This window comes from Aulonocara sp. 'chitande type north' Nkhata Bay, linkage group LG15 (assembly GCF_057382095.1).
Source record: "Aulonocara sp. 'chitande type north' Nkhata Bay isolate Kocher_YH1m ecotype deep benthic linkage group LG15, A_spYH_male_GT1.1, whole genome shotgun sequence".
NCBI lineage: Eukaryota > Metazoa > Chordata > Actinopteri > Cichliformes > Cichlidae > Aulonocara > Aulonocara sp. 'chitande type north' Nkhata Bay.
The window spans coordinates 18,298,886-18,587,243 of record NC_141358.1 but is presented as its reverse complement, the minus strand read 5'-3'; the positions used below and the strand labels follow the sequence as shown (position 1 = coordinate 18,587,243).

General features: G+C 40.1%; 6 protein-coding genes across 14 annotated transcripts; 2 read left to right on the top strand and 4 right to left on the bottom strand.

Annotated features, from left to right (window-relative positions):
- Positions 1-93,466: 93,466 nt before the first annotated feature.
- Positions 93,467-100,933, bottom strand: hadhb (hydroxyacyl-CoA dehydrogenase trifunctional multienzyme complex subunit beta). 2 transcript variants are annotated; one of them, XM_086264794.1, is made up of 16 exons: positions 100,813-100,933; positions 99,534-99,608; positions 99,307-99,348; positions 99,012-99,108; positions 98,811-98,855; positions 98,135-98,234; positions 97,881-97,968; positions 97,204-97,391; positions 96,917-97,097; positions 96,417-96,538; positions 95,581-95,660; positions 95,439-95,486; positions 95,229-95,316; positions 94,888-94,962; positions 94,094-94,258; positions 93,467-93,927 (listed from the first exon to the last, which is right to left on the bottom strand). In XM_086264794.1, exons 2-16 carry the CDS (start codon positions 99,598-99,600, stop codon positions 93,892-93,894), a joined length of 1,422 nt encoding a protein of 473 aa, XP_086120920.1. In that variant the 5' UTR covers positions 99,601-99,608; positions 100,813-100,933; the 3' UTR covers positions 93,467-93,891. The 2 variants fall into 2 exon arrangements, with proteins under 2 accessions (XP_086120920.1, XP_086120921.1); XM_086264795.1 differs by having other exon boundaries at positions 99,534-99,626; positions 100,813-100,875.
- Positions 100,934-101,145: 212 nt separating this feature from the next.
- On the top strand, positions 101,146-111,939 carry hadhaa (hydroxyacyl-CoA dehydrogenase trifunctional multienzyme complex subunit alpha a). 4 transcript variants are annotated; one of them, XM_086264793.1, is made up of 21 exons: positions 101,146-101,273; positions 101,841-101,882; positions 102,646-102,716; positions 102,839-102,969; positions 103,173-103,311; positions 103,389-103,508; positions 103,680-103,782; positions 103,947-104,069; positions 106,997-107,115; positions 107,204-107,260; positions 107,754-107,863; positions 107,971-108,105; positions 108,253-108,424; positions 108,943-109,029; positions 109,256-109,396; positions 109,552-109,620; positions 109,766-109,879; positions 109,959-110,040; positions 110,755-110,860; positions 110,939-111,084; positions 111,195-111,939. In XM_086264793.1, exons 1-21 carry the CDS (start codon positions 101,165-101,167, stop codon positions 111,362-111,364), a joined length of 2,346 nt encoding a protein of 781 aa, XP_086120919.1. In that variant the 5' UTR covers positions 101,146-101,164; the 3' UTR covers positions 111,365-111,939. The 4 variants fall into 4 exon arrangements, with proteins under 4 accessions (XP_086120919.1, XP_086120918.1, XP_086120917.1 ...); XM_086264792.1 differs by lacking the exon at positions 101,146-101,273 and having other exon boundaries at positions 101,845-101,882; XM_086264791.1 differs by lacking the exons at positions 101,146-101,273; positions 101,841-101,882 and adding an exon at positions 102,310-102,365.
- garem2 (GRB2 associated regulator of MAPK1 subtype 2) lies at positions 111,905-130,648 on the bottom strand. Of its 3 annotated transcripts, XM_086264787.1 has the most exons (9): positions 130,368-130,648; positions 127,740-127,880; positions 122,111-122,241; positions 121,309-121,474; positions 119,769-120,619; positions 119,382-119,414; positions 119,152-119,272; positions 117,341-117,510; positions 116,433-116,614 (listed from the first exon to the last, which is right to left on the bottom strand). In XM_086264787.1, exons 1-9 carry the CDS (start codon positions 130,477-130,479, stop codon positions 116,561-116,563), a joined length of 1,779 nt encoding a protein of 592 aa, XP_086120913.1. In that variant the 5' UTR covers positions 130,480-130,648; the 3' UTR covers positions 116,433-116,560. The 3 variants fall into 3 exon arrangements, with proteins under 3 accessions (XP_086120912.1, XP_086120913.1, XP_086120914.1); XM_086264788.1 differs by lacking the exon at positions 119,382-119,414; XM_086264786.1 differs by lacking the exons at positions 119,152-119,272; positions 119,382-119,414 and having other exon boundaries at positions 111,905-116,614.
- A 1,534-nt stretch (positions 130,649-132,182) lies between these two features.
- On the bottom strand, positions 132,183-134,892 carry atp5mj (ATP synthase membrane subunit j). Its single transcript, XM_086264785.1, has 4 exons — positions 134,735-134,892; positions 133,888-134,011; positions 133,462-133,485; positions 132,183-132,314 (listed from the first exon to the last, which is right to left on the bottom strand). The coding sequence occupies exons 2-4, from the start codon at positions 134,009-134,011 to the stop codon at positions 132,301-132,303; spliced, it is 162 nt and encodes a 53-aa protein (XP_086120911.1). The 5' UTR covers positions 134,735-134,892; the 3' UTR covers positions 132,183-132,300.
- Positions 134,893-136,594: 1,702 nt separating this feature from the next.
- Positions 136,595-228,033, top strand: syne2a (spectrin repeat containing, nuclear envelope 2a). The gene is made up of 114 exons (XM_086264781.1): positions 136,595-136,645; positions 136,748-136,827; positions 136,913-137,029; positions 139,715-139,776; positions 140,980-141,075; positions 141,194-141,271; positions 141,364-141,456; positions 141,629-141,825; positions 142,026-142,225; positions 142,490-142,590; positions 143,035-143,148; positions 143,231-143,368; positions 143,827-143,991; positions 144,136-144,248; positions 144,395-144,563; positions 144,779-144,875; positions 144,987-145,183; positions 145,333-145,485; positions 145,611-145,748; positions 145,851-145,952; positions 146,110-146,277; positions 146,388-146,546; positions 146,631-147,353; positions 147,753-147,887; positions 148,634-148,800; positions 149,438-149,774; positions 151,001-151,116; positions 151,291-151,411; positions 151,616-151,785; positions 152,615-152,765; positions 152,854-153,737; positions 154,071-154,229; positions 154,348-154,498; positions 154,622-154,780; positions 155,336-155,503; positions 155,593-155,694; positions 156,371-156,574; positions 156,675-156,880; positions 158,091-158,198; positions 158,981-159,278; positions 159,767-159,945; positions 160,379-160,694; positions 162,446-162,610; positions 162,797-163,135; positions 163,240-163,376; positions 163,804-163,933; positions 165,671-165,841; positions 165,931-167,736; positions 170,377-170,547; positions 171,416-171,571; positions 171,676-171,917; positions 172,004-174,041; positions 174,145-174,479; positions 174,564-174,708; positions 174,931-175,131; positions 175,342-175,586; positions 175,668-175,818; positions 176,234-176,377; positions 176,483-176,611; positions 177,609-177,791; positions 177,935-178,072; positions 178,661-178,846; positions 179,072-179,194; positions 179,794-179,976; positions 180,239-180,340; positions 181,763-181,864; positions 183,478-183,555; positions 183,721-184,128; positions 184,512-184,600; positions 184,687-184,831; positions 185,307-185,393; positions 185,954-186,109; positions 187,549-187,749; positions 188,277-188,369; positions 188,683-188,865; positions 189,097-189,267; positions 189,411-189,548; positions 190,991-191,190; positions 193,109-193,241; positions 193,733-193,915; positions 194,432-194,581; positions 195,048-195,218; positions 195,565-195,720; positions 195,813-195,968; positions 196,492-196,662; positions 197,009-197,142; positions 197,303-197,498; positions 198,377-198,559; positions 198,717-198,830; positions 198,923-199,071; positions 199,816-199,963; positions 200,334-200,428; positions 201,161-201,392; positions 202,247-202,444; positions 204,365-204,472; positions 205,697-205,852; positions 207,963-208,121; positions 208,794-208,960; positions 212,909-213,071; positions 213,384-213,574; positions 213,884-214,034; positions 214,670-214,852; positions 215,472-215,609; positions 215,833-216,024; positions 216,403-216,679; positions 217,626-217,694; positions 218,984-219,117; positions 219,251-219,377; positions 220,709-220,911; positions 221,015-221,191; positions 225,998-226,126; positions 226,301-226,492; positions 226,588-226,670; positions 226,741-228,033. The coding sequence occupies exons 3-114, from the start codon at positions 136,954-136,956 to the stop codon at positions 226,946-226,948; spliced, it is 22,917 nt and encodes a 7,638-aa protein (XP_086120907.1). The 5' UTR covers positions 136,595-136,645; positions 136,748-136,827; positions 136,913-136,953; the 3' UTR covers positions 226,949-228,033.
- A 1,469-nt stretch (positions 228,034-229,502) lies between these two features.
- esr2a (estrogen receptor 2a) lies at positions 229,503-257,225 on the bottom strand. 3 transcript variants are annotated; one of them, XM_086264782.1, is made up of 9 exons: positions 257,026-257,225; positions 244,026-244,689; positions 243,564-243,757; positions 240,597-240,713; positions 239,012-239,320; positions 235,764-235,902; positions 235,125-235,258; positions 232,247-232,430; positions 229,503-232,051 (listed from the first exon to the last, which is right to left on the bottom strand). In XM_086264782.1, exons 2-9 carry the CDS (start codon positions 244,400-244,402, stop codon positions 231,817-231,819), a joined length of 1,689 nt encoding a protein of 562 aa, XP_086120908.1. In that variant the 5' UTR covers positions 244,403-244,689; positions 257,026-257,225; the 3' UTR covers positions 229,503-231,816. The 3 variants fall into 3 exon arrangements, with proteins under 3 accessions (XP_086120908.1, XP_086120909.1, XP_086120910.1); XM_086264783.1 differs by having other exon boundaries at positions 243,564-243,730; XM_086264784.1 differs by lacking the exon at positions 257,026-257,225 and having other exon boundaries at positions 243,564-243,726; positions 244,026-244,309.
- Between the last annotated feature and the right edge of the window lie 31,133 nt (positions 257,226-288,358).

Below are 288,358 nucleotides of genomic sequence, written 5' to 3'. Positions count from 1 at the left end.
ACATACACATACACACACACACACACACACACACACACACACACACACACACACACACACACACACACACACATAAGCCACATTGTATTGCATTCTATCATCATACTGTATCAAAGCCAGAGCCGGGTAGTGATTAACTACTGAACTCTGTGAAAGGTAATTGCTTTATTAATTAACATAATCAAAATCCTAAAAATAATAAAAAAAACAAATAGATAAGACTAATTTGTCCAGCATTCATCATATTGTAACACAATGGCATTGCACAGAAATACCTTGCATTTAGTTTGATTATCAGTTGATGTTCAGTGATGACTTGTCCCACATTAAACACAGTACAACAGGAATTCATAACAGGTTATGATGAGATTATTTCAAATAAAAAAAACTTGGTCAGTGGTTCCCAAGGAAACAAATAGAAGAATGTAGAATGAAACCAACCAAACCCAGGAAGTCATGTCCACCACCTCATCCAGGCAGACCCATTATTGTCGGAAAGCCACACAAGCAGAAAAGTAGGGTTGACGGGGCTTATAATGCTCATGAGTGTGTTTATAAGTGTATGTGGATCTTAAACTCTGTCTCCATTGGAATGGGTTCTAGTGTGTACATGTGTATTTCCATGTGTGTGTGTGTGTGTGTGTGTGTGTGTGTGCGTATGTATGTGTGTATCTGACAGCTCAGATGAGGACTGGCTGCAGGCAGCTGCTTTGCTCGAGGCCACATTCATTTCCGTCGCGCTGCATTAGTCCCCAACCAACCTGTCACCCCTAGCAAGAGAGTGATAGCACGCAGCACACACACATACGCCTAAACACATCTACACACATTCATCAGCAGTTTCCCATGTGTTTGTAGGTGCAGAGTGGTACATAACACACTGACACATGCAAAGCAAATGCATTGCAAAGCTCTTGGCTATTTTATTTTGCACTCAATGTACACAGTAGTATAGTCTTCTCTCTGCACACAGATCTGTTTATCAGTTAGGAGACAAGTGTTAATCAGAGCAACTATAGCTGAAATGCTGTGTGTGTGTGTGTATTTATATGTGTGTGCAGTCCGTCAGTGCTGATATGCTAGTGAGGGGGACTAACCGGAGTTGAGTGGAGTCTTTTGTAGCGCAGGCGAGGCCCTCAGGCACAGCCCCAGACCTAGACCCCCCCACCACCACCACTGTTCACCCACATCTCACACACACACACCGCATGCATATGCCCATGGCCGTCGTGCTGTAGATCTGATGTGACAACTACAGTGGGGCAGACTTTCCCACCAACACCCTGCATTTCGACGGGATGTGACCGCGAATACTTGTGCTTTATGAGAGTGAGCGTGTGTGTCAGTGTGTCTGTGTGTGTGTCTGCACAGAAACACTGGGGTGGGGTTAGTTGAGGGGTGTCATAATGAGGCTTGGTTTGGTGGGACAGATGTTGGGATTTGGAGGGCATCGGCTGAGACATGGAAGTGATGGTTCATTAGAAAGAGAATCTCTCCCTCTCTCTTTCAGCCTGTCTGCTTCATTGTGTTTTTCTATCTCTATCACTGCCTTTCTCTCTCTCTTTCTCTTTCTCTGGTATGATTTCCTGTGCCTGAAGCCACTGACAGAGGCAATTCTTCCCCACTCTGCAATGGTGCATCTCTGATTAACTTTTAATGACTTCACTACAGCAGCCAGACACACATGGAGGCCAACACTGGCTGGAGATGTAGGCTAGTGATGACATGAATCGACCAAGAAGTTTGCACTTTGGTTCAGCTGGGCTAATAGCCTGTAATGGAAGTGATACACTGGAGCAATCAGACAGGATGGAGAGTTACAGCCTGGTGAACTGCCTTCAGTTGAGTGGAGGGTTGTTTGGCAACAGTGCTCTCTGAGTTGCCTCAATATAAATGCTGCATTCACAAATAGACATTCGTAAATGTCTAATCTCTAAAAGACTGTTAAGCCTCAATTTAGTGCCCATTTCTTGTATTACACACCAAAACGTTACAGTTTAGCACAGCAAAAGACTTCAAACACGACACACTGACTCAACTAAGAAAGGAGTGCATTGTTCTTGATATGTTCAAGTACTGCTCCCCATGCTGTGTAAGAAAGCAAATTATTTGTTATCTTTTGTGAACGCAGCGTTATAAAGCCAGAAAAAGGTCATTTCATCTGCATGAAGTGTCTGGGATGCAGTTTAGAGGTAGCACATATTCAACAAAAATCCAAACTGGTAATATATAGAGTTTGACAGAGATGGATGTTTAAAACAGACTGTATATAGAAGATCACCATTGTGTTGTCACCCATTACTTTGTTAACTATGAAGTCTGAAACCTCCAGTTTAGGTTACACGGATTCAGCATTTTGATTGCTAGACGAAAGGATGAAATATTAAGATGTCAGATAATATTAACGAGCCCACTTAGCAAGCTGTATCCAGAAACTGTAGGAGCAATAACAAATAAATAGAATTAAAATGCAAACAAAACAGGCCATTAGAATTTCAACAAAATTAGAGCAAATAACTCTTGGTACTCTTGTGGTACTCTCTGTAGCACACAACAAGCTATATTGCTACCCATATAGTTCAGTTAAAATACTCCAAAAAGGCATCAGGTACAGTCAAATAAAGGAATTACAAAAAGCCTTCTAAATTACAATCTGTGCTTTTTCTCTTTGTTGTTGATCGTTTCCTTTTTTTAAATTTTGAAATTCCTGCTCTGATCTCAGAGCTTCTTTATTTCACCTGCTTGTCTACTCTTTCTGCCTAATGTTCAGAAACACATCTGTAAAAAACAAATTAATATGTAAAATTCCTCTATCTTAAAACGATACAGCCTTCCGTATTTTTATGGAATATCTACAGTCTTACTGCTGCCTTTGTTTCATTGTAATTACATGATTAGTTTTCAAGTCTTTGCTTTTTGTGTGTAATTTGGTCTGATCAACCAGTATTTAAATCCTTTTTGTTAGTTGGTTAGTTGTGTTTGAGCAGTTACTTCTGTATTGACTTGCCTATTTTAGGTTTACATCACTGTTTGAGTTTTGTTCTGTTCTCTTTGAAGGACCCAGAACTATATATTTTTTTAATTTTGTAAACTAAGACTCATCTGGCTGGAAAACTGATTCCCAACCAGCTTGGTCCTTCAGACATGACAGACAAATGACTCAGACTTGAATTAGACTTGCAGTCATCACGTTAAGTTTTGCTGCAGCTTGTTTTTGACAGAATATTTCTGACATGGGCTCAGACTTGAATGTGTTTTGAATGACTGGAAACTGGACTTGGACTTGCCCCAGAAGACCTGGAACCAGCTCTAAGCAAATTTGTAAATTCCTTTGACAAGTGATCACAGTGAACATTTTATAATAACAGTAACTTTGATTAGTCCTAACATTCCTATAACGGAAAGTTTAAAAGAAATACCTTCAAGAAAGGCCATAATATACAAAACAACAGCTGAATGAATTGAAGGGAAGAAGTTTCCCTTCCACAAAGTGGAAAAAAAGACATCTGTCTATCAAAATCTCACTGCTGAATTCTACATTTCATTCAAAATGTTAATCAATAGAGAACGTTGTCTAAAATATAAATACTTAATCATCTCAAAGAATAAAACACTGAAAATTTTGCTCATCCATAGTAATTATATGAGCTTGCTTTGTATCTGCTCTGGTCTGTTAGTACTTTCTCAGGCTTTCACATGTAGAGAATTCACATCTGTGAAAAGCTTTTTCATTTGTTGTGTTTTCTCCTTAGGGCAGAACATAAAAATATCATAATGATAAATCCCACATAAAAGAATAAAACAATACAAATAAAACAAATACAACAATATTGCATGGACTGCCATTAAAATAGATGTCCTTATGAAGTTTGGCATTTCTGCCTCCTTTCCCTGAGTATACCTGCTGAATAGGCAGGCGAGTGTTGTCAGTGTATTGATGAGTTCAGCCATTTTGTTTTTTCTCCAGGCAAAACTCTCTCTTTCATGTTTCTGATCAGAAAGAAGGAAAACAGCTATGAATTAAACATGCAGGCATAATACCTCTGCCAGATCCATACCTTGCTGCAAGAATCTGCGGGTGTGTACACTGATCGTTTCCAACAATGCTTTTTGAAGTCAGAGTTTTTATGATTCTCCCATCCGCCTCATTTGGATACGCTTTAGACCGCTCTGTCTGCCTCAATAACTTCCCTTTTCTTTTCTACAATTCATCAACCGCTACGACTAACAGGTTGTATAAATATATTAGGCTTGTTTCATGTAACAGGTTGTTTTTTAATCCGCTCTGCTGTGGGACCTGCCTTTTGAAAACATAGCTGGACTCAGGTTATTTGCATTTTTTGGCCATGAATGACAATTTCAGAAATACTGTTTGAAACATCAAGACCCCTGAAAAGTTTCATAATCAAGTTGTTTGATGAAGTTTTCTATGTTTGGCCAAATCCTACTTGCTTGATTATTAACCCGGTTTTCTTTGCAGTGATGTGATTTGTCATGGTCTGTAGTTTTAAACTAAAACATTTCGTCAGGATGATAGGAAGAATGAGGCATGACTACTAAAGGATGATGTAAGAATGGGGAGAAGAAAGAGGAAAAGATGATTGTTGTGGCGTTGTGCTACTCATCATCCACTGTTGCCTTCTTGAATGATGTCTGGGATTAGCAGATTAACATTTTCTTAAAAAAAAAAAATGTTATACTATGTTTGACTGTAAAGAAAAGCACCCTATAGGAAAATATCTGAATCTTTTATGCATGCTTCTTTACCTACATACATGCATGTAGGAAGTAAAGGCTGACCTGAGTGGTCCAATCCAACAGATGAGGTACTCTAATTCGAATTGCTGAAAATGCTGGTTGTGATAGAACGGTTTCGGAATATACAGCGCATCGCATTTTGTTGTATATGGGGCTGAACAGCCACAGACCAGTCAGGGTGCCCATGCTGTCCACTGCAGAACGGGGGTGTTCATAATATCATGCCAGATCAGTTCAAGTCAAGCCAAACACAAGGCAGATTATTTATCTTTTCACAAGTGGATATGTAATGGTGATTTGGCATTATTAGCAAGAGAGACAAAGACACACCAAGCAGGGAAATGCATGTAAGACAGTATGACATGCAAGCTGAGAACTATTTTCTTTATATTTCCACTCAGTCGGGTCTTCTGCTGCTGTAGTACATCTGCTTCAAAGTTCAGTGAGTTTTGCATTCACAGATGCTCTTCTGCAAATCTTGGTTGTAAACAGTAGTTAACTCACTTATTGTTGCCTTCTTATCACCTCGAAGCAGTCTACCCATTCCCCTCTGGTATCAGACAAGACATTTTCATTCAGAGGACTGCCACCCGTTTTCTTTAAACCCTAGAGATGTTTGTGTGAGAAAATCCCAGCAAACCAGCAGATTCTGAAATGTTCAGACCAGCAACCTTGGCACTTTTAAAGTCACTTAAATTACTTCTTTTTCCCCATTCCGATGCTTGGTTTGAACTTCATCAGGTCATCTTGAGCATGCCTAAATGCATGGTGTTGCTGCCATGTGATTGGCTGATTAGATACTGGATTATTGGCATGGTCAGATGACCTATGCTATGAAATGATGCTTTAAAAATAAGTAAACGAACATATATAGGCAGTGAGCTGCATAGCACAAGAGAATCCTCAATCTTTTGTTCTTTTTTTGGATTATGTGCTGTTAGTGGATCCCATCAGTGAATTCTGTATCCAGTGAGTTTGTATCCAGTGCAGCTGTGGCTGAAGTGACACAGAAACTTTACTAAGTAAGACTGCCCCCTTGACTTTTAGGAAAAAGTGACTGACATGTTCAATTAGGATCAGACTAATGGAAAGGAGTGCATGCAAATTTTATTTTGTGCATTTTACAAACTTATTAAAACTGACAATTTCTGAAACATATTCACATCTTGTCAGAGCATGTTTCTACATTCTTAACACATGCTGCGGATCTTCATTATTATAAAAGGACATTATATTCAATAGGTCTCTAGTGTAAAGTGTCGTACTGCATATATTGCTTTTCCTTGTCAGATAAGTCAATCCGTCATTAGTCTGTTTTTTGCCATCACCGCTTTACTTATAAGGATCTCATATACACACACTTGCTATCTTTCAAGGCCATATTGGGTTAAGAGTGTGTTTGTCAGTGTTGAAGGATACTAAAAACCAACAGAGAAACAAGCCTCGCCCTGCTGAGAAAGTGCATGCTTTCAGTGAAGATGTTTATTGTTAAATGATGGCTTGACAGCCGCTTCACAATATATTTTTCCTTATTCTTTATGGGGGGAAAGAATTAGAGTTCGACACGAAATTCTGCAAATTTATTAAAGACACATTAAAGATTTGACTTTATTCTTTTCATAAAGCCAACCTCAGCATATAGAAGTATGTGTATGACCCCTAAAGCACACATTACCAGTGTTGGCACTTAATAATTCAACATTACATGATAGCACTATGGAAACAATGTTGAAGTAAATTCGGCCAAGTTCAAATTTTTTAAGTAGGTCTGTTGGTAATGGTGATGCCTCAAGTTGACAAAATTCAAAGTTTGAATCCACTGCTGGAATATTATTTTTAGATTATTTTTGTAGCGCTTGGTTAGGTTTGGGCCCCAAAAGTATTTTGTTGGGAAAGTAAAGTTGATAAGTGCTTGTAAAATATCAGACCTGAGGTTACAGTAAGAAATTATGTGCTTTAACCACAGAACGCAGTGCTGAGAAGTTATGGTCATTTCACAAATTCCTTCTTGTGAGACCAGGTTAGGCCAGACTAAACAGAGAAATGAAAAAGCTTTTATAATGTTGAAAAAGCTTCATCAAGTGCTTCATTTCTGTGCATGTGTTTTGTCCGTACTTCAGTGTCGTGTCCAAGTGTTTTTGTGTGTGTGTGTTTGAGTGCTATGCTGTGTTGCATCTCCCCATGGTGGAGATGGAAGGCGACATGGCGGGCTGCTCTCTGTCAAAGGAAGGCGAGTGTTAATATTTAACCGAGGGAGGCTCTATTTAGAGCCCGCCGCCTCTCCTTCTCCCTGGTGGACAGCACAACGCAGATGACGACCGGTGCCGTTATGGAGGAAAGCTGTAGGAGGCAGCCGCACGTCACTAAGTCTCCCTGACAGAATCAGTTTGCAGATGAGCTTTAAAATGCGTTGCACTGTTTTCCATGCCTACATGTTTGTGTCTCCACAATCTCTAATTTAAGAGTTTCTCCTGAGAGAGACTAGCGTAGCATCACAGCATGCTTTGCACCTGAACTTCCAGGCCCATTGAAGGGCATTCAGGTGCAGCAGTGCCCCCCAAAAGTGAAAAACACCACAGGTTCTGTTTTTTTATTCCTCCACACATTTGATGTTTCATTCTCACTTACTGGAAATTTATGCTTCAGCAGGAAGTGTACACAATGTCTGCTTTTAACCACGAACCCCTACGAAACCCAATGTAGTCTATGGCATAAACTGGCGTGCACCTTCCTGGAAGTGTAACTACACGTGGCATCGACATCGATTATCAAAATATACATCCTACAAAACATGAGTAAAGTATAAGAAATGTAACGACTACTTCTATAGTCTCCTATACAGGGAGTGCAGAATTATTAGGCAAATGAGTATTTTGTCCACATCATCCTCTTCATGCATGTTGTCTTACTCCAAGCTGTATAGGCTCGAAAGCCTACTACCAATTAAGCATATTAGGTGATGTGCATCTCTGTTATGAGAAGGGGTGTGGTCTAATGACATCAACACCCTATATCAGGTGTGCATAATTATTAGGCAACGTCCTTTCCTTTGGCAAAATGGGTCAAAAGAAGGACTTGACAGGCTCAGAAAAGTCAAAAATAGTGAGATATCTTGCAGAGGGATGCAGCAGTCTCAAAATTGCAAAACTTCTGAAGCGTGATCATCGAACAATCAAGCGTTTCATTCAAAATAGTCAACAGGGTCGCAAGAAGCGTGTGGAAAAACCAAGGTGCAAAATAACTGCCCATGAACTGAGAAAAGTCAAGCGTGCAGCTGCCAAGATGCCACTTGCCACCAGTTTGGCCATATTTCAGAGCTGCAACATCACTGGAGTGCCCAAAAGCACAAGGTGTGCAATACTCAGAGACATGGCCAAGGTAAGAAAGGCTGAAAGACGACCACCACTGAACAAGACACACAAGCTGAAACGTCAAGACTGGGCCAAGAAATATCTCAAGACTGGTTTTTCTAAGGTTTTATGGACTGATGAAATGAGAGTGAGTCTTGATGGGCCAGATGGATGGGCCCGTGGCTGGATTGGTAAAGGGCAGAGAGCTCCAGTCCGACTCAGACGCCAGCAAGGTGGAGGTGGAGTACTGGTTTGGGCTGGTATCATCAAAGATGAGCTTGTGGGGCCTTTTCGGGTTGAGGATGGAGTCAAGCTCAACTCCCAGTCCTACTGCCAGTTTCTGGAAGACACCTTCTTCAAGCAGTGGTACAGGAAGAAGTCTGCATCCTTCAAGAAAAACATGATTTTCATGCAGGACAATGCTCCATCACACGCGTCCAAGTACTCCACAGCGTGGCTGGCAAGAAAGGGTATAAAAGAAGAAAAACTAATGACATGGCCACCTTGTTCACCTGATCTGAACCCCATTGAGAACCTGTGGTCCATCATCAAATGTGAGATTTACAAGGAGGGAAAACAGTACACCTCTCTGAACAGTGTCTGGGAGGCTGTGGTTGCTGCTGCACGCAATGTTGATGGTGAACAGATCAAAACACTGACAGAATCCATGGATGGCAGGCTTTTGAGTGTCCTTGCAAAGAAAGGTGGCTATATTGGTCGCTGATTTGTTTTTGTTTTGTTTTTGAATGTCAGAAATGTATATTTGTGAATGTGGAGATGTTATATTGGTTTTACTGGTAAAAATAAATAATTGAAATGGGTATATATTTGTTTTTTGTTAAGTTGCCTAATAATTATGCACAGTAATAGTCACCTGCACACACAGATATCCCCCTAAAATAGCTAAAACTAAAAACAAACTAAAAACTACTTCCAAAAACATTCAGCTTTGATATTAATGAGTTTTTTGGGTTCATTGAGAACATGGTTGTTGTTCAATAATAAAATTATTCCTCAAAAATAACACTTGCCTAATAATTCTGCACTCCCTGTAGCTGTGGTGTTTAAATGACGCACAATTAGTACTAAGCCACCCAAGGTGTTCCAAAAAATATCCCCACAGCATTACAGCACCACCAGTGGTGGTGCATACAGTGGGGCAAAAAAGTATTTAGTCAGCCACCGATTGTGCAAGTTCCCCCACTTAAAATGATGACAGAGGTCAGTAATTTGCACCAGAGGTACACTTCAACTGTGAGAGACAGAATGTGAAAAAAAAAATCCATGAATTCACATGGTAGGATTTGTAAAGAATTTATTCGTAAATTAGGGTGGAAAATAAGTATTTGGTCACCTCAAACAAGGAAAATCTCTGGCTCTCACAGACCTGTAACGTCTTCTGTAAGAAGCTTTTCTGTCCCCCACTCGTTACCTGTATGAATGGCACCTGTTTGAACTCATCATCTGTGATTTTTTTTTCACATTCTGTCTCTCACAGTTGAAGTGTACCTCTGGTGCAAATTACTGACCTCTGTCATCATTTTAGGTGGGGGAACTTGCACAATCGGTGGCTGACTAAATACTTTTTTGCCCCACTGTAAATGTGACTGAATAAATAACAACATTTTAACTTTATAATGACTCCCAGTTTGTGTAATGATGTTCCAGTCCTAATCTGTCATGTCAGTCGACAATGTTTATGTTGTCATTGCACAAATCTATTAACCCATAATATTAAAAAAAAAGGGGGGGGGGGGGGTAGCATAATTAACCATTTTATAGAAATGATATGAAATAAAATGTAACCACAGAACAAAATGAGCTACGATATCCTATAAAGACAAATCTTGAACTGCCTAATGTATATTTGTTATTATGCAAATGTGTAACTCGTGCATGCAAAGTCTCAATGAAGGAAAACAGATTTGGCAGCTTGTATTTGCTATTTTAGTACTTTGGCATTCATGTAGCTTGTGCAAGCTGAAATTGATTGCCTTAACTTGGTATTTTGTGCAGCTAAGGTTTATTTCACTGGGTGATTTTCCACCAAAGGTTTCAGAAAATTAAATTTGTCAAGAACCCCAAGCAGCTTGTAATGAGCAACAGTTTTGCAACAAAGCCCATCCTTATTCTTAGTCCAGTGGTTGTTGTGCTGCTGATTATTGTTAACTAAAAATAGCCAACTGTGCCTGATTTTAAAACTGTTGGGTGTAAAGTGGAACATGCTAGCATGCCCTGAAAGCTACACTGTAACAGATCTTTCTAAAGTACGCCCCCATAATCCTTTCTGATGCATAACCCATTGAAACAGTCATAGCAAAGACCATATGTTTTACAGCAACAGTTACTGTTTATTACTTCGTCTGATATGAGGCCTGCTCAAGCACGTTAAAATGGTTGTCCTATATAATTTATGTACTTTCGTCGTATTGGTTCATTGAACTTTTAATGCGCATAGAAGAGGCATAGACATCAAATGTATTAATTGATTAACATATATCTACACACTGCATAAATATGAATTGCTGTTTTCTATATTTTTTGTTTTATAACACAACAAGGCACATTGGATCCATTACAATTTATATAATTAAACAGTTTTTAGTATTTTTGCACATATTTTTTTAAGTTTTTGTTTGTTTATTTCATCGTTTCCATTATAAGTTTTGTAAGTATCAGTGTTGGGAAGGTTACTTTTAAAATGTATTCCACTACAGATTACAGAATACATGCCCCAAAATGTATTTTGTAACGTATTCCGAATACGTTACTCAATGAGAGTAACGTATTCTGAATACTTTGGATTACTTACAAAATTGCTGTGTGATTTTTTACTATTACATGCTTCCAGCTCCCGTTTCTGCTCGATGACAGCTCGTACTTTTCCACTCTCTTTTTTCTCCCTCCTCGCGCTCACAAACACATAACGGGTATGGCAGTCCGTTCTCCCTGCAGCACGGACTACACTGCCCATGAGGCTACATTCTTTAGAGCTATGCCTGTAGCATTCTGCCTATTAGCCTAGCACAACAACAACAAAAAAGGCACTCTCTCACCCAGGAAACAGACAGTCGCAGAGAGAGCGTCACCCTGTAACAATGGCAACCGTAACGCTGCCGCCTGGAACAACAGAACACAGCTGTCAAACAAAACCCAAACAGTCCTGACCCGCGACAATATGAAACAGGAAAATACGGCCGTGTAATCCATTTATTTCAACAAAGTAACTGTATTCTAAATACCACCTTTTTAAATGGTAACTGTAACGGAATACAGTTACTCATATTTTGTATTTTCAATACGTAACGGCGGTACAAGTATTCCGTTACTCTCCAACACTGGTAAGTATTATATCAAGTTGCTATTACTAGTAGTAGCAGTGGCCTTGGCTCAAATGTTTGGATTGTATGGTTCGTAAATTAGAGAACAACGGCCAGTTTTAAATTATTTAGTCACAGAAGGGATGAGATAAAACTCTTCACTACCAAATCAAGTGTGAAACGCATGAATTTTGTTATGTTTTGGGCAGTTTCCATTCTTTCATTGACCAAAATTCCTTTAACTATACAAAGAACATTTTTATTCACATTAATCCAGGTACTGCATATCTTTCATATTTTGGGGTGTAATGGGCGTAAATTGTCTGTGGTAAAACTCCTCTACATTTAGTAATCACATTACAATCACTAATCAAGTTCTTCTGTTGTCTGAATGATGGCCAGATAGGGTATAAAAGACCCAACGTGCCTTTTGATGTGTAAGTGAGCAAGTTAATAGTATTGCTTTAATCATAAAATGTTATACATTCATCTGAAGTTTGTTGGAAAAACTTTTTTTTAAAACCCAGAAACCTTCTAAGCATTTAAGTCTTCAGCTAAAGTTCCATAATGAAAATCACCAGGTTTGGTAATCAGGAGGTTCTTAACAGATCAGCATGTTTTGATATTTTCTTCTTCACATTAATTAATGTCAGGGATTTTTTTATATTTATCTATTTATTTTACTTTAAGCAATTTTTATTCGCCGAAAAATAAAATTACAGTTTCCCTACGTGTTAATGGAAATAGACATGGGAAGGATGAATCCTTTATTGCTTGAACTGATCTTCCTGGAGCAATGTCTAAAAATCTATGAAAAAACAATGAAGCTGGAGGCAGGTTGGACATGGCACCCCTTAACCTTTGACCTGAAATTGAGACTCTTTTCAAGTGCTCAATAAAGTCTGACCCAGTGAGACTCTTTGTTAAAAGCACTTGTGTATGCATGAATGCATGGCTCAGCATATGTGCACTTTTTAAACATTTAATTTAAAGTTTCTTTGAGAAAATATCTTTAGACTCCATAACTGCCCAGTTTTTGTAAAGGGTCAAATATATCTCAGATAATAGACCGTAATAGCCCACATGTCTGAACAAAGCAGCTGGCGAAAATTAGAGTGGATTTAAAAACAAATCCTCAGCAAGTAACATGTATTTTTAAATTTTCATTTCATAATCACTCCTTGAAGGATTTTTTCAAAACTTACATTATTAGGAATCAATATTTATTAAACAGAGTTTAATAAATATTGATTAGATTTTAGAAAGGGTTCTTGAAACAAAAACCTTAATCAAAGTAAGTATTTATTCACAATTCAAGTCAATTCCAATTTATGGTTCTGAATTTGTTGTTTTGTTATTGTGTTTTATTCAACCCGTTGTACCACTGCATCCTATTTGCATCCAGATTGTCTAAAGCAGCAGTCCCCAACCTTTTTTGTGCCACGGACTGGTTTATGCCCGACAATATTTTCACGGACCGGCCTTTAAGGTGTCGCGGATAAATACAACAAAATAAAACTAGTACCGGTACCGAAAAAAGAAGATTTATTCATAACACACGTGAAAAGACCCAGGAAAACCGAGTTCATTTTTCATTTTATTTTTCATTTATTTATTCATTTTCAGGCACAACAAATACCTATATTGAACATAAAATACACAAAACAAAAAACAAAACTTGCCTGAAAAAGGAGTGGGACGAAGAAAACTTATTAAATCCCACCCCTATACTCACTCATCAACAAAAAAAAACAATAAACTTCCCGCAGCTACGCCCATCATTGCATACAGACCCATCAACAGCCCCGGGCAGATACAAGCATCTAAGCGGCAGCTCGCAACCAACAATTAGAGCCTTCATAACTGAATACAGAATATATAAATTATAAATTGCATTACCACAGGTAACAGGCAGTAATAACTACAAGTAACAAACACACATACATATACATACATATATATCTACACACATAAGTACATATATGTACATACATACGCACACTTTATTTATTTTTTTTTATTTTGGAATCCATACCAGCAATGGTAAGAGGACAGACATTACAGAGCACACTAAAACCCATCATTGAGTATACTGTGACCAGACCAACTGTTTGTAGAGAAATTTAAATCTATGAATATTTTTGCATTGTTTCAATTGTAAACTCAGACTGTTCCAGATTTTCACACCACATACAGACACACAAAAGCCTTTACGGGTTGTTCGAGTTCTGGGTAATTTGAATTCTCCAAAGCCTCTCACATTATAAACCTTTTCTCGAATTTCAAATCTAGTTTGTAAATTTGCCGGTAGAAGTTTAGTAAAAGCTTTATACAAAATTATGGATGTATTGTAATTAACCAGATCCTGGAATTTAAGTAACTTTGCCTGAAGAAAGAATTTGTGAGTATGATCTAGATAACCAGCCTTGTGAATAATACGCAGTGCTCGTTTCTGTACTGTGACTAATGGATTAGTTGTATTTTTATATGTATTTCCCCACACTTCCACACAATATGTAAGATATGGAAGAACCAGGGTACAGTACAGAGTACGAAGTGCATCTTTATCAAGGAATTGTTTCACTTTGTTCAAAACTGCGAGGCTTCTAGAAATTTTGGTTTTTATGTGTCTGACGTGGGGTTTCCATGAAATTTTGTTATCAATTATAACTCCCAAAAATTTGTTTTCACTCACATTATCAATTGGTACACCTTCAATGATAATTGGTAATTCTATATTATATTTTAAATTACCAAAAAACATTGCTTTAGTTTTATTTATATTTAATGATAATTTATTTATATCCATCCATTTTTTTATTAATTTTAGATCCCTGTTTACAGTCATTACAAGATCAGTATAATCATCGCTACTGAAAAATATGTTGGTGTCATCTGCGAACAGTATGAGTTTAAGTACTTGAGAAACATCAAAAATATCATTTATGTATACATTGAAAAGTTTTGGTCCCAACACTGACCCTTGGGGAACACCACATGTAATACCAAGTTTCTCTGAATGGTAATGCCCTATGCTAACATATTGTTCCCGACCTGTTAGGTAACTTTTTAACCAGTTACCAGCTTTCCCTCGAATACCATATCTTTCCAATTTATCCAGTAAAATTGAGTGATTGATTGTGTCGAAGGCCTTTTTGAGGTCAACAAAAATACCAACTGCATATTTATTTTTATCCAGTGTATCAGTAATTTCTTCTACTGCCTCAATTATCGCCATTGAAGTGGTTCTTTGCGTTCTGAAACCATACTGACCAACATTTATTATTTGATGTTTTTCAAGGAATTTTTCTAATCTTGAATTAAAAAGTTTTTCTAGAATTTTTGAGAATTGAGGCAGTAGAGAAATAGGCCTATAATTGGTAAAACTGTGTTTGTCATTACTTTTATATAGTGGTATTACTTTCGCAATTTTCATTTTTTTTGGAAAACAACCGGACTGAAATGATAAATTACAGATATATGTTAAGGGACTAGCAATATTCAGAATAACCTGTTTAACTACAGACATATTTATGTCATGATAATCCATTGAAGACTTACTTTTACATTTTAATGTGATATTTATTACTTCTTGCTCATTTGTAGCTGAGAGGAACAGTGAAAAGGGATTTGATTTTATATTACTGATATTTTCATTTTTATGACACGGGATGTCCGCTGCTAGTTCAGGGCCAACATTTATGAAGAATTTATTGAACCCATCGACAATATTACTCATGTTGTGATTTTCACCATTTGCATCAGTAAAATATTCAGGATATGATGTTCCATGTTCCAGAAGATCCTTGTTTAATTAAGTTGTTTAACACATCCCAAGTTCCTTTTATATTGTTTTTATTTTCATATAATCTTCTTCTATAATAAAGTTGTTTGCTCGTTCTTATAATATCAGTCAATTTATTTCTATATGCTTTATATCTTTGTTCCACTTCTTTTGTTTTTACTTTGATAAACTGTTTATACAGATTGTTTTTCTTTTTGCAAGCATTAATAATTCCTTTTGTGAGCCAAGGACTTTTTATCTTTTTTTTCTTTGTCATGTGTTCGTTTACAGGACAATGTTTATTGTACCACATAGTAAAAATATCTAGAAAATTATCATAAGCCTTGTCCACATCTGACTCTTCATACACCGAACTCCAATCTTGTTGTGCTAAATCAAAATTGAAGGCATGAATTGCTTCTTCATTTATTGTTCGCTTTGCTATCATGATCTTGGTATCTATTTTTTTTAAATCACAGTCACACAAAGTAAAAACTGGTAAGTGGTCAGTTATATCACAGACAAGCAGACCACTATTAATTTGGAAATCCATGACATTAGTAAAAATGTTGTCAATAATAGTGGCGCTATGTGATGTTATTCTGTTTGGCTTTGTTATTGTTGGATATAGTGATAAGCTGTACATTGTGTCAGTAAAGTCATCAATGGCTTTTAACCTTGTTGGATTTAGCAAATCAATGTTAAAATCACCACAGATAAATAGTAATTTTTGGTTCACCGAAGCAAACGTTTTTTCTATCCATTCATTAAAAGTGTCAATACTTGAACTGGGTGTCCGATATATACAACTTATTATAACATTTCTCTTTTTTTCATTCATAATCTCAATAGTCAAACATTCCAAAATTCCATCAATAGCCATAGACATAGTTGTTACAACACTATATTTTATAGAGTTATGAACATATATAGCAACCCCGCCGCCCGCCTTATTTAATCTATTCATGTATTTTAAATCATATCCATTCAAACAAAAATCTATTCCTTTATCGACATTGAACCAAGTTTCAGTGATGGCTATAACACTAAAGGGGCGAGAAAATTGTTGCAAATAGTCCTTAATGAAATCAAAATTAGAGTACATACTTCTGCTGTTAAAGTGAATTAATGAGAGCTTCCCGTCTAGGTTAATTTCTTTTTCATATTGTTCCTGAGTGAAATAATTACAATTTTTAACAAAAGAAGAGAGAAAGTTACTTTCAGAATCTATTTCTGGATCTATTATATTATGCTCCTTATATTCACAATCTAGATCAATTACTTTCTGTTGAAGAACTAATTTCAACGTGTCCATGTCATTTCCTGGTGTAATTGATACATTGGTGTCAGTTATACTTGTCCAGATCCTCCATGTTCCTCACTATCAGTACTTTTGCCTCTTCTGGTGTCCCGTTTAGCTTAATGAAAATCTTACAGTTTGTTACCCATGTATGTTGTATTTTACCGTTCTTCTTCAGTTGCCTTGCCTTCCTCGCGATGTCTGCGTTTTTTCGTGTCAGATGCTCATTAATGAAAACGTCCGTGCCTTTCAGTTTGCGTCCTTGTTTCAGCAGTGCGACCTTGTTCTTCCGATTGACAAATCTCATAATGATGGCCGGCAGTCTGTCACTCCTCCTGGGCAGTGAGTGACATGCTTCTATGTGCTCCAGGTCCATCTCTATCCCCTTGCTTTGGAGGAAGGACGCCACCTGTTGCTCTACCGAGCGGGTCTCCTCGTCGCTGGGCTCCCCGACGTTCCCGGCCACCGCGTGCGCGCGTACGAGTTAACGGTGATAAATAATAATAGTGGTAATAAAAACTGAGAGAGGTTGACAGTGATCACTGACTTTTTTTAGTGGCTGGTTCAGATTAAATAGACCAAGATACAAAGCATTAAAACACGCTAAAAACACAAAACCGTAATTAACACAGTAGTTTGGACCCGGAAGCAGAGTTCATACGTCATCACTTAACAACCGGATAGAGGCATACAGTAAAATAGAAACATTACCTTAAAACCTTACTTTCATAGACTGTTTATAAAAACATGATCCTATCCAATGATTTCTACATTCTGCCCCTCAACCTCTTCATCCATAAACATTATGACTGCAATGTAAAGACATGCATAACTGTTAGTAGTGTTAAGTAATGTACTAGTAAACTGTTTCAATCACCAACACTGGAGTGTGAAACGTTCTTGGACGGTCCTCACTACAGAATAAAAAGGTACCAGGAGCACAAACATCATGTGAGGTCGACGTGTGGTTATAAAGTTAAGCACTTTAAAACATTGAGCCTGTGCTGATTTTAGCCAGCCTCAAGTGGCCAATATGGGAACTGCAGACACTGGTTCTGCATGGCTTTGTGTTTGAGATTGGGTTTTCTTTTTTTGTATGTATCTTATTTGCTTGTTTGTTTTGGCTGATGCTTATAGTAAGAGCCGGTTGCTCTAGTGAAAGACATGGATATGCTCACAACACCTTAAATTCTTATATTGTAAAATAGACGAAGAAAGATGAAAGAAGAGACACTGCTATTAAAAATATGAACCAATCGCATGGGTTGTACTGTTACCCAAAGATTTTAGTTGCAAATGTGTGATCCATGTTTAGGTGAAGCTGAGGATGTTTATACTATAAAACAACAAATAGAAAAGACAATATTGAAAATAACATCTAAAAGAAAGTGGAGATGATTACATAACTAAATGGAGGGAATCAAAAGACCTCTCCATAGTTTATTCTTTCTTTGGTTGATGTTTGACAATTTATGGTATACAGGAAAAAATATATATGTTAATAAAACACATTAAAGAGCCTTGCAACTACAAATATGTACATTTTGAAGTTATTAAAAAACATTAATATTCTCTATACTGAAAGTAACTTCCACATTATGTTTGTGCTAATGTTTACTCTGGTGTGACGTCAGGTTGACCTATAAGTTCTCCTGTAGTCTTGTGGATGCTGAGGAAAACCTGCCAGATACTGGAAAAAGCAAATTAAGAATAAACCTTGCTGAACTTCTGTAATATTCAAGGCTAGCTCTGGCAAATTTAATTAGTCACAAATAAAGCATTTCAAGTGTGTGTGTCTGTGTGTGTGCACGCAAGTGAGTGCGTGCGTGATCTGATGGGATCAATAGTCATCTGGGAGGCCCAGTTGGCAGCTGCTGAGAGCAGGAAACAGGTGCAGACATGGCTGCTTGATGTACAAGGTGACTGAAATGAGATGAAACCACTTGACCCCCAGAAGAACCAATTAATTACACAAAATCTCCCACAACAGTGAAACTAACAGCTCGACTGTGGCAAATCAGCAAGGAATGCCTGGATCCAGCACAACCCCCCCCCCCCCCCATGTGTTTCCATGTATCTGATTGAATAAAGAGAAAGATGATAAAGTTCACTGAGAAGCACCAGAAGAGTTGAAATGTTTGCTGCCTGGCAATTAGGCGCATTTTCCAACGACGCATGAAATGTTGCACAAGCGCGCAGACCAAATGAGAGCGAGGAGAAGGGAGGTAGTGGGAGAATGTGTGTGAGACAGAGAGAGTGGGATTGACAGTTACTGGGAGGATTTTCAACAGGGCTCTTCCTGTGAGTATTGTGGAGCAGCAGCTGAGATGTTAGGCATGCTAATGCTATTGCTAATTATGCAACTGTGAAACCCAGCAACACACAAACACACACAGCGGCACCTCAGAGACAACAGACTGGCCAAAGCAAACACAACAGACCATTTCTGCATCATTACCATCTCAAACTCATGTTGGTATATCTTCAGTCATTTTCTGATACAACACCATGAAAGGTACAGTGGAGATACCATTTTCTGTTGTATGGTAAACAGTGGTTTGCAGTGTTTTAAATTATTCTCACTTAGCTTTTTGCTTTTAGTTTTCTAAATTGCAACCTGTTCAATTAACTTGCTATTTTTGTTTAACTTTAAAGCCTGAACTGGGAAATAATTGCCAGAAATTTAAAATTTTTTGAAAATGGAGTGTTTATTGAACCTTCTGTTAAATGAAAAACAATAATAATGCACAATAATAATGATTAAATATTATCACACTGATGATAATGGTAATACAGAAAAGCCTTTTCCAAGCACAAATCGCAGTATGGGCAAGCAAAACATATTTTACGTATATCTTACACTGCACTGGAAGCATGCAGCCTTTTCATATATGATTTTAAGGCTTTTAGAGATAGCTGTGGCTCACATGATAGAGACGGTTGTCTATTAAACCAAGTGTTGGCAGTGTCCTCAGGCAAGACACTGAACCCCTACCCTCTGACAGTGTGCAAGTGTGTGTGTGAATGAAAAAGCCACAAAAAGCAGATGAAAAAAGATGGACATTGTCACTGTATAGTTTGTATAGTCCCGTTTAAAGCAGCAGGTTTAGGATTTTGTCCAAAACGGTGTAGTTGCATTATTTAATTTCAAACATTTTGTCTATTTTATTTTACTTAGATTTTGCTTAGTTTTCAATAATGCTGCTTTTAGTAGTAAATTGACTGTTTTCTTCTTCTTTTGTTCCCTCCACCATAGAAAAATCTGATCAGCCATGATGGTTCCTCTTTAATTACATAATTTTGAATATTTTTCATAGCCTGATTTGATTTTTTTTAATTTTACGTGACTTGATCGTCTTACTTTATGGAAAAATAAACCATATACTTTCAAAACTGACCCATCACTCCTCACTGCTTTCCAGCTCGGTTCCACATAGTGAATTTTTGTTGTTTTTTCAGTAGAAGTGGATTATAAGGTAAGTATGTTGCCCTTTATGTTATGAATGTAAATTTTTATGTCATCTTAATATTGGGTCTCCTGTTGGTTACATCCTACTGCATGGCTCCCATGGAAAAATACTGAAGGCTGCTGTGTCAGTGTCAGCTGTATGATATAAAGTCATAAAAAATATATATTTCAATACGCTGGGAATGATATCAAATACCAGTCCAGATCCACGAGGAACCTGCTATGTGGCCTTTTTAAAGCTGCTGTATAGATAAACAAATTACATGTCTTACTTTTTTTTAAAATTATATTTTTATTAAAGAAAAAACAAAAGGGGACTTGTTACAATAAAGTGCATTGACATTATTTAGTCAAAAAAAGAAAAAAAAACTTTTTCTTAGTCCTTTTGTTTTACATTCTGATAGCAAAAAATAAATAAAATTAACTCATTGGCTTGACAGTGTGTTACATATTGCAGCATGTTTAACTTATTTACAAAGACTACATTAGGTACATATTATGAAGTTGAGGGTCAACCTGACATTGTACGATACATGGGAGATACACCAATTCAGGGCGGATGGGGGACACAAAGCTAATCCATTTATTCCATATTTTGTAGAATTTGTCTTTTCGAATTTTTAAAAAGAATGTAAATTTTTCCATTTTAAATATTTCGAAAACCACATTAAACCAATCCTCAAGTGTTGGCGGAGTTGGATTTAACCACTTTCTGGTTATTGATTTTTTGCTGGCTGCTAATAGCGCTTGTAAGAGTTTTGTGTCCCCTCCCCGGACCGAGCCAGCAACCAAGCCCAAGTACAAATTTACAAAATTGATGTCAAATTTTATCTTAAAAACCTCACACAAAGTTTTATGAATTCCCAGCCAGTAATTTTTTAAGTTAGGGCAGTCCCAAAAGATATGATAATGATGTGCCTCTTCTGATCCACATCTTCTCCAGCATTCTGCTGTCCCATTTTTATATTTATTTTGATGAGGGGTTTTGAAAAATCTAATACTGTTCTTCCAACAGTGGTCTCTCCAAGATAAAGAACTTGCTGAGTACCAATGAAAATTACAAATCCTCTCCCAGTTCTCGTTTGTTATACCCATCCCCGATTCCAATTCCCATTTAATCTTAACATTTTGAGTAGTATCCTTCCTTGCTTGAAGGAGCACATCATATAGTTTGGAGATTGCCTTTCTCAGAGAACTATCATATGCTAATTTAACTAAATTACATGTCTTACAAGTAAAAATCCCCTCTTTTTCTTGTTTGATCCTTTAATTTCAGCTCTACATCAGCATTTATAAAAATGGAAAAGCGGTTTGCGTACATGAGATGCAGTGTTTGATTTAGCATAAGGTTTAGTTCAGACAGTGATCAGTGCTGAAATATTTCTGGCTGGCAAACATGTTACAGTGTGATCACAAGCAACATTTTCTTCCAGAACAATTACATGCAAAGTCTTATGAAGTCAAAAGAGACAAATGTCTGTGGGGTCAAAATTAAAATATTGCAACTTAATATTGCAAAAAATTTGCTTTTTGCTGTGTTTGGAAATATATAGAGTCGCTATAGATTCTCCAGACACCATCAGAAATGGTTGAAGGGCTAATAGTGAGTGACTTGAGTTTATCACGTGAGCAGTGATGAAACACTGCTTTTACATAGAGAAAGAAAAAAGGAGAGGGCTAAGAAAAGTATTCCACTCTCACTTTATTACAAATTTGATTACACTTTGGAGGGAAGTAGTTCTCAGAGTTGACTGTTAGATGGAAATTTGGGGAAAATGGTCCAAATGCACCCCGATGAATATATTCATATGGATGATATTTGGTCTGAACACATCTTTACAGCTAAACCTCTTCAAATTTTATCTCTTCCTGTTTAGGTGGCTTTCACATTAGCCCTTTTCATGAGTCTAGTTGACCTTATATCCCATTTAACCATATGCCCAGCCATCAGTGCTGGTGGATAATTATACCGGATGTAGAAGATTTCTTGTTTTATTTTTTCTATACATTTTGTTCTGTGCAGTCACACAACTGAGTGGATTGGTGATATAATGGACTCATGTGACTGATTGTTTAAAGTGTTTCCCTTTATTTTGTTTTCTCTCCAGTCAAACATGTATGATATTTTAGGTGCTTTCTGGAATGTAGTTCTTGATGACCCTGATGAATGCCACAGGCTGAAACACGATCAAGTAAGAAAGCTGTTCTTTATATTCCAAGTGTTGCCGGAGCTTTGACCTCGAAGCTACAGCTTGTTAGCCAACAGACCTGTGAGAATTTATTACTTCATTGAGTCTTTTTTTCTTCATTGAGACTTTCTGTTGTGACCTTTGCTTTAACCAACACCTTTTTTTTCAGTTAGCACATATTGTTACACATTGTTATTACACCATATTTGATTTCATTAAATAAACACTGATATAGACCACTTTCTGGTATTGCATCGCAACTCTTTTTTGTCAAAAATGTCAATTATTCACTAATCATCAGTCGTGATCAAACCTTAATATTTATACACATTTTTTTAAACGATCTTTGAGCGAATAACTTTGTCCATGTATTTGAACAAAACACTTTGCCACTTAGAATCTAAAGACCGAGCCGATCTAAAGACAAAGTTTTGAATTTGATTCAGGTGACAGTGTTAAATAAAATGTAAGCACCTCTTTTGTGCTTCCAAATAGTTCAAACACTCCAGCGTCAATCAGCAGTAGGTCCATTCGGTGGGGTTAAGGGGGTGTAGGAGGATGTTTGAGGTGTATAGGTATCAGGTGGCCTTCTCTTCTGAAGCACAGGGCTAAAATTTTGAATGCTGCCCTAATTGAGTGCCCCTCCCTTGGCCAGCATGGTCCTGGTGTCCCCCTCTCGGGGCCCAAGGGGGCTGGTGTGGCAGTCTGGGGGGGCCTGACCCCAAAACCCTGCCTGAGGCACTGACTGCCACCAGCCTGAACCCTCCCTAACCCCCAACTATCTCACTCCTCTCTCTAGCTTTCTGTCTCTGATGCTCTGCTCCTCTCTGTCCAATTGGCTCTGAGCTACAGACTTCTTTTGTCTGTCCTCATTAGAATACTGATACTACACACACACACACACACACGCGCACACACACACGCACACACACACACGCACACACTAATTGCATCGTTAGTTCATCTTTTGGGAGACAGATGTTAAAAAATGAATCTCAACATTAAACTGAAAAAGTGTGAATAATTTCACGTGCTTCTGTTTTTTTAAAAGGGTTCTGTAATTTTGTGTTAACGCACACTTTGTCAGGTTTTTGCCTCCTGTTTGGCAATTCAGTAGTTATTTGTGCTCATTTTACAGTGATTTAAATGCTCCTTTTAAAGCAGAGACAGCCTATTCAGTCTGTCGTGCAAGCCAACCCTTTCATGTTTCATTTGTAACGGGTTTTGGTGTTTGGTGAGTTTTGGCACACAGGAAGAAATTCATTTTGCTTCGCCAGCTTCTCCAGAATAAATAAAAGAAAAACGAGAACACAGAGAGCACTGATGATTACCATGAAAGAACATGTAATTGTACTGGAAGTGTTCTGCAAACAAAGACAATATAAATCTAATAATTTTGGATATTAGGTTTTTATTGTATCTTTTTTCAGTTTGTCATGATCAGATATTCTGTATCTGAAGCCTCTTTTAATGCCGTTTACCACCTTTATGTGTGTCTGTAGAGAATTATAAACACATTTATTCTTTAACGTCCTGTCTATCTGCTCTCCAGTCCACCTCCTGATTATCATAATCTCACTCAGTACCTGGTCAAAACTCATCATCTTCTCCCAAACACTGTATATAAAAGATAAGTGATTCTTCTTGGTATTAAAAGCGAAGCCAGTGCACTCCAAGTGCTTTAAACTTATTTCTAATGACCAGTAGGGGCCAATCATCAGTGTTCAAAAAAGTCAGAGTGTCTGAAAGATTATCAGCAAACACATGTTTGGCTTTGGCCTCAGTAAACACGTTCATGTTGATTTAATGACCTCAGTCGCTAGTTTCAAGTCTAATTTTAATACAATGGAGATTATTTGGGAAATTATGGTGCCAAAATAGTCAAAAGGGTCAATAAAGCTAGATGCGTTTATAAAGTTGCTAGTATATTAATGTGCCCCTTGGTTCCTTAACTCTTTCACATATAGTCATCACCACAGTGGACAGCTATTCAAAGGCTGTTTTCTTGTATTTGTGCCAGTGTTGATGGTATACTTGCACATAAACCACTACACTGGACACTGATGTGTCACTCCATACCCTGCCACCCACTGGTCGTTTAATGTTATTATAGATGTATGACTTGTTTCATTGTAATTATTGTTATTTAACCCTGTCGTGCATGCATTATGACAACCTCAATCAGGATTTCTATCTTAAGTATTTTCATTCATCTTTTCATGCCTAAAGAAGAATAAATGTACTTAAGACCAAAATCCTGAATGAGGTTGTCATAATTCATGCAGGAAAGGGTTAAACGCATCACACAACCAGTTTGTGATTTCACACACAAACGGTATAACGTCAGTGTCACGCTACAACAACATCAGGATCATCAGGACTGCCTGATGCATTTGTAGAATTTTTGCAATACTGGTAAAACAACTAGGTAAACAGTTTCCATCTTAGGCTAATTGCTATTTCTTAATTGCATGTAAGTGTAGGTCTTTGCGTTTGACCTGTGATGAAGCTTTCCTCTGGCACAATGTCAAAGTGGATAGGCTCCTGCCCAACCTTAACCTTGATTTGATAAGAAGTTAAGAAAAGGATTCATCGATCTATCTAGAAGAGAATAGAAGAGCAATTAGTGAATGGGGGTCATGAAAAAGTATATGGCATAAGATTTATAAACAGGCAGACAATGATGGGTGGTTTACTGAATATATTTAATATGATTAAAACATGTTTATGTGTTTTTAAGTAGTTTGATGATGAATAATGATGCAATCATGGTTTATCATGACACCTGTTAAATATGTGATTGCAGAAGTCATGGTTTCAGAGATCATTGTCTCTTTCAGACAAAAACTCAGAGACAACGCTGTGCAATCGAGCCAGTCCTTTCAAACCTCTCTCCTCCATCAACTAACAGCTGTCCATCATTTTGACTGGCAGCTTAGAGGAGGGCTCTGACGGGCAGATGAGAGCAAGAAGCCGATCTCTGCCTCAGAGGCAACAGCGGCAGTCCTGTGTTCTCCTGCCCACCTCCCACCACCTCCTCCTGCTCTCCTGCCCGCCTCCCACTGCCGTCTGCAGGCCCTCCTCACTCTGCTGCCTGCAGCCAATAAAACATGGACATCATCTTATAGAGGAACAGTATTGTTTACAGGCCCCAGAATGCTCTGTCTCTGTCTGCGCATTGTTAACAGAAGAAGGGAAGTGCAACATATACTTGTGATAGGAGCAACAGATGTATTTTAAAATGCGATAAATCTGTGTAACTAAAAAACTGCAGACTTCATGACACCTCCAACTCGACTCTTACTTTCCTCCCATCTACCCCTCAGCTCTTTTTTTCCACTTGCATCATGCTCTCCAGGACTGACCTCCATCTCCAGGACCACCTTCATCATCCTTTTATGGCTCCTTACGTCTCTCCTCAGGCTCACTGTACTCTCCAGGACCACCTTCGGTCTCCTTTTATGGACCTGTGCCCATCTCCACAGTATACCATGCACTGCTCCCCAGGCTCACCTTGTTCTCCAAGCCCACCTTCTTCTCCAGGCCCACCTCGTCCTCTAGACCCAGGCACGTTCTCCTGGCTCCCTGTGGCCACTTGGCTTTCCAGCTGCCTCTGCAGGCCCAAGTTAGTCTCCAGGCTCCTCATGCCCACAGCTAGAGTCTCTTTGATGTTGCCCTCCTGGCTGACAACATAGGGGTTGGTGGACGGATTGTTGTGTGAATGTGTATAAGTGTATGTGTAGAGTGCACTCTTGTGCACACGTGCACACGCCAACACCAAAAAGAAAAAGAACATTTCACGTGCACAGCAGCTTTAAGAAGAACATGCCTCATTGGTGTGTGTGTGCGTGAGTGTTCCTGAGTGAGTGTCAGAATACACTTTTTTCTTGTTCCCACACAAACACAGAAAAAAGGGAAACATGAAAAGGACTGAGTGATGAGCAGCTGACAGCAGCTCACCTGGCTCTTCTTGGTCTGGCCAAGGTGGGCGGAGCTTTGAGTGAAGAATGACACATGTCAAAACCAATAAGAGTCCAGCACCATAGCTGTCAAACCCCACCAGACTGCTAACCTCTGGGAACATTACAATGACAAAATTTTAAAGAGAGTCAAACGGTTTCAAGTGGATTGTGCACAAAGCAATTGGACAGACTTTAGTGCGAATATTTGAAAATCTCACTGAAACTGAAAAAAAAAAGAAAAAGTTGATTTCAGTCAAATCCAAAGTATGTTTCTGAAACATGATTCCATCAACCAGATCAGTAAGTAAAAGTTCCGGGCCATCCAGGGTATAAAAATTGTACATTTGAGCCCAAAAACTTTAAAATACAAAACCAGAGTTCATGTGTTGTCTTAATGTTTTATTTTCTAGCTTTATTCAGTCAGATTTAGGCAACAGCACGCTTTGGTAACGTTTAGAAAAGCTGATTTTATATAGACATTAAAACAGCTAATGCCAATAGGATCTAGACCACCTCTTGCCAATGTGTGTACACTGAGCATCATGTTTCCTGTGAGTAAGTCTCGCTACGTTGCTATAGGTGTCTGTAACAGTTTTATGCCAATTAATAAATACATTATGGTAACAAAATTAATTAATTAATTTCAAAAATACATTGAAATCTGACCTCCAGCTACAATGTCACAAAAGAACAAATACAGCAGGGAAATCTTTTCAGGAAACTTTGTAATCCCTGATTGCTAAATTAAAGAGGTTTTAGCCTTTCAATTAAATTTACAAATGATCTACCTTCTGCATCAACAACACTACTCATTAGAAAAGGGTAACAAAGGTTATCACAGTAAATAAAATAAAGATGTAACAAATAAACTGAACAAATCACCAGTCCAGACGATGATATGTTTTTTCAGCTTTTCTTTTCCATAGATTTAGAAATGTGAATCATTTAATTAACTTCCTTTCAAGGTATAATGGGGATTTTCTTAGAATTTCATTAACCTCTGCAAATATTTCTGGAGCACAGAGTGAGGTCAAACAGTCATTTTATCGCTCACCTGAACTACCCAAGTGGATTAGGCTGATAGTGTAAGAACCCGCTGAAACTTTGTAGAACAGTCCTCCTGTGGTGAGATTTCTCTGAGCTAATCTTCTGTACTTCACTGAGAAAATTAGCATTGCAAATGATATTCTGCCCATTATCAGTGGGGAAACTATGGTAGCGGTAAGGTTGCTGGCCATATTTCCTCCCTCTGCTTTTCTCTGTGGTCTCAGCCACCAAATTCGATGATGACTCTCGATGTGATCTCTATGTAAATTACAGCCAAAGTCAGAGCAATTATGCGGCAGTATTCCTCCAGTGTCTTGTGAGACACATATCAGCTCTTAAAAGGAACATTTTGCTCCAGTTATTGCTTTTCAAGTGGATTACGCTTTTTGTTGAGCTATAGGAATCCACTTACTTCTCCCTCTAGGGGTATACTTAAGTGTCATTTTTGTCAAGCAGATTATGACAAACTTTAGACTTCTTATTAAATACCACATGTCACAGCCCATCAACTTTGATGCTGAGAGCAACATTAGATGCTCTATAATGATCAAATGTGGTTTTGATTTTAAATGAGACAACAATGAGGCGCCGTCTGAGGAGGATTCACATGCTTTAGCTTGCGGTTGTAGCTGGATGTACGGCCTATGGCTGGCAGGCTGCTGCTAGCGCTCCGCCAGGCAGATGAGAGCCGGGTTAATGTTGGGATTTGTTCCCTAAAGCTCTGACACAGAGGAAATACTGATCAGCTCTGCCGTCAGCCTCAAGACCTGCTAATCGCTAATCAGCACTTACACAGCCTCTGTCTGACTCACATACAGTCTCATAGACATGTACGTAAAGAACTGAATAGTGGCACAATTCACATAATGATATTATCCATGACTGAGTACACTGGGATGAAAAACATACGTTTATTTTGTATTTAAAATTAAATCAAATAAATAGCTTCAATAACTGGTAAAGTGACCCAACAGCCGAAAACAAAATAAATCCAGATTTACAGTTCCACCTGCTAATGCTGAAACTTCAAATTATGTAAGTGGAATATATATGTCCAGTATAGATGGTGTAATCATTTTCTCTCACTGTTCAATCTTTATCTCCATGGTGCCAAATCATAGCAGCACTCTTCTCAAGGCATGTTATAGTGTAAGATAAAGATCCTGCAACATTAAAGATAAAACCACAATGATCCAGCAATCCCTTAAGAACAGATACGAGGCTCAGGGAGGTTGTTTCATGTACATTTCTGTGTATTTGCAAAGTTTGAGTTTGTTTGTTTTTTTACAGATGTTTCTTCTTTTAAATTAATTATTTATAAGCAGCATTGTCTTATCAAGTTGTGTTGATATGAAGTGCTTTATTTCAGCTGATTAGATGAAAACATCAACATTGTCTGTCCAACTTTCTTTTGTAAAGGTGCAATAAAATTTTTTTTTTTCTTTTTAATTGTCCCAATTCTGATATTTGTAAAATGAACCTGTAAAATTTTACACTTTTTGTAAACACACTTATTGAGTGCTTTTTTTTTTAACAGCAACCTTATTTTATGAAAAAATTTCAGCATTTTTTTTTACATATTTACTTATAACAACAGATAAAGAACCCAATAATTAAAATAAATAAATAAATAAAACAACAGAAAATGTTCTGATATACTAACATGTTTTCATTATTCAAACTAATTATTTAATGTTTAAGAAAAAGCATTACCTCAAAACTGAAAAAAAAACTGCCACAGAAACTGCCTTCATTCAAAAGACAGTATGTGTAAAAGATATATATTTAAGCATGCATAGGTGGAATTTGATTTAAGCTTTAATTTAGACTGATGTCTTTCCATTGACAACCAGCCAAAAGTAGTACTCATCAGCTGAACAGCTCATATAATGATAATCCAAACTGCATGATATCCATTACCATAGAGACCGGACCACATCCAGCCTCAGTATCAGTCTGTCCATCTGGCAGTTCTCTGTGATTAATTCAACATCTCCATCACATCCAATATCCACAGCTGCTTTCACTTTCCAGCACTCCTCTCCAAATCATTATGATCAAAATCCCACCTCAGCCATCTTAACCTCCTCGACCACGTGCAGGCACTTCCTGTGTCTGTCCCACCAACACCACCACCACCCCCTCCGCTTAGATTGGACCAGTCATATGGAGGGGTAATATGGGTATTGTTCTGGGCTGGGCCGGCCTCTCCACAGGAACATTGGATTCTGTTTGAAGTCGTGATCCGGCACAGCCGACTCACCTGCAAGATCAATACGCTGGGTTCAAAGCTGCCGGCTTCACAGAGAACACACTCTTATTAATTTATAGAAACTTCTAGAAACTTTGTCTGAAGGGAAAAACCTCCAACTCTGTGTGGTGGATAGACAGGGGGAATTATTAATATACCTGGAGAGAGAAACAGGGAGAAAGGGAGAGCTGGAGAGACCGACCAACCGTCTTGTAACACCTTATATGAATATTTAAATGAGGCACTGTTTGATGTAGATTGATCATACAAAAAGTGTGTGTGTGAGTGTGTTTTGTGTGTCAGGAAGAGACAGATGGATAAGGAAGATGGTTAAAAGACTCATTAGATCAAGAACACGTGTGTGTGTGTGTGTGTGTAGGTGTGTGTGTGTGTGCATGTGTGTTTAACTCATTAAGGCAGTCTATTTGAGTTTTCCTTTGTTGTCAGATTTGATGATTTGGGGGAAATTTCCAGCCTTGGATTCAAAGCATTCCTGTTCGACGCTCCGAGCCCGCGGCGTCAGGAATGAAACACTCTGCATTTATATTTAATGATATCAATTTATCAACAGGAACAATCTCAGGATGTTGGCTCAGATTTGATTCCATGTTCCCCTGTTTTTACCTGAGGGACACATGCACACATTTTTTCATCGCTGTGCCATTACCATACTCCTCTCTCTTTTTTCTCACATCTCTGCACTGATAATAACCAACAAGTTCCTGACGGTGCAGTTCAATTTTTGCCAAACGAACTCATTGCGCAAACAGAGAGACTGCAGAAAACACAGCAAGTCGAGTGGAGATTTCACAAACTGCAGTCAAATAGCCATGCAGCCATGATAAAACCGAAAACACACGACACCTTAAGACCAAAAAAGCCCGTTTAAACAAAAAGATGCAAATATGTAGCTTATTACAGGAGAACTCATGTTGATTTCAACAAAAGGGAGAAAATAAAGTTGCATTCAAAGAAATGTACAAAATAGAACAGAAACAAAGGAGTAATTTAAAAGAAAAAAGGGGTTAAAGAAGCAGAGCAGAGATCATTAACCAATGAGTAATTTGTGATGAAACATGAAGTTAAAACTGCCAAAGATATCAGATTCCTCGATTTATATTACATTTGCAGACTCTCTCAAGTGGCTGGAGCAGGAAACATGAAAGCTTTCTTTTATCTTCGTCCGTAAAGGGCATTAGGGACAGACAGCTGATATGTTTTGTGAACTGATTTTAGTTGTCTTCCAAACTCACTGTACGTACTCTTCTACGTCGGCTTTAAAAGCATCTTTGCAGAAACGTGAAAGAAGTTTGCCGTGAACGGCCTTATGAGTAAAAATTAAATGAGGTGAAAGAGGGTCCCATCTAGATGTTGGGTTTGCTGGTTTGAAAATTGTTGTTTTTTTTAACCGCACAGCAATATACATAAAATAATAAAGTGCAGAAATATCAGAATTAAACTCTTTGATGCCAGAAAAATCTGAAAATCGTTGCAGGTCAAACAGTGGCAGGTATAGGGAGGCATAACATATAGTCAGTTGTTTCTGAATCAAAATCACTCTAAATGATCTGTTTGCTAAGGGTTTGTTGATTTTGCAGCTGATTCCAAACTGAGGGACCATCAAACTTCAGCCTTTTTCCTGAATCAGAAAAGGCTGCAGGGAGCGAGAGTGTGTCTGAACGGTGCTGAGGTGTGAGTAGAAAAGAAAAGGTGAAAAGGAACAAAAATCATAATTTTGTCAGCTGTCTGGATGCAGGAGCTTCTAATTTGCCTATTAGCTTTACATTTCATTCCAATAGTTTTATTATTATGAGAATATAAAGTATAAACTTGATTTACTTGTACATCACATTTGAAGTAAGTCTCTAGAAGACTTAGCTGTGACGTTATTGGGTGTTTTTGGACTGATCCACGACACACAATGCTGTAAGTCCAGCATTCAAGTTGTGAGTGTTTATATGACACTCGCTTTACTGTGAACTCCTTAACATAAAGAAACATTTTGATTGTACTTCTCATCTAAAAAGAGAAAAATGTGGAGTCAAAGTGATGCTCTATTAATCACTGAGAGTCTGAGATCTCCTCTTCATCCTCCTCCTTCTGCCGCTTTAATGTGCTGGTCTGTGTTGGCCAAGAACTTCTAGAAGTTATGTGTGCGTGTGTGTCTAAGCTGCATATAAAGGCTCCTCCATCCTTGCAACCAACTGAACTCACAGAAGCTCAAAGTAACAAAGTTCAAGAGTGCATGGTTCAACTGAAAAGCTGAAAGTGTGTGAGAGAGACGCTTAAGAGGTAGATATTACGTGTGTGTGTGTGTGTGTGTGTGTGTGTGTGTGTGTGTGTGTGTGTGTGTGTGTGTGTGTGTGTGTGTAAAGTCCAGTCTACAGGCCACTGCAGTGAACTCTGGGGAAGGCAGAGAGAATCCTAAGTCAGTCTGTAGAGAGGGAGAGGGTTTTCCCTTTCAACTAGAGCTCCCCTGGACACGGCACACAAAAACACACACCAAAACACACTTAGACACACAGGCAAGTACGTAGATTCAAGCACAAATTGGCTATACACGAAAAAGTACACACAGTCGACAAAAAAATCATTGATGGTTGTATTTATACAAAAGCATGAGCACATATGGGATATTGCTAAACTCATGCATGTGCACACACACACACTTTCTGTCTTTTTGTGTCTCTCAGTAGTTCCTCGGTGTTTCATCTGACAGCTTATTCCCAGTGAGGTTCCACTCTGTATTCACCCCAGATCCCCTCAGCACAGACACCCTGTGAACGCACACTCCCAGGGTGAGGCGGGGGGAAGGTGACCTCAGCGCACACACGCACACACACACACACACACACACACACACTGACTTTTCAATCCAAACAAAAACTCACTCACCAAAATCAAATCGCAAAATTCACCACCATGTGGGAGGAAAAAAAGCAGAATTTATGGTACTGTTTTATAATTTGCATATACTTAAAATGTTTGACATGTCTACAGTGACGGCGAGACGTCTCCAGCGTATTCAGGATATCTGCAGCTGAAACTCGGTTTCTACTGTAAGATGAGGAATCAGAATGGCTGACTTTGCATGTCAGTGAAACAAACGGTAGAAAATCTGACCTGCAGTCAGTACTGAGAAGGTGAATCAGTAACTCTGCTATATTCTCCTTCTAGTTTATAAGCTATACTAAGTTATAGCTTCATAATAATTCATAATGTATAACATGAAAAAAAAACTTGTTACTTGAAAAGAAATTCCACCTGCTATTTGCTCTACATGGAGATAGATTAAATAGATTGTCTGTGGATCTGTGAATAGTACATTGCTTCAGAAGTTTGTTTATGCACAGATCTTAGTCACACCACAGCATTTTCATTGGTTTGAGGTCTGGAATCTGGCTGGGTCTTTGCATCAACTTGTTTTCTTTCTCAGGAGATTTTCTGGTGTACGTGGGATCATTGTCACTGTTGCATGGCCCATTTTTGATCAAGCTTTATCTGTCAGCTAGACGGCCTCGTGTTCGACTACAATACTTTGGTATAGAGAGGAGTTTATAGTTGACTCCAACAAGTCCAAATCATCACAGTTCCACCACCATGCTTGACAGCTGGTATGAGGTGTTTCGCCAAACGTCGTGTTATGCATTACGACCAAATACGAAGGATACAAATAATAATACAAAGGATATTTGTTCAGATGCAGCTTTGCAAACTTAAGCCAAGCCAACTCTCCTGGCAACCCTTCCAAACGGGCCATACTTGTTCAGTCTTTTTATAATTGTGCTGTAATTAACTTTAATGTTGAACATACTAACTGAGGCCTGTAGAAGCTGAGATGATTTCTTCTGCAGTTTTTCTGAGCATTGCACGGTCTGACCCTCGGGTAAACTTGACTATTTGACTGCTTGACTATTTGACTGCTTTCACATGTTGTTGATATAGCTGCAAAACTCTTTTTTGAGTTGACTGTTTGCTTTTCCTTTTGTTTCTTTTTTCTTTTCCTATAGGTCTTTGGCTTCTTGTGTTCATACTTTAGACTTTGCACTTCTAAAAATCAGCTATTAAAGCTTGTTTGCGTTGCAGTACATTTGTGGACTGCATTTGACATTTAGTTAACCTGTAAAATGCCGCAACTCAACTAGAACCTTTAATTCATATGTCAAAATGAAATCTATGCTGTAGCCACATCATGACAGCAAACCCCTCTGAAATTGTATGCTGTAACCTGCTTCCCTACACGCCAGCTCAGCGCAACAACTACAGCGACTGGCCCAACAACCATCCTCACCTTCACACCTTTGCTCCCCACTACACCACTATTTATTCACATTGGACCTTCAAGTCACACTTCAGGACAAGAGCTAACATCTCTACTTTTACCAGAACTGTTAACATTTATACTTTATATTGTGGAGATGATCAAATCTCAACCAAACCATTCCCCTCTCTCTCTCTCTCTCTCTCTCTCTCTCTCTCTCTCTCTCTCTCTCTCCTTAGGTTTCCCCTGCAGCACTTTGGGAAGAAACCCAACGTCAGGCAAACCACCTTCGTCCCCCGAGAGTGGGTGACATTCACAACCTGTGTGTGTGTGTGTGTGTGTGTGTGTGTGTGTGTGTGTGTGTGTGTGTGTGTGTGTGTGTGTGTGTGTGTGTGTGCAGTGCATGTTTGAGGAGTATATCTATATAGAGAGGGAGAGAGCTGTGGCTAGCCCTAAACCATCAGCCTAGCGGCACTACAGTAATAACCACAGGACTCAGTCACTACCACAGGCTATATGAGTGTGTGTGCGCGTGTGTGTGTGTGTGTGTGCGTGTGTTTGAAAGTGTGTTCACGAGTGTATTGATCTTAGTGAATATGCAAATCCCTGCTTCCCGTATGTCATATAGTTTCCACAAAAAGAATGCACATTTTTACCCCGCACACACAAAAGTGCATGCATACTGTGTGTAGATAGGTAGATAGATATGCATGTATGTACAGCACGTATCCAGATTTGTGTGTGTGTGAGTGTACAGTATCTCATTTAGAGACCTGTAGTCCAATCACGACTCAGTGTTTTTAGCCTTGTCTGTCAATCCAACCTTGACAGCAATTGGTCGAAAAGCCCAAAGCCACAGGACAAGGATGGACGGACGGACGGACGGACGGACGGACGGACGGACGGACGGATAGATAGATAGATAGATAGATAGATAGAGTATAAATATGCAGTTCTTCACACATTTCTATACAAAATTATTTGCCGCTAAATATATGCAGAGAATTTGAATTATATCATTTTGAAAACAGAGGAATGCTTAAACGAAGCTGCCCTCTTTTGCCTGTCTTTCTCCCTCTCTGCCCCTCTCTCTTTCTCCCTCTTTCTCTCTCTCTCTTTATCATGATCTCCCTCTCTCTCTTTCTCTCTCTGGTTGCTGCAGGGTTGATTGGAGGTTTTGTCACGCCTGCTTTGACAGGCCGGGCAGAGCTCAGGTCCCAACGGTTTGGCAATTATCCTCTAACCCAGCAGCCTACTACTGCACAAATACACTCACACACTCTCTCCCCCTCGTTCTCTCTCTCTCTAACACACAGACACACACACATACATACATGGCCTGCATGTCAATACGTCAGAGATGGGGAGACAGGCTGTCTGTGTTTTCCATCTCGTTCTCTTTCGCCCCCCTCACATCTCTCTCCCTCTCTCATTAGCTGGGTGCGTTTTAGAGGGGAGGAAGGTGTGAAACTCCGGAGACTCTTAACATTCCACTCTAATATACAGTCCATCTTAAGCCATCCAGGGCCTGAACTCACACACCCTTGCACATGTACACACACCCACACACACAAACACACACACACACACGAATGGATCGTAATCCTGGGAGATCAGAAGGGCTCCTCTTCCTCTACTCTAAGTAGCATTGGACCCATCCATAGACTCACTGACAGTCTCTCCAGCTTAGCAAATGTACAGCAGCTTGTCAAGCACAGGAAGTAGCTTAGACTCTGGAATTAACTTAAACATGGAGTTTAGAAACATGCTGGAATCTGTAGTGTCCAGCCTCAACACAGTTTGCAACCTTGTAGATCAAAAGAATGGACCATATTTTATATTTTATGCTACTTTGTTCCCAGTTAAATATACAGTAACACAGTAAAACTATAGAATAAATATATTTTTCTGACATATGATTATTATTCTTATCATTATTATTATTAATAATAATATTAGTTATTAATTTAAAAAACCCTCTTAGGCTTAATTAATAATAAAGATATCCAATGTAAACCTAATAAGGACACAACAGTGGTGCTCAGCTTGTCTGATATTGCATGTTTACGTACACTCCCATTAGGACCTACATAGCAGAAGTAAATAAAGATCCATAATGCACAAACATAAACAAATGTATATAAAATAGCAACAGATGCAACTCTTTGGACCAGACTGAATCTGTGCTCTAACATGAATTTATTATTAAACATAAAAAATGCACTAAATCCCTAACACACCAAAGGATGCTTGTTGATAACGGTGGCCAATCATGTTCCCGATGTGGCTATCTAGGTAAGCTAGCAGCTGTGAAGTCACAATGAAGGTATGACCAATGTTTGTTTTTCCTGAATACTATCATTGTTTATATTTACTGCGGTATGAAATGGTAAAAATGGCGTTTTATAAGGAAAACGCTTGAAAGCACTCTCACCTGTGAGCAAAAACAAAACCAAAAAAAACCCACCCTTTCCTATTTGTCGAAAAAAAATACCATGTCGACCAATCAAAAAAATTATATGGTAAGATGGCATTTAGTTGTTTAGGAAGGGGGGAAGTTTTAGGTGTGACAGCGGTGTGAGAGACTTGCAACGTTTAGCGCAAATCTTGTGTAGTTAGTGTAGTCAGTAGTTTTGTCGTGTGCGTCAGAACAATGAGGCGACTGCTGAATGTTACAGGTGTTACAGCAGTGAGACATCTCCTGTTGTCAGGCCTCCAGGTATCAGGCTGTTGTTCTCCTTTATCTCATAGTGGACAGAAATTCTTTTTTGGAGTGGCACAAATAATTTGTGTGGCACCAAATTTGATGCAGAACAGCTGATTGTTCTGTAAATAGTGTGAAATATTTATTTAAAAAAACGCCTTGGCTGCATTTTTCGGTAAACAGCTGCAAAAAACTGTTTGCATAACTCAGTTACTTTTTTGAAGAATTAACTATATAATTAATTGTCCAGAATTGGTCATTATATTCTGTATTTTGCAGACAGAGAGTTACAGACTCTCTCCCAGACCACAGACTCATACTCATAATACAAGTCAGAGCTTTATTTTTTTTTTTTAAAAAAGAAAAAAGTTGTGTTTTCAAAATTGGAGTTCAAGTTATTTTTACTTCCAATAGTGTTAACATACTACACAGGTCATGAACACGATTTTTTAAAGTTTTAATTGTAAGTGGGCTAAAGCAGTTAATTAAAAGTAGTCTAACATAAATGTAAATGCTGTAATTTGATTATTTTAATAAACCATGTAACTTGGATGGATTCGATGCTGGCGTGACCACAGTGCACACGTCTGCTGCTGCTCACAGTGGTCCAAGGGGCCGCTCAGGGAGTTTGTGTGTTCGCTCAGACACATGAAAAATTAGAGGGAACATTTTGTACGACAACAGAGGAAAGCTGCGACAAATGACACAAAGGGCTGAGCAGCACGGCAGAGCTACTGTAGCTTCAGGTCACATGCCAGATGCTTGCCAGGTTGCTGGATTTTCCTCATAGCAAGCTTTTGGTGCTAGTTTATCCCACAGAGTTCATCAGACAGTCCATCAAAATGAGTGACAGCTATAGTGGCGGTGACTGAGGGGATGGATTTACAGCTGGGACAGCAGGCAAATGTTATTAGTTGGCTGATAGGACAGAGCAGTAGCAGAAGTGTCAAACCGAGAGGCCAGGACTGATTTACAGAAAGATACAGAGTATGGCTGAATTCTTGCGTAGTTTCATCCTCTATTTTAAAATGTTATGTGTATGTCATGTGTAGCTATATATTTTGGTTTTTGGTTGTTTCTTATACTATGTAGCTTGTCTTAGCTTGCTTTAATGCCATTTAGGTATTAAGTACACTACTTTAAAAAGCTATAGATATAAGTTATAACTGATAGAAGAGGTTACACAGTTATTTAAAGTCATAAGAGGATTTGCATTTTTAAATTGTTCTTTGGGGAATACTTTTCTCACCTCTTGTGTTCATGTCAAGTTTTAACCTATGCCAACTTGAAACATTTCAAATACAAATTTTTATTTATAAGGAGAGGACTTCAAAAGAGTCAGGAAACAACAAAGAAATCAGTGCTTATCAATTAACCCATTTAACTACTGATCAGTAAACATAAACTAAAGTTTCCAGCCATTTCAACTTCCCTCAAGTGTACGGATATTATAATGAGCTGTGGTAGGGAACAGAAAATCCCTTTGAAGAAGTCCCACAACAGCCCATGTCATATTAAGTGAGTACAGAGCTGGGGATGTGTTTTTCAAATTCCCAATATATTATTTGTCATATAGAGCTGGGGAACATAAGACTCTAGAAACATACACATACACTATATGGATAAAAATACTGGGCTACCTCCACATAACACGTACAGGATAGAAACATATGAATAAGAGAAATTACCCAAAAAGAACATGTGATACATACAATAAGCCGGGCGTATTACATCAAGATGTTGGGCTTGTAAGCTTTCAGTGACCTTTAACCCTTTTAAAACTGTGTTCCGGTTACTGTCATCTCTTCAAGTGGAGAATTCAACTCAGCAGGTGAAGATTTCCTTGATAGGACACTGCACACCTTTTAGCTTCTTTAATCAGGTTATTCATGTTCCTCTCCCTTTCCTGGTTTACAGCATGACACTATCGGTGTTTCTTGCTCAGCGCCTTGGGCTGCATGATCGTCAAATCCATCAACACACTCAGCTCACATCAGATCAGCACGGCGCTCTTTGAAGGAGATGGACGTTGTAGCTTTATCAAACAGACAAAGCAGTGATCTTCCCTTCCGGCGTAAAACAACTACATACACCTTACAGCAACAAACGCCTGCGTGTGTGCATGTGTGGTTATGGAAGCAGAACAAGTAGATGGGTGTAATTTCATAGGTGTGTGTGCTTTTGTACGTGTGTGTGTGTGTGTGTAGGCGGACCTTGCCTCAAGCTAAAGTCATTGAACAGTTAAGGAGTTCCTGCTACACTCCAGGCTAAAGCTGAAATGCAACCGTCTGACCACGCGTGAAATTACCACCCTTTCATGAGTGCAAAGAGCACACACACTCACGCATAAACATAATTGTACCTGGACATTTCCACATTCACAGTTCGACTGTACTCTGCAGTATAAACACACCAGTAGTAGACAAGAAAACACACGTGCACACACACACTTGATAAAAGCATGTGCAGAAAGCATGTCATGGCTGTTAGCAGCAACATGGCATGGTGACATGGAAGTGCCTTAGAAGTGCTAATAGCCCTGCCAGTGACTTTCTGTATGTGTGTGTGTGTGTGTGTCTGTGTTTGAGTGTGTAGTCACTTCAGCTGTATTAACCACTCGTATATCTTTATTGACAGTGTGGGAAATTGTTCAAAAGGAACATGAACAAACTGCTTCTTAGCGGGCACCGAAAAAAGAGAAAAATTTAAAGTAGATGATAAAAGAATATGAAGACAGTTTCAAAGAATCCAAATTTATCAGACAATAACCTAAAAGGTTCCCGTAAGAATTATCACCCGGATGAAATGAAAGAATTAAAGATCGGCGATTTTCACAGCAGCACCCTACAAAACTGTAACTGTGCCAATGCTCACAGGGAAACTGGCAGTATGGTGCTGCATCAAACATATTATCATATTATACATGTGTGTGAATGAGAGACAGAGATGGGTGGAAAGGTGAAGATGCAAAGGATAGAGATAGAGGAGTTTAAATACCTGCAGTCAACCATCTGAAGCAACAGTGCACAAGAGATATGAACAAGAGAGAGCACCCAGGGTGGAGTGGGTGGAGACGAGCTTCAGGGCTGATGTGTGACAGAAGGACAGCAGCAAGAGAGAGGGGGAAGGTTTAAAAGGTGGTAGTCACACCTGCTATGATATGTGTTTGTTTTTATAAAAGATTTTCATTGATTAGGATGCTGAATATGGAGACGCCAGGCAGGAGGGAAACAAGTAGACAACAGGGGAGCTTCATGGATGAATTGAAGGACATTCAGAGGGTTGGAGTAACAGAAGAGAATGCTAAGACTGCTGACCGTTTGGGGGTGATGGGAGGAAGACAGGACCAAAAGCACACTGTGGAAGAGAACCAGTAATTAGTAATAACTAATTATTAAATGTGGTGTATAAGCACATAGTGGGTAAAAAAATAAAGGTCAGTGAAGAAGAAACACTCATCATGGAAAACCCCCAGCAGCCTTTGACCTATTGCAAGGGATTCAGCCCGAACTATATCTAAAAGGAAAAAGAAGAAACACTATTTTTTGATAAACTTAAGTAAAACTCATCAGAGATTTTCTCCCTAAGTTCACTATTTACAGTTTGTTGTTGGCTGAGATCATTTTTTTATTTCACTTGTGCACACTGAATATAATCGAAGTCACTGCATTACCTCAACTGTACAAATCTCCAGCCAGTAAACTGGGGCTCTGACTATAGGTTTTCCATTAGTTGAGCTGCTAACTGATTTTGAATGTTCAATAACACTCATGCTGTCAATTGACACTAAAAACTGCTCAGCTTACTTGGACTGAAAACTCGATACGGAAGCCACTCACCGTTCCTGTACACAACCTGTTTATCTGCCAATCAATCTATCAATCTGTGTTAGGCCTTTAACACACACACATACAGTGCACAGCCCTGGGTGCTGGAGAGTAATACTGTCTCAAGTCTTCCACTAGGCAGCGTGTCACAGTGCATTATCCCAATTTCAGATCACAGCCAGCGTCATTTAGACACACACATACAGTTTGTACACTAACACGCACACACTCACACACATATACGCACACACTGAGCCATCACAGCAGTCGTCAGTTAGATTTGGTTCTTTTGAAGCGAAGCAGAAGTGCGGTAATGTCACAGCCTTGGGCGACAGATTGCTAGCACCCTGACACCCATATTACTCCCCCCCCCCCCCTCCTCCTCCACTCTACCAGTTCACTCCACCCTCCCCTCGCCAGCCCGCCCGCCCACTACCGCCATCCTCTTTCTCTTGGTGAACACACTGAAACACACACACACTAGTGCAGTCTGTCACAGCATATCTAGCTCCAAACTCCTACTCAGACTCAGTGTTTTTAATATATCCATTTGAAATAATGTGTGCTGTTTCTAGAAGAGCCCGTCCTCTCCCAGTCTAAGAGAGAGAAGAGAGAAAGGAAGATAGATTCGGGAGACTCAGATACAGTTTCCAGCTACAAAAAAGTAAAATATCCACAATAAATACAGTTTGGAGCTATTATCCACATATTTTTGACCTGATGCATCAGTTTTAATATCTTCACTGTGATGTATTACGTTACTCCGGCAAAATAACACGTTTATTGCGCAGTATAAACCCCCTGTGTTTATTTACATGTGCATATGATGACAAAATGTCAATGTGAAGCCAGTAAACTTTGTCCAAAAACATAAGGTGGTAGAATCACAAATTCCTATCACTCTACTCTTAATAACCTTTAAAAAAATTAAAAAAAAAAAAAATTAAATTTGATTGATCATTTGTTACATTTTTCTTTTTTTTCTTTAATTAACTTTTTAAAGTTAAGTTTGCCACAGACAGTCTGACCTAGGAGAATGAAATTACGGTGCACCGACTTCGCGCTTCGGTACTTCCGACTCTTCGACTACAAACTGGAATTTGATCTCTGGGTCGCATCTGGGGACACAGATCTCATCTTAACTCCTGATGTTCAACACTAAAGTTAGATCAGTTTAATGCAGAAGTTTATGTTTGGGAAATGACTTTATTAAAGAAAGTGGCCAAATTTAAATTTAGTCTGTTTTTTCTTTTTATGTGTGTATAATTTTATGTAACTTATTTTATATTTTCTGTGCAGTTACCCAGTTTTACTGAGCAATAATGGATCGCTACAGATATTTAAGGTATTCTCACATTTAATTTTAACTCTCTGTTTCTAATCAGTCTAAATTGTTGGCTTGTTTATGGTTTGTCCGACCGTATGATGTTCATGTTTCTTTCCAAGTTGAAACTCGCTGTTGCAATATTGCAGTCCCAAATCTTAGATGACAGTTGATCAATTTAAGACTCTCAAAGTCATTGGCCTCATTACATGGTAAAGTCACAGCAATCAAGTTTTTGAAGAAGAATACAAAGAACTCTTCTTCTGCAAGCGCTTCACAATAAATAAATAAATAATATAATAAATAAAATAAACCTCCCTTTTTGGGTGGAAAAACCAGAAGCAGACTCACGGTGGGTGGCTGTCTGCCTCGACCGGTTGGGGTGAGAGAAGAGCAGAGAGAGAAAAGATTAATACCGAGGAAGCAACAAACAATGAACTCTGGGCAGCCCGGTGTAGCCAGTAACTGCAGATCAGAAGGTAACAAAAGATACCTGCAGAAATGTACGCAGAGAGAGAATTAAGCACAAGCTACATGAGCTACAGTTAATCAGATCCAACAGAGGTATTTAAATGCATATAGTGATAGAAAGAAGTGTATCATGGGGGGTCTCCCAGCAGTTAGTCCCCAGTGGAAGACTCGTTTCATGTTCTCTAGAGTTCCTGATGATTAAAGTCTTGAAATTTAACAATGAATAAACTTTGGTTTTTTTGTTGTTGTTGTTGTTGTTTTCCTTTTAGCGTTGTGTATCAGAGCTTTTGTATTGAAAGTTGGCTCAATTTGTGGTTATTATGTAATGCTAGCATAGCATAGTGAGAGATGTGTGTTAACAGAAATACAATGAAGCTTAAGTGAGCTCCAGCATAAGCCAAGTATGGAACGCTGAGCTGCTTTTCACTCGTCTGGTTTCACCTCTGCCTCCACAAACGAGGCAATTTGGGAAATGTGATTTTAGCTCTCCAAGAGCCATCAGAGCAGCAGGAACTGTTGTTGCTCCAAATCTGTGGATGTGACATATCGACTGAGAGATTTATTCACTTCAAACAACCTTGGTGTTTCCAGTGGATTCTCCTCAGGTCTCTGCTCTGTCTAGTCATCGGTCACACTCCAGCTCAAGGACGATGTGCAAAAACATTTGGGAGGAAAAGAAGAAAATAGTTTTTGAAAAATGTGTGTTCCTGCGTGTAAGACGTTGTTTTTATTTAATTTTTTTAGTGGGCCAGCACATCTGTGGTTGTGTTTTGTGGGACTTGGTATGCGTGTGCAGGTGTAAAGACAAACAAGAGGATCAGGAGTTCATATGGAAGGTTGCTTGGTAAGATTTTTGTGTTCATGTGTGTAACATGGGATAGTATATATACTCATTGGCTAACAAGTGCAGCTATGTGTGTGCATGTGTGCGAATGTGTGAGATAGACCATGGCCTGGGGTCATATCTGCGTCAGACGGCTGCTAGAGCTCAGTGCCAGAGCATGATCCCCTACGCCTTTAATTAGACACATTAACATACACACACACATAGAGTATGCACCAAATGAAACACACACACACGCTTCTTCACTCTCTCGCCTCTGCCTCCCACAATAGGCCTGTTGCATGACCCGAGGCTATGCCGACCACACCACATTAAAACCTGGACTAATCAACCTCATACTCTCATGGACACTTACACACACTCACACAAGCCCACCCGCATGTGAGTTGCACTTTAGCTCTCGCACACGCTCTCAGCTTGTTAATTCTCCAAACAGCGCATGAACCCAGAGTCACGGCGGTTACAGTCTGATTAAATGTGGTGACTGCGGTGAAGAGCAAATTAAACCTTGAATTCGACCAAATAAACAACAGGACCGACTCGATTTGGGAATAAAGAGGAATGCAGAGATGATTTTTATGTGTCCCCTTAAGCTTTTTAGCTGTGAATCATGCATTTGTCAAGAAAAATAATCTATGGCAGTCACCCACTGCTCTTGATCAAATAGTTAAAATGATCAATAGTTAAAATACTACAGGGATGTCAGGCAAGAAACCACTTGTATGTATGCAAATCTTGGAAGGAAGTTAAGTTTAAAGAGGTATTAAAGATCCTTTGAATAATGAGCCAAAAGAAAGAACTAAGCCCAAGTTTTTCTACATACAAACAACACAAAGAGTTGTGGTAACTTCAAGTAATTAATTTAATGTTAATGGTTCAAGTCATTGATTTGGTAGAAATGTGTATTTGAGGGTAGCACAATCTGAAGTTTGCATTTTCTCCAATGTCCGGATGGGTTTACTTCAGGTAGTCCGACTTCCTCCCACAGTCCAAATACGTTTGTGATTCTAAACCGACTGTAGGTGAATGGTCGTCTGTCTCTCTGCGTTATCCCTGGTGACCTGTCCTGGTGTTCTATCTTGTACACGGTCCCTCACCCTGTGACAGCTGTGCCTGCCCCGCCACGACCCTGAACTGGAAAGGATGAAAATCTGCAATGCAGCTGCACAAAGCTGACAGTTACTCTGACTTTAATTTCAGCGTGCTCAAACAAACTATTTTATTATTCTTTCCATGTCTATTTGATTTAAAATAAATGACTTAACAACATCAGCAGCTAGCTTCAGATATGTGACTACAGACAACCAGTAGCCAATTATTATGTGGTTGATGGAGTACAGTGTGTGTGACCTCTGAAATTCACCTCAGAAACACACAAATGAAAAAACAATCAGTAACCCAAAGAAACCTTATTTCAAATCAACAGAGTTGCCTCAGTTCGTTGAAAATCAGTAGATTTCCACCAGAAAGTTGCTTGAGGTGTGGACGTAACAGTAGCCTCGGGGTGCATAGCCAGAAATCCTTGAAGCTGCCATAAGGAAGCATTGTGAGTAATAGAGGCATATACTGGCAACTAACGTGCAGCTAAATACACTGGGAGGTGCACACACACACACACACGCACACACTGTATGCTGTTATAGGATCTTTGATCCATAAACGCAGACATCCACAGACTCCTGGTAAATCTAGAAATCGACTAAACAATTAAAGAATATCACACTGCACATCACATGTATCTATGATATTTCTTAGAAACAAGTAAAAATACAAACACCTGCTCCACATATATCATCTGTCTTTCACTGTCAGATTTTTGACCTTGAACTCTTTTCTCAAACTCTTAGAAAGTAAGACTTTATTTCCTCCACATGACGCTCTGCAACACTGACACTCTTTTTCATAGCAGCAAAATCGCTGCTTAAACTATTTAAAAATCCTGTAGGGGCTTTAATCCTTGTTGAACCTATTCTAAGCATACATATAGACGCTCAACAGCTTAAAAGAAAGATTCAGATTTTATTTTTTCCTAAAGGGGCAAACACACAGGAAGTGACTAGCAGTGACACAGTGACCAGAGACCATAGAAAGTCAATTACATTCAGCATCTTCATGTGATGACAGGGGAAATAGCCACTGGTGAGGTGAAGGGTGCAGGTCCAAAGTTAAATTAAAAGCAAAAAGTTAAAAGTGATTAAAGCAACTGGCAACAAGGGTGAAAGACGCCGCTGACTGAGAAATGGCAGGGTGGTAAATTCATTGGAGGGTTACCTTGGAAACTGAAGTATCTGCACAACAAGCAAAAGGCCCTTTGCCACTTGAGAGTATCTTTATACAATACCTGAGTGATAATTTTATCCTGGTGATGCAGTTTTTTATGCAATGGTTCAGCAAAAAAACCAAAAAAAAAACAGGGAACACCCAAACACCCAAATTTGCTACAATTAAATAAAAATTCAAATAAACAATAATTTTGAATATAAAGGGATTAACATTGTCGTAAAAAGAGAATACGGTACCTGTTGAGCAAATTAAACCTTAGCATACCACAGACTGGGAATTCTTGCCATCAGAGGCCTCAAACATTACAGTAGATCTAGGCGCTGACAGTCTCATCACAATGTTGAATTTACAGTCCAACAACAGGAAGGAGAAAAAAAACTTTAAAAGCTGCAAAGATTAAAAAAAAAAACACAAGCTGGCTCCTTAACTGAAAATTTGCTTTTGATCTGAGAGTAGAAGCAGGAGACCAGGGTGGAAATCTTCATCATAAATGTTGGGTCAGTTTGACACTGAAGTTGATGTTTGCTCTCTCAAGTAGGTTTGAGGTCCATAGTCAAATTATAGAGAGCAAAGCAGAGAACACGCGTAAGAGATCAGAAGAGGACTTCCTTTTGCAGGCAAGAAAAATCTGCATGCATAAACCAATCAGGGTCAATTTGAGCGAGTTTAACAGGGGCCAAGCCGATGGAGGCAATGTGTTGCTTTGGGCAATGTTCTGCTGGGAAACCATTCATGCCTTCAATGCAGATATTACTTTGACACATACTGCCTACCTGAGCATTATTGCAGACCACATACACCCTTTCATGGAAACAGTATTCCCTGATGGCTGTGGCTTCTTTTCAGCAGGATAATGTGCAGCTGCCACAAAGCAAAAATGGTTCAGGAATGGTTTGAGAAGTACAACAACAAGTTTGAGGTGTTGCCTTGGCTTCCAAATTCTCCAAATCTCAATCGAGTATCTGTGGGATGTTATGGATAAACTAGTCCAATCCATGGAGGCCCCACCTCACAACTTACAGGACTTAAAGGATCTATTGCTAACATCTTGGCCCTAGATACCGCAGCACACCATGCCTCCATAGGTCAGGGTTGTTTGGCAGCAAAAAGGGGGCTAACACAATAATAGCCAGTTTATCGTAATGTATACTCCTTAGGGCACCCTCTCTCGCTCCTAAAATTTCATACAGACATGTGGTAATCACTCCTTGGCTTCAAGCGTTCTTCATGATCTGCTCCTCCTGATAGAAGCAAGGGCCATTCTATCAGTCCGCTTTGTATGAAAAAAAAAAAAATCAAAGTCGAGCTATAAAATCAAATTTTACAGGAGTGGTCACAGAGCCTGATGAAGAAAATCTGTGTTATACCCACAGAAGATGGTGATACCCACTATTGGAATACTCATAATCTCTGGTTAGTTGTTAAAGTTATGTCAAAAAGGCAAATAAAAAATAAAGCATAGGAATATTAGACATGGGTAATATTTGACGTTGTTTTGCAACTTTGCCACTATGATGATCTTATATATAGTTGCAAAGTCATCCACTGTTTTTCTGTGCTGTAACAATGTTGCACAGATAAAGAAAACAAAAAATATAAATAAATAAGGTGTTGCAAAGGATTTTCGCAGATACCTTATGTGTGTGTCCTACACATACACATACATGATGAAGCAGTAGGCAATCTGACATGAAGGCACGAAAAAGCTTGATGGTTCACGCTCTCTGGAGCACCTCTCACCTGGAAAACTAATGATTATCGACTTCCCTCCAGCAAGCGCTGGGGACGTTCGCCTCAGGCCCTTGACCAGCTCCCCCAGCCTGCCCGACAGACACACACACATAAGCTACAGAACTGCAGTTGACACCAGACACATGCAGCCTTAGAGGCACAAGTCATCAGCCATTTAGCATCATTCTAACAGAATCTACACACACAAATACTGAGCATAGATGGACAGAGGTTAGCAAGGAGCGGGAGGGTCAGAGGATAGGTAGAGGGAGGTTTGTAGATGTGGGTGTTGTCTGCATCCTTTATCTCTCAAGCAGCAGCAGCAGCAGCTTTGCCTTAGGGACTTCAGCCCTGCCGCTCCCTGCTAGAGGAGAGAGGCTGTCACTATGAGTCTGTGTCACTCTGTGTGTCTCCCAGTGTGTTTATGTGAAAGTGCACTGCATGTGTGTACATGTGTGTGTGTTTTCACTCTTCCATTCATGTGTGTTTGTGTGTGTGTGTCACTCCAGCTCTGTGTCAGTTGCTAAAAGCTGCCAAGCTACATTGTGTCCTCCCGCTCATTCTCTCTCTCTGCTAGTATGCTGTGCCTCACTCGCAGTCCAGGAGCCATGTTATCATCTATGCTCTACAGTGATACACAGAAAAAGATCTGTGGAATTGTCCAAACCCAACAATCATCTAGAAAACAGATCATTCTTACATGCGGTGAATGATGCAAAAGGGTTGATTTTAACCTAAACCATGATCCTTATTAACAAACAGTAAGCACTAAACCTACTTGGTTTCAACACTAACCAAGCAGGTTTAGTGAAGAAATCTCACTAAGCAACCAAAGAAAAATAAATTAAACACTGAGCTAAAATAGAACATCATAGAAGTCTGATTCATACATCCTAATGTCAGATTATGTGTTCTTTTATGACACAAACCTTCTGCACATTATTTTTCTGCAGAAAAGTATAAAAGCATCATTAGATGAGTCAATCATAATGTCATTCGGCAACTTCAAGTGACTACAGTGAAATAACACTGGTGATCCAAAGTAGGCGGGCCTCAAGATCAACTTTTCTCTACTTCCAGGCAAGCAACGGAAGCAACTACCAATGAGAGTTTAGAATTCCAGTGATATGACCCGGAATGCCAGTTTGTCAGTCATCAGCTTCAAAGCGATGGAGGCAACTAAACTAGTGATATTCAGAACAGGTGTCAATTTATGTCATCACTGAAGGATTAGAAAATCTGTTATGGACCATTTGCCCTGATGAAACTGCTCTTGGTACCACTATCAGGAACCTGGTCAAGCGGTTGTCTCTATGCAAGTGCATGTAAAAAAAAAAAAAAAAAGAAAGAAGAAAAAGCAGACTAAGCACAGTCTTAAAAAAATATTGTCAAATAATACTTCCAGTGGAAACCAAATGGTACCTTTTATCACATATATGTACTAACCATGGTTTCATCCCAACACATCAGCTGACACTTCTTATTTATAAAGATTTGTGCTGCATCCGCACTGGGTTTAATGCACTGTGATGAGGAAATACATCTTTTTTTTTTAAAAACTGCATGAAAGTTGTACCTCTTTACCTTATTGACACGATTAAAAAGCTTTAGTAGATCTGTAGAGTAATTGAGAGGAACAAATCTAAGCTATGTTTACACATATTGCCTGTCTGCCTCGAGCTACTGCGTTCTTCCCAAGGTCTACAAATGCAAACTTGGTTCATATATTTCAGAAGACTCAGATGCATGATATCAGCTTTTCCTCCATTTTCCCTGTTGTTTTTGCTATTTCCTGTTTCTACTGGTCATGCAGGCATTCCACATCAGAAAGCACAACTGCGTCCTGTCTAGAAGGCCCGATCCAGATTTTTGGACCTAATGAGTGTTCTGTGGTTGTCCTTGAAGGTTTCGCTGCCTTACGCCACCGTTTGATGATCTTTATTTAAAATGTTTTTGTAACTCCCCTCATGAGGTGTCTTTTTCTGACAAAATAATTTAAAATGGGTGTGGTCTGAGTATTTATTCTCATTTACCTGGTGTGATCCCACTGCTGGATGTCTCTAATGTTTATCTATTCTTTAAATAATTGCCTTTTTATAAACTCAGACCATCTTGGTGTAAACAGATTTTTTTTTTCAGCTCAAAAGGCACTGCAGAAAGTTTCAGATTTTAAAAAACATACGATAATACAACTAATACCAAACCATGTACAGCACTGCCACTTAAATATACCATAAATAATAAATGGCATATAAATGGATCTTTGGGACACAATAAAACCGCAAATTCAGACTCTTTGGACTTATATGTGTTTATTTGTTTATTTGAGAATTTGTGACTGGAAAACATAAGAGAGCTGCTCCTCCGTTTGGACAGCTTGAATTAAAAATATCACCAGACTGACAGACAATGGCCTGTTTTTATTGTCAGTAAAAGTATCAGATGACTGATGTGAGGTTGCTGTTCTGTGTCTGCTGCCGTCTGTCTGGGATGTCTGGCTGGATTCAGCACGTCAAAGCAGCGCGAGGAGGTTTCCCACAACTGACAGATGTGTTAAAGCCGAAACGGCCCTCGAAACCCAGCCTTGTCACCTCCGACACGCCGCTGTCAGTTTCCCCCTGACAAGCTCTGGAAGTGAAATGTCTCCAAAGGAAGCTTCAGTGTCTTAAGCATTTTTAAATGTTTTTGTTGTTAAAGTAATTAAGAATTTTTGTCCTGAAATTTCAAGAGCTCATTTGGTTTTCAGCCGGAAGAATAATATTGGATATGTTGTGTTATCAAAGTGCAAAATCATTTGAGTGATTTAACGATAATGTTAATTACCTCAGATATCCATGATATAATTTTAGATACTTGCAGATTTGACTTGAAGCCTTCATGGATACTTGCAAGTGCAAACAAGCAAACAAAAAAAAAATGTCTTCAAGCTTTAAACTCATACATACCACACATCAGGCTGTAAATCATATAGATTATTTAGTGCATACAGTCCAATAAATCAAATTTAATTTTAATGGACTATTACTTTAATGATAAAAGTGACAAGGGAGATACATCATACGTTTCAGACAGGAAAGGCAACTATGTGATGCTTTAAAGAATATTAATGTTGTCTGTCAGTATTGTACATCACCTGCTGTGCATTTATAATCATGTGCAAACTGTTTCAGCGTTTCCCAGACCTTCACCGCATGTGTGTGTATGTATGTGTGTATATATATATATATATATATATATGTGTGTGTATATATATATATATATATATATGTGTATATGTATGTATGTATGTAAACATGTATATATATGATGATTTTATTCTTGCCTAAAAGATGTTAGATGTTGTACTGGATCGCTGTTACTCTAAATCACTCTTACGTCTGTTTATCTTGCCACATATTTCTTGAGTGTTTACTTTGAAGTCTTGTGTATGTTTTTGAAGCAGTACAAGCATGTATGCTACACAACCTAAATTACACTCACCCTATGCAGCAGCTTTTCTTTAGGATGTACAGTGGGTTGTCTACTAATCAGAGGTCGATGGTTCGATCTCCAGCTTGTGAAAGTTTTCTCAGGGAATGCAAGTTGCATTTTTTGGAATGTGGGTGTGTGCATGGAATACAAGGTACTTTAAATGGGTGAAAGAGGCCTGTACTAAAAACTGCTTTGAGTGCCTGATTTAGAGTACGTAAGTGTTAGATCATTTACATTTTTTTAATTCAAATCTTAATAATTAATCAAAATGCTAATACTGATATTTGTCATTACAAATCTCCGAGGGATTTTATTTTCACCAAAATTACCAATCCCACAGGACAAGATCCACTCATGGAGGCAAGTGAAGTATTGAGCTTTTCTTACATTTAGTCACTAGCGGGAGACTTTTTCAGACTTGCTGCACTTGAGAAGCAGAGAAAAGTTCACACCCCACACCATGCAATTTTTTTATCAATTATTAACTATAAAAAGGCATCCATGGTGAATGTTAGTGAAGTAAAGGTCAGAATGATGCTATCATCCTGACCGTTCTTACAAAAATCCTAGTAATTTAACTAAGGGTTACAATAATTTTCACCTGGTGCCCTCGGTGCAGTGATGCTGTGACCCACCCCACAGTTTAAGATCCACTGGTTTAAGGAAAGATCGTGATTTTGATTTAACACAGAAAGAGTCCACAGCAACCTGAATCATAAAACACATTTATCAAATGTAGCTACAGTAAAACCACAAACCTGGAAGCAGTCTCACCTAAATCACCTCAGTGACTTCCAGGGCACAGGGTCAACACAAAAACAAAATGTAAAATACATTTCCTGCTAAAATCTAGATGGCCTGCAAAAGATAATAATGGAAGACAAATATTTTACATCATCATATGTATTCTGCTCTTGACTTTGCATCGCGGTTACCCTCATCACTGATTTACAATCAAACCAATGAGCTTATAGCCTGAGAGAGGAAAGGGGGTAAGAATAAAGGGATGTGTGGAAAGACGGCAGACTTTTAACTCTTTTAATTCTGCTGGAGGAAGCTGGTTAACCCTAAAGTGTTTTGCCCTGAGGACATCAATGAAAACTTAATCATCCCCACCTGGGACAGGCAACTCCATAACAATGACTGCTCATGTGTGTGTATGTGTGTGAAATGTGCATGCATGGAGAGGCTATGAACTGTGGTCAGTGAGGTATGCAGGTCTATGTCTTATTGATGAGCGGCTGGCAGCGGATGGGCGGAGTCTGTGGTTTGGTGGCAGCACCACAGACGGAGAAGAAGAAGAACAGAGCGGTATAGGAGATGAAGGCATCCTGAGGACCATATGCACTTGTTCAGATCGGTTAGCATGCCCAAAGGCATGAGAGCTTTCATCTGAATATGCCAACTTTGTACTTCATGCAAACCCCCACAGTAGCTGCAGGTCAGTGTGGTCTGTTCTGTCTGTGTGTGTGTGTATGTTTGTGTGTGTGAGTCCTTAGACAATAATAATCTGAGTACCTGCAGAAATCGATAAATTCTGTGTCCGATGGTCTGCTGCTCATCAATAGCATTGATCACATGGTACCGTATCGATTCTGTATGGTAATGTATTGAAGCTAATTAGATTTCACACACACACCACACAACCCAGCTCATCCCACCTGAGAGGTAATTTCTTTCTCTTGCTGAGAGGCACCAGAACAAAACATTCATTTATTATTCAGAAATATATTATTCATCTATTCAATTAGCTACTATTCTCCTCATCGAACCTAAAGAATCAATGTGGGCAATGGATATGATATGCACAGTCCGTCGTCTGACACACACACGGGGAGAGGTCAGTTAGACTGTGATCAGAATTCATAATGGAAACTCCAGCCTGGAGAAAAGTAACAGGCAAGCAGCAACAACACAGATGTTTAGGCACATACACTCCAGACAAAATGCATACAAGACACATGGGGGGTGGGGGTGGGGGTGGGGGGGGGGGGGGGGAGGTCTGGCCAAAAACAGATAATACAATATAACAATAATGATAATAATGATATTTCAGGGACTTATAGAAGGTGCAATGGTACCTTATGTAGCCCTGCAATTCCAGCAGATTTACACATTGCTAATATTTAACAAATACTTGTAATTTATTTCCCTTTGGGCCTCCAACATGCATGTACACCCCTGAGTGCATCACCTGTTTTCCGATAGAATACATATAGATATAGATATAGACATGTGTTATTATAAAAAAAAAAAACATGGCAAATTCCTTGATGTGTCTACTCCTAATCTCAGCCAGTTTGTGTGGTTTGAAATGACTTAAAAATAGAAGAAAAGTAGGAAATGTTTAGACATACAAAATGTGACTGATGCGGTCTCTAATTTTGAACTATGTTATTACACATAAATAAGTGCATGGCCATAATGTCGGAATGATGATGAGTTAGATTAGGTTTAGCAAACATATACATTTGTGTACATTTTTCTTAACTTTTTCTTAACATGTTCTGGATTTGTGACATTGCTGAAATTTCTCTGTTTCAACCCATAATATTTCCTTCTTGTTTTACTTCTTGGTCAGAAAATTCTTAAAGCCACCCTTTCAGTAAAGTTATTTGTCAAATTGCAGAGCAATGCTTGGGTCCACTTGTCCACTTAGAATGGGGCTGGTCAATTAATTTTTACATGTGAGAAATTAGGACTTTTGTGGAGGGCTTCACAACAATTCCGGTTCTTCATATGACCCCTTTGGAAAATTAATTGCCCACCCCTGACTTAGAGAAATGGATCAGTGCAAACGAATTGATGCGAGAGGTCCCTTACAAGACAACGATGACCCTGTCCATGGGCCAGGAGGTCCTGGAATCTTTTGATGAAGATAAACAGGATTGAAATCACTTGCTATGATTTTTATAATCACCAGATTTCAACCCAACTAAACACCTGTGGGAATAAATTTCAAAAGATTGGAATTAAACCCTCATTGTGACGTTTCACTGACTTGACATTGTTCTGGCACAATGTGTTGAACCAGCACCTAAGTAAGATATGATTTGGCCTTTACTTGTTCAGCTGTCTGTATGGCTGATCAATAAATTGCTCCAAAGAAAATGATCAAATATTAACTTATAACATTTTTGTATGTCAGAGAACAAACCTAACAACAGAGCAACTGTTTTAAAACTTTCTGCTTTCAATAAAATTCCAAAGTTTATTTTTTAAAATCTCACGTGGCTTTTTAACCAACAACTTTAGAGCAAAAACTGTTTATCAAAGACACACTAAACACTGTGACACTGACCTGTGTGTCAGTGTGTAACAGATGTCAGCCTCCGCATCACTTTCGGGATGAAGTCTTGACAAAACAGAGCCGTTTCCAATAGGAATTAGCCAGAGGTTATATCCTCATTCGTCACATTCACAAAAAGTAAAAGACTCATCTATTTAATATTGTGCATTGCTTAGAGCCACCCACCATCAGACTCCATCATGTAGAGAAGATAAAGAAAAAGAGATAGAGAGTGACAGACAGAAAGAAAGCAAATAGAGCTGGTAAGGGGGTAAAGAGACAAAGTAGTGTGTGTGCGAATGCATGTTGGTAAGAGAGCTTCAGATAGAGACATTGGGCCATTTTTTTGTCCCTCCTCGGAGGGGATAATTATCTTTTGCATATTCATATATGCAAACGCGACATGAATAATTTCCCTCTCCACCTTCCTCTCCCACTCTCCAAAGGTTAGCTCATTAATTACAGCCCAACAATTAGCAGGAAGTATTTTTATAATTAATTATTTGCTGTTTCTTTGGTGCCAGTGTTCGTGCATAACTTACAGCAGGGTCAGAGCCCAGTACAGCTGTTAGGAGTGTTTTCAGCAAACGCCGTGCCGATGCTAATGCGACGCTATACGTTTGTGCCGTGCATGTCCGTGTGAGGATATGGAGTGAAAAGATTTCAAAATAAAAGGGCATCAGGATATGCACCTTCTAGGCAAAACCACACACGCTCACAGAAATACAAGAAAATCAAACACACATGTCAGGACAAAAACATGCACACAGACTAAACACACTCTCTATCCATTACACACACGCGTGCGCACACACAGACATGCACGCAGTGGTCTCAGTGTTGGTTGTTGCCTGTGGGCCTGTGGTCTTTGAACTGCCTCTCAGACTCCAGTCTGTCCAAATTCACTATGAGAGATCCAGCTCTCTGCCTGCCTAAACTACTGCAACTCAAACACACATACATGCGCGCCCCAAAAAAGAAACACATGCACACACATAGACGGACAGAAAACCACGTGGACGTGTAACACGCACACACAGACACTCAGATGGAAACACTTCAAATCACTGCATCTTAGCTTCTTAGTAGAAGTTCTTGGAAAGTAAGTCTCGGTTTCTACCCGGAGTCAAACTAAAACTTTGGACAGGAAATGATTATGTTGATCATTAATGAGGCAAAAATGTATTCAGGTTAAAAACAGATTCCACTGTACATCTTGAGAAAGATTTATCTGCAGAATACAGAAATTCTTTTCTAAAACAAAAATAACGACACCAGTACTAATCTGTTTAAAACCATGCAGCCCTAAACATACAGGCAAAGATATTAAAGCCATAATAATTCCAGCTCTGCATTGTACTCTTTGTTATTTTTGATACCAAGCGTCTATATTTACAGGATCAACCGCAGTATCATTTTTTCCTAAACAGTTTTGGACAGATGCAGGCAGCTTTTGATCTGTCAAACTGGATAGAAGCAGAACTTTCTTTTTGAAGTCTTTAAAATAAATTTAATTGGAAATTGTGTATGATCGCTTCATAACTTGCAGACCTGTGGGATACTTTGAGGTTGTGCAATGGCTGCAACTGGCAGCAGCTACTTTTCTTTGTGGTAAAATAAGATGCTGAGAAGGAGAGAGTTTGATTTTTCAGAGCAGGGTTATATAAACCAGATGGTGCAACATAGTGAATATGTTTATTGCGTCCATTTATTTTGTTTGGGGCTCTAATACTCAAGGTTAAAGCAACTTTATTAAGTGAATCTACTCCAGTTTCAATAAATTTGGATTCTTTTTTCTGAGCATTTGAACCGTTAAAATGTTTACAGAGATAAAGTCCCTTGATTTGATTTGTTCCTAACATCTGACATGAACTTGAACCTGACGTGAAACAGCACAGGGGAGCATTTAAAGGACTACAAGTCTCATGCAGGAGGCAGGCGGATGTTGTAAAGTCCATGCAAATATTTCTTGTATTAAAAATAATTTTCGGACTCACTATTTGTAATGCTGCTGTTCACCAGTCACATAATTTTGCTGGATGAATTTGTGCCATTTATTTTTGCAAACTAGGGAGGTTTAAGTGGCCGCTGCCAACCTAAGCCAGTTAGTGAGTTGTTGCTAGAGATTGTTTGCTGTTGGTGAAACTGGTTGCGACTGCTTTGGTTGCAAGCAGATTGCCACAGATGCCTGTTGTTTGTGACTGAGGCCTAAACATAAGTAGTTCCCAGTAGACAGTAAAGATTAATACAGGGAACATATTAGTCATTCAAAATTCTTTAAACCTCAATCCAACCACCTAAACTACATGCAGACATCTCACAGTTTTACTGTAGGTGAGTCAACAGGCACTTAGGATTACAAAAAAACTGCTCTACGCATGTAATGCAAAGTGAATGATACAAGAAGATTGAAACAGATTCCTTTGGTCAATATACCAAAGGCTTTACTGTCACTGCGTTGTGCTGTAGATAATTTCCCTCCCCTTGCATGAAGGCCTGGCATCTTCTCACTTTGATCCAGACTCTTCCCTCACGCTGTGAAATGAGAGGTGATGTGACTGCATCAGCGCACAGAGCGTGTGTAGTTTGTCTCTGAGCTTTAAAGAAGTGTTGCGCATAGCAACCTGCCCCGTTCACTTTCTCCTGAAAGCTAATTTACCCATGCTGCCTCTCATGTCAGTGCCACTCTAACACCACAGCAAAGGAGCTGTTGACTTCGACACAGACAGAAAGGTGTGCATATGCACTCATCAGTGAGCGTGTGCATTTGTGCGTGTGTGTTTGAGAGGGAGAGAGAAATGACGCGTGGGCGTTTGAAGAGTGAAAGGAAACATTCACCCGCTCTCTCCTCCCATTAAACATATTTGTACATTTCATCGCCAATAAAAACAGCAAATCAATCTCATCCAGCACTCTTCCAAGGGCTCTTTGAAGTCTTCTTAGTAAATGACCTCCCACTTTCCCTATCAACTGCAACCCCCCACGCCCTGTGAAAAAAAAAAGAGACTAGTGCAATATTTATCTCACTTCACAAAATTTTTAAGTTTTTCCTTTTTTTCTTTTTCCTTTTTTTGGGGGGGAAAATCCTTGAAATTTTTATCAAAAGCATTCTAATCAGGCACTCCTCAGGTCAGCTAATGAGTTGGCAGGAGTGGAGCCCTCGCCGGGCGGTTCTCTTCAAAGAGCTAGCTCATTAGCGTTAGCGGTTCTGATTATGATACTTTCACATGCTCCCCTCACACACACACATCTTGCTTGCTCACTGGCGCTGTCTCTCTTTTGCTTTCACACAGACACACGCACATTGAGCTGTCATTAGCCCAGTTAGCATCATTAGTAGCCAAGGTCAGTGTTTGAAGCTAGAGAGACAGACAAGCGACCTCCATCTTCCTTCAACCAGCTTTTTAACATGTCTCTTGGCTACTTTAACAGCTCCAAAGTTACAGCACCACAATTAGACCCGAGGAAAGAGAGACAAGAGGAAAGAAGGAATGAAAACAGATATGAAGGTGAAGACAAAAAAGAAAAGGGTAAAAAAAAAAGGGGGGGGGGGGGGATAAGAAAAGTGTAAACCAAAAAAAGCTCAATGATATTACAAAAAAAGAATAGACTTTGCCCTTTTTGCCCTTTAGCTTTCCAGGTTTTAAGAAGCCAGCATTTCCCACCATCTTTTTTGGCTGATAAAGAGAGAAAAGAGTTCACATGTGATTTGCCACCACTCCGCTGAGAATTAATTAAAAAAGATGAAAAAAAAAAAAGATGTCACCCCTTCATGGATTATTCAGCCTCCCGTTTACCTCCTGATAACATCACGTCCTCGGTGACTCTTTGTAGGAGTTTTTCATGTTTGCTGACATTCACTGGACCATCATAGTGAAACCAGGGTTAATTATTATTATCATACCATATTTATGAAATAACTTCTTTTTTTTAAACAATTAAACACATTCATAATATGGGGTAAATCATTAAAAGCCCCAAATTATCATGGCATTCATCATGGGCATATGTAAACTTTTGGCCACATCTGTGCTGCTGAGTTGTGAATCAATTTCCATAAAAATAGCAAAACATCTTCAGTATGTTTTCGGCTCTCTATCAACCGTCAGTCTGTCGTCTCACATTACAGAAATCTCCAATTTAGACCATTTATTGGTAGAAGTTGACACTGTTCTGTAGGTAGTAATCAGATTTGGACCAACAGAAGAGATACCTAAAATGTTTCCACAATAATAGGTGCTGCCAAAGGCTCAGTAAAGAAAAAAAACATAGTAGCAATAATGGGAAGCCTTGTTAAGTGAAAGCATCTTTGTAGCTATAATGGTTTAGTTGCAGATGTTGGAGAGTTGTCTGATGTTTTCTGTGGGTGAAAGAGAACTCCAGGTAATTCAGAGGAATGAAGAACAAATCTATGCTATGCAATAGCTTTTCAGCCTTAAGAGAAGCTATTATTTTAATCAGGGTTTCTGGTTTTTATAGTGTTACATCAGAAGGACTCTCTTTTTTTTAACAATTTTTTCTGTGTGCATCACAGACGCAAGGGCAGATTTAAATCTGAGTGATAATGCGTTGCCCTTAATTTTAATGACAGCGTTAAACAGTAACAGAAAATATCTTTACCAGATTTTGCAAATAATGTTATATTAGCAATTATGTACAAAGGAATGTTTCTATTTCTTTTTTTACACATCAGCAATTCATTTATAGAAAAGAGATAATAAAAAGGGGAGCTTTCTTATTAAACTTTGCTGGATAACAACCTGCTCTGGATAATCTATTGCTCTGAATGGTTCTGGGAGGGGAGAGGGGTTCCTCTGTGTGCTTTAACTGGGCATCTCCTTCCCTCCTTTTATCAGTTACTACTGTTTTTCCGGTCTTTGTTATTTTTTCAAAATGAGATTCAAGCATGCTATGTACTTATATAGTTTTGCAACAGAACCCATGAATATCAAATAAGGAGATTATCAGTGGTGTCTCGAATAATATGTTGAAGGCCTTGGTAAACTTGGTGTAACCACAGAAAGAATTAAATACTTGCGTTCATCCAACACACGTGTTTGCATTCAATTCAATTTTATTTATATAGCGCCAAATCACAATAACAGTCGCCTCAAGGCGCATCATCAGTCGTGTACTTCCAGCATCGTAACACAAACACCTTAATATGTGATGTTCTACATGAAGAACCAACATTTTCTCACTCATGATATAAACGAACCTGCTGAAGCAGGCCCGAGTGTAGCACAGCAAGACCGTAAAGCATCTAATTCCAATTTATTCCAATGTTAACAATGCCTAAAAGCACCTGACCAGTCATGTGACCTTCCATGTGTCTACATGGACACTATCCAGATAAGCTGCTTCAGCTGCTGCCTTTATGAGTTGACACAGTGTCTCATGTTCCTTCATTTCACCCAATACCTAGCGTCCTTCACTGTCACACCAACCTTCAGCATGTCCTCCTTCACTACATCCATGAGTCTTTTCTGTAATTTTCATCATTTGCCTTTGATATATTCATTTCTAATCTTGGTCATCCTGGTCGCTCCCCTACGAAAATCTTAGCATCTTCTACTCTTCTTATTAAATCATTTCTGATTCACGCACAGACTCTGCTTTGGGTGCAATTGAACAACCCATTCTTTAGCAATTTTTTGTAAAGGCAGACTGTATAACTAGGTGTTTGATTTTATACACTTGTGTCCATAAAGAACAGGGGTGGATAATTCATTTTTTGAAGAGGCCACATAAAGAAGTGGGACTGTTGTGGAGTGCCTCAACCATTAATGTCCACAATAGTCCCAGTTTCCTATGTGACATCTTGGGAAAAATTAATTGCCCAACCAGATATAGAGGAATTAATTGTAGAATGCTCCACAGACGCTTGAGAAAATTGGAGAGATTAAGGACAGAGAAAGATATAAAGATATAAAAGATATTTTTAATGAAAAAAATACAATCCACATGTTTACGCAAGGTCTAGACAAAGACTATTTTGTGCATGTTCACATGGTGATGATGAGACATGGAATGTAAACAATGTTTTAAATTGGAAATGGAGTACACTTAGATTTTCCAGGTGTTAGTCATCACTCAGAGTGCTTCATCAGCCACATCCAGCTGCACTTTTTTATTTTTCCCCACAGAACTTTCAATATCACTCAAACAAAGTACAGTTATTTGCATTTGTACTGTAAGCTATGTGTACTTTTATCCAAGCATATTTGTACTACAGGACTACATTTAGTTATGTTGTTATTTTGCTGCCAATGTGTAAAAAGCATAATTTAACCAATCTGTTTTCACCTGAAAAAAGAAGAAAAAGAAGAACAGAAAGACAAAGTGACACCTGTCATTACTAACTTTCAAAAGCCCAAAGAGGGTGCCACATTTGCAGGTCAAAAACAGTGATGTGGGCAGTGATTTGCCCAGAGGGGGAAGGGCATCCCTCAAGGGAAACCCCTTGATTATTCTTTTCTGTTATCCTTTTTTTTTTTTAATTAATTGAAAAGTAGAAATGTAGATGTATTTTTCCAGTGCACATCTCAAAATGAAATGAAACAGCACTTTAGAGTACTTTCAGTCACAGCATCAGCAGTGTTAAACCCGTCTCAGCTGCACTAAAACACGGTATCCCCTGGCTTAGTAACATTAAAGATATCACAATGAGGTGATGGCTTGTGTCTAAATAACCTAAAACCAAATCAAATTACAGTGACTTGAGGCTTTTCTTTCTCTCCAGCAGCATCCCCTCTGACTAATGGCTGTGGGTGAGATGTCTGTGAGATGGATCTGCCCCTCTAATTCACTGGCAGTGGACACACTGGATTAGGGTTGCCAACTCCCTGAAAAATAAATAAGGGACACCTCGTGGCCAGGGCCGGGCGACCCAGTTGTCTTCACCCTTCCCAGTGTGGTGAATTTTCTAGCTCTTTTTTTATGTGTGAAATTATTTTTTTAACCCTTTGACTTGAATTTGATTTAAGTAGATGTGTATTCTTTGTGATATGAACACATATGAAACAAATGATCATTTAGCCGTTTATTTTTAGCTCAAAATGACAACATTAACACAGTAAAACAGGTCTCTTTCTTAAACAGAAGCCTGTCATGCTTAACTTAAAATAATAGAAAACAATAGAAAGAAAAACATTCTTGTAACAGTGCACATTTAGTGCATTTAGTACAATTGGCTTCAGTTGAGGTATTATTTCAGCTTTTCTAAAGCTAATCAGCTGCTCCTGTTTGTAAACCCGCTTGTTCCCATGATTACGCATCATAACTCATCATCATTATTCATCTATGTATTACTTTTATGTATTAGTCATCTATTTGTTGTAATCATCTATCCTTGCAGTTGTTTATTACACAAAATAAATTATATTATCACACTTCTGGCCACATAGCGCTGATATTCACCGCACATGCCCATATTAACTTTTTCCAGCCAGGTGTTTTCCTTTTCCCATTCTTCCCTTTCTCTGAGGGGAACAAACATTGCTGCTCTAATGCTGGGCTTAAGCTGGGCAGACACTGTGCGATTTTTGGCCCATTTTGAGACGATTTTTGAGTGATCGGACCGATTTTGGCCTTCATCGTGCGTCGTGTAGTATACGTGGGGTAAAGAGAAGTGATTAACACCTCACGACCAGCTCCCGATCATCAATCGCTCGTGAGGGTGTCACCACAGCCGCTCACACTGCACACGCGCAAACACGTAAACGTTGGTGTAAAAGACGGAGCAGCACGGCTGTGCAGCCTGTGATCTGGACACAAGCGATGGAGGCACAACTTGTAGAACTTTGGAAAGCTCATCCGAGCCTTTTCGATGTGGCATCACAAAATTATCACGACCACAACAACCGTGAAAATAGTTGGATCTACACTGCTGCTTAATCACAGCTGCCTGATCAATGTTTTTCATTAGCAATTTAGCAAAGTTGATGGTGGTGGTGTCAATGGCGTGTCCAGCGGGGTGGCCTCGGGGGGCACAGGCCACCCTCCCCCAACCAGACTGGCCACTCCAGGTGCCACCCCGAAGCTAAAATAATAAAATTTAATGAAATATCAAATATACCATTATGGTTTCACAGTGAAGCTCAGATATCCGAGGGTAAGTGAATGCAGCACCGGCTTCTGCACTATGCGCATCATGTTAGCAAAGGTAGGAGAGGAAAGAGGGCACCGCAGAAAACATTTTTTGGGCGAAAGATTAACAAGTTAACATAGCTGGACTAGCCATCGGACGTTTGCATGGTGGGCTGATGACTCATTTATTTATTTATTTTTGTAACGGCATGAACAATGAGAAGTGGTGGATTGGCCAGATGCTGGCCGATGTGTAAAAATAACTCCGTTGTTTGGTGGTGGCTATGGCGGAGCTTTCACAGAGGCAACAGGTGGATGAGGGAAAGGTGAGGCAGGAGGAGGAGAGACCCGAGGCGGCCGCCGGTCCGAGTGTCAGGTGAACTGAACTTCTGGTAAGAAGTTATGACCTGCAGTCTATCTGGGTCAGATATAAACCAAGTTTAGGTGCAGTTTATTTTCGTTGTGCTGACTTTTTACAGTCAGTTACAATACCTCATACTGCGTGAGCTAGCATGACGAGTTTATACAGCTGTTCGGTTGCTATGATGTTACTGATAGTGAACTTTATTTTATTCATAAGGTTAGTAGAGTTGCCAACAGCTCCTTAAAAAATGGAATGGTCCCTCATTCAGAGAAAATATTATGCGTTTCGTATTGAGCTGAGAAGAGACACAGTTTGTCCCGTACTTCAGCTAGGATGGAAAAAGACACAAAGCTGGAGTTATTCTGTCTTTACAGCTGCCTCTTCTATTGCTACTTCAATCATGAAACTGATCAATGATCAGCTGATTGTCTCTCTTGTTTGTTTATCACCCACTTTGCACCAGAAACAGGAAACCAGCAGATGTCGCGCTAAACAACAGCAGCACGTTTAAGCTTGATCAGCTGTTGTTAGAATTTATTTAATATTGCTTTCTACTATCAGCTGATGTTTGCTGGAGCCACAGCTGTAAAGCTGCTGGTCATGATGTCGGTTTGGATATGTGGTGAGAGGGAAACACAAGGATGAAACCAGGAGATGTCCTTACTGAACCATCAGAGCTGAACAGGTGATGGAGAAACAGGTTTACCTTTTAGGTGACAGGAATGAGTTGAAGGGAAGTTATGAACTGTTTCTGAGAGACAAATAACACCAGGATCCTTTTCTGTGTAGCTGACAGCTGGTAACTGTGCAGGGACGGGTCTAGCAAAGTGTTGCCAGGGGGTCCATGTAGGGCATTAACAGGGAAAGGTGGGGCACAAAGAAATACTTTTCTTTTTTTATTCTCATTTAAAATATTTAGCTTTTATTAAATAATTATCTGAATCTTGCGAACAAAGTTTTTATCTGACGTAAAATGTATAGAAATCATACATATACCAACAAGACAGTGTACATCACTGTCACAACAGCATTTGTTTTCATTCAAAGGCTTTATGGCTTTAATACCTGGTGGGCCGGTCTGTAGTCAAAATGCCCGATTTTCTGTCCCAGTCCAGCCCTGCAGGTTAATACTGGCAGTGTCACCATGCCAGCTGACTGTATTTCATCATCAGCCAGTGTTGTTCTTGATCAATATTACCAAAGTTGACCATAAGGCAGCATAGAAAGTATTTACTTGCTTTCAGGTTTTATTCAAATATTAGTCTTTTCATTTGTTTCCCCACTTTTTTCCTGTTTCAAAATCAAACACCAGTTTGTGAGAAGATTATCTTCTTTTTTTTAACAGGCATTGGTTTTGCATTGGCATTGGCTAATTTGCCAATTGTATGTTAAAAATGTTCGTATTTTAATATTCAAAAATGTTTTTGCCCAAAACATATGTGCACTACATGTCAGTAAAAATACTATGCAAATATTGATGTCCTTGAATGCTGAATAAACACTGACTGATTGTATCTCTTGTACTTTATCAACGCAGTATCTAAAAACTTTGCACCGTAGTGGTTAAAATCTCATTCTAATAAGAGTTAAAAGCGCATTCGGTTATTAGGTTTACAGGGTTATTGAATTATGGTTAACGGTTGGTAGAATTGTTTTTAACATTATCTGCCAATTACATCTGCCACCCTTCTCCAAATCTGTGCCCCTACCTGGCCCCCCCAACAAAAATTTTCTAGACACGCCACTGGGTGGTGTGTCTGTGTGAGTGAAAGACAGAGAGAGAGAGATTTTCTGTTATAACCTTCATTTTATGGAGGCACAGTGTGCGCACTCAGGTCGCATCAGAGCATCGGGCGGTATAGTGTGAGACCTGCATCATGACCTACCAACTTCTAACCCCTGCGAGTCAATCGTGCAGTTTGAGCAGGAGCTGAATAACGTGACTGAAAAAATCGCAGTGTCTGCCCAGCTTTAGGTGTACTGTCGTCCGAGACTTGCACCGCAGTGTCGGCGTTTGTTTCCCTGTTGGCCATGCTTGTTGTTGTGGTCATCTGTTGTCTTCCGGTATTTTCTCCGCAAGCGACCTTTCCTCGACCAATGAGATGAATGGTAATCTGAATTGTCATACTCGAATTGTCATAAGTGTGCTGTCAGCTCATTGGTCACAAAGCAGGAGAGGGGCTGGGAATTATGTTTTCAAACAAAGTGTTAATTCCATTAACATTTATAGACTACTTTTGATTCTCACTGTATTACGGGACAAAGTGCGTCCCTTATTAGCTCAATACGGGACGTGTACTTTTGTTTCTAAATACGGGACGATTCCGTATTTTAAGGGACGGTTGGCAACCCTACACTGGATTTAACCTAGACCGACTGTGACTGTGTTTGAAACGGCTGCTTGTGTGTAAATGTGTTTGAAAGCTGAAGAGAGAGAATCTGTGTCGCTGTGTGCACGCATACGTGTGTGTGTGTTCCCAGAGAAAGCCCATTGAAAAGCCTCGCTACACTCTATCAGATTAGCTCCATTAGTGGATTAGCCGGATTAGCCGGATTAGCGGGTTAATTGCAGTCTGCTGCTGCGTTGGTGCACAGAGGCTAATGACGGCTAACGCTGGTTAATCGCACACACAGCCGTGTTAGCCAGCTACTGCTACGTCTGGCAACATGGCACACACATCAGGGAAACCAGCGTGCACCAGCTTCCCATGAGGATTAGGGGCAAGGCATGTTTGGACCACACATCTCTGCCAGCTAAGAACATATTTCTATTTGTCATGCACTCTTGTCTTTCCCTGGAATAAGAAATTATTTAAAGCATTTTGGATTAAATCCTCATAACAATGTTTCCACAAGTATGGTTATAAGGTGAGTTTAAGACATTAAATCAGTGCCAACAGGTGAGTGTTTACATATTAAAGAAACGGCAGAACAGAATCCAGGGTGAGGATAATTTACGGCACAAATACACGCAAAGAAGCTTCTTCCTCTCTCCAGCAGCTATGATATATCATTCTTTGTACCCAGAACACACACTAAGAATCAAATCTTATAATAAGTTTATGTGACTATTTCAGTTCTGTGTGTGTCAGCATAATCTAAGTCTTCATGTTCTCTTAATCCACTTTCACTGAAGCACACTCCAGTTCCATGGCCTAAACAGTAGGGACTGCATGAGTATACAGCAATATTTCAGGAGCATATGCTGAAGCATGCTATTATTATTAAAGCCACAGGCACATTTTTAAATTATTTCCTTAACAAGACAAACACAGGCCCCCATCATCCTGCTGCACACGACCACCTGCTCCTTGTTTATTTTATAATGGAAGACAAATCGAAAGCAAATATGAATGCATGAACAGTATGATTCTAAGGGAAGAGGAAAATTGTATTAAAACCTATTCTCATTCATTAGGAAATATTTTGTTACATTATTATCATTTTAATGTGCATGAAGAATGACAAAAAAATAAAGCTGGTTTCATTCACTGTTGACACGACCGACAATGTTTTCACCACAGATGGTCTTCCTCAGGTGTTCTTTAAAACATATTTCCATAAGTACTGGCTAATCCAAGACAATGAGTAACATTTTAACCGTAATTCATTGGAAAAGTTCTCCACATGTGCACTACAGTGCAGCGCTGTGCTCTCGTGAATCAAGACCTGGGGCAGACGTGTAAACAAAACCCGAATCAACCCCAATCACCTCGGCTGCAGAAATGAAAAGAAAGAGACGAGCGGTCAAATTGGTGGTACGTGATGTGATGCCAGTAAGACGTGGTGTTGGGAGCTGAGTGAGTGCAGTGTTATTGATGCGGTAGCCAATGAGGTCTGACACATGGCTTCAGGACAGGAAATGCCAGGGGTTATGGGTAAAATGGGTGTTAGCGAGAGTGTGCAGAAAACTAGAAGCGCACCCACACCTATGCACATTGCTTGCATGCAAAGAAATAAGGAGAAGCAAGGATGCGAGCGGGCATGAATACACACATACTGTACACGCACACCTTCCATATATTCTGTGGGCACCTCAGCCTCATTAAGGGGAAGTGAAGGGCTCCCTGCTCATCTTTTAAAGATAAAACAAAGTGCTGTGATGTCATACCTCATCAGCCTTCGCCAAGGAGACGAGAAGCACTTTAGCAGAAAGAGCAGAGTGTGTGATCGCCTGAACGCACAGACCTCCCTCTGACATTCTCTTTCTCTTGCTTTCTTTCTCACACACACACACACACACACAAACTCTCAATTGTGGCGGCAGTAGATGGTGGATGAGGGATGCATGTTGGTTTGGGGCTAAACATGATATCTCCCTTCCCCAGGGCCAGCCAATCAGAACAGCCTGCCAGGGAAAAATAGCAAAAGCACTCAAGACCGGCCAGAGGAAAACACACACACACACACACACATACACATAAACATAGACAAACACTAACAGGCACGTAGAGCTACAAAACACACACTCAGTGTACTTCTGCATGCATTAAAACTCCCTCCAAGCTAGCATCCACTCAGATAAAGAATTGCTTTGGCAGGAGCACACACGAGGAGCTGGTGGAATTCTACAATATAAAGTCACCATAATTATGACATTCATCAATAGCCAAAATATTAGCACCTATTAGCTGTGCAGACACTAGACCAGCTACAAGCAGTGACTACAAAGCCAAAACTCGTCTTTGCCACTGATCTTCTTAGAATTGCACCAGTGCCTGCAGGGGGTGGGACCTTAGGGTGGGAGCTACAGGGTATAGGGCACAGGAAGTAAGCACCTTGGGGGTAGCAGTCAGGGGAAATGCCTAGAGGTCCAGCGCAAAACACATTCACTGCTATCGGCTCCGTTAAAGGGTAAGAATCGGGGCTAAGTGTTTCCAGAGGAAGTGTAAGAGCAGAAGAAATGTTGTTAGGAGGATGAAACCATGGAAATTAGACAGTGAACACAAATCAGTGTAAGAATTACACATTTTTCAAGCCTTTTCTTGTCACCTTGATTTGATGTTTAGGAGCCTTTTTGTTGCCAGGTTAACTAAAACATATCAAATGGGATGTATGTCTGTTATGGAGTTATGGAGCCTTACAAGAGACGATGGTAAAAAGAAAAAATAGGTTAGCTACATTTTTGATTATTTTATTTTTTAAATTTATTTCAAATTTTGCATTGGAAAGAACTTTAAGACAACTTTAAGACATCCACAGTCTAAAACCTAAACGTTCAATAGTTACAACAACAGAGCAGACCTCGATACTTCAGAGGTAAGGAGAACTGAACATTTTTTGTTTTTGCTTTGATAAATCACAGTAATACATAATTCATCTATAAAGTTATCACCAAACACTCACTCGTTTTTTTGCAGGTTTTTAAAGAAAAACTTAATTCTTTGTCAATAAATCTAATGATTAGTCATTTTCTGTCAGTCAGCTGAACTGATTAAAATGCTAATAATTTCCTCACTTCAGCATATTTCTGTAACCGTTCCACTCTCGTTATGCCAAAAGTACCAACTGTAGGTACTTGAGAAAAATGGTATGTCTTCCATCTTCATACTTCTTCAATTCGATGTAAACATTGTGCATGAAATGATTGTTAAGCTGCACAACATTTTTTAAAATTGATTTCTGTATGACACTTCGAGGCTTACAATGATTTTATGTCCATTAATGAAAACAATTCTGGTCGTCTGGTCAAACAGATATAAAGATACTTCAGCATCAGGTTAGTGATGTAATCAATGTATTGGTGTCGGCTCCTTGTTTGGTTACGAGAAAAAACTGCTACATATCATGTTGTAAGCTGTACTTATTTCGATCCTACATGCTGATGATGTACATCCACCCACCCGGTCAGTGTGATATGATAAATTACTGTTAATTCTTCCCCCATGAAAGCAAAGCGTAAAAGCAATAATCAGCACTAGAGCAGACTAAGCTTTGCCCTGTTTTTGTTGTGTTGTTTGTTGTCCATGCTGGAACAGCATGAGAAATGGGAATATTTCATTTGACAATATGAGTTTTGTTGTTTTACATAATAAAGACACTAGGGGAAAAAATGATGCAGTAATAAAGTACGTGATCATAAAACACTAACCAGGGGGAATTCTGCTACATTTCGACACCACATTTACCTGATGCACATGTGTACACCATCTGTTTTCATACATTGCACAATGCTTCCACAGAAGAAGGCAAGTTATTACAATGGAAGCCCAGCATAAAAAGGTTTAAAGCATATAAAGTTTGATGGTAACAAGTCAAAGCACAAACTTCTGCTTTTTTTCGTGACTTTTATTTGAACCCTGCTGCCTACGTGTAAACTCAAAGACGCCCTCAAAACTGCCCTGTGATGAAACGCCACCTGTCACACACAGCAGCGAGGAGGCTCTTTCTTTCCTATGCAGCCTAATTATGCAATGCCGGGGCCAAAACTACAGTATGGAGCTCAAGCTGCTTGCTGGGAAAATTATCAAATTGTAACCGCATCAGTCTGGGAAACTGCAGATTTGTGAATCTATGAGTGCTATCCAAGTCAAATCATCAACCTGCCGCTCAGGTGTATCTCACTGACAGAGGATTAGAGAAAAGAGACTCCCGGGCTTGTTTGAAAAGTCGACTCCATCGCTTTTCGATTTGCCTGTGGGTCTCACTTGGTTGTTGACCCCTTGTAGATCCTGACAAGAGTTTTCTCTCACTTTCTATTACATCATGTCAGCGTATGAAGACGCCAACAAGTAAATAAATAAATTGAAGTTTCAGAGCAGCTCAGAGAAAAAATGTTGGAAGGATTTTTCTGTCTATCTATGATAGATAGATAGATAGATAGATAGATAGATAGATAGATAGATAGATAGATAGATAGATAGATAGATAGATTTTTTCCTGCATAGGATATTTTCATGACGATTAATGATAATTAGCTCCCGCATCAAAAATAAAATTAATGAAATATGCAGTAACCCGGAGAACACAGGGATGGGGTGAGGAATAGGGGAGGGAGGGGAGGTGAGCCGGGGTATTTGGTGATAGCGGGGTCATTATAGGGTGTAGAATAGTGTGGAAGAGGGGGCGTCAGGCCGGTGGGAGGGGGGGACGGCGGGGGTGACGGTTGAGGGGATTTGCGTGGGGTGAAGGCTGGGTGTGATGCAAGGGGGGAGGGGGAGGGGAGTGCAGCTTGGAGGCTGGTGTGCGGTGGGGTGGGGAGGGGGGGTATCAGTGGGGAATGGTGTCAGCTGCAGAGGCAGCAGGGAAAGCCGACATCTTAATAAAACAGCCTCAGGCTAAATCCCATTAAAGGCCTCAGAGCCTGTTACCACTGCTGGCCAGGTATCGTGCACACATGTAACACACATAACACACCCCACTCACACACACACACACACACACACATCATATATTTGTGCCTGCACGCACGCACACACACACACACACACACACACACGAATATATTATATATGGATCCATGTGTCCGTCTCTCTGTCTGTTCCTGTCTGTCCATGTGTGGGGGCCTTTCTTTGTGTTCGTTTTTGTGTGTGGTTTTGCCATCTGACCGTTGTGCACTCATACACTCTGAATTGCACAGAGCTCCACATACAAACCAACAAACACACCTTCTACCTCCTATTGTTGTGGAAGATGCACGGTTTGGCCCACAAAACAGCCGAATGCCATCGTCAGCTTCGATTTAACCCATCAGTCCACCTCCATTTTTTGGCCTCCAAATACCTCCTTTGATTAGAAAGAGCTAGGAAGAGGTGGAACTGTCAGCCCTGAACGTTTCGAGTAATAGACATCCTTATCACGGCTGCAGTTAGCTGAGGTTTCTAGGCTGCGTTCCTGTATAGGTGAAGTTGATATACGTGTTCTGAGAGAGACTGGAAAATGAGAAATGTGGAATTTAACATGACAGGTACTGGCCTTGGATTTGAGGGACACAAGCTGATATGTTAACACTGTAACATAGTCAGATACATCTGGTCCTAAGCAGCAGTAGTAGCAGCGGGAAAAGGACCTAGCAAGTATAACTATAGGCTGAAATATAGAATAAATAAAGGCTTTTTTATTACCCCTAATTAACATCTAAATGTACTTTTGGCTGTGGACCATCAAGGGGTCATTCTCTTTTTGTCCTATTTTCCTGTCTCAAAAAGGCTGAGGTCTGTTTACCAGAGTGCTTCCGCTAATCTGCACCCCGTTCTACAGCAGCCCCTAGTGGCTACAACCAAATCTGTCTGGATTTATGGGACACACAGGCAACTTTCTGAAAAGTTTCACAGGGGAAGGCTGCAGATGACCTATCAGTGAAAGAAATAACCTTAGGAACTCCATCCTGTAAAAAGTTGCTTCAAGGCATTTATATCACGTTTTTTAATCTTTCCTTAATGGAAGATATTATTAGGTAAAATCAGTGAGTTAAAAATGATTGTCAGGAGAAAGGAAAGAAAGAGGAGATCGGTTGTTTGTGGAGATAATGTGACTTTACTCTAGTCGAGGCACTTCCAACCTGAGGGCTGGTATCTGCCATGAGTTCACAAGACAAACCTGAAGGGCTGCAAGATGATTAACATGCAGGAATAAAGACAAACTTTTTCAAACTGCTGCGCATTACTACAAACAAAGAATGCTATGAGGTGGTAAAAAAAAATTTTAAAAAATCTTCAGTTTTATTATCTAAGCGTTTGGTCACAAAGGCCCTCATTAGAGCAAAAAAGAAGAGAGACAAAACATATTTGGTTTACAAAACAAAATGCATTTGTTCCACACATTACTTTTACAGTGTTTATTTGCCCAACTATGTTTTTTTTTCTTTTGCTGTGAGATGTTGAATACTTTAGGGTCACTAATCTCATATTTGACAAGAGGTTAAGAAGTTAGATAAGCTGAAAAGGGTTTGGGAACCACTACTCTTTTCCACTCCCCTGCATACAGCTACACTACTGGGTATAATACAGGAATGGAAAGTCATATTTTTAAAAGTGAGACAGAAAATAGCAGAGAAATCTTCGCCAGTGCAGTTGAGCTCTGGAGGAGATTTGTCAACGATGGCAATTCCTCCCCGGAGCACTACAGACGCTTGTATGATGAACAGTATCTAAACTGTCCTCTGAGTTTTTATCTACACATACACTCTCTGATTCTGGGCTGGGATCCAAAGAGACTGGCCCAAATGGAACACACGTTCACAAACACACATACAAATACTCAAACACATGTGCGCACACCCAAAGTGGGGGGAGATCAATATGAAAGAGGAATCTATATGTCCCAAAGTTGAAGTTCAGCCTGTGTCTGACAGAACACACAAGTTCCTGTTGTAGTAAACTATTGTTTTGACAGGATGTCACTTCAGTTCTGCCGAGTGTGTGTGAGAGCGCCGAGCGCCGCGCCTCCTCTTTATCTCAGGCCTAAGGCTACTGTCACTGAGCCGGGGGGAGAGTGGGAGACCGAGGCAGACAGACAGAGGGAGAGAGAGAGAGAGAGAGAGAGAGAGGTAGCGAGGGAGAGAGAAAAAGGCAGGGAAATAGGGAGGAAAAAGGGAGGGATAATTCACTTGTCAGCTGCCTGATGAAATGCCATTTTAACTGAAGCTGCTAATAGGTAGCTTTACGGGGGTTCAGCAAGCCAGAGACAAGTTGCTGGTAGTGAAGTCTGTGCCAGTGTGTGTGTGTGTGTGTCTAGGTAATGCCAATACCAGCATGATTTTCTTGCCTTTAAATAAGATCTCTTGCTGTGAAACAGCCAACAGATCCTATCTGACTCCATGCCTTCTGGGTCAATGTAGATTCTGTTTTTCCTCCTACACACAAACCTGCAGCATCAATCAGTGTTATTAATCACTCCACCAGATCCTGACTAGTCTCAGTTCACGTGAAATGAAAGGACAAAGAAACTTTGTAATCCTCGTTAAACTACTAAATGTCGGCATTCAAAATAATGTTGGTAATATTTTACATTCTTAAAGTTTAATGCTGTTTTTTAAGCAGGATAACTTTTTTTAAAACTCATAAAAGTACATTTAACTTCATAGTCATCGCAAACAATCTAAATATTGCAACAAACCACAGGAGCAAAGGTCACAAATATAAGGTCACATCAAAATAAGATATTGTACTTTATAGAATGTAAAAAAAAATGTTTAAAAAATCTAAATAAAGTTGTACAAATGATGGGAAAAATGATGATAAAGCCAGCGAGAATCTGAACTGCATGCTGTCAAAACGAGCCAGTTTCTAAAGACAAAGTCAGAAGTAAATGAGATTTTTTTCTGTATAAAAAAGTAAGTTAAAGGTAATTTTATAAGTCACAAAGAGCAATTACAATACCGTTAGAGTGTTTCCCAAAGAGCTGCTTTGCACAAAAGAATGGCACGAATGGAATTGCTGTCAAACACAGCAGAGTGAATGAAGTCCAACAAACTAATTTCAATTCGTGTGAAAGGAGGATTGATATAGGAAAATTTCTCTAACATTAAACGCAATCGTGAAAACCGAAATGCAGAACGCCGTTACAGGTGAATGTTTTCAAGAAGAGTTGCGGCAGATAATAGAATGTGTATCAGACAGCTGTTAAATACAACCAAACCTAAAATAAAAAAACAAATAAAAAACACTCTGACATTTATCCGGAGAGTGTATGGGGATATTTAAAGAATGTTTATTTCATAAAGGTTTGCAGTAGTTCAGAGGAAGACAGTAACACGAGGATGAGACTTACACGCTGTCACCTAAAAAATATTCTTTATTTATCTATATATTTAACATCAGTGAGATTAAACTTTTTATTCTTAAAACTTTACAAAGTTTGCTTTTAGCTGTTAGCCGATTTTATAAATCCAACTCCTTTTGACATTTTTTTCTGGATCCTTTGAGTTTGTAATTTGCTTCAGAAAAAGCGTCTGTCAAGCCGAGAAGAAAAGAGAATAAAGTTGATGAGTTTAAGTTGAAAGCGTCTCGGTGTACTTATAGTTATAGTTTAATATAAAAAATGTTTTAGCATAAGTACAAAATGAACATTTATTAACCTTTCTTCTGAGATGAGTTTTAATATTATTTTAAATTAGAAATATATTTTTCTTTTCTTGGCTAAATACATATGAACTGTTAAAACCTTTACAAAAATATTAGATCTTCAGTGTTATCATGGTGCACCAAGTTTCCTCTGATCTTTTGCCTTAATAGTTCTAATGGTGCATTAGAATTTAATGCACATTCAGTAGATGCTCACATTCAGCATCATCACAGCAGAGAGTAAGACTGTCCACCGGCATTACTCTTTTCAAAGGGACATCTAAGTCACACCCGCACACCGCCACACAACCACACACTCACTCGCACAGAGAAAGGGTTAAGAGAGCCCTGAGGCCAAGTGATTTACGCAAGAATGGGCTGAATAGTTTCTGTCTCTTTCTGCATGAGTGTGTGCAAATGCATGCGCATGTACGTGTGTGTGTGTGTGTGTGTGGGCACCCCATTTAAATAGCATACTCCAATACAAAGCTGCAGTGTCCTCTCCCAGCCATAGACAATAACAGATTTAACCCATCCTTTGATGCTTATAAATAACAAAATCCATTTTACTGTCTGCAGTCTACCAGTGTATTTAGGTGCTTTAAAGAAATGTACCGTTGTTAGTGTTTCTTCGTCATATGTAGTGTGACTGCATGTGTGTATTTTTGTGTGTTTTTTAATTTTCTATTGCTGTTTTTTTTCATTCTGTCATTTTATTTTTACTCTTCATTATTGACCTTTGTCTTCTTTTAAACTGTAGTCCAAGTTCCTTTCAATTCCATTGCTTGAAATTCTAGTTGATGATGCTGTGTACTTGATATTTGTAATGCTATTAGTGACTGCAAGTTAAAATAGCTTTTGCGACTTCTTGCTTATATAGCAGGCACATTATTTGCTCTGTGTTGTTTTGATTGTAGGGCATCACAAACACAATCGTGCACAAAACCACAAATATTCTTCACACTACTTGTTTAATTTTGTCCTAATTAGACCTTCCTTTCTGCAACCCACAGCTGAGTGTGTCAGACCACGACTTGCAATGCTGAACAATCAAAATTTACTTCCCGAGACTGAAACCTTAAGGTGGACCCGTCTGAGGTTTGTATAAACTGAGGCCACAGCTACATCTGACAAATTTAACCCAGAATCCAAAGGAGACAGACAAACAGAGAAGCTGCTTCAGTCTGTGAAGAGCCTGAATGCCATCTAGTGGATGAAGCTGGAGGCCATGCTGAAATACTGCTTCAGCAACAGTATCAGAGGTCACAAATGCAGCGACTTTCATGTCAACAGCACCCCCTGCAGGGGGAAGCTATAAGTCCTTGTAACATAGAGATTGGATCAGAGCATTATTATTTTAAAACTGTGTTGGCTACATCTTGGCAGTGACATTTAAACTCATGCACTCTTGTGAGAGGCATACGAGGCTCCACTCAGCTTTACCTCGGTTTAATTTATACTCTTTGTGCGTCAAATGCGAGAGGAGCTATACAACTGCTGAAATGACGCACTGAAGGTCATCGACTAAAATAAGTTCTGTTGCTTAACTAGTTTGATTTAAATATATCTGCTGTTCAACTTACAGCTACTTTAATAGCATGTACATTAAAAGAGTTCAGGAAGCAAGTGACCTGCGTTATTGCATAGATGTTAGGCAAACACAACTTTAAACACGGAACAAAAACACACCTATTTCTATATTCACACTGTGAATATAGAAATAAGATAAGAAAAGTTTCAAACATACTGTTAGAAAAAAACTAGATTTTTAAAGGAAAATTGTACAGCAAAACGGTCGTGTGGTTTGCGTTTTCTTCTTTCTTGTTTGCCTGATCAGCACTTGTTTACTGTGTGTATGGAAAAATACGCCTGTCTGCAATCCAGTAAAGAGGAGAAAATCTCTGTGGTTTAAAGGGCTTGGGAAAGATACAGCAAAGTGGCTACCTGTGTATTCTTGTTTGTGCCACTTGTTTGTCTCCACCTTTATTTTCCTGACGTTTTTATGTTCCTGTCGCATGAGTTTGGGGATTTTTATTTGCGTGTTCACGCTCTCAAAGCATTTGCTTCTGCAGACAGGAATCCATTTTTTCCTGTTTCAGACATAAACAGGAAGCATGAAAGCTGTGAAACTAGTGTGTGAACATAGACATTTTTGCACATTTTCCCAAGAAAGGTGCAAATATTTGAATGCAATACCAAAATACAACAAGCCCAAATATATATTGTGATGTGTAGCTCAGCTCACTGTGCAATATAGTTTATTTATAGGTCATGCATTGTGATTATAATGGTAGATCCCTTAAATATACAGTATAACAGAGTAATAGATAAGAAAACGGCACATAGTGCTGTGTATGCCATGTGCCGCATCTCCCACCATTTTAATGTCCCAGTGGCCATCAGCATTCAGCTGGTGAGAGCAAAACATGGACATTGGATAGGCCCATGGAGACTGACGTGACAGGGACACTCACACAAAACATACACACAACTGCATGCACTTCGCAAAACTATGAGTTTGTGTGAATGTACATTCACTCAAGGTGTGCTTGTCTGTCAGCGGGTGCACACAGATGTGTGTGTATGTGTGTGTGGAGCTGTGGATCTCCTAATTTAGCCTCTAGAGAGCTGAGACGTCGGGGTGTCAATCTCACAGCGCCGCTTTTTTCCCCACTTAACTTTTTAACCGAGTTTCCTCCTCTTTGCAATCCTCTGTATTTATAGCTGCCAAGCCTGGAGCAGCCACGTATGTCTCAGTGTGTGTGCGTGCGCGTGCGTGCACGTGCGTGCGTGTGTGTCTGCGGTATTTACCAACATTAAGCTCTTTGTGTTGCATGTGTGTGTAGATGCACAGCTGTTGATATTGTGGGGTTAGGGGTTTGGTATTTCAGTCAATTTCCACAGAGACAAAGATGAAGCACAACGCACGAGAGACAGAGGAAGTGTGGAAATCGCTGGAGGAAATAGAGAGAGCATAGGAAGAAAGACATGGAGGTGAAAGGGATGAGGCGGGAGGAGGGATGGTGGCGCAGGGTTTTAAAGGGGGTAGAGGGATGGATGGAGTGATGAGGCAGAGTTCTGGCCAGGCGAGCTGCTCTGAGACTAATTAAGGTGAGGGCACTGGCAGAGACGAGGTAATGATGAAGAAAAGGATTTACTCCCTCCATCCCTTCGTATAAGACACACACCACCGCCTCTCTACTCAGCTCACCCTCACCTCCTCCTCTTCTCCACTTTCATCACTTGTCCATCGCTCGCTCATTCCTCCCGGTGTCTTCCAGTCCTCGTCATACTTCTCTGAACCAGTTGAACGCTACTCGTCTGCACAGAAGCAGAGTACACATAATTGTGACAAAAGGAAATGTTGGTCAGTGGTTTGATGTATAAAAACTGCAATGTGGGAGTTATTGTCATTGTAGGATCGGCGCAAAAAGATTTGTGTGTGATTTTGTTTTTACTTCCCATTAGTATTATTTTGTTTTTTCAACTTCCCTGAAAGTATTGGAAAATATAGAACATTTCAGTAGTTTCTACCTTTTGTTCAAATGGCTGGTTCCACTAAATATTTTAATTACCTTTTAGATTGCGAAAATAAGTAGTAAGGAGTATCTATTCTTTTTCTACATTAAGATTACACAATCTTCTGGTCACCTGTAAGAATTAGGACGCATAGTGTGTACTGTAAGTACAAGATCCTGTAAATTAAATGCAGAAGAGCCAAAAAGGGGGGAAACAAATTTCATATCGTCCAAACACAAACATTCATTTTAGAAAATAAGAAATCAGTAAATGTATTTGAACCTAATGACTGGTGAGTTTTGTTAAACAAAGAACTATTTAAATGATGTCTTAGAAGTATTGAGCTTGAAGTGCTTCAAAATTATTTTTTAACATTGGGGAAAAAGCTAATAAAAACTAATAAAAAGAGTGACAGACAACACCAATCAGTTTTTTTAGGGTTAATTTAAGGATTTAGTGGGAAAATACCTAAACGCCAAACAACACTATAATGCATGAACACTAAAGCGCTTGTGTTACATTTGTTTCCGTATTTTAGAAAAAGAAAAAAAGTCACCACAGCTGTAGGTTTTATTTACAATATGTCTTTCTTTTGCACCTCTAGGCCTTTCAAGAATTATAATAAAGAGACACCTTCTTGGCATTTACACGTCACAACAGGATTCTTAAGAGATCATTTCCACTGTAGCACAGTCACTTTTCAAAGTTTCAATTTCTTTGCTTTGGACAGTTTCTCATTTTTGTCAAAAATGAATGCAGCAGATAATTGGTGGGCACTCTGGGTGACCTTGCTTATCTGCACTTCTCTTTAAAACAGTGCAAGACTTTACTGAATCACATGTGCATATAGTACACTGAATGATACAAATGAGCAAAAAAATTTCAGCTTGTTATTTTGTTATTATTTTGTAGTGTCTTTACTTTACGATATAAAGTGCCTTGAGGTGAATGTCGCTGTGATTATATGACCTCATAATAACATAGTTCATGTTTTATTACTTCATCGCGTTATTGTTTAATAGAAATTGTTCCTGTTTAAAATATATCTTTTAATCAAATATGTTGGTTCTTTTTAAATAAAATATTATAAGCTCATGCCAACTTTTATATATCCCTGTATAGTCACACCACAGCACTCTTTAAATCAATATTCAGACTTTCTGTGCAGATTACCTCTTCACAGCTGAAGAAGTCTATGTATTAATTAGGATTAATTTACTTTTCAATTCCTTTTCCAACACTAATTTTCCTCTCTTGCTCTCTCTTCTATTCACTGTCAAGCACATGTGTCTGCTCGCTTGCTCCAGCTGTGACTCTTCCACCAGTTTTCTCCACCCTCCGTCTTCCCCCTCTTGCTCCTCGGGCATCTTTCCGTGGGCCAACAGGAAGCAACAGCAGCTTGTCATGAGGCCTCCTGTTCCAGCCCCGCCAACTGCGTTCCTGTCAACCACCGGCGATACATCCCTTTTCCAAATGTTCACTTCCACCCACACGTATCCTACATCTGCTACTCACTGTGTTTTGGTGTCTTCTGGTTACAAATTTGCATACAGTTTACAGAAACAGACTCATATCCTCTCCTGTTGTCTGCGCCTGTCACTGCTTGACTGGAATTGTAACGCTGAGGTGAAACGTCTCCTCACTTTAGTTTGAGCAAATGTTCAGCAAAATGCCTCTCATCACACATTCAAACACAACATTTGGCCCTATGTGTGCAATTTGTGCAATGAGTTGTATTTAAAATGACAAGAAGATAAAATCAAAGGAAGTCTCCTACCACTTTTACACTTTAAGGTCAGTTTTTTTGTGATGATCAACAGGTGTTTAATGCCATCTGTGGCTCATTTTGATATGATCAAGTCATTTTCTCAACCCTAAATTTGGCTTTTATAATAGAAAAGTTTCATTGTTTACAGTAACTCAGAGTATATTTGGGGTTTTTGCCTTAGACCACCACGCTGGAATTTAAATCCAGAAGTTCAAAATGCATTGGAAAATTAACTGACAAGATCACATGATGTCTGTTCCTCTGTTATTTCAAGAGAAATAACACAGACGTGATATCTGAAGTAGATTCAACTAAAGTCAATGATGACAGAATTATTTCCATGGATAAGAAAAACGACCTTTAAACACCTAACAAAGTGAGGAACACTCTCGAGAAGGCAGGTGTATCATTTTTGCCTTAATGAAAGCAAATGTGAAGGGTTTAAAGCAAGTTTAAAACCACTGGTTACACTCATGAACTAGAAGACCAGAAGAGGTGTTTCTACAAAAAATGCAGACAGATCAAATCAAGAGTAACTTGTTCCAGAATGATGGGAAGAATGGAAACGAAGAGAAACAACTCATCATCTGAAGCACACGCATCTTCTTTCCCCATCACAAAACCAAAGGAAGAAAGACCCAAAAACAAGCAGCAACTGAAGGCAGCTGCAGTAAAGCCTTCGCAGAACATCTCAAGTGTGCAAACAGCCTTTGGTGATGTGGCTTCGAGACTTCAGGTAGTCACAGACTGTAAAGTATTTTCATGCAAACATCAAAAACAATCCTTATTTTTAAAATTATGTTAGTTTTTCCAGTCAGTTGTTGTGAGCCTGTGAAAATCTGAGAATCACATTTGTGCACTGTGTGAGTAAGACATGTTTCTCACTACAGAAAACACTGTTTATCTTAGAGTGTTTTCTGAGTAAGGAGTCAGGACACATGAAGCTCACTTTGCGCTATTTTTGACAAGGGACAGTTGGGCATTATATAGAACTTGTACTGAAGAGCTGACAGGGTAAAGACTGTTTAAGGTCCAGTCAGGTGTTGGACATTTTTATTCTCCCAGAAAACTCCACTGGATAATTTAAAGAATAGTCCAGCGCTGCTGTGAACTACAGGACCTAAAAAAGTTATATTGACTAAGTATAAAAAAGCAGCTCACAGATCTTGATTAAGAAAGAAGTGCAGAAAGTAAATAGTTGGAGCAAATATGACAGTGCCAAGCATCATTATCAAACTTTCATAAACTTTTCAATAACTTTTTAGTCTTAGGAGCTTAAGAAGAACTGAAGGACACCCGAATGTAATTACTGTGTTCAAACCTGCATAAAAAAACCACACTAATGGGATACGCAGGTGCTGTGAGTCAGGTAATAAAAAACAGACTTTTTACGAACAAGGGGTGACTCTGACTGAACAGCCATATCCTGGTTTATTATCTATTTCACTCCGAATGGTGCCCTAATTTACAAAATGACCATTATGATTGGTAGTAAACTGAAAAAATAAAATGAAATGTTCTAGAGTAACATAATAATCCAGTCAGTCCTTGAGTAAAAACATATAAAACCATGCTACTGTACATTTTTACAGTATAATACAATAATACCATGTTGCATGAGGTAATGAATCAAGTGACCTCTTGTGCAACCAGTGCAGTCACCCTAAGTTTTAGGTTTACAAATCATAAAGGAGATTATGACAGTTACATTTCTTCTCCATTCACTTTTACTGTTATGATATACCCAGGAAATTAATGACTGGCTTCATTTGCAGCCACAGCATTTTCACATCAGTTTGCAATGCCTAAGGTATCTGACGCTCCTTCATTCCTTCAGATAGTCTTTGAATTTATTCCTTTATCTCGTCATTGATTTTCACTTGTAGACTCTTGTGACCGGCAAAAGCGGACAGATGGTGAAACTGTATCTCAGAGTTTGTGTTCCTAAAAAAGGAAAAGCAAATGTTTCTCCCATTAATATTTGGATCAGAATAAACAGACCTCTGCCTGAGGTCTTAGAACAGGTCTTAATTATTAAATTACAAATAAGTGTCTTTCTTTGCATGCGTGTTTAGTGATGCTGTATTTCTATTTTTGGAAATTTGACTTTTATATCTGGTTCCTGTTTTTTACTATTCGTTTCATATAAGGTGTCACTTTTACTCATTTCTTATCAGCCTTTTCCTTTATGCATGATGACTTAAAGAGCACCAGAACAGGTGTCATGTTGGCTATCAGTGTAGCAGAACAAGAGCGAGGAGCCAGCTGTTGTGCAATAGCTTTAATTCCACCATTAATTATTAAGATATGTTGTCACACTGTCATTATAACACTGTTAAGAGTTCAGATTTATGTTAGAGCGTCTCTTAGAGTTAGTCACTGTGTAAATATCCTAACCTTAGAGAAAATCAGGAGTGGCAACTTCAGTTTTTAATGAAGCGACAAGGAGAACATATAGAGTAAAAACAGTACAGTTGAAAAACAGCTTACCCTTTATTTGCATTTGTGCCCTTATACAAATTCTGATAGATGAATTTTCAAATCTGACGTAGCTTTCTGTAATAATACAGCTGAGTACATCTTAATAATATGCTAGAAGGTATAATGTGTTCCCCCACAAAATTGCAGAGCACTGTGTGGAATTCATGCATCACTAATGGTTAGCTTTTAATTCCTCTGGTTTCAATGGAAACACAAGTTCTCTCCTTTGCTGCACGTCATTGTACACTGCCAGCGCTTCTTTAGTTTTTTTTTTTCCCAAAGAAAGTCAGTAAAATGACTAGAGAGGGGAGAAATCCTTCTAGAAGTGCACACTGTGTACTTTCACATGCAATGATGGGAGGAAGCAGCATGAAGATAGTATGTTTGATCACAGCACACATAAGAAAAAAGAAGAAAACCACTTTGCTGGTGGAACTTTGGTGTCAGGTTTTCTAACAGACTCCCTCTGAGAAATGACTACACTGCACCACCAAAGCCAGTGTAAATACGTACGTGAAAGAATGCAGAAAATAATTCACTGTGCTTAGACATAAAACAAGACAGTGATACTGGGAAACGGTGGCAAGCTTCAATTTCCAGTATATATAGCCCAACTATGTCTTACTTTAACATAAAGCCGTGCGCTGATGACACAAAAGCATTTTAAAAAATAAATATAGCACGTAATTCCCTTGTGTTGAATGTCGTACCCTTGTTTAGATCGTATGTACAAATAATAGAAACCATAAAAAGTAGCACTGTTCAATGTTTCAAAGAAGAAATTATTTACAGTAGGATTCTTCCTCTTTTTCACTCTTTTTCATTTTTTTAGCATCTGGACCAGCAGGACAGGCCTTACAAACCAATTTTCAGACTCTTGGGGCTATGTTTAAAAGCCCATTTGATACCGCAAGTTCTGAAAGAGTTCAGATCTGGCAGGATAATAATAATAATAATAATAATAATAATAATAATAATAATAATAATAATAATAAAGAAATATTTCCATCTGCATCCTTAAAAACATTGTCTTTAGTCTAAATATCAATTTGCGTTAACAAAAGGAGTTGATACAGGCCCAAACAGAAAATTGTTTATAATAATAATAATAATAATAATAATAATAATAATAATAATAATAATAATAATAATGGTTAAATATTGGATCAAATTTTTCTAGGCGGTGTGGGGAGATTCTTGTGAACTTCTCTAGTGAGGAACAAGTCCACTTTTGATACAAGTCCCTGTTAATGTGTGGATGTACCAGCTTTTTTCACCGCTTGTATTCTGTGCTATGGATGGTATGTACAGGTTTATAGTTGGTTCTAACAGGCTTTATCATATTTAACCAAATTTCAACATGAGGTGGCATACATAGGTGGATGCCTGGTTTAATAGATTTTCGTGGTGTAAATTAATAAGTTAATCTGTTAAAGACCTTAAACAGAACTGATTTAATTCACCTAAACTGATACTGACTAACAGTTGTTTTATATTAACTGACCTTACAAACTGCTTCTATATGCTTAGTTTTTAACAAAATGTAATCAAAATGGTCCAAAATGGGAATAAGCTGAACCCAACTGGATTCAAAGACTGAACTGGAGAATAACTAGAGCGTTGTTTTACATTTTTTACAAAGTTTTACATTCAGCATATATAGAGCGACAAATTACATAGTCAGTGAAACCTCAAAGGGAAGTGCCGCTGAAAGGTTCAGCAAAGGGATTTGTAATTTTAACTTCTCACAGATGGTACAGCCTAAAGTTCACGGTAATAGTTTGTTTAGTGCCCAATGAGGTCTAACGCTAAACCATAAACTGTACATAAAAGATGGAGGTATATTACAGTCTGGATTCACCCTAAACATGAGGTTTTTTCGGTGCCCGTTTAGTTCAATGCTTTGAGTGGGTGACCACATCTCTCTCCCCAACAGGTGGCCGCCCCTCCCTGAGCCTGGTTCTCCTGGAGGTTGCTTCCTGTTAAAAGGGAGTTTTTCCTTCCCACTGTCGCCAAAGTGCTTGCTTACAGGGGGTCATATGATTGTGGGGTTTTTCTCTGTATGTATTATTGTAGGGTCTACCTTACAATATAAAGCGCCTCGAGGCAACTGTTGTTGAGATTTGGCGCTGTATAAATAAAATTGAATTACTTTGAAAAGTAGAGACAGTGCTACAACCCAGAGGATCTATGGGCCGAGGGGTTAACATATGTATATATTAGTGCTGTCAGCGTTAATCTCGTTAAAATGACATTAATGCCATAACCGCATTAACATGGCAAATCTCCGTTAGCGAGTTAGCGCGGATCGCCCCGTGCGTGGGGCTGCAGGGCGTCAACACTTTAGCGCGGTTAGCTCTTTAACGCGTTAGCGCTGGGCACAATGACAAGTGGTCCTGCTCTTGCATCCACACACAGTCAGTGTTGGGGAGTAACGGAATACATGTACCGCCGTTACGTATTTAAAATACAAAATATGAGTAACTGTATTCCGTTAAAGTTACCGTTTAAAAAGGTGGTATTCAGACTACAGTTACTTTGCTGAAATAAATGGATTACACAGCAGTATTTTCCTGTTTCACATGCTCTATTTTTAGTTTCCATGCCGGTGGAAACCCAAACAAAACACGCATCAAGAGGCTCTAAATTAGAGGCTCTAATGCCTGTGTCTCAATCTTGCGGCCCATGTCAACTCATATTAAGTAATCCAAAGTATTCAGAATACATTACTCTCATTGAGTAACGTAATGGAATATGTTACAAAATACATTTTGGGGCATTTATTCTGTAATCTGTAGTGGAATACATTTTTGCACCTTTTTGCAACCATAGCTATCACCATCTGGTGGCCTTCCTTAACAGGTACATTTTTCTGACCTGGAAGCTGATCATGTTTTACACATGAATGTCTATTACACAAATTACACAAGTTTTCAATCACCTAACATTTTCTTAATAGTAGGAAGCCTTCATACTCAAGCAAGCAACTCAAGCTGCACCATGTCATACACACTTCACTCCTCTCATTATATGCAAAATACACCCTCTCAATGTAATGCTTTATTTAAGCTGTTGAATTTCCCCATCACTCTCATGTCAGCGCTGCTGCCAAACAGAATCGCTGCCTGCTGTTTCAATCCCTTCACCTCCCCAGAATCCACCTGTAACCTCTAGAGGGATGATTACTCACCACTTCTTAAATTTCTGTGTATCATATTTGATCACAGTCTCATGCCAATTTGTGCAAAAATCTTTAATCTACAGATTTAGATTTGTGGACACAACTTTTCAGCATTGTTGTCATGTCCCTGAAAATGACTTTGAGCAGTCTCCGCTCAATTGTACAGATTCTTCCACGTACACAAAATGAATGTTCCACTTTAAAAAGCAATTGAAAGGAAGTCATAAGGACCGGTGGTGGAGTGAATCATTTCACTTCTTACTGCGTGCGTCACAGACTTCTGACTTCATTTGTAAATTTTTTAAATATGCTATTAGTTAACTATATGTGGCTTGGTGAAAAACAACTGGGATGGGTTAAGGGACTAAAATGGGATTGAGTAGATTTTGAAAATGATCATGGTTTGGCTTGAAGTACAGCAGATGCCCACTTCCTCTGCACCATGATAGATGAGTGCCCATCAGCATGATTGCTTTCATGTTTTTCTACGAGACTGGCCTGCATATTTGCGGGGAGTTATATGGGCTTGAAGCCCAGATGCCAAACACAACCCATATTCTGTAATAAACCAATCATTTCTGACCTCAGCTGTGAGTTTAAACTGAGTTCATGTATTTAATTGCTAAATTCAAAGAGTAATTAGTGCAGTTATTATTATTATTATTGATCATACTGATAGAGTAATAATAGATAATAATGACTGGCATTCTTTAGGGTCTCACTGCCATATGCATGAGTCGTGTCTGTCCAGTTGGATCGACTCCTTGCACATGATGGTGATGGCCAAACTCAAGGATATAAAATTGTACTCCATAAACCAGTGGTGATGTCACTACGTGTATGGCTATCTTATCTACCAGATTTCTGGTAACTTTTGGTAAATTGCATTATTTCTACCAGTTTGTGTTCTGGTACGGTAGTTTTGCATTACAGTTTGCACAAACTCAAAATGGGATTCTTCATAAAACTGCAAAAACTTTCTCAGAGAACTTTGATTAGTGCATGGTCAGCAATCTGTCACGTCAACACCTTCCTGCCACCATTTTCTGCAGTACTGACTGGAAATGAGTTTTTGAGCAATACAGAGATTTTATTAATTATATTTCCGTATGTTCAGTCTAGTTACAGTGTTTACATTTCTGCCTAATCAAATTAGCCTAAACCACCAGTCCCATTCATTCAAGATTTAAAGGAGGATGAGTAGCAATCTACACACCCCGTGATGACTGGAAACATCTTGAACAACACATTGCACTGCTGGCATGAAAAAACTTAAACTGAACCTACAATGAGGTTCATACAGCAGCTCCAAAAAGGTGTGAGTCCAAAATAGCTCAACTGGCAAAAAAAACTCAAAGAGGAAAATCAGCAGCGTCATCGCTATTTCTGTAATGTCAAACTCGATTTAGCGCAAGGTGAGACAAGAGCATCCATTACATATCAGTGTTTATTCAGTATTTGTTGTTGTTGTTGTTTTTTCATTTGTTTACGTCACTTTCATTAAATCCCACAAACAAGCTAAACAGACTCAAAAGAAAAGTCCACGAGTGAGTCTAGGGGTTGCGTGTAGTTCATGTATGTCTGTAGGACAAGGAGGAATAGTCTGTGGAAGTTGTCAGACATCAAAAAGAAAATCAGAAGAAAGCTTTGTCATGTTCTATCGACATGTGTGAAGCCATGTTGGGATTTTCTAAGTAGCTGGGTTGTTGTGTTTGTAGATTCTTGTTGTAAGCTGTAGATTTTTGTTTCCAGATGAATTAATCATTATTTATCCTTGTTAAAATGACTAGGATTAAGTTTGTTATGATAACTTTTACAAAGGGTAATTTGTTGAAGACTATAGAACATAATCCCCAAGAACATATTTCATTTGATCATAAAGATCTACAAAGATTTATTTAAAAATAAATAAATTAGAGATTGCCGTGAGGTGCAATGTCACGACTTCAGCTCTCAGTTTATGTCTGCAGAACGGTGGGAGTGATGGCCTTTGACCCCCTTTTGAGTTCAACACCTAAGAGGCGGGACCCGCAGCACTGTGGGTGCGCTCATTGGGCAAGGTCATTGGACATCGGAGCGCGGCAGGGGGATGTGATTGGACCGTGAGCTCTGTGCAGAGCACGGGATGCAGGTAAAAACAAGAGACACCCACACAGCATGAACAGATATAGAGAGAGGAGCAGGCTGAGACGAGAGAGATGGATGGAAAGAAGGAAGGAGAGATGGGGAGAAAGGTGTTTGCGTGCGTGTGTGTCTGTGTGTGTGCGCAACAGAAAAGCCCAGATAGCAGTGTGTCAAGAGCGCTGTCAGTCACTCATCCATCCAGCTGGCTAATTGGCTCCTTACCCTGGTTCTCCCTCTTGCTCTCACCCTCTCTTTCCCTCACTCTCTCCCTCTACCTGCCTCCCACCATCCTTCTCTCCTTCCCTCGGTTGCCCTCTCTCTCTCCCTCCATCAGGCGTTGCTCCTAACTGCGTGCCGGAGGCCAAAATGCAGATGAGCTCTGCCTCGCGTCAGGGGGAGCTTCTGCTCTGCTTAATTATCCGTGTGTGTGTGTGTGTGTGTGTGTGTGTGTGTGTGTGTGTGTGTGTGTGTGTGTGTGTGTGTGTGTGTGTGTGAGAGAGAGAGAGAGAGAGAGAGAGAGAGATAGCTTATCAGCTTACCGGCCCACACACACAATGTTCATGCTGCTGCTGCTGTTACTGCTATGCTAAACAGCAAGGCATCCTGGGAATTGCAGTGACAGCTCATTTTGGTTTTTTTCATGGTCTATGTATGAAAGCTGCTGAGAGACAGCCCTTCCCTCCCTCCTGCCTCCCAACTTTCCCTCCTCCCTTTACACAAACACATACACACACTCTCACAGTCATATACACACATATACACATTCGCACACAGACACACAAAACCTCTCTTTCCCCGGTGCTCATGGGAACGGGTCCGGGGCCTGTCACTAACCCTCCCCCACTCCCTCTACCCCGTTTCTCCCCACCACCTCACCCTCCCCTCATCGCGGCGGTGACAGGGCTTGTTGACAAACGCCAGCAGTCATCAGGGCACCATGGGAAATCTTCTGCCACCATTTTGTCAGCAGAATGACAGAAGTTGTTAATGTCTTGCCTCTCGCCCTGACACGAGATGCTGGGGCTGACAGACTCCGACATGCACCCCACACACACACACACACACTCAGACACACACACATTCGGAAGCACACTGCTGCGCATAGCCATAGACTAACACAAATGTCATGCTCGCGATACAGACACACATGACCATGCACACTCACACAGGCTGACATGCTGCACACACACCATTCATGTCCACATTTTGTGCCCCCATCCATAACTCTTCCTCATCTCACTCAACAAAACCAGTCTGTGTGTGCACGAGTGTGTGTGTGCTGTCTGACAACTAGATGTGTATGGATGTTTAGTGTGTGTGACTAGGGAGTGTTAATGAGGATATGTCTATGAGTGTGTACGGCTTCTAATGAGTTGTACGCCTGTGTGTGTGTGTGTGTGTGAGAGAGAGAGAGAGAGAGAGAGAGAGAGAGAGAGAGAGAGACAGTGAAAACAGTGTCTCAGCTCTCGTTGTGGATGCGGTGCATGCGTCTGATCAATAACATTTACAATCCCGACAGGAGATCGAGCCTGGCGGACAACCCTAACTGACCGTTATGAGAACATGATGACCTCCAGACAGAGCACACGCACACACACACACACACACACACACATACAGATGCGTATGGGCAGCTTCTCTGGACATCCAATTACCGTTCCTCATAATCCACTTGCTCCACACACAGCCTCTACCATCCACCTGTGTACAGCTGGTGTACAACCGACAGACGTCGAGATGTATTTGAGTGTGAGATTGTGTATATGAGGGTGCGGGTTGCTGAAGATGGAAGTTCCCACCAGAATCCGCAAAGATACAATGTTTTTAAGCACAACGGGCCCCTGATCAGATCAGCATCACTGGTTTACCTCAGTTCAGTGGGTTTAGCTGCAACTGTACTCTGTTTAATGTCTCAGGGTGTTATTAAATCAAACACTGCAGAATCCGTTGAAGATGGAGATAAAGGTGCCAGGCTTACATTTTCCATCAAAGTGAGAATTAGGATCCGCTTGGTTGGTGTGACTTGCGAGATTTTGTGTCTTGGCAAGTGAACGTGTCAGGAGGTTTTTGATCAATGTGGTGAATAAAATGAAACATTGCAGAACTAAGGGTTGAATTCTCACACATTGCTGCAAACAGTCATTGTCTTGTCCGTGTACAGTAATGTTCAGCACTTCATAATTCTTTGAAACAGCAAACAAATATTCCGTATGGAGGAAACGCTACTCACTACACATAACACTACAACTTTGAATTACATTAATAAAGGCTACATGCTAATTGTGTAGTTATGCAGCGGGGTTAGCAATTTCAGAAACTCAATTTATTATTGTGCTAGTCTGGCTTAATGTTACAATTGTTCTCCTCTTGCGTTCAAAGGGGCAACTAAATAGTGTAACATACAAACAAAGTCTTTCTCTTTAAATGTTTCATGACTGCAATACAGAGTCAACAATAATGAGTTTATGGACAGCTGCAAATATTGTATTATTATTATTATTATTATTATTATTATTATTATTATTATGATGACTTGTCTACAGGGTTTCTAACTAACAGACTAACCAACTGGGCTTCATTTCATCCACCTGCCCAGAACATTTCTATCACTGGAGAGGATATTGCATTGACATACATTTATTTCTTGGAAAATTACAGTGCAACAGTCTCACAGCAGTCTGTGAAATACTCTTGTTCATATAAAAACATATGTACATGAACACGTTGTGCTTCAAAGTCTTTGTTTAAATCTGCAAGAGAGGAGAATTCTAATATAAAATGTTTTTTCTGTTTTCTTTTTGTCCTTAGTTTTGAGATTTTTAATGTCATTTTCAGTTTTGTGTTGTAGTTTGATGTTTGGTTAGGTTTTTTGAAATAAAACTATTCAATTAGGTTTAGTAAAACATCATGCTTTAGGTTAAAATACAATGTTTACCACTTGCTTCACATCTCTTTTCAATAAGTTGAATGGGTGAAACGTCCCTCCAGAGTCGCTCTGACTTCTGTGATGAAATATTTTTTGTGTCCATGTACACAAATAAAGAGGTGGTATTTCTTTCATGCTTCGTAATTTGCCATGAGACTTGGCTCTACTGTAATTTTAAACCATGACTTCACGCTAAAACTCTGATCAAGATGTTGCTGATCATAATTATGGTCAAACCAACATACTATGAGGACACACACACAGATGCAATTTAATCATTAGTCATAAAAGAAACTCATTTTTGTTCTTGTCTTCAAATATATTGTGCATTAGGAAATATATTCTGGCTAGTAGTGAAATAGAGGCAAGAGATCACTGAAGAGATTAGAAAATAATGTACATCTTATGAAAGGTCAGATATTATTACACCCCAAATCTTGGCAAGGTGAAGGAGAGGTAGATCCTGATTTAATGGCACTCAGAGCCAGACAGGGCCCCTGGAGCATGTTTACACTCTGAGAGTTGTTGTTTAGATGTAGCCAGGAGGCCCGAAGTTTTCTGCCCCACTCTGTGTTTAAGTCATTCTGACATTACACCATGTAATCATTATAAATATCACCTTAACTCTATTATGTGCAGTGGTTAGCACTGTTGCCTCACAGCGAGAAGATCTGAGGTTCAAGTCACTTTCAGGTTGGGGACTCTCTGTGGGTTTTTTTCTGGGTACACCGGTTTCCTCCCACAGTCCAAAAACACACTTGGGCTCTGATTATCTAAAAAATTTAAACTTGGCAAAGATCTGAATGGGAATATTATCATTATCAAAATCAGCTCACAAAATAACTGACAGATCGTTTAAGACGTCAGGCAAAAAAAAAAAAAAAAAAAAACTAGAAACACGAGCTGACCAAATAAATAAATAAATAAATAAATAAAATAATGGTAATAATAATTTGAAGCTATGGCTTTATGCTTAAAACGCCCAGTCAAATAATTTTCTTATGCTCACTGCATGTTGTCAGCATGACTATTTTAACTTCTTATCAGATGATTGTGAACGAGAACAGATTAATCTGAAGAGGTCAACTATGAGTTGTTATGCTTACTATTTACCAGCAGTTGGTGTCCTGCTTTCATCATGAATAAGGTTGTTGTTGTTGTTTAGCTCATCTGCTAGCTGAGCAAAAAGAAAAAAATGACAATGGTGGTTTCAGTCTAATTAGTGGATAACACGCGTTTTTAATAATAGTTGTTTGTACTCATGGGCCAATTGTTTCATATTTAATTGTTTTATGCTTGATGTGTATCGTGTGACACATTTGTACAAAAAACACACACAATAAAAACCCAAATCCACACTTTAATTTATGAGGTTTAGACGCATTGATTTGAATGCTCTGTTAAATCTGTCTTTGGACAGGTTACTTAATGCAAATGATTTCACATTAGTTGTATGACAGCGGTAATAACTTTCTCATATAAATCTTGACATTACATTTTAATGTTTTTTAATTGGCAGTGATTGCGGGATTGTGATACCCTCCTGTTTTGCTTGTTTAGGTTTGTGGGGGGATGTCAAGGCCTTTCTGCCGTGAGTGGATATAACACTTCCCCAAACACGAGCCCACTGTAGCTGCAAATGATCATCAATTACAAGTACCAAACAAACTAAGGAAGCACTTATAAATCAGACATCATTTCTGAAAAAAAAAAAAAAAAGACTTATCAATGGTGGATCTGAACCAGGGGCAGTAAGACAGCTTGTTGGAATGACTTCTTATAAAGTGGTGGGGGCAAACTACTATATAACACTTATATAAATAAATAAAAATTATAACAAAAGTATGTTTTGAAATCTTGGCTTTTCTTTAAGACTTGTCTTGGAAACAAAATGTCTGATATATCCACGTCTTTTTGCATCCAGAGGAGTCGCCCCCTGCTGCCCATTACACTCAGCGCAGGTTTAAAGCACCTCCCATTGGCGAAGCTGCGTTTAACGTTTATATACAGAATATGTTTAAGTACACACGTTCACCAATATTTAATACTTTTTTAAGATACTGGCTGACAGGCAGCAATATTTTTTTATTTCCAAAAAGAAAATAAAAAAATATTTTAAAAAGGGCTACATACTGAACTTTGAAGCTGGAAACAAAGTATCGATATTAAGCGTTAGTGTTGATGAATTTGCGATAAGATCGATATTTGGATCAATCCGTCTATCTGTAGTAGGTAGTGTCATAACAACAGTGGCTGCGGTGAGTAGTTTTGCTTTTTGTAAATGTATAACTTTAAATTCAACCATGTATTTTAAAATTAACCGCAAGCTTCTATGCCGATGACTTACAAAAAAAGCATTATATATTTAGCATTAAACACAAATACATATATTATATTAATATTTAGTGGCTTCGGTCGTCTTCTGTGCCACAATCACTGCTTTCTTCCCCGGTGCAGTGCTACAGTACAGCGCTCTGACACTTGTTTCACAACACACGCGTGCACGCGCACACACTGAGCGCACGGGAGCAGGTGAGTCAAGCGCAGCTTTCAGCAGGTGCCGCCCCGCGTGTGAGCCGGCTAGGACGAGATGAAAGACACCGCTGCAACTCCCGATCTCTCCCCGGCTCCCTCCCCTCCCTGCACCGCGCGAACACGCCGACTCCCCCCTTTCTCCCCGCACCCTCCATCCATCCATCCCCACACACACCCTCCCCGCTTCCCCGCGCGCTCCGTGAGGTAGATTTGTAGTGACAGCAGCGGGTGCATTCGCCAGTCATTCTCCATAAAAGGTTCCGTCTGATCAAAGCCCTGCTGTGGCAGGGAGGCGGCCCGCTATATCGGTGAGTGTCTGCGTGTCTCCGGTGTCTCGCAGGGTTGAGGCGGTTTTGAAGCTCTATAAACACAAAACCCCTCTCTGTCTATCTCCCTGCTATTTACATTTGAGCTCCGTTTTGCCTTGGCAATAAAACATTGGTTTTATTCCCTCTGCCTGTAGCCCTTGTGACAGGCTCGGCTGCATTAATCAGCTCCTCCCGCTCAGAGTCAAGGATTCCTTAAACTGGAAGAATTAAATCTTTAAATACATTTTAAACGGAAATGTCTGACTGAAGTTATGTTAACAAGCCCCCAACCTGAGAGGTGTGTGTATTGAGCACAGTCCCCGGTGAGCGATGAGGGGATCGCACACACACACACAAGGCAGAAACGAGGCAATGTGTTGTTATACATTTACCCATCCCGCTGTCAATTAGACAAACACTAAAAGTTCAGCTTTTCCCCACAATTTGAACATCCGAATATCAGGATGATACCACTGCAACCTGAACTTTTTAAGTCACCTGCCAGTCATATTCCCAATTTTCCATATTCATGTTGTTTTAAATCACCAGGAAGCCTGAGCAATCCCTCTTTAGCTCCTCATTAACATCAGTCGTCTCGTCAGAAGCAGACAGCATTATTCACCATCAATTAAGTGCAGCTGCATCCGAAGACAGTCTACTGCTGACACATCTTGGAACAAGGCCGGGATGCAAATGCAAATAAAAACAAAAAAAAGAAAAGAAAAGAAAGAAATTTGGCAATGCAAATTTAGGAAGCTGTTAAGACTTTAAGAGTAGACTCTGCACCCCCTCTACCCAAATTCTGTTATCTGCAGCACAAAGCTTTCTATACATTGATCTTTTTCCCCTCCTCACAACAGTTTCAGTCCCTGCTGAATAAAACATAGATCATCAACACATTGCTTGAAGTTGTTGTCCGTGCATCGAGGCCTTCTATCAGCAGAAAAAATGCAAATCTCACCAAGAAGGGAGACAAAATGTTAGGAACAAAGACCAATGTTGTTAATATATGAAATTCTACATGATTAAAAGATAGACTGTTTCATTTTCTGTTTGCATCTGTACCTATATTGCAGAGTTCAACTCAACTGTTTCTTCAAAACTGATACATTCTGTGATACATACATTCTTGTTACAAAATATTAAATGCTTATACAATGAAAATGACATTTTTCAGTCACTTTCCCATCCTGAGCATTGCGCTCCCAGCCTTAATGCTCAGAACACATAAGCTATATTTGTGTTTAAACAAAAATGCACTTTTAGCATCATCCTTTCTCACCACACACATTATAAAAATGCCAGTATCTCTGGACAATCATCCTCTCTGACCTTTAATGGACTTCCTGTTTGATTAAATTCAACCTGAAACTATGAAAAACAACCAGAGGATTTGCCAGCTGCTGGCCATTAGAAATTGATCAGATCCACAGTTTTCTATTCTATTACTAGTTACAACTTGTTTCTTACCGCTAGCCAAAATCAGATGCATTTAGTACAAAAGTTAAGCAGGAACAACAGAAATGAGTCCCAGTGTAATTAACACACCGTTTAATTCCAACAGTTAGTAAGAATTAAAATTATTACAGCGTATTAGAAACATTACATTAGGCTCACTGTTGCTCTTCTTAGAGCTAAAACTTTGTTATGTTATGTTGGACTCGCTGATAATGCTCTCGAGACACTGCTCGAGTCCACAAAACAAAAAAAAACATTCCTCATCGACAATCTGCTTAAATTCAAAAGCCCCTAAGCAAAGTTACATTTACAAGAGATCCTTCAGAGACACTCATACTGTATCTGACTGTTCTCCCATACAGGCAAAGTGGTGGCCATATGTACACTCTCTTTTATCGATGTGTGTGTGTGTGTACGTGTGTGTGTGTGTGTGTGTGTGTGTGTGTGTGAGTGAGAGAGAGAATGTATGTGTAGTTGTCTGTCCAATGGTTTTTAACTGTGTTACTGGGGGTAAGCCTCGATCACCATGGCATGACCCTGGAATAGACAAGAAAAGAAGAAATTACACTACAAAATAGCGACTATGTTAGTCTTAATACAAATATATTACTCTGAGGTCTATTAAATGTTAATCTCTCAGTTACAACAAATCTTATCACTTTGGGAGTTTTGAATTTCAAAATGTAAAATCAGAGTGTGTTACCTGTCCTCCAGCAGCACAGGCTGCTACGAGCCCATACTGTCCTCCCTCCTTCTTCAGTCTGTTTGCTACTGTGGTTGCCAGTCTGCAGCCAGTGGCACCGAATGGGTGACCCAAAGACAGAGAACCGCCCCACAGATTGAACTTCTCCATGGCAGGAGTCCCAACCTGCACACACAGCGACCATCAGGTCATGAGTGATGTAAACACCAGTGAAAACTCAACAGGACATCAGCTCAGGTGAATGGATTTCAGCTGAGGATGTCCACTTGACCTCAACAGAAAAAATTGTTGATGCTGTTAACAAAAAATGAAGGCCCAGACATTATCCACATATCCACCAATCTGCAATCTTTGGGGCTATAAAATAAAGGAAGGGCCACAGTGCCAAAAACTCCAGCTCCTTCAGTGGTCGTTTCAGCTCCCCTTTTAAAATGTTTCAAGGCTGTATTAAGATTGCTAACTTTGGATGCAGTGCGCTAACCAAGCTAGGTAAGAGAAGCCCATAACTTAATAATCGGTCTATGACAGCTTGATCACCTTATAACACTGGCAGTTTTCCCAAGAAGCTAAATCATCAGGCAGCTCCCTGCTTTCAGATGAACTTTTATATGACCCCAGTTAAAGTGAGAAAGGCATTACAATACTTGATGCGATTGTGTAAAAATAATTGTTATCCAAGCATATTCAATTCTTTGTGGCTGTTCATGTTTTGCAGTGTGCTGCAAGCATCAAGGTGAGCTGCATGGATCTAGTTTTTGAGAAAAAGCAAACAGATGACCAACGGCCATCTTTACCTTCGATTTCCTGCCCATGTACGTCTGAGCAAACCAATCCGAGTCCATAGCCTTCAAATTTGCCATGATCTGAGCCTGAAAAACACACACAAATATATATCCACCGAGTTACCATGGAAACCAGCCTGGAAATTGATCTGTATTGATCCAACTGTGTTGAGTATGAAGCAGACATGTCAAATTTTACTCCTGCATGTGGACAACATTTATACTGTACATGACAACATGCTGAAACTCGATTAGAGGCAAACACAAAAATGTTGGTGGAGACGGACAGAATATTGATGGATCACATAGACTCACATACTTTTCCCCCCCTGAAATATATTGTAATAACTTACTGCGAATGCCTCGTGAAACTCAAAGACGTCAATATCACTCATGGACAAGCCGGCACGTTCCAGGACTTTAGGTGTAGCGTACGTTGGCCTAAAATAATCAAACAGAGAAAGCATGGAGGTAGAATAAGTCTTCTTTTTTTTAAATAGTCCTCAAGACAATTAAGAAACCACCATCTAATCAAATCTACTGAGTAAGAAGTAGTAACTCACCCCAAAAGCAGCTGATCTTTGGGGTCCTGAGACACATAGACAAAGTCTCTGCCAGGATAAAATATTTAAATAAGCATATTGTGCAATCTAGCATTATTATCGAAGTTATTGTTAATCTACCAAGAAGACAGGGTTTAGATACCTGAGGTAGGCTTTAGGCTTGTAACCCATAGCCAAAGCTTTCTCTTCAGACATGACAAGCACAGCAGAGGCACCATCGGTCTGAGGACACACAAACAAGAATCTCAACTTCATGATCCAAGAACAGTTTCCAAAACTGAAAATTTGGAAGAACTAGTTTGAGCATGGTGACACAAGTGAACAAGAGGGTTTAGGATAAAAGGGTTTCCCATATATATAATATTGACTTTGGGCAACCTAAGTCAAGTATAGGAAACTTAAAAAAAATCTATTTTGTTCCCCATTTTTTATCAGACAAAATGACAGAGTTGGACAATCCCTTCGCTTTTATTTTGAAGTTTGATGACTGCTAACCAATGAGAGCTGTGCCTGCTCATCCTCATCATCTGTGCAGTTAGGTCTTTTGTGGCAGTCTCCAGAGTTTCTCCACCATGATGGACTGCAGCTGGTGATGTTAGTCCCCTTTATGATCTGAGGGTCCAATGTGAGCTGGCGGACCACTCTAATCAGAACTTGCACCAAGTGGAGAACTGGTTCAGGTGTTTGCTCAACTGAGATGAAAGAGTCTGCAGAGCATAAGGACTACTATCGCCAGCTGCTAGGATGGTGGAATTGGTGTTCAACCACAGGATGAGGAACTTGCAGAAGAAGCTGCTTCATTCACACAAAGTATATGTAATGATTGTTTTTTAATGAATTTCCTGAATAAAGTGTGGGTGCACCTGATTAAAGATTTTTAAGTTATTTCCTAATAAAGAATAAGATTTTGTCAAAACCAAACATATCTTTAACCCAGATACACAAAAGAAACAATTAGCGCCGTTTCTGTGTCTTTACCATGAAAGAAGAGTTCGCAGCAGTGACTGTTCCATGAGGTTTAACGAAGGCAGGCTTTAGTTTGGCCATTTGATCCATGGATGATGACCGTATGCCGTTGTCCTTTGACACAATATCACGACCTGAGGAGACATGAATGCCACTCTATTGTAAACATTTTTTTTTTTTTTTTTTTAAAGAGGAAAGCCTAAAGTCTAGCCCATTCCTCTTATATTTTGTTCGATAATAACTAATATTTTCAATTTGAACCCTAACTCTACTTTCCAAATTGACTGAAAGCGATTTTTTCAAAAGTGATAGATGTCCAAGCGCAGTCAGATTATTTTAGCTTCTGCTAATTATTAATTATATTTATTTCAGATAGAATTAGTCCATATCATGCAAAAAACATAACAAAAAATCAAAATGTATAATTCAAAATTTCTCAAAGCCAATATGAAGTCTTTATATATTCTAAATGAGTCAATGTATAACATAATCTACAGTAAAGCTGGGTTTACCTGGCACTTTAAAGGAGATGACATCCTGCAGCAGCCCTTCGTCCTGGGCTTTTTTAGCCAGTGTGTGTGATCGCAGTGCAAACTCATCCTGCTCCACTCTGGAGACCCCAAATGCAGCAGCCAGACGATCAGCACTGTGGCCCATTATTTCTGCTGTGGAGAACTCCGCAACAGCAGGAAGCTAGTACGGCACAACGGACAATTTGAGGGTTAAATACTATATGGTGTGAACAGAAGTAAGCCACTCTGAAATCAACTAAAACTGAAAGTTGTTAAATCATATATACCTCCGGGGAGAGGTGTGCAAGCCGGATGCTGCCAATCAGACTGAGCCTCTGGCCGAGTGTCTTTGCCTTGTTTAGGGACAACATGGTTTTCCTCATCTTACGGCTGTGACGAATGGGAACGTCTGACATGAATTCCACTCCGCCTGCTACAACAGCATCACACTGACTGGCAGCAATCAGACCAGCGCCTGGAGAGATGGATAAAGAAGATGAAGATGAAAGATTAAAACAACCATTAAAAACCGAAAGTAAAATCAAAGAATTGCATGAAAATAGGTCAAGATCCATAGGCTTTACCTACTTTTCCTAATATAATGAATGTGATTTGGTTTAACACAAGAGGACACATCTGATCAGTATACTACTCCCCCTGTCATTTTTACAGACTTCACCTCCAACCTGCCAAATGTTGGTGTATGACAGTTTATTTTGATGCTTAAACATTAAGACCGGATGCCCTTTTTCATTTAGGATTAAATTTTATTCATCTTGCTCCTTGCCCATAGGAGCTGTAAACAACTAAAAAGCGCATATAGCAGTTTATCACTGTTGCAGTGTACACAACTGTTTTGCAACTGCAATGCAGGACTACACTGAATATCAATAATAATAATAATAATGATATTTAGAACAAATTATACAGAGTCTCAGTGAAGAGGCTTCTTTTCCGGACATACCTGAGGTCATTGCCTGGTTGGAGGAGATGCAGGCCATGGTGATTGTGTGAGCTGGGATTTTGTCAGAGAAGCCTGCACCCAGTGCTGCCTGAAATCAAAGTAAACATAGAGCCACATTATACACAAATGTAATTGTATTATGCATTTACAGATAATAAATGCACCACAATTATATTTTAGTACGCAATAACAAAGTTAAAGTTAACATTTACAATATGTGATATGTGTATGGGAGAGTGCTTATGTGTGCATACCTCTCTTGCTACGTTGCTGGTTTTAACCTCTTGAATGACTGTTCCATATATGATGTGGTCTACAGCATCTTTTGGTATACCTGTCCGTTTTACCAGGCCCCTATATAAAAGAAAAAAAAAGAAGAAGATATAAACAAACACACAGAATGAGTAATTTTATTTTTTTTGCTAACGAGGGACAAACATAAATATTTGTTCATAAAGACCTTGTACAATGATCTGTCAGATCATTGTTCTGGCCTTCCTTCATCTCTTTCTAGTGTAAACTGATATACTTCATTCAGCTCCATTGCACTTTGCCCTCACATTACTTTTAAAGCTTACAATGTTTACTGCTTCATAATGACTAGAAGAGTCTAAGAGATATTTTAACAGATCATCAGCAGTTCAGAGTGACACAGTACAACATATAAATGAAAAGTAGTTTTTAAAAATCATTCATTCAAATCATGGTAGCCTTGTCTAAAAAGTGTCCAAATATACAATTATTTTTGCAGGGTTTCTTTGTGGAGCAAAAAACCCTGCAAGCATTTACCCATTTAAACCTCTGATTCAGTTAGAACAAGTTCAAAACTGGATCTGCAAACTATTATTTAATTTGCAGATAAACATTTGACATTGACTTTGCTGGTCTCAACAGACAGTCATCAGAAAAACAATGCAACCATAGACTTACTGCAGAGCTGCTCTGGCCAGGTCATGTGGCATTAGGTCAGCATACCTGTAGAGACCAACCAAAAAGTTTTTTCTTTTGTTTAAGCCACAAATTATTTTCCACTACAAAATGTTCTTGACTGTTTTTTAAGTGTTCAGTACTCCGTGTAGCACAATACAATAAACGTAAAGTGAGAACACAAAGAAAAGAGCCGAGACATACGTGGTTCCAGACAACAGGAAAGGGGTTCGAACTCCTTCCACCAGCACTATGTTCTTTACACCAGGTCGAGCCAGCGTCTTCTTGCTCTTTGTTTGAACTGAAAGAAAATAATTAAAAATAAGACTTACAGCAAGGGCATCTCAGCATCTGCTAGGGGAAGTAGGTTTATACATATTATGTCCAGGCAAATAAATCAGCGATTAAAGGCTTTGGTTACCATTCTGCTTTCAAAAAAAATCTATAATACACATAGCCATAATCTGGATAAAAATTATCATTCTAGTAAAAAACTTACCTTGAGACTGAAGCTGGGCTGTTGTACTGAGAGATCGTGCACCTTAGACAAAGAAAAATAAAGAAATTATCATTATAAACCTAAAAGTACCAGATTTTAAATGCTAATATTGAACTGGAAGCAGCTGTACTGCATCTTTAATTTCTGACTCTTAGTCATGTATTTCCTTAATTACTTATGGATATTTGAAATATATTAAACTGTTATGGGAACAAATGACAACTTACCAAATCGCACTGCCCAGGAAGAGCTGACTGAGCAGCTCCGAATTGGGTTCATCAACATGGAAGCCATTCTGTTCTCTGTGGCAAGAAATGTTACTGCAAAGTTTATGGAAATGTTTAACATTTCAGATTCAAAACATTTTAAATTAACTTGGATATTTTAGGACTTCTTTGTGTTTTTCTTAGAATTCCTTACTTTTTTTGTGTGAATTCACAACGACTTAAAAAAAAAAATATTCCTGAAACCACACAATCCATGGAGGATATATTTATTACTATTATATTGTAGCCTTATTGCATGGGCAGGAGTGTTACACAACCACAACCTCTCAGATCATACTCCGTTCTACTTTCATGTCTGAGTCCTGGTTTTGTTTGACTAAAATCACTTTGCCATATATCTTAAACAACACCTCTTTAGAATTTGCTCCTATCAATTCTTATTTTTTTTTAATCTTTTTTCAGTATACAGGGATTTTTATATTTTATTATGTGGTTCAATGAATAAAACTGAAAAATTACTGAATCACCAAGCATCACCAAAACCGTTTCAATGTGCCTAGACTTTGACTCTGCTAATCTGTGGAAGGTTATAGGAAAGGATGCACACATTCTTCCAAAATATATTTGGCAGAGAGCACTGCTGATCATTTTCACAATTATGAAAACATTCAGTTACCCCCGGAAACTCTATGGATAGGGGCACTGTCATCCTGAAAAGGTAGGTGAATAAAGGTGATCAGTCAGAACTCATGACCTCTTGATTTCGGTCACTGTTCCTTCTCAGAGCATAAGTCGATCCAAACTATGCCAAAAAAAAACAACAACTAATAAATGCACCTTATAGCACATAAGAACCACCACTTCCACTAATTTTGGGGCTCAGGAGTTTACTACTTTCCTTTAATTTGTCATACAACAACGGTCACCTTGCCCAACCCCCTCTACCCTAGCTTTGACCCTTCACCTAGATTTCTCTCCTGGAGAATGACAGAGCCCTATGTGCAGAATCACAAGACTAATACTGACTGCGTATCGACAAATTATATAAGTCCAAATAAAGCAACAAAATATAACCTTATAGTATCGACGAAATCTAAAATAAAAACAGCGATTTAGCTGGAAGCTGCATGCAAGACTAGCTCAACTAGCTAGCTACTTGTGAGCTAAAATTTAATCAGCAAAAATTCCTGCCGCTGTGTTTGAGATGAAAAAAATCAGTTTGCAGAACCCGTATAACAGCTTTTAACTTTCTAACCTCACCAGATACGTTTAAGCTCACCTGTTTTTATGGTTTATATCCCAGCACACTGCTTCCCTGTCTAATGACCGGCCAGACCCACCAGGACTACAAAAACTGCTTTAAAGGACCCACCCAGTGACTAAGCCGACCAACGGTGTGCCTGAAGCAAAACAATAAAGCACACATTAATATTACTAAATTACACTGCTGTTCACATTCATTATAACCTGCATCACAACTAGGTCCTTCTCTAAAACTAAAAAATAATGACTTGAAATATTAATCTTTTAAACTAAGACACTTTTCAAGCCCCACCGGCGGCCTATATTAAACGGTACTCTTGCGCCCTCACCGGTCAGTCATCGTAATAGATTTTGTTGATTGCACTTGTATGTATGTTGCGGTTGACGCTTTACTAACGCTTCAGGTGGAAATGGCAGTCACTCGTGCAGCAGGTGTTTTCTCCAAGTTTGCAACAGGCAAACACCCTTTATTGTCAGGTATATTTAAAATCACTCATCTTTTGTTGTTGTTGTTGAAGGTACTTTAATTTAATTTTTGTCGTTTTAATTTACTCTTTGTCGAATTTGTACTCGATGGTAGCATTTGACCTCAAGCTGTTAGTGGATAACTGAAAATATAATAACTCAGAATTTGCTTTTTTTTCTTGAAAAATTACTCAAGTGGTTTAAAAAAAACATTGTAAAGGGAGATATTTTTCAAATGGAACTGTGGGTAAAACATTTTTAATTACATTAATTATTAAAAGCTGGCATATAATTAGATATTCTGCACTGACGTTAGTAACGCCTGTGTTTACTGTCTGTTGTAGTAAAAGGTTTAATGTTAGAGTTTTTAGTTTTTTGGTGATAACAGCATACAGGGCTGCAATACTAAGTTACTGTCTTAATTTCTGTCTTTCTGCTCAGTCACGACTAACTTTAGCAGAATTGTATTAACTTGTTCTTTTCCTTATGTTAGGGGAAACTTGTCCTAGAGGAAAGTCAAGGGCCTCTCCTTTTTATTCAGGAGCACTCAAAATTCTTATTGCCTCTTTCTGCTCTTAGGTCATGCCAGATGGATTTTCTCTGTATCATCACATTTGGCAGGTAAAGAGGGTTTTGATGATGATCGGTGCACCAAATACCCAAGAGTACACTCACATCCATCACAAATCGGTGGTTTACTAAAGAACCAACGATTCTTTAGTAAAGGTTCAGCTGTATTAATTTAGTGTGGTCTGTGTTCCCCCAACATCCATGTGCTATCTTAAACAAAAGTAATATTCATATAGTGTTGACTCATTTAGATGAACTGTTTGCATACTTTAGTTCTTGTTAAAGATTAGCAAAACAGGTTTTTGCACAGCTGTTCTGCAAACATTTATCTTTAAAATCTGCATTGTACTTTCTTTCCTATCTTGTTATAGCTTGACTTGTTACTGCTCATTATAGTTTACGAGAATAATGTGAAACTATTGGTAACAATGTTGCTCCATTCTGTTTCATTAGCATATGCATGCACAGTACAAGCAAAACAAGGCTGGAGTGTTAAACCAAAGTCTTTCTACAAGCAAGTCCCATTCCTCAGAGGTCATATCAAAGTGTCTCTCAGTAATTATTTGGGCAGTTAATTTAGATAATACTTCAAAATAAAGTTTAAATTCAGTGCTTAAGAACATGAAACTGTATGCATGGAATTGCCTAAATCTAATAAAACAGATTAAAAGTTGTAAAGGGAAGTAAAGTTTTATAAAAAAAAGAAACTTAAGCGTTACAAAATTCTCACTTTTTTTGAGTAAAATATCTGCTTATACAAAAAAATATTATTGTAATCTATCTCATTCTTTAATTGCTGTTTTCTCTTTTTTAGCTCATAAACATATCAGCTTCGAGTACAAGGACGATGTGGCTGTTATACGATTCAATGACCCAGCATCGAAGGTGTGTGCGTCTGTTTGTGGATATGAAACAGTACACGTCTTAGAGAGAGATTAAGTTTGTAACAGTTCTGACTACATGTTTCACTCTTGAAATGACATAATTTTGTTGTTTTGTGTGTGTAGGTGAACAAACAGTCTCTGCAGTTGCATGAGTTTGCTGACGTGTTGGGAGACATCTGGCTTTATAGATCTTCAAAAAGTGTTGTCCTCATTTCAGGCAAACCCGGCTGTTTCCTTGCTGGAGCAGATAGCAAGTAGGCTTTTGAGGGCTTTCACAGTCTCTGATGTGTGTGGTGTATTCTGTGTTGCTTTTTGTTTTGTTTGTTTGTTTTGTAAGTGTAAAAGTGCAAATAAACCAGGACGTATTTTACGAAAAAAGTCAAATGGATCAAATTTAATATGCTTAATTGAAAAGTGAGTAATTTATCTTGATTTTTTTTCTTTTCTTTGCTCTCAGTATGCTTCAGTCCTGTACAACTAGTGAGGAGGTCGCCAGTCTCTGTGAGGAAGCTCAGAAGTTGTTTAGGAGAATTGAGCAGTCTCGTGTCCCCATTGTCGCCGCTATCCATGGCTCATGCGTGAGTCGAGGCCTTGAGGTACAACAGTTTGTGTCAAAATGCCAATTTGGCTTAAAAAATGGGCAGTAACTCTCAGTTTTGTAACTTTTCTGTAGCTTGCAACAGCCTGCCACTACAGAATTGCCACGAAGAGTAAAGAAACAGTCCTGGGGACTCCGGAGGTCATGTTGGGACTGCTGCCGGGAGCAGGTGGCACTCAGAGACTACCTAAAATGGTATAAATGCACACACTCATATTAATCAGTTCCTCAGTGAAAGTCTTGAAAGCATTGCTGCAGTCTTGTGCTAGTGGCTACTGCAGTACACAGGAGTATAATAAGGTCAAGACTCTCACTTGGGCCAATACCAGCTCACTGTCTTCAATTCTGCTTGTTGCACATGTTTAGGTGGGTCTCCTGGGAGCTTTTGATATGCTGCTGTCAGGCAAGAACATCACAGCAGACGAAGCCAAGAAGATGGGTCTAGTGGACCAGCTTGTGGACCCTCTGGGTATGTTATACATGTGGCATTTCTTCAATGAATGTACCGTTTTTCTGTTGTAATCTTAAGGGAGAGGGTGGTGGGGAATTAAACTTTTTAGCAGCTCAAGACTGAGCCTTCAATTAGTGACATGTTTCATTTTTCTCTGTGCTTCTTTTATATTTATATTTCAGGTCCTGGTCTGAAGTCTCCAGAGGAACGAACGATGGAATACCTTGAGGAAGTTGCAGTGGGTGTTGCCAATGACTTGGCCAACAAAAAGATTCCCCTTACTAGGGAAAAAAGATTTAGACTGAGTGAGTGAACTCGTGTTCAGCCCAGTTGTCTTTATACCGCCAAGGATTTGTTCCATGAAATCATTTGCAACTGGCTTGTTTTTTCAGTCCCAGCGGTTGGGGCCACCAACTGCAGTTTCTTGAATGGCCACTTGAGGCCGACTCCAAAAGAAAGTCAATTCCCAAAGACTAAATTTCAAAATGTTCGGCCATACAGCAGGGAAAAAAATGCCCACAGGTAGTATAAAAAATGTCTTTGGTCTCTTCAAACAAAAAAAAAAAATTACTAACACATTTCAAACCGGTGATTAATTCTTTCCCTCTTCAGAGGTATTTACTTAGTACTTAGTTCCTCCTACGCCGAGCGGCGCATCGGGCAGCTAGTGATCTCCATCGATGTCGGTCAGCAGCGACTGCTTCAGCTTCGTCCCAGGCAATGTCGACAGTTCTCAGATCGTCCATAAATGTTCGACGCCATGTGATCTTTGGTCGGCCTTGCTTTCGCTTGCCAGTGCGTGGACGCCATGTCATGGCAATCTTAGCTGGGCGATGAGGGGGTAGGCGTAAAATATGTCCCGCAAAGCGAAAGCGCCTTTCTGCAACAACATCGGCTAATGGGCAGGTGCCTGCTCTTCGTAGGACCTCCTCATTTGTTATTCGGTCCCGGTAGGAAATTCTCAGGATTCGCCGCAAGCCACGTTGTTGAAGCACGTTCAGGTGTTGAATAATTGCACTTGTTGAGCGCCAGGTTTCACTAGCGTAACGTGCAGTAGGGAAGACTATAGAGTTCAGTAGTCTGATCTTGACCCTTACATTCAGGGAGGTCGAGTTCCAAATAGGTTGGAGACGTCGCAGGACACCAACTGCCTTCCCTACTCTGGCGTCGACATCCCGATCAGAGACCCCGTCATTCGAGATGATGCTGCCAAGATATGTAAAATTCTCCACCTCTTCAGCACGTTGTTGGTTGATCATGACAGGAATGCGGGCACGTGCATAGCCAACTCGGAGTACCTTGGTTTTTTGGCACTGATTCTTAATCCAACTTTCGTTGCCTCCCTCTGCAGGGCCGCGGTCAACTTTTGGAGGTCTTCCTGAGTCGAGCCCAGCAGGGCGATGTCATCTGCGAAGTCCAAGTCAGTGAGATTACGCGCTTCGTGCCAGGACACACCGATGCCAGCTTGGTCAACTGATCGTCGCATGATGAAGTCAATTACCAACAGGAAGAGGAAAGGGGATAGCACGCATCCTTGTCGGACGCCAGTATTGATCTTGAAGAAGGCTGTGCAGCCGTCATCCGTCCGGACGCAGCAACGGGAGTTGGAGTAGAGACAACGAAAGGCATCTACAAACTGCTGAGGGACTCCATAGTGGCGTAGGATAGCCCATAGAGTCGGCCGGTGGACGCTGTCAAAAGCCTTCTCGAAGTCAATGAAATTAATAGAAATCTTCTTTTGGTATTCCAATGTTTGTTCAATGATCATGCGGAGGGTGAAGATTTGCTCGACGCATGACCAGCCACTCCGAAACCCAGCCTGCTCTTCTCGCAATCGTTCGTTCACAGCGTGTCGTAGCCGATTCAAAAGAGCGAGGCAAAACACTTTCCTGGGTACCGACAGCAACGTGATGCCCCGCCAGTTGTTACAGTCACCCAAATCACCTTTTTTTGGAAGTTTGATAATGGTGCCTTTTGTCCAATCATCGGGTACATGTGATGTTGACCAGCAGGCGTTTAGGAGTCTTGTAAGGGCGGCTTCAAGATGGGGTCCACCATACTTCAGCATTTCGGCGAGGATTTCGTCCAGGCCTGCGGCCTTTCCACTCTTGAGGAGTCGGATCGCTGTCTTGACTTCAGTGATGCTGATTTGTCCGATATCGACAGGAAGAAGATCCATGGAAGGTGCCAGGTTTTCGGCCTCGAACCGTTGGGGTGGCTCAGGTTGGTTCAGAGTATCGCGGAAGTGTTCGACCCATCGTTGTTCTTGTTCAGCTGCAGTAAGGAGGACACGTCCATTTTTGTCTCGGATTGGAACACCGCGGCCACCACGAGCCCCAGTTAGATCTCGTACAATGCGATATAAGGTTCGGGTATCGTTCCGATCGGCTGCTTCTTGGGCTTCGATGCCTTTAGCTTCGATCCATTCACGCTTGTCACGCCGGCAGCTGCGTTTGACCTGTCGGGCAAGGTCTTGGTAGGTGGCCATGGCCCTCTCACGCTGGTCTGCAGAAGCATGTGGGTCAAAGGCCACCTGGTCCCGAACTGACTTTGCCAAGCGACGTTGATCTATAAGTTCCCATGAACGGTCGGAGATCCAGCGCTCCTTAAAGCCGCCCCATCGGCGACCAATCTTCGATTCTGCTGCACCGACCACAGCCTCTTTTAGCTCATCCCAGAGTGTATCTGGATTTTTGTTGTTATTTCCTTCCGCAGCAAGGAGCTGGAAGTGGTTTCTCAATTCGAGTTGAACTCCCTGATTCAGTCGATACTGAGATTCACTTGCTGTTTCCGTAGCAATTGGAGTTTTTACAGGGTGGGGTTGCTAGCCCCACGCCCAGCCCTCCTCCTTTCTCATCCGGGCTTGGGACTGGCAATGGCAGAGTCTTCAGAGGTTTCTGTCATATTTCAGGCCTGAACAAAATGAATGGGTGTGCATCAGAATGTAGTGATAACCTCCCATGTACCCTTAATGGCGAGTACGCTGCCTTACTAGTTCCCTTAGAAAAACCTGCAGCCCATTTTAGTGGTTGTCAAACCACGTCTTTATTGATTTTACATTAAGGTGTCAAAACACACCATTGAGAATTCAAGGAGGTTGTCAAATTTCAGTTTTATCATTTAAAATTTTAACTGATAAACTGTCTATGGTATCTTCTAATTGGCAAATACCAGCTGTACACATTTACACAACAAAAAATGAAAACCTGTCACTGTAAACGTGTGTGTGCAGAGCTGTGGGACGCAGTCACGGGCCTGGGTCCAGTGAGGAAGATCATCTACAGCACTGTCACTAAAAGAGTCCAGAAACAAACTAAAAACCTCTACCCTGCTCCGTTCCAGATTATTGAGGTAAAGAGTACACTTATGGGTGAAGATAAACACATTAGCGCATGATGTTGCTGCTGAGTGTCTCATGCTGTCTTATTTTAATGTGCAGTGTGTTAAAACTGGCATAGAGCACGGCAGTAACGCAGGTTATTTGGCTGAAGCTCAGGTGAGTTGGACTAACAGGAATTTTTTTTTTTTTCTCAGTCAGATGGATTTTTAAAAAAAATCCTCCTGGCCTTTTGGTAGATGTCATACATGTGCTGCATTTTGACCATTGTGACCTTTTGTGTTTTGCTGGGTGTTTTTTCTGTTTTGTTTTTTCACTCTGTAGTTAGTGTTGGGAAAAGAGCAGAGTTTGGGTTACAACAGGAACCTTCCTCATTCATCAAATGATGAATGTGGAGTGACAGACTCCTCTCACTAATGCCATAAGTATGTGCATAAAGCCCCATCACCAATGAACACCTTAGGCCTAAACGAGTCATGCCAAGAGCTTTGACAAAATGGCATTAATTGATGTCCCGGGAATGAGAATGGGCTGCTTAACAGTTTAGGCTTGTGGGTTTCATTGATGACTCTATAATCAAGTTTTTGGATTTGTTGTTGTTAAAGAGACTAATTGTATTTGTTAAATTCTTGTTGCTTTTAACCCTTCATAGAGCTTTGGTAAGTTGGTGATGACTTCTGAATCCAAAGCTTTGATTGGACTTCACAATGGTCGTTTGTTGTGTAAGAAGAACCGATTTGGTCCCCCAGAAAAGGAAGTAAAGTAAGAACTGTAAACAGGGGTGATTTATGTTGCCATATACATTTGCTGTCTATATACAGTTGCCTCAGCGATAGTAGTAAGACACCTGTACAAAATGTTTGCAACAGAAAGCTGGCCATTCTGGGTGCAGGGCTAATGGGAGCAGGTATAGCACAGGTATCTGTAGATAAAGGCCTCACCAGCATCCTAAAGGACACCACAGAGGATGCCATCAGCAAAGGATATGAAAAGGTTTATAAAAGGTAATATAAACGCATTCTATACTATTTATTTATTTATTTATTTATTTATTTTATTTATTGAAAAATAAAAGTGGCTTTACAGTTTGAAGTATTTTTGTTTGTTTGGGGGGGGGGTTTTTTTCTCCTCAAAATGTTCTTGATCTTCAGTTTCGACACCAGGGTGAAGAAGAAAGCCATGATATCATTTGAGCGTGACGCCATTATGTCTAATCTGTCGATTCAGACGGATTACTCTGGTTTTGAGTCTGCTGACATGGTGATAGAGGCTGTGTTTGAAGACCTCAACATTAAACATAAAGTCCTCAAGGAGGTGGAGGCAGTGAGTGCAGTTTTGCTTGAACTACTCTGTCTTTAACTGTTTTAGTTAGAGGTGGTTAAATTGGCATTGAAAATGTATTACAATAAATGGGCATCTAAGAACTTCTAAATTACTTTGAGCAAGAACTGGTGCAGAACTAACCTGTTTGGAGAAATCTCGCCTTAATTTAGGTTTTAACTTGAGAAAATTCTCAGGCCAACCCAAAGTAACTGTTAAAGAACTTAGTGGGATTGATGTAGATGAGGCTTTCCTTTTCTTGTTTGGAGTTTCAATCATTTTTGAGAAGCTTTTGGTTGCATGCAGGTAGTATTATGTCATTATTATTCTAGCATAGCTATATTAGCTGTTTAACAGTTATTTTCTGTCTAAGACTTATTTGCATTACTAAGTAATCACTGGCATGTGGAATGTGAATTCACTAGCTGACTATGGCTATCTTGGCTGCTACTGCTACTTTCCAGAATAATGTCCAGATAGCTAAAGTTATAAGGAAATGTACTCTTCCCCCTCCCGCCCAGGTTACCCCACCACACTGCATATTTGCGACCAACACCTCAGCTCTACCCGTCAGAGACATCGCTGCTGCCAGCAAACGCCCTGAAAAAGTCAGAAATGCTCCAAACTTTTACTTTCAACATATCTTCAGTGTTACAGTAATTTAAAAAAAGTGTAATGTTGATTCATGCTTGCACAGTTGAGTTCTACCTTAATTTTCACTTGACTTTCTTGGTGATTATTATCGTGGCTTTAAAATAATGGCTTCTCAACATATTATTAAGAATCTTTATTTCCTGTGTGATGTTTGACCAATTTGCATATGTGCCTGTGCAGGTGATTGGCATACACTATTTCTCCCCAGTGGACAAGATGCAACTGGTGGAGATTGTCACCACAGATAAGACATCTAAGGACACGCTGGCTGCTGCTGTCAGCGTGGCCCTGAAACAGGGAAAGATTGTCGTCACTGTCAAGGTGATGGCAACTCTGAAAGTGTTCTTCAGTCAGTATTTCAGCCTATGTGAATCTTATTTTCATCTTAGTCATTTTGCTCATTGTTCTATTATATCTTGGTGCATGTCTCCATCTTGTGTTGCTCTCTTTCTGCCTCGAAACCCACTGAACTACAGGATGGTCCGGGCTTTTACACCACGCGCTGCATGGGTTGCTTGCTTATGGAGTCTCTGAGACTTCTTCAGGTAATCAAAGACTTGGAGAAATAATAGTGTTGCCAATTTTTCCCTGCTAAAGAAATGGTTGAGCATCAGGTCCCAGTAATTATTTAAAGCATTTATTTTTATCTTTTTACATTTGCTTTAAAATAACCCACATTTTGTTCCACAGGAAGGTGTGACCGCAACAAAAAGCGATTTCCTGGCAACAAGCTTTGGTTTTAATGTCGGACCTTTCGCAGTCACTGATGAAGTCGGTGTTGACATAGGATTACATATTTCAGAGGTAATCTTTCACTTACTTTGTTGATTTAGATTTTTGGGACAGATGGGATTTTGTATTCTGTGTTTATTGTTGGATTTAGATGCTGTGCAAAGCCTTCGGTTCCCGTTATGAAGGAGGAAGCCTGGAGATTGTCAAGACCATGTTGGAAAAAGGCCTCAAAGGTTAAAACATTTCACATTAAAATAGGGGCATTATCACTCACTACTAATTTGTCACGCACTCATGCCTAAGTATTGGAATTGATGAGAATTTAGCGATTCCGATTGCATTAGTGATATTACTGATTTTTACTATTTGATTTGATTCTTTTATGGATTTTCATTCTGTTCTCTGACTTCGCTTTGAGACTCATCACCACCTTAAAGCAGCATATCAAAGACATTAAATTTTTTTTAAATGAATTGCATTTTGAGTGGTCAAATGTAAAGTCAGACATCGTCTACCTACATCAGTTTTACATTCAGAAAAGTCAAATGGACTCTACCATGAACTCCTAAGAAGAAAGAGAGGTTACAATGGACACATTTGTTAACTGCTGATAAAAGTGATGTTTGTGTTCTGCCTTAGCTAAGGAGATGATGCTGAAGTGTGTTCCAATTTATGACTTCTTGGGCTGGAGCCTATCCCAGCTGTCTTAGGGCAGACTTAGTTTAAATATTAAGGGTTAAGAATATCATTGAGATGAATTTTTCTATAACAGGAACTGTTACCCTAAAATGGTGACTTTAATATAATCAAAAATGGATTTATCTTGCTACCTGATTTCTAAAATCTAACCCTGTAAGGGCACAGGTTTCTAAGACTGAGGAACACGTTTGAGGATCAGCTTACCATTCACACAAACACGATTCTAATGCTTTATTTTTAAATTATAGGTTGTAAATCTGGAAAAGGATTCTTTCTCTATGGAAAGACTAAGAGTGTGAATCCTGAAGTAGAAGAAATTCTCAAGAACCATCAAGTGACTGCTCCCTCTGCAATGTAAGAAAACAGCCTCTCGTCTGATCTACTAATTGCCCTGTTCTGATCTGTCTCTCTGAAGTTATGTGTTTGCTGCAGTTCTTCAGAATACGACATGCAGTACCGGCTGCTGTCTCGCTGCATAAACGAGTCGTTAATGTGTCTCCAGGAGGGAATAATACAAAGCCCTCTAGAAGGAGACATTGGAGCAGTGTTTGGATATGGGTTTCCTCCCATGCACAGTGGTATGTCTCCAACATTTGTATACTTTTGAACTAGATATTTATATTAGTAAACTGATGGTTATCGATTGTGTTGGTGCTAATCGACCTTTTGTTATTCCTACATTTATCAGGTCCGTTCAGATTTGTTGACACATTTGGTGCAGAGCGCCTTGTGAGCCTCATGAAACGTTTTGAGGATGTTTATGGAAACCAGTTTACACCCTGCCAGCTTCTACTAGACCACACCAAAGACCCCAGCAAAAGGTTTTACCAATCATCCCCCTCCCTGCTTCAATACTAAAAACAACTTAGCGTTTTGAGAGAGGGACTAGTAGTCCCCCCCTTTGGTATGTCTGAACTGTTAGAGCAGCAAATATGTCTTCTAAGATCAAACTAAAGGAATCAACCTAAAATAATCCAAGGAAAGATTTCAGAATAAGGTAACAGCTCATTTATGAAAATAAGCTGCTATTAAAAAATAATTGTATAACTACAAACAACATTTCTAGGAGACCAAATGGTCTATTATAACTATCTACCAGCTTTACAGATTTCCGCTTACATCATTTATATAATCAGAAAGTGATACTTTCATGTATTATGTGTTATGGCTCAAGTGGGTGTGACCACCAAACTTTTTTTTTTTTCATCTTTTTGGGGTGTTTTCTTTCTTTTAATTTATTTATATTTTTTTATACAAATTGTGGTAATGTGTCCAACCTCCCCTGACCTATGCTAAATTAGCCATAACCCATTTTGGCCCGCAACATGACCAAATGAAGCCCAGATGTTGCAGCTATCTGGATTCTATCTGGCACCAGTGTTAACTCAAACTCCCAACAACCAAAATAAAAAGTGAAGGTTGCATTAAAACATCAGGTGTCATTCGGTTTATTTTTTTGATCTCTCCTTTATTTCTTCAGTGGCTTTGTAGTTACAAGATTGCAGAGTAGATCAGTATTACATGAGTGTAGTAGATCAGAGTGAAACTTTACTTCAGCTTTTGCCCTGGCTGAAACCCATCAAATCTGGGGATAATAGTAAAAAAAATTACAGGTAGTGATTCACAACAACATAAATTGCATTGTCAGTTATTTGGATCATTTGGATGATCTTGCTTTGTGATTGCCCTCAGTGTAGCCAGTTATATTACAATACTGTCCTCAGGATACACCCCTCAAATAGAACACACAGGTAAGAGCAGAGATCTAGTTTGGGGCCGGGGGGCATCTGCCCCTCTCTCAGCAGATTTGTACATTAGCAGATTTGTTCAACGGCTCAGTAACACAAATATCTAGTCAACCACATGACAGCAACTTAGTGTATTTATGCATGTAAACATAGCAAAGATGACCTCCTGAACTTTAAATTGAGCATCAGAATATGGAAGGAAGATGATTAAAGTGACTCTAAATGTGGCATGATTGTTGGTGCCAGATGGGCTGGTTTGGGTATTTCAGAAACTGATCTATTGGGATTTTTGCCACACAACCATCTCTAGGATTTACAGAGTAGTGTTGTTTTTTTTAAAGGGAAAATATCTACTAAGCAGCAGTTGCCTTGTTTGGTGCCAGAGGTCCGAGAACAACCAGAATGCTTCAAGCTGACAGGAAACCAACAATAACTCATGTAACAACTCATTACAACCAAAGTACACAGAAGAAAACCCCTGAATGCACAACAAGTCGAACATTTAAGCAGATGGGCTACAGCAGTAGGTGTCAGCTAAAATGAAACTCAGGCTACAGTTTATATGGGCTCACCAAAATTGGATAACAAAAGACTGAAAAAACTCTGCCTGAATCTCAATTTCTGCTGTGACATTCAGATGGCAGGGTCAGAATTTGCATAAACATGAAAGCATGAATCTATCCTGGCTCATAACAACTTCTCAGGCTCCTGCTGGTGGTGTAATGGTGTAGGGGATAACCTTAATAGCAACATTGCTGACCATGTCTATGCCTTTATGGGCACAGTGTATTAATCTGATGGCTAATTCCAACAGGATAAAAACTTCAAACTGTGGTTTTTGAACACACCAATGAGTTTGCTGTACTCAGATGGCATTTTTGGCATGTGGTGAAAAAGGAGATTCGCATCACAGATGTGTAGTCAACAAATCATGTCAATGTAAGCCAAATTTTCCAGCACCTTGTTGAATCTATGCTACAAAGAATTAATACTTCTGAATACCAAGGTGTAAAAACTAGAGATGGCACGATACCACTTTTTTATGTCCGATACCGATACCGATATCATAAATTTGGATATCTGCCGATACCGATATGAATCCGATATAGTGTTTTTTAATCAACAAAACTGTTTTTTAAATATCTTGCTGCATTTTGTATAAGTTCATACTCAAGTTTAAAACAACAACTACACTAAAGCTATTCTGTTATACCTGTATGCAAAAAAAAAAAAAAAAAAAATTTCATAGTTCAGCAATACTGATCAATCTAATAAACTTAAACCTACACCATCCTCCCTATTCTGGTATTTTAAAGAGTACTTAGCATAAATATTAAGCAACCTAACTAATAGGGTTCCAACTCCCAGCAACAACAAAAATAAATAAATAAAAAATAGGGAACCACCCCTCACGCTCCACCTCATGATGCTTAATCGATGTAATCAACCTTAATTTGATGCAGTGTGAAAAAAAAAAAAAAATGCACGGAAATCAATTATTTTTCAAGAAATATTAAATAGATTCAACATCTTTCTTCAACAAAATTGCAGACTGCACAGATGGTACCTTCCCAAAGGAAAAAGTACTATAGCTTACTAGGGTATATATATTAGACTTAATAGTCACTATATACAGTAATTGACTTCTATTCATTTTACATCAGATTAAAACTTTGGGTGTAAGATTCAGATAAATATTAAATAATTAAAAGCGAGACATCTTAAATGAGAATAAGAAAGAAAAGTATGTCTTTGTGCCCCCTTTTCCCTGTTCATGCCTTATCGGCCCCCCTGGCTAAACTTTGCTAGATGCGCCCCTGCACAGTTACAGCCGTCAGCTACGTAGAAAAAGATCCTCGAGTAGAAAGTAATATTAAATACATTCTAACAACAGCTGATCAAGCTTAAACGTGCTGCTGTTGTTCAGCCGCTGGTTTCCTCTTTCTGGTGCAAAGTGGGCCAAAAACAAACAAGAGACACGGACTCGCGACAGAAAAGCCGATCAGCTGATCATTAAGCAGTTTCATGATTGAAGTAGCAGCCGGAGAGCGAGAGGCAGTCACTCGTTAAGCTTAACGCAGGAATGCTTTACAAACATTCAGAGATGGACTTACACACTTGCTTTACTTCTCTCGGGGATAACTTTGTCGGAGATGAAATGCCGGGTTGCTAGCGAAGCTCCAAATGCTCAAACAGACCACCGACAGGTCCCGCATGCCACAGCCGCTCTATCACGTGATGCATACTGCTCCGACGTGCTAACGTTCTGAGGTGAGTTACGGCCTGTTGCAAGTTTTGTGAGGTGCTTTCGTGATATTTAATGGATCGGATTACATTTTTTATTTTTCTCCGATATCCGATCCAGTAATTTAGGTCAGTATCGGACCGATACCGATACGTAATATCGGATCGGTCCATCTCTAGTAAAAACATCTCATTTTTAATGCTCTAAGAAGAGAAACTGAAGTGTTGTGCTTATTATCATTTTTCTGACTCAGTGATTTTAGGTAGAATTTTTTTTTGTTTATTTATTATACATTTTTATGTGAGTTTCTTTTTAATTCATTGAACAAACTTCACAGCTGTTCTGTCCAAGACTTAATAACTTGGGCTTTTTTATGCTATGTAGAAAAGCAAAGAGTAGCTGTGTTAACTTATTACAAAATTCGACTACATTCATTATCAGTTTCTAATGTCTGCTATCTGAAGATGAGGTTTGTGCTGATAACCTCATGCTCGGCCAGGTGGAGCAAGTTCAATGAAGAATTCTCCCCTGTCTCTCTCGCTGTTGCTTTTCTGTCTTTATTTTAGGTCATCTGCAGATGTTACAAGAGATTATAACAGAAACAAAGCACTCACAGATGGATCTAAAACAGTGGGTGAAAAAGGCAGCAAAGGTAGTGGCAGAAATATTAGCTTTCCAAGGAAACTGAGTGGTGACAATTCCTGATATTGCAGGACTTTGATCAATCTATGTGGATGAGAAATCTGAGGTACTCTTACAACTCCATTTCTGAGTTTTACTATAACACTCATTGTTACCTTTAAAGGGACTGTTAATAAAAATATCATCCCTCCCGAAGCATAGACTGACCTGTACCAAAAAAAAATCAGTCCAAAACCTCAGTAATTTTGTCAATGACTGCTCAGAGGTCTGATATTTTTCATATTTTCCTCATTGTTCTTTTGAAGGTAGTTTTAATTTACAACAACCTCCCACTTTATCTGTGCCAATTACATTCCACTGAAACTCAGTGAATAAAGAAGGATGTCTAAATGACCTGTATAGGGTCAAAATGTTACAATTCCTTAAATTACCTTGTCTTGAAATTAATTTAACACCTATTGATGACTAAATAAAGTGTCTAAAAAGTGCTGAAATTCTGTTCATTCATCAAATCTCATTTAAAGTAAAATGATAGAAATTTCCCCTGCATATCAAATTCTAAGTTGAACGGTGTGAACGCCACACATTGTTTAAATCAGACTTTAAGTTCCAAAGAGGGCACTTTTATCCTGGAGCTCTCTGTTGTAGCCATTTGTTAGTAAAGTAGTGCCAGACTGTGATTCAGACAGGAAACATGTCAGTCTGACTTTGAGCATTAGAGCCAGTCAAGTGTCAATTCTACAGTTTGACCACAGTGTGGCGTTGTTTCCTTCAGTTTCATTCATTGGGCTCAGCAGCCAGTTGGTCACAGTGGAAGGCACATTCAGGGAGGCTCAGCAGCCAACAGGCACATTCTCAGGACAGTGTGTATATTAGATTTTGGGCCTCCAGCCCTGTATGAATTGTGTGATCTTGGTCACATGGAGTCGGCTCAGGTGGAAGTCATGTGACAAGATATCTTCAGTCAGCTGCACCAGCAAGCTGCCATCGATTCGCTCCCTTTGGAACACGGACACCGCTGCCTCTGATAGGCCAATAAACCGCAGGCAAGCTGAGACTTCCTCCAATGACAGAGCAGACAGGTCAGCGGGAGGTCGCCAGGTAGGGTCAGGGAGTGGGGACAACCCCTCAGGGACTCCTGTTGATGTCCCACCACCCTCCGCGCCTCTGGAAGAATCTGTTGTGGAATTGGGAGCAGGCTCAGGCGAGGGACAAGGGGACTGGCGGTTGAAGGGGTTCAACGCCCCAAAGGGAGCAAATCGACTCTGTGGGGGTGGCGGTCTGAGTCGAAGTCCAGAGGAAGTGAAGGAATCCACCCATGGCTCTGCCCAGGTGGCTTGTGCAGGCTGAGGATTGGCTGCGTTGTCTGTAGGGATGCCAGAGACAGGCTCAGGACTAGTAGGATTAGGGGCAGAGCAGTCACCCCAAGAGCACGGGTAACAGTAGAGGGAGGCATCGGGGGAGGGGGAGCAACTGGGACAAGACAGAGAAAATGGAAATGTTACATATCAGCTACATATCATATTTACAAAAGTATTTAAATGACCATATTTCAAGTTCCAGCAGCTACCTGCTGAAAAATTCTCCTTAGCTTGCTGTCAATTCATAAAAAATGTATCATTCCATATATCGTCTATTTATAGAACAAGCAAACAATCAATATGGAGCTTCATATTGTAAAATGGCATTGCTTTCTGTGCTTCTGTCAGTTCAGATTAGATAACCTTCCCATACTTTCTTTCCATATACCTTATAATCTTCTTTAAAGGGCAAGAACGGGAAATCTGTAAGCAGTAACCTTTCAGAGCTGAAAAATGCAGCCAAAAAAAAAAAGACTTCCCCGCATGTTGGTGACTTATCAGACAAATATTATTGCTCGTCAGGTGGGTTGCACTAAGGAAAAAACAATCTAAACTTGAGACTTGAAAATAGAAGTCCACAAACTAATGGGTGTCTACATCCATATCTTTTGGACATTTTTCATTGCAATTTATTTGGAAACAGCCATTGCAGTAGCTCTGTTTGAAGCTACAGTATTTGGACTCTTGCAGTAGTTTGGAACTCGAGGAACTTCATTCTCTCCCTTTTCGTGTAATCAATCATGTCAAGCAGTGAAACCAGAAAAGGCTTTCAATCCTCTCTAAAATGATACCAGTATGTCAAAATAAGGATTTACACATTACGTGTTTTATACTGTACCTGTCCTGTAGTCCAGAGGAGTAAAAGGAGATGTTTGGTCTCGGGGAGGTGGACGTTTTGGGGAAGCGAGGTGGAACAGGAGGGCTGGGAGCTGGACTGGAGATGGAGCCTCCTTTGGAGCAACGAGGGGGAACTGGAGGGGCGATCAAATAGCGACACTCCTCTCTCACCTGCAAGCACAAACCACACACACAGAAACATAAGCATAACAATAACACACACAACAGCCAAATAAAAAAAGGTTAATCTTAAAAATAGACTTCTCAGGAGGCTTTGTGCAAGTGTGTGCGTGCAACACATAGTAAATGTCAAACTTTGTGACCTTTACAACTCAAACAAAGTCCTTACACACAGTAGCAGCATCTAGATACACACACACACACACACACACACACACACACACACACACACACACACACACACACACAGTGTCTTGGCAGGCTAAATATCAGGAGAACGCTATGTGTGACAGGGTATAATCCAGTTGCAGAGGAGACGTCAACACCCACACAAACCTTTCTGTTCCGCTGCCCTCACTTTAAAAGGGAAAAAAAGTTAAACAAAACAAAAGCATGAAAATGTGCGCTTTACAAACAACATACACAGTTACACATGGACACCATTGCCTGGGAAGACTCTTAGAAATGTGAAACAGCTCAGTAGGTAAAACAACATCGTTTTCAATAGGACACCATTTCCTCTTTAAAAAGACAAGAAAAAAGAGATGTTTTAATTCATGGAAGTGCTGGTCGACCCCCAGCTTTAAGGTCAACACTAGAGCTGTACAGAAAATGCATTACCATATTAAAAAAGAACCTTTATAGTCTACATAAAGCCTGACTTGCACCAGTTTGAGTGTTAAAATTAATCTAGTAAATTTCATTATACATCATGTAATGCACGTTATAAATTTCATTATGCGCTACAAAAGGAATATTTTAAGGCAAGTCTGCATTTTTGCTGTACAGCAGCATTTAGGCGAAAACAGTAGAGGTGATTAATTCATTTGTAATCAGTAGAACAACAGTTATTTGGTCTCACCAAAAGCAAAAGTAAAAAATACCACAAATTCACAAAAATGTACAAAGAAAGCTAACAATATATCACCTGCAATGCTTATTTTCTGAAGAAAAAAAATTCCTAGGTATGACCTTCTCAGACTTTTCTGTAACTCAATGTCAAGCCAAACCCTGGGAACTCTGATGGAGCCAGTCAATGAGACTTTAATGGGAGATTTCCTGGCTCCAAATGGGAACTTGAAGGGGTGACTATGCATGGAAGCATGATCAGTCCATTTACAGTAAAGGTAATGTGTTAGTCACACATCTTTGAATTTCTATGTTATTTAAAGAGAGAAAATCAATGACACATGCTAGCTTAGGAAAGACTAGGGCTTAGCTGATGAATAACCACTCTGCTATTGAAGTTAGGACCTTGCTGCATATGATATTAAAAAGAGCAAACTAAAACAACCATGCCAATCAAGTCTGTGGAAATTAATTTCCTTTGGTTATTTTCAGACAGATTTTTTTCTTCTGGTCTCAGCAAGTTAATTCACACAATAATCCATAATCCAAGTAATCCTTATAATATTAAAAAACTGAAATGCTCTATATGTTTAAGAAATTTCTCCTAGGAGTTGTAGTGCTGATTTATAGCAATCACATTAAAAAGCTTCAGCAGTCTTAATAGCTTTAGCTTTCGGTTCAATTCATTAGAAATAATCAGCCACAACCTAAAAACCACTAATGAGTGAAGTGAACGACAGCACTGATTCTCTCTAGTTCTGCTTGGAAATCCTGGGTCCTTACATTGATGGAGATAAGTAGACACGTACGACCAACCCAGGTCAATAACAGCTCCCATGGCAATGTGGAACTGATGATAGTGGTTTCTCCTAAAAGAACAATCCTCCCCGAAACACTGCAAAAACTCCTCGAGAACATGGAAAAAATACAAAGACACTGACTGGTTATCCAGACATGACAGATCCCAATCTGAGCTGTGTAATGTGCCAGAACATTCCCAGAGGATCCACTACCTTTGTTCTAGGACATCTTAAGGGATCCCATGTCTATGGAGAAACAGGTTAGAGCCATTTTGGCAGCACAAATAGGCTTACACAACACTGTGTACGTGGTTTTTATGTTGAGGCTGACCAGCTTATGTATCTCTATCTATCTATGTATATCTGTATGTGCTATAAGAGTAAGGGTGGTGTATTGCAGCATTTCCAGTCAGTGTGCATTACAGTCAGTGTGCGCTTGTATTTGCGTTGAGTGTATCAGTGGGGTTTAAGAGCTGTTGTGTATGAATAATTCAAGGCAGCCATCCTGACTTTTAACAGCCGGATGCTACTGTGGACAGATAAGAAGGATGACAGACTGAAGAACGAGAAGATGGATGGGAGGCAAGGACTGCAACTCACAGCATCAGATTTTGGAGGTACAGGTGGCGGGGTAGACACTCTTGTCACCACGGTACCAAGAGAACCATCCAGTGAGGAAGATGAATGGAAGGATATGAGGTTTGGCTCCTTTCCTAAGCCCTCTGCATTTTGATTGGTCCAGAGTTCCTCATAAGGGATTTCCTCAGCGGTCCTCATTTCACCCTCAGTCCATTCAGGAGTCACATACTCCCTCTCCTCACCTGGCCCCTCCCCTAGCCGCTCTCCAAGGGAGTCCCTGCAGCGCTGAGATACGCTGTCTGAGACTCCACCAACATACCCGCACATTGAGAGACGCTGCAGTGCCGGTGCCAATGAGTCCTGGCTCGACACGCACACGCGAGAGCGCCGTGGGCTCACACACTCCTCAGTCATACACTCCAATTCTGGCCGAGTTTCTCTAACAGCACGAGAGTAGGCATCTGGGTCAAATGCATGTCGCAGAAGAAGGCTCTCCAATGCTGCTTTGTGCACGGAGGCCTCGGCCACATTAAACCGGGGCATGCAACGCAGCAACAAAAAGTGGGAGGGGGAGACTTCCTGATGGCGGAGAACCATGCAGAGCACCACCGTCTTGCTGACTATGTTGAGCAGCTTGTAGCGGTGGCCCTCTCGTACTGCGTGACGGTCGTAGGGGTTTCGTGGCGGCCTCGACGGCACAGACACGTTGACGGGGAGGCGGACTCTCTCGATGATGCTGCGCACCGTGTGCTCCCCCCCCAGCATGCCTTGCTCCAGTGGAGAGCGTGTGCAGAAGCGTCCACGGCAGCCAAAGGGCAAACTGACACTTTGATTGGTGCGATGGTTCATGCAGACCAGGCAGGGCGTTTTACCTGAAGAGACAAAGAAGATATTTAGGAGTTCACGGGTGGATCAGTCCTAACACAACAATAATACAATTTTAACTTTTTCAAAAATGTCTATGTTTGAACCACAAATCCACAGATTTCAATGTGAAGTGAATACCTTTGATCTTCTTGTTACAGCGCAATGTTCTGCTGGGAAACTCTGGGTTCTGAAAGTTATTTTCACATGCGCCAAATACCACCCCCTCCCACCCACCAATAGCAACAGGATATCTTCAACACAAGTGACCTCCACTAGCAGGACAATGTGCCCAGCCACGCTGTAAAAAATGCTCGAGAATGGCTCTAGGACCACACAAAGAGTCCAATGTGTTCACTGCCGGGTCTGGACTCCCAATCCGCAGGACTCATCAAGGCCCTACCCTGCAATCCACAGGACCCATATGATCTTCTGCCAACGAACAGCCCCAGGGAACCTGTGTCCATGCTGCGACAGGTCAAAGCTGTCTTTTGCGGCATGAAGGACACCTAAACAATATTAGGCAGGAGGCTTAAATGTTGCGGCTGACTGGTATTCTTCAAAAAAAAAAAAAAGGAATGAACTTCAGCAACCTTCAGTTCTGCCAGTGCTTTTGTTTTCCTCGTTCTCGTGTGCATGTTCTACAACTGAAACGGCGCTTCATAACTTTACAGCTCAATAGTTCAGCCTGACTTACTTCTGGGAGTCTTTCCTAGTCGTCTAAGAAGCGCGCTCAGTCCCGTCTTTTCCTTTGAGGGAGTGGCACAGAGAAGCTCTGCTTTCCCCATGAGCGACAGCTCATCTCCAGCCTGCAGAGTGAAACTGTAGGGCTCACTGTCTTCACTAAATTCCCCTGAAACAACCTGCAACACAGACATGGATGTATATGTGTATAAGATATTGCATGACTCAGGGATTAATTACTATAAAAGTACTGTTGTGGTTAGTTAACTACCTGTAGTTAAAAGCCACTCCCCATCCATGGACCTTTTTTTTTGGACCAAATTCTCGTCAGCCAATCATGGCCTCGAAAAAAGAAGTCTATATCTAAATTTGGTTAAACAAAAGTGAAAAGTCCTCTTTTGAGGCTATTATGGAAAACTTCAATGCAACTAGATTTCACCCACCATTTCATGTTTTACACCTAGTTTTTGTTTCAGTAATACAAACATCCTTGCCTTTGTTTTTTCATTTGTTATAACATATTTAGATATGAAATGACTGTGATCAGACAGCCACACTTCAAGCATCCACTTCGAGTGCACAGTCTGAGGAGGTTGCAGAAATGTTGAGAAGGAAGAGTGTCCCTTCACTTTTCAAACACCTTAGAAGAAGGCTTTTCACCTTTCAGTTTTGACCAAATCTTAATGCTGTTTAGATTTCATTAAAGCTGTCTTTATTGTCTATTCAGTGTCTGTTCGCTTTCTTTCAAACACGTTTTTGCTGTGGTGGTAAATAGGGCAAAGCTGAAGTGGAAATTCATTATAGGCGTGCCTTACTTTGACACTGAAAGTGATCGTCTCCATGACAAAAACTCGGTCTGGAAAGGCACCAGCAACCTCCTCCACACTAGAGAAATACTGGACTGGATCCCTGACGTCCCGGTCTTCATCCAGCAACTTGAATTTGCCTATAGAGAAGATCGGTGTGATACAGGAGGAAAGAAAGGGGTGAAGAGTGGCAAAGGAAATGAGAGAGAGGACAGAAGAAGATTATGTTGAGAGATGGGAGAAGAGAAACAGTGAAAAGAGGTAGGAAGAGAAGAGTGGAAGGGGAGAGCGAGTTAGGAAAAAGCCAGAGGCGGGGAAAAAGAGCGGGTGAAAAGTTCCTTTTCGGCTGCTTATAGTTTCACTATAAAAGCACACACATCTGCAGCAGAGGAATATAAAGACACCTCGGTGACCTATGACCTGGCACCAGCTCTTTCCCAATCGACAGCCGACTGGGTTGCCACAGTAACAAATAAAGGACCCCCATTCTCACGCAGAGCAGAGACACATCACCATGGAGACACTTACACATACACTGTCACGCACACACACAAACTCATCCCTCTCTCTCTTTGACTCTTTCTGTCCCTTGCTCATCCCCTCGTCTGTAAATCTTTCACCCTCCTGAACTTAAGTTTTGTGCTGTTGAAGCTGTAAATATTTTTTTTTTGCCTTTTTGCCTCTTTTCAACATTGAAAAGAGTCATTTAACAGCCCGTAAACCAAACCGACATTGTTCAAAGGACATTTTAAATGCTTTGCTCCTGTTGGCCAGTTTATCAGACTGCAATGGAACGACTACATCCTTTCGAGGATCCTCCTTCTTTTCACAGAGTCAGAGTTTGAATGAACAAGAGAAGTTTTTTGGGGGGTTTTTTGGGTTTTTTTGTCTGGTAGACAGAGTAGAATACCAAACTCCACCATCATCTACGCCAGAAGCTCTCTCATTCTCTTTTTCTTCCACCCCCCACTTTCCAATTCAAAATGAGCCCCTAGGATAAGGAGCTTCCACCCACCTAACAATACCAGCAAAATCCCACTTTTCAACACAACCCACCACCCCCTCAAAGAGTAGGAGTTGGAAATAAAACAAGGTTTACCACCAACCTAAACAAAGCCCTGCTCAATTCTGGAAATGTATATTTAGTCAAAAGTGAGATTCCAAATGTCGCTGATAGGCAACAGAACACAGATGTGACGTCATATTAAAAAGCTGCTCTTGCTATATGATAAAGCAGGCTGGTATTTGTAAAGGCTTCCACATAAGGCTTTTGGCCACTGGGTCCACCTTACAAGGGTGGTTGCAGCCTCAGTTGCTTCCCTTAATCCCATTCATGATAAGTGATCATTCAGCTTTTCTGTCCTCTGTCATCCCAGCCTCTCAGTGATGGGTAGACGAGGATGCAGACAAGCAGGGAGGAGAAGAAGGAGGGAGGCATCCTGTTGTCCATCCCCACGGGGAAACCTATATTGCACTCATCCTACGCTTCTTTAGACTTCCTGTATGAAGTCATCACACAGACATTAGCTCATCACAGACGATGGCCTGTGATTCCAAAGCAACTCATCTAACATATTTAAAGGGACACAAAAGTAGTGCTAAAAGGATGCGTTCATGTAAATGCGTCTTTTTCGGATCTGTTGGAATGCATCATTAAGTAAAGAGGATGTCAGGCTGATGATTTGCTTCAGGGTCTCCTATTTGATTTCATCACATAAAAAACCACTCTTTGATTACGAACACACTTTTTCACGATTGCAAACTGATTAGACACAAATAAGAAACAACTATATTTATTGCAAACAAACAAACAAAACAACACAAGTAAAGTCAAGGATTACAGCCAGAATAGGTCACTAAAAGAATTATGGAGCTGCAGCCTTCTATCTTTAAAGCTGGACAGATACTCCTTTTTAATTAAATCTTGGAAGCACACAGCATGTTTTAATCAGCTTTTCTCCGTGGCCAGAACTTTTATGTTTGAACTGCACGGATGAGCTGACTGGCCACAACAAGGGCTCTAAACCCACTGAATGTAAGCAAGGGACCTTTGGTTGAGTTTGTCCATTGTTGCTGTGTTTAGTGTAGTGAAGAAGAGAGAGGGGCAACATTACTTTGTGCAATTCTTGCAAGAGGAAAAGAGAAAAATAGGGGGTCACAGCTGGCTGGGAGAAGCAGACAATACAGTCTGTTTGTTGTGTGTTGATTTTTGTCAGAGCTCTGCCTAAGACTACAATGTGAAAGTCAAGTCATATAAAAGACTGTCTTCTGATTATTCAAGCAATTAATTGAGGGCCGTTACCCGCTGGGAGTGAGAACATAAAAGAACAACTCACTCTCCCAGATCCTGAAATTAGGCATTAATATTAACCACTTTTTGAGCTTACAAGAGGCTATACAGATCTTTCCTGTTTATACTGATAACACCCCAAAAGTTCTACATTAAAACGGATATAAACAGAAACGTTGGAAAAAATAACCAATGCTAATGAACAATGCCATTAAGTTGAAAAAAATCTGCATATCTCCGACTCTGCATAGATTTATTTATTTATACATCTAGGAGTTTACTAGAGCAGCTTTAAACAGTCAGTCCAAAGTAATTCCCAGTTATCCTTTAATGAGCCTTGCACCTCCTTAGTTATGACTATAGGAAGGATATCCCCTCTCCATGACATCATGCAGAGCCAAGAGTGAAAAGAAAAAGCCTGAGCTGAGTCTGAAGCCGGAGCTCTTTGGCTCACAGGACTTAAGCTGACCTTATTAATTAAAATATTTCACCATCTTTAATAAGCATTCATGAATATAAGAATAAAACAAAAGCTTGCCTTTATTGTGCGTATTATAATTTATAGCTTTCAATCCAATCTCAACACTAAACCAATAAAATAAGTTTAAAAAACAAAGAAACTGAACAAACTAGTGAATCGTTGTTACCTTTATTGGGCATTCTTTATTCTACTTGGTAATATATATATATTTGCTATTTTATTACTTTCTGTGTTTCTAATCTCTGGGAAATACTAGCTGTCACGTGTTTCAGATATGAAATGCTGAATGATCTCAACATACTCCCCCCTCCCAGCCAAATGTTGTAGCGTGAGGTGACATCAGCACTCCATCAGTGGAGGAAGCAATGGAGAGAAGGCATTAAGATCCAGTTACACTGAGAATAATGTGACTGGGTTGAGAGTTGGAACAATGGGATGGTGGGGATGAGCTCCGGTGAGGTCATGCTGGCTAGACTCATTCAGCAGGAAGACGCGAGTCAATGGACAACTGGAGTCAGACAAGGTCACATGGTACACGAGTGAATGTGTGAATGAAGGTGGTAGTAGAAGATGTGCTCATCTGTACATTAAGAGTTTAAAGTACGCAACTCCTCCGCAAAGAGATTCTATTATGCTTTTATTCATTCCCTGTCTGTTACAATGGCAGATGATCATATTAAGGATAGGAAAAGTTTTATACTGCATAATGAGGGACGAAATCTCTGGTTTAAGTAAACTTGTTTAGAGTATTTCAACTTTTGGATCTGTATAATATCAGAGTGCATGGATGTCCATAATATGGCCACCTCAGGCACAAGGCTCTGAATGTCAAAAGATGACCCCCGCACATCTCTCTTTTAAACATTCTGTTTGTGAGGGACAACCAATCAGATAAAAGTTGTTTTGAAATGGGGAGGAGCTAAGAATAGCTTGACTACACCAAGACCCAGTATAAATTAAATAACTGATTATTTTAGTTTGTAATTCGTTTAGAGGTACTCTGATAGATTTGAAGAATAAAAGTTAAATTAATGGCTCCAGATTATTGTGTTATTTTTTTATTACTTAGCAGAAAACTGACAGAATTACTGGAATAGATTGGAAAGTGTAGGATGTCCGCTAACATTTCTACTGGTACTAACAGGGTCAGGGGAAGGTTTGTGTGTTTCAAGGTGTTTTCATTTTCTTGAACAAGAGTGTGAACTCTCCTGAATGAACTGGAGCATCAGCAATTCTATTATTAATTATGAATTACCTCACATTAATAAGGAGTGGTTTTTACTGACATAACACACAAAGAAGGGAAGTTTCCAATCAACCCTGGAGGGAGGAGTTGGGGAGGGTCGTTATTAATATAAATTCAGTTCGTTTATGACAATTATGTGAAACTTTTTTATTTCTTGATAGATGTAGGAAAAAAACTACTGAGCACTGTGCTTGAAGCTGTTCTTAAGTAGAAATACAGCTGCACAATTTATCCCTAGAGCATGCTGGCAAACTGTGTTGTGTCAAACACAGGATGCAGTCATAGTGAGTATTGCGCAAAAGTCTTGAGACACTGGTCTTTTTTTTTAAATACAGGTATGTTTTTACTTGGTTGGCAATAATGTGTTTGTAAATACTATCATGCTGAAAAATGAAGCTGTTGCCAATCGGATGCTTTGCAGATGGTATTGCACGGTGGCTCAAAATCTGATTGTGCTTTTCTGCATTCATGATTCCGTCAATTTTGACAAGATGCTGAACAACACGGACTGAAATGCAGCCCAAAACCAGGACAGAGACATCATGTTTTACAGATGGTTCTAGACAATCTTTGTTGCTTGCTCCTGACCTCCTCCACTCTCCACAAGTTTGGATTCGTCACTCCATAAGATCTGTTGCCACTGATTTTTAGTCCAGTTCTTTTCTTAACCTTTTCTCCCTGTTTCCCTTCTAAGAATGGCTTCTTGACCGCCACCCTTCCATTGAGACCATTTCTGATGAGGCCTCAGCAAACAGTAGACTGTGCAGATGCACATCTCAGGTCCCAAGTCAGGTGTTTGCTAGATTTGTTTCCTATTTCTCATGGACATGACTTTCAGGTGTGGTTCATCTGCTATAATTTTTCTTGCCTGTACACACCATGCTGTGATATGCCAAATTTTCAGCTAGCAGTACTTTGAAAATAACCTTTTTAGTGCAAAATTGCTATTTTATATCTCTCAAAATGTGTTATCTGTAGAATTTTGCATAGATATAACTGAAGAAACTGTAACAAATAATGCATTTTGGTGACAGGCTGCTTTGGTTCTTTGCTAAGTTGTCTGTTATGTGTAGACACAACACTGGTCCATTCGTGGAGTTGAGGTGCCTTTTGATCTTTGAATGATTCATAGGTCAGTGTTAAGTGGCTTAACAATCAAAAGAATTCTCAGGAAATAGCCAGCTACAAGGAAGAGACTGACAATGAGTGAAAAACAGCCAATTTCCAAAGAAAAGCTTTGAAAAATCTTCAGACAGCCTGAAGAACTACTGCTCAAGACAACTTTAAAAGATGAGAAGAAAGTTAAAATAGGACTCGAGACTCAAGACTTTTGCACAGTACTGTATATTAAGCTTAATTAAATCTTAACACTTTAATTAAATGGTATTATAAGATTTGAAGGAACAACACAAAGAAAATAACATATTGAACTTTCAGCTTATTGATCCACAGCTATTTTGTTTGTAGATGCTTTCAGAGAAAAAGAATCCTGTAGAAATTCTTGACCTGTTTTTTACTCCTGCAGCAAATGAACATTTTAGGGAAAATCTATATATTTAGGACAAAGGTTTTCTCCCCGCTGATGTATAAAAGCAAAGTGTATGTGCAGATGCATGCTCACCCTGATACTGCAGAGGGATGTCAATTTTGGGACCAATTACATAGTGACCCTCCTCTAAGCTGTGGGCCGTCACTGTGGTCCACTGACGGCAGGAGTGTAAGAGCACCACATCGTCCTCTGACAGACCCTCCACACATTCACCTGCAGCAAACAAACACACACTCAGAAAGGAATAGGCAAATAGTGTGCAAGTCTCAGGTTTCTCAATTCTAAGGTCACACTTAGCAACTCAGCAGTGGAAAACATTAAAACACCCTCGTAAAAAGCACACATAATTACCACAATCAGTGATGGATCACCCCCCGCTAACCTACTCATCAGGACCCTGCTATGCAACTGGCAACCTACAATTACACAGCCCCCATACACAAACACACAAACAGGGCAGTCCGGCTTTCACAAGAGCTGTGTAGCACAGTGGCATTGATTTCTGCTGATAGCACAGCAGTACAATTCAATCACGCAACACAATGTTACTCCCAAGCCTTTGAGTCAAACAATCATGTTGCTAGATGGCTGACTATAAACACAGAAAAGGATACTTGGAAGAAATAAAGCACATTATCTACTGAAACAATGTTAGCTTTCTTCAGGAAGTTTTGCTCATTCCAATTCAATGCTTCGTACTAAACTGTGATGTTAGTATGTCTTATATCGCTCTTGCCTGAGGATGTAGTAATTCTCTGTTATCTTAACATTTCTCCCTGTTCAAAACCTCAATGTTTGGGCCACTGTTTTGTTTTAAACTTTGATTTTTGCACCTAGGTATTTCTTTAGTTGGGAGGGAGCTTTGAAAGGGTCTGTGATAAATGCCTTTTTGAAGTTTCCTTTCAATTTAGGAGAAGTGTTATACCCATTTATTTTTTTCTAGGTTCTGAGACAAACCCCACAAACACTTCCACTACTAACCACTCTGATATATTCTAAGGGAGTCAGACAGGTTGAAAACTTTCCTTGTGTAGCCTCAATGCAGTCAGTTGGGTGGCTATTTAATTTGCAGTCTGCAGCGTTCATATTGCAGCCCATCACACTCAATTACATCTTTACCCACTCTTGCCGGAGAACACACACACGCACACACACACACACACACACACACACACACACACACACACACACACACACACACCATATGGATAAACACTGTAGTTGTTTGTTGACGCTGCCCTGAAACGGAGCTGTCATCATGCCCTGCTGTAAATAACTAACTACCATCTGGGCTGGCTGGATATGCAAAAAAGGAGGCATCACGAGTGGGGTAACTACAGTGCAGTTAATAAACACCTACGGGAGGTCTCTCTATGCGATGTTCAGGCGCGCTGCCGGGAGTAAGGTGAGTAATTTTTCCGGGACTGTGACACGGCTTCGGGTGCGCGCTTTTGTGCAGCGGGGAAACTTGGAGGGGTTTTTTCTTCTCCAGAGTTGCTTCTCGTTAGTATTCACTACATTCGCCGACAGATTACAGCATTTGCATATGAATAGAATTGAGCAGCACTTCAACAGCACAACAGATACTTTGTTGCTTTCCAGGCCTCGCTGAGACTGGAACAACTTTGGCCACGACACCCGTCGCCCGTTTCCAAATTAAAGACACCGAATCTGGTGAAGGTGAACGTGAAGGATCACGCTGGCAACGAAAAACATGAGAAATTAATAGAAAACTTGACACTAACGTTAAAACGCGTCTTGCCCGTGTCAGTGAACTAGTGCGGCACGGGTGCAGCGGGTGTATCAAGGTGGCCAGTCTGAACTAAAATATTAACGGAAACACCATCAGATTGGTTTCAAAGTAAGAGCAAGAACCTGGCACTGGCGACTGGGATCAACAATAAAACCTATTAACTCTTAATCCCGTATTACCATTGATGTATGTACTTATTTATTTATTTTTGTGACATAGACATGAGCAACGTAACAAAGATATAATATACTGGACATGTAAATGAAAGCGTATGTTGAGCATGTAATATATCCTCTACTAATCTGTAGTGCCTTAAGTTTAGAGAAGTTTACTGTAATCGCATTTTAATATTAGCAGACCAGTAAAACACATTTTTTTATTTATACTGTTTTTATTTAAAAGCCAATGTTTTTCTTTTAAATTCATTTATTTTAATCTGCTCTATTGCACTCATCTATACAAAACATCTGCCTAAATTAAAGAGTAATTCAATTCGTTGTGCTCATAGATTTGTTGGTTTTGCTCAAGTTAGCTGCTTACAGTTTTTTGCATTTCAAGTTTTCCCTCTTACTAAACGCGCTGACGAATGTGAACATTTATTTTGAAAGTTAAAACCGGAAAAGGTATTTTTTTTCTGCCGACCTTGATGCCATTAAAGCACTTCACACGTTCTCCATTAAATTTGGACACTTGTTTTAAACCCCACCGAACGTTATACTCTAAAGCTTCCCACAAACACACTTTATTTATATTTTCACCCTTTTCTTCATTACTCGTCATCATTTTTCTTCACTAGCGTCACGGTTACGATAATTGTAGTGATAAGGAGCCTCAGCGTTAACTAACAACAGTTGGCAAAAGAATTCAACAACAAAAAAAGTGTAAAAAGTTTCTTATGGTCGTGTCGGAGGTAAAATCACCCAGTGAAGCAGGTTTATGTCTCTTACCGTGGGCCAGGCGGACCAGAGTGGGCAGACGGAACTTGCTGACCACCGCGTCCAGCGGCAGCGCCAACGGGCTCCAAGTGATCTCCGACAGGCTCGCCGACAACTTCTCCATCCTCGCGGGTCATCACGCTACCGGAGATAACGGTGACGATGGTGGCGAAGATGGTGATGGCGATGGTGGTGATGACAGCGATGGACTGGAGAAAGGTGAGGGTGACGGTGGTGGTATAATGGCAAAGAGTTTCGCCATGTTTGAATGTAGGAGAGAGGGAGCGGAGTCACAGTCGGTGCGCTCGAGAGGAGAGAGGGGGAGGGAGGGAGCGCGAGCCCTCTCTCGTTCATTCTCCCCCTCTATCAGCCACTGTTTGTCCACCACCACCCTCATATACAAGTGAATCCGAAACCCAGTCAAACTAGTAGTAGGACTCAAAATGATCAGAAAGGAGGTGAAATGCGCCGATGTCCACTCTGACTGTCCTGGTTTGTAACTCGTGTTTTTCCACTTTATTTATTACATCACTTTGTCCGCTGAGGTTAAACCGTGTAGGTGGTACATGATGTTAGAAGCAGGGACCTTTGGCAAGCATTAGGTCTGGTTTTCGTCAGCTGCAGATTCATTTTCAATACCCAAAAGCCTTTGGCCACAGATAGACCTCATCCACAGCCTGTCATTTACTGTAATGATATACACTCCCTTGGCATCTCGTTGGGCACATCTGTCTTAAAACAATATAGTCTAATTCAGCAGCACTGCAGTAAGTACTGCCATCATCAAGGCTGTGGGCTTCAGTATTGCTGTAATAGTCTCCTAGAGTTTGCTTGTATGTTAACTGCAGCACAAACCTCCAAAATGATCATAACGTTCATAACTTTTTTTAAACAGCTGTATGCATTAATTTCATCACCAGCCAAAAAGACGCCACACTTCCTCACACAGCACTTAATTTGTGGCCCGAGGCAGGACTCCAGTCAACTCATTCAGTTCACTGAACATAACTGTACACACAAACCTATTTATTTCCTATTGATTTTTTGTCAACACATCAGTCATGATGCTACAATTCACTGTGCAGCTGAACAGATGAGTGTGGACTTCACAAGAATAATGTAACCAATGCTGGATATACAATTGTAAGTTCTTAGCTTTATCAAGTGACCTCAGCACATCAAAAACCGAGATTCCTGGTTTCCAAGAATGACTGACCACTCTTAACACCCACTCATTGCCAAATATAGTAGTGCTGCAACTTATTCCCAATTCAGTTAGTTAAAATGCAAACCCAAACTGCGATTCACTGGCTATAAATAGCTCACTTATTCCCAGCTTTTCCCCTCCTCCTTCCAAAAGGAAACACTAAAGTGCAAAAGGATACAACTGTCCAAAACAGTACAAGCCTGACTAAATAATGTAAAACCTTAATTGGGATGTGACAGTTCATAGTTCATTTTGAATTTAGAGTCTAACCATAAAGCAATGCAAGCTCAATATAGTTGGTGGACTTGCAATATTTGTATTACAAAGCATCAACAACAATGTGAATAAACTAGTCCCACTTGTATACTTTTAAGAATGTATTGACCTCAATGTAATCATCAAGAGGCCTTTTTATTTAAAAACAGTGCAGACACTTAAGTCTTCTCATGGTTTTGTTCAGAGAAGAGCTTAAGGATCATTTATATACCCTTCTCTTGATTGTGATCTTATTTTGGTTAGTCTTTGTGTGTCTACGGTCACCACAGGAAAAAGAAAATCTAGTGCTGTTGCTTTATGAAAAGAGAGAGAGAGAGAGAGAGAGAAAGCCAAATTAACCAAAGTTGAGGAAAACAACTTTATTTGTTCCATATTAACAAAAATTCTAATATGAAGCTGAGCCTCTGGATTGGGGGGTATTATTTCACAACAGGTGGAGGGTTGGTCTGCATGGTGGAAAGCTCAATGGTGGGGCTCTGGGGGAAAAAAAATAAAGAGAGGAAAATGTTTAATCAGTAAAAGTCAGTAAGTCCTGTCCAACCATGCAAGATGAGATTACAGTCAATATATTGCAGCAACAAATATCACCAAGAAATAACAAGATTGTCCAAGTAACCCGCTAGTGACATCTGGAGGTAAACACATGCAACAGCACACCATCTAACAGAATAACTTGACTTTTTCCAGAGTGGTACAGATTATGTTCATTGCTCTACCACTCAATCTCAGATCAAGTCTAAATCAGATTTTTCATTACATTTACACATTCACAAATATTTCCTCTATTCTAAATATGACAGTGGTCACTAACAGCAACTTTAAGCCATTTTCTTATATACAGCTCATTCTGAGTAAGTCTGAATCTGCGTTTTTGCACCACTTTATGGTACAGATGTTCTTGGTTAAAGCTGTAATTGTGTGCTTTTCACAAACTAACCAGATTAACTAATTTACAGCTTCATTTTAAATATATGTATGGTGGCCTGTGAATGGGAATATTCATTTTAATGAATTTAACAATGGGTTGGCGATCGTGGCTCAAGAGTTGTGAGTTCGCCTTGTAATTGGAAGGTTGCCGGTTCGAGCCCCGGCTTGGACAGTCTTGGTTGTTGTGTCCTTGGGCAAGACACTTCACCCGTTGCCTACTGGTGGTGGTCAGAGGGCCCGGTGGCGCCAGTGTCCGGCAGCCTCGCCTCTGTCAGTGCGCCCCAGGGTGGCTGTGGCTACAACGTAGCTTGCCATCACCAGTGTGTGAATGTGTGTGTGAATGTGTGGATGTGTAAAGCGCTTTGGGGTCCTTATACAAATACGCTATACAAATACAGGCCATTTACCATAACTCATCTTTGTCACAAAGATTTTTAGAGACTGTCATGGTATATTTTATGTTGTATTATGCGTCTTAAGATGGAAATATCAAGATAATCTGGCAATTAAAATAGCCAATACATTTAATATTCTTGTTAAGCATTACTGAATAAAAATAAATGCCACATAGTGCTTACAAAGCTCAGTGGCGATTTGGTATAGCTCCCAGCACTGCAGACAAACTTATGTCACCACACTTAAAGTCACATTTCTTGAACTTGAATTATAGTATTGGTAAAATAAGTTAGTACTTACTGTCCTTCACAGCCTTCTTCTTGCCTGAGATGACAGAAAACCAAAAAGATTTGTTTAACAAATACAATGAAACAACCCATCTAGATTGTCAGTAATACTTTAATGATTTTTTACTAACAGCTTTTCAATAAAGGACCAAAGCATTCACATAGCAGTAAAATACAAATTGCAATTAAGAGACTGTATGAAAGCACCTCACAAATCACACAAAAGCGAATATTAATTTGAAGATTTTGGCATAGAAACTGCAGACTGATGCCTAACAGGTTGTTTCAATCAGTCTGTTTACTAAAAAAAAAAAAGGCAGTTACAATACAGGTTCAAAGGGTCATTTTAAGTTTGCATGTCATATTTTATCTGCACTTCTAGTAGATGACATCTAATATAATGTTATAAATAATAATAATAATGAAGTTTTGAACTCACCCCCATAGGAAACTTTGTAGTACAGGTATGTCATGATGCCAACACCAGCCCACATCTCTTGGTATGCCTTAGTGTAGTAAGGGCTCATCAGGGACCACCAGCTTGCAAACGCACGTCCAGCCATCTGAAGGAGGAAGCAGCAGCAAAGTATGAAATTACAGGTCCTCTGTTAAAATCCTCAAAAAACAAAAACAAACAAACAAACAAACAAACAAACAAAACCCACCTTGCATAATCTGAATATCTAACCCGAAGCTGCATGAACACTAAACTAACATTCAGTCAGCACCAATTTCGACTATAGCTAACTCTCAGAAGCCAGTTAATCAGAAATTAATTCGCACAGAGTGACACCTTGACCCTCAACACGGAGGTCTATCTGATGACTATGGCCACCAAAGAAAAGATGCGTTAAAGAAACATTTTTCTAAACTTTATTATACTACTGATTAACTGACTTGTTGGGTTAATGTCCCTGCTGATACCGACCTGCCTGCTAGCAAGCTTTTAGTTACCCGTTACGTGTAATAATAAATACATACATGTCGCTAATACGAGAAAAAAGAGAAAGTTTACACGTAAATAAATAACAGCTTAGCGCGAGAAGCTACCTATTTCATTCAATAAAACGGCCCGTGACGGACAGATTAGCATCTTTTCTGTAGAACTACAAAGAACGCCAACTAGCCTTAGCAAGACGCTAGCTAGCAAGAAACACCTGGAAAGGCAGCATACATGTCCACAGTTAGTCATCCAGCTTTATTTTAAATACCTATCGTGATGCACTGAGTGTTGTTATGTTATCGTTAAAGTAACCTTGCTAAATAAAAATGAAATCCACCCTTACATTTTAGTTTGTCACGCTGCAGAAGGAAGGTCAAGACAGCGCTGCTGCTAAACGTCAAAGTCGTGGGGGAAAGCTTCTTCTACTTTCAACAGCGTAGTACTTCCGGTACGTTTTTGCTCCGTAGTGCCACCGAATGGAGGGACCAGTTTGAGACAAACTAAGCTTTGTGACACGGTGCATTTTCCTGCTGAAAGCAGCCATGGGTACACTGTGATCATAAAGGGGTGGACATGGTCAGCATTGATACTCAGGTAGACTGTGACGTGTAAAAGATCTATAATATATATATCTAGTTATACAGTATCTATAGTAATAGTTTATCTATATGTTATTGTATATTTTTTCTAGTAGATTTATCTTTTTAAGGTCTGCAGTAATGTGTAACTAAATATTTAAAATAAGTGGTATGGACTGCAAAGTGTACTTTTTGCATTGCAATTGCAAGTCTAGCCTCATATTGACTATTTCTTGCATTCACTATTTCCTCTTCAGTCACCTTTCTCACTCACTATGTGTAATTAGACCTCTCTGCACTGAATCATACTTGTTATTAATCTCTAGCTTTCTTCCACAGCACGCCTTTTATCCTGTCTTCCTTCTCTCAGCCCAACTGGTCGCAGCAGATGGCTGCCCCTCCCCAAGCCTGGTTCTGCCGCAGGTTTCTTCCTGTTAAAAGGGAGTTTTTCCTTCCCACTGTCGCCAAAGTACTTGCTCATAGGGGATCATATGATTGTTGGGTGTTTCTCTGTATGTATTATTGTAGGGTCTACCTTACATTATAAAGTGCCTTGAGGCGACTATTGTTGTGATTTGGTGCTGTCTAAATAAAACAGAATGGAATTGAACTGAATTGAATATTCATAATCAGTTGATTATTGCTTGGTAAGCCAGAAGTATGTTTTAAGATAAGATCAAATGCTAACAGTTGGCTCGGTTTCTTTGCGTTTGAGTTCTTGACAACCCATGGGTTTAAGTAGACAGCAACTTATAAGTGTTAAAAGTCAGCGTACTGAGCTGGAAGACTAACTTCCTAACTTTAAATTTTAACTCTCAAAGTGTACCTTGTCTGCGTTTAGCTAAAGAATAGCAGATAAACCTTAAAGCCTGCTCCGCTTTCAAACATTACCTTTTTCTGCCACAGCCATAACAGGTGGGAATTTGAGGTAAGGGTGCAGCTGCCGGGGCACAAAGACTTTCCACTGCTCACCATAGTGAAATAACAAATAAAACACTGGCACCTCTCTCAAGGGTAAAAATGGCATTGTGTATCATGTTCTCCCATTCAAAACTCCTACCTTCTCTTTAGGTGAGACAAGTAAATAACAAGCAATGAGACATTTTAGCTCACGATATGGTGATTATTCTTTTCAGGTCAGAAATTTTGTAACTGTGCTTCTCCCGGTCATCCATGTGTTTTACACTCAATATGAAACCTGATGAGAAAGATTATTCACTGCTCACTGTTGGAATGACACTACTTTCCTAGTGATTCCCAGCTGTCCTATAAAAAATATTTAAGTAGAAGCACTTTTGATTCCTGAAATACAATTATTTGCTTTAATAAATAGAGCTGAACACTAAAGAAGCTCACCTTACGATTTTACAGTGTTTGATTGTTTTGTAGCCAAAGGCTGCTGGGTTTGTCTGAGAGTCTGCGTAAATGATTTGCTTATACAGCCAGACAGGGCGGGACTTTCCACTCTTTGCTGTTCTCTCCCACCAACAAGCAAAGCACCTTGTTTCATTTATGAGCACTAAAGGCCATATCCTATTTGAAGACACTCAACACTGTTTTGCCATATTCAAAGGACACAGCTGAGGAGATTTATTGTACACTCTTAACTCTCATCTGGGTTCTTCACTGCCATGCCCTGCAGTAGCTGTCTGCAGTGACTACAGCCCTGCTTACAGGTATGTTAAAGATTTGTGACCAGGTCATCTATTTTTGTATGTCCACACTATGGCAGTGTGTTGGTAGCTCATTATGGACGCCAGAGTTTTTACTTTTTTCAGCTCAGAGAGTGTGTGCCTGAGCCTGTCTGCCTGCAGAAAAGCAAGGGTGTGGATAGGTGTGTTCCTAACATGACTAACCAGTGAGTAGAAAAATGTTTTAGAAGAAAAACCTCAGTGTTGCAGTCTTCCCCCCGAGCAGATGATTTACTAATATTTTTCTCCTAGACTTTCCTGAAGTCAATTCTGGGCTCTGCTGCGGAGACTGCATGGCTTCAGGTGAAGCAGAAGAAGGCGATGGAGGGATTCCACTGGACATCGACAATGTGCACATGCTTCTCCAAGGTCAGGCTATTTTTGCACTTACATAAATGTTGTGACATGTGATGTGCTGTCGCAGGGAGTCACCGTGGTGAGCAACTCTCTGAGATCAGCTACTCATTAAAGACCAATAATTTTGGAGAAACATTACAAAATTGCATAGATAAAATAATTCTGCTTCACTTTATTTTCCATCACAGTTACTTGTGAAGTTAGCATTCCAGTTCTAAACTACAGAACTGGTAGTGTAATGAAAGTGAAAGTGTGAAAAGCACAACTCCAGCCCGAAGACTGAATCGTGCTTAGAAAGTGTTTAATGTTGTGCTCACGTTTTTCTAGTGTAGGCGTATTTTTTTTTAAAGCTGTATAATAAAACACACGCAGACCACAGCACTTTCACTACCCCAGTTCAGAAGATAATCTGCAGTTAAAAGGAGGGTTTGGCACTTTGTTGCGTCTTAGTCTTTTACTTTGAAGATTCATGACAAATAACCTTTCAATAAAAGCAATCTATCTGCTCGGCTTCATTTGATCCACACCATCAAGTCTGCATTAAACTTCACCTTTTATCAAGAGAACTCCAATTATTATTGACTCTGTTTTAATTTCCCAAATAAATTATGTGTATGTGACTCATGCCCATTTTAAAAAGGAAGAAACACTATGCTTTTTTTCTTATCTGTTTTGTCTCCATTTATTTGCATCTAGGAATATTTGATATCAGCTATGTACCAAAACACGCATATAAGCAGTGTGTGAGCATCATGGCAAATAGTACATCATAGAGTCACTCAGCATTGATACTAAAAATATCACCAAAATCTTACACATCATTTACCAAAGGTTGCATGGCCTTGATAGCTGATCCCACAAGGGGTATAACTGCAGAAACCAGTTCTGTTTTCAAGTAAAATTGTAGTTAAAGTTATTCTATGAGTAGACTGGCAACAATTGAAAAACAAGACTCTTCATCAGGGTCTACGTCAGGATCGCTTAGTCTTTGTAATTGTGTCTCAGTTGAAGAAAAAACTAATATGACTCCATTCATTAATCTGATCAAAACATCTATAAATAAGCAAGTATTGTTTTCAGATTCGAAGTTTAACTACTGGATACAAGATTTCTCCCATTTCCTATGTATGTGCAATGGAAACCTCAAGTTTCTACATGTGTAAACCGCATATTATACCAAATTAGTTGTGATGTAATCAGTGCTGCTCATATGCCCACGCCTTAAACTCAGAATCACTTGTAAACATTTGCCTCAATCACTGTGATTTGACCTGGAAAAGCATATTTAGCTAATGCCTACTCAAAAATGAACTGAGAACAGGAAGTTTTGATTTGGTGAAAGTGAAAACCTCACTGTTGTCTTGTGATAAGAAAATTACATACAGGGGAATTACTGTATTTTAAAATTCTCGCAAGTTTCGCTTTCTGTAGAGTCCAAGGTGGTTCATTTAGGCCTTAGAGTTCCAGAGCTGTAACCAACTAAATCCAGGGATTTAAAAAAGGAAAAAAATCCAATGAGGGCTTCAGGCGTTAATGTGGTGACGCCTTTATGCCGCCAATGCCAGGTGAGGTGGGTGGAGTTCAGTGTTTCAAATGCTCGGGAGTGGCCTGTTTTGGCAAGCTCTTAAACAAACAGAAGCATTAGTTGCTCAGATTCTTGGTCAAAATTGATACCAGGAAACGAGTCCAAAACAAGTGTCTGTGGGCTTTTTTGTTTCTGTCAGACAAAATATCAATATATTATATTTCCTTAAGGCTACTGTCAACAGCTTGCTTTCGGGTCTCGTTGACTGTTATGTAACTTATTGTGGTTAGACTTGATAATTTCATGCTTTTCTTCATTTTCTGATTACTGTAGGAAAGCAGTCTGATGTTATTTACAGTAAAAAGTGCAAAGGTTTGGCAGTGGGAGTTTAGGATGTGTTCTTGTGCGCATCAAGCATCATTTGATCCAAAATATCTCACTCTGTGTGTGCGTACATGTGTCAGTCTGGGCATTTGTTGTTACTGTGAATGTTCCTGTGTGTATATTTGCTCTGCGTGTGTGTGTGCGCATGCCCCAGTATCTATGACTGTGACTTGGAAGCTGTCCCATCTGTTAGGGAGATCCTAGCATTTAGCATATCTTTAGCTTAAAGAAGAAGCTTTTGACACCAGGATTATCTGGTGGCCAAGGCAGAAGCTTTATGTTGTGGACACCTAAAATCATTATTCATGGGTTTGTTAATTATTCATTATAAGAATGGAGGGTCAAAAATGTTTCTCTTTTTCTGATGTCGGTGAGTAGTTTATGACCTCCTCGTGATTGTAACTCACAACAAAGGTCCCTTTGCAGTTATAAACTACAGCTTTGTTATGGACGTTACATCAGCATGATCCTGATATGGACAGTAAAGGAATAATAATAATGGTGCTTTGGGGAATACGCCGTAATGTATTTGTTGATATTGTGCATTTAGTGCATTAGGTGTTAAAACTGATGGCTCACACAGACCTAGAGACAAGAACAGAACTAGACACTTTTGAGGCTTTTGCTGCGTTTGAGTGAAGCTTTTGCATAAATCAGCCAGCTTGACTGTGTTTTCATTTCTCTTTAGCACAACAGTATCTCTTTTTAGTGTCTAATACTTAAGTACTGTTCTAATCAAAGAAATCTATACATTCTATCAACAATTTCTATCTATATTTCCCTAACAGTGGAGCATGAACAGATTCAGAAAAGGACATTCACCAACTGGATAAATGCTCAACTTGCTAAGGTATGTTAAGGTGTTATATCTGTGTAAGGTGCACAATGAATTTAACTATATTTATTTGTTTAGCAAAGGGAATGGCAAACTGCAGGAAGACTATGCAGCTGTAAATTCAAATTTGAGATATTTTATGCTTGAGGTAGTGCCAAATAACTGACAAATCCTTGCTTTTAAAGTAATTCCTGGTGCTTTATTAACAGTTTGGTTGGGAATATGGATGTTTAAAGACTATAGTAGTTAGGAAATTGGTGAAAATGGTATATATACTTCTAGGCATGCCATCTGCATAATACATGTACAAAGAAAACAGCAAATTGCATTGCTTGTCCTCAATGCACTTTTTTATGCGACATAAACAGTCAAAAAGTAAATGTTGCAGATGCTTTATCAGCAATACAGATTAACATGACTTCATGCTGTGGTTGAAAGGTTAGCTGCATGTTAGCTGGAGAGCGTAACATGCTGACTCACTGGTGAGAGCAGGGAAGCAACTCATGGATCTCATGGGAAAGAGACCTTGAGCTGCTGACACCAGTCTGGGGTATAAATAGTGCTCAGTAGAGCTGAACAACATGTAACATGAACCGAGGCAGCTCATGTCCACATGACTGTGCTCCAAGCCGAAATCAAAACTAGCAAACCCGAGGTACTTCCTTTATACGTAGAGGTCAGTGTTTGCCACTGTGAACAAGAAAATGCTTTTATATAAACGCATTGCAGCTTCAAAACATTAAAATGTGGATCAGCTTGGTTCGTGCTGTATATTTTGTGTGTAGCATGTAAATTTTCAAGTTACTGTGCAATAAAAAGTGGCATACACACTTTGGACATTGCCCAATGAAGAAGACAACTTCTATTAACCTTTGTGCTTCCTGCTGCACTTGATGTCAGTTAAGGTCAGAAATGATATTTTCATCAGCTTCTTTGACACATGGAAGCACTAAAAAAATTCTCTTTTCTATAATTATCATTCAGTTTAACACCCAGTGTGACCAAGAGTTGTTTAGATCAAAGATTTTATTATAATTGCAAAATTATATAAAATAATATACGTAATTCAACTTTAGGTGTCACTGTCAGCTTAAACTCACTGCGTATTTCTGTGGTTCTAAAAACAGGAAATAGCTTTTATACAAACACACCTGCTTGTTTACTTTGCTACATTGTGCAGATAAAATCAGTAAAACTATATTTTGTGCATTGCTACAGGGAAGCCCGCCCTCATTTGTGTCAGACCTATTTTGTGATCTCAGAGATGGGTCAAAGCTGCTCGACCTGCTGGAGGTGATGAGTGGCCAGATGATGGTGAGTTTTAACATCAGTGAAATGAATAAATTCTAATTTTCTCCTTATGTGAAGACAACTATTGGGAAGATAAAATGGCATAACTGATATTGAGAATTGTCTGCCACTGTCATTATAGAAAAGACAAAAAGGTCGTGGGGTTTTCCAGCAGAGGGCCAATATTGAGACGGCATTAAAATTTCTCAAGAAAAAAAATGTACGTTTGCACACTGAAAAACATTACAATATAATATATGTGTGTCTGTAGTGTGTTTAATGCTTTTGCCGCTGTTGTTCGGTGTGCTTCAGGTCAAACTGGTGAACATTAACATCCCAGATATCATAGATGGGCGGCCGTCCATCATCCTAGGCCTCGTATGGACCGTCATACTCCACTGTCACGTGAGTACAGTGGAATGAAGCATTACTCAGATACTAATGGCAGGACATCTTAACAAAACATGTTAAGATTTATCACAGTTGTTTAAAAATCCTTGCACTGATTCTAAGTTTAACTTTATGAAGGTATTGATCAGTTAATGCACAATATGTTTACCATCTCTGTTTGTTTTAGATTGAGGAGCTGGCCAGTGCGCTCTCCTTTAGCTCGCGTCATTCCTCCCTCGACTCTCTCTCCAGCCTGGACTCCTGGTCCGGCAGCCCTGTTCCAGCTAGTCCAGTCCCCGCAGGTCGGACATCACCGCTCCACAGACGTTTCCGTGTATCTGCCAAGAAGGCCCTGCTCATGTGGGTCAGGGACCAATGCAAAAAGTGAGGGTTTTTCTTTATATTGTATAAATTTTAATATTTACAATGTTTATGCTGTAACCATTTTTTTACACTGGTATCTTGAGTTTTTAATGATTAATAATATTCTTTTTTGTCATTTTTTAATCTTCTCAGTGCGATCCATCTAAGTGATCAATGTGTTAGTCATCTAAAGGTTGTGGACCTTGTCTTCCTCTTTCTAGAGTTCATTGCTCTGTTAATGTGAAGGACTTTAAGTCAAGCTGGAGAAGTGGAGAGGTCTTCCTGGCCATCCTGTCTTCTCTCAGGCCTCAGTTGGTTGATCTCTCACTGGTCCAATCCAGAAGCAACCAAGAGAACCTGGAAGAAGCATTTCACCTTGCTGAGCAAGAGCTGCATATACCCCGCCTGCTGGAACCTCAGGGTGAGTCTGATAAAATGTTAGGGGGCATTTCACAGTGATATTTGTTGTAATTCTGGATAATATGATGACCTTTTCTCAGGAATGACTCCAAAAGGTTTAGATTGATTAAAAAAAACAAAACAAACCCCCCCCCCCCCCCCCCAAACTAAGCTTTGATTCAGCAATAGGCAAACTTGAAAACTTGAGTATTATACAAAAAAGAAAACAAAAGCAAACTAATGGGAGAATTTTGAATCAAATTGTTCTCATTGCCTTTCACCTCAGATGTTGATGTTAGCAGTCCTGATGAAAAGTCTATCATGACCTATGTGGCCCAATTTCTGCAATACTCCAGCGACATGCCAGCACCTGATGACCACCTCCAGGTTAGCGATGAGATCACATTTCTCATTTTTTCAGCACATCCTGCTGTCTTTTGGTCTTCTACAAGAACCTTCATGAATGTAAGGGTGGTCAACCATCTTTCTGTCCTCCTCCTTTCAATACTGTTTTTCATGGTTTGATCTGGTGGTGGTGCTATAGCTGTTTCCTTTGGCCCAGCCCTCCTTTTGCTCACCTGAGACTCTGCCTGCACACTTTACTCCAGCAATTGCTGTCTCACCAGTACACGAGGTACACAATGAATCCTTTAACACTCTGTCACTTTTGTTACGGAAGTCTTTCTTTTCTCTATTAAATAATGGTACTTATTAATGTTCATAACTGTCTAAGTCTCGTGTAATGGCATGAACTGCTTGATCGCGTGGCCCTGACAACTTATTCTAACACTGCAATGGTCGTTACTGACAGCTTTGGTTATGAAAATTTAGGTTTCTCCAAGTGAACGAGCACAGCAAGTGACATGCTGGCTGGAACAAGCCTATCAGGAACTGTCAGATTCATGGAAGGCTGCAGAGAACTCAAGTTATGCTGAAAAATATCAGGTAATGCAGTATTAAGGATTAAATTACATGTTCAGCGTGTGTAGGTTGTAAGGTTAAGGAGTTATCATGTTTGATTTATCAGGTTCTTCAGAGCCTCGCTGGCTCTTTCACTGAGCAACGGAGACCAGTGATGACCCTCCTGGCTGCCCTAAGACGCCGCCCTGAGCTGAGTCAGCAGCAGTGTTTTCTCAGGACAGCGTGGGATCAACTGGAGGAAGAGGTCAGGAAATGTATTTTTGCATAATAAGAAGCAAGGTTACATTCAGGGTTTTAGTTTTTAACCTTGGTATTTTTTTGTTAAGCTGTTGGGGACATTTGTGGGGACATTATTTTAAAATATTGTGGTGAGCTGAGGAATCTTTACAACAGAGGTTGAGCCTGCTGTTCTACCCCAAGCAGAAAGGGGCTTTTTATTGAACAGTTTTGCTGTACTACATTATGCTTCACGGGGTCAATAACCCCGCACATGAACTCACTCATGGTATAGCATCTCTTTCCATCAAACAACAACTGTCAGTGATTTTACACTGTAGCATTAACAGGAACAGTGAAGAGTCACGTAACAATAACGCCACATTATTTTAATATTTATGGAAAGTCGTCAGTATAGAAAACTGCTCGTTTTAGTGAAGCAGATTGCTCATATCAAGTTGTTTGTATATGTGTGTCGTTCTGCAGCTGCAGAGGTGTAAAGCAGACTTGGACCTGAGTCTTCCTCCTCCTCTGGACTCTGTTGTTGCATGGCTGCAGCGTGCAGAGGCAGGGCTTGCAGAAGACGCAGGGAAAGTGAAAGACCATTCAGATGCCGCTAAAGAAGCAAGAGCTCAGCAGGATAGCCTAAAGGTTCATTTGTGTTGAAGCTACATACAAAGAAAGAAAATGTGATCTTGTGACAAAACTTGATAACAGTGTCCTGAAACTCTGAAGAGCAACATTATTCAGATTAAAGCTTAAAAATCTTGTTTACTGTGTTTTTTCACTTTTCAGAATATAAATAAAGAAATGGGCCATTATGTCAATATTCTTGAGACTTATCACAACATGGACGACTCGGGGAACATAGTGGTCCCCCTTGAAAAGTTTGATGAGATAAGAAAACGGTATGTGACCCAATTGTTAAAATCCTATAATTATTGAATGTATTATGATTTTTTTTATCACTATATGCAGGTTTAAAGGCACAAATCTCCAAGTCTTGTGTTTGAAAAGAAAAAAGCAGTTTGTTTGCATCTTAATTTTCAAACAGTTTAACCAGCATTCGGGTCTCAACCAAGTATCGAGGGATCAAGCTGGAATACCAGGAGTCCCGTCACACCATCCTGGACCTCCTGAGCCAGATCGGTGCCAAGGTCCAGTCCTGGAAAACACCCTACAGGTCTCAGGAGACCACACATGTTCTTCTGCAGAACTGGCATGTGAGTGTATATCTGAGAGAGTAATATGTAAAAGCTTCTATTACTAATTCCAATGATGACTAACAGTGAATGGCATATATTCTATTACATGTTACTTCAAGGCCAGGCCCTTACAATTTAAATAGGATATATCCAGTGAGTCATTTGGGATCAAATTCTTCCTGAAAGACAAAAAGGAAACAAAAAATTATTATTTTCTGTGATTTGTTTTCTAGGAAACAATTGAGCATCAAGACCTGCTTTTCACTCTGACAAGCGCTCTGCACACCCTGAAGGAGAAGGCGAATGTTTATACCAGCAAAGCAGCGCTAAGTATGGAGTAAACATAAAATCATATTGTCATGAACTCAATAGAAATGTAATCAAGTAATTAGGGTTTTTTTTAAGACGAGATTTGACTTTCACACACTTTTCACACCCCAGGCGAAAATTTCCAGCTTGTTACTCGTCAGGTGAAGGAAGCAGAGAGTGAAGTTGAAATGGTCAAACAGGCTGTGACTGCTACTAGGGGTACCATGGAGAGAGTTTTGTGTGCATGGGAGACGTACAACAAAAACCTTGCTTCTCTACAGGCGTGGCTGGCGCAGGAGAAACGAATTCAGTCCCCAGCTGCAACACAGGTAACTTTACCCTGTTTGTCCTGTAGTAACTGTTGTGTAACTTAAAAATCTCCTTTCTTCTCCTATCATCATCATTTAAAAAAATGATTTCAAAATATCCTCATTGTTGCTGGTTTTTCTTTGCTTTTTAAAATACTTGGATACTGTAGGATGTTAGTGAGTGGACTTCACGTCAAGCTCAATTAAATGAGGCAGGGAACTATCTCATAGAAGTGACGGAAACGTCAGTCAGTCTCAGTCTGGTCGAACAGTTGAGCAAAGTCAACATTCAGTGGGCTGAATACATGAAGAAGGCTATGTTTGTAAGTATTCATCTATTAACAATATGTCTTTTATGCAGGTCTAGTTCTGTTTGTTATTTTGTATTTGACATAAGGAGACATTAAAAATAAAGGAGCGTGTTAGACATAAAGATTTTGTCTTTTAGGAGGTATCATCAGAGCCCTGTAGTGGTGCATCATGTCTTCAAATGGTGCATTCAATGACCCAGGAGGCCAGCCTGCTCCTCAGACAGCCACTTGAGGTGGCCTCAGTGCCACTAAAGGCTATCAGACAGAAATTACAGGTTAGTAAAATTTCAAAAGGCTGAATTGATCAGTAAATAATAAATAAACAAACAAATCTTTTTGTTATTTGAGCTACTGTCTCATACTTTATAATATTTCAGTTACTGAGTAAAAAGATGGCAGAAGTGAACGTGTCATCTCTTAGCTCTTCTCCCGACTTTCAAACAAGCTACTTTGAAAAGATCCAGAAAACTCTCCCACAGGTAGGATGCTCACTGAGATGCAGGGAAATTCTCTTTAATATTCCTAGAATATTAAATCAGCGCACAGGCAAACATTGTGCAAATTTACTAGAGTCCAGTTCTCCTATGTTGAATTATAGCAAACAAAGAACAGTCTGACTGTTTATTTGTACTGTAGATGCTTGTTGAAGCAGAGGGGGCCTGTGGGGAGCTGCAGCAGGCTGCATCCAGGCTGGAAGGTGGTCTGGCTGAGCTGGATCGTTGGAGCACTGATGCGATGGACTGTTACAATCACCTAAAGGAAAAAAGTCACAGAGGACACCCTACAATGGAGCCTACAGCAAAAGTCAGCAAACCAAAGCTTCATGTTGTTTCTAATTAGGCGTTTTGTTAGAGAGGGAAAATATAAAGCATATATGAAGCTGTTAAATTCAATACACACTTTAACACTTCCAGGGGCTAATCTCTCGAGGCTTCCAGCTGGCAAACCAGGTTAAAACCGAGGAACAGGATCTTCAAGGCCTTGTTGCAATACTACAGAAAACCTCTCCTCTGCAGCACCTCAGCACCTCTAGCCTGAAGGACAGGGTCACAGAAGCAGTCTCCTACTGCCAGGTAAAGTAAAACAATAGATGTAATAACTTTTTTTCAGTCCCATAATAGTCCCTTTTATTCATTTGTATGCTTTGCATTTTTTAGGACATTCTGGGGATGTTTAGTTCTCTTGGGTATAAGCAGGAAGTTGGTGAATTTCCTAAGAATCAACCAGCCGTTGAAACAATCTTTCGGACAAAGAAACAGCCTGAGATTGGGTTATTAGTTGTGGCCAGAAGCAAACATGTAGAGAACATTGGGAACATCATGCTCCAATCTCAGCACTCAAATCAGCTTTCAGCTTCCACTCCTCAACAAAGGACAAGAGATCTCCAGGGAAAATTACATGATGAAAAAGATATTATTACACCCAAAATAGTCACCAGTTACCCACCTGTAACTTATATTCAATCTCATTTTCTTCAATCTGCAAAAGAAGCTGAATCTGAGCTTTTGATCCAGCCACAGTCATTTTCTAAATCACATCCCCTAGCTTCAAGTTTCAGTGAAAATGATCAGCCGCTACCTGCTACGACTCAAACTTCTATTAAGGGAAAGTTTTCAGAGAGTCCAGTTCCCGCTAAATATGGAGGAAGTTTACCTTGCCAATTTCAAACCAAGCACAAGAACACAGGACCGAGCTCTATACAGAGCAGTAAACCTCCACAACCACCAGTTATGGTCCACAGGGAAGTCCATTCAAAAGCCCAGTCAATGGCGAGAAGCAGGCTGGAGAAGGCCCGGTTTCGTCTGCAGGGACGCATCCAGCAAGCGATGAAGTTATTTGGTGGCAAAGAGATTTCAGAGTCGGAAGCCAAGAAGAAACAGGTACGCTACCAAACATCACAGAACAAATTAAGAAGGCCGTCACTATCTTTAACAGATGTTTTCAACTGTCACTTCAGTTTTTTGACTCAAATCAACAAATGTAATTGAATTACTAGTGATCACACAGCTGATTTGCTTATTATTTTCTCGGTTTATTACTTTGACAACATTTCAAGGTGAGTTTAAAGGCAGAAATCCACCCAATTGTTGCTTATTAAATGTTTAAAACAGAGGCTTTAATATAATTTAGATGCTTTCAGTGCTGAAACACCAAGGCCTTGAAACGTGCCTGAATATTCATAATTCAAACACTTTCTTTCAAGGTCTCTGGTATTTTGATTTGTGTTGCTACCAGTATCGTTTGTGCATCTCTTTACAGCTATATGTCTTTCTGTGCAGAAAGCTTTAAAAATTCTGCAGCCTGCCATGCTCGAAGAGTTCCTTTGTGCAGTGGAAGGTTTTGGGGCTTTCTGCTCTGGATCCCAGCTCCAGGACTTGATGCTCCTCTCTGACTCAGTGAGAAATCAGTGGGAGGTATGACAGGAACTGCACACATAGTCTGTAATTGACTGACTGATCCAGTCATTTTTATTCAGAGTTAAATCTAATGTAAAGACCTGAACCAAATACCTAAATCATTCACAAGCACATGTAGATCTTTCTTACTTTGCATTATAATCAGTATCACTACCTAAAAGGGGATTATATTTATTCTAGTGTTAAAAGAAACAGACTACATCTCAGTTATAATGAAGTCATTCTGTGATATTCTTTTGGTTTGCTTTTTGGTCATAGGCATAAAACAGTGAATGTTTTTATATAGTGGAAAATAACACGTAATAATAGGTCAAATACGATCCAGTCATACAGGATTTGTTTTGGACTTTTCAAGAATCTTTTTGTGTGTGAGCGTCTTCACAAATTAATCTGATAAATTTGATATATTCTATTTTTTTCCTAAAAACTTTGGTTAAAATTTTTTCTGCTTGCTTTTGTCATGCACAGGATGCACGCAGAGAAATGGCTGCTTTTATTCCGATCTTGTGGTCAAAGATCAGAGAAGGGAAGCAGTCATTTTCTGTCGTGCAGTGTGAAACGCATACTAACACTGTCCACACTGACCAGACTGACGATGATTCTTTGCAGCAGCAGCAGGTACTTGTCTCTAACATAGTATTAACATGGGACTGTGCTGTGTTTGTATCTGCCTGGCAGATGGTCAAATTACTGTAGAAAGAAAGATTTGCCTTCAGCTTCTCAGGAGCTCATATTTCTCCCAGGCTGTCACTGAGGGAGCCGCATCTATTGAGGAACGTGTTGAATCCCTCAGAGAGCTGTGCGAAACACTGACGCCAAAGAAATCCTCCTGCCTCGCTACAGACCAGCTGAGCGAGTCAGATGAAGTAGAGGAAACACAACCAAGGGATGCTGCAGTCCCAGCTAACAGGTCTGAAAACGCTAACGTTAAGAAAGAAACAGAAATCAGAAATGTTCTTCAATGTGACCTTTTGTTAGATTTGCCTTTTTCTTTAATGGAAACTGTTTTAATCATTATTGTCAGACTTTTATTTCCTACATCTAGAAATAATTTTCAGTTTGATGCTCTGTTTGATTTGAAAACTACAAAGGCGAGGCCCTATTTTGCAGTTTCAAAGAAAGTGGCGCCATTTCTCCAACAATGTTCATGCCTATCGGCTTGGTAGTTTTCTTTGTAAGTTTGCTGAAAGTTAGACACGGGCAACACTGATGAAATTCCTCTGGGTTTCACAAAGGAAGCTCAGACTCAAAAGGAAGTTAAAATTGCAGGAAGAAGGTCTAATTTAGATTGTGAAAACTCTATTTGCCTAAATTACACAGAACTTGATTAGAATCTTGTTGCGTTTGAACTTACCCTTAAATCATTTTTCAAGTTATTAGAATTGTGACTTGAATTCAAAGCGATTTACTTGAAGAAGACCGTTTCTTATTTACAATTGTCACTCTGTAATCCTTCTGGTCTATTAATCTTAATCAGATGTCTGTTTGAATGAGCGGTTCGAACTGGCTGCCCCTGACATCCCCCCGATAAACATTTCTTATCTCAGCAGGGGACGGCAGCCTGGGGGAGACGCCCCACTGAGCGCGACTGACGTGTCGGCCAACACACAGCCGAGCAACAATCTCCCACAGAAACAAAGCGATGACAGCCCACATGAAGACCTCGCGCCCGTTTCTCATGTTGTGTCAGTGCAGCCTCATGGTGATATCCTCAAACTGAAAGTTCAGGAAGTCCCAACAGAGAGTGAGGTCCACCTGACAAAAAACAGAGACGGCAGGTCAGAACAAAATCCAAAGCCTTCACTTCGAGCCAAAGAGCAGCTGCTGAAAGCCCGTCTACTGCACTACGCAGAGAGCAGTCAGCAAATCCAAACTCATGCACAGGTATGCTCAGATTACATCACTGATCTGCTTCAATTTTGTTTTTCTTCAGTTTCTCAATTCTATGTTTTGGTACTTTGTGAGCTCTGAGAATAAAACTAGTAATATGGAGTTATTGTTTTTTTATGCAATCAAGTCAAGATATTTAAATTCAAAAATTAAATCTAGGAACACAAAGATAAATGTTGAATTGCAAGAAAATTAGATTTGTTATTAAAATATTTATTCAAAAGTTTTGTTTAGGATGCTAATCAGAGTGGAATCTGAACTGAAAGATGTGAAAATTGGCCAGACTTGGTGGTGGGTCTATGGATTAGACAGCAGGAATGAAACAACACTGCAAATCTATGACTACTTTTTGTGTACAGATATCTTTTGTCATAGCAATAGCAAGACTGTATTTTAAATGATGACTATCTCCTTTTATTTGATCAGCCGCTAGCTTTAAATTGCGATTTTATAACTAATTCTAATATTCTACACGATTTACAACCACAAACCTCCCAAATTTGGGACTCTGTTATACAAAGAATTAGAGAAAAAGCCATAGTACATGAACATGATCCAGAACAGCAAGAGAAAAAGGATGGATGGGTATTTCAGTCATTCTGTGTTTTGTCCAGACTCTGACTAAGAAGAAACTGTGATGTGGTGTCCAGTGTTTTTGAATGTGGACAGTGCTAGCAGTGTGCCACCATGACTCAGACTCAGCTGGTGTATTCTTTTCTCCATGATTTTTCATAATTTGAAAACACCAAGAAAGAGAATCTTTGTATATAATGCTATATTTCATAGTGACAAAATGTTTATGCAGCTAATAGTACTGTATTAGAAAATCTATTGTATACCAATCCCAGCTCCAGGACTACAAACCTAGATTACAAAATTATATTTTACAGTCACAAAATTGCTCTAAATTACAGTAGGCACTATAAATGAACAGTTTCATTCTGGAAGAGCTTGCAGACATTAATATTTGAATATCTGACAGTTCATAAAAAATGCAGCAGACTACAGAGGTAAAACATTAATAACTCTATTAAATGTCATTTACTTTGTTCATTTAAAGAAACCTTCCTAGCCAGAAACCAATTCAGCAGTTTTATTGGCTGGACAAGGAAAAGCACCGGCTGCAGAGTGCTAATCCTTGGTAATTGGATAGGCTCACTGCTCCATCTTTTCCTCTTTTCTTTACTGGACTGTTACTATGCAACTCTCTCACCTCGCAGGCAGTTGTTAGGAGCAACACGGTGGAGACCAAGCAGGAAGCACAGTGGACCATCATCCCAGAGCCAGCTGCTCCATCTCAAAAAGAACATCCCTCTGAACAGGAAGTGCAGGAGAGGTATGCTTCACTATCCCACTTTATTACACATTGGTGTTGTTTTTAGAACTGACAGCTTGTAAAATACTAATATGCTAGTAAGATTTACTAGACGTCACTGATTTTGCATCATATTTACTTCCCAGTCAGTCTCAGAAATTTTAGTAATGAAACAATGTGTAAATCTCTCTCAAGTTATAGAAAGCTCTGCTCAGCATTTAAATCTCAGCTTCAGGAGAACAAGCTACTTTTGGAGTCATTTATCCCAGATCCAGTCTCTATCCTTGCCCTGCAGAACCAAAAGAAGCATCTACAGGCAAGTTTGAGCACTTACTTTTACCAGAATTCTCATTTTAAAGTCCTACTCTTACATATGTGTTCATTATTATGTCTTAACTGTGGTCTTCTACATACTAGAATGTTTTTACAATTGTTAAGCATGAATTTATTTGTAAGCTCTAACTTTTGGCTTAAAATATTATTGCTGTGATTGTTTCATAAACATGTTTCACCTCAACAGACCTTGAAAAAAGAGACAGAAGCACTTTGGTTTGATGTTGAGCTCCAGTATACCCAGTTTTCCCAGTTTGCCCAGCCGATGACCAGGGAGGAGGGTTGGAGTGAAGTGGAACGAGAGCAGGGGTATCTGAATCAGCAGTGGAGAGAACAACAAGTGTGCCTACAGACCAGGTGCAGCTACCCTCTTAAATAAAAAAAATTAGCAATTTTAATGTGCGTTTCATACAGTTAGTGCTTTCCTTGCAAATATTAGACAATTTTAAATTAAAGTAGCTACTTTCTTGCCCATTTAAAGACTTACTTTAAGTTTATTTTACAGTAACAACACAGAGCATATGCAGAAATCGGGTGTTAATGTTGAAGCTAAAGAGATATAAAGCGACTACTACATGAAAACAGATACTATATGCATGTGTTTATATGTGCATGCACTCTACTAGGCTGCATGAACTGACATATGGTCTGTGGGACATATGGTTTGTTTGTGGAAGTATGCAGTTAGTGATAAGTTGCTCCATTTAGTTTAGTTTGTTCAGTGTTTACAGCGTTCTTGTTGAAAGACTGTTAAATGCTAACAGATTTACAGCAGTATTAGCATGTTTGACACAACGTTCTTAACTCATTCACTGCCATTGACGTCTATAGACGTCAATTGAAAAACTTACGTTGACTGCCATTGACGTCTATAGACGCCAATGGCAGTCAACGTAAGTTGAACTGAAGCCCACCAGCAGTAAAAGTAGACCTGCAAGGAGGTGCAGGGTTTGCGCACGTAAGGGATTGCGCAGTGAGACAAAAATGTGGTGCAAGTCTTGTTGTGTTTCACTGACAGCCATTTGAAAATGGCTGGCAGTGAATGAGTTAAGGTAGCCCTAATGGCAAGTTAGTGCAAACACAGTGGCTATACTACCTAGTACCACAACCACTATCACAAATTCCTTGGACTATTTCACAAAGGGCAAAATTTTTCAGTTTTGCTTCTGCTTTGTGTTTGGGTCAGAATGGCATCTCTGGAGAACATTGCTGACCTGATGAAGTCTGCAGATGACCAGAAGACGCTGATCACACAACAACTTAACCAGATAACCGGACAGCCTGTGGATATCTCTTCTCTGACTTTGGCTGATTCAACAATATTACATGATTTAAAGGTATAGGTTTAAAACCATGTGCTCAAACAATTAGTGCTTATGATATGAAGAGTATAATATTATTTTGAATCCCTGGTCTCTTGAATAGGAGATGGACAACAGGCTGCAGGCTGGAATGAGGATGCTAACAGAAAAAAGCACCAAAGAGGAAAGTCAGGGGCCAGAAGCCACATCCGCCTCATCCCTCTGCAGGGGCCTCCACAGTAGCATCCATCATTTCAAGCAGCTCAGACAGCAACTGAAGAAAGTTCAGTCAGCTGTTTGTGCTCTGGATCGCTTCCTGACCACAGTGAGAGAAGTCAAGACTGAGATCCAAACTGTGCTGGCAAACCAAGACCTGAGCAAGCAGAAACATGAGGCAGACTGGGAGCAGGAGAAACCTTCATTGGATGCAACAATGCAGAGGTTGCAGGCTGCTACTGAGCAATCTGATTCTGTGGACAGTAATTTAAAGGCAGTGGGGATTAGTCTGACCATGGATGGTGCACTTGCAACATGTCAGGATGTGGTGAAATGCATCACAGTACATGTTGTGGAGATGGAAAAATGGGGAGCAAAAGCTATAATTCTCCCAGAAAAACGGAACATACAGGACGACGAGAAATCTAAAACTGTGGAGACATGTCAGACAAAGTCTGGTAATGCTTCCCTACAGCAACAGGACATGCAAGAAGATCCCACTTCAAGTGAGCCAGATGAGGAGTCAGGTTTGGAGGCCAAAAGGCGTAAGCTGGAAGGAGAGACTCAAGTGGAGGAAGAGCACAAGACTCAAGCATGGAGACCTCGAGAAGATCTCCTAGAAACTAAAGACCAGAGACAAATGGGAAGAACCACCCAGGTTAAGAAAGACGGAGAAAAAATGGAGAATTTGGTTCGGAGGAGAGCAAACCTGTTAGCAACACTGAGGGAGACAAAGAAGGCAGCTGAGGAGCTGAGCCTGCAGGAGCCCACTCTGCCTGCTCTGCAACACAGGTACAACACCGAGCTGGTACAACAACGTACTTTTATTTTCTTTAATTTAAGTGGCGTATCAAAAATATCCAACATGATCCACACTACCAGAAAAACATCTAAACACTCATCAAAACAAACGCATCATCCCAAAGGTTTCCAATAATCTCTAAGTTATAATAATATCAGATTTTATGGTACACTAATGGGCAGATTAATATTGACTAACTTTTATACAAAGGTCAGCTTTTGCTATTTCTATAAGTAGCTGGAGGCTCCATACAATAATAACTCCTAAATTCTTTCAGAATGTCAGTAGCTTCTTCTCTCCATATCCTGTTTTGTTATCTGCAGGACACGTACCTTGACAGAGTTGGAAAGTCACCTCGCTGACCTCCTCTCTGAAGTGCAGTACGTACGAGGTGCATCGTCACGGTCAGAAATCCCTGATGAGAGTCAAAACAGAGAGGTGGAGGATCTCTGGGAGGAGGCAACAAAGGCTGTAACTCAAAAGTAAAATCCAGCGTAGTGTGTGGTTATTAACGTTTGTAACTTTGATTGTTTCTGCAGCTCTTTCGTAGTTGTGTTACTCTGCTGAGCTTTTCTGTGTTGTGTTATGGGTCACATACAGACTGGAGCAGTGTGGTGTCCTAACAGAGCTGCTGAAGAGGTTTCAGAGCATTCGTGGTAAGCTGAGCGCGACACTGCAGCGAGCAGAAAGCGCTGTGAGTGAAAAAACCTCCTACATGGGGAAAGAAAAACTGCAGAGACTACACACTAAGGTAAGTCACACTGTTAAGCTTGACTAATGAACACAAAGATATCACAGCATTGACTTTTCTCTTTGTGCTGAAAACTTATCATTTAGGCATAATCCATATTTTTGTGTGTCTGTGGTTTTAAAGGTCCAGGAAACAAAAGCAGAGCTGAACAGCCTTGGAGATGGTATAGAGGAGGTCCGCAGTGTCTGCAGACAGCTTCACACTCACCTACGGCAGATACCAGAATGCACATGCATCCCATTTGAGAGCGAAGCTGATGCTGTCATGGATCACTGGCTGGATGTAAGCTTATCCACTTTACACTGTTAACTTTGTCTTTTAAAAAAAATTAGTTTTGTCTTTTTTTTTTTTGCATGTTTTGTTTTAAAAAGATTTATTTTCCATAACTTTGGAGGTTTGACTTATTCTTTTTGTGATATGAAAGTTATTTTTTAACTCCAGTGATATCACATTCAATCTGTTGCATTCTCCAAGAAGAGCTGGTGATGTGAGGATGTAACTGTAAAAGCAATCTAAGGGAAAAGAGGATACTAAGAGGCAGAACCTGGTGCAAAATGATCGCTTTTCAGAAATGAGAGGGCAGCTGTTTCTAACAAGATAAAAAATAGCAAAGCTACAGCAAAACACAAAAGCGCTTGTTTAACCTTTGTGCTTGATTATTTGACATTGTAATTGAAATAATAGGTTTTTGTAATAATATACATTAACCTGACTACACCCAATTTCCTATTATTTCCTATTATTTTCGAATGTTGCTGATCTTAAATGAGATAGATAAAGATGCATATTATTGTAGGTCTAGGTTGTTAACTTTGCTGATATTTAACTTATTTGCAGTTATCAGAAAGAACAGAGTCCTGCCTTGAAAACCTACATCTAGCCTTGACTCTGTGGGACGGGGTCCTTCAGCAGGGGTCAGAAGTGGAGCGCTGGACCAGCGATAAAGTAGCTGTGTTTGCTCAGTGCCCGTCTTTTCAGTGTGAGGATGACATCAAGACACTACAGGTAAAACGGAGCTCTTGTGTATCATTCAGTTATGTTATGATCTCAAAGTTAAACTATAATGATGTTTACCTCACTCGCACTGTTACCAGAATGAGATTGTGCTTCAAGAGGAAAGTATACAGCATTTCCACCGTAGAGCCACTGAGATTCAGACACTGCTTCAGAGCGCAGAGTCCCCTCCGGAGCTTCAGGTAGGCATTGTTCCTCTGGTGTTATTTTCTTTATTTAGACGGAAATAAAGACAAACACAGTAGTTTTGGTTTTTTGTTTCACTTCCAGAAATATTTGACTGTGTAAAATGTAGACAAAATGCAACACCTTATCTTTTTTCACACAAAGAAAACACATCAAATGTTTAAATAAGGAACACATCTAAAAATAAGTTGTGATGGGGCAAAAGAAGGTTGGAAAAGTTAAAGAAGAGGGGATCCTACACAATGGTGAACATGGCCCTGTCACAACTTTTTTTCAGATGTGGTTTGATGACCATTAGAATAAGACCTGATTTTTCCAAGCGTAGCCTTAGAACGTTGTATAGACAGAGGTAACCCTCACTAATCTCTGATGCACACCCAGTCTCTTTACTGCGGAGGCAGGCCTGAAATATGACAGAAAACTCTCAGTTTCAAAAAGAGAAACAAGGGTTACCCCCCAGTAGGCATCCAGGCAGGAAAGAGTTAAACATTTGATGTGTTTTCTATGTTTTCATATGATCTACTTTGAATGAAATATGTCCCAAGTTTTGTTTGAAATTGTGAACTTATTTCCTGCTTGAATCTAGATTACATTTTCAGTTGTTTAGTCATTTTCACTATTACAAAGGGTTTTTTGCTCATCAGTTCTTATGATTCATTTTGATTTGTCAAGGTGGTAGGAACCCAGATGAGGAAGAAGATAGAGCAGTTGAAGGAGCTCGTTTCTGAAGCTGAGGATGTTTACAAGCAGATGGTGATTACTAAAGGGCAAATCACTGGGAGGATGGAAGAGTGTTTCAACTCCCTGCAGAAGATTGAAAACTCCCTCCTTACTCTTTGTGGTCCTGATGTTGCAGACGTGCTTGCAAAACTTAAGGTAAGGGCTTAAATAAGACATATGAAATAATGAAAACACATAAAACACACCAATAGATACAAGATAATATCAAATTAGCATTGTCTTTTATCTGTTGCAGGAGTTGTGTCAGCAGCTCCAGTCCCAGGATGAGCAGGCAGAGAGCTTGTTGGAGGACGTGCATGTCTTGGCCTCTATTACAGGTCCAGATAGCTTACAGAGTCTATCCGTGGAAGGGATCCAGCTACAGGAAAAAGTCAGAAAGACCCATCAGCTCTTCTCTGAAGTAGAAGAACAGACTGAGAGGAATATGCGTGATCTGGACAGGTAATAGACATCACATACAGAACAGTGTTGCGGTGCATCTGTGTTGTGTAATGTGTACAGATACATGCATCTACAATGAAAAGGAAATTGAAGCCTCCACTCATTAATGTGGCATGTAAGCAAACTTAAGAGAGCTGCTGGGCAGGAATTTTTGTCTAACACGTGCTTGGTGACTTGACAATTTGTCATCATGGAATTGTCATAGGGCAGCACGGTGGCACGGTGGTTAGCACTGTTGCCGCACAGCAAGAAGGTCCTGAGTTCAATTCCAACATCAGGCCGGGGTCTTTCTGTGTGAAGTTTGCATGTTCTCCCCGTGTTTGCGTGGGTTCCCTCCGGGTACTCCGGCTTCCTCCCACGGTCCAAAGACATGCAGCTTATGGGGATAGGTTAATTGGATAATCCAAATTGTCACTAGGTGTGAATGTGCGAATGGTTGTCTGTCCCTGTGTGTTGGCCCTGCAACAGACTGGCGACCTGTCCAGGGTGTACCCTGCCTCTCGCCCTATGACAGCTGGGATAGGCTCCAGCGCCCCCCGCGATCCTGAAAAGGATAAGCGGAAGCGAATGGATGGATGGAATTGTCATAAAGAAAACAGGAAATAAATTATATTAGGAAGTTTGTTTAAGAGTAATATTGTTGTGCCAAACATTTTGAAAACAGTGCATGCTTGTGCAGTGTTGTGCAATAATCTTGAGTCACTTTTCAAGACTTTCAAAGTTTTACTTTAGACATTGGCTGCTTTTCAATCCTTGTGCCTGAAAATTTCCAGAGGAAGTTTTTTATTGCTGTTATTATGCCAACAATGACCTACGTCTCAGACCAGAAGATAAAATGATCATCATTTGGCCTCAGTTTGTTTTCCTATTATTACTAAGGTTCGATCTTTTGGGGGATTTAGAAACAAAACAAAAAAAATTAATCGCTCATCAGAGTCATCCTTGAAACTTACCATCCAGTCAAATTTGCTCTTACTCTGTACGTAAAACAGCTGTAAGCAGAAAAAGTCTTACAGAGTCACAGTGCTTAAACCAAAGAGAAGAAAGACATCAAAACAGGTTCGTCTGGTTTCCTGAGTCAGTCATGAATTATGTGGCAGAACCATTTTTTCACTGTAATGTCGTTTGAACGTATAGCATTGAGCATTGAGCAAATTAATGTGTTTGTGGTATGCACATGGGACGTATTTATGCTGTTTGTGTGTTTCAGGCTGCAAATAGAGAGGGACCATCTGGAGCAGTGGCTTCATGCTGCTGAGGAAAAAACAGCAAAGGAAGAGGATCAAAGTCTTCTGGAAGAAGAAGCGCTTCAACAAAGGTAAACCTTTCTCCTGAAGGTGTGTCACTCTCAATGTAGATTTGCAACAACTTGTATGTGTTCATGGCCCGTATATACTGCCTGATAACATATAGTATATGTATACTTTGCAGTATAATTGAAAATATGCTTTAAACATTTACCTGACTGTTTTATTTTTTTATTTACAACAATACATATGAGCAGTATTGATATTATTGTTGAAGTATTCCAATGTATTTTAAATTCACACATATTTTAATATGTTGGAGGTTCCTGATTACAAATAAAGATATGGAGGCTGATGTGTTTACTTTAGACTTTTGAAGGATGGAAAGTGACAGTGCTGCCAGTGCTACATATCAGGCAGAAATGTGAAAACGTGAGAATAGCAGAGTGACAGTAAAGACAAACAAACCTAAAAAAAACATGCAAGTGTTCAGTGCTGTGATTTTGACTAATGCTCACCAAAGTGTCAGGAATCTTGGAAACTGTGTATTGTTTTGTCAGGTGACTCATTCTTTACTCCATGTGTGTTTTAATTACGCAAAGGTCTGTTATATTGTAGATAAAAAGCACTTGTTTTACATATATTTTATATTCGAGCTGGAGTAAATTTTTTAATTTAAAAAATGCAATGATGTAATGCTGATGAACTACTATCACTTTTATTTTTTATCAGCTTAATATCACACACAGAAGTCCACACAGTAGTATCTACCACTTCAGTGTGCTTTGACTCTAGCATGGAAACATTAGATTTGACCCCATTATTAGCATTTACAGCTTTGATTTCTCTGCAGGGTGAGGACAGAGCTCCTCAGTCAGCTTGTGTCATCTTTACAAAGAAGCAACCTTCAGCAGCTGGCGGTGGTGGAGAACAGTAAAAAGCTGTTGGAACGATACAACAACTCACACATTAAAATACAAGGTGACTGTAAGGAGACGCATTCCTCTCTGAGGGAGGAAATCGAGGTGTTTCAGGCTTTATTCAAGTCCACACAATCATGGATCAGTGATCTGAGACAAGCTGTAGACTCTCCACTTGCTGAAAGCCCCTGGATTCAGACTCCATTAGAGCAAAAACTTCACTGTGCTCAAGTAAGAAAATGTTGCCTGCACATACTAAGATACTCAGTTTCACTATGTCATTTAGATCACAGATTTTATTTAGCGCATTTTATAAGAAAGTATGCTCTGTATCATACATACATGCATGTGCTAAGTACCTGTGTGGAGAGGTGACAGAAAGGCTTGATTGCTTGTGGAATATTGAACAACAAATCTTCTTACTCTCATATAAGTGATTGTGACGTGGGTGTGCCTACAGTTGTGTGTAATGTCACATGAGGGCGTGATGTAGGTGCTTTCTTTTTCTCTACATTTGTTCCAACTTGTTCAAAACTAAGGAGTGTACATTTGCTGTGCAGAGCTGATGTTAGATTCAGGGAACTTTCTGGAATCTATATGTGTGTCTCAAAGCTGACAGTATCTGTCATACAGGCAGAATCCTGGAGATTTTTTATAACTGCTTTTTTGTTTTACTAAGGTTATATACTGACTTGTAAACCCTACAAAATCCATTGCAGGCAGTGTTGAGTGCCGAGTTAGAGGGGGAGGCTCGCCTGGAAGAGCTCAGAGTTACTGGAGATGGTCTGTGCCACAGGGTGTTGAATGAAGATGACCTGAAGAGGGAAGTTCAGGACACTGTTCAGAGAGCAGAGGAGAAGTGGCGGGAGACTTTGCAGTCAGTTGAACCGTATTACAGGTGAGTGAGGTAGAGCGGGTCATCTACTGATCAGAAGGTTGGTGGTTCGATCCTCCAATCTGCATGCCAAATATCCTTGGGAAAGATGCTAACCCCAAGTTGCTCTCTGATGCATCTATTAGAATATAAATGCGTATGAATGTTACCTAGAAAGCACCTAAAAGCATAGAAGAAAGTGCTTGTGTGAAAGGGTCATGTGGCATGTTGTATAAAGTGCTTCGAGTGCTGAGGGAGAGTAGAAAAGCACCATAATAGACTCAGTCCGTTTAAAACAGGTGGACCTTTCCTGAATCTAATATCTAATGAAACTAAGCAGTAAAATTATTACACATTACATAATAACAGCTATAAATCCTGGGATTTAACTAAATAATTTTCATGGTCCAGTTTTAGTCAGAAATGGTTCTAATCTCTTGTTCTTATTGTTCTTAAGCGCTCTAAAAGCTGATCCAGAGGTCACTTGTTTTTACCTGGACCAAAGGAGGGAGCTTTGCCACAAAGTGGAAGTGCTGCAGCGCCAAAAAGATCAGCTTCCCACTTTATTTCCCTGTCCTGGCACAGCTGAGCGTAAACAAGGATGCCGTCTTGCCCTTCAACTGCAGGAGGAAACTGAATCCTTGCAGTTAATGCTTAGCAGCCTGTCTAAGAGGAGAAATGAGCTGATTGAGCAAACCAGAGACAGCATCTGGAAAGATTCTTCCTGGGATCTGCTTTACACCCACTGGTCAACACTGATGGCAGAACTAAAGGTAAAATTACACTTATAATAGTTAACTGATGTCTATTCAACAATGTCTCTGAGCTAACACTATTTGCACATTGTTAGGTGGTAACGATGTGGTAAGATCACAAGATAAATTTTTTGTCACAGTGTTTGTAGTTTTGCCACTGCAGTGGAGTTTAAATTAAAAAAAAATCATAAAAACAATCAATGAGTTTCCACTTTAAAACCAAAAGTTCAGGGGGGAAAATCATATTATTTGGGATTTGCAGCCAATTTTATATACAGTGCTCTATGTGTTAGAGGCTGAAGAATAATTAGAAAAACAAACAGAAGCGCCTGAAGTCTAGAACTCACCAAATGCTGTTTCCTCCAATAAAATGCTCTTCCTGTTTACTGCTGCCACTCTCAGCTGTTGCTTGTTTGTGGGTCTTTCTGCCTTCTGTCTTATCAGGTGGCTGACTTGGCCATTGAAGAATATCCAATTCCTTGCCCTTGAGAAACTCTTTTGTTGCTTTTGCTGTATGCTTTGGATCATTGTCAATTTGCGCTGTGAAACTGTGTCTGATCAGTTTTGCAGCATTTGTCTGAATCTGAGCAGAGAGTATACTCATGTACAGTTCACAATCCATCCTAATGCTTCTATCATCAGTCACATCATCAATAAACACTAGTGCCCTGGTTCCACTGCCAGCCCATGCTATAACGCCCCCTTCACCATCAGACCAGAGATAATGTGGTATGCTTCAGATCACGAGCTGTTTCTCTCCTCCATACTTTCCTCTTTGTGTCACTCTGGTACAACTTAATCTTGCATTCATCTGTCCAAAAAAAATCGTTTTCAGGACTGTTCTGTCTCTTTTAGATGATTTCTGGCAAAGTCTAATCTGGTCTTCCTACTATTGATGTTCTTCAGTGTAACCAGTCCTTTGCCCTTTGCTGTAAACCCTCTGCATTTCCATTCATGCAGGCAGGTTTTACTGGTTGACAATGATATGTCTTTCTTCTTGATTGTGTTCTTGACTTGATTTGAAGATGTTGACAGTAATTCTGTCATCATGTACTTGAGTTTTCTTACGTGGTGTTTCAGGACTTTTGGTGTGGCTGAGCTGGTCAGTGCATTCATTCTTTTTAAGAATTTACCAGCTTGCTAATTTGTCCGCTCCTACAGTTTTTGCTGTCTCTCTAATAGGTTTATTTTGGTTTTTCTGCATAATAATGACCTCCTTCACTCGTGCTGACATCTCTTTGAAGATGAAAGAAAAGAAAGCTATAAAACTGAAAGTCAATATTTTGAATGTATTTCAGATATTACGTCTGCTGCTACAGCTGAAAGTCTGAATAAAATCTTGGCTGTTTGATTAAAAATCACCTACAAGAACTGTCTTTGTGCAGCGAATTATGGACCTAACTTTATTTCTCAGAGTTCAGAGTAAAGAGTTTTATTTGTTTACTTATTTTTTCTTTTTTAAATTCTATGCTCTTGTAGTATAATATGACATGATAGGGATAAATTAAATGTACATTAGCATCATTCATTCATTTCTTATTTTCCTTGTGTGATAGACAGTGTTACCAGGGGTTGCTCATTTCCTTTGGGCCAGGACTCTGGCATTAAAGTCACAATACATACAGCAGCAGGTTGTGTTTCATCCACTTTATCATAATGTGATATGAACACTTTTGGAGCATGACGTGTGGTCAGTTAATGGGTTGTGTTTCAGTCTATTTGTGTGTAAGCCTTCTGAGTGTGGCTTGTTTTACCTCTATCATCCACAGGGAGTGTGTTCCCGCCTTGAGGAAGGTGCGAGTAACGAGGAACAATTTGGCCACTTGCTGCAGCGCTGTTGCCACAAATTGATGTCCCTACAGGAAAGGATATCAGCCTGTCAAGGCCAGAAAGAAAACTCAGCAGGAACAAACACTGACATAGCAGCTCTGGAGGTGAGATGCATTAAGTAAACAGACCAGATGAGCTGTGTACAAGCTCTTACATTAAAAAAAATCATTGTTTAACAATATTAAAAAAGAATTTACACTGAAGAAATGTTGGATATGCAAAAATGTAATCATCTATCAGGGGTTTCTCCTATAGTCACTGTTTTTGGGGTTTTTTGTCACTGTTTTTAGGTTTTGCTACAAGAAGTAACTGGCACTGAAAAAGATCTTCTTCAGCTTGTAACTCTCAAGGACTCCATCACAGTTAGTTTAGCAGCTGAGGCCCAAATAAGTCTCACCCAACAAGTCAGCAACCTTCAAAACCACAAGAGGGCACTAGAGAGTAAAATCAGAGAGACTCTGGCACAGCTTCAAGTGAACAGTGATGAAAGCATTCAGCGAGTTAAAAAAGAAGCCTTGTATGTGCAGACAGCTCTTAAAGACCTGGCTGAAGGTGTCTGCAATCTTTCCAATACCCATGAAGCTTTGCCTGATATCAGCCAGCTGAAACAACAGTGGTGTATGATACAGGTAACATGAACATATACTTCAAAATGTTGATATATATCTGAAAAATAAAAATTGGAAAAAGACAGCTCACAATATTTAAACAGAAGGACTTGTGTGTCTCTCAGAGCTGTGATAGCAGCCTGACAGAGCTGGCAGCAAGAGCTGAAGACCTGCAGAGGGCCAGAGAGTCGACCAGCACACAGGAAGCCCTTCCTGCAGATATCATTTTGACTGTCAGTGCCATTTCTGAAGACCTTGGCAGGTGCTTTACTTCATTCTAAAATGGAATAATTAATCATTCCTGTATTTATTCATCTTATCAACTGAATATGCAGTGCTAATTGTGAGAAATGATTTGTTAACTTTGACTTTTAGAAATTTCTGGGGATTTTAAGACTGCTCTCAAAGTAAAATGAAGATGAAAATATTAATTTAGTATCAAGAAAACAATTAAAGTGGCCTACCAACAGATAACAAGAAAAGACTTGTGCGAAACTTGCACTATTTGAAGCAGAACGTAACTTGGGTTGATGGTGAACATGACTTAGTTCATCATCAGTATTGTTGCAGTGAAGATATATGAGGGTTTACACATCCTCTGAATATGTGAGGGAATATGAGGGTTATTTTGAAAATGCACTCGTTCTAAATACTGTACGGCTCATTCACTGCTTGTGGTCTCGCTCCAGCCTCAGGTCTGTTTTTTTGCAAAAGAAGCAGGATTTTGCAGAAAACACTGCAAACAGAGTGAGAGAGCTCACCAACCAGATGCAAGAGTGGTGCCAAAGAGTACAAGCTGAACCATCAACGCATAGCCAGGTAAAGCTCAGCGTGTTCAGTATTTTTTTCTGATACATGGAATAAATAAATAAATTAATTAATTAATTAATAAACAAAAGTTTCAAAACAAATGTAAGCTTTGGCTCATATGCACAGGTAAACCTTTTGTTGTCTGCCTTTTGTTTTTTAAAATCTGCAAATGAATGCCTGAGTGAGTAGCCAAAAGTATTCACTCACCCATCCAAATCATTGAATTCAGGTGTTCCATTCACTTCTAAAGGTATATAAAATCAAGCACCAAGGCATGCGGATTGCTTCTACAAACATTTGTAAAAGAATGGTTTGCTCTCAGGAGCTCAGTGAATTTCAGCATGGTACTGTGACAGAATGCAACATGTATAGTCTTGAAATTTCCACAATACTAAATATTCCAGTTATCTGTTCATGGTGTAACAAAGATGAAGTGATTGGGAATGACAGCAACTCATCCACAAAGTAGTAGGACACGTAATATCCTCGAACGAAATTAGCAGATGCTGCATAGTGCGCAGAGATCGCTAGCTTTCTGCAGAGTCAATCCTAAAGACCTTTAAACTTCATGTGGCCTTTGGATTAGCTCAAGAACATCCTTACATCAGCCTTACATCACCAAGCACAATGTAAAGGGTCAGATGCAGTGGTGTAAAGCATGCCGCAACTGGGCTCTAGAGCAGTGGAGACATGGAGAGAGTGATTGGTGGACGGAGGATTGTGGTGTGGAGTTGTTTTTCAGAAGTTGGGCTCGGCTTCTTAGTTCCAATGAAAGGAACTCTTACTACTTAGGAATACCAAGATATTTTGGGCAATTTAATGCTCCTAACCTTGTAGGAACAGTTTGGGGATGGGCCCTTCCTGTTCCAACATGTCTACATGGTCCATAAAGACATGGATGAGCAAGTCTGACATGGAAGAACTGGCCTGTACAGAATCATGGCTTCAACCCGATAGAACACGTTTGCGATGAATTAGAGCAGAGACGGCAAGCCAGGGCTTCTCATCTAACATCAGTGTTGACCATCACCTTGGTCAAAAATGTATATGTATAGAACCTATATGTGTTAACACGCCTTCTTTGCCACATATGCACCCTCTTGTATTCAGAGAGTCATGCATGGTGAAGAATGTGAAAAACACTTGAATATTTCTGTATAAATGTTATGTTTGTCTAAACGAACAGTTTGTCTGTACTCTCCATCTCAGCAAATCTCCCTGCAATATCTCCCCACAATACCGACACTTTATTACAGCTGTAATATAACAGGACATGGTTGGGCTGTTTGACCACTGTATTGAAGCTGCTGTATTCTCCCTGCTGTGTATTTACAGTGCACCTGTCATAATTGATATTTCATGTCATCTTTCGTTTCTCTAGCATCAGTAAAGTGTCTCCTTAAATGATAGTGTATTATAACTGAACCGGATCAGTACATCTTCTGTCATATGGATTAGGGGATAAGCATATTGGGAAATACAAAAGTAATTCAGGTGGAAAAAACACCTTGACTTGTCGCTTGTTGTTGACACAGAAGCAAAATTACAGTGAGTGAGATCTCCCGTGGTGAGGTTAAGCAGTCTTAAAAGGCACACTGTGACCTCAAACCAAAACAATCGGGATCAATAAGAGTTTACAGTTAGATAAGATACGAATCTTGATTAAACCAGATGTTTTTGCAGTGCGTGGTTTCTGTTTTACCCTTCTTTTTTTTTTAGCTTGTGTATCTGTCTGTGCTGTCACAGGGAGCTCTGGATGAAGGTTTGCAGCTTCAACAAGCACTTTATAATGTACTCTCAGAGCAAGATTTTCTACTTAATTGCCTGGGAACAAATGTGGCACAGGAATTGGAGAAAAATGCTTCAGGTGCACTCACTGAAAGCCAGTCTGCACTTGAAACCCAATCTAAACACCTGGTGAGTGTCTCCCTTGTCATAGAAATGTACAGTTTGGTGAATTTATGGCCATAACATTACTATTGTTTTTAATATTGTTTATTTCAAAGGTCATTCGCGTTCATGGCAATGTGCAACTGGAAAACAAAGATTTGCCAAGCAGAAGTGAACAAGACAGTCTAAGAAATGAAAGTGGAGCACCTCATTTGGCATCAAGTGATAAAACTACAGCAGTGGGTCTTACAGCTTCGCCTTTCTCTTGTGCACCACACAGCCAGGAAAACTCTGAAACTAATCAGAATGACAACAAAAGTCAAACCAAAGGCACCAAACTTCATACAGAAGTATCAGGAGGTTCAAATGTGGAAGCCGATGCCACAAAACAAGAACAAGCAGCCGTGGTAAAAACTGAAGATGATGCCTTAGCCACATGTTCAGAAACTCCCAATGTTTTAAAGACCCAGCTAGAATCTCGCCACTTAACACCACAAGAATTACACTTGAAGTCTTATCTTGGGTTAAAAGATAATCGTGCACTCAGGGCACTTTCTGGAAATGACAGAGGGGCATTAGTGCCAGACTCACATCCTACGCTTAACAAAAGCTTAATAGCTCAGGAAGAAAACACACCATTGCAGAGTGACACCACCTTCACCGCTGTCTCAGAATTCTCAGCTGTAGGTGCAGACAACACTAAAGCAATCGATTCAGCACACTGTGTCACATCCTTGATAGAATTACCACCAACAAAGCCAGACAACTTCCCCACTACTGCCTCTGAACATACTGTGTCTAATCATCTAGAACCACAATTGGAGACATTCAAGGCAAATACAAATGCTCAGGGAAAACACTGTAAGGACGATGGTGTCGTGTTCACTGTTGTATTGGATATGGACCCACAGGACATACAGCAAAGGGACAATTCTGGTTTATGCTCCCAGGAAGCGAGGTTCTCGGATGAAAAAAACACACAATATTCAGGTACAGGATTCCCAGAGATGAAAACTGAAGTCTTTATGACGTCAAACAGTCAGGAATCAGACAAAGGATTGCAACAGTGCACATTTGAAGCACAATCAGAGACTTGTGAGGCAGCCGCCGATGTGCAAGAAAAGGAGAATTTCTCTAAATGTGTCAAAAGTAGCCCAGCAAAGGTATTTACCATAGTGTTAGACATTGAGCCGCAGCCATTCGACACGCAGAAACGTGAAAAAGCCAACAGCCCTGATTTACTCGGATATTCACAGGAAACACAGTTTTCTAATGCTAGGCCTGCAGAGGTTTCCAGCAGAGCATTTCCTCAGAATAAGTCAGGGCACTTTACCACATTAATTAGTGCTGGATCAGATGAGGTTATCTTCCCAAACTCTTGTACAAGTCCTGAATCAAACCCCTCGGTGTTAGTGAATACAGTTTTGGAAGAAGCAAACTGTTCAAGTGCCAAATTACCATGCAGAGAAAACCACAAAACCCATGGTTTAAAGCTTAACAAGGTGTCGAAATCCTCTAAATCATGTTGCGCTGTTGCTGAATGTCAGCATGCTGGTGCACAGACAGCAGAAACAACATTTCCAGATGTCAAATTAGAGGAGACAACAGATTTCTGTGACTCTGGGGAGCAAACAGAGAGCACAGTGGATGATTCTGTGGAAAGTGGGGAGGCCTTAAATGGCACACATATATTTGCTTCTGGCAAGAAACAAGTGACACCTGATAGCACTGTATGTAACACAGAAGCAGCATATGAGGAGGTGCCAAAGGGAGAAAACACAGAGGAAGCAAATGAATTTGAAAGCACAGAATGTAAAGTTTCAGAATTGCCAGTAAAACGAGACATTGCTTCGCTTCCAAAAGACAAAAATGAGGGGAAGTTGCCTGCAGCACTAGAGGACATGGGAGTAACACAGGAACAGGTAGGTGCCATTTGAAAATTTTACTGACTGGATTTTTCCTCACAGTTCTGCTCTTTCCAGACTTAATATGTCTAAGAAGCTAGGCAATCGACATATATATATATATATATATTCTAACAGACAGGCATTAAAAGCCATTATGTTTTTCTAATTTTTTTTTCACTTATCATCATCAGTGGTAATTTGGTTAGATGCTGTAATTCTGGCATAGCAGGTGGTAAACCAGCAGGTGGCTGGAAAGACTGGAACTCCCCCTGTTTGCAGTTAGAAGGCGTCAGTGACTGTAAATACCTGTAAATAAATTCAGAGCTGCTTAATGCTGTGATCTGTAAGCTGACAGTCTCTGGAACTTTCCATAAAAAGTGTTAATTTGCATTTGAACTTCCTGATGATGAATAACCCAAACTTTCTAGGTGATTCATCTGTACCTTTTTTCTAAAATTACATGAAGCTTGTTTGACATTTAACAACCATTGTTATTTCCCTATGTTACCTTAACGCTAGAGAATATGTGTGTGGGAGAGAGAAGCTGTGTTTCTGACATTTTGCAACTGTGAAGTTATCAAAAAAGTTTGTCCTAAATTTAGTGGGAATTTGTGTTCTTTAAATACATTTTTTCTTTTCACACTTTCCATTCAAATGCCACCATTTTGCTCAAATCCCTTCAAACTTCTTTATGGGAAATTCACAGTGAAACGAATAAACTGGCTGTCACTGTGTTTTACACAAACTAAAGTTATGCAGCATGCAAGTACACACATTTGCAAGCCTCCACAAGATTTTTGGGATTTTCTTGTGATATCAGCTGCATGCCTGTGCCCTGCTTGCAGCAGCTCCAAAAGAAGATAAGACATTAGATACGACAGACAAGAGGATGAAAAAAGGTGTAAATGAAACTGACACCAGGCTTGGAATCATATTTTTAAGACAACTCGATGTTTTCATTATCGGCATAATTAAAGCATTTTTAATAGAACAGTCAGTTACAAAGTTCCCAGATTATTACACAAGCACATTAACCATCTGACCTTGTCATAACTTTCACAGGACTGCAATTCTGTGAAAACTCAGCACACACGTAATGTTTTCACATAAATTAAAAGGACAAATAAAAGCCACGTTGTTTATTTATAATTGGATGCACTTGATTAACTGGTCACCAGCAAGTGTGACCTCTGCTATAAAAGCAGAAGTTTTGGGCACTTTGCTCATCTGGAGCATTCAGGTGTGTGTTAACACAATGTACTGTAGCAACTGTAGCAACAACTTCTCAAGAGTGGACCAGCAAATTCAATCAAAGGTCACACCATGTAATACTTAATACTTACTTAACAGTTGGTGGATTAATCCCTGACTTCTCCAGTTTGCATGGCTAACATCCTAGGGCAAGACACTAAATCCAGGTTGTTCTCTGATGCATTCGTTGGAGTTTAAATATCAGGCAGAGACTTAAGCATAGAAAAAAGTGCTTGTGTGAATGAGACATGTTGTGTAAAGTGCTCAGGTAGAATAGAAAAGCGCTACATAAGAACCAGTCTATTTACCATGTTACATTTCATCACATAACATTAGAAAAACGACTAAACAAGTATGGCCTGTTTGGAAATGATGCCAGGAGTTTATAAAGTTTAAGTTTGTAAAGCTGCATGTGAACAAACCACAAGACTTCTGGAACAATGTCCTTTGGATTAATGAGACCAAAAGATGTTTGGCTATAATGCAAAGCACCACATACCAGTTATTTGTCAAATAACTCATATCATTTGTCAAGCACAACATTGGAGGGCTGATGATTTGGGCCAAAGGACCTGGGCACCTTGCATTCTTTCACTCAACTGTGAAATCTTTGGTAAATAAAAGTATTCTAGAGCCAAATATGAGGCCATCTGCCTAACAGCTAAAGCTTGGCCACAACTGCCCTATGCAACGGGACAGTGATCCCAAGCACAGCAGCCAATCTACAACAAAAAGACCTAAAGAGAACTGTGCAGAAATGAATGGATGGAAACCTCAATGAAATTGAGGCAGTGCTGTAAAGGAGAGTGGAGTAGAATTCCTCTGAAATGATGCAAGAGACTGATAAAGTCATACACAAAACATTTACAACCACTCATTGCCGGTTGTGCACCATTTCATTGAAGAACATTAATGTTATTATAACATTTTGCCATTCAGGCAAGCTTGTGTTTGAGTGTAAAAAATTATCTTTTGTATTGTGCTAGAAACATAAAACGTGCAGGATGTTTTCATATCATCGTTCAGCTCCACCCTCCTGGTGGTATACACCTTAGTCATGTCCAAGATATTTTAAAAAAGCACCTCCCTGTTTGTAACCTAGCATCCCATGCCTTGTTTTAGTGTTTGTTTTCTTGTCTAGGCAAGCTATAACAAATCATTTATTTCCTAAAAGAAGTTAGCAGGAGAGCATAAAAGGAGCCCTTGTCCCCCAGGGCAGACTGCTTATTTCTCAGGCACATTCTTGTGTTAACTGTACCGACTCGCCGGGCTACCGTCAAACGTAATAATATTTAGCACTGGTGGAGCAGGGAGAGAACAGGAAGTTCTGTCATTATGCACAGACAAACATGTGGGAAGAAGAAAGCTAAAATGTGACACCACCCCTGTCTTCTGTGTCTTCAGTGTCAGATCCCAGAGAGCATGGAGCCTGAGAGGACGGCCCCGGGTTCACCAGCTGATCTGGGTTCTAAAGAGACACCAGGTGGACCGGCAAACTCCGGAAAAGAAAAGCACACCATGCAGGATATTTTTTCTGATATCCAGAATGTGGTGGAAAGAAGTAACATAATAAATGTGAGTATCAACCAGTTTTAATTATAATAATATACTGCATTACTGTAGGCTTGCTGTGCTGAACATTTAATAAATGCTACTTGTAAAAGTCAGAACAAAACATTCGGACTGAGGGAATTAAAGTTAAGTGAGCTTTACTGTTTATATTTATGCCATAAATCTCATAAATCTGCATTAGCAAATAATACATAGCAAGATAGCATGGAAATATAACATGCATCTATATATTTTTTACTTTTTCTGTGTGATTTTCAGTACAGATGCATGTGTCTAAAAATAGCAAGTGCATGGGACAGTGAGCAGATAAGAAAGGCAGTGTTTTGATTGATGCCTGTGGGTTCCCTTGATGCTACTGACAGGAAGTATCTATGAGATACAATGATTTCCTGTTTGTAGTTAGGAAGTCTAATTGCACACAATATACAGCTGTTGGATTTTTTTTTAGCTTCCATCATCCTAGTTTGAGTGTTTGTTCACGGAAAGCTGAAATAGTTTATAAATTGACAATGATAATTAATCACAAAGATCCCTGGTAAAAGTTATAAATGTTATAACAGTGTAAACCAACCAGACTAAACTAGATCGCTATGATAATTTATATTGAATGTTTGTATTTGCTGTCTTTACAATATATACACAGTTTCTTGGTTTTCTTGGTTTCACTGCCCTATCTGTTATTACAGCTATGTCCTTTCAGTACATGTTTTTTTAAACATAATTCTTCAGTCCATTTTTCCCAGCTGTATAATGTGGTAAACAATTCTGGATTACTTAAATGTAGCTATTTTATATTATTTTTTCACTTACATTACTTTCTGTAACATAATATTTTTTGTGTCTAACTCTTGTATTGCTCTTTTTTTTTTAGAGAACACCACATATAGATTTAAACTGGTATCTGAAGTCTTCTCCTGGTGAACAACAGATTCAGTTGGTACGAACTGTTCAAAAGATTCTCGCATGTCGATATCAACCAGCCCAACTCAGTGTCATAGCTATGACCAAACAACTGGAGGAAGCAAAGGTATACACTCTAGTTGTATTTACGTCTTTCTTGCAAGAATATGCAGATTTGTTAAAATTAAAAAATGCACAAATATCTATAAATGTCTCATCTGTGTACTGCAGGAGTACCAGCGCACTGTGCAGGAACAAGTTGCTACTTTAAAAAACTCAGGTGCCTCTAAGGCTTGTGAACCAAGTGCCTTAAACAGTGCTGCAGGCCAATGGAGCGCAGCACTGCTAGATGCTTCTGCCACAGTGCAGGTCAAAGCAGCACAACTGGAGCAGGTCAAACAGTACCACAAGCAGATGAAGCTCACCAGAGCTTTTCTGGAGGTTATAGCCGCTGAGGAGGAAAAAACAAGCTTGTGAGTAAACTTGTGAGCTGGATTTTGTGCACTTGGCATTTGATACTGTTAACTAATTGTTGTTTTTTTGTTCTGGATTTCGTTAGACACTCTTTGGGAAGCAGTGCACTACAGGCTGAAAAGCTTCATGTGCTCCTGCAAACAATGGAACACAAGAAAGCTATGATGGAAGGTTTGCTACGCTTAAGTAGACAGTTGTCAGTGCACTTGAGTGACACTGAAAGTTCAGGTGCTCTTCTTGGTCAGCTTGGAAATGTTCAGGAAGAATGGCGGCTTCTAAAAGGAAGTATCAAAAGAGCTCTGCGGCATGCCTCCAACTCCACCTGTCAATCCTCCCTTCTTTTGAAAGAAGCCGAACAGCTAAAAGCCAAACTCGAAGCTCTCCAGAAATCCGACTGTCAAAACCTTAACAGCAAAAGTGCCTTGGAATGTGTTTGTCTGACCACAGACCTAAAACTGTATAACCAGCTTTACATACATTTACAGTCCCAGTCAGATGCTCTCAACAATTTTTCTCTAGGTCAGAAGGAGAAAGATGAAATCGAGCATAGTCTTCAGGAATTGGCTTCCTTGCTCGGGGTCACCAAAAAGAAACTTGATTCTGTCACACTTAGCTGTGGTGACAGTTCTCCAACTAAGATCAACAAACAGCTACGAGACTTGATTGTATGGGCTAAGCAGGCAGAAAATCATATCTCTATTGGGAAAAAGTTAGCTCTTTTCCCAGAGGAGGCTCGTATTCAGATTGTCGAAATGAGGAAATTTCAGGCTGATATTTTATCTAGACAGTCCAAGATGAGAGTACAAGTTGACGAGATGAAAGACTTGGCCTCTAGTATGGAAAATGAAGAAAGTGACCAAGTGTTGAGGACAGTAGAAGACCTTTATGAAGCTATTGCTGACAGTTTGGATCTTGTTCTTGACACCATGGAAAAAGATCTTAAACAGAGAGAGAAACTGTTATGCGAGCTTGCTAGCATGGATGCCTGGTTAGCAGAAACGCATGCTAAAAGAAACCCCTGCGCTCACATTGAGAATATTTCAAAAGTGGACCTCAAAAAGCTAGAGAACGACCTGAAAAGTCATGAATTAGCCACAGTGGATATAGAGAGCCAGCTAGAACTGGTGGAAGTGATGTCAGAAAGTTGCAGGAAAATAGCCATAGGGTTGAGTCCAGCAGAGAGCCGCTATCTTGTCAACAGACTTTCAGGCCTTTGGACAGAATTAGATGGATTGCTAGCTCATGAGAAAGCCACCAGCTGGGAATTAAAGGAGCTGATTCATGAGTGCACTACTTCAGATGAAGAGTTATCTTCCATTCAGGCTAGTTTAAAGCAAATTTCTGCTGATCTAGAGCAGCTGAAGATCCCTTTGACCCAAGAAACCCTTTCAGTGATTGCACAATGGAAACACATGCTAATGGAGCATCAATGTCAAATCCAGGAGCTTCAGCATTGCCTGGAGCCCAAGCGAAGCTCTGTTCTGTGTTTTATCGGGGAACTGGAAGACCAGTTCAAAGCTCTTAGCATAAGTGCCTTTGAACAAGAAAAGTTTCTGCACCTAAAGACACAAATGGAGGAATCTAAAGATATTGTCAAAGAGCAAATCCAGAATGCCAAAAACAAAGCACTCGGTGTGGATGAGAGGTTTAAACTATGCCAAACAGTCCTCGTTGAGATTCCTTTAGTCAAAACACAAAGTCAAGAAGCAACAGATCAACTGGAGGTTATAGCTCAGGAGTTGCACCCATCTGTTCTTCATTTAGAGAGGGAAAGGATTCATCATATAGTTGATACTTTGGAGTCTTGGGAGACTCTTGGCACAGATGATATCAAAAACCTAGAAGCTCAGCTCCTGCTAGGTTTACAGTTTGACTCAGAGCTTCCTGCTTATATAGAACTCTTAGAAAGCACAAGAGTCGAGCTGGAAGGAACTGAACCAGTCAGTCCAGAAGAAACAGCCATAGATATTGCACTACAACGATACTGGGTCATTTGGCGAAGTATGGAGTCTGGGATGCGAGTTTTGGAAAATCTGGGACAGAAAGAAAAAACTGACCTGAGGAACTGCAAGGAACTATATTCACTTCGAGATTCAGTCATGCAAGAATGTCACTCGCAGATGGTAAGCTTAAATTATTTAGATATTTCATATATAGTTCATATTTTGGGTTCATGTTTGGGTGTTTTCAAAAACTCTTCTTTATTGTGTAACATCTGTTCAACAGGTCATGCTATCACAAGCTAGAGATTCCTTGAAAGATTATCACTGGGCTGCTCAAGGAGCAATAGGCTTCCTACACAATGCTGAGGCAACATTCTTGTCAGCTACTGGAGGGTTTTTGGATTGCGCTGAGGAACAAAGACAGACCCAAGAGGCTTTAGAAACTCTTGAAAAAGGTTTTCACGCTCATATTTGCCACCTTGTTGAACGGGTACCTCGTGAACCCTGCCTTTCCTTCCCAAAGACCGAGCAGCTCCACATCAACATCCTCAGCCAGCTAATGGTTGGAAGAGCCATACTGGAGGCCCAGGCGCAGCTCAGGCTTGAGACCTTGCAAAGGTACTTGGCTGTTCTCAATTTCTAAATGTAAATCTCTGTACCTTTGCGTCTTATGTATTTTCTTCACATTTCTTGTTCTCATAGGTGTGAATTGAGACAGCAAAGTCACCAAAAGTGCCACAAAGACATTTGTCAACATCTTTCACAGTTTGAGGAAAGGCTTTCAGAATGTGCTGCAGAACATGTGACATCATATGACAAATGTGTTGCCCAACAAAGAAGAGCTCAGGTAGGTTAGAGTCAGCTTTATGTCATTATCTCTACGTATTGTATCTGTTTGAACCTGGCATTTAATCACTTTGACAGCATAGAATTGTTAACTGTTTAGCCATGCTTGCAAAAATGCTTTAAGAAAGACAGTGCTAGTCTAGCTGACTTTGGCTACTTAAAATATTTCATTATCTGTTTGACTTTCATGATTTTAAATTTTAACTTTCATTACATTTTCAAGCTTCTGATGGAAGATCTTCACGGTCTTGCTGGGAGGATAGACGACCTGAGAGCTGTTTGTCCAATGCAGGGTTGTGGGGTTGGAAAGGATGGTGAGGTTGGTGCCCTCTGGAGGCACTGGTTGTCATTACTTCGTGATGTTGGCCTCCTGATGGTACGCATAGAGCAGAGAGGAGAGGAGTGGAAAGACATTACTGCAAGCGTAAGTTTAAATCTCAATAAAGCCTTTCGTACATTTAAAAAAAAAACAAATAAATGGCAAATTAAAACTGAATTAATATTTTTTACCTCTTTTGAAACTTTTGCTTTTCACTAACCAGAACTTAGTATGTGAAATGACTTTTACTGTTTTCTGATTAAAAAGACAGAGACGTGATCCATAGATATTGATGCTTCAATTTGATTTTCTTAGATGGAGCAGTGCTGCAGCTTTTTAGCCAGACTTCAGGCGGAGGTTCGAGACCCCACCACTGTGAACTTCACTGGAGAGGATCCACAGGAGCTTCTCGCCCTGGCTGAGATCCTTCAGACAGGTTTGGAGCAGGAGCAGCAGGACCTGGCCTCCCTGGAGCATCGACTGGAGCACGCCCTGAGCTTATCAAGTTCCCCAGGGCCTATTGGCAAAAAGCTGGTGAAGATCCAAGATAATGTCAGGAGGTGGGACTTCTTTAATATACATTTAGAAAGTGATTATTTATTTATGTCGAGTATGCTGAGAAGATACTTTTTTGCCCACAGCTTAAAAGAACGAAACCTGCTGGTTGTAGCTGCAGCCCAGGCCGAGGAGAGAGAAAGACGACAAGTTCAAGAAGAGATGGGACAGATTCAGAAACACGTGTTTCTCATTCTTCCGGCACTGGAAGCATGTTTGAATCCAAGCGAAAGACAGGTGGGCTTCGTCTTTTAATGTTTGAAACTTGGTATTTGAGATTTTATAGAGAGAGATATTAAAAAACAACAATAATATGGCTTCTTATATGCATGTAATAACAAGTAATCATCTTTAAGTGTTTAACATGTCCAACTTTATTATTGTCATTATTCATAAATGATGAAATATTACTTTCTTATGAGTGTTAGATTTGAAGTTGTTCACATTATAGTGAGAAATTCAAGCTATATAACAGTCAAGTTGCAAATTACACAATTTAAACTGTTTTTTTTAGGTACTCTTCTGTCCAGGTCCTCTCATTTGTAAAAAATCAGGGGTGCAGTAGAGTAGAGGGAGTAGAGTATTAAATGTCTGACCCACACTCCCAGTCTCTGTCTGATTCCTGTATTTTTTGTCCTTTCCACACTGACAGGAGCTTAGAAAGGAGTTGTCTTCCCAGAAGACCAAGCTTAAGTGCATCACAGACAGTGTGCAGAGCCGATACACAGAGGTTCCTGTGGATATAGGCAAGCAAATACAGGATCTCCAGATGTCTCTGCAGAGAGCAGAAGAGAAGGTGACAAGAAAATTGATTTCAAACTGTTGAGATCTGTTACTGACAGATAAATGATCTTAAGCTAAAGTCCGTTGGTGCAAATGTGTTTGTGTATGTGTCACACAGCTCATAGAGAACAGCCTCGTTAAGAAGCTGGCTAGCAGAGTGCTGGAGTTGGGTTCTGGCATGGAGAAGGTGAAAGCATTACTGGAGCAGAGAAGTCCAACAGTCAGTGAAGCTCAGAATGTCCTGAAGGTGTGTGTATTCCTTGTTTTCTGTTTGCTTGTGTGTCCACGTATGAAAAATAAATAAACCCACTGTTTAATTATGTCTTGTTAACAACTTTTTAAACTTTCTGTATTTTCAGTGCTGACTGTTTGTGTGTCCATCTGTCAGTGAGATTATGCAAAAGCTTCTCAGCTGAAATTATTCAAATTAGTGCAGAGGCAAAGAAAGAAGAGAAAGTGATCTCGCTCACTTTCATTTATAGTATTTTTGTAGGTTCTCAGTCATCCAGATCAGTAGTAGCAGTCTGAAAAAAAGCCAACCAGACTTCTTTAAATTTATAAAGATGCATCACCTCTCACTCACAAAAATGTGGATCATTACCACTGTGAGACCTTCCCCTACCTTTTTTTGTGACCTGTTGTGAGTGGGTGGGGAAGCATCTGGGAAGGGATCTAAGGATTGCATTGCATCTCTGTTCAGTGATAGTCGTTCCTTTACTCCTCTTTCAAACTATCTGTCTTTGGGATCCTCGAAAGTGTGACCTTTACCCATTAAGTGTAGTTGTAGAGCTGAGTCTTGTCTTTTTGAAGTGCCTCTTCTGTGTTGTGCCATATATTTGTGCAGTAGCTGTTTTGGTTTCTCCTATATAAAGTTACAGGCACACCTCACTGTACTGCACAGCATACATGTTGTTTAGTTTGCGTTTGGGAGTTTTGTTGTTGCAATGAACCTGATGAACCAGTCTTTTACTGTGAAATTCAACTTTGAATTCACAGCTCTTTACTTATTATCATTATTATCTTTACTTATAAAGTATGCTATAATTTGAGTAACTATTTAACTTCAGATCTCATTTGAAAAGTTACAAGTTGTATAGCTGACTAAGATAAAGTCAGATTTTCTTCAACTTCCAGCCACTTTGAGTGACCTCCACAAGCTGTTTGTCAATTTTATTCAAGCCAAATGAAACAGCTACAAATTCCTAAGAACTAATGCTAATCCACATTACCGTCTTGTTCTTCAGCATGTGTGGGATGAGCTGGATGCCTGGCACAGCAGCTTGATGCTCCTGGAGAGCGAGGTGCAGGATCTTGCAGAAGAGCAGCCGGATCAAGCCCAGCTTCTTATTGACCAGCTCACACAACCCCAGCAGCTCTACCAAGATGCAGCACAGATGGTTGAGCAGCGTACAACCTTTCTCAGCAAGGTCTAGTGCCACTACTATTGCTGCTCACCAATATAAATATATTAAATACAAATCATTTGTAGGCTACATATGCTTAATTTATTTTAGCTTACCACTCCATTTGACTGAATGCTTCATTTTCCATATATCGTCTTTTATGTTAGATCCCAAAGTGTCTTCAGGAGTTAGAAGATATTCTGCACAGCGCCACCCGCTGGTTAGGTGAGGCCCAGTCATGGCTCAGTGCTCCCTGCTCATTCACAACAGCAAAAAGCCTCCACAATCATGCAAAGTCCCTGCAGGTCAGTGAAGAAGCACGCTAACTTAATTCTTTTGTTTATATCTGTTTTATGTAATCTTCATGTCTTTATAGTTTCATTTTTTCCTACATGTATCCATAGATTGTATCCTCCAGTAAACCTCTGTATTTAGGCCTGTCCATGGTCACAAACAATATTATAGTGTAGTATAAGTACTATAATAGTATAATAATATAGTATATATTTCTTATATATTTCAAAATTAACTTTACAAATTGCCTCACAATGGCAATGAAACAGCATATACAAGTCATAAAATATCAACATAATATTAAAATCAAATAAAAGTAAAGTAAGTAAAGTAAATCAGAAAACTATACAATCTACTATGTTTATTATGTTAAAGGTGTGGGAAACAACTTTAATTTGACTTTGACATTGGATAAACTGAGGTACTGTACCAAGGTGAAGTTTAGGATAATAAAGATCATTTTTGAACTGTGACTCATGCAAAGCTACCTGAGTAGAGTCCAAGAATAAACATTTTGATCTAAAAAACAAACCTAAGGGGTTCCCTTTAACAAATGTTTCTTGTTAAATTTAAATGAGATTTAAATTTCTGATCTACAGCTGGTCCTGGATGACTCTGAGATGATCAGGGGGAACCTGCAGGATTTCAGGTTGGTGCTGGGTGAAATTTCTGCGGTGTGTGACATCAGTGCCCAGGAGGAGAGGCTGGAGCAAAACGACCAACAAGTCCTCAAAATGCAAGGCAGCATCCTCGAGCCACTGGAGCAGCTTTTGCAGGCTGTTGTAGTAAGAATGTTAACACTTCAGACTTTTGGGTTGTTAGCGATATCAAGTGTTCCAGTTTGGGGCACATTGAGTGGAATTTCTGTACTTGCATTGTAGCTGGATTTTTGAAGATTGCAAGCATTTACAGTACAGACAGCAGAAAGTGTCATAAACATTAGTTATAATGGTGGGCATATACAACAGTGTTCATACAAAGCTAAATGTCTAAGACAATTTTCATTTCAGGTGGTGGAGGACATGGAAGCTGAACTTAAGACTGTGGAGAAAAATGTGCTGAAAATCAGAACAATTTTATCCTCCATGGACGACTCCAATATGTCTCTGACAGAACATTTGCACAACAGACAGGTACAGCAATGCAATTAGATAGTGATTTATTTATTTTTTAAATAGTTTAGTGTGGTCGCAGTAGTACCGGTATAATAATAGTAATATTACTGTTATTACTAAACTGAATGGCACTGAGAGCAATTTACAAGGAAGTAAATTGAATGAAATACAACATAAAAGATGACATCGGTGTAATTAAAACACTTGTATTTACACTGCTCAGTGTTCCTGGATCAACTCATTTAAAGGGTGTGTCTGATTTTACCATCTTGGTTCATTTGCATGAAGCACAGTTAATAAAAGCAGTTTGTCCACTTTGATGATTTTTGAAGACAAAATAGACCTACTGGAGTATAAATTGATCTGTGGTTATAAAAACACGTAGGACAACCAGAAGATTTCTCAATAAGAAGTTTAGAAACAAATGCAGCGCATTTCTTTCAATCTTTACTAGAAACATGTAAATATGTATACAGTGAAATATAAAGCAGTTTAAGCTACAAATGTTTGTAAATGTAAAGAAGTGGCAGTGGCATAGATGAATGCTTAAACCTATCTGCTATCTCTCTCATATATATGGGGGAAAATGTCAAACTAACAGTTTACACGTGTTTCAGGTGATCCAAGATAATTTGTGCTCAATGCAGAGGATGTTAGAAGATCTAGAAAAATGCAAAGGAGAGCTTCACATCCCACAAAGAGCAGAAGAAGGACTTCAAGTCTACTCCGAAGCCAGGCTGCTCCTGCAGTCACTCGAGGAGCTGGAACATCTCACACAGCAACAAGCCTCTCTGCTCGAGGTACAGCATGTCTGAATCCTAGCACACAGGCAAAAATAAAGATTTTGTTCTGCTATAAAAGAAAAAAATGGTCCAACAAAAGGTGCTTATGATGCTGTCCTTACTTTGCTGATATACTTTAATGTTGCACTACTGTATGAAGCAACACTCATTCTTGTCGCCAACTGGATCCTTGTTTCAACACAGTGGATTTGTTTTTTTATGAGCCTCTGTCACCGCTTCCATTCTTTCTTAAATGTTCTCGTCTCTTTGACTAACCTAGAACAAGATCAGAGAAGAGGAAGAAACAAGTGCGATTCTTGCAATCACAACAGGCTCTCATACTCCTGGACAAATGCAACAGCTGGACACACATCTAGTCCAGGTAACATTTAGCTAAATAACTAAACCAGCTAAACAAATCAAATAACACTTGTGTGGTCTTTGCTCTTTGCTGTCGTGATTGAAGTAAACCTTCTTCTAATCATTTTGTGCTTGCAGTTCTCAGCAGCTTTTGATCAAATTGTTTTGGGAGAGGAAAAACAAATCACAATGTAGAAGATTTCTTCTTATTGCCAAAATTTAAAAGTGTTCTTTGAGCTCAGAAACCCGGTAGAACTGGTGAATCATTCAAGTGCAGTGACTATCCCCCATTCACTCAATTCACTCTATTATCTGGGATTAGATGAACCTTGCTGTTAGAATCCTGTGTGAGAAAAAAATACCATACCACCTTTATTTATAAAGCACTTTAACATAAAACCAGAGTTCACAAAGTGCTGTACATGCTAATAGCATAAGTAAAGAAAATTAAAATGAGATAAGTTAAAATAAAATAAATAACTAAAAACTAAAATAAATTGAAACATGTTAAAACAAATTGAGTCAACCCCTCTAATCAATGCCAAAGACTTCAGCGAATAAATATGTTTTAAGAAGACTTTTAAATTCAGAAAGAGAAGAGGCCTGCCTAACATGCAAGGGTAGATCATTCCACAACTTTGGAGCAACTACAGCAAAAGCACGATCACCTTTAAATTTATACTTAGTTTTCGGTACCTTAAGGAGCTGCTGATTGGCGGACCTAAGGGAACGGGCAGGTGTATATGGTTGTAGTAGCTCCGAGAGATTTAAACGCAAATAAGAGAATTTTAAAAACAATCCTAAAATGTACAGGTAGCCCGTGGAGTGAAATTAAAATTGGGGTAATGTGCTCAGACTTTTTTGTTCCAGTTAAAAGACGTGCTGCAGCATTTTGCACAACCTGCAGGCGCCTAATGGACGCATCACTAACCCCAAAATAAAGTGCATTACAATAATCCAGCCTAGAAGTAACAAAGGCATGGATTACTGTCTCAAAATGCTGTTTCGATAAGATAGGCTTTATTTTGGCTAATTCCCTCAAATGAAAAAAGCTAGATCTTACAACAGCTCTATAAAATAATTATACTGAGCTGTTCATCAGGCTCAAGGAAGTCCAAAAATCTTTGTTTTAGGGGGGAATTTCACTATTGTACTACGGTATTAAAAAGCTGTATAACTGTGTTTTGAGATTAAATTAAAGAGGTCTAACCTTATCCAAAAAGAAAATTATATTTGTAAAATTGCAGATAAAACTCAAAAAATAGAATGAAAGTGCAGGAGTAATGAAATGGTGACTGCTGCTAATAAAAACTTTAACTTCAATATTTACTGATATTGTTGTTAGATAAAGAAGAGTGATGAGAGTCGATAGAAAAGCAGTGTTTTCTTCCAGTTTTCCTTTAAATCACAAATTTGATCATATATCCACCCTTATCACTGAAAGCAGGGGGCTTTTGAGGTGTCTAACTCAGAGGAAGAGGAAGATGAGGATGACGAGAGTTGTCACTCGTCATCCTCTGACACACTAACAAGCAGTATTCCAGAGGTAAATCAGATGTAATTACATCACATGAAAGCATGTCTCTGGGTACCTCTGTATTTTTGGTTTCATTCCACAATTTCACATTCATTATTTAAGCTCACTGACAGAATTTCAAGTAACACACCCACAGCAGCAGAACATGTAAGACTTAGCAAATATTTTCTAAAAATGCACAGGATTTTAGGTCCTTTGGAATGAAACTCTGAATGTCTTGGGCTTCCTCTACTCTAATTATTCCTTCTTTATTTGTTCCTTGTGGTCAATCCATCATATCATCTCATCAAATTAGTGACCATCAAAGATTTTCCTGAAAAAAATTACATAATGATTCTTAATTTCTTTTTATATAACATCCACATCCTTGCTGTACTTAGTTCTCTGAAAAGAAATTAGTTCAAGGGATGAAGATAAGAAAACTACTTGAGCTTGGTCCAAATTTTTTAAAGCAATTATAAGATTCTATGGCTGTATGAATATGGATCATTAAGGGTGTAGCTACTTTCTCCCATATTCTGATATCTAGTTTGAGGTCATCTTAATCACATTTACATGCTCATATTCATTAAGTTTCTGCCAAGTGACTATCTGATTAGATATTTGTGTTAAAGAGCTGTTGGAGTGGTGTGTCTAATTAACTGGCTAGTGAGTGAATGTATTGCAGTGGCACCCAGTGCAGATACTTTTTTCTTGCTCAGCTGTCAGGGTAAAACATCAAACAGTCTTTGCCTGGTGTACATAAATATGAGTATTACAAAAACTCATATTGAGAGAGAACATCGTCACAAAAGAGAAACATGTTCTTTCTAAAAACATTAACTGGAATATTACACTGACAGTGGATGCTAATGTTTCTTTTCTCATATTCATGCATCAGTATCAGTGAAAACATTGGCTTTGATTTGGACTCTTTTAAAGGATATTATATGTGTTGTATATTAAATTGTGGTTTCCACAGGTCTCCACATCTGTTGTCAGAGATCATTCATCTAAATAGTGATTTCAGGCATCCATCCTTCTACAGTATATAAACCTGAGCTCCACTCCTGCGAGCCATACTGCCAGATTCTTTTAGCCTGAATAAATTGAAGGATGTAGCTCAAGCAGTTTTCTACATAATAGAATTTTAAGATGGACCCTCAGAGATGATGCTAAAAAACATCTAAAAACACTCCCACCATCTCTCTTTCAATTGCTTCATTTTGACAAAAGAAATAATGACAGCAGGGACCTGAAATTTTGCAGAATTCCTATTAAAAAGTATATTTTTTCCCTGAAAAATTTTCAGGTGAATCTGAGATGATCAGGTGGTAGGTATTTGGTGAACTGACATGGAATGACCCCTCGATGTAATTCTGTTCACAGTTTCTAGCACTAATACTTTATCTTTTTCCTGTGCTGTGGAAGAAACCAGAAGATTTTTGCATGCTCTTAATGAGCTGTGTGAGGCAGGTCATTGTGTTTGCTGATAACCCCACTCTGTCGCTGTCAGAAGCAGCTGCTCCTCAGAAACCTTTCCTTTCATACACACACCCAGGATGAAAATAGCATGAGTAATTTATATGTGTTTGTGCAAGGATTTGGTTTGCATTTGTATATTCATACAACCAATATGTTAGGACCCTGAGGACACGCTCAAGCTTTCAGAAGTGCAAAGGGAGGATATGGGAGAACATAAGCCACCGTCACATATGAAGGTAAATAATCAGTTTCATATTGGATATATAAGAGTATTTATTGTCTTTTCTTTCAATAATATGCTCTTTTTTATAAACATTTTCATAAGATTTTTTTAAACTAATCTTAATATACCTACCATAAGTTGTAGTTATTTCTAGTATCATCTTTCATTTGTCTTTCAGGTCCTGGAGGGTATGCTTCATCAGTCTTCTGAATGTGCAGAAAAGCCTGAGTTAGATATCAACTTTGAAGCCAAACAAGCTGAGGCTGGAATAATAACACCTGACGCTAAAGCTGATTTTGACGTAGCACTTACTCCTGAATCTGTGACCGCTCAGTCACTAAACACTGCAGCCGTCCCTGCAGCAAAAGGCCAGCTTAAAGCTGCTGCTGTGCACCAGCATGATTTACCGAAACACAAAGCCTTTGATGCTGACCCTCGCACAAACACCCCTCAGGCAGCAGCTGGAGCGGAAGATACAAGGCTGATTCCTTCAAGACCGATAACTCCATTTGCTGCTGGAAGAGCATCAGATGAGCTGATAGAGGAGGAGAAGCTGTCGCTGTCCACAGCTCCCAATTCAGATCTGGTAATTGTCTGAAGATTCAAAGAGATGTTGATCAAAGTTATTTAAGCCTAAGTAAATGGTTTCATGGACATTTAATTTAACAATAAATATACATATATATCTTACTTGGAGTAATAACTCAAAGTCAACTTTGACATTGGGCGCTAACTCATGTCCCCCAAGATCCATTGTTGTGAAGTTTCGAGACTTTCTATAAAAAATTGTGGATAATAAAAAGTTTTTACTTTTACATTTGGTGTGACCTTGACCAACACACAACATTTGAAAGGATCTCTTGAAAACTGTGGACACTAGATGCTTACAAATAGACAGGCAAACAAACTAAGTTTGCAGAATTAGTATTTAAACTACCAGATTAATAACTTTTTTGTTTGTTTTAACAGGATGTTTTTGATAGACTGAGGGAGCAAACTGAAGTCAGCACCAGTTGTTTTTTGGGAGGATCCCAGCAGTTTTCTGTTGAGCCGATCAGGTAAAAATTCCAGTTGTAGTATTTTAGTTTTGGACCTCCTCTTTACACAGCATATCAAAGGCTCATAAACTTTTTGTGGTCCCTAGTTTGCCTGGACATGAAAATGTTAACCCCAAGCGCCAAAGGTGGAGTCACCTTCATTCCCAGATTACTGAAAAAATTACCACTTTGAAAAAAGTTAAGGAGAACCATCAAAGCCAGAACAGAGAAGATGCAGAGAACAGACAAAAGGTAAGAAAACAGGAAAATAACCATTCAGTGCTTGAATCTGTAGTATTCAGTCAGACTGCATGATGTACATGAGGTGTGAGGTGATAGAAGTAAAATTATTTCTAAAATGTGGATGTCACCAACATAGCCATTACATCTGTTACCAGAGCAACCAGGTTACAAGGTTCGCCAATCCTTTCATCCTGTCCTCCGTGCCAAAGCTCATTTTGTTTTCATATCTGTGAAGCTGCTTGTCTTCCACAATGAAAAAGGACCCACAATGAGCAAAAGAATATCATTATGAGCGTTCCCTCTGCTGCTAAAAGACCCGATTTTGTTTTACTGGAAGCAAAATTATGGATCCGATATTACTGAATATGAAAGGATGAAGCAGGGGATGTAACTCCTGCCCCTGCTCAGTTACACCCTTGTTGCATTCTGTCTTTTTCCTTCACCTGCTGTTAAACCTTAAGTTCAGTTTTCTCTTTGTGTTTAGGTTCCAGACGAGGCGTCGAGGTCAATTGGATCTACTTGTGCAGCTCTTCAGCACACACAGGAGGCCATCACTATGCTAAGAAAAATAGTATGTATAATAGAAAGAGACTTTTTAAGTGCGTTCCTGCTGAAAGTATATTGATCTAGATACACAGGTAGTACGCTCTCTCACAAATAACTGACTAACATGGAGGACTGAGGCTCAATGAAATAATCAGATGTATTTCTGAAAAGTACTTCAAGCACATGAAGGCACAAAGATGGATTTTTTTTAAATAGGGCTACAAAATAAGCAATTACCAAAAGGCTTGACTGGCTATTTCCTGGCAGCTTTGTCTTTATAATCATAAAACACCATTTTTAAGGACAGTTCTTTTCATAGAAAATATTTAAAGTTTTTCATGTCATTCAAGTCAAAATCCAATCAGATAACATGCTAGACACAATTTGTCCAGTTTTTCATCTCGGTACAGAATATAAGATCTACTAACTCTGTTTATACATTAGTATCAACAGGTTGGGATGTAGGAATAGCATAGTAGTAAATAGTAAACATCACCAAATTAAGAAGAATGAGCCAAAATATTCAGAGAATCTGACCTTTAAAAAACTGTGGTAAGTTAAACTGATGATTGTGCTTTTTCCCAGGTGAGCTCCACTGATGGTTCTCATCCAGGTGTGAAAGAGGAGTTTTACGAGGCTATACAGCAGGTCCTCCTCTGCCTCGATTCTTTGACTGACCTTCTGTTGACTTGTGGTGGCACGGTTGAAGATGAACCTCAGCTGAGGCTGCTGCAGCACGAGGTGACTGTTCAGTTAGTTCCCTTTTGCCATCAGAGCTGCCTTTATTCTTCACATATCTACTCACATAGCTGCTACACACGTACTTCACATCCACAATGTATGATCCCACATGGATTCAGAGCTAATGACTGTGACATTTGAGGGCAGCGAACTCATAGTCATGTTCAAGAAACTAGTCTGAGATGATTTGAGCTTTGCCGCATGGCACGTTATCCTGCTGGTATCTACCATCATAGATAGGTATATTGCAGTCATAAAGGGATGGACATGGTCAGCAACAAAATCTGCATACTTTGTGTGTAACAAGTGGTTATGCGAGCTACTGTTGCTTTCCTGTCTATTAAAGCAGTCTAGCCATTCTCCTCTGATGTCTTGCATCAACAAGGCATTTTCATCCACAGAACTGCTGTTCACTGGATATTTTCTTTTTTTCCTGACTGTTCTCTTTAAACCCTTGTTACGACCCGTCTAGGGCCAGGCCATAACATGAGCGAGGCACTCGCTTCCCCCCCAAGACCCAAGCAGTTACACGAAACAAATCCGTTAGATATGAGGTGATTTATTTACAATGTGAATAAAGAGAACCAAAACGGGAGTGTCAACACTTCAGGGTGAGCCAAGGCCAAAACAATAAACAAAACAAACCTACACAAATCCCGCACCCCTGACCTTACCAAAAACAAAGTCAAAAATAAAGACAGAGTCTAACCTCCTTAACTAACTCAAAACAGGAGAAAACGGGTGATCAAAAGAAACGGCAGCTCACCCCTACCCACTCCACTTCCACAACTGTCAAGCGTATACTGCAGCCAGCAGCTACCACAGGACTACTGCTGGGTGATGAGGAGAAACGCGAGGACCTCTCCCGCTGTAGCACTCCAGCCTCCTTTTAATGGGCGGGTCCTCCAGCTGGATCCACTCACGCCGGGGCAGTATATCCACGCACCAATCGGAACAGGGCCCTGGCACAGCTAAATTAACATAGAAAAAACACAACACCTGCACAAACAAACACATGGACATACAAGTTCGTAACACCCTAAAGATGGTTGTGTGGGAAAAACCCAGTAGATTAGCGGTTTCTGAAATTTTTAGATCAGCCTGTCTGCCACCGCAACCATGCCACATTCTTCCCATTTCTGATGGAGTAATGTGTGTATGTGACACAGAGTGAGGAGCCAAGGTACTTGAGTCAATCTGGGATAAAGGAACGAATGGTGCTAAAATACTGGTGGGAAAATGGGAAAATAGAAGCTAATGGTGACAGTAATAAAGAGTGAACTGATTTGATATTTGCTTTCCGGAGCATTTGAATAGATGTTGCAGTGGCCAATGAATCTATCCATTACTATTATATCTTTTTTTGTCTCTCTGTAAAATTGAATGTCAGGGTTGAATTTTTACTTTCGGTTTGTCCTTTTTTGTGTTTTTGTGTGCAGTGTATATCAGCTGAGCTGGGGACCCTCTCTGAACTGATGAGTAAAGTAGTGTCAGAAACCAGGCCTCAACTTTCAAAGGAAGAACCAGATGCTTACAGCTGTTTGACCTGCCTTCAGGATTGTCTTCATACAGCTCAGCTGGTCTTGACCTCCTCCCACAATCAGCTTATTGAAGATCCAGGCCTTAAGGACCCTTGCAAGGTTTGAAATAAATTAGAGCTCACTGTCGACCCCTTTCCCATCCTTTCCCAGGACTAGATCAAATATGCAATTTTTACTTGCAGCAAAACCCAAATTCTACAGTAGCACTCAGAAACAACAGACTCTGTGAATAGTACATGTTTTACATGTCTGTGGTTGTGCCGAAACTGTGTCACTAAAACTGCTGGGCTTTGACATGTTTTAGTAAGCTATGCAGTGTAACTCAATATTCAGAATATTAGTATAAGTATTTTTAAATGTCAGTAAAATCACTCCTACTCTAAGTACTATAATCATCATATAGTTTCTGAGGTAGTTTCTATTTTGTGGTGCTTTATTCTTGTAATTTGATTAATTTCCACCATACAGGCTTAGATTTTACACACCAAGCATTCATTACTAATAGCAAACTTCGAGCGTCAAGCTGTTTGCATGTAAAGTATGTGATGCAGTCATTTTGAGTTGGTGAAGAACCTCAGTACTTCTTCCAGCACTTAAGCTAACATATTATTTGTGTCTTTCAATAGGAGATCTCCACCAATCAGCTGTGTCTTCTGGACGAGTTTGAACTTGGGCAGAGTCAAGGCTTTCCAAATCTAAAGGATGGTCCCAGTTTGGAGGTAACCACTGCTGCACAGCTTTGCTGCGTATGTGTGCATGATTAATAGCACTAGTGTTACAATACTAGAGAAGGCCTAATTAAAATGCTAGTAATATAACAGAAAAGCATCCATTACAGGCAGTTGTTATGATATCAGACAAATGAGTTTGCTGACAATTATTCAGACATATTAGTGCTTACTGAGTTTATATGGATGCCATAGTTAACTGATTACATTTCACTGACTTAGTAGTTGCTACTGATGTAGGATCTGTATTTTAAAAGTTAGTGGTATTCTTCTTAAATTCTGCTGCTCATCTGTATCTCTGCAGTGTGTGCTGGCCAGACATCTGAGGGAAAGTCCAGGGGAAAAGGCCAAGATGCAACACAGTTCTAGGTCCTTGCTTCAGGGGATAACTCGGCTCCTGGAACTGGGTGAAGAATGCATAAGAGAGAGAAAGATGAGCCAGGTTCACAGCTGCAGCAAACTTCAAGCTGTTCTCTGCACACACAAGGTATCTCACTTTCAGGAAGTTCTTCAAAACACAGACAAAGAGCAGATTTAAGTTTGGTACATTACTTCAAGAGTATGAAGCAAACTCCTGGTTTTTAAAGAGCCCCATGTTGCAAGCACAACCTCCACTAATTAATCATTAGACACCCGAGTATTTAGACCTCAATCACATCCAGTTTGTTGCCACATTTATTTAATTGATCATCGCTTTGCTCGTCTCTTGGTGATATAGAAGCTTCTGCAGGTCCTCAGGTCCCAGATGGCTTTTGTTCAGTATCTATCCCAACATGAGCCAGAAGCACTCAAGTGTCAAGAGAATGAACGGGTACACCTGGAAGCCAGGGCCAAATCACTGCAGCAACAGGCTCTGGAACAGGAAATGGCTTCTCAAAGGAGACTTCAGGTTTGTAGCCCATATTTGCTGAAGGCCATATGAATTTATACATTCACAAATGTGCACTTTTGTTTCATTTTTCCTGGAAAAACATGCATTCATAGATTCAATTTCAAAGTAGGGGTTTGGATTTATATTTGGCTCTGCTCTAGGAATGGACCCGTTGGGAGGATAATTGTGGTCGATTGGGGAGAGTGCTGGATGAGTCTGAAGCCTTCATCAGCAGATGGGAGCCTGAGGGAGATGATGATGAGGAGGAGTTAGTGCAGCACAGACTAGATGCCTGCCAGGTACATCCTGTCACACTTCACATAATTTGTTCTCACTTCTCTAAGTCAGAGTTGTTTTGTTACTTTTTTTCTTTCTCCTTAGCTTAATCTGTTTGTTTGTCACTAGGAGCTAGTTTTCTCATTTTAGTGTGATAGGTTTATTTTCATTATTCGTACAGAAATCAGTTCACGTTAACATAAAAGGTTTCTTTTTTATAATGTTTTAAAGACAGAAAGAGAAGAAAGTGCTTCTTTTAATAAGAATCCTGGGCTCTAGTCTCCTGTATTTTCCAGAAAGCCCCTCAATAAACTACAAAGATGGTTAGTTGGTTAGATGGTTAGTACAAAAGATTGTACAACTCTTCCTCGCTCTGTAGGTGATTTTCCTGAGGATTTATAACAAAGCTATTCTGTTCCCATTCAGACCGTGCAATATCACCCAACAGTTTTTCATTGAATGTTTGTTTCATCTCCCCATCATATGCTGCTACTCTGTTATTCACTTGCACAATATTATGTCACTTTTAGAATCACCTGCACTGATAGCTAAGCTATTTATTTTTCAGGATATAGTTATATTGTTACTTGTTACAGTTATTTGATATTATATTTTGCACTATCCTACTGTATATTACTATATACTTGTACATATTGTATATCGTATTCCTCTGCTTCTCTGTCTCTCTTGCTGCATTGAGCATGTGTATGACAAAAGAATTTCACTCGGGATAAATAAAGTACTTCTTATCTTATCTTATCTCATCTTAGTTGAACATTATGTCAAGTTGTATTGTTTCATGAACAGGCAGCAGTAGGACAGGACTCTCCAGTTTACACTCAGAATTTATTTAAACTAAAAGCTGACAGCAACCATCAATCTATTTAGGATTTTATATCTCATTTGGTACTGCATATTTCACCACAGACTAATTACTAAAGTGATAGTTTTGTACCATCAGCTGCCTCTGTGCGTCATGACTTGAAATCACTGTGATGAAAATACATCCCCCAATAAATTAAACAGGAACCGAATAATGAGCTTCTTTAGGATTTGTGAGAGCTCTTTTCTTCACTGCAGTCACATCGTAATGAGTAATGTGTGTATGTGACACAGAGTGAGGAGCCAAGGTACTTGAGTCAATTTAGGACAAAGGAACGAATGGTGCTAAAATACTGGTGGGAAAATGGGAAAATAGAAGCTAACAGTGACAGTAATAAAGAGTGAACTGTGAAATAAAGAGAGCTGCAACCATAGTGAAGGCTTAGGTGGTATTTTGCTTTATTGGCACTGAGAATGAGAGATGATTTTTTTTTGCATCTGCTATTAACTTGTTGATTTTCTGTCCTCTACCTCTTTCACGTATCATTTTTGCACGTCAGACTTTTAAAGTGTCTCTTTGAGCATTAGATCGAGTTTCCAGATATTCTAAGCATAAGCACTGATAAGTCTCCTTGCCACTTAGCAAACACTGGTCCAGCTGGATGACAACAAAGCCACTTTAGGAGCAATTCTGGATCAGGGTAAGGTGCTGCAGGCAGAGCCCCTGCTTGCTGCATCAACCCATCAGACAGGCGGCGCTCTGGAGCTGCGTTGGAGGAATGCCTACAGGCGAACAGAGAAAGAGATTCAGCGCTGCAGAGACATCCAGGACAGCCAAATCAGGTGATCCAGGCTCACTGGGATCTTTATTATCTACTGGCTAAAGTTTAAACTGTTGCCTGCACAGAATGAAAAATGTTGCTGATTTTTTTTTCTTCATTTGTTCTTTGTTCAAATATCTGCCAAAAGTCTCTTTCTACCCAGCATGAGCTTTTTAAAAGGTTGTTAAAAAGAACTTAGACCTCCCTAACAAGATGTTCTTTCACAACCTTTCAGTTTTACTATGTGAAAAAGTGCCTCACAACCAGCTGTCTTTAGTCTTCTATTGATTTGTGTGTAAGCTAAAGTACAATGAAGCCTGGTATAACCTGATGGCCTTGTGTGAAATGTTTAGAGTATAGGTATTGTGTGTGTTTCTTTGGTCTTTCCACAGTGATTCATTGTTCCATCATTTGATTGTGAAGTTAACCACTAATTACTAGGGATGGGTACCGGTGTCCGGTGCTATGATGGCACATTTCGGTGCTTTATTTCGGTGCTTTTTTTTCCTGAGCTGTGACACACTTCTAGCCAATCATTTTACGTTTCTGAGGATAGCCCAAGGCGAAGCGGTCAAAAGTCTGGCTGTACTTCACAGCAAAATATGCAAACTCAGCAGCCTGCAACAAGTGCTTTAAGCTGTGATACTGTCAAAGGAGGTAACACCTCAAATCCGATGAAACACCTGGCGACGCATAGCGTTTTTTTTAAAGCCGAGAAATGCGCCGTATGATAGCTTGCTGCGAGACCTCACACCGAGCGCATCTACTGTGTGTGGGTTGCCTGTTATCTGACCCGGAGTTAGCAATATCCCCCAAAAACCCCGAAGAGGAGAGTCCTGGCCCCTAGCCCTGCCAGTGTAGCAGAAATGATGAGGATGATGATGCAGCAGCAGCCGTTCTTCTCTGCGTGAGTAGCTTAATGTTCGTGTGTAATTTACGTTGAGTAGGCTAACCACATTATTACATTAATGCAGTAAGGTGAACCAGCAAACGCCGTTGTAGTTACATGCGGCTGTCCTCTTGTTTGATGGCAGATACTCCCTTCATCCTGGCCAAAAAGGCTAAAATGACCAAAGAAAAAGTGGAAAACAGTTAAACATGAGAGGTTTTTGGATAAAGTTTGTGTTTTTTCCATTGTTTAAGCACTGCTTCCAGCCAAGAGTGATACCATATATGCCCCATAGCTGCAGAAAAGGCTAACATTGTTATCTTTTTACAAAAAACCAGCTGAACATGAGAGGTTTTTGGACCAATTTTGTGTTCTCCATCCTTTAAGCACCGGTTTGAGCACCGTTTGAGCAACGGCACCATTTCAAAAGTACCGATTTGGCACCGGTATCGGATAAAACCTAAACGATACCCATCCCTACTAATTACTGTTAGTCAAATGTTTGTCAGTGGATTCACAAAAGTTGCCATGGCAATTTTTAATAAGAATATTAACAGCACTTTAACTAGCAACCTGCAAAAATGATCTGGAATATATAAACAAATAACTTTGTAGCATACTTTATAGGAGCATCCTGAAATCCATATCTGAGTGACTTATGTTCTTTCCACAGACTGAACAGAACATTTAGTGGATTCATGTTGTTAGGTTTTTTAAAAAAAATTATGCTCAGAAATGTTGCCTGGGCTCTTAGTCAGTAAAAAGTGAAGCACAGACCACACAAAACGTGCCAAATGAAAAACAGACATAGGCAAAGAATTACTATATGAGTTCCTACAGCAACAATTCGACAATCTGTTGTACAGAAAGTTCCTTATATTCTCATTGAATGTATTCTACAGCCCAGACATCAGAAAAAAAACCCCACTCATTTACAAGCCCTATTTATCACTTGTGGATCCAAGCCCAAGTCCTTACCTCACTCTGTATGAAGGTACAGTCATGTTCTGCCCCACTGGTTGAGCTATGTGCTTTTCCATCCTCCCCACAGATTCCACTCCAACTTTGACTTGGTGAGTGAATGGCTGGCTGGTGCCAACAAACACCTGAAGACTTTGTCAGGTCTGGTAAATCTCTCTGACCTGAGTCAGGAGTGTGTTCAAAGTAATCTCATCAAGCTGCTGGTAAGGCTTTTCTGTGTTCTCATCAAATAGCCTTTGACCTAAAGAAGATTAATAACAGCCTAGTTAAAGAATCGCTGCAGTCTGCCCCTAACATCCTAACATCTTTTTCTTACTAGTTTGCTTTTTAATTAAATGATTCCTCATCGTTCCTGTGGTTTAAGTCTTTTTCAAGCACTTCGTAAAATGCATTTGTAAAATGTTACAGAACGCTACAATCTTTGGTATACGAGGTTGATATAAGCAGATACCATAACCCTAACCCTTTATTGCATTCTATGACATGATCATGAAGAAATTAATAAAAATTTGCTTCCTTACATGACATAATATTTAATCCTGTCCCCAGCTTTAGTTAGAAAGGGCAAACACCACCTACAAAAAGTCCAAATAAATTAACACAAATTTGTAATGGATGGACATATGGGTCTAAACTGGCTGCTGGACAATATTGATTTGTTTTCTAATATTAGTTAACCTCAACATGTCCCCAGGATTTCTCCATGGAAGTGGAACGTATGTCTGTACTGAAGACCTCGGCATCCAAGGATGCTGCTCAGCTCCTCCAGCTGAGGGAGGCTGACTGCCCTGGACTGAGAACTCAGCTTACCCAACTAGAGAACAGCTGGAACCAGCTGACCTCTGACATGTCAAAAACCCAAGACCAGCTGCAACAGGTGCAGAATGTTTTCAAAAGACCCTAACTGTTAGATGAATGTTAGATGAATAGCCCCTTTCTAGTGGTTTCTATAGTGGCCCAGTTTCCAATTTATTGAAGTACTGTTGGTTTTCAAAAATAATTGGGCACTGAAAACTCCTCTCCAGTTAGGGGAGTGCAACCTTAAACCCTGCTGAAATCTATATGAGGGTGAGTGAGGATAGGGAGGACCATGAATCTAGAAGACAGCCACGATTCAATTTCTCCTGAGCATTTATCACCAGAGAGTGGAACCAGATATTTGGCTTCATAATCATTCTGATGTTTAAAAATTTGGCAATCACAGAGAAGATAAAAAAGATTTAATAATGCGGATGTGCACAAAGGTCAGATAGTAATGGAGCAGATGTTTAAAAATATAATTACATTGTTAGATAAATCATATGAAGTAATCTAAAAAAACTAACTAAAGTTAGGAATATATGTCATGTAAAGTGAACCTCCCTGCTTTCTTTATTATCTTTTCCCCTTTTAGTGTCTCCTGGCAGCACAGCCATCGATGGAGCTTCTCTCTGATCTGGAGGACTGGCTCAAACAGATGAAGAACTGCATGAACCAGGAGAAAGAAAAAGTCCTCAAGGCCAGCAGTGCAGCTCAGGTCACTGAAATCCTGCAGAATTTCCAGGTACTTAAACCACCTCTGTTTTCACTTTTTCCTCTGCATCTATTTCAATTGGTTATATTTGAAAGGTTATTTCAGTGCCAGTCTTTACTTTGAATTGACGCAACCCATCCATCAATTTGTTTGACAATCAACAAGCGAGCATCTGAAATTTATACGTTGCTTTTTCCTTGAAAGGGTGCATTTCACTGTTCTCTCCTCGATATGGCTCTTATTCTTTCTGCTGTTATGTCAGTGACATCTATGAATCACATCCTGCAGTAAAAGCACTATAATTTAAACCACTAAAACAGTACTGATTTAATTCTTCAAAGACTGAAAGGTATGAAAAATGTAAGTTAAAAAAAGTGGCACAACAGAGGCATCTACATTAAATCAGATTTGTTGGTCTATTCAAGCAGGGGAGAATCTAGCATGGTTTTTGGTTCGGTTTGCGTAGTTTTATTCATTTTTTATGTTGTTTTTTTAGGCATTCAAAGCTGCTGTGACCAATGGGCAGCTCCTCCTTCATTTCCTGTGTCAGCCCAGGCCTCAGATGGCAGACATCCAGGCAGTCCGCTCTGAGCGTACAACGTTCGCAGAGGAACTCGGTGCCTCCAGGCTGCAGTGGCTGCACTTTCAGAGAGAGCTAGAAAGTCAGGTCTCTATCTCAGCAACTAATAAAACAGGCAGATTACTACTAATCTGATGCAACTGTAACCTCTATGTTTATCCATCTATCATATTTTTATTGATGCAAACAGATTTTTCAAGTTGGACATTGATAAAAGGCTATTATGTAAAAAATATGTGTGTGAGTTCATAGTGTGCTGCATCAGTGATTTATATCGGCACTGGAACCCCAAAGAGGCCATAAATCTATATTACTTTACAGCAACAGGAACAAGAAAATACATTTTTTAACACGAACTCGGCTATAAAGACATAACTTTTCATGACTTTTTTGCTTGTCATGATTCATCCACCGTTTGGCTTTCTCTCATCAGATTTGTGGCGCTGAGCAGATCCATCGCACTTGTGCAGAAAGGGAGAGGCGTTTGCAGTGTCTCCACGGCTGGATAGAGCAGCAGAAGAAGCAGCTGAATCAGTGGAAACAGCCCACCAGCCAAACTCTGGCTCATAAGGCTCTGCTGGAGTGGGAGGTAAAGTAACAGGAGCAAAGAGATGAGGGCCTTTTGTAGAGTATCATCCCCTCCACTCTGGTCTGATCTGAGAATGTGTTTTTTTTTGTCAGGCTCTTGAGGGTAGAGTGAAGGAAGTGGCTGCAGCTCTACAAGAGTTAAAAACCACACATGTGTACGATAAAAGGGAACAGGAGCGCCCATGTGATGTTGCCTTTTCTAATGAGGCAGAGGGCATCAGTCATGCTTGCCGGGATCTTAGTCAAGAGGTAAAAGTCAGTCTTACTATAATTCAGTGCTAGATTACAGCATATTAAAACACAAGCTTTATAAGCTGTAAATCCTGTCCTGAGCAGATGATGAGAAGTATTTCGGCCTGAAACACCTTGGACAACATGTAAAGTTATTGCTTTATGCTTGAGTAACACTTCCATACACAAAGGGGTCACTTATCATGATAGACCCACAGTGACTCATCACTCAGTTTTGCATTTTCCCTCTGCAAAGTGTTTTCAAGTTTATTGTTTTGGCTTTATGTCCTTCCACTCTTTCACTTGGTTTATTCTTTTTTCTGTCCCTTTTTCCAGACGTAGCAAACAAAGCTCTGATAAACTCACCCTGATCAGCACCATATGCCAAACATGGTGCTTAGTGGAGTCATATGTCTTACAAGTTGCTCAATAACTGCACAGAATGCATGGAGTACTCAAAAAATCATTCCAAATGTCAGATGAACTGAGCTACAGTATAAATTATCTTTATAAATGGTCTTGTTTCTGGCGGCCTTTCTAGATGAAAGCTCTGAGACCTGCGCTTCAACAGGTTGTGGAAAAGTGGAGTTGTTTCCACAGAGATCTGAGGGATGTGACTCTGCACACCACCAGGGTGCGCTGTGCCTTTCAGCATCAACAAGCTCCTCTCTTCTTGCTGAAGCAGGCAGAGGGATACGTGGACTTCCTCCTGGTAAGCCTTGTTGGTGAACCTTTATATCCAACTGTGTGCATACAAAGCTACAAGAAAAATAATCACATGTTGTATTTCATTCTAACAATTATCATATTAATTAGTTTGACATGTCAGTTCCTGAAAGCCTTATATATTTGCCAGTGTTAAAGCAACAGTTTAGAAAAACAATGTTTTTGACCAACCAGCTGTAGCTGTATGAAGTTAAAAGCCCCTCATTCTAGTTGTGACAGATTTAGAATAGATGTAGGCACTCACAGATGTCAAGCCGTCAGTGCTTTTCAGTCTCTAAGCTTTAGTTTAGAGTAAGAAGGAATATAAAAGAAATGTGTTTTATGTCCCACAGCAACTCCAGGAGGAGGCTGGAAAAGGAGAAGCACTTTGGGCAGCTGTGAACAAATCCTGTCAGAGTCTTGTAGGGTCTCTCCATCATGGAGCGGCACAGGCACTACGTGATGAAGTGGAAGGAGAACAAAAACGGTCAGAGGCCTGCGTTGCAGTGCACGCAGCAATATTTCAATTAACAACTAAACATGTTACAGTTGCACACATCGTCAACTAAATCAGGCAACTATGGTCTTACTTTGTGCATGTTAGCGCTATACAGCCGCAAAGTAATCAAGCATTGCATCCTTCTCAGGTGGCAGAACACGGTGCAGGAGATAAAGGAGGAAAACATAAAGACAGAAGAGACGCTTTTGGTCTGGCAGGAATACACTCGTCTCTCTTGTAGCTGCTCTGCACAGCAGAAACACCTGCAGCATGAGTGGGAGGAGCTATCAAGGTCATCACTTTCAGCTGGACACAACACTCAAGCCATAGATGGCTCAGTAAAGGTGAGTTTAGGGCTGTTACTAGACTGTCTATACAGAACAGGTTGTTAGCAGAAATCAGCTGCCTCATACGCTTATGTAATGCTTCAGTATGCGTGTGTGAAGTTCTAGCAGTAAACCCACTGTTATCCACAATGTGATTTATGTCATAATAATAAAAAAATTCAAGTTATTGGATTTATTTCATAAGGTTTTAAAGTAGCTTAAGACTGAGTAGATCAAATATCTGAAAGCATGAATAAATTTAAGTGGTTGAATTGAAACTATTTCTGGGATTATTAAAGGTTATCTTGAGCAAGCAAATAAGCTTATTAGGATTTAATAGATCTTATTTTTCATATCTGCCATTCTCAGTATTTAGAGCCATCAAATTCCCCCTTTGACTCATCCTGTACCTGGCATTGGTTTAGAGAGTACACGAATTACATACACAATTTAATTAAATGTTTTTCTCAATGACTGATCCTCTATTCTTGGAACTGAACAGGCAGCATGCATTTACTGGCAGAAATATCCAATGTGGTCTGTTCAGGTTTCATACATCTGATGTCCCCTCTTCGTGCGTAATTCTGATGCAGTATTACGTGTTTAATTTGGAAATTCTTTCTTTTTCTTTTTTTTTTTTTAACAAAAAGCTTTTGCGGTGCTATTAATATTGGGGTTTTTCTTCTTCAAAATACACAGAAAAGTGTATTTTGTTAGAAAAAGAAGCTCTGATCTTCTGCTTTATTTAAAAAAAAATCCTCAAATAAATTAGATGAAAACAATTTGAAAGGTTAAAAAGTTTTTCTGTTAAAGCTGCTGCTTAAAATTAAACACACTACATGGATATATATGAATATGAAAAATCAGAATTTTGTGTTTTTTGTTCTTTTATCCAGAAGTTGCAGGGTGCTGCTGAAGAGCTGCAAAGCATCATGGGAGATGTCTTAGCAGCATCCAAGCCTCTTATTGGCCAGCTAGAACCACTACCTGCAAATTTAATAAGATCAGAAACCAGACTGCTGTCGCGTGGCATCCTGTTGCTAAACAAGGCAATTGCAGAGAAAAAGAGGAGTGTTGAGGTGAGGGAAGTTATGTGAAATATTTTACCTGTGCAGTTTTCTTTCAGTCTAGCTTCCCACCGTATGAGAATTTATTATCGTCACACTGAGTGCAGAGGGACACTTTCTCAAACTCAAACTGTTATATATACTCAGTTACATTTCTTTGAATGTGCAGGAGGATTTAGAGCAACGTAAACTATTTCACGCCCAACTGGAGGTGTTCAAAAAGCAGATGCAGGACTTACAGCAGAAACTAAAGGCCGGCAAAGATAACACAGACTCTGTAAAGGTTCGTCGGACTCACTATTGTCTACATCCCTGTACACTTTATTAACAAATGCTCTTAAACTACAGTTGTTTCAAATATACCTGGGTTTGCAGCAGGTACTCCAGGAGCTCTGTGGTCTGTTTCCATCATTGCTGGACATCAGAGACATGAGTGGCCACGTGAATCTTAACAAACAGGAGTCAGAGAGACTGCACGTACTTATCAGGGAGTGGGTCAAAGTCATGACTCGTTCATCAGACAGGTGAGGAAGTTCAATTCACGAGAAAGCAAAGATAGTAATCTATGTGTAGCTGTCTGCACATTTAACAGTTTTTCAGGCAAATTCAGATATTTATGTATCACATAGCAGTGTTCAATCATCATAAACAGAAAGTGTACCCTCTATTCTTAGGTTTTACATATTATAACACAGTAAATATAATTCTTATCAGGGTAAAGGTTAGCTAAATACAATCTCTTTTATCTTTTATCAATTTTAACTCACTTTTAAAAATAAATAAAATTAAAATTACTTAATTTTTATTTTGACTGTGAAAGTAAGAATTGCACGTCAGTTTCGTTGTTCAGTGTTTGATTGCTACAATGGCAATAAAAGATTCTGATTCTGAGGAACAACAAGAGATATTACACCGCGTCTGTTGGGAAGCACTAATGCAGCAATTCATTACATTTTTGTTAAATGAGTAATATATGGTGTATGCCATATATGTTATATGTTATATATGTTATATATTAATTTGAGCTTATAGTTACTTAATTTTAATTTCTGCAATGGACCAGATTATTTTTATTGTGTCCTGATACATAAAGCCTCATAACTGAAGGTGGGGGTGTTTTTTGTAGTGTTGTTGTCTATTGCCAAATTCTTCTGAGGAATAACTTATTGTGTCATTTTCTGGAGACAATGGATGCACTGAGTGTTCTTTTTCTGCGCTGTAGTAAAAGAAAGCTTTGCATGTTGATGTATGTTACATTTATTTCCTAGAGAACTGCAGGATGAGCGCCAGCGTTCCCTGAGTTTTCAGGAAAAGAGTGGAAGATTGACACAGATCAAGGAGAAACTGGAGCAGGAAGCAGTGTGCAGAAAAAACCCGAGTTATCCAAGCCTTCAAGAGATGCTGATTGTCCATCAGGTAGAATATGTTTTATTCATTTTTAGTTATAAAAACTATGTAAAAACTGCTCTATTAGCTCATTTTAATCAGCAAAGTTGATAATCATCTTTATACCTCCTATAAGTAACTATTTGAAAAATTTGATAATTCACTTTGAAGCCAAACTAATGACCTCCTCGACCCAGTAATTTCATTTATCGCTGAGACTGAGAGCATTGCAGCACTGGAGCAATTTTCATGTTATTTTGAAGAAAAGCTGTAATGCTGCAAGAAATGTAATTACAATTTTATTACACTTTTGAAATGTTTAATCATAAACAGTGTTTATTTAAAAAAAGATAAAGAGTGATGTAAGAATCACATTGTGCCCTCTTTTCTGCTCCCACAGAGACTTCAGGCTGACATAATTGTTGGACATCAGCTTCTGCAGCATCTTCTCTGTGATGCAATCAAATCCATGGAAAAAGAAACAGGAGAGAAAAGGTAAATGATGGATAAGTCAAGAAAAGGCTTAGAAGTAAATACTTTGCATATAATTATTTTACATAAAATGCTTATTTGTTGTTGCTAGTGTAATAAAATAACAAATGTATCAGTAGAATTTTCTTTAAATACATGAGACATTAAATGGTCAAAGTATAATCATAAAAGAAAATATTTGTAGAGTGCATACCCTTTTGATTTGTGTGGGAAATAATACAGCTGCAAGGATCCATTGCAAAAGACAAATGGGGGTGGTGATTTGACTAATGAGAGGTGGTTGTTTTGAGGTCTTAAACTGACTGAAAATAAATTACTGTGTGTGTGTGCATGGCAGACAACTGCTGTATTTTTCCTCGATGTCCTTGAATCCATCTTTGAATTCTTTGAGAAGCTTGGAACGGTTTCAGAATTTTGAAAGAACCCAGAGGGAATTTTCCCTCGCTGCTGGAACCGCTGCTCACAGCTGGAAGACATTTTTAAGATCCCACTTATTTTGCAGTTGGTAATTTATAGATTGCAGATAAATCAGCTGTGACAGAGATGTCCTTATGCTGCATTAGTTGTAAAATTTTATGCTTTTTGTTTTTATGTGTGTATGTATGTGGACACACTGTAACACAGTTTTTATCGCCTCCATTTTATTTTATTTGTTTATGTGGTTTTACTTTTTGGTGATTGTTTTGGACCCAATGACACACAAAAACTGAAATTGTATTTTGTTGGTTTGTTCAGATCTGAGCTCACGGCACAAGTGGTCAGTTTAAAGAATGGCTGGTTCAGCTCCGTGGCTCTGGCTGGTCAAAGCCGGACCTTAACAAAGGAACAGCTGCACCAATGGAGAATCTACAAGAATGGTTTGAAACATCTGTGGAAGTTGTTGAGGGACGCTGACTCTTTGCTGCCCCCAACTGGACGCTTTCTCTGTGCAGTGGATCAGCTGCAGAACTGTGTCGATGATTACCAGGTCAGTATAAAAATGTATTTTACAATGCAGTGAGAAAATTTTTTTGTTTTTTTCTATATAAAGTCTGACCATGAAGTTTAAGTAATCCACCCATAAAAATGTGGGGAGATTTGCTACGTTCATGAAGATTTCACAGTTCTCAAACCCACAGACACTGAATCAGGGCATGCGTGTTACCAGGAGAACACTCATTGTTATTTTTTACGAGATTGTGCACTAGAAATTCCTCCTATGGCTGCGGGAGTACATCAGCAAAAGACATGTCTGAATGGCAATCCATACCATTGTGTGACAGCATGCAAAAGTTGTTGTTGTTTGCCTAAACCAACACAATCTTTGCTGATGAACCAGCCGTACTCACCAGGCTTAGCTCATTTGTCTATGTGTTCAAAACCAGAATCAACAGAGACAATTCAATTCAGTTAACCTCAGTGTTATTTTATATAGTTGCCTCAAGGCGCTTTGTATTGTAAAGTAAAGACCCTGCAATGATACAGAGAAAACCCCAACAATCAAATGACCCCCTGTAAGCAAGCACTTTGGCAACAGTGGGAAGAAAAAAATGATCTTTTAACAGGAAGAAACCTCCAACAAAACTAGGCTCAGGGAGGGGCGGCCGTCTTCTGTGACCAGTTGGGGGTCACAGCAGACGTGACAGCCATGCTGTGGAAGAGAGGAACGAAGGAAAAGGGGACAGAAAGGGACTTCAATCTAGAGCAGCTGAAGTCCCAGAGATGCATGAGAAGAGGGCTTTGAAAGGGAGATCAGTTATATTAACTTAACGTTTTAGGTTTTTAATGTTTTTACTCAAAAGTTTCACCCTAAAGACTATTTCTCCCCACATTTTTTCAAAGTGTATCACAGAGTCTCTGGATCAGCACTCCACTGTGTACACCCAGACACTGAAGGCTGGAAAACATCTGTGTGAAACAATGAAGGACTCAGAGTGTTACAGTCGACTGCAGTCAGAGTTTCAGGCCATAGATGAAGCCTGGCAACGAACCACATCACTACTGAGGGAAAGAAGAGACATGCTTTACACCACTGTTGAGGTAACATGCCTGTGTTTAATTTTTAGCATTTTTATGCTATATCTGAATCATCAGTTATTTAAAAGTGTACGAGTAAAATCCATATCCGAATCTCACTGTTTTGATTAATAGTCAAAAGACTTTATACAGTTCAGAAAGACCCAAGAAACCCAAAGCTGAAAATTCAGAAAACATAGAGGTCAATTTGCCATAATTTCCTGGGAATTCACTACCATCAGGGAACTGCAGGAGACAGATTCATGTGTCACTTTTAACAAAAAAAAGCCCACCCGCGTGAAAGGTTTTTATCAATCATTAACAATAAAGAATAAGTTGAACTTTGGTGAAATAAAGGTCAGCACAGCAAACTCCTTCCCATTGGTTTTCACTGCATGAATCATATTCATTCAGCTTAGTTTTACTCCATAGCCTCACCAGGAGGGCACAACCCACAGATTTATAGCCGCTGACAGAGCAAGTCGTTCTCATTCACTTGGATCATTTCTCGCTGTTCTGTCAAAGACATTCGCCAGTTTTATGCACAAGGTGTCCTTTGGTGGCTGAGCTTGATATACTGGATTGTGGCACCCAACACATCATACCCAACATGTTAATACAGCATGAACTGCTGTATTTGATTTAAACTAATCAAGCCTAACCCAAAGGATCAAATGAAAGTATCAGGAAGTAAAATTTAAAAAAATAAATAACAAACAACAAAAATGAGTGCGTTTTATTACCACACTCCTAACATACACTTGTAGCTCTCTAAAATAGAACAAGTATTGCCTCAACTGTTGTATCAAGGCTCCAACACCAAAGGAAATATTTTGCATAACATGGAAAGATGTAGGTGAGAAAGAAAATCTACACATATAAAAGGCAAGATAAACATTTACCATCCACTCTCCAGCTTAATCAAGAGACAGCATATTAGGTTTTACCTTAAAACTGCATTTATATCACTGCCTGATATGTTTTGAGTATTTAGAAAACTGCACCTTCAGGAAAATCAAGAAAAAGAGTGTGTCTGTGCACTAACAAAGGAGTAGGAGGTGTCTGCTTTGCATGACCCATATCTAGGACCTGATCCCAACCAACCCATACATACACACACGCACACACACTCAGGCTGGTGTGTTGCCCTGGCACTGAGCTCCTGCCAAGAGGGATCAAAGAGCGACTCAAATCTCTCCATGATCCACATCCAGAGACAGCTGGTTGCCAGTGTCTGCCCCTTTCATTCCTTCAGTGCTTTACTGTAAGACCTAGACAGACCAGACATCGAACAAAATACCACCCTAATCTTATATTACAAGTAATACCTTTAAAAATACCTTTAAAAATACAGATACATGAGCACACCCTTTCATTATTTTTCGTCAAGTCCTGCTAAGCGTGCTTGCTCTCTGACTATTAGAATATTCAGACCCTAACATTTGTGTTGGGTGAGCTGTGTTAATTATGACATCTGACTGGTTTCGTGACCAGAGAGAGGTCAGGCAAAGTTGTGTTAACCCCTTTAAGCTCAACAGGATCCAACCCGGACAAGGGAAATCCCTCTGAACAGCGTTTTAAAGGTCAGATCACACATAGATTGATAGAAAAACAGAATTGACTACTGCAGACATCATACAGAATAATATATTACATTTTTAAGGACCCAAAGAGCTATGGTTTTGTAACATTTAAAAAAAAAAATTTCACTCAGGATTTATCACAGCATCTGAAAGCTTGACTGTTAAAAAACTAAGAACACTGATGACATTCTGAGTTTTTTCCTTTTATGAGGTTCATTAAATTTATTTTTGGAAGGCACATTTGGTGTCTGATAATTTAACATGTTAAAGCTGTCCCTGTCTTCTCTGAGGCATTTTATTGATGTGTTTTCAAGCACACTCCAGAGATCTCTGACCGCTCTGTGTCACGCTGCTTGTCTAGATGTGGTCTCGGTGTCAGGATGGAATCAGCAACATCGTGTCTGAAATGCACGAGTTAAAGATGAAACAACAGACGTGTGAAAGACCGGAGGACTCCGCTCTTATCCAGGTGATTTAATATAATATTGTAAAGGATGTGTTTTCATGTGTTTGTGAATGTATGAAAAGTAGAGGGATATAAATTGTAGAAAACTGCTGCGGGTATTTCAGAGCTCCACTTTTCTAACAGTGGAGTGAAAATACATTTCATAACATACTGTTTAAGAAATGAAGGCAATTTTTGATAATAAAATGAGCTGCTATGCTGTATGATTTCCAGACATAATAGAACCTTTTGTACTCAGTTGTGCAAATGAAATCTACCTCTATTCATCAAAGCAGTTAAAGAGCTTTTAAGCTTTATTATAGTTTTATTGCAATCAGCCTTCACAAAGTTTCAACAGTAATGCAACTCCATATATAATACATGTGCATGTTTGCTACTTTTCCAAAGCATTAAATTATCTAGAAAACACACAGTCTGTAATTTACAAGTGTATCAAGATCAAATATGTAGAAATATGGCCTTTGGTTCTGTCAGTGCAGAGAAGATTAACTCTGTTTAGATTCAATTTAGATTTTAATGCATGAAAATACATTTAAATTTGTGCTTTAATATATCAAGGACTATCAAGGGTTTCACTTGCATTCCTGATAATAGGGTTTTCACATTTTAGTACTGCGGCTTCTTTCGCCAAGGACAGTCACCTTCTCTGCTTCGGAAACAGTCTTTGAAAAACTCTTTGTCTTAACAGAGTAGGACCTCGTTCTCTGCAAATTAATTCTCAGAATCAGATCCACATGCTGCAGAAAAACAGGTACTGAGGGTTGCCAGCAGTGGACATTGTGTAATTTACTGAAATAATATACTTACTGAAAAGAAACAGAAGAACAGAAACTGTTTTGTCATTGCTGTGACACTGAACATTTGACATCTCTCTATGTATGCCATTGGCACCTATATGACAGTAACCTATCATTTAAATCCCAATAAATCATTTGCAGTTTTCTGGACTGGTCTGAAAACTAGCCAGTTTCTGAACACTTCAATTTCATCAGTAGCTACCCCCATCCCACCAGAGAACCCCTGAGTTTACCCCCACCCCTCCTTTATTTAATATCCCCATGCTTTCACTCCCCTCCCCCTTTCTACCCCTTCTACCCTCCCCCTGTCCCGTCCACATCCTTTTAATCTGGACGGTCAGAGCGAAAAGAGAGAAGCGTGTTCACACACAACTTGTACATGGCTATCTGACCGGGTGCTCAAGTGTGCATGCTTGTGTGTGTTATGCAGGAGACTGAGCTCTCTCTGCAGCATTTGGCCATCGGATTGAAGGAACTGGCCAACATGAAGACGGACCTGTCCCAGTATGTCACGGCCAGTGACTCGGCTCTGCTGGAGAAGCAGCTGGAGCAACTCCACAGTCAGTGGGAAGAGCTGTGTATGAAGGTGAGAACTGACAGAGAAGTTTATATGTAAACAGAGAGCGGGGGGACTGTGTGTCTTAGGGACTGCAGATGAAACAGGTAAGAGAGAGAAAGAGAGGTTGGGGAGAGAAGGAGGGAAAAGTTGCTACCAGCTGTGTTTTGGCGGTGACCAGCAGCACAAAGCCTTACACCACACACAGAGACACGCACACAAACACACACAGACACTTACACTCATTTGTGTGAGAAAAGAGCCAGCATGCGCAGGTTCATGGAGGGAAAACTGCATCTGTCTCCTTTTCAGCAATTTGCCTCCCTGCAAGCCAAATGACTTGTTTGTTAATATTTCCTCTGCAGTTTGGTGAATCTCACAGGTTGTTTTTAGATTGTATCCAGCAGAGCTTGTTCTGCTCGTATCAGCCAAGTAAAGAGAAGTCTTTTTAAAGTGAGAGCTTGAAAAAGTCAGGCTACCACGAGCAGTCACATGAAGCTGTCTAAAACAACAGGGGGTTAATTCTGTAACTACATTATTGCAGAAAGTAGCTCCGCTGTATACACACAGGCTCAAATTCCTGCGACTAAGTCTTTCGGCTTAGGCACAAAATCACTCTTTTTCTTGAGAAACACACAGTTATGACAAGCTCTATACATTTTTGTCAGGGATTATGGTTTAATTTATGCTCATGCTAATAGAGTCCCCAATTATAGTCCACCTGCCCCTGTCTTGGCAGGAGTTACTGGGTTTCACGGTTATAGCAACAGCAGCCAGGAATGCATTGTGTGTGTAGTACTCTTGTTTTCTGTATGCAAACTGAAGTAGTTAACCTTAACTTTGCACAATACCATCATGTAATTGCCTGAAAGCCATCTGATTTCTTCCAGTAAAGACCACTCACTCACAGTTAGGTGTGTGTGATTTTTGTACTGAATCGTTTTTGTTAGTTTGATATAGAAAAGTCTAGACAGTAGTCTTAAAACGAATTTTTGTTAGTTTCAGCTGATAGATCACACCAAACATTTTTAATCCGTATTCATCCCTGACATGGCCGGGGGGCGTGGATCTGAGCCACTGCAGTTTCCTCTGCATAGTTAACAGGTGGTAGGTGGGGGAAGCCACCGGAATGGGTCTGATGAGCAGATGGCTCGGCTGGGCTAAGGGGGATTCAAGGGACTGGATCTATTGTTCCAGGGAAGCACTAAGTCCTCACAGGGTGACCGCGACTCACAATGCACCCTAAATTCTCCTCCATTCCGATGCCAGTTCATTAAAACCAAAGCGGGGCTCATTTTAAAATAAAAGTGTCACTGAGCAATAAACTATGGCTGATGTAACATGCCCCATGGGCATGCTAAGCCCTTTAGCTTCAAAAAGATTATCACCCCCCGCAGCAATGAAATGGGGTGTTTTCATGGTATTAAGCTGTCATTAGGTAAATGGACCTTGTTAATTTCATCAAATATCAAGACTCTCCTGGGGATTTTTCTCAATTCAGTTGATTACTGATGAAATGCTATTTAACTGTAGCAAGAGAACATTTTTGCCACGTTTTAATCTTTAATACCATGTAATCACACATTTTTATGCTTTGGGGCTTTTGAAGTGCCCTACAAATTTCATCAGTTATACACCCAGTTGCACCAAGTTCAACCACACAAATGCTTTTTTGTGCACTATATTTGGGTCAGACTGTTTCTTGGATGCATACCAAGGGGAGTCAAAACAATTAACCCTGTTTCAGACTGGACTGACAGTCATAAAGAGGTTCGTCACCACTCTTTTTGTTGTTTCCTGCAAGTCGACAGTAAATTTGCCAACGAAAGTACCACGTTTACAACTATAGATGATTTTTCTCTCCATGATCTGCTTGTTAATTGTAACAAAACATTGTAAAAGATCTTGGAAAGTTTTAGTTAGAGAACCAGTAGATGTGCTCTGCACCATAGCACTTTGTAACTGCCAGCACTGAAGATTTATTAGAGTGAATTATTTTAGCGGGGCTTTATATATTGTAGCAGTATACCCAATGTGCAAACATAGCATGGTGATTATCTGAGAATAGGTAGTTCACACTTGTAATCTTTAACTTATAGCACTGCTTAAACACCACTTTTATTGCTTTGACTCTTCTTAGGTGTCATCGCGCAAGCAGGAAATCGCAGATCGTCTCAATGCGTGGACCATCTTCAATGACAAAAACAAGGAGTTCTGTGATTGGCTGACTCAGATGGAGCACAAAGTGTGCCACCGGGGAGAGCTGAGCATCAAAGAAATGGTGGAGAAACTAAAGAAGGTACGAGGCGTTGCCCAACACTAGAGTTTCACAGACAATAATCACCTCAATCAACAAAGGGATTGTTTATGGGTATTATTTTGACATTACTTTGAGGAAGTGTGTGTTCCAACAACTAGTTCATGAACTAAGGCATTCATATAAGCTCTATTTTAAGTCCATATATGAACTACATGTGCTGTGTTTATAACAGATGGTGGCCTAGAATTGATGATCTATAGGCCTTTTGTTTTTTCACAACAGTTGTCCTTCCTGTCTCAAGATGAAGTATGATTTCAGTTATTTTAGAGGTTGTGTTTTTTTGCTTGTAGATGACCGGAGAAAATTGGAGCCCCTTGTCAGTACTTTTTATTAAGATAGTAGCTAAAGAAAATACTTTCTGGTAAAAAACCCAGTGCTTAAGGGAATGGAAATGGGCAGGTTGAATGACTATAACTCATCCATTTTATGGCTTTGCACTAAAACTTGATTAGGTGTGAACTTTTTCCCGATGAAGAAAAAACAGACAACATTTGGCTAATTGCCCTGTATCGTTAATCATGAGTTTTGATGTGGTTTGAGAACCACTGGAATAGTTTCCAGGTTTTCCAAGGTTACTTGCTGTTTTAAGGACTAAATGTTCACAAAGGATATAATGTTCATATATCAGCATCGTTTCATGTTTCCTTACAGGACTGTATGGAGGAAATTAACTTGTTTAGTGAGAATAAAAGCCACCTGAAACAGCTGGGAGAGCAGCTGCTCTTAGCCAGCGACGAGGCCAAGCAGGCACAGGTCTACGAGTCGCTGCAGGAAGTCAACCAGCGCTGGCACAACCTCTTCCACCAAATCGAAGCCAGGTGAGAGCAACCACAGCCGCCACAGAAGCTGCATGGTGTGACCTGCTAACAAAAGTGTTTATTTATGCCAGTTAAACACTTTGCAAAAGGCACTTAAGAAAGCAAATTGTGTATATACAGTGTGGCTCCCCATTCAGGAAGCACCTTTCAAAGACTAAAGGTAAAGTTATGGTAAGAATAAAAGATGAAGTGTGTATTTGTGCATGTGGCCAATGGTTTATAGAAGATTCAGGTTTATTGTGTACAGAACCAGCAATTCACATCATTATCCCCCCACCGAGCACTTTTCACATCAAACCTGCTCAGCAGTAAAAGGCATAATTAAGGACCAAAAAGGCTGTAATTAAACAGCAGCTCTTCTGGGTATCCATCCACCTGCTGCTGCGTTAGCTATGCTCTGCAGCTGTCAGGAATACATGGCCTCCAATGTTCAGACTGCAGAGGTTAAGCCTCTGTGTTTGTAAACTGTTACTGCCCCCCCTGACCCCTTAAAAACAGATGGACAGTCCTGTGGAAGAGCAGGAGATACAGACTCCTCTTTTTGCACTGCTGTTTAGCCCCTCCACCTCTATCATGAAAAAAATTGGCTGCGCCTAGCCTCAGACGGGAGCATATGTCCACTCTGAACCCCCACCCCCCCCCCCCCCCCACCCCCACCCCGTAGCCTGTCACTGGGATAACTATTGAAGGTGGGTGGGTGGGAGGGAGGCATATGTCGGTATGTATTAATTGCTGATTTTCAAATTGAGGCCCTCTCAAAAGACCCAGTGAGCAGATTTAAGCTGGCTTGACCACATGTAGACAAGATGGGAGCCAAGAATTCTTGATGGAGAAGAGTTTCTCTGCCATCCTGTAGTCTGCCAATAGATGAACTACACTATCTCTGTTTTTTTAACTGTCTGCCTCTGCTAGAAACATGGCATGCACTTTTTAACCCCAGAACAGTCAGCCAACGTGTGCTAGTGAACTTAACCGAGCAAAGTCCTGGAGCCTAAATTAATTTAGATGCTTCTAATAGAAATAAAGTGTGAAACTATGAGGTTTCTTTATACACTTCTGTATGTAAATTGTAGAAGTGAAAATTCTGCACGAATGAGGAGCATTCATGCTCCTTATCTATGTTTTATTTTCAATAGCTAGTAGGCATGATTTAAATAGTCGTGTTTGTAGCTAAATCTTTAGTTCAGGGAATAATTATCTAAAAACATCATACTGGATTAAACAAGTACTGTAAGAACAGTAGATGCCTTTTGGAGGTCAGTGTCTGGCTAACTTTGAGCCCTCCTGTGGTCAGCTGTACTTTATAGCCATGCATCCTCTCTTATCCTCCAGCTCCTTTCTGCTTCATTTTCTCTATCCATTCTCTTCGTGTCCTTTTCCTGAGCGAGTGCCTCTGACCGGGTTTTGTTTCTTTGTTTGGCCTCGGCGTGAAGCTGCTGGCCTTTGTTAGCCTGTCAGAGGTGCAGAAGGAGTGAATGGGAGAAAGAGACTGGTTAGTGGACCGAGTTGGTTGCATCTGCAAAGTGGAAGAATGTGTTTCTGAACAGAATTTATACTGACTGTATTAAGCCACAGTAGTTTCTCATATAAACGATCAAAATATACATTAATGTTTTGACTGAAGCTGGGAAAATGTTTGAGTTTGGGTTTTTTCTTTTTCTTTTTAATTTTCCATTTTAATCCATTCAGTAAGTGTGTCTATTTAATAATGTGCTTTTTAATAAAACAGTAAATTTGACATGACTAATTATATTTTAGCATTGAAAATATTATTTTGATTATAGGGCTTGCTCATACTGATTCATTAACCTTTAGATAAACTAGAGAAAATATAAAGTTATTTTATATTTGCCTTAAACGTTACGTTGGTTGGCCCAATAATATCCATGTATTCCTCTTACTCCTTTATTAATTGACCAAACAAACTTGGCATAGAAGTACTAATGAAGGTCCTCACCCATGTCCAATGACAACATCATATTATCTAGCAACCACCTACAATGGGTTTCTATGACCCATTTGTAGGTCACTTTCATTTCTACTACTACTTTGATGTATTTCCAAATACTTAAAAAAACTGTTTTTTAAAAAAGAGACAGTTTGTAAAATGTAAATAAAAATGAATTCATTGATTTGCAAACCTGATAATTTTAGTGAACCTCTGCTCTTTTTTTACCTAATCGTGTTACTGATCTGTCAGCAATTTAACTAATTAGTAACAAAATTTTCCTCCAGGTGTTTTTTCTTCTTCTTTTTGGCTCCACTTACATTTCCAGCCTTTTGTTGGCCACTTCCCAACTTTTTTGAGGCCTGTTGCTGCCATAACATTCTCTCCTCAAATGTTAAAATGTTTTATTTCAATATTTAGGATGTTTTCTACGGTCTGTTGTGAATACAATTTGGGTTTGACACAGCATCCCAACTTTTTCTTAACTAGGTTTTCAAAATATGCCGCTCGTTTACATTCTCACTTCTCCGTTATCTGTTGGGACCCTTTCATACATTCTTGAGGCAGACAATCACACTTGCAGCTGGTTTTTTAGTGCTTATTATTTCGGTGGAGAGCGTCTCCACTCTCACCCTTGACAGGCTCTGCTGGACCTCGTCAGCAGAGGAGGAAGGATCAAATGGGTAAATTAACTCAAACTCCCAAATGGGGCACACTTCAGGCTTTTAATGCTCAGAAGAGAGCTTTTATTGTTCCATACGTTGCTATGACACCAGTCACTGTGGCGCTCTATGTGTGTGTGTGTGTGTGTGTGTGTGTGTGTGTGTGTGTGTGTGTGTGTGTGTGTGTGTGTGTGTGTGTTCTTTCATACGGGTGTTAGTTGCCATGGTTACTTTAGAAGTTCTAGTAAGGATACCTGAGAAGGTTGAAGGCTAGTGAACTCCTTCTTTTTCTTCTTCATTCCTTCCTTCTTTGCTTCCTTCCTTCTTTACACTGTTAATGCTTAACCCTTGAAAAGCAGGACTATAAAATAATTGCCAGAAAAAGTCTAGAAATTCGCAATGGGAATGTTGAAACTCCTGATGAAATTTATAAATAAACAAATAAATATAAATGTGCATATATGAATTTTAGTTTCTATCATATTTGCTACATCAGGCATTTTTAAATGTATTTTATTTCCTAAAATGTATTGTGCAATTTATTTAAGATTTTTGGGGAAAAATAGTCCTGATGATGTAGAAGTCTCAAAAACTCTTAATAACTATGATACACTTAGCTTTAAAGGGTTAGCAATCATCAGTTTAGTACTTTGATTACTTTAACCCTCTAAGACCCGAACTCTTCCACGGCATGCATTTTTAATTTCTCTTTGATATTTGGGCTGATTGGGACCCGATGAATGTAAAAACAAAGAATTACCAGATTTTTTTTTTTTTACCTAATTTTTGTTTCTAAGAAAAATGAGAGCCACATGTGAGGATATTCGTTTAAAATTTTGATAGAACAGTGGCAGTATAATGTCCTCGTAAGTGGATATCAGGCCCTTGTAGAGCAAAATTGAGTATTTTGGTCTAAATAACCCAAAACGTGATGTCCACATACGCCAGGTCCTAGGAGGTTAATTATTCACATTTTTTTTTAATTTTGTAGTTTGTTTACTGTAAGGTTTATTGTATTATATATCATTTTTTCTCCGTCTTTCTCTCATTCACTAGTTTTCTTTACCCTTATTTTCTCGTTCATATCCTTTTTTTCTTTCACTATTCTCTGTGGTCTTCTGTACTTTTTTGTATTCCCATCTTTTTATTCAATTTTATTTCTATTGGTTTTTGTTTTTTAAACTCAGGTGATTGTTCAGCAGTTTCATCACTTAATTTTAAACCTTAATAAGGGTTGAAACCCCCAGATTGTTATTTGTTAATATCAAATGAAGGCGTTCAAAGAGATTTTTTATCTTTTTTTTTTTTTTTTACATTGATGTGGTTGTGTCCTTTCAGGGTGAAGAAGCTGAAGGAAACTCTGGTGACGATCCAGCAGTTGGATAAAAACATGAGTAACCTCCGCTCATGGCTTTCTCGCATCGAGGCCGAGCTGTCGAGACCCATCACCTACAGCGTCTGTCACGAACAGGAGATCCAAAGGAGGCTGGCAGAGCAGCAGGTGGACTTCACAACACCTTATGACATTATTATTATTATTAATGTCAAACAAGCAATTTGACATTTTTAATTTTTTCCCTTTTTTTTTGTAAACCCTTTTTCTCTCTTTTTTGTTTGTTTTAAAGGTTCTTTTTCACTCCTTGCAACTCTTTGTCTGTTTATGATTAATAATTCATATCTGTCCTTTGTTTAATTTGGGGAGAGGTGGTCACATGCAGTGCCTCACTGTCCTCTGTCTGTGGACTGATGTTTAATAAATGAGGTTTGTAGCACAGTATGGACCAATGTGATACCTGTCCTTATGTCTGTCCAGGAGCTGCAGAGGGACATTGAGAAGCACACGGAGGGCGTAGCATCCGTGCTCAGTCTGTGCGATGTGTTGCTGCGGGATGAAGATGCTACTGGTGGCACTGAGGCGGAGAGCGACTCCTTGCAGGAGACCAGCCGCAGCCTGGACCAGCGCTGGAGGACCATCTGTGCTATGGCTCTGAATCGAAAGCTCAGGTACTGTAGGAGCTAAAGAACATACTGATGTTTAAACTTCTATGTCTGTTACTGTAATTTTCTGTACTGTCACAAATATAATAAATGAAATATGACAAAATATTAAACAAACTGGACCCAAATGTCGATTTGAAGCTCATGATTTTTAACACGGGGTCTTCTTTATGTTACTGTTCAACTGATGTCACGACACAGATTCTTTTCTAAATAATAATTCATGTTGATTAAAAGTTTTAGGTTAATGCTTTAGACGTACGCAGAGTCTGAACATTACAGAAACAAATATTCCATCACGATGTCTGCTCGCAGGATTGAGGAGACGTGGACACTCTGGTGTAAGTTTCTCAATGACTACTCCCGATTTGAGGATTGGCTCAAGATGGCTGAGCGAACCGCTGCCAACCCCAACTCAGCTGATGTCCTTTTTGCTGTCGCCAAAGAGGAGCTCAAGAAGTTTGAGGTCAGTTGTTGTGAGGTTAGCTTGATGAAGATTTGTTTCTGTTTGATCATCAGTAATCTTTATCAGTTTGAAGTCGGACGTTGCAACTCAAGGGATGAACCAGTGTTGTGTTTATGCAAAACAAAGTACCAATTTTAAATTGTGTCTTTAACCAAAAAGCTATTATTAAGGAAGGTAGACAAGGAGAAAAGGCTGAGGTATGCCAAATTACACAAGAACTGGAGTGAAAAACCGTGGCAACGCATTTGATGGAGTGATGAATCCAAATTTTAAGTGTATCAGTTCAAATCGTCGTGAGCATGAGCTGCCAATGCAGTAAAAGTAGACTTGGATAGAACACATAATAGAACCCTATCAGTCATAGATTGTCCTTGAGACACTGCAAGAATAGTTCAGGCTATATAAAAGTAAAGGTGGTCCCAAATATTGAATTTCAAGGTCATTAAAAGAATATAAACTCTGTCTTTGCCCTATATATTGTATTTCCATTGATGTTTGCACATGTTTCAATAAATCTTAGATAAATGTTTTTCATTTTCTTAGAAAAATATAATAAAGAAATCGAGGATGTTTCAATTCTTCACACTGAGGAAATAAAGACACTGAATTGTCCATGCTTCCTCTCTCTTCTTCAGGGTTTCCAAAGGCAGGTTCATGAGCGACTGACCCAGCTGGAGCTGGTCAACAATCAGTACCGCCGGCTGGCCAGGGAAAACCGCACCGACCGAGCCAGCCAGCTCAAAGCAATGGTCCATGAAGGCAACCGGCGGTGGGATACACTGCACCGAAGAGTGGCCGCCATCCACCGCAGGCTCAAGGTACAGAAACTTTTATTTTTGAAATCTCATTTTAGATTTCTTTTCAATTTATTTTAATTTCAGTCAGTTTTCAGAGTACATTTTCAGTTTTAGTTAAATTTTTGGTCCTAATATGGAGCTGGTGTTTGTCAGATTCACATAAAGGCCACTGACTCATTGAGTGTATTTTTGTTTTATTCTAATTTCAAAATCACAACATGATGCACGCAGGCAATGTTACTTTCTTTGTTTGACATTTAATTAATAGGCAAATTCGTTTGTGCGTCCTTACTGAAATTATAGTAACGCGACTGCTCGGTTGCAGCATTGTTCAGAACAGTTTGAAATAATAATTGTGTAATCAGTAAAGCTGTAAAAAGGCCCCCTGCTAATGTGTTGATCTATGAAACGGGCTGTTTCTCTTAATAAATGTCATAAATACATTTAATTCTGACGCCATGTGATTTCTCCTCGTTTTAAAAGTCAAATGTTTCCAGTTGTTTTTATAAAAGCTGAAATTGTCTTGTGTTGCACATTTTACTGTAAATCTCCGGCTTATTATTTTAAATTGACAAGTTGGCATTAATGTCAAGCTTTCACTAGAGGATGTAATGAACTGCTTTGCTTTCTTCTCTCACAGTATTTCACCAGTCAGAGGGAGGAATTTGAAGGGACCAGGGAAAGTTTGCTGGTGTGGCTGACCAACCTCGATCTGCAGCTCACCAACGTTGAGCACTTTTCAGAGAGCGATGTCCATCAGAAGATACGGCAGCTCAATGTGAGGCACAGCTCATGTACTGTACACACACAAAACCATGTCTCCTAGTGATTATAAGAATTGCATGTTAAGATGCTTAAGGTCTTGGCTTTAGCTATGGCAATATTTTGGAAAGAATTATTTGTTGAATGCTTTTACAGATATTATCAGAAGCTGCGTTTTGTTCCTTTGGGTTTAAAGGCTCAATCTCTGTCCACTCATTCATCCCTTCGTCTTCCTGCAGAGTTTCCAGAAGGAGATCACCCTGAACACTGAGCGCATTGATGGACTGATTGTGTTTGGAGAGGGCCTGATCCAGAAGAGCTCACCGCAGGATGCGGCGAAGATAGAGGAGGAGCTGGAGGAACTGCACTCCTACTGCCAGGAAGTTTTCAGGAGACTGGTCCGCTTCCATCAGCGCCTCAGCCAACCCCCTGTAAGCCTAGGCGCACACATTTTTCAGATTCCAGTCTAATTCAAGCAGATATAACAAAATGTCTAACATATTATAAATAAAAAAATATCCCTTATCATTTTATAGATTTTCCTTTGTATGACTTTTATACATGCATGCAGTTTTTTGTTCCATGTTTTTAAACCTATTTTAAATATCCAGCAGAATATTTTCCAGATATGTTCATAGTTTTTGGCACCGATCCATACGCACGTGTTTATTGCTTGATTCTATGCAATTTTTGTCAAATTATGCATAACATGTGAGAGGCAGTTCTAAAACTAACAAGGACTTGGTGTGTGTTACCAGTGTAAGGACAGGTATGTATCATTCACACTTGGCTTGGTTTCTCTGTCCTAGATCACAGAAGAACCAGAGATCCCCTCTACCACCTTTTCCCTGGAATCAAGCTTGGAGCTGATTGGCCGACCGTGGCTTGGGCGTAGCTTTGGAAGCCTTCCAGCCACACCCACTCTCCTGCTGTCCTCACCCCTGGTGCGTTCAGGGCGGGAGACACCGGATTCACTGGCTTTGGAGTGGGACCACACCGTAGACGTAGGAGGGTCATCATCACATGAGGATGATGAGGAAGAGGAAGAGAACGAGGAAGAGGGAGCTTACTTCAGTGCGCTGTCAGGTATCTTTAAAGTCTGCCTCCAAGGGTGTCAAACATAAGGCCCGGGGGGCAGAACTGGCCCACCACAGGCTCCAATATTGGCCACTGGGAGGCAGCTGCTCTGATCACAGATAAAGACAACCCCATTTATACCAAAGCACCAAAATAAATAAGTAGTAGATAAATAACAGTGTTACAGTGTTATTTCTAACAATTTAACCCCAAAGAGTCGTGCTGACAGACATCCTGGGTCAGCCCAGACCTGTAAAATAAAAGTTAAAAAGGGAGTTAATAAGAGGTACAAAACATACAACTAACAAGTAACTCCTGCTGTCATTCTGCATAATCACAAAGAGCCAAATCAAGTTCTAGAGACTGAGAGCAACTCAGCATTTAACTTGCATCGTTTTTGTGATGAGTCACTGTGTGAAACTTGCTTGACTAACTGCCAATGAAGACAAAGACGAAAGCCCAGCGCACATTTTTTAAAAACAGGGAAAATCTGCAGATGTCCTGAATAAATTAGAGAGGATAAACATGTACATTTCTGCCTTGACAGTTCAAACTCGGTAGTTTAGGCTGTGAGTTAAAAATCAGTAATCAGTATTATTATAAAAATGTCAGGTTGCTGAGATGTAAAGTTTTCTTTGTTTGGTTGTTTAGTTTTCACACCAGCTGAAAATGAATGTTATTCACTACCAAAAAACAACTGACTCATAAACCACAGCTCAGTCATAAGCATGGAGACAAACGATCCACAGCATCATCCATCGGAGCCCTAAAAAGCAGACCAATGTTCAATGTTGCAAAAAAGGAGGCAAGCAGACAAAGAAAGAAATCCAAAAGACCAAAAGACTTGGACAAGTTTGAGCCTTTTCCTCTCATTTTTCAGTTTTTAGTTTGGATTCTGGAAGAAAGGATGTCTTGTTTTAAAGAGATTTCTAGTCTGACCCCTCTCTCCTCGCAGAGGTGGAGTTGACTGAGACCCTGGAGGAATTTATCGAAGCCTCAGAGGCCCCGCTCGCCTCGTCACTGGGTAGGCTCAAGAGCATCTTCAGCACTCACCGCTCTGCTCTTCATGCCGAAATATTTCCAGAGAATAGCTTCCTGCTGCTCATGTATCACTTGGCATCCAAATGCTTGTTGTGCTGTCTCTTCCACTTGGATACTTTACTGGTTTAAGGAAAAAACACCTCGAGTGTCCTTTTCTTGTATATTTGTAATATAAATGCCCAAAGTCTCTACACTTCAAAGTCCTGGTCTGCTTATGATTGATTTATTTGAGGTCTTAATATTTTTTGCACTTTTAATGGGTTTATTTTTTTCTTCAGGAGATTTTTTATTGTTATCTGAATTTATGTCTTCCCTTTTTCTCTTTTACATCTTACTTTCAGCGGTCCAAACTTTGTTGTGTTAATTTCAGCCTCTTTCATTTCATCCTTTCATCCTCTTCCAACATCCTCTTTTATCTTTGTCTTTTTTTTATATTGCAATTCTCCAACACACTCACATTTGCCCACCTCACTGTCCTCCACTAGTTTCTAGAACTTTACAGTGCATGTAACACTAGGAGGTAGGAAAATGTTGTGCTGTGTCATCCATAACATTATTGTTATTTATCAATTTCCTTTGATAAATAACAATTCCTACCAGTCTATGCAGGTGTTTTCCAGTTGTGGCCTTGCCTACTTGGCTCTTTGTGCTGTAATCCCTCTTTTTACCGCTCAAACATGTGAAATAAGCACTGAGTAAACACCACCATGCAGATCTTTGATTTGTTGTTTGCAGGGTTATTTGTTTGTTTTTGCTCGAGTTACGTTCCAGATGTACTTAATTTAGTAGATCTGAATACATCTGATTCACTGTAGTTGAACCTCGAATGTTTGCTTGATCACACCAGACACATCAGCTAAAGAGACAGTAGTAAATGCCAGATGCAGATCTTACAGTGAATCAATCCAAAAACTCCCACAAAGGAAAGTTGAGACCAAATGGTTTCTTAGCAGAAAGCTGGTGTCCTGCAGTTAAAAGGAGACCTAATGCTTATTTCCAGCTCCCTTTTTTTTATTCTGCAGTTCCATTAAAATAGCATGTTTCCACTTTTTTTATTCCAAAGAGAAGTCTGAGAAAGACCTGAGCATTTTTGTGTGTGCATATTTGCAAATGAGCATCTAAAACTGTGAACATCCAACACTGAAAAATATGTCAAAATAGGTAAAAGATAATAAAAAATATTATAATAATATTGAGAATACAGTATATCTAAATGTAACATTACTGGAAAATACTGACAAAGACTCATTTTTTATTATTTTTGCATCTCAGCATCAAGCAGGTCGGTGGCTGTACAAGACTCTCCGAGATGGCAGGCACTGGGAGACAGAGAAACTGAGTCTGATACAGAGGGACACACTGAGGCCACACCCACTCTGACCAGTACCCCTCTAAAGCCGGGATATGTACGCTTCAAAAACTTCTCTCTAGTAGTTAAACTAATAATAGCTCACTCTTGGGAATGCATTTGAGACAAAATATGCAGACCGTGTGCTCCTCCAGATGTAATAACTTAAAGTGTGTTTGTTTTGTTTCCAGCTGAGTCTCATGTCTGAGTGCAGCAGGAGCATAGAGAGCATCAACAGAGTGTCGCTGATCCTGGATGACGTGGAGCAGCCGGAGGAGTTCGGTCTCATGGGACTGAGTGCCTCAGACAAACAGTCAGGTGAGCCTCAAAGATGCTGAACGCTTTGCAAAAATCAGCAACATCAGGTAAACTATAAACTGTATGTAAATGATGGATATAGTAGGCCATAGTAACCGTGACATCACACTGTTTTCAAAAGCAGGTTTGCGTTTTTGTTTTTTGTTTTTTAAATAATATTATTAGCACTCTTTGATGGCTGAGGGCTCATTCTGGGCTGTGCTAACTACATATTGTTGTACCATCCCGGAGGAGTTAAGCTACCTGTGTAACCTGTGTAGGGTCCAGGTATCACTTCATGTTACCAGTAGTGCAAAACTAGTGAAAAAACAGTCAGAAAAGTTGAGGAAGGAAAAATGTCAGTGGCTTCCAGCTGTAAAACCACTCCTGTTTTTGAAGGTTGCCTCATTGTTGCCCCTTCAGTGCAACTGAGGGTAATTTCATTAACACCGAAGCAGCGGAAACTGATCAGTATCACAGAAGTTTAATTGACTTGATACTATTTTCTCATTAAAAAGGGTTACTCAAATTTTTTTGAGCAGTGTGTTTACTACCATTTCTTAAGTGAGTCAGCAGTATCTTGTGGTCTCATTTCTTGTCGCTTCAATACTTGCCGTGTATTTTTCTGCTTCTAGTCACTTGAAGTTGCCAAATATCACTAAATGCTCTGTGGTGTCGAGTCATCACTTCATTGTCAATCACTTTCTGTGTAGACGCAGCATCAGTAAGCAATTGGACTAGAGCCACGCCCTGTATTGTATGCTGCTTCTTCTGCTATTTTATCCAGAGGTGTCCATAATTTATAAATAAGCTTGGTACTGTCTTCAGTAAGACCAAAATAGTGACATCATAAACCAAACACAGAAGCATTAGCGCATAAATCAAGTGAGCAGAAGGTTCATTTTCTCACGGAATACTATTGCTTCATTTTGAAACTGAATAGGTTGCCCCCTACTGGCTATTAGAAATAGTACTTCTTTTGCACTTCCACATCAGCTTTCCTTTTCAGCTACATCAATCTTTTTTATAAAGTCTCTAACTTGAAGAAATGCTTGAAAGTAGTTTAAAAAAAGAGGGAGGGGTTGGACAAGAGTCACTGAGTGGTGTTTAGTGCTTTAATATCAGTGCACGAACATTAGCTTAGACTGCAGAGCTTTGGCAGGAAACAATTATAAACATTGCAGCAGTTTAGCCAGTGAAAGCATTTTAAACCCAGACGTGCATCCAGAAAAAAGCAATGCAAGTTTGGTCTCTGTTTCCTCTGTTAACTGGCCCCTTTGCTGCTGTTTATTTCTGTGAGCTTGAGCATCTTCAGCATATGTTTACATTCAAAGATGTTCGTGTACTCTTAGGTGTGATTGAACGCTGGGAGTTGCTCAAGGCACGGTCCAGATGCAGTGAGCGTGACAGCTCTGAGGAGCCTCAGCAGCTCAGGTGTGATCTCGACAACATTACTTCCTGGTTAAAAAATGTGATCCCGGAGCTGGACCGCCTTCAGGAGCCTGACCCAGCAGCCTGTATTGAGGAGATGGAGGCCAGAGCTAAAGAACTAAAGGTAAGATTTAATACTAAACATAAAAAAGAGGAATTTGTTTTGATCATTAAAAAAAGCAAAAATAAAAAAATGGATGATTGCTTTTTTTTTTTTTTTTTCGCAGGAGATGCAGAAAGTGTTTACTCACTACAAGTCTATCATGCTGTCAGTCAACCTGCGAAGTGAGGAAGCTCCAGAAGCACAGGAGAGACTGACGAGTATGAACAGAGACTGGAGCAGAGCGTGTACTGGCCTCCAGCAGTGGGACCTCAGCCTGAGGAAGAAGCTCATGCAGTGCCAGGTAAGAGGAAATACCACAACAGACTATTAAAAAAAACTCGAGACTTGTTTTAAGACTTGAAAAATATTTTATTCACATCTTAAAACCTTTCTAAACTTAAGGATAACAGCAGTATTAACACTTTGATGAATGTTCACTGTTCAAACAAGCTTTCACAAGTAACTGATTTTTGTGAAGTTGCAGAATCTTTGACAAGTGACAAGAAAAAAGTGACAAAACTATTTTCAACTTGAATTTTATTGATAACATTATTATTTCCCAATTTTAATAAATAATACTTAATTAAGATTAAGTATTATCTTAATTAAGTATTAAGTGTTATTATGAATTATGCAGTGATAATTGTGTAATGACTTTCATGCAAATGCTGGTGCAAATAAAGTCACTGGCCACTTCATTAGTTACAGCTTGTTAGCACTGGGTTGGACCCTCTTTTGCCTCCAGAACCGCCCTGATTCATCATGACATAAATTCATCAAGGTGCTGGAAACATTCCTCAGAGGTTTTGCTCCATATTGACATGATGGCTTCACACATTTGCTGTAGATTTGTCGGCTTCACATCCCAAAGGTGCTCTCTTAGATTGAAATCTGGTGACTGTGGAGGTCAGTTTTGTACAGTTAACTCATTGACATGTTCACAAAAGCAGACTGAGATAATCTGAGCTTTGTGGCATGCTGGGTTATTGCTGAAAGCATAAATAAGTGAACATGGTCAGCAACAAGACTGAGGTTTCAAGACTCAAGAAACCAGCCTGTCTGGCACCGACAACCATGCAACATCACCATTCTTCCCCTTTCTGATGCCCTCTTTGAAATTTAGCAGGTTGTCTTGCTGCCATGTGATTGGCTCATTAGATTCTTGCGTTAATAATAAGTTGTACCTAATATAGTGGCTGGTGAGGTCTTGGTGAAGTTGGTGCATGTAAAGCATACAGTGTGCAAAGTATTAACCTCCTAGGACCTGGTGTCCACATATGTGGACATCACATTTTGGGTTGTTTAGACCAAAATACTCAATTTTGCTCTACAAGGGCCTGATATCCACTTACGAGGACATTATACTGCTACTGTTCTATCTACTGCTCTTATTTTTCTTAAAAACAAAAATGAGGTAAACAAAAATCTGGTAATTCTTTGTTTTTACATTCATCGGGCCCCAATCAGCCCAAGTATCAAAGAGAAATTAAAAATGCATGCCATGGAAGAGTTCGGGTCTTAGGAGGTTAAAGAGGAAAACTATTTTTGAAAAGCAGATGGCAAAAATGTTTTTTTCCTACCATAATTTGGAAGGGAAAAAAATCTAGTTGATGTAAGTAGAAACACTTAGACCCCCGGAGAGCAGTCATTTTGGTTTTCTACCTTAGACCCCCGCGGAGTCATCATTTTGCGTTTCTACCTTTAAAAGCCGGAGAGCAGTCAGTCAAATGCTGGAGTCATTCATATGTATATTAGGTCGTTACCTAGGAATTCTGGAGGGAGGGGAGTGGTGGTGAGTGATTGAGGGGGTGGGGGAGTGGAGTGTTTCAGTTTGCCATCTTAGGGAGAAATCAACACATGTCCTTTGTATGTCCTTTGTTGCTGACATTTATTGATGAAAACAGTACAAAAAACCAACCATTTGTACACATATTTACAAATAATGATAAAAAGTGAGTGAGTACATTTCAACATTTTCAGCAATCACTCACAATCCTGGCACTGCCACGGTATCTGTCGTCTGCATTTACCACATGTGTACCTGTAGCAGTGAACACATCGCACAGTGGCCTGATTTTTTTTGCATCTGTGTTTGACCTGACACGTGGCCCTTTTTCCAGGGCTCGGTGTGGAGTGGCATACCTGAGTGGTGAATTCATTGCGATCTGTCTGTCTAGTGGATTGAGGAATTTCCCTGCGAATCTTGTTGACTGTGCCGAGGATGGTGGTTTTCCGTCCAAGAAGTTTTTGCGCAAGTGAAAGCGATGTGACGAAATTGTCCGTGGTAACATTTCTGCCCTTGTCTAGGAATGGTTCCATCAGCCTCATTACTACATTTTCAGAAAGTCTCTCCCCAGTGGGACGATTGGGGTCCTTGCCAAGATATGGGAAGACATTGCAAATGTACTTGGATTTTAGGTCGCAGGCCACCCAAAACTTGATCCCAAACTTGTCCGGTTTACTTGCAATATACTGCAGGAAACAGCACCGAGTCTTTGATGGGAAAAGCTGTTCATCAACGGTGATATGTAGACCAGGGTTGTAGCACGTGATGCAGTTGGTGACACACTGGAAATTGCAGCGAACTTATCAGTCTTTGCTCGATCACAGCGGGTGGACTTGTCATCAAAGCGTAGGTGTTGCATGATGTCTTGGAAGCGGTTTCGTGCCATAGTTCCAATTATCTGTGGGTTTCCCAGGTTTGCTGACCAGCAGTCATTTACCGATGGAACCCTGTAAACCCCCCGCAAGATGACAATTGCAATAAATGCCATTAGTTCAGGGAGGTCCATGAACCAATGAACATGCTCCGTTTGCTGTGCATGTTGAATAGTCCATTCTTGAATGCTATGAAGCATGTCAAGAGTGATGAAACACAGGAAGCTCTGAAGGCGACTCGAGATACTTCTCCTGGCCTTAGCCGTTGGCTCTCCATCTGCAGCGTATGCTTCTATTGGGGTGAAAGGTAGTGTAAATGACTGCTGGTCAGCAAACCTGGGAAACCCACAGATAATTGGAACTACAGGGAGTGCAGAATTATTAGGCAAGTTGTATTTCTGAGGAATAATTTTATTATTGAACAACAACCATGTTCTCAATGAACCCAAAAAACTCATTAATATCAAAGCTGAATGTTTTTGGAAGCAGTTTTTAGTTTGTTTTTAGTTTTAGCTATTTTAGGGGGATATCTGTGTGTGCAGGTGACTATTACTGTGCATAATTATTAGGCAACTTAACAAAAAACAAATATATACCCATTTCAATTATTTATTTTTACCAGTGACACCAATATAACATCTCCACATTCACAAATATACATTTCTGACATTCAAAAACAAATCAGCGACCAATATAGCCACCTTTCTTTGCAAGGACACTCAAAAGCCTGCCATCCATGGATTCTGTCAGTGTTTTGATCTGTTCACCATCAACATTGCGTGCAGCAGCAACCACAGCCTCCCAGACACTGTTCAAAGAGGTGTACTGTTTTCCCTCCTTGTAAATCTCACATTTGATGATGGACCACAGGTTCTCAATGGGGTTCAGATCAGGTGAACAAGGCGGCCATGTCATTAGTTTTTCTTCTTTTATACCCTTTCTTGCCAGCCACGCTGTGGAGTACTTGGACGCGTATGATGGAGCATTGTCCTGCATGAAAATCATGTTTTTCTTGAAGGATGCAGACTTCTTCCAGCTCTGAAATATGGCCAAACTGGTGGCAAGTGGCATCTTGGCAGCTGCACGCTTGACTTTTCTCAGTTCATGGGCAGTTATTTTGCGCCTTGGTTTTTCCACACGCTTCTTGCGACCCTGTTGACTATTTTGAATGAAACGCTTGATTGTTCGATGATCACGCTTCAGAAGCTTTGCAATTTTGAGACTGCTGCATCCCTCTGCATCCCCTTCTCATTACAGAGATGCACATCACCTAATATGCTTAGTTGGTAGTAGGCTTTCGAGCCTATACAGCTTGGAGTAAGACAACATGCATGAAGAGGATGATGTGGACAAAATACTCATTTGCCTAATAATTCTGCACTCCCTGTATGGCACGAAACCACTTCCAAGACATCATGCAACACCTACGCTTTGATGACAAGTCCACCCGCTGTGATCGAGCAAAGACTGACAAGTTCGCTGCAATTTCCAGTGTGTGGGGATCATTTGTCACCAACTGCATCACGTGCTACAACCCTGGTCTACATATCACCGTTGATGAACAGCTTTTCCCATCAAAGACTCGGTGCTGTTTCCTGCAGTATATTGCAAGTAAACCGGACAAGTTTGGGATCAAGTTTTGGGTGGCCTGCGACCTAAAATCCAAGTACATTTGCAATGTCTTCCCATATCTTGGCAAGGACCCCAATCGTCCCACTGGGGAGAGACTTTCTGAAAATGTAGTAATGAGGCTGATGGAACCATTCCTAGACAAGGGCAGAAATGTTACCACGGACAATTTCTTCACATCGCTTTCACTTGCGCAAAAACTTCTTGGACGGAAAACCACCATCCTCGGCACAGTCAACAAGATTCGCAGGGAAATTCCTCAATCCACTAGACAGACAGATCGCAATGAATTCACCACTCAGGTATGCCACTCCACACCGAGCCCTGGAAAAAGGGCCACGTGTCAGGTCAAACACAGATGCAAAAAAAATCAGGCCACTGTGCGATGTGTTCACTGCTACAGGTGCAGACGACAGATACCGTGGCAGTGCCAGGATTGTGAGTGATTGCTGAAAATGTTGAAATGTACTCACTCACTTTTTATCATTATTTGTAAATATGTGTACAAATGGTTGGTTTTTTGTACTGTTTTCATCAATAAATGTCAGCAACAAAGGACATGTGTTGATTTCTCCCTAAGATGGCAAACTGAAACACTCCACTCCCCTCCCTCCAGAATTCCTAGGTAACGACCTAATATACATATGAATGACTAGCCAATTTAGCTTCCACTTCCAGCATTTGACTGCTCTCCGGCTTTTAAAGGTAGAACGGTAGAAGCCTGGAAATCCCAGTGTTAAAATGTCAAAAATGACATGAGCTGAGGTTTCAGCTGAACTGCTTCACTGTAACAAATGACCTTTAACTTTTTCCCATACAGGACTTTCATGAAAGTCTCCACTCTTTGCTGCTGTGGCTCGCTCACGCAGAGAGCAGACGCTACGCAGTGGACATCGGCCACCCAGACACGACTCTCACAGCGCTGCAACAGCACAGCAACACCCTCACTGTAAGCAGAGAGGCATGTTTGGTTACCCAACAAATTGAAAAAAAGTACTGTCCTCACAGATCTGCTGCTGACACTGTGTTTACACTGAGCATGTGAAGTCAAAAAGTTTTATCCAGTCATTTATTCAGCTTGATGCTAGAAATAGTTACTATTTTTGTTGGTTGTGGTCTGCAGGCTCTGCAAAAGGAGCTGCAGGACAGGCAGGCTCATCAGGCCTCCCTTCAGACTCTGTGGTCTCAGCTCCAGCCTGAAGACGGCACAGAGGAGAGCAACGAGGCCCGGGAGAAACTCCACGTGACGGGGAGCAAGCTGAAGCTGCTCCTGAAGCAGGTGGACGGCGACCTCAGCAACCTGCGGCAACGTCTGGTAAAAGCTCAAAATATTTTCTTTCTGCACATCCAAGAGCTGTCATGAATGTTTTTTTTTACAGCATATTAACGTAGACGATTTATTTACCTCAGGACTGTGAATCTGCTACAGCCGCCCAGTGTCAAAGTGTTTCTCAGGAGGCTGGAAATTCAAAGAAAGGCTCCTCCACTCAAAGGTAAGTAGCAGCGCAGATAACGTTGTTTGTATTTCATGTCTTCTTGCACTAAATATGATGTGTTTTGCAGAGAGAAGCGGGAATCGTCTCCCCCTCGATCCTTCTTCTACCGGGCCCTGCGTGCCGCCTTCCCTCTTCAGCTCCTGCTGCTGCTCCTCCTGCTCCTGCCCTGCCTGATTCCAATGTCGGAAAGTGACTCCAGCTGCACCCTTACCAATAACTTCGCCCGGTCCTTCTACCCCATGTTGCATTACACCAACGGCCCACCGCCCACTTGATTGTAATATTCATGCGATAATAGAAACTTTCTAAAGGAAACGGATGAACGTATGTCACCATGCTGTCATGTTCAGTTTCCCGAAGACTGAAAACTGTAAAGATTTGCCAGCAGCTCTTTTGTCTTTCCATCAAGAAAAAACTCACCATGCCAAAAAAAAACCCCCAGGTTTTAACATCATTCAGGAAATCAATCACTTTTGCCACTCGAAGACCACCGACCATCCTCCAACACAAGGATTATCATCAGATGAGGGACGAGTCACCGAATCTATTTCTAGTGAGGTACAGTAATTATCCTATTAATTAGGTAAGAACACGTAAATCACAGCATTAAAAAAAAGAAAAGCTACGTATTATGAATAATGATTCATTCGACAGATGACGAAGCCACAGTGGATTTTCAAACTCAGTCTGAAAAGTGAAGCAAGTGCACAAGTGCCTTAAACCTGAATCGTTTCTAATGGTGGCAAAAAAAAGTCAGGTTATATAGAAGTGCATGAGAAAACGACCCTACGTCTTATTGAGTGGCGATCTCAGTAAACACTTTTCTGATGAGTTTCATTTGTTTTCATTTTGTTTTCACTTTTTTAATAGAACATGATGCTCATTGTGTACAGAAAGGCCCAACTAAAGTACAGATTAGGGCAGTGTCACTGACAAGTGGCTACCATATGACGATTCATCATCCTCCACTTCAAAACACCAAGAAAAAGTAAGCAATAGGGTGGCTACAGCCATCATTTACATACAGTTTGATTTTTCACCGACTAAACTGTTTTTTTTGTTTATTTTTTAATCCAGCCAGACACTGAACTCTTGTGTTTTTAAGATTTGCATGTTTATATTTCATTTACTTCATGAACTCTTCACATTTCATTTAATGTTTTCCTGCCTGCTCCACTGAACTCTGCAGAACAGCGCTGATTAAATTTGAATGTATTTGATAAAAAGCCAGCTGAAAGTCTTTTTTAAAAAAAAAAGAAAAAACACATTCTTGTATACTGAGTTTTTTTAGATGTGATTTTGTCTTGACTAGATTGTGAGTGGACATTTCCACGCCTCCTTGCACTGTTGAAACACTGTAGATTCAGCATGATGTTTATGTACATAAAGCAATAATATAATGCTTATTTATAACTTGAAAGGTGGATTTATAATCATTTTTTTGTTCCTCTAGTAAATGTTGACTGATTTAAACAAACTGGCTTATCCTTTATTTTATTTTATTTTTTTGAGGTATCCATGCTACCAAACAGGGGAAATGCCAAACCTTGGCTAGAAACACTACAGAAAAACTACACAAGTTTTTTTTTTTTTTTTTTATAAGAGCATCTTGTCTGTCAGCTTTTTGCAATCTAAATCAGAACCTGAATGCACCTTTGTGCCAAACATATTTGCTTTTCTAAAAATCTCTATAGACCCTATAGGCTCCTCTTGTTTGTGTTCCCAGTGCATGTGTGCTATGGCAGTGCCAAGCTAACAAGCAGAAAGAGTACAGGAAAAGGAGAAAATGGATAATAAGATAAGAATAGAGTGGACAGAGCACAAGTGGAAGAACACAACAGTGTCTTCAACTACCAAAGCTGTAAGAAAAACCAAATGAACGAACATGGATACACAAACTAACAATCTTGTTGTGTTGTCTACTGTAGGTGTGAGCATATGTGTGTTTATGTCACAAAATGTACTTTTGTAATGAGGATGAGAAGCTGCAAACAAGGAGCCAGAGGCAGGCCATCAGCTGAGGTCAAAGTTTTATTAGAATTCATTCAAACCGCGTGCACACTTGCAAATCCTATCTAAAAGAAAACATACTTGGCAGAAGTAATACATGGCTGTTTAAAAAAAAAAAAAAAACCCAGCATCTTAGACGGCCACTTCACTCATTTTTGTTCTATTTGCTATTTTCATCATTGGGCGCATTCTCTGCCATGTTCTTACTTCTACATCCTACATCTGAGGCCTCTGCCGGTGTTCAAGCAGTGCTGATCAGATGCTGGATTTAAAGAGGGGTCCCTGAAAAGGACCCGTTTTCATTTATCAAGCCAAGCCCACAGTACTCTGCTGCACTAACAAAACCCTCAGGGATAACATCAATGTTAATCGCAGTTAGAGATTAGGACTGGAAGTTCTGGAAAGTCTACTCGAGGGACCTTCTTTTAAAAGATTTTATTTGGTTCAGAGAACACTGTGCTACACATGACCCGCTCCATCCGAGTGGCACCGGCATCTGTTTTCTGTGACTTACACTACCCTTTGTATAGGATTCGTTTTGTTTGCCCCAAAATCACCAATCATTTTTGGCTAAAGAAAATGAATTGGTGCTTTTCTTTCTCGAGTTTGTGAATTTTATATATACTTTTTTAAAAATTTCCAAATTAAAATTTACCTACCTGTAGTTATAGTATCTCTGTTTTATCAAAAAATAATTTTGTAGTCTAGACTAAAGATAGTGTTCAAAATTAAATAGTCATTAACATTTACTTCTGCTGATCATTTGCAAGCTGGCAAAACACGGCGTTTGATAAATAACAAATAAGACAAAGGCTCCTCTTTCGTATTGTTTTACTGATTTATACATTCATCAAACATTTTCCCCAGAATTGAACAAGAAGTATCTGTGCAGTGCTTAAACAGTTTGGTGACAAAGGCTGATGAGAGTAAAAGCACAGGCTGTACAGAAAGACCAGAGTCCAGAGGGTCCAGAGGCCTCTGTTTGATGAACCTTGCAGTGATCCTGATTGTTGAAGCTGCATCATGTCACAAAGAGCAACTGTAGCAAGTTCAAAACTACAAAAATAGAAATTTTTTTGAAGTGCTACGTTGGCATAAGAGCAACAGTAAGACATCTTTGACAATAAAGCACAGACATTGAGAGCAAGTGAAGGCACCAGCTCAACACAGCTTGATATTTTTCCTTTTCAAATAACTGTATTTAACAAAAACAAAAAAACAAAACAAAAAAAAAAAATCAGCATTCAGTTGAGGAATTGTTTTCATGTCTGTTTTTTAAGCTAAAGAAGAAAATCAGAGTTGCCACATTCACTGCCAATTAGCTTAAGTTCTGCTAGAAATCACCTTCTTAGCTGGAGTTCTCTCGTTAATTTTAACCCAGATGAAACAACTCTGTGAGCGATTCAACAAATACATGAGATGCTAACAAAGTAACTGCTTTGTGCAAATACTGCCTTTAATGATCATATACACTACTCAAAAAATAAATGAGGGTAACGCTCAATAATCACAATATCAGAGATAGTCAGGTAAACTTCAGGGACATCAATCTGTTCAGTCAGGAAGCAGAATCCATCATCAATCTATTTCACCTGCTTTGGTGTAAATGGCAACCCCTGCAAGAAGGGAATGGTTTTGCAGGCGGTGGCATGAGCGTTATCAACCATCTGACAGTTTGGCCAGGAACATGCTCTCGAATAGTCCAGTGGAGGTCATTTTATAGGGCTCCTCCTGTTCTTCCTCACAATAATAAGAAGACGATATCAGTTCAGCTGCTGCATTGATACCCCTTTTACTGTCCTGTCCAGCTCCCCTTGGGTAATTGCCCGTCTCCTAGTATTCATCCTCCTGGAGACACGGCAAACCTTCTTGTAACAGCGAGTATGAATGTGCCATCCTGGAGGACTAGCAGTGACACAAGTGAAAAAAGTCACACCAGAGAAAGATCTGTAAGGAGGCATAAGGAGAGAGAAGTGGTCTAAGGCCACCACATGCCAAACCAGTTCATGTTGAGGGGGGTTGCATCGTTGCACAGACAGCGCAACTGGTTGCACCAAAGCAAGTGGATGATGTTCACAATGGCTTATGCTTCTTAAGTGGACAGATTGATATCCCAGAAGTTTAACTATCTTTGTGTTATAAGGTGATGATATACTGCAGTCTTGATGAAATTTGAATCCCTTACACGAGGATATAAAGTATTATCTTATGTATGTGTCATAATTCCTTGGGTTGTCTAAACATGGGTACAAACAGCATTTTTATTATTATTCATGCATCTCCATCTTCAAAATAAATATAAGAATAAAAATCAATGGATTTTTGAAATTCATCGACTAAATAAATTTTCATTTGCAACTGTGGGATGGACAAAACTTAGCAGATGAAGCCGTGGCCCTGGTCTGTGGGGAAATCATAAGTGTTTTAGTGCATAGACCCAACAATAAACTGATTAAGTAATCAGCAATAATCAGTAACAACAGTCTTTTGTTGCAGCCTCGACATTAAAGTCCATGTGTATAGAAAAGCCACTTAAGCATTAAAACATCTACACACACAAAGTCGAAACACAAACTGAGATTTGTTGAAGAAAACACGCCAGTGAGCACTGTAAGTTTCACAGTATAAGATTTCTTTAACTCAGAGTTAAAGTGTGAGTTTTCTGCAGGTGCTTGTTTTTGGGAATCAGTTACACATAAGCTGCTTGTTCCAGCAAACTGTACAGGCTCTGATTAATCAGTTTAAAAAGACATACTGTCATTGGGAGGTGTGATCAAATCAGTTGTGATCTGTTTTTCTGCATGGGTTTTCATTGGTCGACTGACTGATTTAATGGTCCTGTCACATATCTGAGTACAGCTGAGTGACCAGGTTTGACAGTTTGTTCCTGTTTCGCTTTAGTCTTTTGCCAATATAGTGGAAAAGCAAAGAATCCTGAAAGCGTGATCTGTGCTCCATGCGGTTAACTTTGAAGATATTGAAAGTTCACCAGAAACTGTGCACAGCGTGTCAAAGATTCACCAGTGACAGATCAGAGAATCCAGCTCTCGTTCCTACGAAGATACTCATCATTCCCGTGAACTAGTTTTGTGCAAAGCAGTGAAAATTCTTTCGCATCGGAATTCTGATCTGACTACTGGGGTTCACCTCCAGCTCTAGCGCTACTGGGAATCCAGGTATTTGAAGGTCCGCTTGCAGAGCTGTGCAGCCGGGCAGGAGCCTCACTCTGATCTTCCTCCTGCTGAGGAGGCTGAGGAGGCAGACGAGAGCTGTGCATGATGTGGGCATCCAACATCTCCAGCAACAGGTCGTAGAGAGGCACTATGTTCTTCACTTTCATGCAGTGGAGGTGGTCCATGCCTTTGTTACTGCACATTGAAAACAAAGTTGGGCGAGAGGTTAACGTAATGACTTTTGATGGGAACAATCTGGTCAGATGAATGTGTTTCATAACACTGCAGGGCTTTGAATAAATCTGAGCTGTAAAATAAATTCATTTACAGATCTGTCTCCCTTTTTTAAAAATATCCAGGTTTTAATAGCATGATGTTGGGTCCTGTTACCTGACATGACGAATATGTGAAAGCAGCATGAGCAGGTGAGCCAGGCGGGTGTACTGCTGCTGGAAGGTGAGACCGGTTTTGCTGATGGCCAACACCAGAGCTTCTGTCACAGCGTCCAGGAGGCGCAGCAGCTTGGACCGGCTCTGCAGGTCCTCGCTGCCGTCTGAGGAACTGAGGCACATGTCTGGAAAGCAAATGGGAAGAAATACACTTTAAGTGTGTCTACACAGTAAAGACTATATTACAGATATCAATATAGGAGTTTAATGTTGGAAGCTAAAGTAAATAAAACATTTTGAAGTGCATTATCCTTTGTAAACTGTGCAAAAACATAACTGGATTTTTCATGCAGACATCTTGATTCGGTCACAGCAGGAAAAGGACAGATGACCCAGAGAACCAGCGTGTGCAACACCACCGGTAACATCAGACTGAACCAGCTAAATGGAATTTATCCACAATTTATTTAAAATGCATACAAAAGATTTAACACCCCCGAAAATAACCACTGGCCTTCCGTCAAAGGATTGTAACCAGGTGTTATAAATACAAATATTTTTCAAGTGTTTTTTTTTTTTATTTACTTTGGCATAAAATACAAAGGACAGAAGCAAAAGACTTCTGGTAAGGTAACATCGACTCTTTGCTTCAACTATAAACGGATCAAAAGGTGCTTACGCATGTAGTCTGCGCCCAGAGGTGCATTATGAGCCAGGGGAAAAAAAACTGATTTGATTTTGCAGCCCTTTTCCTACTGTGAAACTTTCTGGTAGCAGAAGTCTGAAAAATCCCCGTGTTTTGTTCAACACTAAAGAAACACTTGTTGTGCTTGCAAATACAGTTTGAAAAGGGCTGACATGCTCAAACATTTAGAAACATCCTGCCAAAGCATCGAACATACAGTTTGCTCAAATATTTGTAGAGTACAGAACAGTGTCTCACAGATGGTGCCTTGTCTGTACACACTGGACTGCCCTGTCTCCGTCTTTAAGGAGTAGTTTTCATTTTGAGGGTCATTAAAATCTCGTCTAAACATTTGCTTGGTTAGAATCTCTCTGCTTTTTATCTCTGGCAGCAGAACTTTAAATCTGTTTTTGGAACATTCTGAGCTACTTTGGTTTTAGTTTTTTCCACTGCTACAAAAAGATTATTCACAAAACATCACCATGGGGTTTTCCACTGTTTGAGAGTTAGTAAGTAACACAGGGGCTCTGGTCTGGGGCTTTCATGCTATTGAATTAGCAGATGTCAAAGGGACTGGCTTTAAATTGACTAAATAAAGTAGTATGATCTTCAACTCCATGCATTTGTTGATCATTTTCTGTGTGTGTGTGTGTGTGTGTGTGTGTATTCTGAGTGTACAGTGCAAAGATCTGGATGACACACCTTAGTTTTACGGCATACAAAAAACGCGACAGTACCCACAGGTGTTTCTTAGTGGTGGGGTGGGTGGTTTAACTGGTTGCTCTCCCAAACCACTGACTAATCAAGTAAACTCCTTTTTTTCCTTTTAAACTATGCCAGACGTTGAACTTCTTAATAACAACGTAACATAATGCCTTTAATATAGTTTGCAAACACCTACTCATTCCTTTTACAAAACAAATGTTGAGCTCCAAAAGCAGCGTGCTCTTGTACGGATGCACAACTACCAACCCCCCCCCCCAAAAAAAACAAATAAAATGAATGAGTGGACACATACATAGCATGCATTATAAGTTCATTTTAAAGGTCACAAAGTTCTTTTTAAACTATATGTGAACACTAAACATTTAAATACATTTTTCATCATTTTGTTCTTATCATGTCTCCTCCTCCATCACTGCTCTCTCTCCTCTGTCACCTAATCCTCTTCCTACTCACCTCAAGCCTCATCTCCTGAACTAAAGTCAGGGTGCTAAAACACAAAAACGTGCATAAACATGCTCTTTTATTCCCGATATTGTCACAATTACTTACAGTCAACAGATTAGACATGCATCCATCCTGACAACAAGCCAGCTAAACAACAGCAGCTGGTTAAAGGCTAACATTATCCCAGCTAACGTGAGGCTTGAGTGCCCTAAACAAATAAAAATAAATAAAAATCACACTTTCACACTGATTACATTCTCATATTGCATGAGTGTGCTTTTTGCTAAGTGTCCAAGTCCAAGAATGCTAGATAGATCCATTTCAAAGACACTTTAAGAGTACTTCTTACACAAAAACACACCATGCCTCACATTTAGTTTGTTGGGATCTGATCATCTTAAATGTATTTAGGGTGACTAGGTCCCACAAGGAATCATGTGGTTTTCTTCTATGTGACAGTAAATGCTCTTACTTGAATCTAAACCATATTCTGTAGTCTTGGCCATTTTAGTCAGCTCTGATTTAATAAAAACAAACTTTTAATAACATTTGATTTTTATATTCTGGGGCTGAAGGTGAAACAGCTCTGTAGTCGGCAAAGTCAGACAAAAGTCTGACTTCGCTTGTGGAGGCAATTAAAAAGAAAACATTAATGATCTCACCAGAGAGGCCTTGACCGTGTTCATCTTCACTTATGTACCACCTGCTACTCCAGCTACTTTAGCAGAACCTCTGAGTCCTCATAGCACAGACTGAAACTACACAGTGTTATTTGAAACTACACAGGGAACACTGTGTAGTTTCAAATAACTAGCAGTCTTCACTGCTAGTTATTTGGTTTATGGACATACTTACCATGTGTAGGCTCACAAGATTACATGCTGAGATACCAATCTAACACCCCATTGTGGGTTCATGTTCTGGAGACAAACAAACAGTCTCAGTCTCACTTACGCACATGCACATTAAGCACATGACACTGAGAGTGGACCTCATGTCCGCCCACACAAACATGCTCACTCACTGGAGTTGAGGAGGATCATGACCTTGAGGCAGACGTACTCCTCCCTGTGCAGCCTGAGCTCTCTCACCCTGGTTGTGGCAGCTATCAGCATGTCAAAGATCTCCACAAAGCCCTGGACGCAGTTTCCTTCTTCTCTAAAAAGACAAAAATGTTATTTAATTGCATCACACTCTTGATTTTTACCTCCACAAATTAGCCAGACATAACACAGATGTAACTCCCACCAAGAAGTAAAAGATGATCTGCTGTTTTAACTCTGAAGCACTTTACACAAGAGGAAGGAGAGTAACATTAGTGATGTCTCTCAGCTGGCAGAAAAGATCACCAAAAAAAAACCCAGAATAGGTGTTTTAGGTTCTTAAATGCTAAAAATGGGTTGTTGTAGCCTATTGCTAGGTGGTTGCCAGGCAACATGATGCCATCGTAATATGCGATGTAGCTAAGAACCTTTAGGAGCCAGATTTGGTTGCTCAAGCCCTGATGGTCTAGGAGGAGTTGACAGACACAGAAACAAACATACAGAGGTTTGGTGTATTATCATAAGATATTGTGTGTAAGTACACTGGGAACCACCAATAACTCTTTTTAGAAGCAAGTGCCTCTAATCAGGCGAGTGAAACAAGGTTTAGGAGGTGGTACCTGCTCAAGCTGAGGTCAGGGCAGAAGATGAGTTTTCCTGGATGGTCCACTGACCTCCACATCAGTCCAATCATCAACACCTCCAGCCAGCAGGACTCCAACAGATGGACCTGGTCTACGAGACTAAGCTCCACAAACCCTGAGAAAAGGATGTAATCATAAAGTACATAGCTGTGAGCAGATGAAGCATATCACAGAAACCTGAATAACGAGTCTAATGAGCAACTAGGCAGCAGCATGAAGAGAAACAGGAGGTAAACAACTTGGTTGGAAGCAATTTTTTCCATCTCATTGTCCGTAAATGCAAAAACAGAATGCTGACCTAAAAATATCCAAACCAAAAAATAAATAAATAAATAAATAAAAAACAATAAAATAAAACCTAAAACAAGCAAAACCCCTAAAAAGACCACCTTTTTACAGGCAGTGCCATTAAGAGCAATGTGAGACTTGATACTGATTAACGAACCAACAAGGTAAAACAAAAACACGGCACCGTCTCAGCAAACAGGTTAAAAAACATAATAACAAGTACTGATTACGAGGCACCTCACAATTTACTAAGAGTTAGATAAATGAAAAAGACCCAAAAAACAGGAACCAGTGTCCCCGAGACAGGCCTTGACTGTGTCTCAGTCTGGAGTAGCCCTTGCTGAAAGGCGGTGGGTTGGGGTCGGTATCTTAGTATCCCCTCGGCTTGTTGCCTGTACACTGGAGTTTTTCCCGATGGACAAACAGTGCCAGGGCCTGCCAGGGCTGCCCTTTGTCACTAATTACCGATCCAGGAGGGGCTCAGAGTAGAGTTGCTACTCCTCCACATCAAAAGGAGCCAGCGGAGGTGTTTCAGGCATCTGACAAGGACACTTCCTGGGTTCCTCCTGGTTGAGGCGTTCCAGGCATGTCCCACCAGGAGAAAGTGGGACATGCCTGGACCTGGGATACGCTGAAGAAATTAGATCTCTCAACTGGCCTGAGAGTGCTGCATTTGTGTTCCCCCAGAAAACGCTGGAGGAGGTGGCCAGGGAGGAAGGTCAGGGCTCATCTGCTTAGGCTGCTGCCCCTGCGACCCTGCCTCAGATAAGAGGTAGAAAATGGATGGATAGATGGAGGTTCCCTCCCACTGGGTGACCACCGATGTGATCACCTAGCGAAGGAAAGTTGTCTTCTGATGGTGTGAAGTTACCGTAAGCTTTCTGTGAGCTTTGACAAGATCTGTCACTCTTTAAATTACTTTTTGCAAAACGCCAAGTAAACTAAATCGACTTGCACCGACAATCATGTCAGAATCAAAATTACACAAAGATTATTGTACTGCTACTCTCACGTTCAATATGATCATTTATGCATACATATGAACACGCATTCCCAATAAACTGCTCAGTGCCACAGACTTGTATGGCCTGTGCTGCTGACTCAGGCTACGACAACAATGAGCATTCAGACAATTCACTTTGAAATTCACGCTTGAAATTAAATGGTTCTTTGCTATAATGATTTATTTCACTTTTTCAGGCTTAAATTTGTTAAATTCACCACAAGCAGTCAGAATTCATTAACAAGGCTACAGAAATCCACCCTTTGTGATACATTGTTATTTCACAGCTCACTGCCAGACTCCAGTTCCATCACTGCTGCTGTGTTTTACAGGCTCAAACGCTAAATAAAGCAGACACAAATGACTGTGCCAAGCCACAAACACATCATTAGCTGTCTTGAGACAGTGAACTGCTCAGCGAGAAGAATAAAATACCTAGATCTGTTATCATTAAAGTAATTTTTACTGATGTTGTAGAAAGACTCTTTGTATAATCTCAAACCAATTGCATTTCTCAACTCAAGCAAACATGAAAACTAGACATAATAACAGCTGTTTCAGGAGCACTTTGAAATGCCCTTGTTTTATATAGAAAAGCTTTCATCTAATACAAGATTCAACTAATCAAAATGTTGTAAATGAGAACTAACGATTAATGATGGCAACTTTGTTACTGTGTGTGTTGTGCTATATACTCACCAGCTCTTTTGTCAAGTGCAAATATTGACTCTTATCAGCTTTCAAATGGAAGCAACTCAGTGCTTTTAAGAAAGTATAGAAGTCAACATGCGAGAGTTCAAACCAAAAATCAGAATGGGGAAAAAAAGGTTATGTAAGTGATTGAACATGGCATGGTTGTTGGTGCCACACTAGTCTAGTCTAAATAGTCTGAAAGAGAGAAAATACATTGTGATCTGAAAAGAAGTCAGCAGCAACTGTTAAAATCACACATGTTACAATCAAGATATGTAAAAGAGCATCTCTGAATCCGCAATATGTCTCTGAAGCAGATGGACTACAGCAGCTCACTGTGTTCCACTCTTGTCAGCTAAAAACACGAGGCCAAGATTAAAGTTCACACAAGATAACGGACAAGAAAAGACTGGAAAAACTTTTCCTGGTCAAAACTTTAGATGCTAGAGCCAGAATTTGGTGTAAACAACAAGAACGTACAGATCCATGCTGCCTTCTATCAAAGGTTCAGGTTGGTGTAATGGTACAAGTTTGGGCTTCTTAGTACCAACTGAGCCCTGTTTAAATGCCACCACCTACCCAAGTCTTGTGGCTGACCATTTATATTCCTTCATAACTGAAACTATAATGTACTAACTACAACGTCATCTCATGGCTGCTTGCAGCAGGCAAACACACCATCACAAAGCTCAAACTGGTTTCTTGATCATGACGATGACCTCACTGTACTCATATGGCCTCCTCAGTCACCAGATCTTAAACCAACAGAACATCTTTGGGATTTGGTTGAATAGGAGACTCACAATCAATCACATTGATGTTGCCTAAAAATTACAAAAAGAAGTGTATATTTTCTTCATCAGTGTATACTACACTTTATTTATTCATGACATGAATTGCTCTATTGGCGAAACACTTATTTGTGTCAGCACTCTGGCTCGAACCATTAATTAAGTGGTATTGCCACATTGCTATGTAACTTTGCACATGCACAGTCGGAGAAAATCTGCTGGTAAAGTGATATTTGAACCCTATTTTTGGACCCGTTTTGTTTTATTAGATTTGAATGGGGACACTGCACATACATTTTCTTCTGATTGACCAATGAAAATGGAAGGTCTGATTCTCCACATTCATTTAGAATTTTTGTTGACCTGAATAACCTGAAGAAGATAAAAAAAAATTTTTAATTATATAAATTCATCTAATTTTTTTTTTGAAATATCACAAAAACAAACACCTGGAATCTTCTTGGCCCAGCTAATCATGTGAACCAGCTCTTTATCTGCCAGGTTGGTGAGCAACATCATGATGCTTGCTTCGGTCAGCGGCCTCTTCGCGTCCTTCATGAGGTAGATATCTGGCGGCTCCGCCTCCAATATCCGCTCAATTAGCTGCTCTGGGGTCAGTGCAGGTTTTTCGGGCTCATTTAATGAACCTTCAGCTGGTCCAGTTATGCCCTTTGGTTCAGCTGTTATGTACTGTGAGGATTGACGGGTTAGCCGCCTTGCCTGCGAATTCCTGTAGTTTCCACGCTCCTTTCGAATACCTGTGAGTAACAAGGCAAGCATTAAATTATAGCCAATTTTAACCCATGTTCCAGACTGTCCATATCTGTTAAATTTTGCTGTTGTTTTCTACATAAGATTGCAATTTTGGGGGGTTAAGAAGGGTAAAGCAAAAATGGCAAGTAGCAAGTCCATCAGTTACAGACAGAAATCACTGAACAGGCTACAAGATCTGGCACCATGTAGTTCCTACTTGGAAAACAAAATGTCGGAATAAACTGAAATCCAAATTTAGAGTATGGGAATCCTATTTACTGCAAACAGATGTTGAAAAGATTTGTTTTGTGTGGAAATGATTAATAGAGCCAGTGGTGGCTTTTAGAGCCAGATCACATTTCTCATATGTAGAAAAAAAACTAAAGTAAAAGCGCTGGAACCATATTAAAGAACAACATTTGGATTAAACTTTATTTCTATCCAGATATCCCTGCATCATTGCAGTGATACCCATAATTAAAACTTCACGTTTTAACCAAAACACTACAAGAGCAGATCAAATGCAGGAATGAAGACTTCTTTAATGAAATGTGAATTAATAGGCAAACAAATACTAAAACATTATGGAATATTAAAACATATATTGTTCTTGCTCTTGCCTATAATGAAACATAGTTCTGTCATGTTGTTGTACGATTCTACAGAAAAAATAGAAATTAACTGATCTTACAAGTAAACAAGAACATTAGAAAAATATATTCAAGCATATGTATAATATCAATACTGTATAATTAGTAATCACATCATTCAAATTTTAGATAAAATAAACCAAACATCATCAGATGACCAAGTTATTTAGGTAATAATCAGAACATCAAGTTACTGTTGGCTGGATTCAGAAAAACAAAATGCAAAAACTTCTATCAGAACTAAATGGTAAATGGCCTGCATTTGTATAGCGCTTTACTCAGTCCCTAAGGACCCCAAAGCGCTTCACACTACATTCAGTCATCCACCCATTCTCACACGCATTCACACACTGGTAATGGCAAGCTACGTTGTAGCCACAGCTGCCCTGGGGCGCACTGACAGACGCGAGGCTGCCGGACACTGGCGCCACTGGTGGCCCTCTGACCACCACCAGTAGGCAAACATGGGGTTAGTATCTTGCCCAAGGATATTTGGCATGCAGCCAGGAGGCAGCCTGGGATCGAACCACCGACCTTCTGATTAGTGGCTGACCTGCTCTGCCACCTGAGCTACAGCCACCCAGCCATATTTCAGAAATATGAAACAATGTATACATATAATCATACTAACCACATTTGGTCATGCCAACTTCATAGCATTTGCGAAGGCGACATGCCTGGCAGCTCTTGCGGCGGTTCTTGTCAATAGTGCACTGATTGGTTGCCGGGCAGATATAGTCATTGTGTCCTAAAACAAAAAGACACAAAGAGACAGACATTGAGACAAAAATAAAAAGTTGGATAGAAAAAATGAAAAATGAGTTGTATGAAGAAAAATACAATGCAAAGTTGCATCCCTGCACAACAGACAGGCAGACTGAGAATTTCCAGCTTGTGCAGCTTCCAGCAAAAATCATTGATGACAAGCAGTCCTTTGTGGTCAGTTCAAGTCCTCTCTCCGTACCCTGGCCATTTTGCTCAAAGACTTAATTTGCATAGGCAGACATATTGTTTGAACAGTGGTATTTTCAGAAAAATGTCAACTGTGATCCAAAATTACCATCTAAATTCAGTTTAGCATGATATACGCATACTGGTTTGCCTTAATGTATAGCAATGGTTAAATGGTCTAGTTTTGAATATATTTGTTCAAAAGCTCAAAGTGTTGTGTAATACAAGATTATGTCATAACACCTGTAAAATAAAGCTTAAATTGACAACATACAAGTTTTAGCTTCAAATTATCATTATGAAATAAATTTTGATTATAATGGGAAGTTAATGACTTGACACCACAGAATGTGGATTTGTTCCAGGCAAGCCTCTGACTAGGCAATCTGTCAGGCAGCGAGTATAAAAAGCTCTGGGAAACTGGACGTTTAAGTGCACAAAGTTTTCCCTGATAAGCATCAGTAGAATCCTCCAGGTGACAACCAGAAAAGCTTCGTACTGAAGTGATAATAGCTCCAGCGTGTCTCCCCCAAATAGAGATGGGAGCAATTATACCATGTAGGACACAGCTATGAGCCAAAGAAGGCTGTTTGGGGAAATGATGTTTTGGATGGGTAGATAAAACCATCACAAAACACATGAAAGTCAGGGAAACTGCTCTGTGTCCAGCTGTTTTGTGGCCTGTGTGAGAACAGTGTGGATGTCACAAATTTGTACTTAAACGTGGAATATTATCAACTTTATTAAGCATGGGAATAAAAGAGCAGAACTAGTACTAATATAATAGATATAAAGATGGGAATTATAGTGACCACTATCCACAAAACATCCACTAACTGAGCCACGAGGTCCAGCAGGGATGAGTCAAAGCCATCAGACAAAGGTCAGCAGGAGGACATCAGATCATTTACGCGTGTGGAGCTCTGCGCAGACTTGCTAATACTGCACAGAAAGTGCGCTGTAGTGACTCAGTGTCAGCGTTACCAACTATTAAAACAGGAGCATCCAAAATCCACCAAGATCTAGGGTGTAAGGTTATATCCTAGAGGACTTATTAGTTTATTCTTTACTAATAAGTCAGCAAGGCATAAACATAACATTTGGATGGGTACGCGCAAAGGAGTTACGTCGACATTAATATGAAACTGGTGAAGAAAAGCGCAGAAAAGCACAAAAAAGACACTTAGATAAAGTACAAAATAAAACAGAAGTGGTGTGAAACACCAACCAACAAGAGCAAAGTTGCACATCTTTAGATTTGAGAGAAGCAATCAGGACTTTGCAACAGTGACACAGTTTTAAGTAGTGCATGAACATCTGCTCTACCAATCAATCTGCAGTAATATTTACACCTCTGATGACGTCTCACAAGTGTTAGCTTTATTTTCATACCAAGATTGTTTACACAGACTTTGTAATTGCAGAGAAATACTCCATTTATTTTGGTCATTTCATTTTCAAGCAGAAAGCCCCTGGGGGCCTAACAGGTTAAAAGTTAATTCCCAATAAAACCAACTGTAAGTTGTTTAATAACATTGCTGTCTGAATTATTGTTAAAGTCATGAATTATCACCTTTAAAGTGTTTGTGCTAATAACACCATGTACGAGACAGGCATGGAGAGCAGCACTGACTGGGAGAGGCTTTAAACAGATGACATACTCAGTTCAACTTTCAGAATGCACAAGCATCTACTTAAAATCTATTTATTTAATTTATCATCTGTGATATTATTAGGTACGGAGCCCCGCAGGGGACATGGGAGAAAAAAAAATTAGGGAGAAAAAAAAATAAAATTAAGACGGACTTTTGCGAGATCTCGCAAAACAAACTCGGGATCTCGCAAAAGTATTGCGAGATCTCGCAAAAGTTTTAGCCGCATTCTTCGGAGGCCGCCAGCTCGAAGCCGACCGGGAGGTCGAGGCACGATGTGCCGGGAAAGCGGTGTTCCTCCCGGCTGTAGTAGGTCTCGACCTCCCGTTAGCTTCGAGCTAGTGGGTGTCAGATCTCCAAAAACGTCGGAGCACTTTTGCAAATATGTGATGTCTTGTAAACCGAGCAGGTATCTGACGTTTACACAACTACATTCACGCCTCAAAATATCTTAAAAGTGTATTTTGTGACCCAGAAAGAGTAATATTACAACTAAGTAGCTGCCGCTATTGTTCGAATTCAACTTTTGCGAGATCACGAGTTTGTTTTGCGAGATCTCGCAAAAGTTTTGCCAGATCCCGAGTTTGTTTTGCGAGATCTCGCAAAAGTTTTGCGAGATCCCGAGTTTGTTTTGCGAGATCTCGCAAAAGTCTGTCTTAATTTTTTTTTTTCTCCCTAATTTTTTTTTCTCCCATGTCCCCTGCGGGGCTCCGTAATTAGGTACAATTAGAATGTAATATTCATCTCCCTTAAATAAACAGGCATCCAACTGAGAAAATTAGCTTTTCAACTTTGCGACTCATTTTATTTCTCTATCTGATAAGAAAACCATTCGGTCAGACAGTTATTTGTTGTGAATGAAATACAGTTTCAAGCACTTTTAAGCACCACATTTGAAATTCAAGCACTTTTCAAACCTTGAAAAGTGTATTAAAATTCAAGTATTTTCAAAGATTTCAAGCAATTGTTCGAACCATATGTATGTTTTGTCTCACCTTGGATGCTCCTCTTGAAGAAGGCCTTACACCCCTCACACGACCAGACTCCATAGTGGTAGCCTGAAGCATAGTCATGACACACAGCACAGTAGTGGAGGTCTGCCTTCCCACCTGAAGACGCCATGCTCTCCTCGCTCTCCTGGGAGCGCCTCCTCACACTCTTGCTAACAGACAGTTTTGAGTCATGATTTCTTCCCAAGACAAAAACATGTAGATTAAGTATGCAGAACAGTTGATTAAAAGTAATACACAGTAATAAATCACTGAATCAGTAATGTGATTACAGATGATTATTTTTAGCTTGCTGTAGCTTTAGTTGAAAAAGAAAAAACTGGAGAAAAAGGTTACTAAAAACAGCTGTTCAATAAATAACAGGTTAAGTACTAATTGAATAATCATTAGCTGGCCAACTACTGATTAAAGAGCACAGCGTAGTCAAGGTGTTGCGCCCAGTCCTACCTGGTTGTTATAACACTGTCCCACGGAGTCTGGGCTGACTGGCCTTGCTGGGATCGACCCTGGGGGCAGTGCAGCGTAATGGGCGTCCCCACACGGCTGTAAAATAAAGAGGCGCTCAGAGACTGATGGACAGAGGAGCATTCAGAAATGCTCGGACCACCGTAGCTGAAGATAGTTGGACTGTAAAAAGGTATGGTGGTGAAGTCATGGCCGAGGTCGGTATATGGTGAGCGGATACAGATGGGCTGGCTTGTTTCATGGGACAGACCAGGAGAAGAGGAGCCGAGGATCGGGGAGAGAATGCAGCTACCAGCTCGGCTGGAGTCGATCTCCTCGAGCTGCAGCAGCTTCTCAGGCGAGGAGGCAGCGGCCATCATGACACCAAACGCTTCTAATATCACTTGAATTACTACATTACCGGCAACTGGAAAGAGTCGCCAAAAAACAACAGAGCTAAGAGAGCTACCTCAGAGCTCACATGGTCAAAGCTGAGAAATGGATTTTACTTTGCTTTCTGCTCGGCATAACTGAATATCCTCGTGAAACAGTCCAGAAGATGGAGGTTTACAGGAGAGGAGTGTAAGACAGGGTAGGAGGGATGTTCACTATTCCTTCTCAGTCCTGCCATGGGTTTTTCATCAGTAAAAGCAGCAGAACTTTCCACCTGGACAAGAAAGAAGAAGGGACAGGTTGATATATTGAAATACACGGCATGACCTGCGATTGTAGATGAAATAAATATATTTCATTTACAATCTCTTCTTTTAAACTTTGGTAAAACTTCATACTTAGCTCCCCTGATAATATCGGAGTACAATCAGTTTACAGAAAAAAAGGAAAAAAGTAGAATCAAAAAGAACGAAAAGAGTGGGAGCAGTAGTCCCAGCTAAGCCTACCACTCCCACTCCACAAAGAGAAGCTACAGGGTGTATAGATTTCTCCAAACACTGCACATACTAGGCTTATACGTGGCATGCACATAGGAGGAATTCTAGTGAAATTCCTGAATCACTGGAACTGGTGCAAAATTGAACCCTTCTAACTGTCTGAGCCCCTCGCCCCATCTCTAGGAGTGAGCCCACACACTCTTCAGCGGAAGCTTACTTTTGCACAGTGTAGTGGTTTATAGGGCTGTGCGATATGACCAAAATCTCATATCCCGATATAAGAATTCTATCGTCCGATAACGATATAAATCACAAAAATGTAACATTGTCTGTAAATTCTGTGAATCTCGGGCAGCTCGACTTGCGTGAAGTGTTTCCAGCTGCGCGTCCTTTACCCGGAGTCGAGTGTTTTAACCGATGCATGAAACTATACATTTATAGACACAAGTTGTAAAGGCCGCCGTTTTCTTTGTATTTATTACACGGCGTGCTGCGGGGAAAGCCTGTTCTAACGTTTGAGTCTAAGGTTTATTTTTTACTTCTCATCTGTAAATAATCTGCTCTTTCACGTGATTCAGTTTATTTTGAAAAGTCTCAACAGGATAGCTTTATTGTGAAAGGTGTATGTGGAACATAAACAAGCCACACACGAAGGTGTTATCGTCGCTGTTACTAACGACAACGCATAAAAACAGGCGCTTGTCCGTCAGTAGTGTGGTTATATTACATATAAGAGAAAGGAAGAACTTTAAGAAATTAATATAGCCACTACAGTGACCATCAGAACGATGAAAAAATATAAAAATGTCAGCTCTAACGATCAGTAGACGCTACAATTTCACTTGCTTCTTCAAAACACCTGCAGTATCTACCAAAAATGGTGAGAGGAAAAAGAAATTGTGATTTATGATGCCCTGTGGACAGAAACACCTGAAAGATCAATAAATGCAGTGCGAGTGCACAGTAACGCACCACAGTGCAGCCCAAGGACACGTTGGTTTACTCTTACCACATCTGATGAATCAAATCCAGCAGTTAATCGTTCCTGAATGGCAGGAGTCTGTCTTCAGTCGCTGGTACACAGTGTCTCTACCTTTGTGGCATAAAGCCCACACCTGTAAGTCATTACTTATCCAAGAAAAACGCCTGAATTAATCTCAGTAAATATCAGAGAAGAGTAACAAACTCGATAACCCGTAGGAGTAGTTGGAGGCTTCTGCTACAAGTAAAATGAGCACTGCTAAAGAAACGGCAGTAAATGGACTCAGAGCTTCAACTGTCATAAGTGCCAATTAATTATTTGGGACAGTTTGAAAGAAACCAAGGTGAATTCTCCTTTTTATAACATGAAATTCAACCATGCCTGCAAATGCTGTTCTTACAGCTGTGAAAACATAATGAAAAATGAAGGCAGGGAAACACAAAATAATATTTTCATCAGTGACCTCAAGGATTTATTACGAAGCATGAGAGTTATGACCTCTACTGTGGAAGTTTTGCAAACAAACTTTTCCGATGATGCCCTAAAGACATGTAGACACATTACAGGCCACTGAAGGATGAACAATTTACATGAAAAACACCCAGCAGTTGAGAGATTCATCCAATTTTGGTTTGATTTGTTAAAATTATTTTCAAGATAATCTATTATTTTGATGACTATAAACAAGTGGGAAAACATCTAAAGACGGGTTATGTACCTAGTTATGTGGTACAAAAAACATAAAATCCTCACATTTATAAAGCTCAAACCTGGATTTCTGATTTTAAAAACTCACTAAAAGAAAGGATCGTAAAAACTGTTTCCAGTTTCTGTTGATTAATTGAATAATCATCAGCATTAGAAATTTTTACTGTGGAAAAGTTCTCGGTTTCAGACAATAATGCACAGAGTAGTGTGTTATTCTCTTGTGAAACAGTTGTGCTCAAAATTTAAAGCTTTCAGCGTGCGATAAATTGGAGTCCTGCGGTGTTTGAGCTGTTGTTCACTCAGTTCTTCCTGCCTCATTTTTTTATGTGAATGTGCAACTATTTTTTCTCTTTTGACCTAAATAGCAGGTAAAAGTCACACAGTACATAACTTTACTGAGTGGATAAAATTCTTTTATTTCAAAGTCAAAGTCCGAGGATGTTTTATGAGGTATGGAAGAAGCCGACTGGGGATGGCTCTGGTTTGCTCTGATATGGTTTAGCACCTGTTTAATGATTCATCTGAATTTTTTATTTTCTTGTTTGAAAAGCCAACATTTGTTATAAATACAGGGGTCTTTTAGCCTTTAGGTACATAACACTTCAAATCCTGCCCCCCCCACACACACACCCTGGAACCCCCACCGATTCGCATACTGCCAGAACAGGAGCACAGAGGATGCAGTCTCCATCGCACTGCACTCTGTCCTCTCACACCAGGACAACAACAACAACAACACCATGGTGATTGGCCTCATCAACGACAACGATGAGGTACAGGGAGGAGGTGGATCGTCTGGCTGAGTGGTGCGACAGAAACAACCTGCTGCTTAATACCGAGAAGACCAAGGAGCTCATCGTGGACTACAGGAGGAATGCTGACCCACATCCACCCATCTACATTAAGGGGACGGCTGTGGAGCGTGTGAGCAGCTTCAAGTTCCTGGGAGTCCACATCTCCGAGGATCTCATCTGGACGACCAACTGCTCCAAGCTGGTCAAGAAGGCTCACCAGTGCCTCTTCTTCTTGAGGACTCTGAGGAAGAACCACCTGTCCTCAGACATCGTGGTGAACTTCTATCGCTGCACCATCGAGAGCATCCTGACCAACTGTATAACAGTCTGGTACGGGAACTGCTCTGCCTCGGACCGGAAGGCGTTGCAGAGGGTTGTGAAAACTGCCCAACGCATCACCGGAGCACCACTTCCTGCCATAAAAGACATCTACAGGAAGCGGTGTCTGAAAAGGGCTGGGAAAATCACCAAAGACCCCAGTCACCCATCACATGGACTCTTCACCCTCCTGCCCTCTGGGAGGCGCCACAGGAGCCTCCGGACTAAGACCACCAGGTACTGGAACAGCTTCTTCCCCACAGCTGTCAGACTCCTGAACTCTGCCTCCTGACTCACATTAAACACATGGACTGGACATACACACACCCACCTACACACCCACAACCACCTACACACACACACACACACACACACACACACACACACACACACACACAAAATGGACAACTGTACCCTCATACACACAATAATAACAACATGGACTGAACCACCACTCACAACCACTAACGCTTTATATAGCCTCTGTAGAAATTATCCACATATCTCACTTATCTTAACTGCACTACTTTATAGTTCTGTGTAAATAATCATTCTGTACAATACAATAAATTTTAATTCAACAACTGTTTATAACCTGCATATCTCATATTTCTGTATAGTTTTTTATATTTATATCCTGTTCATAGTCTGTACATACTTATAGTTATAGCATATTCATAACATACTTCATACCGTGTACATTATAACATACTAGAGCAGGGCGATATGACCAAAAATATTTATCACGATATACATTTAAAAATTTGCGATAACGATATAATTGACACTAGACAAAATACTTTACAACTCCACAACTTTATTTGTGCAAAAAAACCAGCAATGTATTTTCACTTAAACAAGCAGCTGTTTTTTATGTGCATTAAAGTTATATAAAAATTTAACAGTGCAAATGCAAATTCCTTGCTGATAGTTTAACCAAAAGGCATTTCCAGTGGAAACTGGCCGACATATCCTCAGCATAACCATGTATAACATCCACAAAACTTAAAAAGAGGTTATACACACACAACACGGTAATATTATGTTGAAGCACAGTACGTATCACTCCGCGAGGCTCCTGCCTACGATAGCCGTAATGCTCCGACAATCCATCAAGCGGTGCGGGTTCATAGCTTAGCAAAGTCATACTAAAACATTTGACAGATTTTCGAGCGCCGTGTACGACATAAAATCGTTTCGAGGTCAGTAAACACAACCAGAATTCATACATAAGGCACACAGGATTATAAGGGGCACTGTCGATTTTCAGAAAAATCAAAGGATTGATTTTAAGTGTGCCGTATTTTCCAAAAAAAACACGGTAATAACGACGGCCCGCTAGCATGCTCTACCAGAAATAGTGCTTTGTTGTGTATCTGACGGACGAAAGCTAAACCAGTTCCACACCACTGAAGTTGTAGCATTTTTACAAACCAGTTCTGGTTCATCCGTTTCATTCAACGATCCAGTTTCGCTCTTCTCATTCTGCGTCGCCGCCATGTGCTTATGTAAACATAGGCACTGCGCATGCGCGTTTTACCCATATTCTATCGTGATATTTCATTTTCCTATCTTTGCCCAAAATTACACCGGTATTACCGTGAACGGTATGATATAGCCCAGCCCTATAATCAGAATCAGAATCGTGTTTATTGGCCAAGTATATGTGCAGACACATACAGGGAATTTGGTTCTGGTAGATGGTGGCTCTCAAGCACAGCAATGTAAATCACACACACACACACACACACACCACACACACACACACACACACACACACACACACACACGTGTCTATATATACACACATTACACATACATACACAAAGCTGTGTAAACCAACTATAAATAACGAATCTAAACTTATATACATAAAATACAGAAATGAATGAGGTGGAATGAATACTACAAAATGTACATAAGGTGCAGTTGCAGTCTGGCAGTGGGAGCAGTGTGACAGGTCAACTGTTAAGAAGGGAGATGGTGAGGGGAAAGAAACTGTTCCTGTGTCGGGTGGTCCTGGTCTGCAGGCTTCTGTACCGTCTGCCAGAGGGCAGCAGATCAAAAAGTCTGTGTGCAGGGAGTGAGGGGTCTGTGATGATTTTCCCTGCCCGTTTCCTGGTTCTTGAGAGGTACAGATCCTGGATGGAGGGCAGGGGGGTGCCGATGATCCTTTCTGCTGCCCGTACAGTCCGCTGCAGTCTGCTCCTGTCCTGTTTAGTGGCTGCTCCATACCAGACTGTGATGGAGGAGCACAGGACAGACTCAATGACCGCAGTGTAGAACTGGATCAGCAGCTCCTGTGGAAGACTGTACTTCCCCAGTTGTCTCAGGAAGTACATCCTCTGCTGGGTCTTTTTGAGGATGGAGTTGATGTTGGTCTCCCACTTCAGGTCCTGGGAGATGGTTGTACCCAGGAACTTGAAGGTCTTCACAGTTGACACAGGGCTGTCTGATATGGTGAGGGGGAGCAGAGTTGAGGGATGTCTCCTGAAGTCCACTGTCATCTCTACAGACTTAAGAGTGTTCAGCTCCAGATTGTGCTGACTGCACCAGAGTACCAGCCGCTCAACTTCCTGCCGGTATGCAGACTCATCACCATCTTGAATGAGGCCAATGACAGTGGTGTCATCTGCAAACTTTAGGAGTTTGACAGCCGAGTTCTTGGAGGTGCAGTCGTTAGTGTAGAGGGAGAACAGTAGTGGTGAGAGGACTATAACATACCATAACAGACCTATTTCTGTAATATACTCACATATCTATATTATTGCTAATATATATTGTAATATATCTATATCGTGGCTAAAGCACTTCTGGATAGATGCAAACTGCATTTCGTTGCCTTGTACCTGTGACATGTGCAATGACAATAAAGTTGAATTCTATTCTATTCTATTCTATTTTTTAAAACAGGAAGATTACTTAATAGGACTAGATTTTGCAATCCCAAGTGATTCAGCTCAGTACTTGCTCCGAGTGGATTTTGAGGCATCTGTTCAGTTGGCTCCAAACAAACAGATAAATTACAATGTATGATGAATAGAGCAAAGACCAAAAGCGAAACTAAACAACAAAAACAGACAAAAGATAAAATCATGTTGCTCAAATAAATGCTAAACTTTTTCCTTCTGCAGAGAACGTGTAAATAAGCAACTGTTTAACAGAACATATCAGTATATTTGTTGTTCCCACAGCTTGTTTTCGCTGCCTTTGAGTGTCCAAAAAACATCAGTTACTGCAACGGATTCGAAGGTGAATTTGCCTTAAAACCAATTTGCATTTTCATAAATACTAAATTAGGGCTGCTCAATTAATCGAATTTTAATCACGATTACGATCTGGGCTTTCAACGATCATTAAAAATGACTGAGCCGATTATTAGCCCCTCCCTCATTTATCCGCGACACCTTAAAGGCCGGTCTGTGAAAATATTGTCGGGCATAAACCTGTCCGTGGCGCAAAAAAAGGTTGGAGACCGCTGATTAAGAGGACCCGAGGGAAGCTCGGAAAGCTAAGCAGAAGTTATTTGGAGAGGAGAGTGACTGCCGTTGGTTGAAAAGAGAGGTAAAAAAAAACTTCAGTGGTGTTGCACACTATTTTATATTATTTTTTAAAGTCATTGTTAACCCTTTAAAGCCGGTCAGAGCAGCACACTCCGTTTTGCGTAACTATTTTTAAATCCCTGTAGAACCTGAACCGTGTAAGCTAGCGCAATAATTTGTTTTGCATATGAAACCGGAGGAGTTGTACTTACATCTTATGCCATCAGCTTGTCCTCGGTCCTTCCACATATAGCTTTGCAAAAATTGCATAAAAAGCGCTTGCAGGAACAAAACAGCAAAACACAAAACCAGAAACACGCTTTGCCGATCCGATCAGCTGTTCATAACACTTCCCACAGTGAAACAGAGGTCAGCGCGAACTATCGCATGTCCGCCATTTCCTGGCCGAAACCGGAAGTGACGTCATTTTTGCGGAAATGTAGTTTTTTTTACTTGTTGGCCTTAAAGGCCTATACTGGTCATGTTTGACTTTTCTGAATAGTTTCTGGGATGCTTAGAACTCAAATTGCACTGCTGCTCGTTTTTCCTGCAGTATATAAAAATTGCTGTATCGCCAAAATAAAACTATGAAGATACTCAAAATAAATTTCCTGTTGTTGTAAACTATTTTTTGCAACTTTTTTGTATTTAAAGTTTTGAGGGATAAACCTCTTAAATTTCTCCAAGTAGAAATATATGTAAAAAAACCAAAAACGATTTTCAATTTTTTTGTAGTTTATTGCACTTTTTTGCAATTAATGTAGTTACTATGGACTTAATGCATACATATTATTAAAATATGGGCTATAACAGTTGTATAGCAACTTGAAATGCTCCCACAAATGGCACTACAACATGTAAAAAAATAATATAAGCTCTGGCGGACTTGGTTCTATAGTAGGTCTTAAAGGGTTAAATAAATATCGTCAAATAATCGAGATCTCAATTTCAGTGAAAATAATCGTGATTATCATTTTTGCCATAATCGAGCAGCCCTATACTAAATGCAAAAATGTGCCACATGTACTTTGAGTATATTTGGAGATTTTTACAATAACTAAGGCAAACACTTGCTCCCAAATTAGCCTCGACACACAACGAACTGAATGGTTTTTTATAAACATATCTGGTTTGATAAATGATCCACTCCTTAGCTGATGACAGATAATTGATTCTTCTATGGGTTTATAATCCTTTCCTTTCCTGAATGACTGAAAATCAAAGCCTATGAGCCAATTTCTGAGGTTTAAATGCACTGGTTGCCAGCTCATCGGTTTCTCCTTAATACTTGGGGAATGATATATGATTAAAAGTAGATCAATGGATCACAAAAACCTATAAATCAATAAAGAGTCGGCATCTGATTACCTGTAATTTGAGGAATGTGTGCTGGTGAAAGCATTAAAGAAGAACAGAGCAGGAGAAGGAGGACTAGTTGCCAGCTCATCGGTTTCTCCTTAATACTTGGGGAATGATATATGATTAAAAGTAGATCAATGGATCACAAAAACCTATAAATCAATAACAAGTCGGCATCTGATTACCTGTAATTTGAGGAATGTGTGCTGGTGAAAGCATTAAAGAAGAACAGAGCAGGAGAAGGAGAACTAGTTGTCTTCTTCAACTAGTCTCACAGTGATTCTTGTGACCTTGTGTCTGTAGATGGTGAATGTTCCTCCCAAAACAGATGAGTCACATTAAAAGAGATTGCGGCAAGGTTTTTCTTCTTTAATTACCAATCCTGGCTAAAAGCAGATGTGGAAGAGTTTTTGTTTCCTTTGAAGCTTTGACCTTGCCTTCAGACTTCCTCACAGTTACACTCTCTAGAAGTTGGCAACTTATTGTGGGAGAAAAGCTCCCTGCACATCTTGCTGCCCCTACTATCGGCTCACATGGTTATAAGGCTTTAAATTTCAAGTCAAGCAGTTGGGAAATCTTACTAAAGGATTCTTATTACCATTTCTGCATCTCCAGCTAATTCTGTTACAAAGTGACAGTGACGCCAGGACAAAAACCTGTTGCATCGTGAAAACAAAGGGTTTCAAATTTTAAAGATCTTTGTTGAATGATGAAGCAGATTTATGGCCATCTCTAAAACCTCACTTTCATGTCTTTGTGGGTTTAAAAACCAATTTGATGGGGTGCTGTTTGCTTTAGTCCTCTAAATGTCAGAGAAAAGCACTTGTGTCCAACTGAAGCAAGTATTTATTAAGCAATGGATGTTGTTTTAATCTAAAGGCATCTTAACCAAATAATTCCACAGCACCCATAGTGAGTGACCGAGGAAGCGGTTACCGCTGCACTACTAATCTTGACTAGTTTGGAACTTATTCTACTTCTTTTCTCTATTTTTACAACAAAAACAATTAAAGTGTGAATGCTGGCCCTCTTGGTCAGGTCTCTCTTTCGCCTTGATAAATAAAAGATTAATTTAAAGAATATAAATATTTTTCATTTGCAGTGCATTAGGAGAGCTAAGGATATCTCACCAAAAATGATGTCGTGTGGTGGATTATACAGACAGAAACCTCAGAGACTATGCATCATGTGGAAAAGAAAGCATACCTTCTTTCAAGCCCAAATCATCTCCCATCCAATACCATACTTGAGACTGGTACGAGGATTTTCTGGTTACATGCCGTGTTTCGTTTTCTCCAACCGTGGTGCAGTGAATTATAGCCAAACATCTCCACTTTCTCTACAAGTATTGTGGTTTGTTCAGATGCAACTTAGCAAACCTAAGCTGTGCTGTTATTCAGAAAGGTAAGAGGCTTTTTCCTGTCAATATTTACTGGCAGGCCATACCTGTTCAATCTTTTCATTGTGTTCAGTCATGAATTTTGACATTTAGCATGCTATCTGACATCTAGAGTAACCCTTTCCAGATTGATGGGCAGCAACAGTTGTTTCTTCAGGCTCATGGCTGTTGTCTTTCCTGTTTGGCGTTGTTCTAATGCACACCTGAAAAATCCAGACCAGCAAACTGCCAAAAGTTTTGCTTTTATAGGAGGTGCTTACGCCTGCCCTGCTTGTTGATCAGGTAATCCCGGGCATTTGAATCAAGTGCATCTGGCTGCTACTTACTACTTGTATTCTGGCTTAATTTTTGTATCATAAAAAAAAGACACTGTGTAGTATGTCATGTGTTGTTGTACAGCTGAGACGGATTTATCCGTCTTTTGCTGAGGACGAGATTATTTTTATTATATTCTTGCACATAAAACGTTACAGTTACACACAGAAGGTGTACTTTTTCCCCACATGACTCAAGATTACATAGTTATAAATCCTCATAGAAATACACGTGCGTTAAAAAAGTCAAATCAATCTAAACTAGCAACAACACTATCTGTTCCCAATTATTTGTCAGAATAAACAAAATCTCAAGGCCGTGTCGTTCCCTTATCCTAAAACCTTACAGCCTCCCTAAAAAATCAGGAAAAAATGGCCTTTGCAAAAACAGTCCTGCCTTACTGCACACGGCAAATACGTGGGGATGTTGGTGTAGGATAGTGCCAGAGAACGTGCAAAATATTTCACTGAAATGCACCAGGGAAGTGTTCTGTCTCAGACGATATGCAAATACCTTTCAGAAGAAAATTAAACACTTCAGTCGGCAACAATTAGAATGCATAATTTGAGGCTTCTTTGCACCACTTGCTCAGTTAAACATTAATTAACTCAATTACTTAGTCTCACTGTACACTTTAAATTGATCCAGAATGCAATACATTTGAATCTTCCAGGCTTATTTGTACAACATAATCAGCAATTATTCAAGATGGATTTAATAGATACAAAGGGAGACTTCTGAATTTAGTGTAAGCCAAGACAAAAGCAGTACTAACTTCACCTGCCTGACAATTCCAGATAGATCAACAACAAAAAAGTAGAAATATACCTGAAGATCTGTTCCAATAGAAGTAATAAGTGATACATTTCCTGAGTGGCTGTAGTTATTTCCTTCAACTAATTTGAAGGAACTGCACTGTAATAGTCGGTATTAGCTGTATTGTTATTTCCTATTGGCATTTTAGGGTCCGTAATGAAATGGAAATAGGAAATACTAATCTGTTCTCTAATTATTAGGCATTAAGACAATTGTATGAGCAGATAATAGCATTACTGACTGAAATAAGCATTTCCACAAATAAGACGTCATCTACCTGTGTTAGTGGTCAGTACTTCTCTGTTTATGCCGATTTGTTTTCCTGGCACAAAACGTTAATATTCAAGGGAAAAATAGACAGGAAAAAAAGGTATTGTTCTGCTTCAGTTATCTATCAAATTGCTGTTTTAAACATCAGTATTCCACCCAGGAATTCACAACTGATGCATCCTTAATTTTAACTAACGCTTCCCTCATGCTAAACAGCAAAAACAGTCACATTTGTTTGTATAGCTCTATTCAGACACAAGGAACATGGAGTACCTCAGAGACATTTAAATCATGGCTACAGGTGATACAGGATGCACAATCAATCATGACAGAAACAGAATAACAACAATTAGAATCGAAGGACAAACAAGACTAGAGTTGTTCCTGTGGTCACAGATCTCTACTTATATAAATCTGGCATGTTAATCCCTGCCGTAGAAGTGATCATCATTGCAAATAAGTGTTGTTTCTTCAAAAAAAAGTCTCACAAAGTGTGAGAGGAGAGCTCTGATCACCTCCCCTGAACAACTTCTGTAACTCAAAAAGTCGATAATAAAACACCACTTCTCTCTAGGTCGAGTCAGTGCACACTGGCCTCATGTTAATTTAATTGCTAATATTTAATAGTCTACATCTTGAGACAAGTCAGGGCCACAACTAATGACTGCACTTATTATCATATTATCTGAAATTGTGTGCTGAAGTAAAATTTCCTCATTTTCCTCACCCAGGCTGGAGTCAAAGTAAAGCTATTCAGCTGTCAAAATTAAAAGAGGGATAAAAGCTTGTTATATTTGCCAGACCAAAGCTAAAATAAATGAATTTTAAAAAAGCTTAAGGGAAGAAAAATGACACCAAATCATCTGTAAAAATAAGATCACACAATCTTAAGCTTCACTTCTTACCTGCTGTGCCATGGACCAGATAAGTATAACTGACCTATTAGCACCAGAGCTAACTGTTTAAATAGACGACCCTGGAAATAACTACATATCTTGTATGATATGCACAAAGGAAAGGAAATTCTTCCTGTGAGCTTGATCCTAGCAGAGCAGACAGCTGGCCGATAGCAGCCTCTTGTTTACACAGTGATAAGTGCTTTTTGAAGTGGCCTTGTGTTCACATTAGACTTGTTGAAATGGAAAACACTGATTCTCCACAAAAGTGCACGCAAAATACAGAAACGAAAGACCCTACAGCCCTAATGATCCAAGAATACACTGGAGGCTAACAGACCTTAAACGATAAAGGAACTAGTAAGATAGTTTGCGTATTAATAGCCTCCTTGCAGTTAAATCATATCCATACGACCTTAAACTTTTAAAGAAGCTTTTCAAAGATCGATTACATCCAGTTAAGATCTATGAATGGTTATTTTTAAAATACACTGGTCAGCTAAAGTCCTTAAAAGCCTATGTAGTGATTTCTTGCTGGAGTTTATTCTGACCACCTGTTATCTATGTTATCTGTATTTTATGCGCTTTCTACTACAGGTGCGGGCCTTGTTGCATTGATATTTGACCCCGCAACAATAAATCTGAGGGACAGCGGGGAGTCTGTGAGCGTCCTCTGCTTCAAAACGTATGTAAACGCGTGAAAAATAGTATTACCTGTTCCTTCAGAAACACCAATGGCAGGGGAAAGTTTTCAGGCCGACCCCACCGAGTCCCCTCGTGGCGTCATGCGTGGGTAAAAGTGTAAAGTCAAGTATTAAATAGGGCTGTCACGAACCGCTTAAAGTCCAAGCTCCGAGTTCACAGACAGCCCTGTTGCGCTGATATGAACCGCGGCTTTCAGCTCAGAGGCTAACGACCAGCAGCGTTTAGGGAAATGACTGCAAGCGACAGCGAGTTAGGTGCGGAAGTTCCGGCTGGCGCCTTCAAAATAAAAGAGATAACCACTATGAAGTAAAAACTGAAAAACAAACTGTGGAAAATGACTTATTATATATTTGTAGTAAATGGTAAAATGGTAAATGGCCTGTATTTATATAGCGCTTTTACTAGTCCCTAAGGACCCCAAAGCGCTTTACATATCCAGTCATCCACCCATTCACACACACATTCACACAGTAGTAGTTAATAACTGCTGGATGTCTTTTGATATGAAAAGAAATGTCAAGTTTGCTGTTTGTTTGGTTAGAATTGTTGTGCACTCGGTTACACTGCAGTATGTCTCTAATTGCTTTATTCTCCCATTGCATATAATGAGTCCAAACATTTGGTTTTGAATAGTGTCACTGCTATATGAATGGTTCTCAAGGTCCACCATGAATGAGCAATACAAAAAGAAAGAGTACTGAAATACTGAAAGTGACTTTATTTTCAGCCCTGAAGCAATGTGCCATTTGGGTGACCGAGTAACAATTGAATAAAAGCTGAAGCAAAGAACACGTTTGTACTGGACAATGTAAGAGACACCTGGCTGAATGGTAGTCTCGCATTTGACTCTTTGTAACCTAATAAATACAGACACACTAATTATACAGGTTGAAGATTTGGAATCAATCATATAAAAAGAATAAATGTTAATTTTCCCACATTTGCCTTCTTAACTTCAGTGAATTATATATTTATGTACATTTTTATTGACTCTAGTATTTAACACTGCACGACTGACACGTTTACAGTTTTGTGCTGCTTGAACAGTGTTCAACAATAAAGCAGTAGCAAAAACTTTAAAAATACTTGCACGTCTCATATTTTATAGACGGAGTGCAAAAATGATAGAAAAACAGTATATTGATCAATCTGGCCATTAGCTGCTACTTTTATTTTTTCCGGATCACCTTTATAAAGAATATTATTTTTAAAGACTTTAATGCTTTTATTATGAAGGAAATCCCATTTCCTTTAGTTTTTAATTTTATGGCGTAAACTTGGCACTGCCCAGGGAAACACACACAGACGTCAAAATAAACCACACCTTAAGTGGTTATTGTTTTTACCATCAACCAGTGAAAGTGAATGTAACTGGTTTTAAATCTAGTCAGTTTTAACCATGCAGTAGAGCTTAAACCAAAAACTAAATCTACAAAAACTAAATTAAAAAATATCTTAAGATTCTTAAAAAATATATGTTTGTGGGTTTTTATCAGTATAGGCACAGAGCTAACATATTGTATAGGGTTTTATGCTTTTATTTTTATACACACACAGATAGATAGATAGATAGATAGATAGATAGATAGATAGATAAATTTATATTTATACTGGGATCATATTGTAACTGATTGCAACCTTAAATTCTTTCTGGATCTAATTAAATGTAATTATTCACAGATTGCTTGTTAATTCCCAACATTTCTCTCATGTTATATTCAGTTCCTGAAAGCTTAAATTTGTTGCAGCTGAAAAAAAAAGTCTTTATGTCTTTTAGCTGTGCTGCATTCTGATCTACTGAGACTATTCCTGCCAGAGGCTGTTATCTACTTTAGGTCAGCTCTGAGGAGAAATGGGAGACACGCATTAATTCTTCATTCATTAAGTGCCTGTTTATGGTGTTGTTCCCCTGCAACACTGACTAGTGTCAGTGCATGTGTTATCCATCAGAGCATATTTGGGCTCACACACTTCTCAGCTAGTTCTGTGTTAGATGCCTGCACTCTCAGTGCAGTTAGTTCTGAGCTCATTAGACCATTAGACAGTTCAGAAAGGAAACTGCTTATGAATCTGCAGCCAGGGGTGAAAGAAAGAAAACAAACAATGCTGTGCACAATTCATTGTTTCAAGAGAAATCATGCAGTAGCAAAAGATTTAGTTGGCGTTAGTGGATAAGACAATAGAAATATTCCCATAAAATGAAGTCAAATGAATGACAGAATATTAACTAAATCTGAGGTATAATATTTTACATTGAGAAATGTAATATTTGTTTATGTGTACTGAACATTACACGTTGTAGGATATTTGTCTGGCTTTGTGTGGATTTTTCTTAACCTTCAGGTTTGTTTGTTTTTTCATATATCTCTTGACCTCCTGAGCAATTTTATATTTTTAGAAAGTATTATTTAGTAGTTGGGCTTTTTTTCAAATCTTGTGTATAACGACTGGGAGTATAAGAAATGCTTTTTCCTAATAAATGTTGGTATTTGTTTTCAAATGACAGCTATTGTTGTAATAAATAGGTTTTGCAGGACTTTTTTTCACAGGACAGCACAGACTCAATGAAAACGTCTTTTTAACCCGCTGATTTAATAGCTTTTATTACCAACATTAGCAGCAACAACTTGATGTAATTGCTTTCTGTATGACTTTTCTGATTCGTATCAGGAACCTTGAGGTATTTGGTATGTGGAGGACTTCATGGTGGCTACAAAGCAAGCCCAAATCGTCACCCCTCCACTATTGTCTGTGGCAGTTAGCATGAGGTGCTTTTAATGACATGCTGCATTTGAATTATGGCAAAGCATAACTACTTTGGTCTCACTTACCTAAAGGGCATTGCTCCAGAAGTCTTGTGATATATTCAGATTCAGCTTTGCAAACATGAGCCATGCCGCCATGTTATTTTTAGAAAGAAGAGGCTTTCTCTGGCAACTCTTCCAAACAAGCCATTTTTGTTCAGTCCTCAGTCTAATTGAACTATTCTGAACTTCAACATTTAACATGGTAACTGAGGCCTGAATGGTTGAGACCAAAAAATTGCCCAAACTTTGGCTTTTATAGAGGTGTTTGCACTTGCTGATCAGTTAATCGAGAGCTTTTTATTAGCAGCACCTGGCTACAAATTAACCTCCTATTACATATGAAAGTAGTAAGGGTGTAGTTAGTTGGCACAGGATGGTGAGAGTTTTCTTTTTCAGATGACTGTACATTAGTTGGCTCTATTGGTGTAAAGGTTATAAATGATCATTTGTTGTCCAAACTCCACAATTTACTTCCAGTTACTCAGGATATCAATAACAAACAGACAACTATAGTTTACTGCATCTACCATCCCACTTATTCTGTTAATGTAAGAGTAGCCTGCAATGGCTGCAAAAGCACAAGTGGCTTTCAGAAAAGATCTTAGTTTTTGTTTTACCAGCACAAGAGTGCGAGTTCCTCTCTGTACACTTTCGTGCAGATTTTCGAGGTATTTGGGAAATAGGCTGTTCCAGGATCGCAGGGAACTTGCCAGTTCTTCTGTGGATTTATGTCTCAATTTCTTTTGCCTCTTCTTGCAGTGACGGGCCAACGCAGAGATGTTAAGATCAGGGCTCACTGACAAATCAACAATTGACAATGACTAATTAATATTAAAATCTGTAACATAATGTATTGTTTGGAGTTTAGTCTGTTACTGTTGCTATTTTTTTTTTACCATTTCTTCTTGGAGCAACTGTAACCCACATAATTTCCTTAGGGATTAATAAAGTATTCTGATTCTGATTGTTTCAGGATGACCTGCCATTATCCAATGACACATCTGCTTACCTGTATCTTTTGCTCGTTTCTCTTCCTCTTCTTTTCTCTTTTTTCTAAACTGAGGACCTGATGGCTTTGAACTTTTCTTGTCCATCTTCCATTGGTTTTAATTTTGCACTCCAGTATGAACACAAATCCCCCAACTCGAGGATCGCCACAACTTAATCTAACACACCTACACCTTAGTTCACAGATTCACTTTGTCTAGGGTGCATTTCTGAGATTTCACACAACCCAGGATTCAAATCATGAATACATAATGGGCTTGGATTTACAACATTATAAATGAAATGTGCTCTATTTGGAAGAAGCAGGCCCCCCTCCCCTTAAATCATCAAACTGTAAATTTTAAATTGTTATTGATCCCTTTACCCCGAGTCCTAAAGTGTAATTTATTTTCTTACTCATCTTATATATATTGTTTGTTTACTTGCACTGCTGTAACTGGAGCCTCGTCGTCTCGTCTCTCTATATACTGGACTGTATGTAGCGGAGATGACAAAGTTTACTTTGACTTTAGTAGCGAGCAGGCACACCGAGGGCTCTCGCGCTCACTTTTCGTGTACAGAATTTCGATAAAACATTGGTGCAAATTATAAGTCTGTATTATAATGTCTGGTGTAGGGCTGCCACAAACGATTATTTTGATGGTCGACTAGTCACCGATTATTTTTGCGATTAGTCGACTAATCAGATCATGCATCCATTGGATGTAAAGTTTAATAAACTCCTTGCTATCTAAAATATAACAGGACACCGGAGTATATTCTCGAGCATCTCACACTTCTGATAATCAGCTGTCTGCTTGACGTTTATTCAGCTGTGTAAAAACTATAACTTTAATCTCAGCCAAACCGATTTACTCAGGAACAAATAAAATACTAAAAAAAAGCCAAACAATAACATTTGTAAGTTATCTAAGTGACTTATATGTTTAACCTGAGTAGCGAAAGACAGTGGTGGGTTTGAAAACGATTTGCCGGGAGTCCGGTGTTCTCACGGCTCTAGTGAGCCTAGCCCCCGACTAGCTATCGAGCTAGTAGGTAACAGACGTCGCCGAAAACGTCGGAGCGCTTTTGAAAATATGTGGTGTCTTGATAAACTGAGCAGATATTTGAGGTTTACACAGCTACATTCTCGCCTGAAAATATGTTAAACGTTTATTTTGTGACCCAGAAAGAATAATAAGAGTAATATTAAAACTAACTAGCTGCAGCAATTGTTGGAAACTGAGCTGGGCTGCGCTATGAATTCTGGGACAGAGCTACTTCGGGGTTTAACGGCAGCTGGCATCCTTGTATATGCAGTGCTGCCATCTTCTGTTTCAGTCCGTTATTACACTCTTAAATCCTACTACTTATTCCTGCGTCTTTTGTGATCTTACAAAGCTTCAAGCGACGCGTTGACTGTTAAATCAGTCGTCGACGATTTTGATAGTCGACGTAATCGTGACTAGTCGACTAATCGTGGCAGCCCTAGTCTGGTGTTTTCGTTTTTGTTGGTTTGTTTTTATTTTGTTTTATTTTGCGAGTTGATTATTAGATGCTGCTCCAGCCAGCCAGAGAATCCCCCGCTGCCCCGCCCTCTCCTCCCTGTTCCGCAAGCAGCAGGCGCACCTCGCAAATGGAGGGCGCCCTTACTCCCAGCAAATGGGCGATAGAAAACCGATCGGTGCCTGTACCATTCCCAGTATGCGCTGGCTGACGTCGGGGCAGCATGAGTACGAGCATTTTCTTTTTGCCGAGGCCCGTGATGCCGCCCCCCACCACGATGCCGCCCCGGGCAACCGCCCGTGTCGCCCGTATCTAAAACCGCTACTGTGTCCATGACATTACAATGCCTGTATGGAGATAAAGCAAAGGTTGGATAGCCGTGTAAAGGTACCTAAAACTCTTCATAGTATGGTTCCAGTAAGTTCATCAGTTCTAGTGATCAGGCAATACAGAAAAAATGACGTAAGAAAAGCAAAAAGGCGCTCTGCTACGATTATAAAAATGCAGTTCTTGTACCTGAAATACTTTTTTCGTTCCTCCATCTGCACGTGCTCTTCCAAAAATCTGAGGGGCAGAGTATGTGTTTCTAAAAGAGCATTATCACTCTTGCAATTTTCTCTGAAGGTTAAAAAAAAATAAAACCTTTTCTCAGTCATCGACCACCACCACACCTGCCGGGATAATCATTCAGAATTATGATGCGCCCATTTCGCACCTCTCAAAATCCAATTTTGGTAATTACATTTTGTGGCTGTGCACTCTATCAGTGGTTCAGAAGCTCATTTGACATTACCAGGTAATGGACTACAGTCTTTACAGTCTGACCAAATCTGAGTGCACCGTGGGTTACAAGGTGCAAATTGTGCAAGACGACGTAATTTGGTTCATTGGGATCTGAAGGAGCAATTTGCCCTCAAAATTGAGCTTTTAACCCTCAGTTACCACTAAAGGCACATGACTAACTTTTTTTCTGCACGGTCTGAGACTATTTCATCTGGAAATCAATTAGTTGGTAAACTGAATAGATTCTGGGCGCAGTGGGCAGTTTTTTCGGGACTTCCATTTTGGCTGTTTACACATGCTGAAAGTTTGCTCAAACATCATGGGTCAATTCTACTTGGAGCACAGTCTGACTGCAAAAGTAAACCAGAAAGCTTCCAGTACCAAAACAGTTGTCCATCGAACACAGATATCTCCATATACAGAGCTACCAACTCCAAACCTGACACGGAGTATAAGAATTTTTCACGGCTAAGAACAAACTGTGGAGACATAATTTATATGAAAACTACATTTTATTTAAGAATACAAATATTGTATGTGCAGTTTATCAGCAATCTGCCCACTGGTGGACATGTTCTGTGTAAGTAAACCATGAAATAAAGTCATACATGTCCAAGCAAATCCAAAGAGAAGGAGTGAGAGAGAAAGCGAGACACACAGATGTGCAACCCAAGTGACAAACATGAATCTGAATGAGCTACTTCACTGATCCAAGAAGTCTAGGGGTCAAGTGTCCTTAACCACTTGCAGCAAGTACCCTTTGTATCATAAAGATATAACAACCAGCATCCTCGAATCCTGAGGAAGCACTTTTAAGAGAACATCAAAGGCAAAAGCAAAGGAATACAATGGATGAGCCATACCAGAATATAGCATTAGTTCCCAAGTCAACGGAGTGTCTTTTAAGAAAAAAACAAATGCTGAAAAAATCCACTTTGAAAGCATAAAGCTAGTTAAAAAAATACAAAGCAAAACATAAAACATTTACATTCCAGAAAAAAGTCCCTCAGTTCTTTTACAAGCCTTGCATTGACCAAAAAAAATTAAAACAACCCTAATATTTATGTATATGACCATTTACATAGTAAGCATATGCAAATTTAATTTTACTTGGATGAATAAGTTAAAAACAATACAGAGACATATTTTTCCAAGTGTGCCAACAATCCAGAATAGCCCTGAGACCAAACCTTCAAATGAATTTTTAAAAAGAGGCAAAACGGTCATGAATAAGATTTTTTTTAATCAAATAGGCACAGTAAAGAAGCAACAATATGAAAAATAAAAACAATGCCTTTTTTTCTCAGCCTAAACTTGGAGTTTAAAGGTTAACAGAACTGTGTGAATGTCTTTATTACACAAATATGCAGTCGACTACGCAAACTGTAGTTCAACCATCGGTCCTACTATCTCCCGACAAGTAACGAGGACTTTGGATGATGTGATGTTTTTACGGAGCCAGAAAATCTGCAGAAGTAGGAGGTGAGAGTGGCTGGGTGGAACAAAAGAGACGTTTACTTGGTATTTACCATTCATTCAACACTTGTTTTAACCACAGCTGCTGCCCAGCCTTGGGCCTATTGCTTAGTTATGCTATTGCTTGCATCGGGTTGTTTAAATGAGATGACAGAGAAAATCAAAATCTTTTAAACGGGAAAGTCAAAGAGGAGTTGTTCATATAACATTTGCATGCTTATTTGTATTATTCCTATATTAGATTCTGGCAGTTATTTCTACTTTAAATGAGAAACTGATTCTTTTTTAAATTCTCTTTTAATTAATAATATGAATATTTGTGTGTGAGTTCTAAGACTGTGTTTAAATAGCATGTTCATGTGTAAAATAATGGTGGGAGGACAGTTTTTTCTTTGTTTTTTAAGATTGCATTTTTGTCCGGAAACAGCTGGCACAGAGAAAGGAGAAGTCCACTCTGCCCTGGGAGAGATGGATGCATCAGTAAGAGGAACACACAGGGTTATGCTGCCTTCAAAACTCACAACCCCAAAGATCTGCCCTCTAGTTCACAGCTGGCCCCTGGGTCTGTTTATGGCTAAGATGTTACATAAACTTATAAAACTAGCTTGTACATGACACTGCAGCTTCCAAAGATGTACTAGGGTCACATGCCCCTACATGTAATTAAAGACCTCTCTGTAAACTAAACATTAAAGGCCTGACAGCATCTCAATGTTGAGTTTAAAAATAAATAAATAAAATGCTTCATAAAATAAAAAAGTCAATCAACATATTCCCAGATGTTTAACACCAAAACAAGGAATCAAAACTGCCCGACCTCCAGGCTGGCAGGGTCTTGTCAAGGTTAGAGGTTCACGTTGACCTCTGAAGCCATGGGACAGGGCATGTATCACATGCTGGCAGCTTTATAGAAGTGAGAGTGGGAAGTTGTTGCTCTTATTGTGGCAACCTGGCACATGAGGTGACACTGAGTGCACTGCTGGGCATTTCTGGCAGCTGGCTCCACACACTGGGTATCAGCAAAAAAGAAAAAGGAAAGATTATGACCAAATGATGACAAAAAATAGCCTTTAGGGTTTACAACACTGAAGAAGGCACGGATGGATATTGGTTGATTTATTTTATAATATCTTCAATTTTCTAAAATAAAGGTCTGTTATTACTGGTTGAAACTTGAGCCGGGATCTCTCTCACTGTTCTTGTCACTGAGAGACACTGATCACACTTTTTACCTCAAATATATCAGGGGAACTTTAATCATCTTTATAAGTACATCTACACTTTTTCAAATCTGTTTTGCTTTATTCCATTTACATTCTCTGTCTTGTTTGCTGTCTATTCAGCTGACTTAATCAAATAGCAGGACATTTTTTAACCATTGTTTTACATTGTTTTGATTAGAATTATTGTGCTTAATGACCAAATAATATTTGTTGCATTACAATGTGTAATCTGGAGGCTGAATTAATTGCAGGAAGATTTGCACAACACAATACATCAGATTGATGATGATTGATGATGGTGATTATGGAGACTGAAAGAAGGGACTGTCTGCATAAGTCATTACAGAAACTAAGGAGGGAAAGTCTGGATGATAAAACATACAGCCTGGTGGTCTGTTCTTTGAAATGCCAAAAGAACAACAATAATTCATTCCTTCAGTGAATTCATGAATAATCGATCCCTATACTGCCACTTTCCGTTACTCCTTTGTTACAAGGGAATTCTGCATGTTTTTTGGGAGTTTTACACCAGGGACTTTTCCTGTCACAACCCCAAAGGGAACTGAGTCTCCAGCTGAAATCGAGTGACCTTTCACTTGCCAAGCAACTGTGTGAACCAGCCACTGAATATACAAACCCAAAATCCCCCTCATTAAATTGTGACGCTGCATGAAATGTAAAAACAGAATGCAATGATTTCCAGATCTCATAAATTGGTATTTTACTTACAATGGTGCATTTAAAGGAGGAAAAGTGCTGCTTTGAAATCAGTGACATCTCGAAAAAGTTAGGATAGGGTCACTGTGTTTACCAGTGTGTAGCAGCCTCTTTTCTTTGAACAATCTGTAAACATCATAAGTTTTTCAGCTGGTGAAAGGCCTGGACTGGAGGCAGATCAGTTCAGCACATGCAGTTGTAATACTGTAGCTGCAGTATGTGGTTTAGCATTGTCTTGCTGAAATACACTATATTGTCAAAATTATTCACTTATATGCAGTGTTGGGTAAGTTACTTTAAATTAGTAACTTAGTTACATTACTAGTTACTTCTATCAAAAGTAACTCAGTTACTTCAAGTTACTCGTTACTTTCAGAGTAACTAGTTACTAGGGAAAGTAACTTTGGTTTTACTCAGAATTCTCTTGTTAATGTGTTGCTTCCGTAACTGGATACCCAGCAAGTTTGCCAGTCTTCTAGCTTGCTCACTTGCCATAAGTGCACTGTGCCACCTACCAATAGAAAGGAAGAAAATAATGTGCACATTTCCATGAGAGAAATCCCACGCCTGGACCGTCGTTGACCGCCGCAAAAACACAAAAACTGCAGTCGTGGTGCTTTCGATTGTACTCAGTTGGCAGCTGTCAGCTACGTAAAAAAGGCTCCTGGTGTTATTTGTCTCTCAGAAACAGTTCATAACTTCCCTTCAACTCATTCATGTGACCTAAAAGGTAAACCTGTTTCTCCATCACCTGTTCAGCTCTGATGATTCAGTAAGGACATCTCCTGGTTTCATCTTCATGTTTCCCTCTCACCACATATCCAAACCGACATCATGACCAGCAGCTTTACAGCTGTGGCTCCAACAAACATCAGCTGATACTAGAAATTAATATTAAATAAATTCTAACATCAGCTTAAACGTGCTGCTGTTGTTTAGCGCGACATCCGCTGGTTTCCTCTTTCTGGCGCAAAGTGGGCGATAAATAAACAAGAGAGAGAAGCCGATCAGCTGATCACTGATCAGTTTTATGATTGAAGTAGAAACAGGAGAGGAGAGAATGAGAGAAGAAGAGGCAGCTGTGCAGCGTAAACACAGAATAACTCCAGCTTTGTGTCTTTTTCATTGTAGCTGAAGTCCGGGACAAAATGTTCCTTTTCACCTCAATACGAAACGCGTAATATTTTCTCTGAATACCAGACGATTCTGTTTTTTACGGGACGGTTGGCAACTCTAATAATTAACCGTATGAACAAAATAAAGTTCAACATCATTAACTTCATAGCACCCACCCAGCTGTATAGAAACTCCGTCATGCTAGCTAGCACGCAGTACGAAAAAGTCAGCATAACGAAAATAAACACCACCTAAACTTGGTTTATATCTGACTCAGATAGACTGCAGGTCATAACTTCTTACCTGAAGTTCAGTTCACCTGACACTCGGACCGGCGGCCGCTTCGGGTCTCTCCTCCTCCTGCCTCTCTTTTCCTTCACCCACCTGCTGGCTTCTACCACTTGCTAATGTTATTGAATCTGTGGAAGCTCCGCGATAGCCACCACACGAAGTAACGAATAACGAGCCTATTTAAATCCCAGTAACGAGTAACGCGTTCCTGATTTTGGCATAATAACTAGTTACCGTGCTCGTTACCACAATAATAACGTAGATACTGTAACGCGTTACTTAATAACGCGTTAGTCCCAACCAGTGTTGGTCAAGTTACCTGAAAAAAGTAATCAGTAACTAATTACTGATTACTTCCCCAAAAGTAATCCCGTTACTTTACTGATTACTTATTTTCAAAAGTAATTAATTACTTAGTTACTTAGTTACTTTTTAAAAACACGATTTACACCCTGAATAGGTGATAAAGCGATAGATCTTTCAGCCCAATTCTACTTTTTCTACATAATCCATCATACAAAATGTAATCAAATGGAAAAGTCCCTTTTTAAAACTTGTTTTATTAGTTTTAATCTTTTAACTTTATGCATCAAGCAAAAATTAAATTATATGCAACATTCACTGACTGGAAGAAATTTGTTTAATATTTAAACCTATTTTCTGCACATTCCAGCACATAAATTTTTTTTGTGTGTGTTTACACTCACTCTTTCAAATAGATGCAAGTAAAACACAGCAGAAAATAAATAAAGTCAAAGACTAGCGGTCCTTTTGCTCTATTTTCACCTGTAAAGCAGGAGTAGAGTAGGCGGAGGTTTACCCTGGTGCAGGTGTGCCGCAGCGGTCAGTGGAAGGATACGGCAGTTTCTCTGTGAATTTCCCATTACGTGGTAGCACTCGGAGCTTGCTTGGAAGTTTAGGGGGTTTTTTTTTTCACTGTAAAAAGAAGTTTTCTTCCCACGCACAATGCTAATGGACGCTAATGTATTTGTCACGTTTTATGGAATCAAACTTAAAGTAAGGTCAGTACTTCCACGCTTTAAACGCTGCACGCTCATACTCTCTCCCGTACTCGATATATGATCCACTGTTGATCTGCGCACAGCTGTTGTCACGAACATAGCACTTGCTTACATGAGACATTCTCGCAAAAAATCACGGTTTTAGTAACGCAGTAACGCAGCGTTCCTACGGGAAAGTAAAGGTAATCTAATTACCGTTTTTGCAATAGTAATCCCTTACTTTACTTTTTTCAAGTAACGAGTAATCGGATTACAGTAACGCATTACAAGTAACGCGTTACTGTAATCCGATTACTTTAAGTAACGCGTTACTGCCCATCTCTGGTCCCAACACTGCTTATTTGCCTTCAAACGAGAATGTGAGACATCTTTCACAAAAGTTTGTAGAAGCAGTCTGCATGCTTAGGTGCTTGATTCTTTTTCACATCCAGATAATGTGGCATTAATGTTTTCCAAAAAGAATTTGTCTCACCAGAAAATAGTTTTCCACTTTCTCTAGTCCCTTCTAAATAAGCTTTAGCTCAGAAGTACAAAATGGCGCCGGTGAGGTCGGCTGCCGTGCTGGATGCTCTGCCCTAACTTCTCCACTTTTTGCAGTTTTTCGTCACTTTTTGCTATATCTGCGATAATCTTGCATGGGCATCATGCAAAACACACAAATCCGCTACAGTAGAGACACTTTGGTTTCTATTGGTCTGCAGTACACGAACATTTCACCATGTTTAACTCCGGACCCAACCTGGCCAAAGGAGATCCTGAGAGAGAACAAAGGACGCGACCCTAAGCGACGGCCTCGAGGTAAAAGAGCCGGCATCAGGAACAGGCTACGGGCTCGCGCACACCGCGCACCCATGCCCAGTATCCTGCTAGCCAATGTTCAATCCATCGAGAACAAGCTTGATGACCTCAGAGCCAGAATCAAGTTCCAGAGAGACATTCGGGACTGCAACCTCCTCTGCTTCACCGAGACTTGGCTGAACCCAGCAATACCAGACCACGCCGCGCAGCCGACGGGGTTCTTTTCGGTTTACCGCATGGACAGGACAATGGAGTCGGGGAAGAAAAGAGGTGGTGGAGTGTGTTTGATGGTGTACAACAGATGGTGCGACAGCACAAACATCTCCCCACTCACACGCTCTTGCTCGCCCAATCTGGAGCTTTTGATCGTTAAGTGTCGCCCTTTCTATCTCCCTCGGGAATTCACTGCGGTCATTGCCTGCACTGTTTACATTCCGCCTCACGCGGACTCGGACACTGCCTTATGTGAGCTACATGAGGCTCTCACACATCAACAAACACTTCACCGAGATGCCGCACTCATTGTTATGGGAGATTTTAACAGAGTGAATCTCAAACGGACATTTCACAACCTTCACCAGCACATCAACTGCCCCACCCGGGGCACGAGGACATTAGACCACTGCTACACCCCGTTCAAGAACTGTTACAAGGCTCAGCCCCTGCCGGCATTTGGAAAATCGGACCATTCCGCCATCTTCCTCATACCTGCTTACAAACAAAGGCTAAAGCAGCAACCACCAATCAGGAGGGAGGTCGCTCGCTGGACGGACCAATCGGTGGCCGCGCTGCAGGACGCACTGGATGACGCAGACTGGGACATGTTTCGGCGCAGCTCTGATGACATCAACATGTTTACGGAAGCGGTTGTGGGATTTATCGGGAAACTAGCGGACGACACAGCAGAAAGAACTATCATCCGAACGTTTCCCAACCAGAAGCCGTGGGTGGATAAAAACATCCGCGACGCTCTGAGATCATGCACCGCTGCCTACAATGAAGGGCTCGTCTCCGGTAATATGGACCTATACAAGGCTGCGTCCTACAACGTGCGCAGCGCGGTCCGAAAGGCAAAGCGGAGCTACGGGGAAAAACTAGAGTCACAGCTACGACAGTGCGACTCTAGGAGCCTGTGGAAAGGACTGCGGACTATAACGGACTATAAACGACCAGCTTCTTCAATGATGAATGCAGATGCTTCACTGGCTGATGAGCTGAACACGTTTTATGCTCGCTTCGACGCCGCAGCAATTAAAACAACAAACGGCTGTGCGCGCTCGGAGTGCACCAGTGAAGAAAATGCATTCGTCATCACAGAGCATGCCGTGAGGAACACCTTCAGGAGGGTGAACACCAGGAAGGCAGCAGGACCAGATGCAATCCCTGGCCGGGTCCTTAGAGCCTGCGCTGATCAACTAGCACCGGTGTTCACGGAGATCTTCAACCTCTCCCTGGCCCAAGCTGTGGTTCCCACGTGCTTCAAACGGTCCATTATTGTCCCTGTTCCTGTCACGGTCTGGCTGGCAGATCGTGGGGAGATGGGGAAATAGGACCCAAACGCTGGACTTAATGGAATGAACAGTGGGTTTATTTACAGTGAGGTAATTGCACACCACACATTGAATCTCCAAAAGTGCTCCCTCGACTCCCGTGACGTGTCTTCTCCCAAGTGCTGGTATCCCGTGCTCTCTGCCCCTGTGCCTTCACACACCCCGTGTGTCTTGCGGTCCTGTGTTCCGCTGTCCTCCTGGGGAAAAACACAGACACAGCCGTTATGGCACCAACTCCGGCAGGCATACACTTTAACAACACTAGAAACACTGACATGGAGTCTAACTCAACGATCCTGCACCGGAGGAAGCTCCATCGCTCTGTTAAGTAGCTCCCCCGACGATCCTGATCAGAAGCAGGTGTGTGGTAAGCTAGGCGTGACCAGCAGCTGGCAGGGCCACACCCATCAGGCCTGCAGGTGGCTGTCCTTCATCCTCCAGCCTCACACACATACACACACCAGCATTGAACACAAGAACACAGTGCAGCAAACATACATCCAATACACTAATAACAATAAAGGTCCACACTGTTCACGAACCCCGAGTCCCCGGAACCGGGTCCGTGACAGTACCCCCCCTCTAAGGGTCGACTCCCGACGACCCCAAAACAAAACCACAGAACAACCAACCCAGGGCGGGTGGCGGGGGGTCCAGGACGGAGGGCCCCAAAACCCCAGTTCAAATGTCCAACCACTGCCATGGTGGGAACAACAGTTCTTGCGGCCGACCCAGTGGACCGCAAGCAGGCAAAACCCGCTACGGGTCAGGCAGTGGTGGGAAAACAGTTCGGGCGGCCTACCTCCAACCCCATGATGGAAGCGGAACGCTTCAGGCGGCCTGCCACGGATCCGGTGGTGGCGGCGCTGCTCCTCCGGCGGCCTGCCACTGGTCCGGTGGCGGCGGAACGGTTCTGGTGGCCTGCCACGGGTCCGGTGGCGGCGGCGCTGCTCCTCCGGCGGACTGCCACGGGTCCGGTGGGAACGGCGTTGCAGCGCCGGCGGGCGGCCACGGGTCCGGTGGCGGCGGCGTTGCTGCTCCGGCGGGCGGCCACGGGTCCGGTGGCTGCGGCGTTGCTGCTCCGGCCTCAGCACCACCCACGATTCCCGACGTGGCGGCCGGGCTGCAGGACGTGGCGGCCGGGCTGCAGGACGTGGCGGCCGGGCTGCAGGACGTGGCGGCCCCTCCGGCACGCAGACCTCCAGCTCTGGCTCAGCGGATCCCTCCGGACCTCCGAGCTCCTCCGGTGGCAGCGCGGGCTCACCAAGCTCGCTGAGCTCCTCTGCTGGCAACGCCGGTCCCTCCGGCTCGTTGAGGTCCGCCAGCAGCGGTGCGGGCTTCTCAGTGGGTGGCTCGCTGGGCTGCTCCGGCTCACAGTGCTCCTCCGGCTCGCCGAGCTCCTCCGGCATTAGCTCGCTGGGCTGCTCCGGCTCACAGTGCTCCTCCGGCTCGCCGAGCTCCTCCGGCAATAGCTCGCTGAGCTCCTCCAGCATTAGCCCGCTGGGCTGCTCCGGCTCACAGTGCTCCTCCGGCTCGCCGAGCTCCTCCGGCAATAGCTCGCTGAGCTCCTCCAGCATTAGCCCGCTGGGCTGCTCCGGCTCACAGTGCTCCTCCGGCTCGCCGAGCTCCTCCGGCAATAGCTCGCTGAGCTCCTCCAGCATTAGCCCGCTGAGCTCCTCCGGCTCACAGTGCTCCTCCGGCTCGCTGAGCTGCTCCTGCTCGGGCATGCTGAGCTCCACAGCTGGCGACGCGGGCTCCTCCGGCTCGCTGAGCTCCTCCGGCTCGCTGAGCTGCTCCGGCTCTGGCGACGCGGGCTCCTCCCGCTCGCTGAGCTCCTGCTCGGGCATGCTGAGCTCCTCCGGCTCGCAGAGCTGCCCCTGCTCGCTGAGCTGCTCCTCCGGCTGTGACGCGGGTATAGATGGTCGTTGATCCGGAGGTGAAGATGGCGATGCGGAAGCTGCAGGTGGCGAAGATGACGGTCGAGCGGGTGATGTGGATGGTGAAGTCGAGAGTTCTGCGGTCGCTGCAGTCTGATGGGACGCTGGTGGAGAAGTAGCTGCAAAGGGCGGAGGTGATAATGGTGCGGCAGCTACTCGTGGTAGACTGGACAGCGATGTAGAAACAACAGGCGGGTGACATAATGGCAGGGTAGTTCCAGCAGGCATATCAGCCTCCAACTGAGGATGAAGACGAGAGGCTGACTGGACTGGCTGTGCTACGGCTACAGGCTGGGCAGCCGGCTGTGCTACGGCTACAGGCTGGGCAGCCGGCTGTGCTACGGCTACAGGCTGGGCAGCCGGCTGTGCTACGGCTACAGGCTGGGCAGCCGGCTGTGCTACGGCTACAGGCTGGGCAGCCGGCTGTGCTACGGCTACAGGCTGGGCAGCTGGCTGTATAAACATAGCCCCAGAATAAACAGTTCTAGACGAAACGGTCCTAACTCCTGGGTCCGAAGGAACATCAGGAGCACAGTCTCTTGAACCAGGAGGAAAAAACTCGTTCTCAAAACTAACATTGTCATCCTCCCAAACAGGAGAAACACGAGCTCTAGGGTTCACGGAGCTGGCATTCACAGCCTTGGGGGAAACAGTCTGTTTATCCCTAGGCACGAAAGGTGAATGAAGGGAGACTCTGTCACTCACCCTAGGCGGTTGTTTGAGCCGAATCCCTGGCTCCTGCTGGAGCTGTGAGTGCTGGCTGCGTGTTCGCTGCCTCCCTGTTGAAGAGGGAGCGTCGCTGGCGGAATGTGACGAGGGCGGATTCTGAAGTGGCTGCTCCTGCTGTGATGTGGAAATGCTGGGTGAGTCAGGTGGCACGATGATAATTCCTAACATTTTGTAAAAAGCTTGTGCAGGTGTAAGCAGATTGCTGGCAGGCTCGTAGTAATCCTCCCGGGACCGGCTGGAGCGTTTTCTGCGAGACCGAGGCGTCCGCGGGGAGGAAACAGACGAGTGGGCCGACGGGTAGGCTGCCAGCGAGGAACGGCAGCACGGAGGCCCTCCAAGCACTAGTCGGGTCCCGTCAAAACGGGAGCTGCGCTTCCGCGGTGAGTCCGCTGGGTCCATAGTGGCAGGATCGTTCTGTCACGGTCTGGCTGGCAGATCGTGGGGAGATGGGGAAATAGGACCCAAACGCTGGACTTAATGGAATGAACAGTGGGTTTATTTACAGTGAGGTAATTGTACACCACACATTGAATCTCCAAAAGTGCTCCCTCGACTCCCGTGACGTGTCTTCTCCCAAGTGCTGGTATCCCGTGCTCTCTGCCCCTGTGCCTTCACACACCCCGTGTGTCTTGCGGTCCTGTGTTCCGCTGTCCTCCTGGGGAAAAACACAGACACAGCCGTTATGGCACCAACTCCGGCAGGCATACACTTTAACAACACTAGAAACACTGACATGGAGTCTAACTCAACGATCCTGCGCCGGAGGAAGCTCCATCGCTCTGTTAAGTAGCTCCCCCGACGATCCTGATCAGAAGCAGGTGTGTGGTAAGCTAGGCGTGACCAGCAGCTGGCAAGGCCACACCCATCAGGCCTGCAGGTGGCTGTCCTTCATCCTCCAGCCTCACACACATACACACACCAGCATTGAACACAAGAACACAGTGCAGCAAACATACATCCAATACACTAATAACAATAAAGGTCCACACTGTTCACGAACCCCGAGTCCCCGGAACCGGGTCCGTGACAGTTCCAAAGAAACAACAGCCCGCTTGCCACAATGACTACCGTCCAGTAGCACTGACTTCAATTGTGATGAAGTGTTTTGAAAGACTGATGAGAGATCACATCACTTCTTCACTTCCTCCCACCATCGACTCACTTCAGTTTGCTTACCGGACTAATCGTTCCACAGACGATGCCATATCTCACCTGCTCCACACATCCCTGAGTCACCTGGACACTGGCAGAGGGAATTATGTTAGGATGCTGTTCGTGGACTACAGTTCAGCATTCAACACAATAATTCCCTCTAAGCTTTTCACCAAGTTGACGGATCTAGGACTCAGCTCATCACTGTGTCAGTGGATCCTCAACTTCCTCACAGACAGACCCCAATCAGTGAGGGTAGGAAAACAAGTCTCCCCCTCCATCTCACTCAGCACTGGAGTGCCTCAGGGCTGTGTTTTAAGCCCCCTGCTGTACTCACTGTACACTTATGACTGTGTAGCCACATCCGACACCACCTCCATTGTCAAGTTTGCTGACGACACTGCTGTTGTGGGCCTGATCTCCGACAACATCGAGACGGCCTACCTGGAGGAGATTAGGAACCTGGAGACCTGGTGCCAGGAGAATAACCTCCTCCTAAACATCAGCAAGACTAAGGAGCTGATCGTGGACTTCACTACAAAGCAGGCGAGGAATTACAAACCCCTCATCATCAGTGGCACGCCAGTGGAGAGAGTGGACAGTTTCCGATACCTGGGTGTCCACATCACTCAGGACCTGTCATGGTCCTGTCACATCAACACCCTGGTTAAGAAAGCCCGTCAGCGTCTCTTCTTCCTCAGAAGACTTAGAGACTTCCATCTGCCACTGAAGGTGCTCAAGAACTTCTACTCCTGCACCATCGAGAGTGTCCTGACGGCAAACATCTGCACCTGGTTTGGGAACAGCACCAAGCAGGACAGACGAGATCTGCAAAGGGTGGTGCGCTCGGCAGAACGCATCATTCAATCAGAGCTCCCTGACCTGCTGTCCATCTACACCAAGCGGTGCAAGTCCAAAGCTAGGAAGATTATGATGGACCTCTCCCATCCCAACAATGGACTCTTCTCACTGTTGAGGTCTGGGAAGCGCTTCCGCTCCCTTAAGGCCAAAACAGAGAGAATGAAGAGGAGCTTCTTCCCCCAGGCTATTCGGGGCCTGAACCAGGTGTAGGACTGGACTCTCACACACGTCACCACACGCACCACCACACATTTCCTATAATCCTATAATTCCTATAATTTATAATCCTTATCTTTATAATCTCTTCTGCTATTTGCACATTCTTTACTGTAAATTCCTAAGTTAATTTGTAAATTTTTGTAGTAAATTGTAAATATTGTAAAACTTTTCTTCTGTCATTTAATGGTCGGGCATTGTACAGCTACAAGCATTTCACCCCCATGTCATACTGTGTATGGTTGTGTGTGTGTGACAAATAAAATTTGAATTTGAATTTGAATTTGAGAAGACAGCGATGTTTCTGGATCATGTCCACATGTGCCTTTTTTTTTCAGACACGGACACATTTGTCTAATCTCACACTAGGGAAATTCACTTGTTACAGCAAGGAACACAAGGGACAGGAGGAAAAAGTGAATTAGAGATATAGTAGGGAAAAAAATATGAAAAATACAGAATTATGAGAATAGTGTAACAAATAAGCCAAAATAATATACCATGTTCAGATTGTTAGAATAGAATAGAATAGAATAGAATAGATAGCAAACAGGAAAAATATATACAAAACAAGAGAAATATACGCAAAAATAAGACAAATGCACTTTACTATATACAGTATAAGTACTGTAAACTGCCACAGTGAAAGCTTAACAATTCATGTATGGGAGGAGATGCCAAGGTAAATACTGCTGGAGAGGAGAATCAGGTGGAGACTGGGGCAGCGGCGCCTATTTCTGAGAGGAATAAACAGAGTTAATGTTCATACACACACACTGTTACCCCGTACCAGGGCCTCCAGTGAAACACACACACACACACACACACACACACACACACACACACACACACACACACACACACACACACACAGGACAAATTACTTTACAAAAGCAGATCTTGGAAAGACATTTTTAATATGCACTCAATTTCACGTTGTTGTTGGGCTGGTTTGAATATTTCACAAACTGCTGATCTGCACGCAGTCATCTCCAGGTTTTACGTAGAGTGGTGCAAAAAAAGAGAAACCAGCTAAGAAAATGCAACTGAAGCTACAAATCTCATTAAAACTGGACAATAGAAGATCGTAAAAACATCGCCTGGTCTAATGCATCTTCATTTTCGTTGCAACGGTAGGATCAGAATTTGACATGAACAACATTAAATCCGTCTTGCCTCAAACTGGTTTTGTGAGCATGACAATGAGTTCACTGTGGCTTCCACGGTCACAAGAAAAATTTGTCAGGCTTGTTTCCAGCACCTTGTTGAATCTATGCTATGAAGAACTACGTCACGTCTGAAGACAAAAAGAGCTCCAACATATAGTATTACCAAGATCTGAAGTCTCTGCTCAGTGAATTTTTTTAGTGATGTTATTAAAAAAAGTGCACTTCCTAATGATTTTACCCAGGTTCAGAATATAATTGATGCAACATTAGTCAAGAATAACTTGCACACTCTGAACATATGTTTGCGTTTTCTTACTTTTTCTGACCAAACAGCGAGTAAATGAAATTAAATAAGTAAAACCCACTAATAGGAAAAGCAGGTTATTATTTCTTCTCTGCACAAAAATCACCCCCTGCTTTTTCTCCTCAGTTTGATGAATGCCTTAAAATTATTTCCTGGCTGTAGAAACTTAACATGTGTGTCAAAACCCTAATGGGACCTGCCTTGAGTCGTCCGTCCCCCCCGCTGGCTGTTTTCAGACCTGTAATGAAATGGATTTTATATTAATAAATGTATTAAAGGAACATTGAAAGTGCTCATTTTCCTTTTTAACTTGAGTGCTGTCATGGACCACTACGCATTTATATAGCTGTCACAGATACATCCAAAAATCTTCCTCACATAACTGCATTTTCACCAAAGCTGCTGTTCACTGGTTTTTGTTAACAGATGCTATCGAGTTCCAGGCTGTGTGAGTGGACTCGGGAGATAAAATTTCCGTTGTGATATTACACACACAAAAAAAAAAGACAAATGACAACGGAGAGTAATAACAGAGGAAGACTGGAAAAACGGGCAGAAAAGAAAAGGTTGCAGAGTGTGTGGGTGTGCGTACGAGTGTGTGTCAGCTTCATGTTCTTTTTTTCTTTTGCTGCTGGTTTCCTGTAACAGGCTGAAGAGGTTATTTATTGCTGGCGAGATCCGTGCCTCGCATTCTCTTTCGGTACATGTTGTGATGTGGGAGTGAGGCTGTTCTTCAGAAAAGCAATTAAAACCATCCAGGTTTTAAAAAAATAAATAGCTAGCGAACCCACAGCCCACACAATTACTTAAAACCATGTTTTTAAGCTTTAATTCCCATAGGTTACATTTCGAGGAAAGTGGTGTTGTATTCAAAGAATAAAGATTACAATAATTGTAGTTATTTTTGTGTTTTTATGACTGCAAGTTGTAATAATATGGCTACCTTCCATGTACATCAGCAAACACATTTGTCCATTTTCTTTACTGCATTTCTAATGAAAAAGAATCCAATACCAAAATCATCTTATTCAAAGCAACAATCTCTACTTGCTTCAAATCAGATTGAGAGGAAGGTATTTTGTATTTCGTGTAGGTATTTTATGCAGTCCTAAGATTGCATAAAATCAAGCGATTGTGTTTCCCTGTGAGCAAAGTTAAAAGCCATTTAATGATGTGGTGAGTTTCCCTTTGCATATGAATCATGCAAACCAGGATCAGATTGAGACTCCAAATGATTTTATGTAATCTTGTTTTGCTCCACAGATTAAGGGAGACCGGCAACTTTAGACGCAGACACAATAACACATTGTGTTATATGAAATCATTTTACTAGTACAAAGTGTAAAATGATGCACTTTATACTAGGAAGGCTGAACATTGTGTGAGATACTTTTAGACTCTTGGCAAGACTAAAGACTGACCTTGAATTACCATGTCAGGATTTTGTCTCTACTCAAAGGCAAGAAATATTCACTATCCTCCCTAAACAATAAAAAGTAGATGCCAGTGATCTGGACTTGATTTCTGAGGATGAGGATAGATAAAATCTTTAGCCTTCTTCTTATAGGACACACATCTGTCATTTAAAAAGGTGCAGACATGCTTTACACCTTCATTAGACTTTGAGTTAATTATAGTGAAATAATCCCTGCTGACTTAATTTACACAACAGTCATTTTAGGACATTTTATATTGTAAGGTAAAAACAGTACAGCATCGTAATCACGTGGTGAGAAAAGAAAGAGGAGAAGAGAGTAGACAAACATTAATGATATTAGTAAAATGAACTGGAAGTAAAAAGAGGGGAGACGCCATAGCAGCATAACTACAGATGGTTGAGGGTCCATATATCCCTTCTCTTCCACTTATCCTTTTTTCAGGGTCGCGGGAGCCTATCCCAGCTGTCTTAGGGCTAGAGGCAGGGTAAGCCCTGGACGGGTCGCCTGTCTGTCACAGGGCTAACACAAAGACACGGACAACCATTCGCACTCACATTCACAACTATGGGCAATTTAGAGTTTCCAATTAACCTATCCCCACTAACTGCATGTCTTTGAAGTGTGAGAGGAAGCTGGAGCACCTGGAAAGAACCCACGCAAAAACAGGGAGAACATGCAAACTCCACGCAGAAAGACCCCGGCCTGATGACTGAATTGAACGCAAGACCTTTTTGCTGTGAGGTAACGATGCAAACCACCGTGCCATCGTGCCACTATGGCTGAGGGTCTCTATCAAAAAACTCCCGTTTTAACTGCACTCATAGGAAATTCAGATTAAAATGGCAGCGGTGACAGTGAGTCAAAACTGAACAAATTAAAAGCTAAATCACTGCTAAGCTGTGAGCTGCAGATTCGACAATGACCAGTGACCAATTTTAAATCATCAAAATATCTGCAGAAGGTTCCAGGTCATGCTAGCTACAACAGCTTTAAAAAGAAGGTAAGTGGATTTCTTTAAATTTGTCCGTTTGTAAACAACCCTTCCCTTCAACACCCACTCAGGGGGCCTCAGGGGGCCTCGTGTATCCCCAATAGGTCACGTGATAGGGTGGGGCAAGCCCTCGCAGTCGTTTCACTTGGTGTCACGGTGGAAAAACAATGTACAGAAATAGAATATATTCTATACATATTTAGTGTATCTATATACAATATCTCTATGTGAATATAATGAAAACACACAAAAGGAACATACACTAACTACACATTAGAAATTTAAAAATATGTAAAGATTGTGAGAAAGTGATCCAAGGTCCCTGCTCTAGAATCAGATCTACCCATTTTCAGTTAAGAAAAAAAAAAAGACTGGTGCTGTCATCTGCACACCTCCCTAAACCGCAAGAAATCCTGTGCTATTTTAGGTAAAAGTGAGGGCAGGAGCAATAAGCTTTTCAAAAGCAGCATTTAACTTCAGCTACATAATTTTAGTTTCTCAAATTTAGTGAAAAGTGTTTAATTTCTCAAATGGCACCAAGCTGGAACTGACACAGAGACAGAACGTTAGTGTGCAGCTTCCAGATAGTTCATCAAGATGCAATGGAAACCAAAGCAGAGCTATATCCACTGGGTCGCCAAGGCATGTGGATAATAAAGTTGCTCTAAGTATGCTGGGGGTGTAAAGAAGGAAACATTTACAAGGAAGTTAGCTGTAACCACATAATGTACTTTTAAGGTAGAGAATCTTTATGTTGAGCAGTCCACCTGGAGGAATAGAAACTATTCTACCTCTTGACTGGATGCAGACGCCTACTTCCTGCTCGGTAAAAACCTCAGAATGAAAAACCTCAAAAGCACTTCAGCATGAAAAAAGAAATGTACCAAGACAGACAAAACCAATGATTTTGCTCCATCCAGTGCACTCACCCACCACCAACTAGGACGTTTTACTACTTCTTAAAAGTGAAGTGTGCCCGAGTGAATTTACTTCTTGTCTGTCAAAGACTGCCAAGAAACCTGCCATGAATGTTGAGTTTTTCTCAGCAAGTTAGCGTGTTTATCACTCAGAGCTGGCACTGACCTGATGCCCAGTCCTCTCAAAAAAGTCCATTCTGAATATTGTGGAATCAGCTATTAAATTTCATTATATTCCTCAGTTTTCCTTAAAGTTCAATTCTATGGTTTGTTCATTTTTAATCACATGCACATACAACTTTATATTGATCGCATGCAAATGTAGCTGCACCACATCGGACACACTTTACATTTACATTCACTCTCCTCCGTGCACTGCTGCCCTGCATCGCTGCCTGCAGTTTCAACCCTTCCGCCACGGCAGTTAATCTGCAGGCTCCAGGGAGATATACAGACAAAATGCACGAAGTTAACATGAAACTTAAAATGAGGTCGATTAAAGACAAATGGACTGGTATGTATATAGCACTTTTCTACTCAAAGCCCTTTATACAACTTGCAACAATTTTTTTTCTATGCCTCGGTGTTTCTATCACAGTCCAATGAAGGCATCCAATAACAATAGGGTTTCCTATGGCTATTTTGGCCTGAAGACTGCAGCAGCCAGTAACCAAACCACCAACCTTCCGATTAGTAGATGACGTGCTCCACCTGAGCTTGGACGCCAAATGCAAACTATATTTTTCCGCTATAACAAAACATTGTAAACATGAGTTGTCTCAACCACACACCTGTATGTTGTTTATTTTTCTGAAAAGTCTCCAAATAGGGTTATCTCTAGCTCTATGTTGTCATTGAAAGACACATTTGTTTTAAGTTTTCAACAAGAATCTGTTTCACTTCCTTTAAATTATGGGGTTAATCGCTTAGTTCGCAGCATTTTGCCTTCTGCGCTGTATTTGAACGACTTGAGAGAACCCTGGATTTTAAGTAGGGTAACAGTGCACTCTAGTGGTCGGATTACCCACTTACACTGGACCACAGTTTAAATGATGAGGCAAGTGTTTTACAAGGCGTTTCTTCAATTTCATGAGTTATTAAACAACCACATTTATTAACATTCACAGAAAACAGCAGATTAGGAATACACCAGTGCAGTGTTTTAAAGTTTGGAAAAAAAAATACTATACTACTAATATCATCTATTGGTCATCAGACCTGATAAACTTCAATTAACATAATAACACAGGAGTGATTGTCTCTAAAATTGGGCTCCTGCACACTTGCAGACATTTTTCCATCACAATTTATGGATGATGAAGGATTTGATTAAAGCTGTGAAAACATTACTGATAACCTTCATGTGATGTTACATTAAAGCCAATTTTCTATTACAATCAGGGACTTTTCTAACTGACCTCAGACCTTTGAGCAGTAGTGTGTACTGTATGTTTGTATGTAACTGTATCTGACCTGGATTTTATCACCAGTTTCAAATAAGAATTTTCTTTAAAGTCTGTCTTTAAATACAAATGAAGTTAAACTTTAGCGAGGCTGATGATAAACTGGCCCTAACAAGTCCACTTTATTGCGTGCTCATTGACTTTCTCCTATCAGAGCTGTTTAACAAGTCCACTTTATACATGCTTATTAATCTAACACACTTATCAGTGGCTCATGGTTGCTTAAAGCCTATGTCTGAACTTGAGCACAGAGGCAGACCATCATTCAATCTCGGCAGCAGCTCCAGGATGACAAACTCCACTTTCTCTGCATCAAGACAGCTCATAACTTTTTAACAGTCTCTGCTGATAGTCTCATATCATCTGCTCTAATCAATAACCATACACTATAATTACAATGTAGACTACAGCTCAAAAGTCCGAGGTCAATTAGAAATGTCTTGTTTTCTGAATAGACTCAAATTTGCTTTCAGATTGAATCACAGCATTTTATCAAAATAATCATATAAATGCTTAATATTAACACTGATCACAAATCATGAATGATTTTTAATAGAATATCTACAGAGGTGTTCAGAGACCCATTTTCAGCAGTAATCCCTTCTATGTTCAGTGGTACATTGTCTTATCTAATGCAAGTTTAACACAGTAAAAGCCTAACTTATCATTCAAAGCAGCTTCTTAAGACATTTTAGCACAAACTGAAACTATTGTGGTGATTGAAGAAACAATAAATGTGTCTGGATCATCTCAGCTTGATACATGGGATATTTTTTGTTTCATACACTAAGAGTTATCCAATAAGATTTTATAATAAAATTCTGGTTAAATAACATTAATTTTTCCACATTAGTATTTGTAAATATGTATATCTATATACTCCAAACCTGTGGCATACCCAGCTGTACCATCCAAGAAAACTGAAGTAATTTTAAAGATTCTGTCCATCAGCAGAATAGTTTTCAGTCCTATGCTAATGTCATACCAGAAAAGTTGATTTTAATGTAGATTATCCCTTTGACAGGAGGGTGTAATGTGTTTTCTTACTCACAGGTTTTACCTTCTGCCTTCTGGTACCTTTGTTTGATACACCCTTTGCTCTGCCCCATCTTGTGTCCTCTCCTCTGGTTTCCGCTGACATAATGGATCCAGCTCCTTCCTTGTTTCTGCCTTGAGTGAAATCAAAATCATTATAGAGGTACGCTAAATCAGGAAATGTCTTCAAGCTGTAACTACTGTTAATATTTTCAGGCTTATTCTAGCCCTTTAAATGTACTTGATTTGAAGAGAAGATATACAGGGAGTGCAGAATTATTAGGCAAGTTGTATTTTTGAGGAATAATTGTATTATTGAACAACAACCATGTTCTCAATGAACCCAAAAAACTCATTAAAATCAAAGCTGAATGTTTTTGGAAGTAGTTTTTAGTTTGTTTTTAGTTTTAGCTATTTTAGGGGGATATCTGTGTGTGCAGGTGACTATTACTGTGCATAATTATTAGGCAACTTAACAAAAAACAAATATATACCCATTTCAATTATTTATTTTTACCAGTGAAACCAATATAACATCTCCACATTCACAAATATACATTTCTGACATTCAAAAACAAAACAAAAACAAATCAGCGACCAATATAGCCACCTTTCTTTGCAAGGACACTCAAAAGCCTGACATCCATGGATTCTGTCAGTGTTTTGATCTGTTCACCATCAACATTGCGTGCAGCAGCAACCACAGCCTCCAAGACACTGTTCAGAGAGGTGTACTGTTTTCCCTCCTTGTAAATCTCACATTTGATGATGGACCACAGGTTCTCAATGGGGTTCAGATCAGGTGAACAAGGAGGCCATGTCATTGGTTTTTCTTCTTTTATACCCTTTCTTGCCAGCCACGCTGTGGAGTACTTGGACGCGTGTGATGGAGCATTGTCCTGCATGAAAATCATGTTTTTCTTGAAGGATGCAGACTTCTTCCTGTACCACTGCTTGAAGAAGGTGTCTTCCAGAAACTGGCAGTAGGACTGGGAGTTGAGCTTGACTCCATCCTCAACCCGAAAAGGCCCCACAAGCTCATCTTTGATGATACCAGCCCAAACCAGTACTCCACCTCCACCTTGCTGGCATCTGAGTCGGACTGGAGCTCTCTGCCCTTTACCAATCCAGCCACGGGCCCATCCATGTGGCCCATCAAGACTCACTCTCATTTCATCAGTCCATAAGACCTTAGAAAAATCAGTCTTGAGATATTTCTTGGCCCAGTCTTGACGTTTCAGCTTGTGTGTCTTGTTCAGTGGTGGTCGTCTTTCAGCCTTTCTTACCTTGGCCATGTCTCTGAGTATTGCACACCTTGTGCTTTTGGGCACTCCAGTGATGTTGCAGCTCTGAAATATGGCCAAACTGGTGGCAAGTGGCATCTTGGCAGCTGCACGCTTGACTTTGCTCAGTTCATGGGCAGTTATTTTGCACCTTGGTTTTTCCACACGCTTCTTGCGACCCTGTTGACTATTTTGAATGAAACGCTTGATTGTTCGATGATCACGCTTCAGAAGCTTTGCAATTTTGAGACTGCTGCATCCCTCTGCAAGATATCTCACTATTTTTGACTTTTCTGAGCCTGTCAAGTCCTTCTTTTGACCCATTTTGCCAAAGGAAAGGACGTTGCCTAATAATTATGCACACCTGATATAGGGTGTTGATGTCATTAGACCACACCCCTTCTCATTACAGAGATGCACATCACCTAATATGCTTAATTGGAGGTGGAGGTGGATTAATAGGTGGATCGTCTGGCTGAGTGGTGCAACACAAACAACCTGCTGCTTAACACCGAGAAGACCAAGGAGCTCATCGTGGACTACAGGAGGAATGCTGACCCACATCCACCCATCCACATTAAGGGGACGGCTGTGGAGCGTGTGAGCAGCTTCAAGTTCCTGGGAGTCCACATCTCCGAGGATCTCATCTGGACGACCAACTGCTCCAAGCTGGTCAAGAAGGCTCACCAGCGCCTCTTCTTCTTGAGGACTCTGAGGAAGAACCACCTGTCCTCAGACATCCTGGTGAACTTCTATCGCTGCACCATCAAGAGCATCCTGACCAACTGTATAACAGTCTGGTACGGGAACTGCTCTGCCTCGGACCGGAAGGCGTTGCAGAGGGTCGTGAAAACTGCCCAGCGCATCACCGGAGCACCACTTCCTGCCATAAAAGACATCTACAGGAAGCGGTGTCTGAAAAGGGCTGGGAAAATCATCAAAGACCCCAGTCACCCATCACATGGACTCTTCACCCTCCTGTCCTCTGGGAGGCGCCACAGGAGCCTCTGGACTAAGACCACCAGGTACCGGAACAGCTTCTTCCCCACAGCTGTCAGACTCCTGAACTCTGCCTCCTGACATCTGACCCACGTTAAAACATGGACTGAACATACACACACCCACAGTGGACAACTGTACCCTCAAACACACAATAATAACATGGACTGAACCACCACTCACAACCACTAGCACTTTATATAGCCTCTGTAGGAATTATATCTCACTTATCTTAACTGCACTACTGTATAGCTCTGTGTAAATAATCATTCTGTACATACGATAATTTTTAACCCTACAACTGTTTACAACTTGCATAGTTCCCATTTCTGTATAGCTGTATATCTCAGATTTCTGTAAAGTTATTTATTTCATATTCTGTATAGTTTTTCATATTTATATCCTGTTCATATCCTGTACATAGCTTGTACTCACTACAGCCTGTACATACTTATAGTTATAGCATATTCATAACGTACCTTCATACCGTGTACATTATAACATACCATAATAGACCCATTTCTGTAATATACTCATATATCTATATTATTGCTAATATATATTTGTAATATATCTATATCACTAAAGCACTTCTGGATGGATGCAAACTGCATTTCGTTGCCCTGTACCCGTGCATGTGCAATGACAATAAAGTTGAATTCTATTCTATTCTATTCTATTCTATTCTATTCTATTCTATTAATTGGTAGTAGCTTGGAGTAAGACAACATGCATGAAGAGGATGATGTGGACAAAATACTCATTTGCCTAATAATTCTGCACTCCCTGTAGACACATTCACACACATGCAAAGCATAGCCTTTAAGGACTAAACTGATCTTGAAGGATCCATTTGTGTGTGTTACACCATGTTCAAAGGAGCATTGCTAATGTTTTTAGACATCCTTTGATCACCTCAATTATTTATTATTAGAGCATAAAAGACTGTAATGAACAGTACACTTTACAGAGTCATTGGCTCAAGTTTTCAAGCTTTTTTACAAAGGCTATGGAGCTTGTTGTAGATGTAACTGTCCGTTATCCACAGTTCAATTTCTTTTAATTTACCCCTAAAACATTAAGGAGTTAATACACCTATTTACTGCAAGAAACACCTTAAAAATAATTTTAGAAATTTATATATATATTACAAAACTGCTTTCTTCCAGTTTTGTTGTTGGTATTTCTCAAATATTAATAAACATATTGTTGAAAAAAACACTGAAATGTAACAAAGCATGCAGAAAGAGTAAACTAAATAGTTTCTTAATAATAACATGAATGATATTCAGCAGGCTTTAGTCACAGATGAATATGCCTTTTTTTATTCTGTCACTTATTCACCAAAAAGTTAATATTCAAATATCTCCTTGCTGGAAGTTAATGACCAGGTGAAAAACCAAACAAAAAGAGCTGCTTGAAAGGATTATGTATACTATCTCGCAAGACACACACGCTCACACTAGATGTTGATACAAAGGGAGGAGTTCAGTGAACTGTAAAAACTCTAATGGGATTCCTGACAATATAATTAACTAATGAGGCTGATGAAAATGACAGCTTTCTGGTAAACCCCACCAAATCTCCCCCCTCTGGTTTTTCACATCTGCTGCTGCTCTCCTTCCATTTTTCCTCAACATTCATCTCACACATATGACTCTGTGTATGAGTGTTAGTGTATTCTTTTAGCTGTTCAGCACTTTGGTCAGCAGCTGTCAGTTTTAAACATGTTAGATAAAAAAAAGCCTGACATGACTTGACACAGATATTCTGTCAAGATACTCAGCCAAGATTTTTCTTTCTCTATGAATCAGTAACACAAAAGAGTTTAATAACTTATTGTGGTGCTTACATATGATTAGAAATTTCTGCAGACTGCTGATTGTTTTTTTTTTTATCCCATTATCTGTTTGACAAAGACCCTTCTTGTACTTTTGACCCTGTACACCACCACAGTTGATAAAATCAACCTGTTTAGGAATTACAGACATATTTGTTTGAGGTCAAGTGACTGGCTTGGACACTGAATTATATCCTATTTTTTAAACCCGAGAAACTCCTGGGTTGCTTTTTTAGCATGCTTTGGGTCATTATCCATTTGCACCGTAAAATGCTGTCTGATCAGTTTGGCAGCTCATTTCTCTCTTCCTCCATATTATTCTCTTCCCATCATTTCCATACAATTTAGTCTTGATTTCATCTGTCAGAAGAACTTTGTTTCCAGAATCATGTTGACTCTTTTAGATGTGTTTTCTGGCAAGCTCGGTGTGCCATTCTTGTTCCTGGGTGTTACCAGAGGTTTGCACGTCATTGTAAATCCTTTTATTTACATTCATGAAGGTGATTCTTGATTGAAGACTCTGACAGTGATGCACCTCCGTCCCTCCTCAAGTGTTTTTTGGTTAGAAATAATTTTGACATCATGCAATTTCATTGCCTTCTGTGATCTTTTTAGGCATTCTGGTGTTGTTGAACTGGCTAGCACATTCATTCTTATTGAGAATGTACCAGACTGCTAATTCCACCATTCCATAAATATTACTGCTATCCTTCTGAGTTTTGTTTTCTTAG

Bases quoted from the DNA above. Each gene is read 5' to 3' on its own strand.
- atp5mj (XM_086264785.1), bottom strand. From the start codon at position 134,011: ATGGCTGGACGTGCGTTTGCAAGCTGGTGGTCCCTGATGAGCCCTTAC. The intron at 133,486-133,887 runs GTGAGTTCAAAA...CTGTCATCTCAG, and splicing joins CTACAAAGTTTCCTATGGGG to GCAAGAAGAAGGCTGTGAAG.
- syne2a (XM_086264781.1), top strand. From the start codon at position 136,954: ATGGCTTCAGGTGAAGCAGAAGAAGGCGATGGAGGGATTCCACTGGAC. The intron at 163,136-163,239 runs GTAACATGAACA...TGTGTCTCTCAG, and splicing joins AACAGTGGTGTATGATACAG to AGCTGTGATAGCAGCCTGAC. The intron at 197,143-197,302 runs GTCAGAGGCCTG...CATCCTTCTCAG, and splicing joins GTGGAAGGAGAACAAAAACG to GTGGCAGAACACGGTGCAGG.
- hadhb (XM_086264794.1), bottom strand. From the start codon at position 99,600: ATGGCTTCCATGTTGATGAACCCAATTCGGAGCTGCTCAGTCAGCTCT. The intron at 97,098-97,203 runs GTATATATGATT...GTGCCGTACTAG, and splicing joins TTGCACACCTCTCCCCGGAG to CTTCCTGCTGTTGCGGAGTT. The intron at 95,317-95,438 runs GTGAGTTACTAC...TGATTATTTTAG, and splicing joins AAAGATCAGCTGCTTTTGGG to GCCAACGTACGCTACACCTA.
- garem2 (XM_086264786.1), bottom strand. From the start codon at position 130,479: ATGGAGAAGTTGTCGGCGAGCCTGTCGGAGATCACTTGGAGCCCGTTG. The intron at 127,881-130,367 runs GTAAGAGACATA...TGTTTGCTGCAG, and splicing joins TCTGGTCCGCCTGGCCCACG to GTGAATGTGTGGAGGGTCTG. The intron at 117,511-119,768 runs GTGAGTTGCAGT...TTGTGCTTGCAG, and splicing joins TACCTCCAAAATCTGATGCT to GTGAGAGAGGAGTGTCGCTA.
- hadhaa (XM_086264793.1), top strand. From the start codon at position 101,165: ATGTATGTTGCGGTTGACGCTTTACTAACGCTTCAGGTGGAAATGGCA. The intron at 109,030-109,255 runs GTCAGAAATGCT...GTGCCTGTGCAG, and splicing joins CCAGCAAACGCCCTGAAAAA to GTGATTGGCATACACTATTT. The intron at 110,041-110,754 runs GTTAAAACATTT...TTTAAATTATAG, and splicing joins GTTGGAAAAAGGCCTCAAAG to GTTGTAAATCTGGAAAAGGA.
- esr2a (XM_086264782.1), bottom strand. From the start codon at position 244,402: ATGATGGCCGCTGCCTCCTCGCCTGAGAAGCTGCTGCAGCTCGAGGAG. The intron at 235,903-239,011 runs GTGTTTGTTTTT...TCCTTTTCTCAG, and splicing joins CTGGGCCAAGAAGATTCCAG to GGTTTGTGGAGCTTAGTCTC. The intron at 232,431-235,124 runs GTGAGTGAGCAT...TTTGCTTTCCAG, and splicing joins CATGATCCTCCTCAACTCCA to ACATGTGCCTCAGTTCCTCA.